The sequence below is a fragment of the Lissotriton vulgaris genome, chromosome 7 (genome assembly GCF_964263255.1).
Source record: "Lissotriton vulgaris chromosome 7, aLisVul1.2, whole genome shotgun sequence".
NCBI classification, from domain to species: Eukaryota; Metazoa; Chordata; class Amphibia; order Caudata; family Salamandridae; genus Lissotriton; species Lissotriton vulgaris.
Window position 1 is genome coordinate 1,085,516,869 of NC_141695.1, and position 288,358 is coordinate 1,085,805,226.

A 288,358-nucleotide genomic window follows, 5' to 3' on the forward strand; every position below is an offset into this window, starting at 1 on the left:
GAAGAATTCCCAACCCGTCAATGGATGACAGGCTACGGCAGGGTGCAGACCTCAGAACGCCACATCAAACAGTCAGAGAAGCTCACAAACGATCCAACTCAAGTGAGTATGCAGGAAATCAAAACGTTTATTACACAATGACGCGTTTCGCTCTGCGAGGGAGCTTGTTCACATACAAGCACTCAGGAAAAAATGAAAGTATATATACACAACACAGGGAGGGGCTTAATTGGGGGAACACGCCCAGACAAGAAAAATAGAAGAACAGTGCAAAAAAACATTGTTAAAAATACAATGACATGAGCAATGGAATACGAACATGAAAAATTAGATGATAAAGCATAAATCATTGCTGGGTATCACTAAGAAGATAGTGGCAAAATGAACAACTAATAGCAATTAGTGGTAATAGGTGTAAATACAAAGAACTGACACGTTGCAGTTAAAAACATGTAAACAATGGCATTGGTGAAAAATAGCTCAAAAAACAGAATTATTATTAGTCAAATACTGGAGTAATAGCACAGAAACAAACAAACTGCAAGTATAATGGCATGGTGCCAGAATCTGTGTTGTGTGCCGAAAAAACCCGAAGGAGCATATACGCGCCAGCAACATAAAGTGAGCAACACGTGTCAGATACATAAGGACATAGTGTCCGAATGAAAATAACCACATCACTGTTACAAATTGAAGGGCTGCCACATCAGCTAGAAGAAACAACAATAATCCGAGTCATGTCATGCAAAAGAAGTGCTAAACACAAAATACATTTGTATAAAAAATAACCGTAAGGTTGATGTGAAAGTAGAAATAAAAGTAAAAGGCCCAACCGAAAAATGTGTGCAATAGTAAAAAAGAAGTCTATAGAAAGGCAAGGGAAAATTAAATGCGAGGCAAAGGGATAGATATTGGAAAAAGCAAGGGTTAAAATAACACCGATGCTTGGAAGGAAAATTCCATAGATCAGATGCTGAAAGCATCAGAGCAGATAAGCAATAGTAGACCAAGACCACTAGGTGCCGCAGTTTCTCGAACAAGAACAAATGAAAAAATCAATACAGTCACAGTATAAGAAAGAGGCAGACAGGAACCAAGACCAAAACCAAATACAGACAAAATCAGAGAAAACTTTTCAAATCTTCCGTCAGATTTAAACCATTTGGGGCCTTGTTGTCAAGTGACATGATAAGCTGGGATTCACGTTGTCTCAGTAGTTTCTCGCGGTCACCACCGCGGCTCGGTTGAGGTACCGAACATAGAACAGTATATTGCAGGTCTTTCAGTTTTTTATCATGAATTGCCTCAAAATGTCTGGCCACAAGGTAATTACTGTCACTGTTTACAATAGCTCTAATATGTTGGAGTATTCTTTGGTGAACAGGCAGCCTAGTGCTACCTATGTACTCCAGGTTGCATGTACATCTGAGCTTGTAAACCACAAACTCAGATCTGCATGTTAGATATTCTTTAATCGGGATGGGTACATCGCTGAACGCAGTGACATAATGAGTGGTGTTGGTGGCAAAATTACAGGCACGACAAGATGTGCATTTGAAAAAGCCCATTTTGTTAATTTTGCTGATTTTGGGTGGGTTTTCAGGTGCTGCTCTATCCAGAGCATCACGCATGGAGGGCGCACGTCTGAATGTGATTGTGGGTGTTTCAGATAACATTGGGCCAAGGATAGAGTCAGTCAAAATAATAGGCCATTCAGTGCCAATGATGCGCCTAATCTTACGCTCTTGTGAGCTAAAAGTAGTGATCAATCTGACTGTACAATGAGTGGTATCCCGTGTGTTGTTAGTGCTAGCAGTGGTGGAGTCGCTAGGTGTGAGAAGTGAAACTCGATCCACTGATAAGGCTTTAACTAAAGCCTGATCAAGAATGGTTCTGGAATAGCCTCTTTTTATGAAGCGTTGTCTAGATTCCTCAAGGCATGTGGTTAAAGAATCATGGTCACTGCAGATTCTGCGAATTCTAATGAATTCACCATACAAATGCTGCGAATGGTGTGTGCTGGATGAGAGCTGCGCGCATGTAAGATAGCATTGCCCGCGGTGCTCTTGCGATGCAGTTTGGTCTCAAGTTTGTTGTCTTTAACAAATAGATGCACATCAAGGAATTCTGCCTCATTGACACTTACATTGGCGGTAAATTTCAAATTGAGAGAGTTGGTGTTGCAATCAGATACAAATGAAAAAGCTTCCTCCTGTGTACCTTTCCAAATAATGCAGATGTCATCAATGTAACGCCAGTAATGTGCGATGCGAGATGACCAATGTGCATGTGTGGTTCTGAGCTCGCGTTCCTCCCACCAACCCACATGAAGACATGAGTAGCTGGGGGAAAAACACGAGCCCATCGCCACACCACGCAATTGATGATAGGTGTTGTTTTGGAAACGGAAGAAATTGGAGGTTAGGTACAATCTGATCATTGAAATAAGCATAGAATTATGTTCTCTGAAGCAGATATCACGTGTGTTCAGATAATATTGACATGCATTGATACCATGGTGATGATTGATAGAGGTATAAAGTGATTCAATGTCCACAATTAAGAACAAAAAATCACTGCACCAGTCAACAGTTTGGATCTTGGTTAAAAAGTCTGTTGTGTCTTTCAAGTAAGAAGGGAGACTTGCAACATGGGGCTGAAGAAAAAAGTCCACATACTTGGAGATATTCTCTGTCATACTCCCAATGGCCGATATGATGGGACGACCTGGGGTAGGGGGTAATGAGTTTATGAACTTTGGGCAAGAAGTATAAGCAAGGTGTCACAGGATAGTCTTTGGTTAGATAATTACATTCCTCCTTGGTTATAAGGTTGAGTCTTTTCCAAGTGTTCAGTTGTTTGCGTATCTGGTTTTGACTTTGAACCATAGTGAATTGTGATGACAAAATGTAGCATGATGAATCAGATAAGTGTCTCTGAGCTTCCTCGATATAGTCAGATGTCTTCCATAGAACAGTATTTCCGCCCTTATCGGCACTCTTTACAATCACATTGTGGTTGGATTTGAGCTTGTTGATTAGCAGGTTATATTGCTGATCGTTGTATTTGAGTTGTCTGTGCTGGCCCAAGGTTGATCAGTTAAGGGCTTTAAGTTCAATGATGACCCGATCACTGAATATATCCACAGCATCGCGAGGCATGAGAGGGAAAAATGTCGATTTAGGTTTAAAAGGTGTCGGCACTGTTCGATTAACATTGACCACCTGGCTGACAGTAGGAGCAGGTTGAGAGGAGTCATCAAAGGCTAGGTCATATAGATTTTGCAAGCCAGTATTGTCTTATATATATATATACATATATATGTGAAACAACATGAAAAGACGGTAGTGTTGGAGTATTGCACTTCACGCCGGGAATCGGATCACTGATCCTGCCCCTGCCGCATGGGATTGTCGAAACTGCAGTTAAGGGGAGCGGAGGTGGTTCCTGCAAAGACTGTTTCAGAGGTGGTTAAGCTCCGTGAACATTGAACATCGTTGATGCGGTGCCGGACCAGCGCACTGCATCCTGGGAATGGTAGTCCTGACGCACTGGGCGTCCTACCACGTTGTGTCCTGCAGCCAATAACATCCTGCGCTGTGGGGGGGCGGAGTGCTTCTTCACCTGGCAGTTCTGGACCGGACACTTTCATCCAGACGCTGCCTGAACCACGTCGCGCTGAAGAAGGCTCGAACGGAGCCGAAATGCATTCGCATGGACTTGGTTCTCCCATGAACTGAAATAAAAAGGAAATACCCCCTCCTGACTCCCCTGTGTGGCCTCACCTTCTTGCTGCTGCAGAGGTAATCCAGTCATTAATTTGCGCGCACGCCAGTATCGCGCTGCAAGAGGCCCCTGCATCGTTAAGAGGCTCCTGGCTGCTGGTGTCCGCCTTGGTGGAATATGTGGTACACCCAAGTTTTTGGGATTCCAGGAGTCCATCACAAGGAAACGGCATGAAAAGACGGTAGTGTTGGAGTATTGCACTTCACGCCGGGAATCGGATCACTGATCCTGCCCCTGCCGCATGGGATTGTCGAAACTGCGTGGTTGATGCAGTTAAGGGGAGCGGAGGTGGTTCCTGCAAAGACTGTTTCAGAGGTGGTTAAGCTCAGTGAACATTGAACATCGTTGATGCGGTGCCAGACCAGCGCACTGCATCCTGGGAATGGTAGTCCTGACGCACTGGGCGTCCTACCACGTTGTGTCCTGCAGCCAATAACATCCTGCGCTGTGGGGGGGCGGAGTGCTTCTTCACCTGGCAGTTCTGGACCGGACACTTTCATCCAGACGCTGCCTGAACCACGTCGCTCTGAAGAAGGCTCGAACGGAGCCGAAATGCATTCGATGGACTTGGTTCTCCCATGAACTGAAATAAAAAGGAAATACCCCCTCCTGACTCCCCTGTGTGGCCTCACCTTCTTGCTGCTGCAGAGGTAATCCAGTCATTAATTTGCGCGCACGCCAGTATCGCGCTGCAAGAGGCCCCTGCATCGTTAAGAGGCTCCTGGCTGCTGGTGTCCGCCTTGGTGGAATATGTGGTACACCCAAGTTTTTGGGATTCCAGGAGTCCATCACAAGGAAACGGCATGAAAAGACGGTAGTGTTGGAGTATTGCACTTCACGCCGGGAATCGGATCACTGATCCTGCCCCTGCCGCATGGGATTGTCGAAACTGCGTGGTTGATGCAGTTAAGGGGAGCGGAGGTGGTTCCTGCAAAGACTGTTTCAGAGGTGGTTAAGCTCCGTGAACATTGAACATCGTTGATGCGGTGCCGGACCAGCGCACTGCATCCTGGGAATGGTAGTCCTGACGCACTGGGCGTCCTACCACGTTGTGTCCTGCAGCCAATAACATCCTGCGCTGTGGGGGGGCGGAGTGCTTCTTCACCTGGCAGTTCTGGACCGGACACTTTCATCCAGACGCTGCCTGAACCACGTCGCACTGAAGAAGGTTCGAACGGAGCCGAAATGCCTTCGCATGGACTTGGTTCTCCCATGAACTGAAATAAAAAGGAAATACCCCCTCCTGACTCCCCTGTGTGGCCTCACCTTCTTGCTGCTGCAGAGGTAATCCAGTCATATATATATATATATATATATATATATATATATATATATATATATATATATATATATATATATATATATCTTTCTTCGTTTTCACAATATAATCATAAAAGATTACATGACTTGATTGTGTGCTTCCTGGACCACACTTCCCAGAATGCACAGTCCCATTTGAGCTTCCCATCGGTGGGTGTGTTATAGATAAAATGGGGAAGTGGGTCGGCGGTTGCTCACACCGCTTCCGTTAAAGCCCCTGAAGAGAAGCAGATGGAGCTTCGAAACGCATAGGGCAGATCCCGTACGGAGCGGCGTCTACGAGTGGATCCCCGTCCTCACCTATACATAAACCAAGCTGCTGTTCGAAACGTGTCGGCAAGAGTCAGGTACTCATAATTGTCTCTTACTGCGCATGCCTGCACCAATAAAAATCGATGGGGACAGGTAACCTGCTTTTGAGTGCTGCTTATGTTTTGGACACTTCCCCACCGAGCCTGATAATATAAATATATATATATATTACCTACTGGCGATAGCCAGTAGGTATATATAGTTAGGATTTTTTCTCTATGGAACTTTTGAAAATTCTATGCCTAATAACTTTGGCGTTTGTGGACGGAATTGGCTGAAATTGTCAGGAAAATGGCACATTTTGTTTCTGATTTACAAAAAGGGGGGTGGTGATGAACAGAGTGTCTGAGTTAAACAGACCACTCTTACCCAGTCCAAAGATCAGGGCTTGATCCATCATCGTTATTTATCTCACTGCCCCATCCCAGCTCAGAACCTGGCTATATGCAAATCAGTCTGTCCCTGTCCCAGTGCATCATGGGAACAGGGCAGACTAAACTACCAAGCCAATTCTTCACCAGAAAGGAGACAAGCTACCGGGGACCGGTTTCTGGCATTTCAGCCTTCTTCGGCCCGGCTTGCTTGAATCCTGATGGAGCAGTGAGAAAGGGACTCATGTCTGAGTATACCCTGCCACACCTATAGTGGCCAAAAACGATTTACAAAAAGGGGGGTGGTGATGAACAGAGTGTCTGAGTTAAACAGACCACTCTTACCCAGTCCAAAGATCAGGGCTTGATCCATCACCGTTATTTATCTCACTGCCCCATCCCAGCTCAGAACCTGGCTATATGCAAATCAGTCTGTCCCTGGCCCAGTGCATCATGGGAACAGGGCAGACTAAACTACCAAGCCAATTCTTCACCAGAAAGGAGACAAGCTACCGGGGACCGGTTTCTGGCATTTCAGCCTTCTTCGGCCCGGCTTGCTTGAATCCTGATGGAGCAGTGAGAAAGGGACTCATGTCTGAGTACACCCTGCCACACCTATAGTGGCCAAAAACGATTTACAAAAAGGGGGGTGGTGATGAACAGAGTGTCTGAGTTAAACAGACCACTCTTACCCAGTCCAAAGATCAGGGCTTGATCCATCACCGTTATTTATCTCACTGCCCCATCCCAGCTCAGAACCTGGCTATATGCAAATCAGTCTGTCCCTGGCCCAGTGCATCATGGGAACAGGGCAGACTAAACTACCAAGCCAATTCTTCACCAGAAAGGAGACAAGCTACCGGGGACCGGTTTCTGGCATTTCAGCCTTCTTCGGCCCGGCTTGCTTGAATCCTGATGGAGCAGTGAGAAAGGGACTCATGTCTGAGTATACCCTGCCACACCTATAGTGGCCAAAAACGATTTACAAAAAGGGGGGTGGTGATGAACAGAGTGTCTGAGTTAAACAGACCACTCTTACCCAGTCCAAAGATCAGGGCTTGATCCATCACCGTTATTTATCTCACTGCCCCATCCCAGCTCAGAACCTGGCTATATGCAAATCAGTCTGTCCCTGGCCCAGTGCATCATGGGAACAGGGCAGACTAAACTACCAAGCCAATTCTTCACCAGAAAGGAGACAAGCTACCGGGGACCGGTTTCTGGCATTTCAGCCTTCTTCGGCCCGGCTTGCTTGAATCCTGATGGAGCAGTGAGAAAGGGACTCATGTCTGAGTATACCCTGCCACACCTATAGTGGCCAAAAACGATTTACAAAAAGGGGGGTGGTGATGAACAGAGTGTCTGAGTTAAACAGACCACTCTTACCCAGTCCAAAGATCAGGGCTTGATCCATCACCGTTATTTATCTCACTGCCCCATCCCAGCTCAGAACCTGGCTATATGCAAATCAGTCTGTCCCTGGCCCAGTGCATCATGGGAACAGGGCAGACTAAACTACCAAGCCAATTCTTCACCAGAAAGGAGACAAGCTACCGGGGACCGGTTTCTGGCATTTCAGCCTTCTTCGGCCCGGCTTGCTTGAATCCTGATGGAGCAGTGAGAAAGGGACTCATGTCTGAGTATACCCTGCCACACCTATAGTGGCCAAAAACGATTTACAAAAAGGGGGGTGGTGATGAACAGAGTGTCTGAGTTAAACAGACCACTCTTACCCAGTCCAAAGATCAGGGCTTGATCCATCACCGTTATTTATCTCACTGCCCCATCCCAGCTCAGAACCTGGCTATATGCAAATCAGTCTGTCCCTGGCCCAGTGCATCATGGGAACAGGGCAGACTAAACTACCAAGCCAATTCTTCACCAGAAAGGAGACAAGCTACCGGGGACCGGTTTCTGGCATTTCAGCCTTCTTCGGCCCGGCTTGCTTGAATCCTGATGGAGCAGTGAGAAAGGGACTCATGTCTGAGTATACCCTGCCACACCTATAGTGGCCAAAAACGATTTACAAAAAGGGGGGTGGTGATGAACAGAGTGTCTGAGTTAAACAGACCACTCTTACCCAGTCCAAAGATCAGGGCTTGATCCATCACCGTTATTTATCTCACTGCCCCATTCCAGCTCAGAACCTGGCTATATGCAAATCAGTCTGTCCCTGGCCCAGTGCATCATGGGAACAGGGCAGACTAAACTACCAAGCCAATTCTTCACCAGAAAGGAGACAAGCTACCGGGGACCGGTTTCTGGCATTTCAGCCTTCTTCGGCCCGGCTTGCTTGAATCCTGATGGAGCAGTGAGAAAGGGACTCATGTCTGAGTGTACCCTGCCACACCTATAGTGGCCAAAAACGATTTACAAAAAGGGGGGTGGTGATGAACAGAGTGTCTGAGTTAAACAGACCACTCTTACCCAGTCCAAAGATCAGGGCTTGATCCATCACCGTTATTTATCTCACTGCCCCATCCCAGCTCAGAACCTGGCTATATGCAAATCAGTCTGTCCCTGGCCCAGTGCATCATGGGAACAGGGCAGACTAAACTACCAAGCCAATTCTTCACCAGAAAGGAGACAAGCTACCGGGGACCGGTTTCTGGCATTTCAGCCTTCTTCGGCCCGGCTTGCTTGAATCCTGATGGAGCAGTGAGAAAGGGACTCATGTCTGAGTATACCCTGCCACACCTATAGTGGCCAAAAACGATTACAAAAAGGGGGGTGGTGATGAACAGAGTGTCCCCAGGAGCTTGTTTCCTTCCCAGTGTAAGAATTGGCTTTTGTAGTTTGGTTTGCCCTGTTCCCATCATGCACTGGGACAGGAACAGACTAATTTGCATACAGCCAGGTTCTGAAACTGGGATGGTGCAGTGAGCTAAAAAACGGTGTTGGATCTAGCCCTGATCTCTTGACTGGGTGAGAGCTTTCTGCTTAATTCAGAGACTCTGTCCTTCACCACCCCTTGTTGTAAACATTTTGTTTCTGAGCAGCTCCTGGAAATTGGGGGGGGGTTCGTCAAGGGGGGGCAGAGAAAAAAGGGGGGTCCCAAAACGCGTTTTTCCAATGTTAATTTCCATAGGGCGGTTGGCCTCACTTTTAGCCCGAACGGCTGAATGGATTTCCACGAAACTTGGCAAAATTGTAGGGACTGTTAGCCCGATGTGCCTTTGCTAGGTCTCAATATATGTGCTTCAGTGGGTTTTGAGAAATTAACGTTTAAAACAAGATATATATCTGTAACAGCGCTCCGGGTAGCGCTCCGGTTCGCAAACTTTTCGCGTATCGGAACTTTGCGAAGCGAAGCTGATTGGCTCTCCGGTGTCTGTCAACATTCTAAACAGTCCGGAGCGGCCGCCATCTTGTCTCTCGGTAGGATTGAGAGACAAGAGGATGCCAAAACAAAGGGGGAAATGAAGGAAAGGGGGCAAGGTAGACCCCTTCTGACCCCCTAGGATTGATGAGGGGGATATTATAGAGCCACGCGGGGCCCAAAAAAAAAAAAATCCGATTTTTTCGCCGTAGAGACGCGTCTTGGTATGCGAACCGGGCAGCTAACCGGGCAGCTAACCGGGAAGCTAACCGGCAGTGTAACGGGAGTATGAGGAGTAGCGGATTGGCTGTCAACATTGTAAACAGTCCGGAGCGGCCGCCATCTTGTCTCTCGGTAGGATCGAGAGACAAGAGGAGACCAAAACAAAGGGGGAAATGAAGGAAAGAGGGCAAGGTAGACCCCTTCTGACCCCCTAGGATTGATGAGGGGGATATTATAGAGCCACGCGGGGCCCAAAAAAAAAAAAAAATCCGATTTTTTCGCCGTAGAGACGCGTCTTGGTACGCGAACCGGGCAGCTAACCGGGCAGCTAACCGGGAAGCTAACCGGCAGTGTAACGGGAGTCTGAGGAGAAGCTGATTGGCTGTTATCATTGTAAACAGTCTGGAGCGGCCGCCAACTTGTCTCTCTGTGGGATCGAGAGACAAGAGTTGGAAAAAAAAAGGTGTAAATGAATGAAAGGGGTAAGGCAGACCCCTCCTGAACCCCTAGGATTGATGAGGGGGCTATTAAAGTTCCCTGCGGGGCAAAAGAAAAAAAAATTGCGATTTTTCGCGGTAAAGGTGCTTCCTGGTACGTTAACCGGGCAGCTAACCGGCAGCGTAACGGGAGTCCGACATATTGTGTTTTTTGAACGTTTGTGATATGTGCACGTGTGGATTTTGTCTAATTAAGGTTAAAAAAATATATATATATCTTTAAGCGTGTTCTGGCGCGCTTACGTTTTGGGTTTGGTTTGCGCTGCAGAGACGATACGTCACGGTTATGCGATGCATCATGAGGCGTCTCACGGGCTACGTGATACGTCACTTAATAAAGAATATATTTTACAGCTATAGATAATAGCTTTTAAAAAACCAATGAAATTCACAGAAAAAACCATAGGTTATAGACCATATATAGTTAGGAATTTGCATTTACAAAACCTTGAAAATTCACTGAAAAAACCATAGGTTATAGACCATATATAGTTAGGGATTAGCATTTAAAAAACCTTATTTTATTTGCACAAAACCATTGAAATTCCATATATAGTTAGATGTCATCAGTGATGTCATTTGAGATGTCATCAGTGATGTCATCAGTGATGTCACTGACCATGTCATGAATGATGTAATATGTGACATCATTAGCAGTGGATTGCGGGTCCGCGATATATAGTTAGTGCAACTAACTATATATGGAATTTCAATGGTTTTGTGCAAATAAAATAAGGTTTTTTAAATGCTAATCCCTAACTATATATGGTCTATAACCTATGGTTTTTTCAGTGAATTTTCAAGGTTTTGTAAATGCAAATTCCTAACTATATATGGTCTATAACCTATGGTTTTTTCTGTGAATATATATATATATATATATATATATATATATATATATATATATATATATATATATATATATATATATATATATATATATATATATATATATATATATATATATATATATATATTCACAGAAATGAGAGGCAAGCCAGCCAAACGAGAGTAGTTTCAAAGGTATTTATTCAGGCAGGTGAACCAGCAGCATGTCAGCAAAAATTACATTGTTTCTCAAGTCACAGTGATGGGCAGGCTGAAGATAAAACCAAGTTGCATGAATTTGTTTTTCATCTTCCAATTATTTAAACTCTTAAGAAGGCGCGGCCAGATCCACATGGGCTTGGCCAAGCACGCACTCACCTTCTGGTTCAAGCAGACGCTCAAGCCTGGATTCAAGCTTTCATCTCTCACCCTACCACTCCAAGTGACCCATGGTACTTAAAGTGGGGGCTCTGTATTAGGCACTGCACAGCAGGACGTGTTTGCCCATGGTGCCGCCGCTTACTTGCAATCACATGGCTGAGCACTCTGCTGCTGCACTATCCCCTGGACATCATTTTACCAGCCGTTTCTGTGTCTGTCTATTCTGAATAGCACAGGCTGGCCAAGATGCTCATAGTACTCCCACAGTCTAAAGGCAGGTTGTCAACTGCCTGGCACCAGATTTAATTTCCGGGCATAGTGCCAGGTGTGTGGTCAAATAAAAGTATTTGTTTCCTCAAATAGTGATTATGATTATTGTAAAAACATAGTTTGCAAGTCAGCAAATATTAAATTGGTTTACTGTTTTCAAATTGTGTTGTTAGGAATTTGCTTCCTAATTGACACCTGGGAGATGATTTGGATATTGAAGCACGACCTGGGGTCAGGTCATGGAGAAGTGACCGGTTGCTATGGAAACTGAAGTTGTTTTCTGTGTTTCTGGTTACAATAGCAAAGTGCTATCTCAGGGTCCAGTCAGCACTCAGCGTTTTACTCCTCCCAAAGTGTATCAGCCCAAAAGCACAGTGATTTTAGACACACAGGCCAGCCTTCACTATTATAAGCACCTATCCTAGTGCAGAGGAATCCGGGCAAAGCTTTTTCTAGGTAACATGTTCTCCTTTCATAATTTTATATAGCATGAACTCAATCCAAAGGTATTGAATTCTGTATTTACTAAAGAAAAAATCATGTCAGAAATGCAAAATCAGTTAGTGGCCTTCCATTACAGGGAATTTTCAGCAGTTTCTAGGTCTTTTGTAGGGATTCTCACTGCTCAGAAGTGGGTAGATCCAAAATGTATCTCTTTACATGGACCTTATTCCTCGGTTTCATTTGTGAGAAACTGTCGCTCAAGGTTTCACACATTTGTAACTACAATGTCTCTTTTAAATGCAATTAATTCTTTGAAATGTCACACATAAACAATCTGAAAACTTGGCAGCTATGAGTAACTTCTGCTATTTGTATATGTCCCTCGTCTTCATTGCTAATTTTGCTCATGAGAAAGCGCCACTTATAGCTGTCAAATGTCACTCATAATTAAACTGAAATTATGAAAATATCACACATAAGCAACCTGAAACCTTGGCAGCTATGAGAGAGAGTAAGTTAGGCCACAGTGTTGCTGGTTCTTTTGTCGCGTCTGGTGCATTTACCCTCCATTCCTCCCCAAAACATACTTACTCAGGGGTAATAAAGTAACCTTGACAAACTCACTACTTCAAGACAGCCAGCTGCATAAAGAGACCAACCATAACAAAGCACGTACTGGCCAATCAATTCTGTTTTGTCAGAAAAACTGACAGTGTTTCTACCTAGTATGAAAGCCATAACTTCCACTTGAGTCCTATTTAAACGTGCCACCTGATGCCAATATTTAATGCAAGCCTACTTAGCAGACTAACAAACTAGCGGTTATTGAATTTGCTTACCTGTCTGTACTTGTTTAAAGGTCAGTCTGAGTTTGCTGTGTTAACTCTGCAAGCATGGCGCGGGACAAGGTGGGGCAAGAGATATGCCCGCCCCGTGATGCTTGAACAGATGGCACACTTAAGAACTTTAGATGTGTACTTACGTCAGCTTGCGAACAGGCCACGTGCAGCTTTCACGCAGTTGTGCACTGCTGGGTGTTTGGAGGTGTGGCGCCCGGGTCTATCTAAACAAACTTAGAAGATGAAAAAAAGTGCCATCAGCAGGCAGCGCTCTCAGTGCAGTGTCACGTGAAAGAGCGTTGGGAGGCAAAGTTAACAAGTGGGAGGAGGGGTGGGAGGAGTGCACACGTGTGCGCTAAGTAGCAGCTATTTGCTCTATTTCAAAGCACATACTCATGCTTGTGGCGCGCCGCTGCGCACTCCCGCAAGGCGTATGCCGCCACAAGCACAAGTATGTGCTTGGAAAAACAGCTGCACGACGGCTAAAGGTCTTCTATGCAGTGCATGCGCACTGCGTAGGGGAGACCTAAAAATGAAAAAAGTATATAATGGAGAAAGTCCGTACCTTGTGGTTAGTCACCAACATTTCCCAAAATAATCCATAGTTGGAAAACAGTGTGCAGGGGGATGCCAACGTTTAAAAGCGTGCCGATCGAGCCGCAACCGAGGTAATAGTGGGGGATAGCAGACTGGCATACAGTGTTGAGAAGAGAGAATGAGCGCAATCTTGTAGTATAGGGAGTATGTGACATTGAAGCTAATGGTAACATGTCTAGCACAAGTAATAATTACACCATATGATGAGAGAACAGTATGTGAATATATGAACAACTGAAAGGATGAACTCAAAAACGATGAAAAACATTGAGAATTAATAACAACCAAAGTGATAGAGAAGGAAAGCACTCTGGTATGCGGTATAAGACAGCTATAATGAACCCAAAATGCATTGGCATTGACCAATAGGGACCCCAACTTTCATGTTTACTCATGTTAAAATTCTTGTTTTGTTGAACTAACATGAAGTTCACCTGTCTATTATTGAAAAAAAAAAGAATTTATGAAGAACAAAGAATAAATGAATAAATTCAATTGCCTGATGACTTATGGTTTAACCCATTTTCAATTGGATCACTCCACCTGATCCTTTTCTCCATGACTTTAGAAGTGCCTTCCCAGTGTGTTCTGCCAGTATTTGCTGTATTATCCTTCTACCTGTGTTTGGTACTAGTTTGTAACATGCACGTCACTTTTCTCTTGTAACACACTGTTTGCTACCTCTTACATTTTGTTTGCTTTAGATGCTTGTGCAAGTGTCACCATTGCCTACGTAACGTTTGTTCTTGTGCTTGAGTGTTTGCTATTTACTGCAGTATTATACCTCTACTTGTACTTTGTATGCTTTTGTAACCTGCACACATGTCACTTTTTCCTCCTGTAATGCACCGTTTGCTACCCCTTGTATTTTGTTTGTTCACAATTGTCATTTTTGCCTCATGTAACTTAATGTTTGCTTTTGTAATTTGTTCACTTGTAATGTTCTCCTCATGTATCAGTTTTGTTCCTATTGTGAAGCGCTCTGACACCTTCGAGTAAAGTCATCGCTATATAAAAATGCATACAATAAATAAATAAAAAATAAATGGATAACAAGCTGTGCACTGAGGGGACGTCTCCCCTAGGGGGACGCTTTCAAGATCAATCTTTCTTTGCTCAGGTGGGAAATTACTATTTGTTGTATGTTACTTGTTTGTTCAACTCTATGATTCTTGCTCTCTATGCTGTTTTCCCATGTTCCAGAACAGCTCTGACTCATGTAGAACTCTGATAGAGTCAGTTTATACTTGGCCAGCAAGCGTTGGGCAGACTGCTGTTCTTTCTCTCAATAAATTATATCTACTGAATCAAGCAACTAGCACTTTACTTACTACAATTTTGGCGACTATACCTACTGGTCAAGAGAAGTGAGTCCGCTTTTGGGAGAAGAACCGAATCCTGTTGAAGAAGGCTTCGAAGCAAGCGTGAGCAGCAGCCCCCATCGCTGGTAATCCACGACGTGCAGAGACATCCAGAAGTCAGCCAGAAGAGTAGGAAGCTGAAATCGCCTGGATAAAGAAGCTGTTTGCAGTAAATCACCGTCACGCTTCCGTGAACGGCTTGTAAGTACAGCGCGCTATTCAAAAAGGGTCCAGCATTCCTCAGCGCGTTTGGGCCTAAACGCTGCAGCCTAGCATTGCGCTGCAAGCACACGGCAGCCTATGTGAACAGCCATTGTACATTGCTCCTGGGATAGTTGTGACGTTAGACGTCATTCGAACATAAAAACGTGTGTTTCAAGCCTCGCTTTCATGCGCTCCAAGCCTCAAGTTGAAAGGCGGCCATTTTGAATGATAATGTAAGTCGTTTCTCTCACTGCAACTGACGCAAAGCAGATTTAAAGCGTCCTTGGCGACTCTGGAGCAAGTGTTGAACTTGACAAATAGAAGACATTCGTATTTGTGAGACTTATAGTGGCATTGATCATCACAAGGTATGTGTTGCACTGCTAGTTTGATTTAAATTTTGGCAAAGCAAATCTAGCAGCATTATACTGCAATTTACACTCTGGTACTGGTAAGACGCCTCCAAGACTTTTAATAGTTAATTCTAGAACTATTCATTTACAGTTAAGTTCAGTATAAGCAGTTCATAATTTGTTATTATTGGAGTTCACTGCTTAAGAGACACTCACAATTATAATGGCACAGCAAGTGAATGTAACTCTACCACCGCAATTCTTGAGTGAACCTGGCAATCCAGAGATTCCCTGGGAGGATTGGTTAATCATGTTTGACAATTATCTTGAAGCTCTGGATGGGCAGGAATTCTCGGCAAAGCAAAAGAAAGCAATTCTTCTCAGTACCCTAGGGGAAGAGGGTCAGAGAGTGTTTAGGTTTTTACCTATGGCATTACAGGCTAATGGCCAACCCATGCCTGATGAATATAAAGAAGCAATCTCGAGACTTGAGGTGAGATTTTCAAAGGAGGAGAATCTTGTGATGAATAGTTACAAGTTTTATACACAACGGCAAAAGGAATCTGAATCTATAGATGACTTTGTAGCACGCCTCAGGGAATTATCAATAAAATGCAAATTTGGGGCTATGAACGACGAGCTCATAAGGGATCAGCTCATAGTCCAATGCTATAATAAAAAAATACAGGAGAGGTTGTGGGCAGCGAAGAATCCCTCATTGAAGGTTGCTTTCGATTTAGCAAAAGTAATCGAGGAATCTGAGAATTGCATGAAAGAGATTGATTCACACAAGAAAGTATGGCCACAACAAGATGTTTCAGAAGTGTCTGAGAAAAAATATCTTTCTGAGTGTGAAGGGGAATCTATAGCTGTTGTCAAAAGCAAAGTGAAAACGAATGTAAGGAAGACCTTCACAAGTAACAAGCAATGTTCACGTTGTGGGAGTAATAGTCACACTTCTGAAGCCACGTTTTGGTTTGCTGCAAATAAAGAGTGCCTAGAATGTGGCCGCATAGGTCATTTTTCAAAGATGTGCAAAACAAGAAATAGACAGAAAGTTGCTGTTGTGGAGGATTATTTACAGGAAAGTAAGTCAGAAAGAGATAAACTCCTGGTTGTCGACGATGTTGACATAGTAGGTGAGGAAAGACGACAAAATAGACCCAAAGCTGTTTTCTACATTGATGGACAGGAAGTATCTTTGATGGTGGACACTGGTTCCAGATATACTATTATCCCACAAAGCATCTTCAATAATATCTGGAAAGAGGGGAAACTTGCATATAGTGACATCTCACCTACAGGTTTCCAAGGAGAAAATATTGACATTGTGGGCTATTTTGATTCTGACATTGTTTCTGAGAAAAGGTCTACATTTGGTAGAGTTTATGTTTCAGTTGATGGTTCACCTATATTGGGTTGGGTACATCAGTATGGCCTTTACTTTGTTATCAACCCAAGAGCAAATAAACAGGTCATGGTTATTGAAGATGACTCTGTTGAAAGTATCCTTGAGGAATTCAGTTCAGTCTTTAAAAATGAACTAGGGGAGCTCAAAGGGAATTCTCACCTTATTAAATTAAAGAAAAATAGCGTGCCTGTGCAACACAGGTTAAGAAAAATTCCTCTGTCCATCAGGGATGAGGTAAAATCTTTGCTCAATGATATGCTACAGATCGGTGTGATTGAGCCTGTAGAGGCTTCTGCATGGGTTTCTCCGGTGGTCATTTCTAAAAAATCTGATGGCAAATTGAGGTTTTGTGTTGACCTCAGGTCATTAAACAAATGAGTGGTTGCAGACACCTTCCCCTTGCCCAATATTGGCGAAATGGTATCCGCTCTTCAGGGGGCAAAGTTATTTTCGAAACTTGACTTGAAGAGTGCCTATCATCAGGTAAAACTTCATGATACCTCAAAACATCTCAGCACTTTTACCACCACGGAGGGAATATTTGGCTTCCGTTTGGTTTAATATCCGCAGCTTGTGTATTTCAGAGGATGGTGACTGAAATGTTCAAAGGTTTACGTAAGGTGGTCTTCTTTCAAGATGATATCTTGATCTTTGGTGACTCCGTAGCTGATCACAACCGTATACTTATGGATGTGTTGCACAGGATTTGGGATACTGGACTTACTTTACGTAAGGAAAAGTGCTCTTTCTTGGTGCAGAACATTGAGTATCTTGGACATGAGATTTCAGCTGCCGAAGTTAAACCAAAAAAAGATCTCCTTGAGGCCATACGACTTGCTCCTTGTCCCGTGGATAAAGATCAGTTATGCTCTTTCATAGGGTTAATCGAGTACTACTCGAAATTTGTGGAGAAATTTTCAGAGAAAACTGTACACTTAAGAGCGTTACTTAAGAGTTACTTAATTAGTTTGGGGCCCGGAGCAGGAGAGTAGTTTCATCAACATAAAAAAGATATTTGTGATGATAAAATCCTTGCACCTTTTGACACCAGGAAAACCTCTACCTTGATGGTTGATGCAAGTGCCACTAGGATAGGGGCTGTCCTCGTACAGAAACATAAAGAAGGTGATTGTCCCATTGCCTTTGCCTCATGCCCCTTATCTCCATCCAAACAGAATTATTTGGTTATTGAAAAGGAGGCGTTGGCGGCAGCTTGGGGTACACATTACTTCCGTACTAATCTTTGGGGCACCAGGTTTAATTTGAAGACTGATCACAAACCTCTTATTCGCATTTTTTTACCCGGAGGAGCTATTAAGGGTTCACCAAGACTAGCAAGACTAGCTGCCAAATTACAGGAGTATCATGTTGAAATCTCCCATTTGCAAGCTTGGAGGAATTTTCAAGCAGATTGTCTATCTAGACTTTCTATCACAGGAGATCGTGCAAATGATGTTAATTTTAGTTTGGAAGGGTTAGAAGAGAACAATGCTTGGATTGATGACATTCTTTTCTTAGGTGAAGGTTAATTTTCACGGGATGATTGGGTTAATGCGATGCTCAATGATATTGTTATAAAAGAAGGTATTCAGATGTTAAAACGGGAAACAACACTTACAACACAACTTTTACAACGCACTACCTTTACAACGAAACTTTTAGAATGCAACATCCATTACAACGCATGCCATTACAACGCAACCATTACAACACATGTCACTACAACGCATACCACTACAACGCATGTCATTACAACGCAGTCATTACAACGCATACCTACACTATCCAACACTTACCCTACTGTTGCACCTCCTGGAATTAGAATAGTAATTTTTACCCCTACACTATCCAACACTTACCCTACTGTTGCACCCCCCTGGAGTTAGAATAGTAATTTTTACCCCTACACTATCCAATACTTACCATACATGCAATGTAATGGCATGCGTTGTAATGGAGTGCGTTGTAATGGATGTTGCGGTGTAAAAAATGCGTTGTAAAGGTATGCGTTGTAAAAGTGTGCGTTGTAACGACATACATCCATTAAAACTAGGTTCAAGACAAGAGAGTTGTGTAGATGTCAGTGTTCGACCATTTTTTAAAATTATTGATGAACTTTCCTCGGGCGATGATAGTGTTTTGATGCGTGGAGAAAAATGTGTTCCTCCCTTTGACTTAAGACGGAAAAGAATGTCCATAGCATATGAAGGTCATCTTGGACAGACTTTAACACAACAGATGGTAAGGGCCAACTTTTGGTGGCCAGGTATGGACTCACAAGTTTCCTCATGGATTGAGGCATGTTCAATTTGTAAAGAAGCGGAGAAAAGGTTGAGAGTATCTGTCGGTTCTAACATGGGGAAGTTGAGTTGCCCTGACATTCCTTGGCACACCATTAGTATAGACTTTATCGGCCCAATGGAGGAATTGCCTCTCTCACAGCGGTTTGCAATTGTTTCAGTGGATTATTTCAGTAAATGTTTATCTGTAGAATTTTTAAAAGACATCACTACTGAAACAACCATTAAGCACTTAAAATGTATTTTTCAACAAGAAGGTTTTTCCAATGCCATATTTTAGGAAAAAACAAGGGGGACCCTAATGGTGGCCGTGGACCAAGGGTTATAGTTGGTTTGAGAAAAACAAAGGTCCAAAGCAGTTTCAGGGATACACAATAATAGCAAAACAAACTATGATAGGCTGCTCTATATTTGTCCAAGTCCAGCCGGACAAGGAATTTATTATCATAACAATAGTTGAATTTAGTGCATCAGCAACATTTCAGAAATAAAGGGCACATTCCTGTGTTTTGACTCGGGAGAGAGAAACACAGTAAAGAAGTAAGGGATAGTTTTTGAAAAAGAGAAAGAGGATTTCCAGGCAGAGGAAAGGTGAGCAAGCTGGACACTTTTTAGATCAGTGTTAGCAAGTGTTTACCAGAGTAGTCTATACAGCACTTAATACAAAATGATGCGCCTCGATTGTGCGGTTGAATAAAAATGATCTAGGACCGTGTGTTTTCCGCGAGGAATGGTAGCCAACTGCTGTCACGGAGACGGCTTGTTCTTAATGGAGCAGGTGTCGGCGCCTGGTTAGAGACGATGCTCAAGGGGCTCAGCTCGAGGATGTATAGACCAGCTTCCTCGATGGGTGGGGTATAGCAACGTGATTGTGGTAGTTATGCCCAGTAAGGGTTATCCTTGTTAGAAGCAAGCGGTCCCTAAAATTAGTGGAATCCGCGGCATGCTGGAACAATGTCCGGAGCGTTGCTAGCGGGCTGGTAGCTACCAGCCCGCCAGCAACGCAGTTGCCTACCATTCCTCGCGGAAAACACACTGTCCTAGATCAGTTTAATCAACCGCACAATCGAGGCACATCATTGTTTTTACCAGGCATAGCTTATGTGTACAGTCCTGATGATGATCCCATCCTGGGGGACCTCAACTTCCACCTGGAGAACAACAACGACCGCAACACCAGCACCCTGCTCGACAACCTCGCCAATCTTGAACTCAAGCAACTGGTGTCCACCCCCACCCACCTCGCCGGACAAACACTCGACGCAGTCTTCTCTTCCAGCACAGACATCGACTTCAGCCACGCCACAGAGCTTCAATGGACGGACCACAGCTGCGTCCACTTCACCTTCAAGAGAACGACGACCCACCACCACCAGCAACAGGCCGCCCGCAGAAGCTGGAACAAGATCACAGCAGACCAGCTCGCCACCTCCCTGAGCCAGCACCCTCCTGCCAGCTCAGCGAACCCCAGCCAGGCCGCCGACAACCTCACGAAGTGGATCAGCAACTGCGCGGACGAGCTCGCCCCGCTGAGGACCCCGCCCAGCAGACCCGGCAGCAAGAAAGCCCCGTGGTTCACCGACGAACTCAAGAGCTCCAAGAAGAACTGCCGAGCCCTCGAGAAAGTCTGGAGAAGGGAACCTACACCGGACAACAGGACCACCCTCAAGCTGGCCACTCGGAAGCACCACCAGCTGATCCGCGCCGCCAAGAAAACTGCATTCAAGGACCGGCTGGACAACAACGCACACAACAGCAAGGAACTCTTCAACATCGTGAAAGAGCTATCCAACCCCAGCGCAGGAAACAACGACATCACCCCATCGCAAGACCTCTGCAACTCCCTCGCTTCATACTTCCACAACAAGATCGCGGACATACACAACAGCTTCAACAACCAACCAACGCACACCATGACCGAACAACCACCCCCCACCACCACCCTCCACGCCTGGACCCCGATCAGCACCGAAGACACCATCCGCACGATGAACTCCATCCACTCCGGATCACCGACCGACCCCTGCCCTCACCACGTCTTCAACAAGGCCGACGCTGTCATCGCTCCCCACCTGCGAGACATCATCAACACATCCTTCGACACCGCCACCTTCCCTGAGAGCTGGAAGCACGCCGAACTCAGCGCTCTACTCAAGAAACCAACAGCGGACCCAACCGAACTCAAGAACTACCGCCCCATCTCGCTCCTCCCGTTTCCAGCCAAAGTCATCGAGAAGACCGTCAACAAGCAGATGGCCGCCTTCCTCGAGACGAATGGATCCCTCGACCCCTCACAGTCCGGCTTCCGAGCCAATCACAGCACCGAGACCGCCCTCATCGCCGCCACCGATGACATCCGAGCCCTGATGGACAACGGAGAAACAGCGGCCCTCATCCTCCTAGACATCTCCGCGGCATTCGACACTGTCTGCCACCGCACCCTAGTACAGCGCCTCAGCAACGTCGGAATCCAGGACAAGGCGCTGGAATGGATCATCTCCTTCCTCGACGGAAGAACTCAGAGAGTCCGCCTACCACCGTACAAGTCAGAGGCCTCCGAAGTCATCTGCGGCGTCCCTCAAGGATCCTCTCTGAGCCCCACCCTCTTCAACGTCTACATGAGCCCCCTCGCGGCCATCGCACGCCAACACAACCTCAGCATAATCTCCTACGCCGACGACACCCAGCTGATCCTCTCCCTGACCAATGACCCCGCCTCCGCCAGAGCCAACCTGCACGAAGGGATGAAAGAGGTAGCCGAGTGGATGACGACCAGCCGCCTGAAACTGAACTCTGACAAGACGGAGGTCCTCATCCTGGGCTCTTCACCCTCCGCCTGGGACGACTCCTGGTGGCCTCCCGCCCTGGGCACCGCACCCAAACCGACAGACCATGCACGCAACCTGGGCTTCATCCTGGACTCCTCCCTCTCCATGACCAGGCAAGTCAACAACGTCTCCTCGATGTGCTTCAACATCCTACGCATGCTACAGAAGATCTTCTGGTGGATCCCCACCGAGACCAGGAAGACCGTCACCCAGGCCCTCGTCACCAGCCGACTGGACTACGGCAACGCCCTCTACGCCGGCACCACCGCCAAGCTCCAGAAGAGACTCCAGCGGATCCAGAACGCCTCAGCCAGACTCATCCTCGACATCCCACGAACCAGCCACATCTCCGGACATCTGAGAGACCTTCACTGGCTCCCCGTCAACAAAAGAATTACCTTCCGCCTCCTCACCCACGCACACAAAGCCCTACACGACCAAGGCCCGAGCTACCTCAACAGCCGGATCAACTTCTACGCTCCCAAACGCCACCTCCGATCAGCCAACCACGCCCTCGCCGCCGTCCCCCGCATCCGAAGAGCGACTACAGGAGGAAGGTCCTTCTCCTACCTGGCCGCCAAGACCTGGAACTCCCTCCCGACCGACCTCCGCCTGACCCAAGACCACCTCTCCTTCAGGAAGAAGCTGAAGACCTGGCTGTTCGAGCAGTAGCGGCACCCCCCCTTCCCCCAGCGCCTTGAGACCCTACGGGTATGTAGCGCGCTCTATAAGTGTCATTGATTGATTGATTATATTTTTGAGAGCGGGATCGAAACCTCGACCTTTTAAGTAGCCATACAGTGAAACCAATTTGTATTAAGTGATGTATAGACTACTCTGGCAAACACTTGCTAACACTGATCTAAAAAGTGTCCAGCTTGCTCACCTTTCCTCTGCCTGGAAATCCTCTTTCTCTTTCTCTTTCTCAAAAACTATCCCTTACTTCTTTACTGTGTTTCTCTGTCCCGAGTCAAAACACAGGAATGTGCCCTTTATTTCTGAAATGTTGCTGATGCACTAAATTCAACTATTGTTATGATAATAAATTCCTTGTCCGGCTGGACTTGGACAAATATAGAGCAGCCTATCATGGTTTGTTTTGCTATTATTGTATATCCCTGAAACTGCTTTGGACCTTTGTTTTTCTCAAACCGATTATTATTGACAATGGTACACAGCTAGGGTCTCAGGCAATGCGATCTTTTTTTGAATAATTGTAGGATTAAACACCATAGAACTTCTCTTTACAACCCACAAGGCAATGGCTTGTGTGAGCGCATAAACAGACTTGTGAAGGGGACCATCCAAATGGCTCTTTCACAAGGCAGTTTGGTGAATGACTTAGTACAGGAAATGGTTTACGCTTACCGCACTACCTCTCATGGTTGTAAGGACAAGTCACCTTTTGAAATCATGCGAGGGAGGGTTCTGAGCACCAAGTTAACCCCTTCCTGGCTAAAAGATGTGCTATCCAAAGATGTTCAACCGAAAGGAATCTTTGTGCCAGAGCCTTGCTTTTCTAAAATTTCAAAAGGAGACCTAGTGAAAGTAAAACCAGGTAGGGTTTTGAGAGGTTTGTCTAAATTTAGAGGTCCATATACTGTTAAAGAGGTTTTTCCACATTATGTGGTGCTTACTAATGGTGAAAAATGGAACATTAGAAGAGTAGCTTTATATCAAAAGGCAGGTATTAAAAATTGTTCAAATATTGCACCTGATAAAAATGCTTCTTGTTCACATTACAATGATAGGATTAGTGGTTATATGTTTACTTCTATGGAAGATCCTAGTGTTTCTTATTCTTTTCCAATTCACAGGCATAGTGATGAGCTGGTGATGCTACTGACTCTCAAAGTTGCAGAAGTTTGACAAGTGTTACTTCTAATTCTCCCTTTTCCCGCACTGTGTCCTTCCCTGTTAATACTAGGAATTCAAGGTATCGTAGACCCCCTTTATACTTGAATGATTACTGTTGTGATTAATTCAGATGTACTTTTATTCTTTTGTTCATTGTTATTGATTGTGCTTTCTTTTCTGTATAATGAGGGAAGATGTGTTGTATGTTACTTGTTTGTTCAACTCTATGGTTCTTGCTTTCTATGCTGTTCGCGCAGTAACAACAATCCACACCATTTTAACATAGCAAAAAAGGTCACTTTATTAAGACAGGTAAGCAGATAAAATAACACTTCTAAAATGATAATTACGTTATTACGGAACAATTCCTCATTTCAATATTTCAAACATTTATCATAAATTGCTTCAAAATCTTTCCAAACAATACTTCATAAAGAATAACACACCTACTGTACAAATCCCATCATTTCCTTTTTCCTTCTTTATATTTTCATAACAAGCTTTCCGTCTACCCTTCCCAACCCCAGAGGGAAAGGATAAGCCCGCTCCAGACTATCCAGACCTCCCAAAAAGCGCCTAAAGAAAAACTAATAACAAAACGATAAAACTGCTACCTGTCCTAACGTGACTTGTAAATATTTTTTTTTTAAATACATAAAACAAATAAATAATGAAAAAAGGGGGATGGGTGGGAGGGTCAAACGCGAGACTGCCGGCTGAATGTCCCCAGGAAACGTTCCCGCCGCGAGCACCTCCCCAGGCTCCGACACTAAGCCCCGCCCCCAAGCCTGCCTACCTATGCGCTGTGTGGAGTGTTCCACCGCGCTAATCACCCCAGTGGGACACCGGCTTGCGCCAAGGTCCCCCTGGGTCCCCATCGCGCAATAACAACAATCCACACCATTTTAACATAGCAAAAAAGGTCACTTTATTAAGACAGGTAAGCAGATAAAATAACACTTCTAAAATGATAACTAAGTTATTATGGAACAATTCCTCATTTCAATATTTCAAACATTTATCATAAATTGCTTTAAAATCTTTCCAAACAATACTTCATAAGGAATACCCCACATACTGTACAAATCTCATCATTTCCTTTTTCCCTCTTTATATTTTCCTAACAAGCTTTCCGTCTACCTTCCCCCCACCCCAGAGGGAAAGGATAAGCCCGCTCCAGACTATTCAGATCCCCCAAAAAGTACCACCCAGGAAAACCAAAGAGGTTTCTTGGCCCCACCCCAAGTAACCTAGAAGACAAAAAAAAACTATTGCGAAATGTTATCACACCAAAGGTGTTCACCCCAGAAACCCGCCAGCAAATCCCTCAATTCCTTCAAGTAGTAAGCCTGACCTATTTTGGACAAGTGTACCCCATCCTCCCGAAACAGATGTGTCTCAATACCCGCAATGTTTCCATGCGTCAGAACTTTAATGCCCATTGCAGGACAGAAATTTTTCATAGCATAGTTCAGCTTTCTGCGAGCCTTCTCCATAGCACTGTGATTACGAGCCCCCCTCCAGTGAATAAATTCTGTCCATACTAACGATGTACTCACCCAATTGTTCTTTATCACCGCTAAATCCAATTGCATTTGTTTTAACAGGGTTAAACCCGATAATGGAACCAAATCGTTTTCACCTAAATGGATGATCAATAAATCAGGAAAACCTCTTTCAGACGACCTTCGTGACAGCAAGGGGAACAGACCCTCCTACCTCATTCACCGATTCCCTTTCCAGAAAACTTCATAGCCTTTACTGGGAAGTCCAAGTGATCTGCCGTAAATCTGCTGCTCTGCAAATGTGGCTGACAATTTTACGAAAGAGTGGCCTATAATCCATGTACGCATTTTCCTCGGCAGAGTATTGTGAATTCGACCTAAGGCGGGAAAAAATTAGACCATGGCATGCAACTAAACAATAGCCATATTATTTACGAACATAATGAGAACAACACGCGGATTTCCACCTACCAATCCCTTTAATATCCTCCAAACCTTGCCGCTTCTGTAGCGACCCCAATTCGAAAGAAGTGTGTCCCAAATTGTAAAGGGTCTTTTCCTACTTATGACAATGTTTTACGCAAAACTGCCAATAGCTGAAAACTGGTAATCTTATCCGCCTTACGAGGCCGAAATATCACCCCAAGTTGAAAAACCGGTTGAACCAGAAAAGGACTCCCATTCCCCCACAGGGACACAATCACTTACACCGCTACCATTTAAATGAATCATGTGCCCTTGCCCAATTGATCCGTTTTCGATTTCCTCATCAAAATCTTCAATGACTCTTGATGGAATTGAATGTCACTGGTGTTAATACCCAACTGACCCCTCAAGCCCAATTATTCTGAAACTCTGAAAGCGCCAAAGAATAACCAAATCATACAAACCCTGAAACGAGCCACCTCCCAACCATCATAACAACAAAAATGGTAACTGAACCAACAACTATTGCAAGAGCAAAAGGTTATCGGCTCTCGCAGAGGCAAGGAATCTACACATTCCCTACTGAAACCCTTCAACATTCGTCGTAACAAATCACCACCCCCTATATCCTGACCCAGAAATAATTGACCATAAAATGAAATCCCAGCCAGTTTACCCGCAATTGTTGTATGGGACAAACCTTTGTTCATTAAAGACAAAACAAACTGTAACATTAAACCATTGTTACCAACTGATGTCCTCGCAATGTTCTGAGATTTGGCATAGAGTAAAAAACTCAGCTCAAGCCTGCAGATAACTGTGTCTGGTGGAAGGGGCTATAGATTTTTCAACCAGTTTGATGATCCTCAATCCCCCAGCACCCAGATGTCCTGCGGCACTGCAGTTTTGAAGTTGTCCGCCCTTGGCACCAAAGATCAGAATTTCTGCCAATTAAAGCGAGACAAAGCGTCTGCAATTGAATTATTAACACCTAGAATGTGCCTTGCTCTAAAAACAATATTTAGCTTTAGACTCTGTAACATAAAAAATCTCAAAAGTCGCAAAACCCGCAAATCTCTCGCTTTTTGGTTTTTAATCAGGGCAACCACAGCCATGTTATTGATATGGAACAAAACACACCTATTACGAAATTCCTCCCCCCAAACCTGCAAAGCTACAATGAGGGGGAAACAATTTGAGAAAAGCAATGCTGTGCCCTTGCTGGAGCCAATGCTGAGGCCAACTCTCCGCACACAACCAACCCTCCCAAAACAGGCCAAAACCATTAGCCCCGGGCGCATCTGAAAAGATTTGAATTTGCCATATTGTGTTATCTTCCACACAAAAGAGAGAAAACACCATTGAATTCCTCCAGAAATCATAGCCAAATCAAAAGGTCATCCTTGATGGCTCTGGTAAGACCAATCCTAGGATGAGGAAGGTATGCACCTGACATCACCATCCCCAACCTTCTACAACAAGTTCTGCCAGCCGTCACCACCCGACAGGCTAAATTCAGGTAACCCAAAAGCCTCTGAACCTGTCGTAATTCGATATTGTCTTTGTTCACCACTTCCAGCAAAAAGGAATTGATTTCAGACACCTTAGCCACCAGCAAACGAGCAGTCATATCTCAAGTATCAATCCCAATACCCAAAAATGTGAGTTTAATGGCAGGGCCTTTGTTTTTTTCTGGAGCCAAAGGAACTCCAAGCTCCTCCGCCATGTCCTGAAAAAATGCCTAAAACTCTGCGACACTGATCCAAATGCGCCCGTCCAATGAAAAGAAAATCATCAAGGTAGTGACAAACGTAACTGTGCCTGCTCCTTTGTATAAGACACCACTGCAAAAAAGTGCTAAACGTTTCAAAAAGTGCATAGGATATCGAACAGCCCATAGGTAATACTCTATCAACGTATAAAACTCGTTCAAGGAACATTCCTAAGAGCTCAAATTCAGATGTATGAATGGGCAGCAAACAAAAAGCAGACTGAATGTCACATTTAGCTTGTTCTGAACCAGTACCTGATAACCTCACCAGTCGTAAAGCGTCGTCCACAGAAGCATAAGATACGTTGGATTCAGAAGGGGAGATGAAATCATTAATAGATATGCCGTCCGGCCAGGATAAGTGATTAATTTGAACTCACCTGCCAATTTCTTGGGAACTACCCCCAAAGGAGAGACAATCAAATTTGGTAAAGGACACTTTCTGAAGGGACCTGCTATCATCCCAGCTTTTAACTCCCCAACCAATTTCCTCTGAACAATCTGTGGGAATTCTTTGGCCGATTTCAAATTATCCGCCCAACGATGATAGCGAGGCCCCTGGTACCCAATTGTAAAACCCTCCTGTAAAACCCCAGAATAATTTGGGAGCTGCATCAGAATCCGGATAAATCTCCAACCAAGGTTTCAACAACTGCAACTTAATTGGGGTAGGCCTATGTAAAAGCCTGAAAAGATCAACAAACTCATGCTGCCATATCTTTTGTTTTTTCTTTTTGGAGAGATGCACACCCAAAGGCATAGATAAACCCATGTAGGGGGGCGCTAGAGGGCGCACTAGCTGAATGGCCGCACCCTCGTGAGGCTCCAGCAGCCTGGCATTATAATCCTGAATTAATCCTACTTTCCCTGCACGCACCCGCCCGAAAATCCCCACGGAGGGGCAGCTGGCACCACTCCACAATCGGTGTGACTTTGGAGGCTCTACACCCTCGGACGCCGAAGTTACGGCTGACGGAACCCCCCGGCTGACGGGAGCCTGCCTGCTGCGGTGCCGGACCTCGGCTCCCAGATCTACACGAGCCCCCCGGCTCACCACGAGGCGGGAGGGCCCTGCGACCTTGACGAGCGGCCCGCCCTGGGCTTCCAGAGTGATCGGCGGCGGAGATTGGCGGCGGAAGGCATCACGGTGAGCAGTATCTGCGGAGTAGTGGCAGAGGGGGTGTGGTGCTCCCGCCGAATTTGTTGGGCTGAGGCTCCCCTTTGCTGTCGGCAAAAAGTGTATTTTGACGCATTTGGCTTTGCCGGCTGTTACCGGCAGGGCGCCCGTAACCCATACCGGCCCGCCCAGACCCTGACGGTATGCGAACTTGCTGCCTGCCCTCTGCCACTTAGCCTACACGCTACCAGCACTTCAGTTTTGTGGCTCATCGGTGCTCCCTCGAGGGACTTAATATTTGCTGGGTGAGTCCTGCACCTTGCCATCTCTCTCTGCACTTCTCCTCGCTCCACGCCATCATTGGGAAGACTGTCCTTGGGGCGCCACTGTTGCCGGGTGCTGGGGGTAGAACGGGAGAGTCTTGGACTACGCTGCACTGCCTGTAGTGGAGCTGATATCTGGTTCGCTGGTTCTTGCCCTGCCACTGTACGTAGAACGCCTGGACGCGAGGGGACACCTTATCTTACTGAGCCGGAATGGGGATGCTCCCACCCCTTTGAAAAACACTGCGGCTTTGCCGAGATTCCTGCACTTTCTCCTGCGAGGCACCTGCACTGCACTATTTCACGCTGAAAGCCACCCCCGCCAGCACTTGCTCAGCTACCCCCAATACCTGGCACACGAGCTGCAAGATCGGCGTTGCTGCACCGCGCTGCATGGTGTGTGGCCATTATATTCTTCACTAGCCCTTTCAAGACGGCGGTGCAACCGGCGCAGGGACGCAGGAAGTCCATATATAGATTTGCCGATATGGGGAAGCCAGACAGTCGACAGCCCAAACTGCAGTTTGAAACTGCGCCGCAGAAAAAGGGGACACGTCACACAGGAGAAGCGGTGCCACCCCGAAGCCCGGTCGCGGAGGCCTCCACGTCGACCCAGCTGGCCCCGGAGATGGCCACCATCCTGCAAGAAATGCGACAGGGCTTTGCGACAGTGGTCGACAAGGTAGACCGACTCACGTCCAGGATGGACAGCATTGCCCAAAGGCTGGATGTCCATGAAGAACGCATATCTGAGGCGGAACGCAGAATATCGGTGAATGATGACACAACCGCAGCACATGACTCCCGCCTTGCCAGAATGGACAATGTCCTGAGGGTAATTGCTGCCAAGAACGAGGAGTTGGAAGCCAGGAGCCGGCGAAACAACGTGCGCGTCACGGGCATTCCGGAATCAACCAACACGGGGAGGATGGAACTATACATCGAGAAACTGCTTACGGCAACAGTTGGGGCAGAAGCTCTGTCGCCTCATTTTATTGTGGAACGCGCACATCGCTCCCTTGGGCCTCAACCACAACCAGGGACCCCACCGCGACCCATTATTGCACGCCTGCTCAATTACCGAGATCGTGATGCGGCGCTCAGAGCAGCTAGAGCAAACCAGAACCTGACATATGATGGTGTGCCCTTCTCGATATACCCTGATTTTACCCCGGTGGTACAAGAACAGCGACGGAAATTTCTTGCTGTTAAAAGGAAGCTCCGTGACTTGAACATTGACTATGCTCTCCTGTACCCGGCCAAGTTACGAGTCACTCACCAGGGTACACAGCATTTTTTTCTCAATCCACAACAGGTCGAAGACTACCTTAAAACCCTGCCCAAACGATCCAAGAGGACTGCGGAAGCTGAAGACTTCAATGCATCTGGGCCAGAATAAGTGGCGGCTGGCTCTCTTCGGTGTATCCTCCTGAACTGGACTGGTACATTCTCACTCACCTCGCGGATAGGTGGAACTCGCCCTGCCGGGAAATGGCTGCTGCTGCCCTGGGGTGCCGCGGACGGGTGTTGGACTGCAGGTGGTAATGTATGCCAGGCCCCACCCCCTTCATCCCTCTTCGCTCCGAGGGTGACCCTAGAGTGGACATGCATGGAGTGTGATGGCTGGGGGTGGTGGAACGTGCACCTCTGATGGCCCCTACTGGGTGTTCCCCAATGACATTCACATGGTTGCTTGTTTGTTGGTTGCTATTTAGTACTGTTTTGGGGTATGGGTGGGGGGTGGGAATGGGATGCTGGCAAGTTGGGGTGGCTTCAGTGGGTGGGGGGTGGAGGATTGATAACTGGGTAGAGCGGGCTAACGCGGAAAGGTGTGGACCCTACTTTGCAAGCTCTGGGATGCTTTATTATGTACAGATACACATTGGGAACTGTCTGCTCTTTTTCCAGCCTGGTCAGGTTGCTGGGGTTGTTGGGGGGGGGGGGGTGGGGGGGAGGGGATTGCTGGGAATTTTGTTGGGGTTCAAGTTTAGACATGTGCATATTGTGTGCTAAGCTCAAGTATTTGCTCTATGGAAAACTCCCTGATTTTGACCTGGGGGTGCGGGGGCGGGATAGGTGTACTGCACATTGCTCATGGCGGGGACATGGCGGGGGGGTTAGGGTCATTTCCTTTCTGTTCCATTTTTTGGTTCCGCTTGAGGGCGATGGGCTGGTCCGACTGGATGATGATTTGATTGTTGCTAAGGATGGATTGGTTGCCATCCAAGCTTTACTCCTGCAATTATTGTATTTAACGGCTACATGGATGACACGCGCTTGACTGTGATTACTTGGAATGTGAGAGGGCTGGGGGATCATAGGAAGAGGAGACAAATATTGAGCTACCTTGATCGTCATAATGTTCACATTGCTTTCCTACAGGAAACGCATTTTGCGCCTCACAAATCACAGGCCTTTGGGAGTAGGTGGGCTTCTCACTCGATCTTTGCTAACTACTCATCATATGCACGAGGTACAGCCATTCTAGTTAAGAGGTCCACACCCTTTCGGCCTGCTGGCTCCAAGGTAGATCACCAGGGGAGGTATTGTTTGCTATGGGGTAGACTAGGACACATGTCAGTAACACTTGTCTGTTGTTATGGACCCAACACGGATGACCCTCAATTCTTTACCTCATTATGGGCGGCTATAGTTGAGACAGGACCGCAACACATCATATGGGGAGGAGATTTCAACGTGACGCTTCACCCCCCTCTGGATAGATCACACCCCGCCCCACACCACTATACGAATGGGCGCGAAGTCCTTAGAGCGACTATTGCCAGTAACAATCTTGTTGACGCCTGGAGGTCACACTGCGGACCTAGAGAGGAGGGTACACACTTTACAGCACAGGCTAAGTCATGGGCGAGACTTGATTATTTCCTCTTAACCTCACAACTGTTTACAGCGCTGATACATGCGTCACATCTCCCCAGGACGTACTCCGATCACTCCCCCGTTTTGATCACCTTGACTGGTTCTGAGCTCGGCCCCCCGGTGACGGCGTGGCGCATGCAGCCCACTATGTTGTTGGACGCGGTATTCCAAGAGGAACTCCGTGATGAATGCCTAGAATTTTTTAAACGCAATAAAGAATCTGTCCAGGACGTTGCGACCATATGGGATGCCTTTAAGGCCACACTCCGAGGCTTATGTATATCAAAGGGCTCGGGAGTACTCAAGAGCATACTGACCCGATTACGCAGCATAGAGGCTGACTTGCGCAGTGCTGAAAATTGCCTTAGAGCCAATCCTGACAATACGACCCTCGCTACCATTCGCGAAAAATTGTCGGAATTCTCTGAAGAGGCTGCTCGCGAGGTGAAATTTCGGAACAAATACTGGGTGGCTAGACGATATGGGGAAGGTGAGAGGCCTGGGAAAGCTCTGGCAGCGACGGTCAAAATATTGCGAACTCCGACGATAATATTGGAACTTGAGACAGCTGAGGGGCTAATGCTTAGAGACACCACCCAAATCCTTAACGAATTCGTGCGCCATTATGGTGTACTGTACTCCACTGGCAGACATGGTGAACTCGCATTGGATGACTATCTGGCAGATGTCTCCCTGGGTTGGTTGAGTGATGCGCAGAGGTCATTCTTGAACGCCCCGTTTGAATTAGATGAGGTCAGGGAAGCTATCATGGGCATGAAATCGGGTAAGGCCACCGGTTTGGATGGCATACCTATAGAATTCTACAAGACGTATATTGACTTCATGGCGCCGGTATTGCGGGAAGTTTTTGAGGACGCATTGGAGGTGGGCCAACTCCCTGCCTCCATGAGAGTTGCCCTCATTACATCGCTACTTAAGCCAGGGAAACCCGCCTCAAACTGCGACTCTTACAGGCCTCTGTCCTTATTAAACTGCGACGTTAAAATCCTCGCGAAACTGATTGCAACACGCATCAGCCTCCTCCTGCCTGCACTTATCCTTCCAGACCAGGCCGGATTTGTCCCTGGAAGGGCTACATCACATAATCTCCGTACCTTTTTCTCAGTATACGACTCCGTCCATGAAGACCTCCCGATGGCAGCCATCTTTTTAGACGCCACCAAGGCGTTTGACTCGCTCGAATGGGACTATGTGTTTAAAGTACTTGAGCGAATGGGCTTCCCGCCTCTCTTTATTTCCTGGATTAAATTATTGTATGTTTACCCAACAGCCAGAGTACTCATAAATGGGAAACTGTCATCGGACTTCCCCATCACAAGAGGAACAAGACAGGGATGCCCCCTGTCCCCCCTTCTTTTTGCCATAGCCACTGAACCCCTGGCGGCTAAGCTGCGTCAGCATCATCAGGACAGGGCGCTGCGTTGCTTTCAGAGACAGTTGCTCGTCTCTCTGTATGCTGATGATATCACCCTCTATGTTCGCCACCCCAGTGAAAACTTGCATCCCATACTCCGTGAATTCATTCGGTTTGGTGCTCTTTCGGGGGTTCAAATCAACTGGAAGAAATCATGTATTTTCCCCCTCACTGCCTCGACAGTTCAATTCCCACTTGAATTCCCACTTGCCTGGAGCACAGGGGATTTTAAGTACCTGGGTATACATGTGGAACAGAGTAGAGAAGAACTGATTCGTGCAAACTACGGCACTGTGATGGACAGGATAAGTGATAATATATCCAGGTGGATCACGCTCCCTCTTTCCATGGCGGGACGTTCCTCCTTAGTCAAAATGGTCATACTCCCTCAACTTTTATACTTATTCATGAACATTCCATACCACCCCGGTTCCCACTTCTTTCGTCTGTTACGCTCAGAACTGCTCCGACTGGTGTGGGGTGGTAAGACGCCCAGACTCAAGTGGGAGATCCTTATCCGGCCATTCTCACAGGGAGGATTTGGAATCCCCGACTTTGAGTTATATTACCGAGCTGCTCAGGCCCATTATGCGTACTTTTGGGTGCGCCAGCAGAGATATATGCCCCAACTGGCGGCTGAGCACTGGTTGGCACACCCCATCCCTATTGAAGGCGCACTCTACTCCCAGGTTGAAGGGAGGGACAAGACCCCTACCACTGTGTCGAGCACGGTGACGGCATGGAACTCTATCGTGTCTAAGCTAGACTTGCACTTCCTATACGCGCCGTCAATGCCGCTGGCCTATCACCCACAGCTGCCGCTCCTACAAGAGGCTGGCTTTCATAAACTATTGAAAAAGATTAATGTCACTACGTGGGGAGACCTGTACCTAGACGGCGTCTTCCGTACTAGGGAACATCTATATGAGGGCATTCACCCGACGCCCCTGGACTTGTTTTATTATGTCAGACTCAGACACGGACTGCAAGCTATCACGCCTGATTTCCCCAGCGAGCCCCCGGTACTACCTCCCTTACACAACATGCTGCTTCACGACCATCCTATTAAACTGGTGTCTGCACTCTATAAATCTACACGGGCCAACACGACATACACTACTCTGCCTGCTAGGCAGAAATGGGAACAGGATCTAGCACTGACTTTCACAGACACCCAATGGGAATTTTGCCTACAGCAAACTGAACGCATATCGTCTAACAGCCGTTTTAGGATAATCCACTATAAATACCTGCACAGGCTGTACCACACTCCAGCGCGCCTACACAGATTCCAGCTTAGGCCTACCGATGCCTGTGACAGGTGTGGGGCCCCGGGAGCTGATTTCCTTCACCTTGCATGGGGATGTCCTGAAGTGAATAGATACTGGACTCAGGTATTTCAGGCCCTCTCTAAAATGCTACACATGACGGTGGATCCATCCCCAATGGTGGCCCTTCTGGGATATGTTGCACCTCTCCAAGCGGCTCACCGCAAATATGTAGCACTAGCTATGCTTTTGGCCAAACGTAGGGTAGCCTGTAGGTGGGGGAGGGGAAGAGCGCCCAAATTCAAGGATTGGATGAGTGATATGGTGTATTGCCAGGAGCAGGTGCATATCTATTCTGAACTACTGCCGCCTACTTCTAGGCCTACTGATATATGGGCCCCATTACAATGTTATTTGATAACAGATCCGCCCGAGGATGACAGCACTTGAAGTTGGGCAACAGTGATTTGTTGATGATGTTCATGGTCTTGCAATGAAACACCTGGACTGCTGTATATGGCATGATGTGTTATCTGCTTCCTCACTCCTCCTTCCCCCCCCCCCCCTTATCCTGCCTGGGACTGACAGCAATTGAAATTGGGAAGTAATGGTCCTTAGATGGTACTATTTTAGACTTGCGATACGGCCCCTGGGCTAAGATATATGGCGTGTTATGTCTGCTGCTTCCTCCCTTCCCCCCCCCCACACTCCTCCCCCCCCCCACTCTCCTCCCCCCCCCCCTCTCTGTCCTCCCCCCTCCTGGCCCCCCCCTCAGTTCAGGACCCTATGTGGAAAATCACATACTCTGCGACATCCCTGGTGCCTGCTAACCCGCTGCTTAAGATACTGTGACTGGCCCTTCCCTCTTTTGTGACCTCATGACTCTGCCACTCCGCCGCCCCCCCCCCCCCCCCCCATTGCCTATCAAGATTAGTTATACCCGCCTGGGTGCCCGTGTACCCCCCCCCTCTTCCCCCCCCCCCCATCACTCCTGAGTTTGTAGGGACACTGCACATGTTACTGGTTATATAACAATTTAAGGGGAAAAAAAAGCAAAAAACCTCGAGACTCATTTATTTAGCTATATGGAAGCTGCACTTGTCACTTGGATGGAACTGTTGGCAGACTTGTTGTAATACTCATACATATTGGAAATGCTTTGTATTACTGTATGCACTGATAGCGGCCGGCCTCCGGGTTGTTGGCGAGACGCTGTGTGTTCCTGACAATGCTCAATAAATGTCTTGAACCAAAAAAAAAAAAAAAAAAAAAAAAAAAAATAGATAAACCCATGTAAGGGAGCTTAGTACGAATGTTAATAGGACTTGAAACCTGCCCAGAACTGGAATTGTGCCCTTCTGAAATCTGTTTGTTCTCACCCTGTATTTTGTCGGCCTGAACTGTAACATTCACCAAACCTTTGCTGTTCTCCAGAACCAAAGGCTGCTCTACATGCAAATCACCACCTCCCAAAACATCTGCATTATGTTTGCCCGCTAAAGGTTGTGTCGAGGGAGTCCACCAATTAGGCTTACCTGTCGTCAACTGAGCAGAACGTCTTTGAAACTCCTGAGGATCATCGCGACGACGATGTCCACTACTCCGTTCCCGATCTGTCGTATTGTCCGCTCTTGACTTCTGTAACAGACTAGCAGAAATAATTGTCCCCGGACCCCCTTGAGAAAGACCATGTTCATATCCCCTAGAATTGGCAGTACCCACTGCGTCTTCTACAATAAACCCCTCATTTGCATTATCCAAAACACCTTGATCACAATGATCTTCAAAAACATCAAAATTCTGATTACTATTGCTTGGTGTTGGGATTTAGCACGGTCTGCGCTCAGTCCTCTCTCTCTGCACATGTTCAAAGGTACACCCCTCCCCCTTTTCGCCCATGTGATGGTTTATAAGGCAGTGTGATCGGGCTATCAGTGCTTGGTTTTAATTCCGGTCACGTTGTCTGTCTGGGAATCGTGTACCTGATCGGTTTGCTGAGTTCGTGTTTTGTTTCTCCAAAGGACGGATCTGGTGTAGAGTTAGAGCGAGGCTTCGCTCTGACCGTTAAGTACATCTTCGGGAATCTGGACGGGGATACCGCAAGTGACTCTTTAACTTGCACAAAGACATGGAAGTTGGATTCCTGTGCGCGGCTGCGCACGAACATTGCATTCTAGTTAGTGCTTTCATTTCCGGGTGTTTTAGGACCCTCGGCGTTCTTGTGAGTGACATTTGGGTTCAGGAAACGAACCAGCTTTACGCTAACGTTTTGTTTTTCGTTTTTTCACGGAAGTGGCCACGGGTTTTTCAGGCAGTGGGTAAACGTAGAGTTTGTTTTGCACCCGCATCAAGAAAAACGGGGTTTTTTCAGTCTGAGGACTTTTTTCCCAAGAAACGTGCAGGACACAGAAAGGAAAACTAACCCGGATGGGTGTTTATTTTTGAAGGCTTCAGGACTGAATCTGAGGAATAGGGTCTCCAATGCGGCGCGGCTACAGTTCTTATTGGGTAAGAAGGAGTGAAGAGGTTGTGTTTAATGCGGGTAATTGAATGTGCAAGGAGAGATTGACGTTAGAAGTGATTTTCCTAATTGCTCGCTTCTGCTTATGTTTCCTATGCAGGGTGCGAGGTTCCTTATATGCTCTTGAAGCTTAGAGAGCGGTCAGGAGATTTCCTGGGTCTACAAGCCTTCTTCACCTTCCCTTCTCCCGCGGTAGTTATTTTTACCCTTCCCTCTCTCCTGGCCCAGGCTGTAGAGTGCATTGGTATTCATACGTGGCCTGCAGTCTGTGCAGGGGTAGAGAGAGGGGACTATCATCGCTCCTGCAGCGTGGTTCCGAGTGGGAGACAGCTTGACAAAAAACCAAGCCTACGGATAGTTGCGCTGCCCGAGCGAGGATGGATGTGGAAAAGAATGAGGATAATGGGCAGGAAGTGAGGGTTCCCACTATGCAGGAGTTGATGGGGGCCATCACGGCTTTACAAGCACAATTGCAGGATGTAAAACATGAGAATCAGGGATTGCGTAGGGAGTTGGATGTGGCTAGGTCACGTGATCAGGGGAGTTGGGGAGCAGGAAAACCTGTGATACACCGGCTACTTTTCAGTTTGAGAGGGGAGCTAGTACTAGCTCCGCTCCCATGACAGTAAATGTTACCACCCCTACTCCTGTCCCTTTAGCGGTTCCTGAGCGTTTTTTTGGTGACTCGAATAAATATGCTGTTTTTATGAACCAGTGCCATCTACACTTCTTATGCAGGCCCGCAGCTTTCCCTAATGATTCCGCTAAGGTGGCATTTGTGATTTCGTATTTGGCTGGGACTGCAGCTACTTGGGCCGTGCCTTTGGTGGAGAATGATGATCCCGTTCTGAACAATTATGATACGTTCAAGGAAATGATGCATGCCTTGTTTGCTAAACATGCGTTTATGCAGGCCAGTGACGCAGAATTATTGAAATTACGGCAAGGTAAACAAGATCTCCTTACTTATATATCCACTTTCAATAGATTAGTGTCTGAAACACATTGGCCTGTTGATGAACGTACCTCCATTTTCTATCAGGGATTATGTGAGGAGCTAAAGGATGTGGTTTCCCAGGTGGTTAATCCTCCTTCGGATTGTACGGAGTTCATTGATTTGGAAGTGAAGTTGAATCACCAGTTGACGGAAAGGAAGGGAGAGAGACCTAGACCCTTTCTTTCACGCCCTCTGCCTTTTCGGAATGATTCTCGGGGGTTGGGGGGACCAAAAACCGACCCCTGAACCGATGGAGATAGGTGGTATTAGAGGACCGTTAACCTTAGTTGAAAAGGAACGGCGTAGATCTAACAACCTGTGTTTGTATTGTGGCCAGGCGGGTCATTATGCAAGGGATTGTCCCGTGAAGCCTTCTAAAGAACCACCACGTAAGGCGGTGGCCTGTGTGCATCGGGACGCCCTGCATGTGGACTCTGTGGTTCCTTGTACTCCGTATCAAATACCTGGCATAGTGAAGAGGGTCCCCAGACATTTTACTATCACCGTCTGTCTGGTGATATCAAACAATCATAGGGCTCCGGTATCAGCTCTATTGGACTCCGGAGCTACGGGAAACTTTATGGACATCAAGTTGGCTGAGAGAATTGGAGTTCCCTGGGTTTACAAGGAACAACCAGAACCTGTAAGGGCTATTGACGGGACTGAATTGTCATCCGGTACAATCATACGTCAGACTGAACCTCTATGTATGGTAGGAGACAATGGTCATTCGGAGGAAATAGGATTTGATTTGATCGATGCCCCTTCTTTTGGTGTGGTTTTGGGAGTACCGTGGTTGCAGACACATAATCCCAATATAGATTGGATTAGGAGAACAGTGACTCTTGACTCCGTTCATTGTTTGCAGAATTGTTACAAGGTCGCAACCGATTGGATAACCCCCTTAACTTGTGCGGCGAGTTCAGGTGAGATGGGTGATGAGTTGAGAGTCCCTGAATCCTATTCGGCCTTTAGCGATGTATTCGATAAAGGGAAAGCTAGAGAACTACCCCCGCACCGTTCATTTGATTGCCGGATTGATTTGATGCCAGGGGCTACGTTACCCTGTAGTCGTGTTTATGCTTTGTCAGGCCCTGAGGAACAACATTTGAAGGGGTATATCGAAGAGATGTTGGAGAAAGGGTTTATTCGTCCCTTCTCCTCGCCAGTGTCATCGGCTATCTTCTTTATTCCGAAGAAGGAAGGTGGACTACGGGCCTATGTAGACTATAGAGCGCTCAACAAGGGTACGATTAAGAACAAGTACCCTCTTCCCTTGATACCCGTGTTGCTTGATCAACTGAAGCATGCAACGGTTTTCACCAAGTTAGATCTCAGGGGTGCGTACCATCTCATCCGTGTCCGTGAAGGTGATGAATGGAAAACTGCCTTCCGGACCAAATTCGGCCTTTATGAGTATTGCGTTATGCCCTTTGGGCTATGTAACGCTCCGGCTGCTTTTCAGTTTTTTATCAATGAGGTGTTGAGGGAATATTTGGATTTGAGCGTCATAGTCTACATTGACGATATCCTCGTGTTTTCCACCACTGTTGAGGAACACGTAGTCCATGTAGGGCAGGTCTTGCAGCGCTTAAAGGAACATCAGCTGTATGTCCGATTGGAAAAGTGTAGCTTTCACACACCTAAGGTGGAGTTTCTGGGATTTGTGATTTCCGAGCAGGGGATCATGATGGATCCCAAGAAAATAGAAGCTATCACTTCTTGGCCGTCGCCGACTTGTGTGAGAGATATTCAAGTCCTACTTGGGTTCGCCAATTTCTATCGGCGGTTTATTTCACACTTTTCAGAGATCATAGCCCCCATGACAGTATTGCTGAGGAAAGGGGTGCCTTTTGTGTGGTCATATCATGCACAATCATCTTTAAATCTGTTAATCGAGAGGTTCACAACGGCACCTGTTTTGGTTCATCCAGACCCTTCATTGCCTTTTTTTGTGGAAGCTGATGCTTCCTTGTGTGCTGTAGGGGGAGTGTTGTCTCAGAGAGATGTGGAGAACGGATATATGCATCCGATCGCCTTTTTCTCTAAGACCTTGCTGCCCGCCGAGAGGAATTACACAGTGGCGGAGCGGGAATTGCTGGCCATCAAATTGTCTTTTGAGGAGTGGCGCCATTATTTATGGGGCGCTCGGCATCCGATAACCATCTTCACTGACCATAAAAACTTAGAATTTTTCCGGTCAGCGCGCGCCTTAACCCCTCGTCAGATGAGGTGGGTCTCATTTTTCAATGAGTACGACTTTATTATTACTTACAGGCCTGCTGCGCAGCAAGTAAAGTCGGATGCATTGTCCCATATCCATGTGAAACACCCTGACCTGTCCAGTGAGAAAGTGAAGTGTTCCTTCATAGCTCCTGAGAGAATAGTGGGCAGCATTTCCATTGATGACTTTAATGAATTGGTTCGGGTAGAACTGGCAAAGATTGATCTTACACCTTGGATGTCTCAACCCTTGATATCCTTAAGAACTGGGTTGCTGTATCATGAGGACAAACTGTTTATTCCCCCGGATCTCAGAGATATGGTATTGGAATGGCGTCATTCTTCTTCTCTGGCTGGGCATCCTGGTTCCACCAAGACCATAGAATTCTGTTTGAGGTGGTTCTGGTGGGAGTCAGTGGCAAGAGACGTGCAGTCGTATGTAAAGGCCTGTCCTGTGTGTGCAGTGAATAAACCAACCCATGCTAAACCCTCAGGGTTGTTGCATCCTCTCCCTGTCCCTAGGGCTCCCTGGCAAACAATAAGTATGGATTTTGTGACGGACTTACCTCTGGAGTCTGGTTTTACAGCCATATTAGTTGTAGTTGATTCCTTCACTAAGATGGCACATTTTATACCCTTGGCCAAGTTGCCTACTGCTGGAGAATTGGCCACGATCTTTTTGTCTTCAGTGGTACGCCTACATGGATTGCCTCTGGCCATTGTTTCCGATAGGGGGGCTCAGTTTATCTCTCATTTCTGGAAGGAATTGTGTGCTGCTTTAAAGATGGAGTTATGTCTGTCCTCCGCATATCATCCTCAGTCGGATGGTCAGACGGAGCGCACCAATCAGACCATGGAGCAGTATTTGAGGTGTCTGGGTACATCATTAGCTTATAGTTGGGTGGTGGCTCTCCCGCTGGCTGAATTCGCCTATAACAACAGTGTGCATTCAGCTGTGGGAATGACCCCTTTCTTTTGTTCCATGGGGTTTCACCCTCGAGCGATTCCCATTCAGCCTTCAGGCCAGGTACCGGCTGTAACTGCCTTAGGTCTTTCGTTGGTTCAGATTTGGAATACGGCGTTGGAACATTTAGAAAAGGCTAAGGTTGACATGAAGAAGCAGGCAGATAAACATAGGGCCCCTGCTCCTTCCTATCGGGTGGGAGATAAGGTGTGGCTTTCCACCAAGAACTTGCGATTAGGTGGGTCACGTAAATTACAGCCGAGGTTTGTGGGTCCTTTTCCAGTACTTAAGGTAATCAATCCAGTAGCCATGAAGTTGGGGTTACCTGATGAGTATGGGATCCATCCTGTCTTTCACACCTCCCTTTTGAAACCTTATGTAGTTACCACTCAGGTTTTGCCCCCTCCCCCCCTGTGATGATAGGAGAGGAAGAGGAGTTTGAGGTTAGTGCTATCTTGGACTCCAGGAGAAGAAATGGGAAGCTTATGTATCTGATAGACTGGAAGGGATATCCCCCTGAGGATCGCACCTGGGAGGCTGCTAGTGGGGTACATGCCCCTAGATTGGTGAGACTTTTCCATCTACGCAACCCTTCCAAGCCCCGTCCGGTAGGGAGGCCTTTGCGGGGAGGTACTGTTGGGATTTAGCACGGTCTGCGCTCAGTCCTCTCTCTCTGCACATGTTCAAAGGTACACCCCTCCCCCTTTTTGCCCATGTGATGGTTTATAAGGCAGTGTGACCGGGCTATCAGTGCTTGGTTTTAATTCCGGTCACGTTGTCTGTCTGGGAATCGTGTACCTGATCGGTTTGCTGAGTTCGTGTTTTGTTTCTCCAAAGGACGGATCTGGTGTAGAGTTAGAGCGAGGCTTCGCTCTGACCGTTAAGTACATCTTCGGGAATCTGGACGGGGATACCGCAAGTGACTCTTTAACTTGCACAAAGACACGGAAGTTGGATTCCTGTGCGCGGCTGCGCACGAACATTGCATTCTAGTTAGTGTTTTAGGACCCTCGGCGTTCTTGTGAGTGACATTTGGGTTCAGGAAACGAACCAGCTTTACGCTAACGTTTTGTTTTTCGTTTTTTCACGGAAGTGGCCACGGGTTTTTCGGGCAGTGGGTAAACGTGGAGTTTGCTTTGCACCCGCATCAAGAAAAACGGGTTTTTTTCAGTCTGAGGACTTTTTCCCCAAGAAACGTGCAGCACACAGAAAGGAAAACTAACCCGGATGGGTGTTTATTTTTGAAGGCTTCAGGACTGAATCTGAGGAATAGGGTCTCCAATGCGGCCCGGCTACAGTTCTTATTGGGTAAGAAGGAGTGAAGAGGTTGTGTTTAATGCGGGTAATTGAATGTGCAAGGAGAGATTGACGTTAGAAGTGATTTTCCTAATTGCTCGCTTCTGCTTATGTTTCCTATGCAGGGTGCGAGGTTCCTTATATGCTCTTGAAGCTTAGAGAGCGGTCAGGAGATTTCCTGGGTCTACAAGCCTTCTTCACCTTCCCTTCTCCCGGGGTAGTTATTTTTACCCTTCCCTCTCTCCTGGCCCAGGCTGTAGAGTGCATTGGTATTCATACGTGGCCTGCAGTCTGTGCAGGGGTAGAGAGAGGGGACTATCATCGCTCCTGCAGCGTGGTTCCGAGTGGGAGACAGCTTGACACTTGGTACCTCACCATCCCCAACCCCCCCATCATACAATGTCCAATAGGTCACAGGCCTCCGTTCAGAGAACCCGGCTGCAGTGTCTAAATCCGCACTCAATCCGCCTTGTGCAGAAGAAACCTTACCAAAAGCCGCAACCTGCTTCGTAGATGCCATTCTAGGAAGAAAAGACTCTGCCGCACCTGCTGAAGACTTCTTACCGCTCTTGCCAGAAGCCGTCAATAACTTACCAACTCCAGAAGCCTGAGAGAAACCTCCGACGACAGATGATGAAGGACCGAAATGCTCCACCAAGACCCACTAACCACGTTTAGGCCCAAATGAAGAATCGAATTCCACCTGAGGATGAGAGGGAGGGGGGGCGAGACACCGGAAAAAGAGATACATTGCCTGCCACATTGTTAAACTTGTCTGAATACATACCATCGTTGTCCATGAGGAGCCATTCCTCAACCTCATATACAGTTCCCACAAAGTCATCACCCAAAATAGGTTCTGAGAGGTCAATGTCATCCGAGATACTTGTGTTCTTATTAAAAGAACGCGATTTTGCTCTGGGAGGGCCGCTAGGCTGCGGGCCAAAACAACATCTCCCACCGACCCCCCAAAAGACTCCTCAAGGTCCTGTGCAGCATTTTGAACATCAGGCATTAACAACGAAGAGGGTTCTTCCTGAAAAAAACCCTTCCTCTTCCCCACTGTCACTAGAATAATCCACCAGGCCAGCAGAGCGTTCATCTACACGAACAAGAGGGGCCACACCAATGAAGGAAGACCTCCCATTACTGAAAACTCCATTCTCCATGACCATGGAAGTGCCCTCCCAGTGTGTTCCTGTGGTTGGACTGTTTGCCATTTATTGCAGCATTATCCTTGTACCTGTGCTTGGTACTCCCTTGCAACATGCACACGCAACTTTTCTCTTTCAACACACTGTATGCTACCTCTCACTTTTTGTTTGCTTTAGATACTTGCACAAGTGCCACCATTGCCTACGTAACGTTTGTTCTTGTGCTTGAGTGTCTGCCATATTATGCAGTATTATACCTCTAATTGTACTTTGTTTTCTATTGTAACCTGCACACGTCACTTTTTCCTCCTGTATTGCACCGCTTGGTACCCCATATATTCTGTACGCTCACAATTGTCACTTCAGCCTCATGTAGCTTAACGTTTCCTTTTGTAATTTGTTCACTTGTCATTCTCTTCTCATGTATCTTTACTGTTCCTATTGTGAAGCGCTTTGATGCCTTCGGGTAAAGACCGCACTATATAAAAAAACGCATAAATAAATCTCGTCAGCAGCCGGCACCAAGTGCGAGCGCTGCACAGACGGCAAGCAAGCCGCCACAGCGTCACTCACCCCCCGGGTCGCCAGTCGTTGTGGGCGCCCCAAACTCACCTCCATCTCCGCAGGAACACCCGGACAGAGCAAATCTCCAAGCCCCGCATCGCAGACAACTCCCACCACATCTGTGACGACGCCCATCACCGTCGCAATCCCGCAGCAGCAAAAGCCAACTTCACCGAGGGAAAAAACAGCCTCAAGCGCCTTCCCGCCACAAGCACCTCCCCAGGCTACTACACTAAGCCCCGCCCCCAAGCCTGCCTACCTATCGCGCTGTGTGGATTGCTCCACCGCACGAATCACCCCAGGGGAACACCGGCTCACGCCAAGTTCCCCCTGGGTCCCCATTTCCCATGTTCCAAAACGCTGATGGCTCTGATGGAGCGGACTTTCAGAATAAATTCTGAATAAAAATACGCAGCAATGAAACTCCCATAATTTATATTTACTAATGAGTGTTGCATGATTTGCACGTTTGTACTGACTCAACCTAGAATAATGTACACCTACATAAACACGCAGGTTTAATCATTTGTGCTCTTGTCATGTTCGTTATTCTGTTTTGAATAATACATTTACTTTGTCTTTCGTTTTGTTGTTCATTAACTGCGGCTGTTTTAAATAATAGCATGTGCATTCTTTTAAAAATGTGCTTTTGTTTATGTTATGTCGTCTCATGTGTTCGTGTTTTGTTTATCCTTTTGTATGCAAAACTAGATAACATAGACTAATGGGTTAATATTAGTAAAGGGGGTGGGTAACAGAATAATTATCATTTCTTTAATTAATTATTGTCTTATGTTTCCTTGCATACTAGACTCATGCTAAAAGAGGCATGTGGCCTATTTCTAAAGTGGATGCCCGGAGCTCTGTCAAAAAGTTGGGCCTTTTACAGCAATGTTTGAATGTGGAAATGTTTTTCTACAATAATTCTTTGAAAGAGGCTCGTAAGCAAGGTCGTGTGGAAGCTGAGGACATTTGATTCAGCTTCTATCGCCAAGGACAGGATATTCAGCGGCGGAAAGGCTTGGACGGAGGAAATATTTTGCTTAATGTTGCAAACTCCCGGGAAGCCTGTGACACGTATAAACTATGAACAATGCCGCTCTTGAAGGAACGTGACTTTTGCCATGCGAGAGTCGTATGACTTCATCGGATGATGTCCTGGACCAATCGTGTTATGTCTTGCTCAAATATTTGTATTCTTTCAGTTAGTTTAGATAGGAAAAACGTATAAAAATTTTCCCCTTGCTAAGAGCACTGTTCGTTCGTTCCTGTGCTCCAGAGACGCTGTTGGACATTCGATTCACGTAAGATCCATTGAGACTTTACTTTTTCCCTTTAGGTTTTCTTCAGCTAAGATAGAGAAATAGGGCAATAGGGATTTTCTAAATGTTTGAGCATTTCTCATGCTGAGTTTGGTTTGAACTGACAGTCTAATGTGCCTTTAAAATAAATAATCTTGCTTAATAAAAATTGCTAATAAAAGAGTTTTCGCTTTAAAAATGCATTTTGCTTTATAATAAAGTTAATAAAATAGATTTTGAAATGACAAGCTGGTCTTGTTTGTTTCCTTGAGTTACCATTAGTTAATCCATTGCCTATGATACTGACTTAATTAAGTGTATTATATTATGTTTTGATTAATTAGGTCATAAGATTTAGTTGGTCAATTCATGTCTGAGTCATTTATGGGCCTAGTGGTAGAAATATAAATTATGGTGAGTATCGTGGTGTAGAGTTGTATATATGAGACAGAATTTCTCTTGGCCCGCTGGATCAAATTCCTAGTAGCAGAGTTCGGTTACTATGGTAACATACATGTTACATGGTAATTACATAGGATACATGTTTAACATATGTTAAGTTTTGTCTAGTTGTTATTTGTTGTTGAAAGGTTTTTTCCAGAAGTGTGAAAAGCTTATGTGCCGGCGGAGTAGTGTGACAGGTGAAGTTACACAGTTTATTTGTTTTGTTTCAAATTAGTGGTACAGAAATATCACTAAGTGTTGTGGACGTACAACACAAGTTTAGGGATTTAGGTGTGACAGATAGCATGAATAGTGAGGTTTGCCTATGAAATTGTAGCTCTGAGTATAGGGACTAGGAGCCCGTTTTAAAACTCGTTGTGAAAAGAGTAGTAGGATTTTTCCGAGCTTGTGTGAAGGGTGAGGTAGCGTTGTCTATTCTTGCTGGAGTTTCTGGATTTCTATTGGTAGGTTAAAGTCCTGCCAAAGATTTCATGTTTGCATGAATAGGTTTCTCTTGTATAAAAGTTGTAAAATTGTTTTGGTGAAAATAGCGTCTATTTCACAAGAGTGAATTCTTGAATGTCTGGTAAAACTATCACTTTGTTTAGCGAAACGGACAAATGGTTTGTTTTCTGTAGTTATTAACTGAAATGTATTGAAAAGGATTGTCTTAAAATGGCGCTGTGAAAATATTTTATAAGGGAGGGGTGAGTTTACGGAGTGACATTGAGACGCGCAGCTTTGCTGCAGCGGTAGTGTACGTCACAGGGTTCGCACTGTGTTTGGTTGACATACGTCACAGCGAATACGCTGATTGGTTCACGTGACCGAAACGAGCTGTTAGCTGATTGGTCATTTCTGAAAACTGGTTTCTCATTGGTTGAGCAAGGTGGTGACGTGGCTTAACCTGATTGGCCTGTTGGTGAGTTTCACGCACGGATTGGTCAGAGCAGCGGAACAACGGAAAAATATTTACGATTTTTTCTAAATTATACGATTTGTTTTTAAAACATGAGTTATTGGTATAAAGAAGAGAAAAAGCCTTCATAGTTTCAGAAAGTTAAAAATTTACTCAATCCTGACAAGAAAATTGAAGCGTGTGGTGGAAAATTACTTCATAAGTATAAAACACCTGCAGCATATATGGAAGGAGAATATGGTTATCATACCGTTCTCTGGTTTGAAAATTGGATGCAAAACACTAGAGATGATGGCGTTTTAGCCTGGCCGGAGGATGGGTCATTTAATGTTAAAGTTTTGAGAAACTTAAGAGATAGAATGATGGCTCTTTCACCAAGACCCAGACCCACTCAATTTGAAGCTTTAGTTGAATGGGAAGTTGAAATGATGGAACTTGAGCGAGAAAATTGGGGAGCTTCGAGAAGCTTATATAGGGAAACCCACCAAGATAAAGTGTGTCGTTGGAGGAAAGGTGACATGCATGAAGGATTGTATCCTGTTCTGGAAATGGTTGTAGAATCAGGTCAAAATTCTCAGAAAAAAGGTCATTTAGATCAAGAATTAGATGATGCAGTTTTAGAAGACATGTTGAATAGTCCTTCACCTTATCAGCCAGGTTGTTCACATTCCACACCAAGGAGTGTTCCAGATATTTCTCCTGGTTCGCCTAGGGAAATTGAAAATTCACCCAGATTTATGAAATTACCTGATAGAGCGAGATCGAGAAGCAAAACAAATTCTCCAAGAGATTATTCTAATTCGAGAAATAATTTCCTGAGAAATGATAAAAGGACATTCCCTGAAGATATACCAAATATAACAGATTATTTTAAAGCAAAGGGAGAATTAATTCAACAATTGACAAAAGGCGTGGAAGCAGTGACAGTTCCAGTTACAATTGGTCCTGTTGTACCAGTTTTTGATCAAAGTGAGAATAGGTATTCTGTTATAGCCAATCCTTTAAATGCAGAAATTCAAAAAGTGGCTGAAAATTTTTATTCTGAATTAACAAATATTCATAGAGAAAAAACAATGCCAAATTTAACTTTAAATCAAGGTTTGTCAAATGTCACACCATCAGCTGCAGAATCAGATTCTGGTTCTATAAATAGAACAGATTTAACACAAGTTCCTGAGTCTAAACAACTGGATGTTGCGAAATTAAAAGCAGATTTAGAAGAATTAATTATTGGCACAATTGGTACTGACTGTTTGAAGCAATATCAGGATGATGAACTGCTTTTCATTTGCAAAAGTATTCAGTGGAAAACTAAAAATAAATATGAAAAGTTTGAAGAGGTGGCTGCTGAATTAGAAATAGATTTGACTCGCCAAAGACAGTTACAAAAACATTACAGAGTGGATTTTTCTGAAAAGGATATAGAGAATCTAAATACTACAGGCAGAATAACCCATATAAAAGAATTGATTGTGTTTTTAAAAAGATTGGGTGATTTACGTAAATGGAGAGTTAAATGGACAAAGAAGAGAGAAGAAGAAAAGAAAGACAGGGGAGAAGTTTTTGGAGAATTTCTGATGAGGGAAATAGCTGGTGGGGGTTATGTCCATGTTCCTTGGACAAGACAGGATATATTAGAAGAAAGAAGAAAGAAAATAGATTTCTTAAGCGCATGGCTGCCCAAGAGCGTCCCAGCGCTGATACACACCGCAAGCTTCCATGATCCTCAGACAGCGGACTCATACTCCTCGTGGAAAAAGGAATGTCTTTAAAGATTTCTGAAACTTCTGGAGACAGGATTCCAGGCGAAGTGCGGCGGGAAGATCATTCCAGGTCTTGGCAACATTCACAGAGAACCTCCGGAACGTGCTCTCCTCACTCTGGGGATGGTCAGCAAATTGCTCCCGTCAGAGCGGAGGGAATGCGAGGACTTGTAGGGGCATATAAGGTCCCTGAGGATAGGGGGGCCCATTCCCTGGAGAGACTTAAAGGCGATGGAAAGGGCCTTAAATGTAATTCTCTCCCGGATGAGGAGCCAATGGAGTGCTCTGAGAGCGGGTTTGGCCGAAGTTCTTTTCGCCGTGCCGGTTAGTACTCTGGCCGCCGCATTTTGTACTCGCTGAAGGGTGTTAATGGCTGATTCAGGGGCACCGAGCAGCAAGGCGTTGCTGTAATCCAACCTTGACAGTATTAGCCCCTGGATCAGAAGTTTCCTAGAGCTGAAGGGAAGAAGAGGCAACACCTTCCGGACAGAGCGTAACAAACCATAGCAGATCCCTGCCACTTTCTTAGTTTGTACTCTGAACGTCAGGTCAGGCTCCAGCCATACCCCCAAGCTCTTAATCTCATTCTTGGGTTGGGGCGCCTCGCCCATACAGGTGGGCCACATGGTTTTAGGAAGGGAGGTGGAAAGGTTACCCAACATCATAAGTTCCGTTTTGGACCCGTTGAGTTTCAGCCATGATTCTGTCATCCAGGCCATGATACCTGTCAGACAGCACCCGAATCTTTCTGCTGCATTTTCATGGTGGGATAGCGAGACGACAAGCTGGGTGTCGTCCGCATAGGTCACTATTTGCACCCCAAAGGGTGAAACCACATCCTCCAGTGGGGCCATATAGATATTAAAAAGCGTCGGGCTCAACGAGGAGCCCTGCGGGACTCCACACTGGAGGGGGATCGACTCGGAGAGGTTCGTGCCATCACAGACCTGGTAGGACCGACCATTCAGAAAGGAAGTCATCCAGCTTAAAGCCTGGCCGGATATTCCCACCCTAGTAAGGCGCTGAATGACGATACCATGGTTGACGGTATCAAATGCCGCGCTGAGGTCAAGGAGGACCACAGCTGCGGAGCCTCCTGCGTCAAGAATGCGTCTGATTCCTCCACTACTGCAATCAGGGCAGAGTCAGTACCCTACCCAGGGCGAAAGCCTGTTTGCGAGTTCTTGAGCAGGTTATGACCTTCTAGAAACGTGGACAGCTGACGATTGACCACCTTTTCTGCCATTTTGCTCAGGCCTGGCAGCAAAGAAATTGGGCGGAAGTTCGCCAGATCGTCAGGGTCAAGTCCCGACTTTTTAGGAAGAGCCTTAACCATCGCCTTCTTCCAGCTAGGGGGATCTTCCCCACCGCCGAAGGAGGCGTTCAGAAGGTCCGTGGCCCGCGAGGAGATGGTCTTTGCAATCCGTTTAAGAATATGGATGGGCATAGGGTCAGTGGGGGAACCACTTTTGAGATTAGCTAATTCTTTGCGGAAGTCTTCCTCAGTTATGGGAGTGATAACTTCCCACAAAGGGCTCACACCACTCACGACCTGAGTTGATGACTCAGAGGGAGGAGCACTGAGAGGAATACTTTGTAGGATTTTTCTGACCTTGTTGTCAAAGAAATGTTCAAGTTCATTGCACCTAGCTCTGCTAGTAGATTGCGGCAATGAAGGAGAGGGAGTTTTCAGGAGTTCCTTGACTATAATAAATGTTTCTCTTGAGGAGTTGGAGGCAGTCTTGATTCTCTCTTCATAAAAGGTCGCTTTCGTGTGGTTACAGGCTAGCTTGTATGCCCTCATGGCTTCCTGATAAGGGATTTTACTATTAGTGGACCAGTCTTTGCGCCAGACGCGTTCCAGACGTTTGCAGACTTTTCTAAGGTCGCGAAGTTCATCTGTGTACCAAGGGTTTTTAAACCCATTACTTTTCTTGGAACTACACCTCTTGGGAAGCACCAGATCCAGTGCTCCTAGTAACTAGTTGTGGAAACTCCGGTCTGCTTCAAGGGGGTTGGAGAGGGGGGCAGGAATAGATTGCTCAAGGGCAGTGGTTAGACCATCAAGGGACAGTTTAGACCAAGGTCTATGTGAAGATCGAATAGAGCCCTTACAATCAGACCTAGATTCCGTCATGATTGTCAAATTAAAAGGAATAAGAAAGTGGTCTGACCAGGGGAGGGGGCATGGCGGTAAAGCCTTCAGGAGTGGAACGTTAGAAACTAAAGGCTCCAATAAATGACCCTTCAGATGCGTGGGTTCATTATTGTGCAAGATCAGATTACACGCTTCAAGATCAGCCAGCAGGTCAGCAGCCACCTTATCTCCCAGGTCATCCAAGTGGAGATTCAGATCTTGGGGACTGAGGCTGCCAGTGTCAGTGCTGTCTCAAACAGGGAACTGATGAACTGCTTGACCCCACCCGGAGGTCGATAGATCAGCAGCCCTGACAGCGAGTAATTGAGAGAGAGTTGGATGGAAAACCTTATGCTCTCTGCGTCAGAGATCCTACCATTTTCTATCCTGCAGGCTAGAGTCTCCCTATAGATTATAGCTAGCCCTCCAACTATGCCATGAGGCCTGTGAAGGCACTGTATCGCGTAGCCCTTGGGCAAAGAATTGACTATGTCGAACTCTGAGCTGTCAGAGAGCCACGTCTCTGTAAGAAACAGAACATCAGTTTTATTATCCTGGATCATTAGATTTACTTCAACCGAATGCTTAACCAGAGACCGGCAATTTAATAGGGCAAAGGCCAGGGAAGAAGGCGTTGGCTCTCCCTTTTTGGCGCCATTACCAAGCTTAGGGCAGTAAGCACACCGTCTGTATGGTACTTCTGGTCAAACTGGGTACCTGCAGTGTTGGATAGTGACCGGACGGAGTGCTAACAGCTCGTCCCTGGAATAAGGAGAGGGACTCAATTTACCTTTGGCCAGTAGGGTACAATCGGGCAGAGGTTTTGGCCCTAGGTCCGTACTGGCCCGGACGGGCCCAGACGGGCTTGCCTCTGGCGCGCCTCCGGCGCGCCATCAGCGGGCCCGCTGCGCGGACGGGAAATGGCTGCCATAAGTGAAGTGCCGGGGCCGAGAATCGCCCGAGCACTAGAGCGCTGAGCCTCCGACTACCCCCAAGATGGCGCCTGAAAAGCTCGCACCAGGGAGGGCAGCGTGAGTCGACCGGGGCCCTAAATCGGCCCTTAGGATGCAAGTCGCCCCTAAAATCAAGTATGTGGCAGTCCTAAGTGTGCAACGGTGCAAGAGTAATGCAAATGAATTACAAGTAAAATCACATTAAGTCGAACAATAAAATCATCAAATTTTAAAATACAATTTTAAATGAGGCGTGTAAATGATGCCTGCCTCCGAGTGAGTGCCAGGGAGCTAGGTGTTCACGAATGATTTTCCTCGGCTGAGAGAAAAGCCAGTGGAATGGTATCGTCAGGTTGACAGATTCATTAAAGTCTCAAAAGTTCTGTGGATTGATCTTGATCGTTTCTTTGACATTGTTGTCCCGTCAGATCTTTGGACAGAATGCAAAATTTCTGTTAGTTGGCCCAAGGAGGAACCACAGCGACATAAAGTAACAGGCGCTCCTTCAGATATTGTCATGGATTTCTATGACAAAGTAATTGTTTGGCTAAAAGGCAAGATTCCTGCAAAAGAAGTAGATTGGGTTAAAATTGACAGAACTAACCAGGAACCAAAAGAATCAGTTCATTCCTATTATGAAAGGTTACTCCTGGTATTTAAACAATACAGTGGCTATGAAAAATTAAGTGAAAGTGATATGAGCCACTTCATTTACAGGTTTGTTTACGGCCTGAGACCTGAGATAGGGGATATGATTAGAACTGGAATTGTCGGTTGGCAAGTACTCTCAGTTGATGACATCCTGAGAAAGGCAAAATACTGCAGTGATGAGTTAGATGCAAAGCAAAAGAAACTCAAGGAAAAGGCAATGTGGGCACAAGTTAAGGTAGCTGAACAGCAGATAGCAGCATTAGAAAATAAAAAATTTCAGCAGACTCCAGGCAAGTTCAAAGGGAACTTTACAAATAAGCAAAAATGTAATATAAATATCGAAGAGCTAAAACAAAAGCTACCTTGTTTTAATTGCGGTGAGATTGGACACTGGAAGCGTGAGTGTAAAAATCCGCCCAGAAATTTTAAAAATTCATCATTGAATCCACAGATGCAGAGTGAGGTAAATCAGCAGCAACAACACCAGCTTCAGCGACAGTTAAATTAAAGAAGTCAGCAGCAACAGCTACAGCGACAGTTAGCGAATCAGCAGACCCAATTGATTTAGCAAAACCAAATTCCACAGCCACCTTTGCCAAATTGCATGAATACACAAAGATATAATCCAGAGACGGGTTTCTGCTGAGCAGAACAGGTAAAAAGATCACAAAAAGCAAATGTGTCAAATGTCTCTCAACAATTTTGGTTAAAAGAAAACGAGAGCAGTGACTCAGAAGATTACTCAAGAAGAGTGTGTGCTTGGAGCCACTCTTGAGGTAGATCAGTCAGGTCCATTTGTTAATGGTAAAGTGAATAACACTGGACACTGGTGCTACCCGTTCTACTGTTAGATCAGTGGAAATTGAAAATCTTCCTCTCTCTGGTGATTCTATCCAGGTAGTTGGTGTAGCTAATCAGCAGATTAAAACAAATCTGACAAAACCTGTGGATGTAGAAATTGGGAATTATAAAGACAAACACAGATTTGTTGTCTGTAACAGCAGTCCTGTTAACCTTTTAGGTCGGGATCTGCTATGCAAGATGAATTGTAAAATGTACTGTTCACCAGAGGGTATTGAGCTTCAAACTCTAGAAGAAGATGGTTTATACAAATTGACATTATTAATGGTTGGTGAAGAAAATAAAATGTTTCCTGCTTTTGATAAAAATTATTTACCTGAAGAACTGAAAGAGACAGTAAATCCAAAAATGTGGGTTCTAACTGGTGATGAAATGGGTTTATGTGGACCCAGTAAAAATTACTGTGAGACAGGGAATAGATTTTCCAAACATTCCCCAGTACAAAATGAAACCTGAAACAATTGAAGGTGTAATTCCTGTAATTGATAAATTCATTAAGCAAGGTGTTTTGAGAGAAATTGAAAGCAGCCCATGTAATTCACTGATTATGGTTATCAAAAAGCCAAATGGAACGTACAGAATAGTTCAGGACCTGAGAAAGGTTAATAAGATAGTTGTTCCTTGCTGTCCAGTTGTACCAAATCCAGCAGTAATTCTATATCAGATTCCGCATGATGCAGAATGGTACACGGTCATTGACCTATGTAATGCCTTCTTTACAGTTCCATTGCATCCAGATAGCCAGCAAATGTTTGCATTTCGGTTCCAGGATCGCATATTAGCATGGTGTCGTATCCCTCAAGGGTATACTGAGAGTCCATCTATCTTTAATCAGTTATCAAAGAAATCCCTGGAAGATTTAAAATTACCTGGAGAGTCGGCATTGGTCCAGTATATTGATGACCTCCTGATTGTAGGTAAAACAAGAGAAAATTGTGTGACTGACACCGTTACACTTTTGAATCGCTTGGCAGATGAAGGGCATAAAGTGTCACCTGCAAAACTACCGTTTTGCAAACAAGAGGTTAAATACCTTGGTCACAGAATTGCAAAAGGAATTAGGCAAGTGACAATTGAGAGAATAAAAATGATTCGAGCAATACAACCACCAACAACTCAAAGACAGATTAGGATGTTTCTAGGAATGGTTGGTTATTGTTGCCAATGGATTTGTGGGTTTTCAGTAATTGCAAACCTTTGCAAAGATTAACAAAGGCAGACATAAAGGACCCGGTTGTTTTGACAAAAACAGAATTGGAGGCTTTTGAAAAGCTAAAGAAAAGTCTCTGTGAAGCACCAGCATTGGGTATGCCTGATTATGATAAGGAATTTGAGCTGTATTGCAGTGAAAGGGAAGGTTGTGCTTTATCAGTTCTCATTCAGAAACATGGAAAAATGAGAAAACCCATAGCTTACTTTTCAGCTGTTCTTGATCCTGTTGCTAAAGCATTGCCAGGTTGCTTAAAAGCAGTGGCTGCAACAAGTGTAAGCCTTGAGCAAAGTGAAGGAATCATAATGGGGGTTCCTGTCAAGGTATATGTACCTCATTCAGTTGAAACACTTCTTACTAGAAGTAAAACACAACACCTGTCAAGCAACAGATTGACAAAATATGAGAACATTATTCTGGGATCAGATAATGTATCCATTGTGAGATGTCTTAATCTCAATCCAGCTACACTTTTACCAGATAATGTGGCTTCTGATGATGATAATGATGACGTTGATCATGAATGTTTGGATGTCTTGGAATACTGTACCAAACCCAGAAAAAGACATTAAAGATGTGCCTTTATCAGAATCAGACATTGTTTACTTTGTTGATGGCTCTTGTTTAAGAACAGATGAAGGCATTCTGAGAGCAGCATATTCAGTCTGCACAGTTTCTGAGATAGTTGAGGGTTCAACTCTTGAAGGAATTCGTTCAGCACAAATAGCAGAATTCGTTGCTTTAATTCGTGCCTGTGAAAAAGCTGCAGGGAAGAAAGTTACCATAGTGACTGACAGTCAGTATGGTTATGGCGTAGTCCATGATTATGGTCAGCTCTGGTCTCAGAGAGGTTATTTAACCTCTGCAGGGCTCCAATTAGGAATGCAAAATTAATTAAAAGACTGATTTATGGCATTCAAGTGCCAGAGAAAATAGCTGTGGTTAAATGCAGTGCACATAAAAAGGGACAAGATTACATTACTAAAGGAAATGCCTTTGCAGATGAAACTGCACGATACTGTGCAAAGAATAATCTTTCACTCAATCGGGAGAAGGACAATGAGCATGTAATGAACTCTCTCATGCTAATATCTGTGGTAGAAACATGGCAGGGAGTAAAAGATTTACTAGATGAGGCAAATGATGAGGAGAAGAACACATGGCTCAAAGAAGGTTGTAGACAGCAAGAGGAAGATGGAATTTGGGTTTACAAAGATGGTAGACCTGTTATGCCTAATTGCATGATTGCTGACATGGCACGGATGTACCATGGACCAGGTCACTTAGGAAGAGACACAATGATCAGAAAGTTCAGGGAGACTTGGTATAATCCAAAATTTAGGGTTATTGCAGAGTCGCTTTGCCAACGTTGTTTGATCTGCCAGCAAATCAATCCAAACAGAAACACAGTTGTAAGCATGGGAACCATAGGTCGGGAGGGTGGTCCTTTTACCAGGTTACAGACGGATTTCATTGATATGCCACCACACAATAAGCTCAGGTATGTGCTTGTGATTGTCTGTTTTCAAGATGGGTGGAAGCGTTCCCAACTCGTCACAATGATTCAATTACTGTGGCAAAATTGCTTTTGAGGGAGATCATACCTAGATATGGTTTTCCAGTAACTATTCAAAGTGATCGTGGCACACATTTTGAAAACAGACTGATTGAATTAATTTGTGAAGCATTTGGAATTAAACAAAAGCTACATTGTGCTTACAGGCCAGAAGCATCAGGTGTCGTAGAGCAAATTAATGGCACAATCAAAAACAGAATATCAAAAATGTGTTTAGCTACATGAATTAAATGGACTGATGCCCTTCCACTTGTTTTGATGTCTTTGAGAAGTACTCCAGATAAAGGAACAGGTCTTAGCCCTCATGACATTCTCATGGGAAGAGTAATGAGACAGGCTTATATTCCAGTTGGAAAGTTGTTAGAAATAAATGACAGTGCAATCTTAGACTATTGTAAGCAGCTTTCTGATGTAGTAACTTCTGTATTCCATCAGGTGGGAACAGATGTGATTTCAAAAGAAAAGGAGCAGGCTCATGATCTATTGCCAGGAGATTGGGTCAGAACAAAAGTTCATTGGAGGAGGAACTGTTTGGTACCCAGGTGGCAGAAAGCAAGGCAAGTGATTTTAATCACAACTAATGCTGTTAAATGCAGAGGTCTGAAAAAGTGGGTGCATGCAAGTCATACCCTTCGTGTACCTGCACCTGATAATCCTGACGAAGATAGTGACGAGACTACAGCAGATTCAGATTCAGAAGAAGAAGAACCTGAAAATCCAGATTCTGAAGTTCGACAGAGAAGTCGACATCTGGAAAACTCAGAACCGAATCAAGCATCATATGAAAAAGATCTAGACATCGTTGTTGTTGATTCAGAGAATGATGAAGATGCTCTAGAAAAAAGGTCTGAAAAGAAACTGTTGAAAAGCAGATTGGAAGCTCTGAAAGCAGGATCAGGAAATCTGGAACTGGGAAGTTAGAAGTAATTCCTGAAGAAGAGGACGAATTGCCAAGTACCAGCTACAGAGACGCTGTTCCTAACGGAGTGAAATTGCCAAGTAAAGAAGTTCCTAGATACAGTATTGAAATCTCTGAAACTGATTCGGATGACAGTGATGAAGAATCTGAAATAAGAAGATTCAGAAAAAGAGCTTGGAAAGCTGAATGTAATGAAATTGAGCGTAAAAAGAAGCTTTTGAGAAAAGGTGATATCTGGCCAAAAGAAGATGTGAAATTCAAACTAGTCAACAGATCGAAAGATCAGGTCAACGAAATATCTAGTCAAAAGAGTGATTCAGACAAAAAAGAACAAATTGGAAAGAAGATTGAATTAATTAACAGGAAAAGTAAAAGACCATTGAAGCCTAATCAAAAGTACAAGTCTCCAGAGTGGGCCTATATCATCATACCACCAGTAGTTGAGGTTAGCAGTAGCAGTCAAGAAGATTTGGAAGAAAATAGTGACAATGATTAAGGTTTAGTTATCTTTAAAGTTGAGGTTTTGCTTTTGGCATAAGGCTGAAGAAATTGTGTTAGGTGACACAAGGTCGAAGAAATTGTGTTAGCTGAATACTTTTATGGACGCAAGGTCAAAGAAAAGCTGTTAGAGGGTTACTAAAAAAAATTTTTTAAAGGGGAGGTATGTTTCATACTAATTTCAAGTTTTAATTAAATTTCAAGTTTTACATTTTTGTTTTGGTATAGGCTGAGTAAAAATGCCTAATACAGATAATTCTAGGTGTGCAATTTTTAGAAGATGTTGTAAAATGTCTTCTATTTGCGTGATATTAAGTATTCTAGTTTGGTTAGTTTTAGCAGTCATCTTCCCTTTTGGCATTAATAGGGAGGATTACAAGTTAAATATGACAAGCAAAGCTGAATCTAAACAAGCTGATCATGATGTTGCAGGCAAAACTAATAGAGTTATTGAGCATAAACCAGATATCCATCAGGACAGATCTGTTGGAGATTTTTCTACTAATTCTTTTTCCAGACTCCTATTGGAGTATGTTAGAGTCATGGATGTTAAGGATTGTTATGTGTGTGTTAAGCTTCCTACTTCGGTTTCTGAAGGGGTCAAGTACAATATGCTTCCCCTTACTTATGGAATAACATGCAGTGTTATATCAAGCTTGTTCTATCAAACAGGTCGACTGGAATACTATTATTCAGATTTTGATGAGATTTTTGCTAACTTAAAAATTGTGCATAGTCTTAACAAAGTTAGGCCTGCTAAGCTGATGAGGGAATTCTTTCTGGTGACTAATGAACTCACCTACGAGTACGCTTACAAGAATAATTTAACTTGCTAAATGAGGGATGAAGAAAGATCTTTCCTTGATCAGGTTGAGGAGAGGAGAGCAATTTATAAAAGGAATGAAATGCTGAAACAAACTAAATCCAAGTTTTGGCAAATTGAGGATGAGAAGCTTAATGGAGAAAATAGATATGCTGCTATTCATATAGATGAACCAGTTCCTGGAAAGCTTTGCATTAGAAGAGATAACATGCTTTACGACAATTATTTTGTCAGTGCTAACCAGTGTGAGGACACCTATCGAATTGTAGGGGGATGGGGATTTAAAGGTGGTAAAGACCCAATTTTCCCAGGAATGTATTTTGTTTGTGGAAACAAAGCATATTTCAGTCTTCCTGACCATTGGTATGGCACATGTTACCTTGGTCTCGTCTTCCCTAAAATTTTCCATGTTGACAGAAATGGAGAAGGATCATTAAAAATTGGCAAACACCTGAATAGATTTAAAAGAGAAAGCTTTTCAGAAATTATGGGAGATATATTTGGTGCAATAATTCCTATGGTGGGAATTACCCTGAATGCGATTAAAATCAGAAAGGTTTCCACCAATGTTGACAAGTTGTCCACTGATACTGCAGGTGGTTTCCAGTTGGTCAATACAGAGCTCATTGCTACCAGAAGCATGGTTATGCAAAACCGACTTGCGTTAGACATTCTTCTAGCAAAAGAGGGAGGAGTCTGTGGGATTTTGCATGTTCAGCATTGCTGCACATATATCCCGGATAAAAGTCAGAATATAGAATTATTAATCAAAAATATTACAGAAATTCACTCAGAAGTAGAACCCATGGAAAGTGACAGTTTTTCTGAACGTTTGGCAAAAAGGTTTGGGGCAATCAAAGAATGGTTTGCAGACATTGGCAGTTCAATCATTGGCAAAGTGCTTTACCCTGTAATAGTTATTGTTATAGTGACACTTTTGTTAAAAATCAGTTGCATGATTCACAAGAGAAAGAAGCATGTGAGGGAGAAAAAGAGGATTTATAAACTCAGAAAAGCTCAAGATAAGGAGATAGAAATGGATGAATTCCGCAGGGCTCAATATGAGAGTTCCAGACAAACTGATGAAACAGGAGTTAAAATAAAAACTTTATTGTTTAGTTAATTAAAACCATAACAAAAATGAACATGGAAGACATTTTAACATTACAGTGAAATCAATTAAATTTCTGCATCGTACAGTTTTAAATTGCAAAAGTTAAAATGATGCTGGTAGGAGCTGTGTCCAATTGTTTGTCTTTAAAATAGTTAATAAAACTGAGCATCTTATTTTAAAATATCAAGAGCTTTCAGCCGCTTTTCAAAGGCTATCAAGAATTTTATAAATTTGCAATTAATTATTGGGTCGGTTGAGTCTAAGGCACCAATAATTGCAGATCTACAGGTGCGTAGACCTTTGGCCTTAAAAATGTTCTTTAGAAAAAGTGTTCGCTCCTGGGTCAGTGATTTGCAGTGGCATATAATGTGGATTATATCTTCTTTTATAGTGCCACATAGTCGGCAGGTATTTGCTTCTGAGCGTTTCCAGACAGGTCCATCAGCCACAGTTGGTGGATTACCGAATCTCACTGCCGTCAGCCTTTTTTTTATAAACACAGAGTATGTTGATGCAAGGTAGGTAGCCGGGATGAGATTGTTATAGCTGTTAATCACGGTCCAAGCGTGAGATCGGGCTGCAAAGATGGCTTTATCCGTGATTAATGAATGGAATTTGGCCGCTTTTTTTAGGACCTGTTTAAAGGACGTGAATGGTAGATTTTTTTCCCACAAGGTTACCATGCATGTTTGCTCCAAAGCGCCTGTCAGATATTTGTTTGCGGCAGAATTTTGTTGATTTTGTAATTCCTGCCATAACAAGCTGTCCAAGGTGTTATTTGTAGAGCTCAATTTAATTCTATACCATACTCTAATACTTGTGTAGAGTCTTCCGAGTGTCTCGTTCATCAGGCCAAATTCTAAACGCGTCTGGGCAGGAGAAGATGAACGTGGAAGTTGCAAGACCTTCTTGTAGATTTTTGCAGTAAGGCTGTTTAAAGTAATATCATCCTTGAACTGCATAGCTATGCTTGGGTAGGATAGTGTTGGAAGTACTTTGGTTGCCATTACTGTTAGTAGAGGTTTCAGTGAGGGGCCTTGCAGCTTTTTTGCCAATGAGCTAAGTGCAAAAATTAGTGCTCCGGCTCTCTGCTTCATATAGTTTTTTTGGGCGTTCAGGGTGAGCTTGTCATCGAGATAGTATCCTAAGTATTTATAGTCTCTGACTCTTTCAAGTGATTTTCCCTCAAATGATATGTTAAGTTTCACAGTACGATGATTGGTTATTGACATAGTTTTTGTCTTAGATAAATTCAGAGTAAGGTTATTTGCCTTCAGAAATTGTGATGTTACTGACAGTAACCTGGACAGGCCCACTTTTGTTTGGCTCAAAAGAACGATGTCATCAGCATAAGCCAGATGGGTAAGATGACGGTTGCCAAGTTTTGGTGCATGCGCATTACAAATGTTTAAAGTTCCTGACAGGTCTGATATGAATAGATTAAAAAGCTGTGGTGCTAAGACGCAGCCCTGTTTTAAGCCAATCGATGTGTATACTTTTCTTGATAGGTGTGATCCATCCCCTAACTTGATTTGTGTCCAAGTATCTGTGTAGAATAGGAGTAGCCCCCTCAGTACTTTCTCGGGAATGGCCCAGGCTTTCAGCTTCGCCCATAATAGCTTGCGGTCAACGCTATCGAAGGCCGCCTTCAGGTCGATAAAACAGAGATTCAGGTCCTGCTTCGAGCGCTGACATTTTTCCGCTATCATTGTTATTGTTAGTATATTAGACGTAGTTCCGATACCCGCTCTAAAGCCAGTTTGATTTATTGGAATTATTGCTTTATCGTCTGCCCAATTTACCAGGTCTTTTAAAAGGAGAGAGGCAAAGTATTTGGCTTCGATGTCCTGGAGTGTTATTAGGCGGTAATTTAAAGGGTTTGCCCTGTCTCCACCTTTGTGTATTGGGGTGATGATAGAGCCTTTCCAGCTTTCTGGGATGCGATTATACCTTTGAACGTCTGTGAAGAGCTCTTCGAGATGTTGTGTCCAAAGGTCTGGTGAATCCTTAAAGGCAATTTGTGGGATGCCATTCGGGCCCGGCGCTCCATTTCTTTTTCCCTTTCCGATGATGGCTATGATCTCGTCAGCAGTGTACCAGCCTTCTGTGGCTTCAGTGCACGTATGTATCCTTTGTGCTATTGTCGTGCGGTTAATGTGATGATGTTCATCGCAACTGTTTAAATATGGCTCGGCAGTTCCCAATGTCTGTTCTGGAGCTTTCCGTCGGTTTTCTTCAAATTTTGTCGACAGGAAACAGGAGTTTAGATTTACGAATGCAGAGAGAGATCATTATATGACATTACTAAAAAGTAAAATTTAGTATACATTTTGGGTTTATTTGGTGATTTTGAAATCACCAGATGAGGGAGTTGATGGAGCGGACTTTCAGAATAAATTCTGAATAAAAGTACGTAGCAATGAAACTCCCATAATTTTAATTTACTAATGAGTGTTGCATGATTTGCACGTTTGTACTGACTCAACATAGAATAATGTGCACCTACATAAACACTCTGGTTTAATCATTTGTGCTCTTGTCATGTTCGTTATTCTGTTTTGAATAATACATATACTTATATTATATGAGTATATTTCAGGCGACGAGGTGGGATACTGGAGTTGCTGACACTTGATTGCAACTTATCAGGGTTGCGAACTCGGACCCCTTTAACCTTCCGGGGAGTCCGATCAAACTTATTTATTGCGTGATTCGTGCTGCGATCTTAATTCTGGATTTTGACAGCCTCTATTCATATACTTTACCTCGCCTTTGATACATCTTCATATTATTAATGATGATACGATTATTGAGATAATTATACTCATTCTCCTGTTGGAGTGAATCCATCCAGTTACGTGTTCACCTCACTCTCTATCTTATTTTGTGGTACTCCATTATCATAACACATAACGTTGAGTCCTCACTACATGAATGGATTACTAGACACCACCCTACTACCATCTATGCCTTGATGAAGTCTCTGTGGGAGACGAAACACGTGTTGGCGATTTGTATGATGGGAAAAACCTGTTTTTTTTAATTTTGAATAAAGAACAACAATCAAACTTTCGTTATTTTGAAGAGGACTTCTTTTTGATTCTATATTGGATCACTGCTTATCCTTATACTGTGTGATTGTTATGATATCCCTTAAACATTACTGGTGACAATAGTTCAATTTCTTATTTGTGCAATATGTACATAAAGACTGAAATAATTCAAAACATGTTTTGGAGTGCTGTAAATAGATTCTCACCTCTCTAGCAGTGTAGAGTTGTATATATGAGATAGAATTTCTCTTGGCCCGCTGGATCAGCTCTGACTCATGTAGAACTCTGATAGAGTCGGTTTGTACTTGGCCAGCAAGCGTTGGGCAGACTGCTGTTCTTTCTTTTTTTTTTTTTTTAAATTTTTTAAAACCTTTATTGAAATCAGAACACACAGCTATTCAGCCTGACATCCCGGAGGCAAGGCAGCAGGGGTAACAGGAGGGAAATAGTGTCAAACAATTTAGACATAATCGTCGAAGGTTAATTTTTATATTAAGATGAAGTTCAACAAAAGGGCGCCCGAGGGCGCGAAAGTGGCAGTGGGGGCAGTGTGACGCTGGGTGTCAGTGATGGGTAGGGGAGGAAGGCAGGGCAATGTTCATCAAGGATAAGTTACCAGAATGGGAAGGAGGAGGGGGGGGAAGGTATACAGGAGAATATAGTACAGTAGAGCTCAGTTGGCGTCACAGGCTAGGGAGACACATTATCATGCAGGCTGACTGATTCAGGCGGTAAGCACACATCTCCCCGGTACTCATTCCATGCTCCCCAAATTTTAGTCCAAGTTCGAGGTCTCCCTCTGGCCACGTAGACTGTCTTCTCCCGGAACATGCACCAGTCCATGTTAGCTTTCCACTGTACCAGCAGGGGGGCCACGGACGCGCCCCATTTCTGGGCTATGTCCCTCTTAGCCACCATGTTCCCAAGGGTAACCCATCTAGTCTGCGCAACGCTGTGATCGGAAGGCTCCCATACGTTCAGAAGGCATCTACGGGCTTCCGCGTGGGCAGCCACGCCAGTCACCTCCTCCATAACTCGGTGCACTCTCCTCCAGTAGGAGGCGATTACCGGGCATTCCCAAAGGATGTGCAAAAAAGTGGCAAGAGCTCCGCAGCCCCTACGACAAAGACCGTCAGGCGAGAATCCCATGCGCATTAATCGGGGTCCTGTCATATACACCCGGTGCAGGATCTTAAATTGCACGAGGCGAAGACGGGAAGAAATGGCAACCTCCTTAGGGGAGGAAACTGCACTCTGCCAATCCTCATCGTCCAGTTCAAGGCCATCCGCCACCCACTGGTCTCTCAAACTAAGGAGGAGGTCTGTGCGCACATTGATCAATTTTTTATATGAGAGGGAGATTGCGCTGTCCGGCATGTGCCCATCTAGTATCCTGTCTTCCAGGGGGGAACTCTCAGGAATGACGCCGTCCGGCGGAGAGGCCGAAAGCAGCGCGTGTCTCAGTTGAGCATAACGAAAAAACTCCGTCGCGCCCAGCTGGTATTCAGTTTGTAACTGGGGGAAGGTCTTAATGGAGCCCCTGGAGAGCATGTCATCAACCCTGCTGATGCCGATAAGGTCCCACTTATCAAATCCCTTGGTGTGCCATAGTCTACCCAGGATGTCCGAATCAAAGAGGGGAGTGAACCTTGTGAGTCTGCCTTGCCACCCTTGTGCCTTAGTAACCGCCCGCCAAGTGTGGACCGCCGTACGGGTGGGGCCCGTCAACCGCCGGTCGAAAGACTTCGAGTAGAGGGCCCGATAATAGTTACCATCGCCCATCAACCTTCTATCCATGGCATATCCGGGGCTTCCCACAGGGCCATAGAATCCGTGGTTGAGGGCAGCAAGTTGCGAAGACCAGTAGTAGCGGCGCACATCTGGGAGGGCAATGCCACCGTCGTACCAGGGGAGTGTGAGTTTGTGGATGGCAACGCGGGGCCGACCATCCCAAAGGAGGGTCCGGAGGAGACTTTCAAGGTCACGAAAATAGCGCGCCGGGACCGGGTCCTGTGCGTTTTGGAGTGCGTATAGGAACCTGGGCAGGGACATCATCTTGAACAGAGCGGCACGGCCAAGAAGGGAGAGCGGCAGTTTACGCCAGCTGTCCACATCACGCCGTAACCGCTGGAGAGGGGGGAGTAAGTTGTTGTCGTGTCTCAACTTGGGGTTACCAGAGATGTAGATGCCCAGGTACTTGAAGCCGGGTGTGGCAATCTGAATGTTGCAGCCTCTGGGGAGACGTGGAGTATCTCCTTTGAGGACATATAGGGAGGACTTGGCCCAGTTGATAACCAGACCAGAGTACCGCCCGAAAAGTCTGATCACATCACAGGCTACAATGAGGGACCTGCAGGGGGGAGTCAGGTAAAGCAAGATATCATCGGCGTACAAGGAGACCCTGTCTTCGAAGCCAGGGGTCCATGTAATGCCTCGCAGGTCAGGATGTACACGCAGCAAAGCTGCAAGCGGTTCAAGGGCCAAGGCAAACAAAAGGGGCGACAGGGGGCAACCCTGTCTAGTACCCCGATGTAGGGGGAATGGCGCCGACAGGCGGCCGTTGACCGTAACATTAGCCATCGGTTCCGCATACAGTAGCTTCACCCAGCTCACAAAGACCGGTCCGAATCCGAGTTTGGTCAGCACTGCCCAGAGGTATGGCCATTCGAGAGAGTCGAAGGCCATAGTGGCGTCAAGGGACGCGAGGACAGCCGGCTCTTCGAGAGTGTGGGCTCTAGCCATGACACCATGAAGGCGTCGCAGATTGAGAGCGGTGTTTCGGTGGGGGATGAATCCCGACTGGTCGGGGTGCACGAGGTCGCCAATAACGCCAATCAACCGGTTGGCAAGCAGCTTGGCGAGGACCTTGGGTTCCACATTAAGGAGAGAGATAGGACGGTACGATCGACAGACGTCCCGTGGCTTACCCTCCTTGTGGATGACCACGATGGTAGCCAGTCGTTGATCCAGAGGGAGACAGCCCCTCTCAAAGGACTCCAGGAACATTTTCCGCAAGTGCGGAGAGACCGCGTCCGAGCGGATTTTATATAGTTCCACCGGTATGCCGTTAGGCCCGGAGGCCTTTCCGGTCCGTAGGGAGCGGATCGCAAGGTCAATCTCATCGGCGGTGATGTCTCTATCCAAGTCCGCTCTCTCATCCTCGGAAAGGCAGGGTAGGTCAATATCCGAAAGGAAGGCCGATGAGTCCGCCTCCGAAAAATCCGAGGCAGACTCATAGACCCCCCGAAAGTAGCCAGCGAATGAGTCGACGATGGCACTATGGTCCGTAAGGACCACGCCGTCGTCTCCGAGGAGTTTGGGCACCACACGGCTGGCCATCTCCCTTCTATCTAACCAAGCCAGCAACTTCCCGGCCTTATCGCCCACATCGTAGATGCGGCCTTGCTGTTCCTTGGCTAAAGCGAGCGCGGCATTCGTGGCCAAGTCATGGTACTCCGCTTGTTTCAGCGAGAGGGTATGCAGGACAGAGGGGTCCGGCTCGGGCCCCAGCTGGGCCTCGAGACGCAGGACCTCCTGCTCAACAACCATCATGTCAGAATCCCTAGTCCGACGAGCCTCAGCGATGAGCGCCTGGGCCTCACCACGGAGCACCGTCTTGAAGGCCTCCCAGAGCGTAATGGCCGACCTAACCGAGCCTACGTTCTCAGAAAAATAAAGATCAATGGCTTTGGCCAGGAGGGAGCGGGTTTTGATGTTACGAAAATACCACGGATTGACCGCGGCCGGTCGTTCCGACAGGACCACCCCAAAGTCGAAAGAGACCCATAGCGGGGAGTGATCAGAAATGCCTCGCGCCAGAAAGCGGGCTTCGGAGACGGCCAATGCGTCCGAAGCCAGTGTGAGGACATAATCAATGCGAGAGAGACGCCCGTGTGCACCCGATAGAAAGGAAAATTGACGGAGCGTGGGATGTAGAAGTCGCCAGCCGTCTACCAGACCCATGGATGCGAGAAAGGAGGGCAGCTACATCTGCGGGCTACGTAGGTCGCGGGGCGGTTGGCGATCAAGTAGACCGGAGCAAACTGAGTTAAGGTCACCCCCCACTATCAACCGGCCAGCCGGCATAGACAAGATGGCACCACCAAGGTCCTGAAAGGTACTGGATTGAAGCCCCGGGGGGACGTACACAGAAAACAACGTGAGGGAACGCCCTTCCCATCTACCAGCCACGGCAGCGTACCGCCCCCTGTCATCAATCAAGGTGACATCTATCTCTAGGGGAAGGGACGCGCGCACGAGGATGCCCGCCCCCCGGGAACCAGAAGAGAACCCCGAGTGCGCCACCATTTTGTATCCCTTGCGATTCAAAGCTTTACAAGCGTTGCCCACCAAGTGCGTCTCTTGAAGAAGGACAACATCTGGCATGTGACGTTTGATCAGTTGTATCACCACCCCTCTCTTAATTCGGTCACCCAACCCGTTAACATTCCAACTGAGAATTCGTAACATTCTACCCCCCATCCCCCCACTGCCCGCCCCACCCAATTCCCAAGGACACCCGCATCAAATACAGTTCAAGAGCACCAATGTCCCGTTGCCACACAAGAGAAAGAAAGGAAAAATCAACATACAAAATAACTGTCCCCAACATACCCCCCACCCTGCACCCCTGCAGCAGACTAAAAAGCCCCCTCAACCAGCAGTGTGCCTGTCGCCCCATTAACTACTCTACGAAAGACCCAGAGGAGTAAGGAATCCCCGTGAAAACGTCCCGCCACCCACCATGTAAATGAAGGAGAGACCATTAAGTAACGAAACACAAGTCCGGCGGTCATTCGAGGCTGTTCTTTCTTTCAATAAATTATATCTACTGAATCAAGCAACTAGCACTTTAATTACTACACTATTCTACATGCTTTCTACAGGAGTAGAAAGGACTGATCGCCAAAGAGAACCCTCTTTTTAGGTTTTGACTAGCGAGCTGCGCACTGCGCAGCTGCAGGGAAAACCTTATGAGAAGAGTAGAGTGGCTTTGGTCCCCGCCTCTGTTTGCATTGGCTAGCTCCATAATTTGAGGCTAGCCATTGGAACAGACATCTGCTCGTCATCCTGAGAGCAGATTCCGGGGCGTTCCTGCAAATTTTAGGCTTTCTGCCCCTTTCGAAATCGTCATGCGGCGGTGGGCGGTGTTTATTTTTTTGTCGCGTCCATGTTTATTTTGTTCATTCTGCGGCCGACCGCCGCAGGAGGAAGTCCAGGTGAGTGCCCGTTCCCGCCCCATCATCCCGCTGACCGTGTGCCGTTCCCGTCCCCCCTCCCGCTGACCGTGTGCCGTTCCCGCCCCTCCTCCCGCTGTCCGTGCCTTTCCCGCCCCCCCCTCCGCTGTCCGTGCCTTTCCTGCCAACAATGACCTTCAGTTTCCCAGATGTAATCCAAAATCAAGGTCTGTGGTAGAGGCTTAGCAGTTGATAATTATTTCGTCTGGAGCGCCCTGCCACTTATTCCGTCTCACCGGTGCTCGGGATGTGTGAGACTCTGTTCACGGTGACTGCTACTTCGCGGGTGGGCATTGCACACGCTGGGTTCCACTGCCGCTGAATGGCTCGAATGTGGATAACCAGAAAACCAATCCAGGAACCACTGTGCGCTACATAAATGACTAAATATCTAAGCCGCCTAAAACGCACTCCTCTCTCCTGACCCCTTCACAACTCGGGGACTGCGGGCCATGCCGTGTTGCCCGCAGCTAACCGTTCTGCTTCAGGCTCCAATCCGCCTGCGGTTCCTGATCCCTTTGCACGATACCAGATTGGAAAAGCCAACGGCGGACTGACGGTGCCTTAGCTTTTTTTCTCTGTCTTTAAAGGACTTGAAGTCAGCAATGGTGTTCTCTATGAGGCTGGACACCTATTTTGAGCGTTTGTCATCTCCCTTTCAGCGTGGAGTGGATCCCTGTTTTATCCCTGCGCAGCCAGGCCAGACACGCATTTAAACATCGGGTGATGCTCAGGCGCTTGAAAGATGTGTGGAACCACTTGCTTATTGGCTGTAATCACCACTAGTTGAGAACAATAACCGTCCATAATAAAATAGAACTCCTTCTGCATTGCCATCGTCTTAAACGTAATCCCGGCCCAGGCATTTTTTAATGGCTGCTCACCGCCTTTTGGTGATTATTGCTGAATCGTCCTGTTAGTTTTCAGCGATAAAATGTGGCTTTGTGCAATCAGATCACATGGAATTAGATAGCTGTCTAGCTCATTTCCTTCCCTACTGCATCTATTTTGCTGCTAGTGCACTGTGACTTCACACACTATAATGGTATGATGTTAGCATTTGTATAGTGTTTATTACCCCTGGTGCATCTCTCTCCCCAGTCTGGTCACCTTTGAAGTCCTTTTTACACCTGTTGGTTACCTATGCGGTCGGTTCATCTCTAACAACAGTGTATAACTTGCACAGGGGGGCTCGCAGTGTGTGGAGGGCTCTGTGTGGGTGAGTGGGGGCTCTGTGTGGGTGGCTCTGTGTGGGTGTGTGGAGGGCTCTGTGTGGGTGTGTGGGGGGCTCTGTGTGGGTATGTGGGGGGCTCTGTGTGGGTGTGTGGACATAGCTGCCAAGGTTTCCGATTGCTTATGTGTGACATTTTCATAATTTCAGTGGAATTATGAGTGACATTAAACGACTGTGAGTGACACTTTCTCGCGTGCAAAATCATACAATAAGGAAGAGGGAAATATATAAATTCAAGAAATTAAACCCATTTGAGCAGCAAGACACCCTAATAAGAGCGTACAACTGTTGTAAAGCTGCAGAAATGGAAGGGTAATAAGCTAGTAAAAAACATGAACTCACAGCTAATCCTCATGAAAAACAGTTTTTCAAATATATGTGTGGTTCATGTTCTTTCTCTCCTCCCCTTTAGTCTTCTTTATTGCTTTTTCCCTCCTAGCCACTGTCTCATTTCCCTCCCTTGTACTCTTTTTATTCCTCCTTCCTCACCCACTCCCACCTTCCCCGTCTCTGCAATCTGGACCTAAAAGCACTATGAAACAGTCAGCACTCTCCACTTTCTAGTGCTTTTTCAAGTCATTCAGTTATCCGACCCTTTTTCCCCATTAGCTACCCCCCACTTGGCTGCCAAAGTCAAAAGCACACACTCCTGCCCAACAACTGCTCAGACAGCGCAGTGTAATGCTGCGTCCACATAAACTCCATTCTTACTAGACAAAATGATATGTGAGACTTCACCGTGCCCATGCACTCTGGGAGAAACACATGAAGTGCAGCTACAATGAACGAAAAAAGATGAAATTGTTTAACATTAGATTAAAAGCGGCATTCCAATCATTCAGTATAGAATGGTGTGAAACGTTAAAAGAAAAAACTTATGAAACAGGAAATTATTCTATGACCAAATTCCGTTCACATATACAAAGCGGTATTGTCAAGTGCTATATATGCTGACTTGTTCCTGGGCCCGGCGCGCTCTGATGAAATAAAGGAGCCTTGCAGGGTGTTTTAAAAAAACGCACTTTATGATGCGCTTTCCTATTTCCTGCAAGCTCCTCCTATTGGTCAATTAATTTATAAGGGGCATTTTTTCACGGCAGACTGCCCTAGCACATCTTCCCTCTACCTCCTAAACTGACCAAGATTGTGAGCCGTCTCTGGCGGTCACTTTTGCCTGCCCTTCTCTCTCTTTGCTCCCTGTGGCGTTACCTTGAGAGCACATTTTAAATGAAGAGCACTACTACACTTACTTGCACAAATAAAGAGCGTGTACTCGGTAGCAACTTCTAATCCGTTTGTCATTTTAAAAAACACAGACTCTCAGCATATTTATGCTTCCAATCCTCCGCCACTGAGCAAGTTCGGTCTTTCGGTCTGTCCATCGGTCCCGTTTTGAGCGCTGCACCGTCGTCTAGGCCTCTGACGCACCATGCTAATCATCATGCTGACGATCTTACTCTTTTTGTGGACAGTGCACACTCACTGACTGTATGCAGCGGATTGTATAAACTGCCAGCGGTGCGCACGCCTCAAGGCACTGTGGCCAGAGCTGACTGTCGCTAGCTCAGCTCAGCTGCCAGGAGGTGGTCAGTCAAGGTGCAGCCTGCAGTGTTTAGCGGGGCGCAGGCGGCCGCCCGCTGCAAATGATTCATGCGGCCCCAGCTGGTGGCCATCATGGCATGAGAGAGACTGAGTCTAGTGCGCAACCTGCACTCCTTCAGATTCCCCCGCTGCTTCTGGACTTCCTAGTTCCTCCGGACGTGACGGGCACATCCGGATTTAATCCCGGCCCCCTGGTACCAAGAGTGCAGAGAGATACATTGTAGCACGCAGCTCTCAGCCACTACACAGAGCTGAGAGCTGCAGTCTTGTTAACTGTTTAGGAACTCTGCCGAGCAGCACCTCTCTCGGAACAGCAGAGAGAGCCCGGGCACAGGCGCCGCTGGCGCACCTGGCACAGGTGGCAAAATGCGTGACAATGCATTTCAGTGCGATGATGCGGATCACCGCACTGAAATGCGTGAGCGTCACACCTGTTGCGTGATGCTTGGCAGGACTGTGTGGAGGGCTCAGTCTGGGTGTGTGGGGGGGCTCGCAGTGTGTGTGAGGGCTCTGTGTGGGTGTGTGTGTGTGGGGGGCTCTGTGGGTGTGTGTGTGGGGGGGCCCTGTGTGTGTGGGGGGGCTCTGTGTGGAGGGGCTCTGTGTTGGGGTGTTCTCTGTGGGTGTGGGAGTGTGTGGCATTTGCGAGAGATTAAGCTATTGGCATTGTAAATGACATGTGCCATTTATTTATCGGTTTTCAAAACGAATACATAAATAAAAAAATTGTCATTTACAATGCCATTAGCTCTAACTTTTCCAAAGGCAAAACCGTTGCATTGTAAATGCTTGTTAATCACGATAATGGTGTATAAAAAGGGGTTTCGAGCGGCGAAGAGCAAGCGTATCCTGTCATGGATTACATAAATACCGAATATCGCAAACTGGTGCCATTCGCGCGAATGCCATGTTAGGTGTACTAAACCCGCGACTGTGCCGCTTTTCCTACAACATGGCCGCCTCTTGTATAGATTACTAGCTGTAAGGCGAGTCCCGCCCCATTCTACTCCCGTCACTTGGAAACCCAGAGGACCCGCCCATCTCTCCACGCACTGTCATTCGGCCCTCCGGAAGTCCCGCCTCTCTCGACCTGCTGTCGCTCTTCTCCCGGTCGCAGCTCCACGGCTTTGCAGTAAAGGTAAGAATGGCTATTGCTGAAGCCGGGCGAATACGGCTACATGCTGGGCTTCAAAACCGAGGTTGGTCCGTCTCCACTTGCGTGGGTCTGGGCAAAGTGCATCTTTTCATCGTTTCACAATCTTCTTCTGGGACATAAAAGTCCGCCGCGTGCTACTGCGGGCCGGGCTTTGACGGAGACCTCTGATGGTTGCACGGGGGAGGGAGGAGAGATCTAGTGACAGGTGCGCCGCGTCCCCTGGTGTCGGTGTGACAGTATCATCTCTCTGTAGGTCACCGTGGTTTGCCCTTCAGGTCCCCACACAATCGCCATCAGTTTGTATTCCTGGGACATAATATCCCAATCCCTCTCTGTAACAACATGTCTTCCCCATTTATCTGTGCGCCCTTGTAAAATGTCCTCCATATCCCTGTGTCTCATCTTCAAGCGATTTGTATGTGCTTCCCGTTTATTTGTGTGCTCATGGGATATGTCTTTACCATCTGTGTGTGTCAGAACAACTTTCCCTTACAGTCCAGGTGCGCCATATATATGTCCTCTCCAATCTTGTGTGTGTCCTAGTGACATGACCTTTCCATCTCTCCTTCTGTTACGTTTACATGCCCTTCCCAGCCGTGTGTAGTATGCTCGCATTTTCCATTCTTGTGTGCCGAATGCATCTCCATAGGTGTATTTCTAACTTGCCCTTTGGTGTCACCTTGTTAAGCCACTCCCATCTCTTACCCGCTCATCCCTATTTTGTTACATATATGCCATTCTGAGCCCTCTTTTTAACGGGAGAGTTCCTTTCGCACTGTTGCTGTGACCTGTTCTTCCCACCCCCTTCGTGTAACTGAAATACACTTCCCATTCCTCTTTGTGGCACTGAAATGCCCCCACCCCCTGCATCACTGACAATTCGGTACCCATTAAAAATAGTGGCAATCACGCCATTTCCGGGCATGTAGACAATTGATGCCAAAGTGTTAATTCTACAGTCCGTATTTAACTCGTTGCTTGTAATTTCATAGGCATCGATTGTTAAAACCCTCATGTCATGTGTACATTAATTTTACTTCCGCTGTACTACGCACGCGTAACATATATTTGTAATTTGCTGAATAGGTGATTGCGCGTTAATAATGTATGTAAATTGTGCATACCTCTATATACTCCTTATTAAATTTCAGAACACCCCGCCCCCTACCGAAGAAACTGCATGGAAAATGAATGGTATCGGTACATCTCCTGCTCTGCCTACTGACTGCTTGGGTTCACAGTAGTATTTATGGAAGAATTGGCTTTTGTAATGAGGTTGCTGCCACAACATGTAATGTGAACGAACGACCCCAAACGCTGTGTATCCGTTTTCTGTATCTGTGCGCTTTCAGTAGAATAGATCCTGCTGGTTGCTTGTGGGTCAGAGCAGGCTGCAGATGTCTGCGCAGCGAGACCGCCTTCTGTTCGCGGCCCTCCCATCCCAGTCCTGGAGGTGACCTTATTTATAGTAGAGAACGAGAGGCCTAGTCAGATTTGACTTTATGCTTCGCTGAACGGGCCGATGCGGCTGTCTCGGCGATCACAGCAGACAGACCGGCTTGCAAACGTAGACACCGCAGCCTTTTGCAGTATTACACCAGATATGGTAACAAGCAGCCAGCTCGGATTGTAAAGGCTACGTTTTCAGCTATTTCAATGCAAATGTGTTTAATTAACAATGCTGCCCATGGACTTTATGGATACGAAATCATATCCCGCATTAGGGATTCAATTAGTGAATTAATTAGCTCGCAAATGCTATATTCTTTGTAAATGTGGCGTTTTCATAAATGTTCTAGCGCGTGAGCAAAATTACTACATTGTAATAGGAAATGGGGAAATAAAAAGCATGTATTGCACGAGCGAAGGAGACATTCAACAACAGGGCTGCCTTTTTTTCCTGTGACTAATGACTGACTGACTAATGCAGCAGTTACAACTGCCTTGCGTAATGCCACTCCAGTTACAGCCTGTTTCATTCGACCTATTTTAACTGGATTTGTAGATTATTAATACACATTTGAGTCTGCGGATTAATAGGTGAGCGGCACAAATTATCTGCCGGCACTCGTAACAGCACAGAAAATCTTAAACACCAGGGTCAAGCGGACTTCCTGCTAATGACATCAGGGCCAAAAACTCGAGTACTGGTTATTACGATTGGTTTATTTATTTGTTTCACGTTGTGCCTATTATAGAATGCCCTTACCCGTGGGCAATAGGAACATAAATCTACCAAAGAAAATGCTGCGTTCATAAGTATCAGGAACCGACTGAGTGCCGCGCTGCTAGTGAAATTATAAAATATTTCCGTGAAAGTGCCCGATTACAACTACGTGCACGTGCTGTCAGTGCTTTGTCTGAACTGGGCACAGTGACCTCAGGTTGGCTCCATGCTCCAAAGCCAAGGTTGTGCACATCTTATCAACTTCTCCTCGCATGCAGGTAGAATCACGTCGACTTTTTCAGACACTTTTAAACGCCCTTCTTGTGTGAAGGTGGACCTCTGATAGACTTGGTACTGTTTAATGGGATGACGGTACGGATTTGTCCAGTTTCGTGGAAGTTACGGAGAAAAACACTCAAGTGGAAACTGGACTTTTGTGTGACAGATACAATTTGTACTTGGAGAAGCGTGGTGGCAGGAGAGACCAGTGCCACTTCTGGCGAGGATCAGGTTTGCCGGGAGCCATTTAATTTTCTTCCTCAGCTGGATTGAAGAACGGGTGAATGCAGGACAAACTGGTATTTCCTTTGAGCAACGGAAGAGATTGAAATACGTAATACGAATATTTTTTTCTACTTTTCCAATTGCGCCTGATGTATTTTGATAATTGGATGGATGCCCCCCTCCTCCTGACATATGTGTAACAGGTTGACTACCGAATGTGTTAAATAAACCTTTTATCCTTCTGAGGTAGATGACGTGCTAAATTGAGTAAAAACATATATTACGTTGGTAGTTAGATTATCGTTTCTTAGATTACACCCGGAAGTACTAGGTTTCATTCCTGAAAAGAAAAAAAAAACTTAGTTCAGTGCCTTTGTGAGAAGCTGAAGGCGACTACTACACCCAATACCACCTTGTTTCAATTGAGATTGGAACATCCTAAAATACAACTTTTAAAAGCTCCTTGGGCGTCGTCCTTATCAATGATTTATTGTAGGCGCTCAATGGTTAAGTCAAGCAAGAATTTTAACACTGTTAAATACAAGTATCATATGTACTATTGCAGATTTTCGCCCTAGAGAGCACTTGCAGCCCGATTCATCAAGCGAAATTGCGCTCGCAAAGGGCCAGATTCTGAGAATCTGGCCCTTTGCGAGTGCAATTTTTGCATTTGGGATTCATCATCCCAAATGCAAAAATCGCTATTAGCGAAATCGCATATTTGCGAGGAATTGGATTTAAGGAATCTCTAATAGATTCCTTAAATGCAACTCATCAACCAATTAGAAATTGCGAAATTGCAATATTCGGTCGCAATTTACCACGAAGTCTGACTTCGTGGTAAATTGCGAAAAAAGAGTAAAAAGCACTTTAGTGCATTTTTTTCTTTTGCTTGTTACACACACACACACACACACACACACATGTCCTTTGGACATGTGTGTGCGCAACACCTGTTTAAATGTGCATTTAAGGGGTGCTACAGGGTGTCCTTTGGACACCCCTGGCACCCTTCAAATCGCTATCTTATTTGCGATTAGCAAATTGCTAATCGCAAATAAGGAATACTCCCCATTCATTCTTATGGGCCTTTTGGCCCATAAGAATGAATGGGGAGTTATTCCTTATTTGCGATTAGCAATTTGCTAATCGCAAATAAGGAATGTGTCGGAATCGCATTTAATTTTGCGATTCCTACATGAATCCCGTTTTGCGAGTCTGTAATAGCGATTCCTTATGAATCGCTATTAAAGACTCGCAAAACGGGTCTTTGATGAATCTGGCTGTTGATCTTTGACAGGACCAACTCGTCATGTGCTTCAACTCAAGGACTAAATCTGTAAAAGGCGTGTGATTACCCAGAACCTTGCAAGTTTGGTGTTCCTGGTGTGACAGGTTAACATGCCCAGAAGTGCCCACACTCTCGCCATTACCTTAATTTGTGAGTGTGACTGACAGTGTCTCTCTGCTGGCACATTTGTTGCGTTCGTAAGTATACATTTTAATTAAGAAATCCATCAGTTTTGATTATCTGAAAAAGTATTACTTATTTACACTCAAATGGCTATGTTTGCATAACAAAGTTATACTTGCATATAGAAAATGCTTTGTGAATTAGGACTTTTGTTGTTAAAGCGACATGTTTCAACATAGTTTTTATGCATGTGACTTTTGCACCAGGATGGCTCAGTGAGTACAATCGTACCTGCTTTAAAATGCGGGGACCTGCAGGTCATGAGTGTAAATCCCAGGAATGCTGAATTAACTTTCCATTCTTCCAGGATGGGTAAATGGAGTACCATTAAACTGGGTTATACTTACTTCTTATATTTTCAATGCTTGGAAGTGGCAGAAGTACATTTGAAGTAATATATAAGTAAGTTCTTTGTTTTTGGTTACTGATTATATTTGTGTATTGTGCACTTACTGACATCCGTCCGTGATATATGCAGCACGAAATACGAGACTTACTTCAGTTATTCAGAACTTCTAGCTTCGTCTTTACACACTAGTCTTATTTAGTGAGGGCAGGCTGCAACAAATTGAATGATCATTTTAGAGACACAAAATCCAGTTTTTTTTTCTTTTCTGAAACTTGTCTATCCAAGCCAAGGGAGTAGTCAAAAAATTAAAATACCCCCCACTTTCAACCAAAGCTGTATGTCACCAAGCAAGCGAAACAAGTCATGACGGTCCCCAGAAGAGCTCTTGTCTCTTGCATCTATCCGTTCATCCTTCCATCCACCCACTGATATCCACCATTTCATTTTTTAATTCAGTCATCCATTCATTCTTTCATCCATTATTCAGGATTTCAACATTCTATCTGTCCATTTATCCATCTGCCCATCCATATCCAAACCTATTCAACCATCCCCAAACCTATCCATCAAACATTCCAGTCATCCAGCCCCTCATACACAGCTTGTCATCTTGCACATATTACACAGCAAAGATTCTTGTCAGGATGGGCCTCATTTAATTATTCCCATTCACCCACCCTTTCACTCAGCGATCCATCCTTTCACTTAGCTATCCATCCTTTCATTCGTCCATCCACTCACCTTTGCTTTCATCCATCCACCCACCCTTTCACTCAACCATCGACCAACCCATCCTTCCACCGTACATTCACCCTTTCCCTCATTCATCTTTTCCCTCATTCATCTTTTCCCTCATTCATCTTTTCCCTCATTCATCTTTTCCCTCATTCATCTTTTCCCTCATTCATCTTTTCCCTCATTCATCTTTTCCCTCATTCATCTTTTCCCTCATTCATCTTTTCCCTCATTCATCTTTTCCCTCATTCATCTTTTCCCTCATTCATCTTTTCCCTCATTCATCTTTTCCCTCATTCATCTTTTCCCTCATTCATCTTTCCATCCACATTCATTCATCAGTCATTTGCTCATCCATCCATCCATCCTTTCACTCGGCCATCCACCCATTGATCCATCCATCTACATACATGCTTTTACTCATCCACCCCTTCATTCTACCCTTTCACTCATCTATGTATGCTTTCAATCATCCACCCCTTTGCTCATACATCAATCTTCCCTTTTACCCCATCCATCTTCCCTTTTACCCCATCCATCCTCCCTTTCACTCATCCATCCACCTGTTCACTTACCCATCCTTTCACTCAATCATCCCCCTATCCATCAACCAATCCAACCCCTCCATCCTTTCACTCAATCATCCACCTATCCATCAACCAATCCACCCCACCCATCCACCCATCCATCTGCCATTCACCCATCCTTTCACTCAGCAATCCATCCACCCATTAACCCCCCTTCCACTCATCGCTCAGCAATCCATCCTTTTTACCTTTCACTCATTGATCTTACCATCTCTCCCTTCAGGTTTTCACTTGTTCATCTTGTCCTCCAGCTTTTCACTCTCCCATCTATCCCCCCCTTCACCCACACATTCTTTCACTCACATTCCCACCAATCCATTCACGTAAATTGAGTCTTTTTCTGCCAAGCTGCCAGCAAGAGATCCATCAAACACTCAACCCCCTCTTGTAGCTGCTAAAGCAGGGTATTGACGACGCCCCCGTTCCAAACACAGTAGTGCAGTTCTAGGCAAAGGGCTGATCTCCAACTCTGGAGGGATAATGCTAAAATTCTAACCAAAATGCACGATAGTTGTTTAGGAATTTCTCTACATAATCAGAATTTCAGGACAGCTAATTCAGAAAGAACAAATAAGAAACTAAGCTTCGATGGCCACCTTTGTTGCCATCCTAGGTAGGGCTTTTACAGGCCCATTATGTGTTCACTTACTCAGAAAGAAAACCAAAAAATGAGTGACCTTGCCTGACCCCCTGGACACTTCTGCAGCTAGTTAGTTGGAGTTGAATGTCTTCAGACTGTAAAGGGAAGGACAACTGGAGGATATGTCTAACAGACGTACCAGATCTGATGGCAGTTTGATCGACTACTGACAAGTCCTCATTTGTTTTCAGTCAATTGCGTCAGGTGTATGAGGCAGCCGGAACAGCCCGGACCGGGCGGCAACAGACTAGTTGCAGCCTAACCCTGTGTTTTTAGGTCTCGCCTAGCGTTGCAGGGCAAGTGCTGCTCGCTCGGCGAGACATATAATGAGAGAGGAGATTGCAGAAGGGGACTTGAAGCCCCGCCCATCCTTTTCATTGTGTCGCATCAGCGTTTATGCTAAACGCTGGCTTCCCATTGAAAAAGATGCTTTTTGCCACTGCCCTTTCTCTCTTTTGGACGGCCCATCCGGACTGGGTCGTCAGCTTCATGGCTGTAGTGAAGCAATTACTTATCTTTATGGGGCCATCTGTTTCGATGAAAAGAAATCTTGGTTTTTATCTTCGACTTCTTATGTTTAGGGGGTCATCTGTTTCTAATTAGCGTGGAGGAGGACACTGCCCCGATCTCTCACAGGATAAAAATCTTGGTTTCGTTTAGTCTTCGATCTGTACATTTAATGCAAAAGACTAAAATCCAAAATATTTTATGCACCGATAGCTGATGAACCTGCTTAGTTTGTTCCACTTTATGCTTCTTCGCCCCCACAGATTTCACACATCCTGCTCTCAGGCGCAGTGCAACTGTAGAAAATTACATTTGCCATGCTGAAAAAGGCCACCGCTTGAGCGGGTAAACCTACTTCAAAACTTGCAAGGTTAGAACTGCTCGGATTAACCCATCGGTCGAAACATCCCTCTATTCATCCTTAATCTTCAAAAGATGCAATGCTTGTTTTTTGCATAACTGGTTCCCTAGTAACTGTCTCTCATAAACACGTTTCTGCCATACAACGCACAATCTCGACCGCTTGTTTTTCTCTGCATTCAGTTGTCCTGCACCGTTTCTCGCTTGCCAGCTGACGCGCTCATTCCCTTCATGCTTATCTATAATCTGCTCCAAGCATGAGTGCTACAGTGATGCCTATGCTCCCACCCCTCCCTCCCTTTCCTCGGCATGTGATGAGAAAAAGGTGGGCTATTAATCCCGGACTGGGGCCGGTGTCAGGGGCGTCAATCACCCCCTCCCCTTTGGGGGCTCTGCACAGGCCAAGCCTGGAACAAATGCCCCCGCGGGCCTGGGCAGGCCTTACACTCCCCCTTTGTGTGCACTACCAGGGGGCATGTACTCCGCTCCATGGCCGACCACCCAGGCTGGCAGGGGCTGGGGTCTCGGAGCAGGGAGGGTAGTGAGCAGGACTGCCTGCCCTCGGAAAGCGTGGGATGAGAACTGCCACGCTGCCCCTTCCCCAGACACCGCCAAGCCACCTGCAAACACAACACAATGCTGGGCTGTGTGTCTGAGAGGGGAACGTGAAAGCGACAGCACTGGGTAAACACACGAAGTGACGCCCAGGGTGGTGGAAATACCAGGGCTCTGCCCGCAGGCACTGCCCCTGGCCGTGCCACACTTCAGTGACGTGCTGCCTGTGAGAGCCGCAGACAGACACACGCACACACAGACACACAGTACATGCACACACAGACACACAGTACACACACAGAGACACACACACACCCACACACACACACATTGAGCAAGGAGATACAAAAAAGCACAAAGTACACACAAACCGATACCAAGACACACATTCAACTACTCCAAGGCAGACGCACAAATAGACACACAACTGTGCACAAAGATAGACACACAAACATAAATGCACAAATAGGTATACACACAAACTTACACATAGGATACACACGTTCAACTACTGAAATACTGACACACATAAACAAAAAACTACAAAGAGGCGCACACACACAAACAGGGACACAGACAACCACATTGATAGCCATGTTCAACTACTCAAACGACAGTCAGACACGCAAGTAGACAGCCACAAGTGGGCAAACAAGTCCAGCCACTCAAAGACATACAGGTGCACACAAAGTCACAGAGGACAGAAACACACACACACACACACACACACACACACACACATTGGTGAAGATTGCAAGACATCTACACATCTGCACCAATAGGAGACCACGCACAGAAACACGGGTCATGCGGCGCCACTGGACTTATGCCATGGTACGGTTGCAACGTTTTCCGCACAATTATGATGCGCAGCATTTGCTGCATAATTCATCCACGGCGGCATAATCTTCAAATTTGAACAAAGAACAAATGAGTTCTTATTTCACACAGTTCAAAAGTTACTAAAACTGCAGCGACACGTGTTGGCGGGTAGTGGAATGCCCCTTGCAAAGGTTGACTTCTCACGTTTCGGTTGGTTTCTGCTGTGTTTGGGTGTTAAAACAAGGTGCTGTCTATTATTCCCAGACAGTCTTAACAAGAGTAACACGCATTTGCAATGCAATAGGTCTCTCTTTTACACAAGTTTAAGCTATTGGCATTGAAAATAACAAAGCCTTTTATTTATGTTTTAAAAACCAGAAAAAAAATAACTCATTATCATTTACAATGCCAATAGCTCATACTCGCGTAGTTGCGAGACCTATTGCATTGCAACCTGGCGTTACTGTTAACTTTGTTGTGAAGCTATGAGTCGGAGTTTTTCATTCACAACTGTTGATTCAGGAAATAGGCAAGGTCACATTTGCTAAAGTAGTTTGTAAAGTTCTTTCAGGGATACCCTTTTGCATCACGACGTTGCAGACAGCAGGACATGCAGGCAATGGTAGGGGGGGTCACGTGACACTATAGGCAACAAATTAACAGAGGCCGAATCAGGCTGAATTTGGGGATTTATTTTTAAAAAAACGCAGGCCGAAAAATCACACCAGAAACACTTTTCTTCTCAGAAGTGTTAGCAAATATAAAAACATACCAAGAAAAATAAAAAAGTGCATTGACATTTTAAAAGTTAATGCAACAAAATCTAAACCAATTTCAATATTTACTTTACACACTGGAAACTGTCCCCTAGTCTGCTTTCTGCTCTTACTGATGCACAGTTTCACAATTAAAGTGTCACTCCAATAAGTTGACCCCCACCAGTCCTTCAACAGGTCTTTTAAACCAGAGACCATTTTTTATTTTGCAAACACAAGCGATTGCAAATACCATATAGAAATGATAAGATTAGCCCCAGATAAAGTGCGGGGAGCCCCTGTCAGGGCGGCATTGACACTGCCGTGCTGGGCGCAGCACTCAAGGCGCTCTCCAGTAAGTCACCACAGGGCTCTGCCCCCCAGACACACGTTTTTTTTTCTTCCAACTTTACTAAGCGCAGCACCGTCTTCACGGACACTGCGCTATGCAATGCAATAGGTGTTGCTTTTGGTATTGTAAATAACAATGCCTTTTTAAATTTTTTTAAAGGCATTGCCATTTACAGCTCAAAATAATGTCATTGGAAGACCTATTGCATTGTAACTGCTTGTTTCCCTGTAGTTGTTCTTTAAGTGAGGCATTTGGCTCTGATGGTTCAAACAACTTCAGACCGGGTGTAATAGAGCACTGGTTTTCAGGTTTTACAAAAACATGTAACCAGGTTTTTGTTAGACCTTTGAAAAAGTTTGTTGTGAAAACAATTACTATTTTGAAAAGTGGCTGTTATAATTTGATGGAACCATCGTTTATGAAGTGTCCAACCTTTTGTTCATTTATTAGTTTACATACACCAACTCAGATTGTTTACTATCTGGAGCTCTTTGACAGGGAGTACATGGTCAATTGATGCTTTTGCATATGCATTATAGAGGTCTATGTAGCCTTGCAATATAACTATAGGACACATGTTTGTGTGCTATTAATGTAGAAACACTTTCACCCTTTGCACATTACAACATTGCATCAAATCTCATTTCCTAAGAGTCCCAACCCGCTAGACATTACAAGCATAGAATTCTGAGGCACAGCGCTTTGAGTCCGCTGCACATATCGGTAATACTCCCTGAAGTGCCCGAGACACAATGGAGACATAAGCAAAGTAACGGAAATAGTCCTGGCTACCCAGCGACGTCCTTGATCTATGCCTGCATACTACTCTAGCCCCTAATCTCCCCCCCCCATCCTCCCACCTCCAGGCATGTCACTTCCAATGCTGCGTAATAAACTCAGTATACCTCTGTTATGCATAGTTGTCGAAGGTCTACCATGGCAAATTATGAGGATGGTTGTGCACCTCTACTGTGCGTCCACATGCAATGGTGGTGCTGGGGGGAGTAGTGCTGCTACTCTAATGCGCTAGCCTTACAATTTCATAAAAATAACCTCATATCGCTCACCTCTACCCTAATAAATACTCAAAACTGGTTAACTAAGAACCACCTCTTGCTCCACACTTCCAAAAGAGAATTCCTTCTCATTTCTTCCCCGAATCACATCCCCAAGATAGACCTTTGGATGAATCACCTGACTGCCTTCAACTGCTCCCCCATCATTGTTGACTCATCCAAATCTCCCACACTCACCCTAGACAAGCAAATAAAAATAAAAAAGCAAAATATCCACTGGATCACTGCCTAAGTTCAGACACAAGCACTCATCGTTGAGATGGAAAAGTTCTTTGCATGGCTATGAATAGTTACCCCTGCGCTTTGAGTAACCAAACTGTACTGTTGTTCCATTTTTGTGAAACCAGGCCTGCAGGGTGATGACATGAGGAGTAGAAGATCCCACCCCTGACAAATTTGGGTATTGCCGCATTCCTGTGAGCTAGGTAGGACACGCTGGAAAACAGAGAGAAACACCCCAATGCACTTCAATGGCCGCTTTTTGATTCAGTGAGATATCCCTTGGAAGGGGCCTGGACACATCTCAGTCCTGGATTAACATTTTGATGGGATATCTCTGTGGCCACACAAATTCTAGTTATTTTCATAGCCAGTGTTGTAGGACAATCAGCTTAGGAGACTCTCCTGCTGTGACAGACAGCCTATCAAGAGGGAGAGGAAAAGGGTTCCACTTCAAATAAAAGCAGAACCCCAACATAAGAATTAAGACGCAAACCCTAAATCACATTTGGTGTCTGGAAATGGACTATAAGAAAAGGAGGTTGGTACCCCAAACATTTGTCATCTACCAAGCAGTCAGTCTGTCTATGTGGGGAGGGAAAGCTCTGCAAGATGTTCATCTGTGCCCAGGACTGAAGCCCAAGACCTGCTAGTCTCCCTCCTGCTGGGTGAGGGGACTTCACCAAGGTAAACCAAGAGCACCTCCTCTGGAGCTCTGGAACCTGCCTGCTTGCCAAGACCAGTGTGTTCTATGAGGAGAGTGTTGGAGGGTGTGAGGTCAAGTGGGGAGCCCTTCTGAGAGGACCTTGTGTGAGGAGATGGCTGCTGCACCAAGGTCACTGCCCGTGTTCACCCCTCTCCTGCCTTATGCCAGGAAAGGGCCGCCATGAAGATAGCCTTGCCCTCTATTCTGTGTGAGTTAATTAAAACCTGTACCGCATCATTATGGCGACCATGTACGATGGGAGAGATGCTGTTATAGACTGCCATTCAGAGGAGACTGGTGCCTTGTTAGTAGGTACTACAACAACCCTGTATGCCAGGAGGGATTGCCGGTACAGATTACGCTGCAAAGTTCAGATTATCACTTGGAGAACGGAACAGTTAGGACTTGTAGATCTAAACATGCACCGAGGACTGCTCCTTACCTGTCCTGTGGATTGAGGAGGGTGCCAAGTGTGCATCTCCACATCTCTTGGACCAGATTGGGAGTAGAAGGAACAACCCTCCCCCTCCCCCTTCCCCCCTCCTCCCCTTCTCTCTTCCTTGTTGGAGAGTGCTGAGCTTACTTTGCTGACAGCATAGGAGCACCTCTGATTGCTGCTAGATCTGGCCACACACACGCTGGGAAAGCCTGTGCCTGCTGGGTGCTGCTGCGCATCCGTCATGCAGCCTGACTCAACTGAGCTGACTGGAGCATTGCGAGTGCCCCCGGTTTGGGCACACGCTTCCTTGCTACTGGAGAGGGTAAGACTTGTTACGGGCCTACCAGGCCCCGGAGGGACTCATTGCTATAGAAGCTTAAGCCCCAAAGACACTTTGCCCTATTTTTGAAAGAGTCCGGTGAATTCTTGAGTAATGCCTACTAGTAAACATTTCCTGGATGTGGCCACCAGTGAAAGGGGCGAGTGGGACAGGGATTTGACAGTGAAATTCTAGAGCCCGGACCTCAAGGGAATTGTGTTATTGTTTATGAATATCGTAATACTTATTTGAATGCAAGGAGATCAAAAATAAAATACTTATTTTTAATATGAAAATAAGTATTTGATTGGACATTAATTTATTGAATTGAACAACCACTTTTTGTGCTATTATTTCTACCATGAAAGGTGTCCCTGTCTCAAAAAATTGACACACCGATGCAGTTCATGCTAAAATATTGCTTTAAATGATGGGTTTGTATTTCACATTTCATGTAATTACACAAAAAATGTCAAGTTTTGCACACCGCTAGAAGATTTAACATCAATCTTTACAGGCATTAAAGACTACTATAAACTAGCACGGGCAATGTCGGTTGGTCTTGCCTTCATTTACAGTAAAAAGAACAATTGATGGACAGAATGCAGAACAATGTCATATATTCACCCCAGTACAGAGATCTGGGCCTAAATCCATAGTTTTTTTGCTCGCCATTCCAGATTGGACCCAGCCATATGCAAATCAGTCTTGACCCTGCGCCCAATAGGAACAGTCCAGCCCGAACTGCCAAACCAAGTCCTCCCTGGACTGGAAACAAGTATCCTAGGACCGGTTTCGGGCTTTCAGCCCTCATCAGCCAGGATAGCTTGACTTGGGTCCCTTGCTCACTGTGCCACTGGATTCAAGGTAGCCTGGCTGATGAAGGGTGACATACCCTGAAACCGGTACCAGGATGCTTGTTTCTGGTCCAGGGAGGACCTGGCCTGGCAGTTGGGTCTGAACTGTTCCCATGGAGCACAGGGTCAAGACTGATTTGCATTTGGCTGGGTCCAAACTGGTATGGTGTAGTGGGAAAAAGAACAATGGATTTAACGCAGATCTTTTGACTGGGGGAGAAAGTTTACATTTTCAGCATTCCGTCCATCATTTGTTTGCTGTAACACTTCATGTAAAGTAAGCACAACCAATTGACATTGCTGTTCCTTGTGTTTTTAAGAATTCGTATCAGTAGGTTTTGCAGTCACTTGCAATGTCAATACAAACCTAAAACTAGTCTTCTATTTTTTTTCCCCATATCTTGTAGTTCATTCACCCAGCCGGCCTCTTAGCATACACTCCAATAGTTTATATCATTCTCACTCGAGTCTCGGGTGATAACTCCCAGCTTTCTTATTCCCTCTTCTGTACATATTAAAACTTTTAATTTTCAGTGATACTTGCCTGCACAAATTAAGCGTTTTCAACATTACACCTGGTGTAAGGAGGCACAGTTTCCAATAAGAATGATTAGTGGTAGCCAGTTCAGTCGGGTAAGATCAGTACCCGTCCTTAACTATGGGAGGTTGATGCCATTTTAGGTTGAAGTACTGAGTTAAATTGGAAGGGTAAATGCTAATTGACTTTATTAGGCATAAACGATGCTCAAGTCAGGAACATGAATTAAGCACCATAAATTGCTTAACTGGGAAAAGTTTCAGGGTGTTTCAGTTTTAATTTTTGTGGGTGATGGACCAACTTTATATCCTATAAAAGAACTAAAGTATCTCCCAACTGTACATTATTCGGATATAACAAGTCACCAAGTAATTCAGTGAAAGAATAGAGCAACGAGGCCAAAGGGCAAATTCCTTTTAGAAGGCCATAGGACTCCGAGGTGACCTGCACTATCCTTTTAACATATGGCAGAGATCATTGTATTCCTTATTATAATTCACGATCACGCAATCCCACCACAAATTGCTTAAATCCTAGGGGTCTTGCTCTTTCAAATGAAGGAGTTAGTATGGTTGCAGAATGAAAAAAAGACTATTAGAAAAGTAAGCACACCAAGCAGTTAGTAATTTGCTGCAAAAACAATTTAGAAGCTGTTTAGTATATATCAGATTAGCACAAAAAGGTTGTAAGTCAGGATGACTAGAAACACAAAGAGATTGTCTTTCCTGCAGTGAACTTTAGCGTGCAAATCAGTTGCCCAACATCTGATGATCAGTGCTCATTTTAGAAAAAAAGTCAAAACAATATAAAGCCAGTTCTCGTTTTTGTTGTTTAAACTGCGTCTGTAATTATGCTATATGACCTGCCTTTCACCTTGGTTGCTGGTTCTGGTTGCAGGCATTATGTCCTCACAACTCGGGTAATATAGCCTTATAGCCCACCCTAGCGGGCTATAGCGGCTATTAAAGGCCCGCTCCTGCATTAAAGGCCCGAGCCGAAGGCGAGGGACATTAACAAGAAACAGGGATTTTAATAGCAGTATAGCCCTGCTACGAAGGGCCATAAGGCTATTAGAACATTCTGCCACTAGAGGACAGAATGTTCTAACAAATAAAAGAAAGGCGTCTCGGAGCCCGAGGGGGTAAAAATCCCCTAAATATTTCTCTGCTGGCCTTTACAGGCCAGTAGAAGCATGGAGCACTCCATTGTCTACAATGGAGCTCCCAATTCCAATGTTCTAATAACTTGTTACTGTTGAGCAACTATGTCTTTTTCTTCTGACCGGTCACTAGATACGATACAACTTGATTGTAAGAAGGGACTTGGAGACAGTCTTATATACAGGCAATGCAGGCTTCCATGTGTTAGAAACATGGGCCGAGGGAGGCGAAGCCGGACCCGATAGGGGCCCGTTTTGAACGCTGCATAGAGTTGGTAGCCCTCATCCTTCCTCAGCAAGCCTGTGAAAAGGGGGCGCATCGGATTGGTCGCCCTCTAGGCAGCCGCTGGCCTCACAATCTGGGTGAGGGGCTGTGAGCAGCGGGGGGGTGGGGGAAGGAGGGTTAAAAAGAGGTGCAGGTTCCCAGTTGAGCACACAAACCCCCTGGTCGAAAATGTTCTCAATGGAGCGTGTGTGTGAACATATACTGAGGAGAAATGTCGGCATGAAGGTTGCCGTAGTCACATGCACTCGGAAGATGAGATTTATAGGTAGGGCTGTAAGTGGGTTGGGTCCTGATGTGTTTGATACCTGGCAATATCCGCCTTTCACAAATTTGTACCTGATCCGTATTGAGCTCGTTATTCATACCCTTAACATTACTCACAAAACACTGGTCGATTTCTTAATGTCTGTAAAAACCTTTAAGGTATTCCAGGTCAGCGATGCAATCCCTTTTTACAGTTCCTGTTACTCCCTCTTGCATTCCCTAAGAATATTTGCTTTTTTTTCAAGATGTATTTCTGTTTTTTTTATATGACTGTTCTACAGTACATACTTTAAACTGAGTCACTTCTAGGTGTCTGAGTGAATCAGGTTGTGGGTGGGTGCTTGACAGTGCATGATTGAAAGTTCTGAAATTGAAACCGAAGGTGCTACATGTTTCGCACTGTATCTGTCAGTGAATCCTAAAGGTGTGCATGCACATACACGCTTTTGCCTCTCTCCAGAGCACATAGAACAATGGTCGCATGTGTGCCTATTGTAATTGTTGGAAAGTGCGAGTTATGTATATGGATTTCAGAATATTGTGGTGCAACAAAAATGTGTAGGTGTCCAACGGAGCGAGAGAATGCAGAGGAAAGTGGTGTGAAAGGGATAACTTGAGTAACGAGATACTCCAAAAACCACAACCTCTTCACATACCTTTATTTAATTCACACTCATATTTTCAGAAATGAAACCTTTTCAATTTTAATTTATAAAATTCAACAGGTCTGGCTTGTTTTAGATATGTGTTGATTGCTGTGAGACATATCTGTAGTAGTTGGGCGAGCCACTGAAAGCTCGAGCTTGAAGCCTGGCTCCGCTCGAGGTCCTGTTGGAACTTCGAGCCCTCAATGAAACAAATCAGCCCATAGCCCCTAGGATTTATGCCCAGTAAGAAATAGACAAAAAAGAAGAAACAACAGATAATCAAATATTTGCAGTAGACCAGTGTTTTAATAATAGCTGTACCCAATTTATTTGTGCATTTCTTTGAGCAAGTCTATATTTATTTGGTGTATTTACCTATAGACTGCAATTTTGTTGTCGCCTGCTAATAATTGTTTTGTCTGCCATCGCGGACCTAATGTTCACCTGTGTTCAAATGCTTTCTTTGACATTTCCTGCCATTGACATATAGCAGTAATACATTTTGAAAGTTTTTGTAAAGTATGGGAGTTCTATTAAACAAGTAAATTACGTGAACACGAGTTTGGTGTTTGTCTCTTATTTGTAGCACAGCAATGCCTCTCAATTGAACGGATTGGATTCATTCCTAGAAGATGATTTTGGTCACAGTTAGGCTACAAATAATGGGTGTACCTCTTCTTGAAAGGTAATAGATCTATCCTGCTAGAGCCATTTATTTATTTTTCCACAGCTTACCATTGGTTAGCTCTAGTGTTGCTCTTGCTTACTTCTTTCCAGTATGTCATGGCGTGCTGGCGTCATGCCCTCTTCATGTTTCTTCATGTATCTGGACCTCCAAGGAGATCGGACCAACTACTTGTGTCCTTCCACTGCTGCCGTTTCTGGAGCCTTTTTTTGTTTTTTTGTGTAAGCACTCCATGTGGGTGCTTCTGTTTTCAGGCCCGCTTTCACATTGGCTTGTCCAACACCACTGGGCCCAAGCGCCCCATCCCAGCATCGCTCACACTCTGATAAATGTCATTGCACATACTGCCAGCAAAATCCCCCCCCCCCCCCTCCACTGCACCGAGCTGATGTAACTCTCACTGCAACTACTGCATGTCGCAGCACACATGGACTGACATCCCTATGCACACTGGCTTGACTCATTGTACCAATGTGCTTTACTGCACGCATTTACAGCTCTTACAGGTGATGTATATCACAGCCATACTTAAAGAATGTTAGTGAGGCCATTTCAGTTGCGCAACTGTATTTATCTTCACACAGGGAGTGTGCACACTTCACACCTTGCCAGTGAACTGACGCTTGAAGAGCCCTGCACACACATGTGATGCCGTCGCTGCCATGTTATTGAGAGATGTGTACTTCAGATGTTTTTTCTGGTCAACAAGTTGGGGAAAAAACGCATGTCTAGCTGGCTCTAGAGCAATTTATCTTAGTGAGCTGGACATAGATTGGTAAACATGCAAGGGTTAGACTTCGCCTATGCAGCGGATTCGCTATATATGCAAGGCATTTTGCTTACATACAGTGGACTTACTGCCACCCATATTTTACCATGTCAGAACGTGTATTCGGCCCAAACGTATAAAATACCAAAGTAGTTTTGGTTGCACTCTCCCCTTTAAAATCTCCTTGCCTGCAAGCGTGGGTTAGGATATAACCTGTGTGTGAAATATGTAGCACTTCTCCTAGCCAAATACCCCTCTCCATGTCACACATTTGCAATCCCATCATCTTGCGTCCCGTCCCCCCCCCCCCCACCATGATCCAGGAGGGCGATACCCAAGCAGGAACAACCCACTAGACACCAGGGACTATTTTCTGATTTGGCAGCTGCCCTTTCGTAATTGTCCAGTGCTACCCCATCCCAGGCCCAAAAGTCTCTCCGGGGGACAGAAAGGCCCCTAGACACCAGCGGACACCAGCGGACAAATATTCCCCACCCCTCCCCCAAAGGGGGCGGGGCAGCTCGACCGGGCATCCCATAGTGCTTCTGTAACATAAACTTCTGAAAACGTGCGAGATCCTCAAAATGCCTACCACCACCCTACTTTTCCTCACTTAAATAAAAATGTTACACCACTTGTATGGCTGGGGCTAGCGTCTCTGATACAAAATGCAATGTGGAGAAAGCTCCAGTGTTTGCACCCGGGCTCAGTAGGCGCACAAGGAAGCCTACCAAACCCAGATATTTATGAAAACTAGACATCCAGGGGATTTGATGGAGGTGTGCCTCGTGTGCATCCCACAACCTTGTTTTACCCACATTGCTATGCAAATCTTACATTGCTATGCAAATCTTAAACTTTGACTAAAAACGCACTTTTCCCTTGCATTTCTGTTAGTTAAACATCCGGAACCTCACTCAGGGATCCAAAAATTCCCAACCTTCGGAGTTTGCCTACATGTCTGATAAAAGTCCTACCCCACTTGTGTGCTTAGCTTAGTGCCCCTGACAGACACAACTTAAACCAGGGTCAGTGAGCGACTCCAGTTGACCTTGGTTTGATGCATGGCTGTTGCCGAGCACTACGCCTAGCCACACATTCAGGGTAGCATTTTTATTGGGACAAGTGGGGGAATGCTGGGTGATATACATCTGGAATCAGCAGGCATTCCCAAATTTCCATCATGAAATGCAAGGAGAATATGTAATTTTACGCAAAGTTTGAGTTTTTCTGGGCATTTTAGGGAAGAAATATTTGTTGTACCCAGGTGCCACCCTTGACTCCCCTGGGCGTCTAATTTTCAGAAATGTGTGGGTTTGGTAGATTTCCCTGTGTGGTGGTGGATCCCTGGTCAAATACAACACTGCTATTCCCATTGCCAAGTGAGATCATTTTTGTGACAGGAAATGTTCATGTCTCCACAGATGTTTTTAGTCAAAGTTTGAGGTTTGCAAATGCTTCTGGGTAGGAAAAACTGCTGGGAGCTACATAAGTCACCTCACCCTGGATTCCCCTAGGTGTCTAGTCTTCAAAAATGTACAGGTTTGCTAGGTTCTGTAGGGGCCCACTGAGGTAGGGCTCAAAATCCACAACTACCAACATTTTTAACTAGCATTAGTGATGCAATAGGTCTTTCATTTGTGAGTTTAAGCTATTGGCATTGTAAATGACAATGCCTTTTATTTATGTGTTCTCTAAACCAACACATATATAAAAGGCATGGCATTTCTAATGCAAATAGCTCAACTCTTGCAAATACAAGACCACGTTCATAGTTGATGCTCCCCTTTCTTAAGCCGCTGCTCGCCTTATTTAGGTTACAGCAAGCAGTGTCTAAAGAAAGGGGTGTGGCCACCATTAAAGTGAAAGCACGTCATTGGGCGTTTTTACCCCAAAAAAAACATTTGTTCACAAACAAATTATTATTATTTTTTTTGGTAAAAGCGCCCCATGCGGTGCTATCACTTTAATGGTGGGCACACCCCTTTCTTTAGACACTGCTCGCTGTAACCTAAATAAGGCGAGCAGCGGCTAAAGAAAGGGGAGCATCTACTATGAACGTGGTCTTGCATTTGCAAGAGTTGAGCTATTTGCATTAGAAATGCCATGCCTTTTATATATGTGTTGTTTCTTTAGACACAGCTCGCTGTAACCTGAATACGGCAGCAGCGTCTAAAGAGAGGCGCCGCCACTATGTAAATGAAAGCATGGTATGGGGGCTTTCACTGCAATTTTTTTTTTAAATGTATTGTAGCGCGGATGCTAATGTTAGTGATCCGCCCTGCCAAATTGAATAAATAAAGAAGCGCAGCCGCTATAGATAAAGCGGACCGCCATTAGTAATTAAAATAAAAGCGGGCGGTGTGCTGCTTGTAGGAAACCATGTAGTGGGTGGAATAGGGGCAAAACATTAAAGAAAATGGTGCTCACAGCCTAGATAAAGCAGATCGTGTATCAACACAAGTTGAAAGTCCAGTCCTCATGGGAGGTTACAGATGCAGACAAGGCAGTACCATGGGGGGACTACTAGACCTTTTCATGAATGAAAAGCAATGATTTAGAAAGGACAGTAAAAAGGGACCAATTGAAAAGATGGGTGGGAAATTGGCGGAGCTTCAAGTCCCCTACCGGACTACAGCATGCTTCGCAGAACAGCGCATGCTCTATACCCTGTGCACAATTAAATAACATTGTAAGGTGCAGTTCAGTTGTTTGCTCTGGGTAACTTGAAAAAAGCTACACACCCTACATATGTCCGCAATCAGAAAGGTCTAGCAGATATAATAGTATATTGCTTTTGTTAATCCGCTATTGCGACAAGAAGTTACAAATGCAAATCTTGTTACGAATGGCCTTGTTTTTAGGGAAACCTTTAGGGAATCTACACAAGGACCCCTTGCTAGATTCTGAATTGTTTCGTTTTTAGAAATCTATATAGTTTTGGGGAAATCTATATAGTTTTTGGGATCACCCTTGGGTTTCACCCCACTTTCCACCACAAACTGGAAGTAGGTCGAAAGCACTAAAATTAGGAAAAATGGGTTACCTCTTTGAAAAATTCCAAAACTGTGGTGCAAAAAAAGTTTTTGGATGCAGCTCTGCATTTCCCTGAAAGCTGGAACAGAAATTATTTTGTGGAGCACTTGTTTCCTATTTTTCCCTTCAAACCCATAATGTAGCTGTATTTTCTCTGTATCCTCGAGGGGAATCCACAAACCCTGGGTACCGTTGAAATCCCCAGAATGTTGAAAAAAGATGCAGATTTAGCGTTGATACCTTTATGTGGAAAAATAGTTATTGAGACCTAAGCGCAAACTACCCCAAATAGCCAAAAAGGGCTTAGCATTCTAGGGGGTAAAAGCCTAGTAGCATGAGCTTTATCAATCTTTTCAGCCAATGGACTAATTAATGACTCTCACATGGGTGGCCTTTTTGCAATCCGTAAAATCTGGTGAATTTCTCCAGCTTACCAGGATGCATGTCCTGCTCCCACAGGCATGCTGGAAGCCTGGATACTGCGCTTTTATTCCAAATTTTAGTCCTATTGCTACGCTGCTCTGAAACATGGCTAAAAGACATTGGCAAAACCAATAGCTTTTGCATTAGCAAACCCATTTTGCTTTGCCAATGCTTGTTTATCGTGATTAAAGCACTGCTTATATGTGGAGAAACAGCTGGTGACTTTGGAGCTGGGTACCCAGGTTCCAGTCTCTGCGTTCGCTCAATACCCTGTGATCTAGGCACATCACTTAATCTCCCCACCCGTGCCTACCAAAACATTTCGATGTGGCATTGTGTATTGTAACTGGTGCTCATGAACAGCGCTCCAATGCCTCTGGGTAGAGTTTGTGCTAGGGAATTCTTTTATATTAGCTACTCCTGGCTTTTACTTGAGACACTCTGGCCCTGGTTGACCTGTCATTCATTCTGGCCATTGTTGACTGTGTCCCAGTGCTACAGGCATGGTCACCTCTCCATTTACCATAGATCAGTCTAGTTGCTATGGCAGGGATCAATCTATACAGTCCTAAAGTTTGGTTTTAAAAGCCCTCTGTGGACAGATTGTTGTTGTCCCTTAGTTTTGAACTAAAGCCAGCTTACCATCATGATGCTGACTGTAGGATCGATTTTATCGTTCGATCTATTGCTTGGGGGTTGTTTATCAAGTGTGCCGTGGTGTTTTCTCAAGTTAAAAGTATCATGTGCTGGTCAGCAACCCAAACCAAGTTTTGTTTGGCAGACCGCATTGTAAATGATAATCGCGTGGTTTGAATTTGTTGCCAAACAGGCATAAAGGCAGACATGGTCAAGCATTCGAAAGAGAAAATGTCCTAGTATTGGGAGTCTTTTTGGAGCGTAGTTTAGTCTTTGTTTGTTAACAACAATCCTTCATGCCTGTGATCATTGTTTTAATCTCAGTCACACCCATGTTTTCGTCATCTCAGATATGTTTCCAGTATGTGCATAGTTTGGCCTGCTTCTTTGTGAAGTGTCTGGGCCTGCACTAATCTGATCTGACAGCACTGTTTGCTGAGTGAGGGGAAGTAATCACGTTTGAGGTGGACTTAAATCCCTCGCTTTAGCATCACATTTAAAACAAAGAACCTGTGATTATTGCATGTGAATGCTTCGGGCGTTTATTTCACCCGTGTGCATGATGGGCAACGTGAACGTGAACAAGCACATTCCAGGTGTGAACATGCTGTAATCATCACACCTGCACTCAGTTCATGGTTTCATCTGTGGCCTAAAGATGAGTCCGTTTTCTCCCTATAAACTAGCTTTTTCAAGGGAAAGGATTTTACATATTTGTCATTTGTTGTGCAGTTTACATGGGTCGCACGTTTTATGGCCCGGCAATCACAATTTTGAAGGCCAGTGAGCAATGTTAATAATTTTTGAAAAATTAATTCTGAACACGTTCCGGCAAATCTCAAGCACTTTTTTGTCTCCACAACACATCAGAGTTGAGAGGTTTGGAAAATTCCCTCTTGCCCTTTTTAGGTTTCGCCTGGCGTCCACTGCGCAGCAGTGTACGCGCAGGCTAAATCTTATGTTGGACAGTACGGGGCTTTGTCCTGCCTCTCTCTTCCATTGGCTAGCTCCATAAATAGAGGCTAGCCATTGGAAGAGAGATCCGTCAGTCATTGTCCGAGCAGATTCGTGGGCGTTCCGGCGATTTTATTTATTTATTTTTCCGCTCTCTGCCTCTTTAACAATGTCATGCGGCGGTGGGCGGTTGTTGTTTTTTTTTTTTTTGTCTCGGCATGTTTGTTTCATTTCCAACGTGTGCTTTGCAGGGGTGGGCTGCGCGATTTCACTTTCCTTGATTTGCAGGTAAGCGGCATTTTTTACTACTTTTTTTTTATCCCGTTCCTGCCTCCCCTACCGCTGTCCGTGTGCCCCCTCCCGCTGTCCGTGTCTCCGGCCCCACTTGTTTACCAAGTTCTTGGATAGAAATTGTTTCTAACGTCTGGTAACTGGAGGGCATCTTCAAACAGTAAAGGCAGCCGTGCGTGCGGTACATACCACTAAGATATCTGGATAGAACTTTGGGAAGTATTAGAGGACTCTTGTAAATATTATCTGCTTCTTTACAAGATTACGTAAGATCTGGTATCACATTTTTTTTGACACAGTGCGGGAACACAGACAAAACGTGAAACATCTGCCAATGTTCCGGAAAATGCTTGAATGGTTTCCGAAAGAAGAGAGCAAAACAGTGTGTTTCCACCAGCCGTGCCAGATTTCTTTGTGCATCGGTTGTTCCCATATTTATCAAGGCCAGGCATCGCTGCGTGTAGGACACTTCGCCAGCTGAGTTTCATTGGCTCATAAAAGTTTAAATTCGACTATTTTTGTCCTTCTCTCCCACTGCCCGCAATCTTAGAGTTATCCCATTCTGATCTAAAATCCGTGGCACTGCAGGCCGTGTTCAGAGTTGCTATTTTTCAACTTAATGCAGGTAAGTGTCCGTTCCCGCCCCCCCTCCCGCTGCCTGTGTGCCCGTTCCCGCCCCCCCTGCTGTCCGTGTGCCCGTTCCCGCCCCCCCTCCCGCTGTCCGTGTCTCCGGCCCCACTTGTTTACCAAGTTCTTGGATAGAAATTGTTTCTAACGTCTGGTACCTGGAGGGCATCTTCAAACAGTAAAGGCAGCCATACGTGCGGTGAATACCACTAAGAAATCTGGATAGAACTTTGGGAAGTATTAGAGGACTCTTGTAAATATTATCTGCTTCTTTACAAGATTACGTAAAATCTGGTATCAAATTTTTTTTTGACACAGTGCGGGAACACAGACAAAACGTGAAACATGTGCCAATGCTGAATGAGAGTGGGCCTGGCGCCTCTAGAAGACGTGTGTGCCTAAAGGTAGCTCTGTTACCTCCAACCGTGGATCTTACCAGTTGATAACCGCGCCCCCACCGGCACTTACACGTGGGTAGCTGTCAGTGGCACTAGGTTTCGTTTCTTGAGCTGCCGTTCCTGGCACTGTCAGCCTCCCTCCCCCGGGCTCTTCCCACTGCTGTCACTGCGGCCTGTTTCCGCTGGCACCGTATTTGACCCGGCTTTCCACGCTATCATACGGCATTTCTGGAAAGCTTTTTAATTCATGCAGTTTTCTATCAGTTTATATGCTAATTGCTGAGGACGTCATTTTGGGCGCATTTCTGAAGCGAAGAGGTGCCTCCCTTTTTTGGGCAACCTGAACTTGTTCTGTCAGTCGAAGTACCATGTACTAAGATGTCAAACATGTTTCAAAGCTGTAATGGCTGAAATTTTGAAAACTGAGTAGTCGTTTTGGAAGAGCATCCTCTATTTTGACATGAGCCCTTCTATCTTTGTTTTGATGGGACACGTTTTTGTTGAATATAGTAGACATACGTGTGGCTCTGTGTGTGTGGGGGGGCTCTGTGTAGGTGTGGGCCTGTGTGTGGGTCTGTGTGTGGCATTTGCGAGGGATTAAGCTATTGGCATTGTAAATGACAATGCCATTTATTTATTCGTTTTCAAAACCAACACATAAATTACAATTTTGTCATTTACAATGCCAATAGCTCTAACTTTTGCAAAGGCGAAACCGTTGCATTGTAAATGCTTGTTTAATCCTTGACTCAATGTTTTAACTCACTATAAAACAAAACCACCAAGTGTGTATTTCTGCAGAAGAAGCAGCCATTGTGAACTTTGCTACACATGAGATTTTCACTCCCCTCTGCTTCAGATGGTGTGAGGAAAGGGAAGCTTCTGTAAACTCTTTTCCATATCATTAGTTGTTCCACCTACATTTGCTTCTCTAAAATTAGTACTCTGATTTAAAAAAAAAAGTCACATTCCAATCTAATTTCGGTATATTTTATTCCCGCCGACTCTCGGAAGGATTTTGTATTGCATTAAAATGCAACTGAAAACGTTTGAAAAGACGCGTGGGTTCGTATCCCATCTTCTTCTCCAGTATTATAAATTAAAGATATCCACTTAGTAGCCAGGGTTCAGGTAGCCATTTTAGGTAGATTAATAAATTAGATCTATTAGATCACTACCAGAGTGTAAAGGGAAAAAGCACCGTAGGGTCACCCCCACATCCCCCTGGTATACCGACCAATTAAAGATTTTAAAATGAGGATGTAAGGAGCGAGAGCGAGTATGGAGAAGGAATTATTGCCCCATTGCAAAAACGGAACTCCGAATAGCACAACAAAATTACTCTGCAGCAATTAAGATGGCCAAAGGGGAATTTTACGCGGCCAGAATTCTTAAAGCCAAGAATAATAGCCGAGAAATTTTCTCCATTGTTAAGAGCTTCACAGCCCCAGTGGCAGAGAAGATGTCAGCCCCGATCTCAACAGATTGGTGTGAGCAACTATCCACCTATTTTATTGACAAAATACAAAAAATCCAAGATAGTCTCAAACCCTCTGACCAGCCCCCTTCTCTGCAAGTCGACCAACTCTTACACGATCGACTACCCTCACCTTCACTATTCCAAGGAACAGAGGTTAAAACCGAGATGTCCAAGTTCATAAATGTAGAGGAGGTGGATGTGATGGCTATACTAAAAGCACTGAAGTCGGGGTCCCCAGCAGATCCGTGCCCAGCAAGGGTCTTGAGTGGAGTGGCCGAGGTAGTTGCCTCTATGGTTACTGCTTTGGTCAACGAGTCATTACTTTCAGGAACGGTTCCCTCCCAGTGGAAACAAGCCAAACTCCTCCCTCTGATCAAAAAACCTACAGCAGATCCGCTGATTACATCCAACTACCGGCCCATATCCCTTCTCCCGGCCCTTGCCAAAGTATACGAGAAGGCCGCATTTCGGCAGCTGGAGAGGTTCGTGGAATCCTCTGGGGCATTTCATCCGGCCCAGTCGGGCTTCCGTGCCTCTTTTAGCACCGAGACTGCGCTTGTGGAGGTGGCAGAGGCCATTAGGGAGTGCCTGGATGGGGGCGGCAGAGCGGCTCTAATTTTATTGGACCTCTCTGCCGCGTTCGATACGGTGCCCCACCTCCAGCTTCTGTCTAGGCTGGCGGATATTGGCATTACAGGCTCGACCCTTAGGTGGATTAGTTCTTTCCTTTCAGACAGGTCTCAACAAATCTGGCTACCCCCCTTCCACTCTTCTAACCGCAGGGTAGGGACTGGAGTACCACAAGGGTCGACCTTGAGTCCCCTTTTATTCAATGTTTATTTGACCCCTTTGATTTTGTTGGCAGAGAACTTGGGTGCGAAGATAATGGCATACGCCGACGACACCCAACTTCTCTTTAGCTGGAACAAGGATAATATCTGCACATCAGGAGTCCGTCAATGCCTGTCCTCTGTATTTGCTTGACTAGCAAGAGCCTGCCTCAAGTGCGGATCACCTTGCCCCAAGGGAGATGGTGGGATTGCAAAGAACCTAGGAGTCTGGTTTGGTGCCGATCTATGTTTCCGTGACCAGATTTCCAGACTGGCAGGGACTTGTTTTGGCTCCCTGACCATCCTTCGAAGATTCTTTCCCCTTCTCCCCCAATCGGCCAAAGAAACGGTAGCCAGAGCACTCGTGCTCTCCCGCCTGGACTATGCGAACGCCCTTTACATCGGCGCGCCTGACTTTCTGATTAGAAAGCTACAGGTAGTCCAGAATGCGACGGTGAGACTCCTTTATAACATTCCTCGGAGGCTCAGCGTTCGTAAGCAACTGAGGGAGCTACACTGGCTTCCAGTGGCCCAAAGAGTGCGTTTTAAGGCTCTGGTACTCGTTTATAAAGCCCTGCATGGACCTTGTCTGCCCTACCTAGCAAAAAGATTTGCCTTTCACCAACCGACCTGTCAGCTGCGATCTGCCTCCCGAAGGCAGGTGGTTGTCCCCAGATTTAAGAGAGTTCGCCCGGGGGGACAATCTCTGACGGTACGGGGAGCTCAGATGTGGAACACCCTTCCTGATGCTCTAAGCTACTCCCCCCAACCTGACCAATTTTAAAAAATTGTCCCACTTCTTCACACATTCTGAATAGCCGTCTCCTCGCTCACTCTGACACCGCTTCCTCACCGCGCCAGGACAGTCCCGACTAAAAGAGCGCGATACAAATCAACATAACACATAACATAACATGACATGACCTCACACACTGGTTGGGCAGAGCAGGGAACAGTGGAGAGGTGCACAGAATAAGTCCAAAGCATAGCAGATTAAACATCTCCTCCCTTTAAAAAATAATAAGATGCATGCTGCGCTGAAGCTTGTCTCTATTTCATTTATTTACTTTTTGTGTCAGCTGATAATTTTTCTGTACGGTATCGGATCTTGGTTATATTAAACATTCTAATAGTCAGTTAACAAAAAAATACATGAAGGAAACCAATTCGAAAATGATAGTCGATTTAATCCTATAAATTATTCAGCCCTATAATTTACTTGGAGAAGTCCATTAACAAAACCTTCACACACACTACTATATGGCTGTGAGGTAAATAATAGCCACACATAATACTACATGCAAAAGTGGTTCCTCAACCACTGAAAGAAGAATCCAAGATGGACTATGATACAACATGGATGGTTCCTCAACCACTAAAGGAGGAATCAAAGATGGACTAAGAGGAAGGACATTTGTAATTTCAGGGTGTAACACATGATCCTCTCAACAATAACAATCCTTAACCCTGAGAAATTACTTATGCAAATTTAGGATGTAACCCAACATGACCCTCACAAACAAACGATCCTTAACCACTGGGAAAGAACTTTTGCAAAATTTAGGGTGCACCACAGCATGACCCTTACAGCATCTCCTTAACACCTGAGTGAGGGTCCTCTTTAATTATAGACTACCACAACACTCTCCCTATACCACATACATATGCAGGCTTCGATTTCACCCCACTTGTGCATACACCAACAGGACATGGGGTATGTACTTAAAACACACTCCATCATAACCACTACTCTTCACCTAAAACTCCTGCACCCTCCTACAGGAGCAGAACGCAAACTTTAAACTCATCGCATATCACAGTAAGTACAAAAATACTTCCTCCCAATCACTCTACATGCACACACAGAAATATACTAGCAGCCGACCTTTAGCTTAGCAGTTTGCTAAATTAGAACAGTATGACATGACACCATACTTAAACATTCAGTATAACGTTAAAACCAAATGCACACTTGACATCATGTGTACACTTCCCACACAGCTTTGAAATAAAAGTTCACCATAGCATTGACAAATATTCCCTAGCAACAAATTCAAGATCCCTGTGAGTGACATCTCACCCGAACATCCAAATAGCACACTGCCTGTAGAAGTAAAATCAGAGTATCAGCATGAAACCAGTGTGGTAGTCTCTCCAAGACCTCACTGGTTGCTTAACTGGTCTCTGGCACTGCCAAGGCCCAATCGTCATCAATCAAGAACCGCATCCACTCTAAAAGCAACTCCAAAAGTCCCAGGATGCACCGTTAAAGTCTATCTCACGGCTCCGTACATTGTCCTCCCATCAAACAGCTCTGTTTACTCTTCCTCACATCAGTCTGCACCTTAACTGCACTTTACCCCAAATATCTTTTGGCCCATCCAGAACTTTGACGAAGTTCAAAAACGCTTTTCTGTCCAGTTAGATACATAATGACTGCATGTTCCACAGCAGCAACCTAGCAACTCCAATATTCTATAATTTACTGCACTAATACCCTGTCGAGACCACACTTGAAAAAACATAATGCAGGTACACGATTCCTGGTGCTTCTGCCGGCCACCGTATCAAACCAACAGTACATGTTCCAGTCCTTCAGCTGTGACATCCCAAAGCCTACTGCACGTGCATACCTCACACACGCCTTGAACAGTGCCTGGCAGCCTCACGTGTACTCTCAAACGCCGCAGTTAACATGCACCTGGAATTTTTGGGTGTTTTCAAATGCTGCAACAAACCCTGGCGCTCCTAACGGCATACAAAAAGGAGTAAGAGCCAAAAGATTCTCACTGCCTGCGATGTCTTTACAATTTTGCCAAAAGTCACGCTCAAATACAGCTCCAATACTGCCAGTTCACTAACCAAGAATGCTGACTGCAACCACTCCGCTAGATATTTTTGCAGATTAAATCTCACACCCAGCTCCCGAGACAGAGTGCTGTGCCGATTAGATTTAAAAGGGGAGTTCCTGTACAAAAACTCGACTAACCTGCTCCCCCACCTCTCAACTCCTCACTGCAGCCTTTTACTCAATGTCTGAAGGTCCCAAGAAAAAGGTGTTTAGTAGTTGGTTGCAACTTCTGCTGCCCACCACCTCTAAGCCCCTCCCCAGCCCGCATAGACTCTCTGCATAGTGGATGATAAAACTGCACACATGTCAGTGTAACGCCTGCCTTTCACGCTCACCCTGTCCCTGTAATGCCCTGTATGCTATTTCTACTAATCGGGAAGAGATCCGCTCTGATGCTCCCTCTTTACCAACCGCAGTCTGTAGTAGTTATTGTAGAATTTAGAGTTCGGAACCTCGTTGTGCGAGAGTTCCATGTTAACATTGGAATTTCAGATGCTGCCTGAATTTTGCCCTAGGTGGTTCATTAACAGATGTATTAAAGTACTCGTGGAACCTTACCTTGCATCCCTCATCCTTTACTCCACTTTTCGTGGTGGGCTGGTACAATAATGTCATTTCTTAAACTCGCGGGGTAACCAACTTGCCAGCCCTCATTAACAAATCCATCCTCTATCTATAAGTCTCCTGCCACTTTAGCATACGTCTTAAATTGAAAACTTAGATTTCTCTCTCTCGGCCAAACCGTCTCCATTTATTGCATGACTGACAACATGGAGAAATCCTTGTTCACAGCTTGACGCCACTTACTTTCAGAAATCACACACATTTGCGGTAGGTCTACAGCTGCCACAATAAATTCTTCCTTATCGTCGTCATTCTCCTCCGTGTTTAATTCGACAACCTTTGACAAATGTGACAGATAATCTGTACTTCCATTCTTACTGCCAGGGATATACTCTGATTCAAAATCAAGTTGCAACAACTTAGATGATAAACGTGCAATAACTGGTGTAAATCCCCTAGCGTTCTTCCACTTAAAATGAAGATCAATGGTTTGTGGTCAGTCTGAAGGCAAAATTTCTTGTCCTACACATCATTTCGAAATTTCATTACAGCCCTTTACTACACAGTCTCAAGAGGTCCTCTCATCCTACTGCAGGTGCATGATTTAATGTTCTTTTTCAGACTCTGAATTACTCCCCAACCCATTCCTCCTCCATTCTTCATATTTTCATTCACAGTCATAGGTACTCATTCATTCGCCCTGCTCATGCGTTCTCATCAATCTGTCCACGCATCCCATAGTTATTCATCCTTTCATCTAAAGTCTCCCTCAAAAATGAATACTACATCTACCCTCCTAATAATCCATCTGTCTTCTCTGGTCAGAACCACTTCATGCCAGGCCTATTGGCTATTATCACAGCTTGTGATTACAGCTGTATAAATAACTGTATTTGATGCATGTCTGCCAGGAGAGAGAATTTAGGGTTATTATAGTAGTTTATGTAAGTGTCCAGTCTTACATTCATTCCAATTTGAAGCGTGTATAAATCTTTATTCGGTAAATTGATCACCATAAAAGACAACAATATAAATTTTAAAATACATTTCATCAAATTATACTAGCAACAACAAGGGTTGACCATACTTAAAATACGACTGAGCACTGACATAATTAATAAAACCACAGACAAAAAAATACTCCAGGCACTCAGAATTAGCAGCTTCAAACAACTCCACTCTAGGTAGGTAGAGGCCTTGCAATCATTCCCAGAGATCTTGATCTAATAATCCAGGCACTACCTAAAAACTTTGCCACCCCGCATATCAATGGGGTAGATGATAGATCCGATGTAATCACTCGTAAGGCCGAGCGATGGCACCTCATCCCCAAACCTTTACATACTGGTTTCAACCAGTTTTTCCGCGCCACTTTATACGCGGGGCAGGCAAAAAGAAGATGGGCCACGGACTCTTTAGGGGCCGCACAGCCAGGACAAGATCGCAAGGGGCCGCCCTGGTTGGACCATTTTGAAGTAAATTCGCGTACCGGGAGGGTACCGTACCTTAATTTTAAAAAGAGGGCCCTGTCTAGAGGCTTAGTTATCAAGTCAAGGAAGGGTTCAAGTTTCCTTACACTCTTACACTCCAGAAAAGACTCTGTAAGTGAACCCCCTGTTATACCACGTGATGCTTCAGCCTGAACCCAATCCCAATATAATTTCTTGATCACCATTTTGGGCGGGGGCGCTTGAGACTCCCAAATATCTCTCAAACCCAATTGGGAGACCAATAGCCTCAAATTTTTCAACCAGACAATTTTACACCCAGAGTCGAGTAAAATTAGCTCGTCCAGTACTTCAGCATATTTGGCCAACTCCTTAGTCCTTCTCAGGCGGACCCAAAAAAGCAATGGTCGCAGCCTCACTATATCCTTTAGGGCACGTCTACCAAGGTCTAACCGCAAGGGGATAAGCGGGGTGGAAACAGGGAGTGCCACCACATCTCTCAAAAACTTATTTTCTGCTAAGGTTAGCTCATTTACATTGTCGAACCCCCATAATTCGGAGCCGTACAATGCAGCCGGGAGTATCTGGCCATCGTAGATGGCCATTACCGGGGACACTGGTTTGCTAATTGATGCCCGGTACTCTCGTAAGATCACCCCCGACACTCTTTTGTGGCCCAATAGCATTTTCGCTAAGTGATCCTTCCAGGTCATTCGGCTATTTAGCCGGACCCCTAAATAGTCGAATGCCTCGACCAACTCCAAGGGAGTCCCATTAAGCAGAAAATTGTTTTTAAAATTTTTGGTGGGTGAAAAGGCCATCAATTTGGTTTTAGTGGTGTTGATGGTTAGGCCTCTCTCTGTACAAAAGGAGGAGAAACGCGGCAGGAGTTTGTGTACGCCTATCGGGGATTTAGCTATCAGTAAGGTATCATCAGCAAAGAGCAGGGTCTGAATCTTTTCCCCCGCCAGGGTTGGGGCATCCGTCTCTTCTCCTCTCAGATGGTCCACCACTCCATTCACAAACAAGGAGAAGAGAGTCGGAGCCATGACACACCCTTGACGGACTCCACTCCTCACAGGTACCCTATCTGTCAGTTGGCCCTGTGTACCCCATCTGATCCTAGCGTATGTCCCCTCGTGGAGTCTTACAATTAATCTTAAGAGTGAGCCAGGAAAGCCCAAACTTTCCAGAATCTCCCACAGTTTAGCACAGGGGACCAGGTCGAAGGCCGTCTTGAGATCTATGAAGGCCATATATAGGCTCCCCTTCTTGATGGTAACTGCCTTCCAATAGATCCCAAACAGCCGAAAGACCTGGTCCATCGTGCCCACCTTTTGGCGAAATCCGGCCTGCAGATGAGAGAGAATGCCTTCCTCCTCCATCCAGTCGCCCACCCTGGCGATAATGACCCTGCCAACCACTTTCTGGATTATGTCTATCAGACTAATCGGTCTGTAGTTGGCAGGGTCATCTCTTGCCCCCTTCTTGTACACTGTGACCACCTCGGCACCCTTCCATGAATCTGGCACGGGGTGTCCCTTTACTAACAAATTCATTATGGTGGCTATTAAATTTGCCCAGGCTAGGGGTTCAGCAATCAAGAGGTCCCCAGGGATCCCATCCGGCCCAGCTGCCTTTTTGGGCGTCAAATGTTTAATTGCTGCCACTACTTCGGAGGCCATAAATAAGCACTCCGTCTCCCCGTCAGGATCCCTTCCCTCCCCACAAGCAACCAAAGGGCCAGATGTATCTTCACTGCCGCCATACAGAGATGAAAAGTGATTGAACCATTGCAGGCTGGTTATATGGGTTGCTAAAGGCTGGGATTTACCCTGTCTAGCTCTATTGATTAAATCCCAGAATAACGTCGAGTCCCTCCTGCTGACGGCGTCTGTTATTTCCCTCCAGTGCTCCTCCTCCCACTCGCGCTTTGCCAGAGCAATTGCTCTCAAGTACTCCCTCCTGGCCGCTCTAACCAGAGTAGGATTCCTTGAGAGCAAGGCAACTGACAGACTTTTCCTCTTCCCCCTGCAGTCCGTTGAATACCATGGGCTGCTGGATATGGGGGGAGTCCTATTTGATCTGGGGGATTTCCCTTTAGAGGTGAAATAAAGACTCACTTGATCTATCGTGCCTTTATATGCAGAATCTAGTTGTAAAGAAAGGCACGGAGGGCTAGCAACCACCCGATCCATTACTTCCAAGTCCCTGTACAGGGCTTCGATGGTAAATTTAATGGTCTCTAGTTGGTCTGCGTTTAACTGAGCCTTGTCCCACTTCAATCTACGATTGTTTTCGTAGGGGATGATCTCTTTGGTTAATTTCAACGGTGCACTCATCCCTTTCTCTTTAATTTTGCCCCATTTAAACTTGCAGCAAAGCGGATTATGGTCGCTATCCTGGGTGGGTACCACCTCCATATCAATAAGGTCCATCCACATACTAACACTCATTAAAATATAATCAATTCTGGACGGGGCCGATAGCCTGTTAAAAGTCGTTGCACCTAATATATCAGACCGGGTCCTGCCATTAAGGGCTCTTAATTTGTGCTCCCTAGTGAGGGCGTTCAGTTGGATTGCCCTAGCAGACCATTTCCGGATGGGGGGTACCGTCAAGGGGGGGATAGACCACCTGGAGTCGTCCTCCTCAGTACCTAGTGGATCATCACCAAGAAGAGGTTCGAACGTGCAATTAAAATCGCCACCCACCATAATTCTGGCTGAGGGAGGGCAATTAGCTAGAGCAGAATCGAGGCTCAATATGGTTGCCGAAGTATTATCCCCCGCAGCCCCTCTAGCGTACACATTAAAAAGTTCAAGCCTAATCCCCTCGATATGACCCCTGGAAGAAAGGTGCATTAAATCATTACACTGGGTGTCATTAGAGGCCATGTCCCAATCTAGGTCAGTTCTTATCCAGACTAAAAGACCTCCTGCTGGTCTACCTTTCCCTCTACTTATCGCTGGGGAAAAGAAGGTAGTGTAGCCAGATTTATCAATTGGTATCAAGCACCAAGTTTCTTGAAACAGGCAGACATCGAACTTCTCGATGAATTCATGCCATTCAGGAATGTCTAACTTCCTTTTTAGCCCGGCTACGTTCCAGGAAATCAGGTTTATTACCCTAGAACCCTTGTGCACTAGAGAGTACCCTTCCGTGATCACCCCCCCCCGGCTCCATTCCCACACCTCTAGATTGGTGGCTGTTACTCACACAACAAAATTGCCTGTCGGGTTCAGAACAATCAACAACAATAGACATATCCGGGGCATCAAAATGAGGCATATTCGAGTGGATGACATTAGAGTCATCTATGGTTACCTCCTGGGAATTGTCACAAATAATTCCTCCTTGCTGGGGATCCACTCCATGTCTACCGCCTCCCTCCTCCATAGGCTGTAAGCATCAATCGCAGTCCTCCATGCCACTGAGCTGCGAAAACCTATTGAAAGTATCTAAGGGGGTGAAGGGTCTAAGATGCTCCATTGCACCATTGTGGCTTGGGTGATGTCTCTGTGGAACCGTAAACCAACCAGACTGACCATTAGGGTAAAGCTGATGCTGGCCAAATACCTGATGAGTACTATTGTAACCAAACTGCTTGGGCCATAGGGCATAAGACTCTTCCCTATGTTTGGGGGGGGTAAGGAACCGGCCTCGGGTAAAAGTAGGTTAAGGGCCTAGGTGTAATAGAGTTTCCTCCTCCTGCATATGGCCAGTTTAAAATGTAGTCCACTGCACGGGGGTCTCTAAAATTGACCACCACTAGATCCCCGTCAATATCTTTCCTAGTGTTACCCAACCACGGGATCCTTCTAACATGTACAATATCTCCATCCACATTTGGGGCTATAGGCCTGAATGTCCTCAACCAGTGAATTATTTTATTTTTCAATTGGCCATAACCTTCCTTCTTATTGTCTGCTAATGGAGGAACCCCGGTCATGACTACTACATAGGGCACCGCCTGAGGTGGAATTTCCACTTGAGGTACCCTAGTAAAAGGACCTCTGGTGCGTCCCCCTTCCCCCTGTCTCTCGCTACTGTTTACTGGGGGAGCCTTTGTCATTGGCCTTTGGGGGCCACCTTCTGTCCCAGCTACAGAAATGATCGGGTTCATTGTAGGATTTTCTTTATGTATAGCAGGCGCCGTCTTTCCCTGATGCTGAGACGACTGTTTAGACGGCTGGAGTAGAGCAGAGGGGGTAGCTACTGGGGGTTTTACAGTCTCGCTAGACGAGACCCCAGTACAAGGTGTTGGTTGTGTTCCCCCACTCCCCTGAGCCCTGGTCACCGTGGCCATACTATTTAAGGCAGCCTCTACTAAGGTCAATCTATTTTCGACTTTCCTAAGACTCTCAATCACGGGTAGCAACAGAGACCTCAGTAAAAGTTCGAAATCCCCTACAGGTGGAGGAGGAGTCGATGAGTTTGTAAATAAGGGCCCCTGACTGTTAACTAAAACTGCTATATTGGGGACCTCAACAAGCGGAGTAGCCACCATTGGTGATGCCTCGGGTGTTACAGTAGTTGCAACTTCCATGGTAGCCCTTACATGCGGTGAAGATAATTTAGGGCCTTTGCCAAAGTCTAAATGGGAAATTTTAACTTTGCCTTGTCCCGCCCTTAATTTCCTCCTTTTTTTATTTGGTGGTGGTCCGTGTATCTGTGCAACCACTAGTTGCTTGGATTTCAATGATTTAAGCTTCAGGGGAGCAGCAGGGTGGCATGGGATCTGGGTAGGGGGGTCCATCACAATAGGATCAAGGGACATACCAGGCGAAGATGTGCAGTCACGCAGTAAAAGTGGGAAGCCTTCTTGACTAACGGTTTCCCTCCCAAGGTCAATTAAGTCCCCCTCGGTGAACAAGGATACAGACGCAGAGTCAATAAAGGATCTGTTTTTCAAGCTTTCGATTGAACGCCTCCGCTCAGCCCTGCGTTCAGCCATGATCAATTCCTTCTCCCCCTCGGACAGTACCTTGGGAAAGTAATTGTCTAGTGACCCATTGCGAAGTTTGCCCTTCTTCCCAGGTGACCCCCCATCAGGTAGGGTAGCCATTTACTAACCTGTAACACAAGCCTACGGAGTGGGTTTTAGAGAGTGGGCCCAGCCCGGCCTGCTCTGGCCTACGAGGGCCTCAGAGGGCCCGCCCTTTGCCCGGGCTTCGCCCCGGGCGCTCCCGCGCAGCGGGTTACAAAGGTTTATATGGGCCTAAGGCTGGAATAAGCTGGGCAGGGCGGTCAGGGAGAGCGGGCCAGATGATAGGCCGGAGGATTGCCGGGACTCCTGGGAAAGCGAGTCCCGGTTCCTTCGCTCGCAGCCCTGTCGCACGCTCTCTCACCCAGCTGGCTCCTGTGACTCCTGGGCTCCGGTGGCGGCAACAGCGCAGCGGGACCCGCGAAGCGGGTTCCGCAAGTAGTAAAATTGGTCTCCCAACGGCAGCAGGAACACACACAGCAACTGACCCCAATGTCAATAGGAGGCGGGGATTTTTCAAAGGGTGAGCTGGGCGGGGCGGTCAGGGAGAGCGGGCCAGATGATAGGCCGGAGGATTGCCGGGACTCCTGGGAAAGCGAGTCCCGGTTCCTTTGCTCGCAGCCCTGTCGCACGCTCTCTCACCCAGCTGGCTCCTGTGACTCCTGGGCTCCGGTGGCGGCAACAGCGCAGCGGGACCCGCGAAGCGGGTTCCGCAAGTAGTAAAATTGGTCTCCCAACGGCAGCAGGAACACACACAGCAACCGACCCCAATGTCAATAGGAGGCGGGGATTTTTAAAAGGGTGAGCTGGGCGGGGCGGTCAGGGAGAGCGGGCCAGATGATAGGCCGGAGGATTGCCGGGACTCCTGGGAAAGCGAGTCCCGGTTCCTTCGCTCGCAGCCCTGTCGCACGCTCTCTCACCCAGCTGGCTCCTGTGACTCCTGGGCTCCGGTGGCGGCAACAGCGCAGCGGGACCCGCAAAGCGGGTTCCGCAAGTAGTAAAATTGGTCTCCCAACGGCAGCAGGAACACACACAGCAACTGACCCCAATGTCAATAGGAGGCGGGGATTTTTCAAAGGGTGAGCTGGGCGGGGCGGTCAGGGAGAGCGGGCCAGATGATAGGCCGGAGGATTGCCGGGACTCCTGGGAAAGCGAGTCCCGGTTCCTTCGCTCGCAGCCCTGTCGCACGCTCTCTCACCCAGCTGGCTCCTGTGACTCCTGGGCTCCGGTGGCGGCAACAGCGCAGCGGGACCCGCGAAGCGGGTTCCGCAAGTAGTAAAATTGGTCTCCCAACGGCAGCAGGAACACACACAGCAACCGACCCCAATGTCAATAGGAGGCGGGGATTTTTAAAAGGGTGAGCTGGGCGGGGCGGTCAGGGAGAGCGGGCCAGATGATAGGCCGGAGGATTGCCGGGACTCCTGGGAAAGCGAGTCCCGGTTCCTTCGCTCGCAGCCCTGTCGCACGCTCTCTCACCCAGCTGGCTCCTGTGACTCCTGGGCTCCGGTGGCGGCAACAGCGCAGCGGGACCCGCGAAGCGGGTTCCGCAAGTAGTAAAATTGGTCTCCCAACGGCAGCAGGAACACACACAGCAACCGACCCCAATGTCAATAGGAGGCGGGGATTTTTAAAAGGGTGAGCTGGGCGGGGCGGTCAGGGAGAGCGGGCCAGATGATAGGCCGGAGGATTGCCGGGACTCCTGGGAAAGCGAGTCCCGGTTCCTTCGCTCGCAGCCCTGTCGCACGCTCTCTCACCCAGCTGGCTCCTGTGACTCCTGGGCTCCGGTGGCGGCAACAGCGCAGCGGGACCCGCGAAGCGGGTTCCGCAAGTAGTAAAATTGGTCTCCCAACGGCAGCAGGAACACACACAGCAACCGACCCCAATGTCAATAGGAGGCGGGGATTTTTAAAAGGGTGAGCTGGGCGGGGCGGTCAGGGAGAGCGGGCCAGATGATAGGCCGGAGGATTGCCGGGACTCCTGGGAAAGCGAGTCCCGGTTCCTTCGCTCGCAGCCCTGTCGCACGCTCTCTCACCCAGCTGGCTCCTGTGACTCCTGGGCTCCGGTGGCGGCAACAGCGCAGCGGGACCCGCGAAGCGGGTTCCGCAAGTAGTAAAATTGGTCTCCCAACGGCAGCAGGAACACACACAGCAACCGACCCCCAATTTGAAGCTCAAAGTGATGCCCAACATTGCATCACCTCCTCTTTTAGTAACCCTCTTTAGAAAAGCTACAGTGCTAGAGCATGTAAGGTTAATTCTTGTAAATTATCTGCAGTTAAGTGTATTGTTTTATTGTGTTAGAAATTGGTGAATGCACACTGATGTTAGATCCTATATGTGGATTGTTTGGCAGCAGAATTCCTAAAGAAATTAAATTAAATGCATACAGCCTATTCGGTTAATTCCTTTGGGATTACTCGTATTTGTTTGCAAAGCTGATGGCTAAAAGCTTTGTAAATCATTTTCTAGGTTATAACGAATTCTTCAGTTATAGTTCAAAATGTTTGCAGCATTTCGATGGGCAAATGACAACAGTGGCATACGTGTTTAATAGACCTCTCATGAAGGCTTGTGTCCCAGTCCTTGAAAGTAATGCCATAATTGTGGAGGTCTGGTAGCTACACTTATGGAATGGTGATGCAACGAGCTTTAAGAGTTTGAAAGCAGCAGGTATGGCTGATCCGTGCAGGGACTGAGATGTATTTTTTAAAACCATTATCACATTGACTTTTGGTCTATACAATATCTGCACTCAGTGACCCTTGGCTAATTAACTGTAAATGAAAAAAAAAAGCAAGTCATAATATCAAATCCCTTGACCCTACACTTTAATTTTTAGATTTCACCTACCAACTGTTTTAGTTTCATCGAAGACTTATTGGCTACAACAGAGTATCCATAGTGGGCGTTTTAGTCTGATCCATTGCTCATAATTAGATTGCTTACTTGTCTGTTAGTTCCCTGTTCAATATTCAGAAACATTCCTTCTTATTCTTGAGTTTGTCCCATCCCAAGAGCATTTGTAGCTTGACATCACTTATAGTTAGATGACTAGTACCTTTCCACTGCTGACGTGAGGACAATGTGTTTAGTTCTTCTTCAGCGTTCCTTGGTGGTGTACCATGTTCCTTCCTCAATCCACTCAGCTCACTACCACCCCACAATACCAAAATGTTATAACACCGCTCTTCTATTGCTCCCATAGCCTACACATGGATGCTTCATTATACTTTTTTTTTTCCTCAAATGCATGTACAACTCCTGGCAGACTCACACCAGTGCTGCATCGTCCATTGCTTGGCACCCACACTTACCAGACCACCCTCCCAATGGTCTGGCAGCTGCACACTACTACTGAATTTGCATCTCTGTACCGGGAACCACCTCTAAAGTTACCATGCAACACAATTATTGAATTTCAATATCTGCCTTAAACATCTTCCATTATTCTTATTTAGGGATTGATGTGAGCTGTCCCCTTGTTATTGAATGTGGGAAAGTAGATTATTAATTGGGGTGGATGGAAGTCCTTCATAAGTAATAAAGTAACTCGCCTATTGGGCCCAGTCAAATTTTTCAGTAATTTACTCCTGAGCTTAACCCTTGGAAGCTAAGGCACAGATCAGACAGGCTTTTAACCTAAAATGCCAAAGCATGTTGAATTATCAAAACAATGAAAAAGTCCAAAATACAACATAATAAAACCCCCATTCCAATTCAGAAAAATAGTCAAATTTAATAATCAAAATGACACCAAAAGGACAAAAAGAGCAGTAAGGGGAACCAGAAATATGAATTGAAGAAGATTTAAGGAGAAAAAGAACTAAGCGCCAATGATAGTGCATGGTCGTCGTAGACTGGGACTTAGGAGCGATTTCAGGCCAAATGCAATGGAGCGGAGGTCGGGTACACCAACCAGGTTTGTCCCAGTTGGTAATTTTACCTTCTTACTCAGTTTCTGGAGTGGAAGTCAGAATCATCGGGTGGGAAAAGGTTGTAGCCTGTGTCTGACAAAGAGTTCCTTCCACAAGGCTGGATACTTTCTTGCGGAAGGCCCACTGAAACAGATTTGCTGCTGTGGAGAAGCTGCAAGTGAGAGAAACTAGTTTCTTCAGCACAGTGAATTCCTGCCTTAGGCGGATTTGCTTGAGTGGTTGCTCCCAGAACACCGGAGCTCTTGAAGTCCAAACATTTTCTAAGCCTCAACTTTTTAGAGATGTTAGGAGAAGTACAGTTACACACCCAAGGGTCCCAGAACCACTCAAACGCACTCTGGGGTCAAGAGTCACTCCGGCAAAGGTGACCAGGTGAGTCCAGATATAGCTGCTACTGATCGATTGGGCACCTAAGGGGAAAGGCCCCTTGCAGCTTGTCGTCTCTGTAGCCACACAGGTGGTCAGCCATATGACCATTTGAAGTTCATTTATTTGTCCTCGGTATAAGTGGAAGCAGGTCCAGGCCTTCAGGTTTCCTCACAGATCTTAAACAGCAGATTCAGTTCTTTGCAGTTCTTCCAGAGAGAGTCCAGAGTGTGTTCTGAGGAGGATGCTTTGTGGACACCTGGTTGGTACCTGCTAGTGACTCCTCGCTGCTCCCTAACTAGTGGGATTAACGTTCTCAGGGGTATCCCTGCCCACTTTTGAAGCAGTTCCTGCTTGCCCTTCTGTAAATCTTCCCAAAGTAAACCTTATTCCTAAAACGCAAAATGGGGTAACCCTTCCTCCCTTGTATTCACCATGTGATCCCAGAGTCCAGACAGACCCCACTAGACACCAGAAGAGCGAGAAAGGATTTTTACAGAAACGTCTTCAACATGTCTGTCATCCGTGCAGTAAACCCCATCTCCCCTGTGTACAGGAAGCTGCCGTGTCTCCGGGTATCATCCCTTGTATTCCTTTTGTGTTTTTGTTTGTTCTTTTGAACAGAGTTGAGGTAAGTGTTTGATCTCAAACTCGGACAGATAGGTGGCTCATCCCAAGTGCACCATATGAAATTGGCTCAATAAGTGTCAGCACAGCTTTCTTATTGGTGTTAATATTGCATCATTCTCCTATGGAAGCCCACCCACTTTTGAACATGTCGTCACCATCCCTGTTATCAGTTCATTGCGGCAGAACATGTAGTGCGCCATAATGTGCCCTCTGCATGCCCTCGTAGTGCAGTGGCTAGTACCTTTGTTGCCTGAAACCCACCTGGTCCATCCATGGGCTGTGACTTGAATTTTGGAAACTCATTGGGCAGGGTTATCCCCTAGCACACGTGCCTGGGCCTAGATGTTCACTGCCTGGTGGTTAAATTCAGTTTGGTTTACTTTCTTCTTTCCTTGGCAAACCATGACAACAAAAACCAACTGTGAAAACCAAGGCTGCAGTCCAACCCGAATGGTTTTCATTGTGAAGTAGATGCATGCCAACCGAAGCTGTCTCGCCTCGTTTTTTTCCCCTCCAAACAGGTGAGTCCATTTCTACAGGTAATTTCTGAAGGAGCCACCGACAACAAAGGTTGCTATCACGCTGCTTTCCAAATAAGCTTGAAGTCATTGTTTTGTTAATGCTCTGATCGCACTGTTGGCTTGAACGAGATAAATTTAACACTTGCTTCACACGCAGACACGTTCTGCCCATCCCTCCTCTGGCTAACCCCAACTGCCAGTGCAGCATTCTTCTTTATTTCCGCACATACCAGTTTGTTCTTGCATGAAACGTGAATAGACAACCTGGATAGCTGCCAACTGCATTCCTTTAGTCTCCATACCTAAAATGTTTCGTGCGGTTTGCCAACAGTTTGGAGAGGTCAGGGCGTTTTCCAGTTTCTAAGCACACTGAACCTCTTTGTTAAAAATTACACTCCGATGTTTAGAGCGCGCAAACGTCAATTTTAAAGGGACTTACTTTTCTCTGTTTTGCTGCGGAGCTTGAAGATGGATCTAAACGTTTCGAAAACAAAATGTTCCATTGTGTGGTAGTAGAAAGATCGATGTCTCTCCAGTATAAACCACTGGCTGCATCTGCTTTACGGCTGCACCCAGCTGTAAAGGGGCCATTCTGCGCGTGCTCCTGGAATGTCAGCCCTATCACCATTTAAGACAACGTCTCAGCAGCGCCCTCTACCCCTGGACTCGCCCTCGTTCACGCTGTTCCTGAGCTCAGCTGGGATGCCTTGTCAAATCACTGGTCTGCTGGTGCCAGTGATACAGAAAGCCTTTTGTGGTTGGTGTACAGGCGTGACGGAAGCATGCTAGTCTTAATTGGGCACACTTAAAGGGCCTAATGTGCGATAAACACTCTGTGGACCAGGCCTTCAGGTAGTTTTGTACATAGTTGAAATTGTCTCTTGTTTACAACTTTTTGTCTGAATCTCGTTTTAAGTGACACACCTATCGACTTGATTACATTGAACACACCATAGCTTAGTGAATTATAACTGAAATACGTTAATTAAGCATCAGTTGATATGTACATTTTCGTACAAATAGTTGAAGCGAGTAGTTTTGCTGCCAAATTACTCCTATGCTTCAGACAAAGCTGCCATAAAAATACTGTTTCATCTATATTTGGAGATAGTTGCCTTTTTGGTATGAAAATTATGATTAGACAGGTAGCCAGCAGGAAAGCAGTGGAGTATCTGGCAGGGTACAAAGCGTAGTGGTACCTGTAGTATCCCTTTTAGATGTGTAGTATCCCTTTTAGATGACATCACCTTGTTACTTTAAAATTGTTATGCTTTCTATGTGTATTCCACATTCTCTATGTGGGAGTTACTCAGATCTCCAGGGCTTTCCCAGCTTAGTGGTTGTATAAGCTGTTTCCTCGCTATTGAATAAACTACTTCTTCTGCAACCTGTGTGCCTACTCACTTCATAAACTGGCCACAATCGGGATTCCATGAAGGACTCACTTTTTCCCTGATGGAAGAAGTATTATTATTTTTTTTTTTAAATAACCGAGGAACAGCGTCCACGCATCTATAAAGGTATTTCTTTTCAAAATTTTTTTTTTTTCTACGTGTAAAACGATCGCACCAGCGGCAGTAATTTAACTCAGTGCTTTGATCGCACCTGCGGCAGCGTACAGCGATGTGCTTCCTTGAATATTGTTTATCGTTCCTATCTTTGGCATGTTTGCGTGTTCCTGCGTATTTTGCCTTGTCATATCCCGTGTTTTTTTTTGGACCACTTTTGCCGTTTTGCACTGTCATTTCTAGCGTAATTGGGGTCATTTTACTAATACCACTGAGGAAAATTGGAAGCACACGATTTGTATATTTTTAAATCTGACCTGACATTCTACCTCGTGTGGGTCTGCGAGCCTCAGCGCTCGCGTGGAGCTTCAAAGTTCGCGCTGACGACTTCTCAGCTGCGTGTCTGCTCTACCTCAAAGTTCTACACGACGCTTCTTCAAACGTATCAGCGCCACGCAAAGGTCAAAGTGTCACGTAGCTGCCATTTTGCTGATTTTTTTTTTTTTTCTTCTTCACTTCGTGCTCAATTTGCGCTGCATACGCTGTGTTGACTATTAATTACTTCCTCATTTTTAAAGCTTACAACGAACATCTACATTTAATGTACTGCTGTTTCATCATTTTTTTTTTCAGCTGACTGCTTGCATGAAACTTCATTCAAGTAACAAACTTGACCACGGTGACTACATTTATTTTGTTAATTTATTATTTTTAATAATGCTTTATTGTATTATGAATGTTTAACTAGCGACCATTATTGATTCATTTGTTTTTCTCCAGTTTATTCTACCTTTGTGTTCAAGCTTCCTATTACTTAGTGGAAATGTCGAATAATATTGTTTCTCCTTCCCATTTTTTGCCTACTGCTGGAGATCCTAAGGTAGAATGGGACCTGTGGTATCCCACATTTCTAGCTTATGTGGATGTAGTGGAGGAGGATGGATGTTCTCCCAAAAGAAAATTAGCCCTTTTAAAAAATTGTTTAGGTGGCGCAGGTCTTAAAGAGCTGGAAAATTTACCTCCCATTGATGGAGCAGGTGATTGTAATATTTTTGAGATTGTTGTAAAACAGTTAGCTACTAGATTTGGTAGGAAAATAAATATCGTTATGGAAAGGTTTAAATTTTATTCCAGAGCGCAGAAAGACGATGAGTCAATTGAAAACTACATAGCTGCATTACGAACCTTAGCTGGTTCTTGCGCTTTTAAAACTATTAATTTTGAGCAGGTACTTGGAGACCAAATAATGATGAAGACCAAAAGCAAGAAAATACAGGAACGTTTATGGATGGGAACCGAGTCTTATCTAAATGCTGTATTGAATATAGCTAAAGGGATTGAACAATTTGAACTTTTTGTCAGTGAGATCAGAGGCCATGACGTTAAGAGTAAAGTAATAATCCCAGAAGTTGCTTTAGTAAAAGAGGTCCATAATCAAAGGCAATTTCCTTTCACTCAAACTAGAAAAGAATATTTTTCAAGAGACAATAAATTCACTAACAAGAAAAATCCTATTTGTTATAGGTGCGGTGCGAATGATCACGTTGGCAATTATAAAGGTTGTCCAGCGTGGAATAAAATTTGTGTTAAATGTAAAAAGCCTGGGCATTTCAGTAAAATGTGCAGATCTCCACAGAAAGTGAACTTATTAACTGAGTCCGATTACGGGGATTCCGAACAAATTCAGGAAATCAACACTTTGTTGTGTGTTGGTGACTCTAAATGTAAAGGTTTTCCCAAGGACAAAATATTGGTTAACGGTATAGAAATCACTATGCTCATAGACTCCTGTGCTTGGTATAGTATAATTGGGAGTGATATCTTTAACAGATACTGGAATTCTTCATGTCTACTTCCATCGGATGTTCGTCCAGGTGGATATACTGGTCGGAAAATTGATTTGCTAGGATACATGTGGGCAGATATAAAATTTAAACATAATAACATCAAAGGGAAAGTTTATGTAGCATCTAAAGGTGCTTCTATTCTGAGTTGGCCACATCAACACGAGTTGGGAATTAAATTAGATCCTAATGCCTCTCCACCTGTGTACATAGTACACCCTGCTGAGGATGATTTTACTGTTCAAGTCAAAAACAAGTTCCCAGAGATTTTTTCGAACATTTTGGGTGAATTTGTAAATTTTAAACATAAAATCATACTAAAGGAAAATGCGACACCAGTCCGACATAGGGTTAGGAATGTACCCCTGGCCTATCGTGACAAGTTAAAAACCATTTTATTGGATCTAGTGACTCGAGGTATCATCGAACCAACCGAGTCCTCTCCCTGGGTTTCCCCAGTAGTTTTGTCAATTAAAAGTAACGGCGAGCTTCGTTTATGTGTCGACCTCCGCAGTTTGAACAGTGAAATTTGGGTGGATAGACATCCGTTACCTAACATTCATTAACTAATTTCTACTCTTTCTGGTGCTTGCATTTTCGCAACCTTAGATTTAGCCAGTGCTTATCACCAAGTTCTACTCCATGAAGATTCTAAGTTCCTCACCACTTTCATAACACCTGAGGGCATGTTCCAGTTTCGTCGCATGCCTTTTGGTTTGGCTAGTGCAGCTTCGGTATTCCAACGTCTTATGAAAGAGGTATTGGAGGGCTGTGACAATGCCATAGCCTTCCAAGATGACATTTTAATATATGGAAAAGATCTTGAGGATCATGACAGGAACCTGGATAAAGTACTAATGTCTGTTAAAGCAAAAGGTTTGACTTTGAAGTTTTCAAAATGCAAATTTAGACGGAGCACTGTGGAATATTTGGGACATGAAATTTCTGCTCAAGGCATCAAACCCAAACTCAATCACGTCCTGAGCATAACTAAGGCTCCAGCCCCCAGTAATAAAGAACAATTGGTGTCTTTTTTGGGTCTTACCGAGTTTTATAGCAAATTTGTCTCAGACTATTCTTCTAAAGTCCATGTTTTAAGGTTGTTATTAAAAAAAGATGCAAAATTCATTTGGAAAGATGAACAATAGAATGCTTTCGAGTTGCTTAAAAAAGAGATCATCAACGCCCCCTTCCTTCTTTTTTTTTTTTTTAATTTTTTAAAAAAAATTTTTTATTGTGTTTATCATGCAAAAATAAGGGCACATTACATAGTACGAAGAGCCATTCGCCTACAACCCATCTCGGGCCGGCAGTGGGCTGCCTCGCCATAACCATGGCACATACGTATAGCAAGCAGTAGGACATACAGATCAAGCCCAGGTCTCAGCAACAGTGCGGGCCAAGCAGGACCACCCCCGCCCGCCAATCTTATCTGTGTTGCGGTGTGCACTGTATATATATGAACAAAACTGTACATTTTTTTTTTTATCATTTTCTCCCAACCAATACCCCACCCCATGAACCCCCCCCCCCCCCCATCCCACAACTGGTCCCTTGTTTGTGCTCCTCGTGTTTGTCAGTGTGCGTCCCGGTGACGTGTATTGGCTCGTGCCGCATGCTACCTTCCAACAATCTAGAGGGTGTCTCCTATTGTCTCACACAGCTAGGGGTGGGGTGGCTTCTCCCGCCCAGTGACATACTATAGTGTAGGGAAGAGCCCTGACAGTTATCTAGGCTCCATGTGCGGGTCACTCTCTTGATCTTCCCCCTCCACAGATACATCCTCGTCCATTCTGGAGGTTAGGTAAGTCTGGTATAGCCCCCAGGAGTTCTTGGGGCGATTTCGGGGCGGGAGGAGCTCGCTGTATGCGTCCGCCTGAGTGTTGCAGTACTTCATATCGCCAGTCCACCTCTTCAGTGTAGGTAAGGGGCCTCTCATCCAGCATAGTGCCACTACCCGTTTTGCAAGGAGCATGCCCATGCTCACCAGTTTTCTCACTGAGACAGGTATCTCCCTTGTGTATCCCATCAGAGCGAGGGCCGGGTCAAGTACTAAGTCCAGCTCCACTATATTGCTAATTTCTGCAAATACCCAGGCCCAGAACTTCTGAACTCCCGGGCACCGCCAGGCTAAATGCAGGAAGTCCGCCACTGGGGCATGACATCTCTCACAGCATGGCGTGTCCCGTAGGCCGTACCTGTGCAATCGTTCCGGCGTGTGGTACACCCGTTGCAAGAATTTAAAGTGGATCAAGCGGTGCCGCCCGTTCAGGGAAATGCGCCTGGTGGCCGCACAGCAGTACTCCCACATGCCGTCGTCAATTTGGGTCCCTAGGTCAGTCTGCCAGGCTAAACGCGCCCTAGTGTATTGCAGTGCCGTGTGCTCATGGCCTATCTTATAAAGCCTAGAAATCCGCTTCTTCGGGTTCTCAGTGTCTATGACGTATACTAGTTCCGGGACTGCAGGAGGTTCTTCCAAGTCGGGGCCCAACTGATCCAGCAGCGCACTTCTCACCCTATGATACTGGAAGCGTTAAAGCAGGGAGGTACGCTCCCCCCCCGTGCGCGAGCTGTTCCCACGTCTTCACCTTCCCTTGCACAAAGAGGTCCCCCATGGTGCGCGCGCCTAGTTCGTTGAGGACCTTGTATACACCAGGTTCCGACAATGTTGGGAGCCAAAGCGCCCACTGTATCGGCATGTTGGGTGCATACATCAGCACCTTGTCCTGCCGCTGCAATATAGAATGCCAGGCATGGTTAGTGGACAGGAGGGAGTCCAGCACGCCCACTCTGCGGTCCTTGGGACCGCAGATGGTCGCTGGAAGTGGGGTGGGGTCCGCGAACAGCCGCTCCAGGATCACATGCGGGATATCCTGGTCGCCATGAATCCAGGTGTGGAGATGGGAGGCCTGCGCAATCCTGTAATAGCGCTCCAGGTCTGGAGCGGCCAGACCCCCTTGCTCGTATGGTAATTGTAGTACCTTCCATTGCACTCTAGGTTGCTTTCCAGCCCACGCCAGTCTCACCAGTAATTTGTTCATGGTCGCAAAGAAAGCTTTCGAGAGGGCCATCGGGAGATTATTGAAGAGAAACAGAAACCTCGGGAGAATAACCATTTTCATCATAGCTATTCTACCCATCAGCGACAGCGGAAGCTTAATCCAAAGCTCCACGTCGTCTACGAGTTTACTGTAGGCAACCCCGTAGTTCTCCCTCATCATAATGTCAGGATCTGTGTGGAGCATGATGCCCAAATACCTTACCGGTTCTGTGGACCATTGGAGCGGGTAGTCCATCTCGAAAGGTTCGGTGATCGGGGTCAGCGGGAAGGCTACTGATTTTGACCAGTTGACCTTTAGTCCCGAGAGTGCGCCAAACCTAACCACCTCCCTCAAGACCGAAGACAGATTATTGGCCGGGTCTCTGACGTATAGCAGGGTATCATCCGCATACGTGGATATGCCAATCTTGTAGGTAGGGTAGCTGATGGCTTCATAGGAGTGGTATTCCCGAATCGCGCACGCCAGTGGCTCCGCCACCAATGCGTATAGTAGCGGGGAGATGGGGCACCCCTGCCTCGTGCCTCTGCTAATGGTGATCGGCTTCGAGACCGCGTCCCCCAGTCTGATCCTCGCCGTGGGCATATGGTAAAGCGCGCCCAGGAGCTGGAGGAAGAGCTCCCCCAGCCCCAGCCTCTTCAGCACTTTAGGCATGAAGGGCCACTCCACGGAGTCAAAGGCCTTCTCCATGTCAAGGAAGACCGCCATGGCTTTAGTATCATGCCTAGTGTGCTGCATGGCCCCCATGACAGTGCGGATGTTGTAAGTGAGGTTCCTAGCTGGGATAAACCCTGCCTGCTCCGGGGCTACTAGCTCCGGGGCCACTAGTGCCAGTCTGGTCGCCAGGACCTTCGCATAAAGCTTAGCGTCTACATTTAGAAGGGACAGAGGGCGGTATGAACCTGGAAGATCAGGAGGCTTGCCTGGCTTCAATATCGTGACGATGAGCGCTTCTCTCATCGAGGGCGGCATAGCGCCGTACTCGCATATCTCGTCAAAGAGGGTGGAGAGGTAAGGCAACAGCCTGTCCTTGTATGCTTTATAGAATGCCACTGTCAGTCCATCAATCCCGGGCGCACTTTCCGACCTCATGGTATCTAGCGCGTCTGATATTTCCTCACGGAGTATAGGGGACATCAGGAATTCCCTCTGCCAGTTCTCGAGGAACGGCATTTTGATGTAGTCTAAATAGTTGTCTATTTGGTCTTCCACCCCTGTGATCTTGGTAGTGTATAGGTCCTCATAAAATCTCCGAAACTCCGCTAGAATGTCATCCTCCGTTGTTACCCTCGCCCCCCCTGGAGTTCGTAGTTTCGGGACTGTCTGTCTGCGCCTGCTGCCCTTCATTATCCTAGCTAGCAGTGCTCCAGGTCGTTCTCCCTCTCCATACGTGCGCGCTGTCGCATATTTCCCTAGATGTCTGACCTCTCTATCTGCCTCCTCATGGAACTCTTGCAGTAGGCCTTGCAAGGACCCATCCCCGAGCGGCGTCGAGTCCAGTAACTGGCGGCGTTCGCAGTCTGCAATCTGCCCCTCAAGATTCTTAAGCCTGTTTCTAATCGCTTTGAGGACACTGGAGTGTTTCGCCATGACTACCCCCCTGACGTAAACTTTGAATGCCTCCCAAACTGTCCCAAAACTGTCCACTGAGCCTACGTTAGTGGCGAAGAAGGTATCTATGTCCTCCCCCAGGTCAGCCCTAAAAGCCTCATCTAGTAGTGAATAAGGCGGGAAGCGCCACGTGAACGGAGGGATCCTCTGCTTGGGAGTAGTCAGTACCAGCAATACTGGGGAGTGGTCCGACAGGGTGCGGGGAAGCACCCTGCAGCCCCTGATCCTGGTATGGATGTTATGATACGCGGAGTAGTGTGTGTATCCCCCCTTGTCGCTGTGCCTATCTCTCCAAACGTCCACCAGACCCAGTCGCATCATTTCAGACTGCATTTGTAGTGCGGCCGCTGCTGGGCGCCGGGGGGGGCCCGCCGACCTATCTAGCTCTGCGCTAAACGTGAAGTTGAAGTCTCCCCCCCCAAAGCATTCTATCTGCGGGGCACTCAGCACAGTGGTCCGCCACTGCCGCATAGAAGTCAGGGGAGTCATAGTTCGGGCCATAGACGTTCATGACTAGTATGTCGTGTCCCTTGCCTACGCACCTGTTCAACACAAACCTTCCTTCCGGGTCCGCTTTCAGTAGTGTGAGGGATAACTTGGATTTCGGGTTGACCCACGTGAGAACCCCCCTCGCGTGTGTGGTGAAGCCCGCATAAGTGGCGTGTCCCTGAAGTCCCCTATGTGTGAGCATCTTACTGGTGTCGGGCAAGTGAGTTTCCTGCAGTAGCGCCAGGTCTATGTGATGTCGGATTAGGTACTGCAACACCTTGCGGAGTTTTCGGTAGTCATTTAACCCCCTCACGTTCCAAGTGACAGCCTTGAGGGTCTCTGTATCACTCAGTAAGTCATCATGTGATGCATCAGCCATTGTCCATAAAAGAGCACATCAGTGTCAAAGCCCTTACAATCTGCACCCCCCCCTGTATGTAGCAGCTGCCTACGCCCTCCACGACATACAACATTTCAGAGCACAGTTTGGACCCCCCCCCGAACATTTCTGAACCCATAACTCCCATCTCCCCCCACCTCCCACAGTCAACCAACCCCAACCTGGTGTGACCGAGTTCCCTGCATCCCTCCCCCCCACCCACCTTCAATCCCATTCAAAACTTCCCCAACCAGGCTCAATAAGAGCCGCAAGCACTGTAAGCACTAGGGCAGAGGTAGCCTACTAAGATTCTTTATTGTCCACCGTCCGTCCGGACCTCACGTGCAATGTCAATAAGCTGCTCCTTCGCCAGCGCCCCCATATACCAGTGCAGCAATGAGTAGTGAGTGTAGTATCCTACCAGCATTCACGGGCCTCCCCCCCCCCCCCCCCACCCCGATCTCCGTATTCCTTCCATGTGTCAGGCCCCCTCGAGACCGCCCCAGCCCAGTTTTACAGTAGCATGGTGAGTGCAGCCCCCCATTAGAACCAATGCAGCCTGTGCAGATCTCACCCATAATCTCGGATACAGTAGTCCGCCTGCCTCAGTGGCGCGCTCCGAGTGGGCACTTCCCGGTCCGTCAGGTGGGGATTGTCACATTGGCCAGAGTATCTGAGTCCCCTCATCTCCTCAGTCCTGCTCATCCAGGTCTCCTTCGCCAGTGTGTTCCTCTCCGGGCGCCGTCGGGTCTCCTCGGTTCTCCTTCATCCATTGCTTCAGAGATTTTTGCAGTTCTCTGGGATTGGTGAAAAAGTGCGAGTGGCCCTGCCTGTTGATGCGCAGCCGCGCCGGGTACAGCTTGGCGTAGTCCAACCCCAGGTCTCTGAGTTGCTGCTTGTAGGGGACGAATCGCCGCCTCTCCTCCTGTACCTTGGAGGTGAAATCAGGGTATAACGAAATGTTCATTCCCTCGTACTGCAGCTTCCCCTTCTCTCGAGCGGCGCGGAGGGCAGCGTCTCTGTCCCTGTAGTTGAGGATTTTCGCTATTATTGGCCTAGGATTCGCGCCTGGAGGAGGCCTTGGTCCCAGGGTGCGGTGGGCACGCTCCACTATAAACATGGGGGAAAAGGTGTCGTCCCCCAATAACGCCTTAAGAAGTTTCTCGATAAAAAGTTCCATTTTACCCGTTTGGGTCGACTCCGCCACACCCGTGACGCGGATGTTAGATCGCCTGGAGCGCGCCTCCAAGTCTTCCGATTTCTCCTGTATCACCTGAAGCAGCCTCCCAAATTGCTTGCGGTCAGCGTCCCATACTGTCTGCGCCTCCTCCGCCTCCGTCAACCTGCGCTCTGCCATGTCCAGCCGCTCCGCATGCTTGTCCACTCTCTCCGTCATCCGGTCCATCCGATACGCCAGGGCGTCGATCTTAGTGCCAATGGCTGACCTGCTCTCCTGCAGACCTTTCTCCATTGTATTGAGCATACCTTTTATTTCTGCGCACAGTGCGGCACTCGGGTCAGCAGCAGCCCCCGGGGACTGGGCAGCTGGAGGTTCCGGCGCCTTCTGCCTCCTCTGGTCAAACGCGAGTTTCGACTGCATCTTGTCCCCCTTGCCCATCCTTCCAGTGGCTGGGGAGGCCAGTGTCCACAAGCCTAAGAGTTCAATAGCCCCCCAAATAAGCGATGAGGGATCCCTCCCCGTGCACAGGCCGGTACCGGGGGTCCGTTGTCCTGGCCTCCTTTCACGTATAGCCTGGCGTGCTCAGTGGGGCCTATAGTCTAAGATGGCCGGTCGGCGATAATCCCTACACAGGGTTCGTCAACCCCGGACCTCCTCAGCGTGTAGTCCTCGTGTCGTGGGCCTTCCGTCCCAAAGCAGCCACTGTCTCCCCAAGCAGTACGCCGCGACTTCAGGTGACCAAGGGGTCTTTACCGGCAGTGCGCAAAGGCGCTTGTGCTGGCGCGGGTCTCCGCCGGCGCCACGTGGGCTCGACCGGTGACTGCCCTGCAAGGTCGCCTCATGCTGGATTCCACTGTGTGCCTCGGCGTGCCCAGCGAGCTCTTCAGAGGCCCTTCGCTGTGTTTGCAGCATGCAGGAGGGGCCGCGGGAGCTGCCGATCTCAGGGCTCAATCAGCGTCGGGGCGCTCATACCAGGCGGCCGCACGTCGGGTGACGCAGCACGGCTACGTGCCCCAGGAAAGGCCAGGGATCTTGGCCTGGTCCGTCGTTCTCCGATCCGCGATGCTGCAGGTGGTTCCCGTGCCTGAGCCTCACCCAAATTCACGTCGGAGGTCCGCAGGGGGTAGGGGAGTCAGCCCCCACTGGAATCACACGATGTTCGCCGCTATAAAAGGATTATTTACGGATCTTTGGCAGCGCTAGCACGGAGCTCCGCTCTTATGCGCCCGCCATAGACGCCGGCTAGCTCCGCCCCCATCAATGCCCCCTTCCTGAGGCCTTTTGATTTGGGTAGAGAATGCATTGTGTGCGTGGATGCGAGTAACATTGGTCTTGGTTCTGTACTGATGCAAAAGAGTTTTGGTGAGGAGTATGTTGTTTCTTATGCCTCTCGTACCCTTCGTGGCGCAGAATTTAATTATTCCACCATAGAGAAGGAACTGTTGGCTTGTACTTGGGCGGTTGAACACTTCAGGCAATTTATTTGGGGAACAAGATTCCGTTTGCGAACTGACCATAAACCTTTGATAAGCATGTTGGCTGCTGGTGGTGGTCGTACTTTGACAGCACGTTTAGCACGTTTGGCTGCCAAGCTACAAGAATTTCAATGTGTCGTGGAATATGTGCCTGGTCGTCTAAATGTCCATGCTGATTGCATGTCCAGATTGCCTTGTGTTTCTTTGGATGTAACAAACTCTCCTCGAGATGTTGATGTGGTTTTAACCATTGATGATGTAAATGAGGCAAAGTGTAACGCCACGTCTAGTGTTCTCCGAGTCTGCTTGGAGGGATGCTATGTCTCAAGATGTCTCCCTGTCCAATGTGGTGGATTTCCTGAAGCAAGGGTGGCCTGAAGAAAGGAAACTTTCTGGCGATGTTCTGTCGTTTAGTAAAATAAGAGAGGAACTCATGTTTGATCAGGGTTTTGTAACCAGGAGCGATAAGATAGTACCCCCCTCTGGTTTACGTGAAAAAATAATCTCTATGGCGCATGAGGGTCACATGGGGATGTCTAACACTAAAAGACGCATCCGTGAATTTTACTGGTGGCCTGGCATTGATAGAATGGTAGACAAATGGGTTAGCTCATGTTCCCCTTGTGCCAGTAGTGATAAGACTGTCAAACCTTTGGCTGCCAAATCTGATATTTCACCTATTGAGTACTCCATGTGCCCTTGGAAAAAACTTGGAATTGATATCGTTGGCCCTCTGGATTTGTCTGACAATAGATCTGTTTTTATTCTAGTTCTAATTGATTACTTCTTCAAGTGGCCGGAGATAAAGGTTGTGAACAAGATTGGTTCATCTCAGGTTGTCGAATTCCTGGATGAAATTTTCTGCAGGGAGGGGATTCCAGCCGAGCTGGTATCAGACAACGGTCCGCAATTTGTGAGTAGCGAGTTTTTATCGTTCCTTGACAGGTGTGGGGTGGTACATAAAAGGGTGTCCAATTACAACCCTCAAGCCAATGGTCAAACGGAGCGCTTTAACAGGGTCATCAAGGAGTCCATACAACTAGCTATCAAAAGTAAATTAGATTGGAGGAAAACTCTTCGTGCTTCTCTCCTCTCGTATCGTACTTCTCCTAACTCCGTTACGGGTTTTTCTCCTTTTGAGCTGTTAAAGGGTCGCAAACCTGGTTCAAAATTGTTATCCTGGTGGATGAAATTAAAAATCCCTCCTGAGTCTGGTGTTGATCCCTCATTGGTCAAAGATAAAGTCTTGAAATATCAAGAAAAGATGAGCCGTACTTCTAATTGTCCTGTTGTTTTTAGACCCGGCATCAAGGTTGGCGATTTGGTGCGGGTCAAGTTTGGCAAATCTTGTGGTTCCAGGTGGAACAAATGGTCGGACCCTTGTAGGGTTACTGAAGTTTTTAGTAAAGCTGTCAGGGTGGATGGTGGTAAAGTGTGGAACTTTCGGAGAGTTTCCGTGTGTAGAGCACCCAATGTACAAATTAATTCTCTGCCTTCTTCAATTCCCTCTTTAATTACTTCTGGTGATAACTGCTACCCCGCTCTATTGGACACATTTTGTGGTGATGTTCAAATTTCCCCTAGAAACAATGATGTTTGTGTCTCCAACACTGTTTCTCCACCTCATGTTTCAGTCCCTCCTGGACAAGTTTCTTCTTCGCATTGTACTGACACTGTTGTTCCCAATCATAATGTACAATTTACTGATGTGCCCCTAAGGAGAAGTTCCCGCGTTAATCAACTCCTGTTAAGTTACGTGATTTTGTTCATTAGTTCCTTTTGTTTTTTTTGTGTTTTTTTTTTCATTTTTAAGGGGGGGAGGTGTGTAGTATCCCTTTTAGATGTGTAGTATCCCTTTTAGATGACATCACCTTGTTACTTTAGAATTGTTATGCTTTCTATGTGTATTCCACATTCTCTATGTGGGAGTTACTCAGATCTCCAGGGCTTTCCCAGCTTAGTGGTTGTATAAGCTGTTTCCTCGCTATTAAATAAACTACTTCTTCTGCAACCTGTGTGCCTACTCACTTCAGTACCTTCTATTCACAGATCGCATTCTAGGGCACCCCCTAGTATTGAATACCTTAAGGTACAGGGAGGAAGGTCCAGAGTACATTTTGAGTGAGCAAGGGATGCAGAGAGCCTCCTTGAAAGGTAGTAGTAACTGAACCCCGAAAGGGCACTCAGAATGAGTAAGCTACTGTGACCAGTAAAGCTCCTGTGCACAGCTGTCCGTGGAAATTTAGAAAACGTCAAAGATTGGTGCATACTCCAATGAGACATTATGGTGGAGACCACATTTAAGTGGTTGGAAGTTGACCGATGTAGATAGTATGACACCGTTGTCCTAATCTACACTCGCTACATTGAAGATGGCAAAGGAGAACCCGATGAGAGATAAGAGGGTGTGGCCTGTTATTAGAACACCAAACATAAGTCAATGGTCCCCCTCTTTTCATCCATTATATTTTATTTGTAGTTTGTCTGTAATAAGTAGTTTCAGCAAGATGAAAAGTTTTTTGTGTCTGAGTAAACATGCAATATTTGGAAACAACAATCTGGAGATTCTAAAAAGTCCAGTTGGGCACCACTGAAAAAACTAATCTAGTTATTTGCTCATGTTAATCAGCCGTTTGTCAGTTATAAAACCATTTATTTATTGACCCAATGATTCTTCTAAGTAACTCATCATAATTCAAATTTGTCCTCCAAGCATATAATCATGTTCCAACATTGTAATTGTGCAACCAAAGGTAATGGTGATATTACCCACCATGCTTATTGTAGTAAAGGAAGATGCAGAGTCCGCTTAGTAAGTTAAGATCCTTTATTGCAGGTTCCTTCCAGGTTAGATAGACAGGTTAAGATTGTAAGGAAAACCCCACCAGGAGCCAGCTGTTAGCAGCTCAGCCTGAGGTGACCAACTGCCACAGTAAGTAAGAGAGAGACACTGTGAGCTATAGGGACACCCAGGCATTCTATGATGTCACAGATAACATAGTACAGTCTAGCCAGAGAAGAACAGTGGAGAGGACATTTACTAGACATCCTCTTCCCTTATGGAATAAGAGCAGAATAAAGGAATAATCTGCAACAATACCTTAAATGCAACAATCAGCAGGGAAGTACAAAATTGAGATGAACCAAAATTAAAACTGTACAACATGAGATGATGTTAGCATGAGGTATCATTAGCAGAGAAAAGAACAAAGAAAACATCATTATGTCACAATATGCCTCATCCCCCTCCCTTAACGAACAGCAAGGTTTCGAAAAAAACAAGACCAACAGCTAAGTAACCTCCTCACACAATAGGGGTAAGAGTCACTTAAGACAACCCAAGAGAGCAAACCCCATTGACAAGAATTCACCAAAGGAAAAAAAAAACTACCCCTGATAAAGATGTGCTGACACTAGACGTATGATAGATTCACAGCTCAAAATCTTACCAAAATGAAGCCCTTGCCAGTAGCTGCAAGAAGGTAGACTTCGATAGGAAAATAGTGCACAAACAATCTCCACCAAAAGCAGGGGACAGCGCATAGTATGTAGAATGGACTACCCACAGACACTGAACCTCCCCTGAAAAGGGTACACCGCAGGACAGTAATCCTGGGAATAAAAATGGGCGTTGACTACCCACAGACGCACAACCTCCCCTGAAAAGGGTACACCGCAGGGTAAGCAAAATAACCCTGGGACGGAAAATGGTGCATGGACTACCCACAAACACCCAACTTCCCCTGAAAAGGGTACACCGCAGGATAAACACAATAACCCTGGGACAAACGATGGGGCATGGACTACCCACAAACACCAACTTCCCCAGAAAAGGGTACACCGCAGGATAAAGACAAAAACCCTGGGACAAACTATGGGGCATGGATTACCCACAAACACCAACTTCTCCAGAAAAGGGTACACCGCAGGATAAAGACAATCCCCCTGGAACAAACAATGGGGCATGGACTACCCGTTAGCACTCAACCTCAAAGGGTACATGGCAGGGTAGTAATCCTGGGAATAAACAAGGGGCATGGACTACCCGCAAACAAACACACAACCTCCACTAAGTAGGGTACAGACATAACATCCCCCTAGAAGCAAAATGGAGGAATGACAACAGAGATGCATATACTCAATGTGCCCTACATAGGGTACACAATAAGGTCCTAGAACACCCTAGAAATTGGCACAGACTACGCACACAGCACACAACCTCCCTTAGATAGTGTAAACCTGTGAAACACTACATACACCCCTGCAGAGAGGAGTTAACATTACAAAAATTAATTAACACTGGTGAGCGACCTCTCACCCGGGATCCAAACGCCCAGACCATGTACCAAACAGGACATACATAAAGTCAACTTGCTGTGTCCCAGAAGAAGGCTTGCGGGTTGATGTGTTGACAGAACTGGTGTCCACAGTCAATGCTTCGTCAGATACCTTCGCACAGGCAGGAGAAGGTGACAGCAGGCACCCAGAAAGAAGTGGACAATCACTCAAAAAGATGAAGTGACAACAGCTAGCAAGAAGTCTTCTGCGCAGACAGTTGAAAACATCCAGTAGGCAAAACTCATTGGTGCACAGGAACACTTCACACGCAAACTAACAGCAGACATAAAAGTGAAATACACGCCCTGGGTGCAGGCTGTCCAGGTGGAACAGGACACTGGTGGGGGCAGCAGGGCGTTACCTTTAGTCTGAATTTGAAGTCTCTCTTTAAAATTCTTGATTTCTTAATTCCTTCCTTTAACTTGTTAAGTTCCTTAAGTAGTCTTTAACCTTAGATCACGCGTAGGTTCATCCTTTTAAGAATCGTCGCCAAACTGAAGTAAAGGAAGATGCAGAGTCCGCTTAGTAAGTTAAGATCCTTTATTGCAGGTTGCTTCCAGGTTAGATAGACAGGTTAAGATTGTAAGGAAAACCCCACCAGGAGCCAGCTGTTAGCAGCTCAGCCTGAGATGACCAACTGCCACAGTAAGTAAGAGAGAGACACTGTGAGCTAGAGGGACACCCAGGCATTCTATGATGTCACAGATAACATAGTACAGTCTAGCCAGAGAAGAACAGTGGAGAGGACATTTACTACACTTATCAGGCATAAGCCCTTCCTCAGGGAAAATGTTGCAATTGCTTGGAGTACTGTTCATGCGTTCAAAGAGCGGTTAATATTAACACATCTCCAAGCAATGGTAACATAAAAAGAGGTGCCATGATGAAGAAAGGGCATTCTTTGGATAAAATGGAAAGTGGAGGAAAAATATGTAAACTACATTAGAGCTGGCTTGATGAAACGCCCACCATTTTTTAGGTCATTTTGAATGTGTGTGTAATTTATCTCTGCAAATCATGTAAGGATTAGGCAGGAGGAGCCACCACACCCAGTCATGACTAAAATGTAAAGTCCTTTTCACATGTATCTTAGCACTGTAGGGCGGAATGTGGTAAAGCAACAAAGTTTCAGATTATTCTCAGGAGGAAATGTAAGCGGCACATATCTCTATACTCTGGTTCTAAATTTTATTTTTCAGCTGCAGTCTAATACTTTTAGGAAAATGAATGTAATAGCATAGTAAAGAGAGAGACGAGTCTATTGGTAACGTTTTATAATAATTCTGCTTGCCCTAAAATCTGCTGGCTGTATAGAATTGATCCATAAAACTGTAGCCTTGTTTTTAAAGTGATGTTCTGAAATTAACAAAATCTTTGATTCTGAGCGATTTTTGAATGAGATGCCTATCAATTTTAAGGAGCATAGCGCTCAGTAGGGCAAAAGCCGGAACTGCCCATCAGAAATATAAATTGTGTTTGCGAAATACAGTGTTTTTCTTACACTCTGTAAACTTGTGGACAAAAACATTGCAAACTTCCATCCTACGATAGTTCATAAACCTAGGGTAAACATAACATGCAACTTCAATATCTCACATGGATGCTGCAAAGCACCCCAGGTAATGGGGGTCTGACCGACAATTTGTAGACAGACGAGACAAGTAGGCAACACTCACTGTACAGGCAACAAGGAAAACGGCCCTTCTTGCAGGTATAATCAATTGCTGACTGCACAACCCTGTTCAGAAAGTGAGAAGCACATGTTGTGATTCTCCTTACCACAGAGCCCATTCAGTTTCTGCTATGAATAGACAGGCCCTCTTCATACACAGAATATTGTCTTGTGCGCGGAAACGAAAAATCACAAATATTCAGTCTCACTACATGAGGGTCAGAACAGGGGTGCACACTCTTCAGAACCTTGCAGGAGAAGTTTCTGCTCCAACACAACGTATCTAACTGAAAAGCATTTCCAATGGGGAAATAAAGCATAAGAGATTGTTAGTATTCACCTATTTATGGTCTATCATGCACTATCGAATTAGGTTTTATACACTACGTGGTCTTATTCATACAATTAAAAACAAATATTTAAAATACTTTTGAGAATTATGCAGTTTTTTTCATAATATAACAGACTATTTGACAATTATTATTCTATTTCCCTTCATAATATGTAAATGTCTTTTATTGAATTGCAAAGGCATTACCTATTTTGCAGTTGGTGGATTTTACTTCTCTCGTGGACAGTAATGCGTTTCAATCAAGCATTTTAAACAAAAAAAAACATTTGTAACACAGAGTCATGACAGCATTACATTTATGAGCATTTCCTCTAAAAGAATTATTCACGGAATTGCAATATTTTTATTGCAGAAGTCTTTTTGCACGCTTATTTAAAAAAATAAAAGCTTTATACTGATTAGCACATCAAAGGTGTTCCAGGTTTCCTGTTCAGGAAGGAAACTATACTAACACTAATTTTCTTTTCTTTTGGCAGAAGATGGCCATCCCTCCGACCTATGTTGACCTAGGAAAAGCTGCAAGAGATGTTTTCACAAAGGGATATGGTAAATGTTACATTTTCAAAACCCTCTGTTTCTTGTGTGGTAAGAGAAACCGGGTGGAGGAGGGGTGGGAAACTATTTTTGGGTGCAGTTCTGTACTAGGGAAGAGCGTTAGTACTAAATGACAAGATTCCAGTTGACATAATCAAGAATGACTTCTCTGCAAGGAAAAATCTGAAGTTGTAGGAAACCACGAATGGTGCCCTCCCTCTGTCCCAAGTTAAAATCTGCAGCTGTCTCCCAGCACTCGGGCACTGGGTGGCTTGCCGCTCATTTAATGCTCACACCTTCAAAGATGGACATCCTCTATTTCCTTGCCTCATCTGCCTCATGGCCTGCACCTTACCTATGATTTTGCAGCTACCTTGACACTCTCCCTCTCTTCTAGTAATGTATGGGTGCAGTGTGCTTCCAGCATGCGACTGGAGTAGTTCATTATATTCCCAACAGCAGATGTGTCTACCTATGCTATATTAGACAAATGTGCCATCCAGATAGTTAAATCTCTGGTTATGACTCTAACAACTTGCAGTACTTGCAGTAAAACCATTACCTTTGTGATCTGCAGACACTGAACAAATCGTGCCTCAGCCGGGTAGGGTGGCTCTAACTTCCAGACATACGATATAGTTCAAGACGCTCCTCCTAGTACTGAAAGGATCTCATCGCTCTTGAATAGTCACATGCCATGCCCAACTTTTTCCCCAGCTCAGGCACCCTAGATCAGCTTGGTCGTTGATTTGCATAAGCTTCTTTGGAGCACCCTCTGGAACCAACTAAAAGCTACCTCCTTTACCTTGAAGTTTTAGAGTTCTAAAAACAAATCTTGGTCTTAAACATACACAGGGGCATCGTATTTGGTTTTAAGAAGCAACACATTCTTCTCTTTACAACAGAGAGGCAAGGAACTTTCATGTAAGGATTCCGAATCATTTTCAGAGGTTATAAAACGTAAAGATGGGTAAGCATAGCTATGAAAGATGACTGAATAGACACACTTCCAGCTAGGTCCCATCACTGCAATTGAATCCTGACAGAGCCTTTCACTGGTGTCGACGTTCTAAGCCCTAAAGCTCGCAGGGGGGGATCTGAAACATTGCTGACCCTAATTGGACTGCTGCGTTGAATCCTGGAATCAAGAGCCACTAGGAGAGATGAATAGGTATCACCTATTGGAGCTGGTACTGGCGGAGCCAGGGACACGAGTTGCTGATCCGGAAACTGGAGGCAGAGACTCTCTGCAAAAGTGACTGAGAAGGCAGACGCACGTAGCAAAGGCAGTTACCCGGAAAATCAGTGTGAGTACTGAGGAAGATGGGACCTGAATTCTGATTTACTTTTTTTACTATTGTCAAGATTTAAGTTTTACCCCCTTCCCTCCTGGCCCTCTGATATGGGTTCTGGGGGGCACCCACCTATGGTGTTCCTTTACGTATCCCTGCACCATTTGGCAGGCACATGGTGCATTGATATGTCAGATGTTTTTTCTGTATTGCAGTGTGTGCTGCAGCCCGCAGCACACACGGCAATACAAGAAATACAGATTGCAACCGCCGTGAAGGTGGTCGCATCGTAATGCGGCCAGCAGGACCTCCGAATCTTAGCCACCCTGTCCTGCTTCCGCGTCTGTTTGGGCGGACTTGCAAATATTATTTTTAACCTTCAATATGAGAGGACGAGGGATTCAACTGAAAAGGTATTCGTTAGACACTTTTCACAGATGAGACTGAGAAATGGCGTGTATTTAAGAGACATACTTGACTAAAGTGGGAAGGTATGAAGGTATAAATGAAAACATTTTTTACACCACAGAATTCATCTTATGCCAAAAGGGTACTGATAAGGATAAGGCAAGTAATTGCTTCTGTGGCATATCTAGTAGACCCAGAAGGTGGATTTATTTGGCGGACAGCCATTCATAATTGTTCAAATATGCTTCATAAGCTGAGTTCTTGTACACATGCTTCACTACATCGCCGACTTGGTCATTTTTTCAAGACTCTTTTGTAAGATTATTGTGAACAATTAGTAAGATGGAAGATTTCAGTAAGTTGCATGTAAATATCACAAAAACCTAGATTCTTGTGTTTGGAAGAGGCAAACAACTTCATTGGAATTAGTTTCTAAGCAATAGCGAGTAAGACCATGCAACAACCTACAACATTTGAGGCACTTTGTTTCATGACCTCCGCTCTCCCAGTCTTCATTTAACGTCACAAAAAATAGTGCTTCGAAAGCAAGTAATGCTTTCTGCAAGTAAATGTGAAACTTCATAGTCCCACTGCGCTGACATCAATTCTTTAGGTAATGAAGTTAATTAATTTCCATTTTTAGGTCTCGGCTAGCGTAGGCTGCGCACATGCGCAGTCTCGCTGGCGAGGTTTTATGTTCTTAGTAGTGAAGCTTAAACCCGCCCCTCTTCTCCGTTGGCTTGCTTCCTAAATGGCAGCCAGCCATTGGAGAAGAGGTTTGTCTTTCAATTTAAGCCCCGTCTTTTTCGGATCTAGGGGTGTTTTTTCGTTTCTTTCTCTCAGTGACGTCCTCAGTCAATCAACAAAAACACGCCCCCCCGTCTGAAAAGGGCGGGGCTTAGTTCCTTCGTGTTTACGCTTGTTCCCTGCAGGTAATCATTTTTTGTCACTTTTTACATGTTTGTTTATTTATAGAAACATAGTAGTTGCGCCAACACCGGCGCTGATATCCTATCTTCACGGCACGAGGACGACCGCTGCCGGAGGTCTCACGTGCTCCTCCTTTCAGCATGCTGCCCCAGCCTCATTTTCTCTGGCAGTAGACTCCGTTTACTGCTACAAGGGCCGGTCGTTCTTGCTTCTGGTATGTTTTATGCCGATAGCTCCAGTTCTGTGGTCGTGCAATGTCTGACCTCTGATCGTGCAGCAACCTCAGTGGGACCCGATATATTGTTTTCGGAGGGGAGACCGCCCGTAATGCTGGCAGCAGAGGGCTCTAGCAGGAAAATGCCCTTGTTCTTAAATGTTTATATCCGGTCACCAGAGCTCTAAAGGGAAAGATGGACGGCGCCGATGCCGCGCGCAGGAACTGGAATTGTGATTGCACAAACTCTTGGCTGGTCTCTTTTGGGCAGCAATTAACCTTGAACTGCGAAATGGAGCGTCTTGACTGGACTTTAAGCACGGGTGACCCCACAGTTGGTCCGCTGCATCGGGGGCTCGTGATGGAGAGAGACTGTCAGCAGCGCAAACATGGAGATGCTGTTCAGAGCGAGGGTCCCTTGATGTAGGGAGATTAGAGAAGCCAGATATATAACTTACATATGAATTAAAAGGGGCACGAGACGAGTAGTATCTCGACCCCGGAGACACCTCACAGTTACTGTGGAACATAAAATGAAGCGGCCGCACGAGCGTCCAGGCTGTGATTAGTGCAGCCAGCCCCACTGATGAATGTAATTAAGGGAGCTGCTGTGCGCTTGGCCTTGAAGCTGTTGCTTCTCCTGCACGTGCTCCCCGCCCCTCTCCAAAACCAGAAGGTGCTGCGCGTCGTCTGCAGGTCTGAGGTGGAGGCGTAGCCGCTGCACATTCACATCCGGGTGGCACGAGATGTGACCGCACAACCGCCCTCTAATGGTGTCATAAAAAATATCCACAGCCAAATGTGGTTAGGCAGCCTCAGTTTACCTCAGTCACAATGTGTGAATTTGTCACTGATACAGTATGCAGCAGAAAAATAGTGTGTGGAGCGATTGGTCCGTGAGTTCCACAAAAAGACACCTCACAGGCAAGAGGCCACACACCGGGGAAATATTTGTGGAAATCACACAAAAGCAAGTAAATCGCGTACTTTAAGGAGTTTTCCTGTCTGTGGCTGTATGTTGGATTTTCAAACTGAAGGTTGCAAGTTAATTTCAGATATATGCAATTTTGTTTGATGTCTGCGGTTTATAGGTGCACGACAAAGTGACCACATGCCCACCTCTGCTTATGCAATGACATCATAATGTCCTAATGCATCACTGGTCTATACAGTACTTCTGCAGCAGTGATGCAGTGCTCCGAAACAGGTCCATACCTTCATTAACATGAGGCTAATAGTTTACATGACATCAAAGAACGATTGGGAGCAGTTATTGACATTTCTGAACCTTTCCCTAAATTTGTGGTAGTTTGCGGTGGTCTTAAATATTCACACACCGGAAGTTCTTGTCATCTTGTAAGATGTTCCGAGGCCTCTGCTTCCATCCATCTAAGCCCATCTCTTACCACTATGGCACTAACAGGAAGTAAGCTGTCAGAAAGGTCACGTGCTCTCCTCCTCATGCATCCTGGTATGAGGGCTTGTATAACGTATTAGTTTACTTGAGTTTCCACAGTTACTACATAAGCTACCGATTGTTTAGACCAGGGGTCTCCAAACCGGTCCTGGAGGGCCGGATCCATGCCAGATTTTTTAGATATCCCCATTGAGATACATGTAGTTATTTTAAAAATCTGGTATGGATCCGGCCCTCCAGAACCGGTTTGGAGACCCCTGGTTTAGACCATTTGGTTGCTGTTGCGATGTTTCTGTGAATTTTGTGATCAACAGTGTTGTATGGATTTTTACACATTGCCTCCAATATTAAGCCGACAGCTTTGGGGGCCAGGCTACCGGAGGTAACTGGGGGAACAAGGTGGCAGAATTATTATGCAATAGTTAGCTGCACAATCCAGAGTCTCTGTGTGTGGTTCTCTGTGTGTGGTTCTCTGTGTGTGGTTCTCTGTGTGTGGTTCTCTGTGTGTGGTTCTCTGTGTGTGTGTGTGTGTGTGTGTGTGTGTGTGTGTGTGTGTGTGGCTCTGTGTGTGTGTGTGTGTGGCTGTGTGTGTGTGTGTGGCTCTGTGTGTGTGTGTGTGGCTCTGTGTGTGTGTGTGTGGCTCTGTGTGTGTGTGTGTGTGTGTGGCTCTGTGTGTGTGTGTGGCTCTGTGTGTGTGTGTGGCTCTGTGTGTGTGTGTGGGGGGCTCTGTGTGTGTGTGTGGGGCTCTGTGTGTGTGTGTGGGGCTCTGTGTGTGTGGGGCTCTGTGTGTGTGTGTGTGTGTGGGGCTCTGTGTGTGTGGCTCTGTGTGTGTGTGTGTGCTAATGCAATAGGTCTCGCATTTGCGAGAGATTAAGCTATTGGCATTGTGAATGACAATGCCATTTACTTATGTTTTCAAGACCAATACATAAATAAAAATGTCATTTAAAATGCCAATAGCTCTAACTTTTGCAAAGACGAGACTGTTGCATTGTAAATGCTTGTTAAGGTATGGAGCCCTGGGATATTTGCGCAATGGATTTTATTCAATTAAGTGCACTGCTTATAGAATATTGTTTGCTTTTCCTGGCTCTACCTCTCGGGCTTAGATAAGACTTGATTTTCGTTTATAAAACTAGGCCTTGGTCTCTGATGGTCAGCTAGTATACATTCCCCTAAGAGTTAGGGCCCCGAAAGAGGGGACCCTGAAATTTCTTTCGAAAAATGTAGGGCTCCATTATAATACCGTCCATTCCTTGAACAGAGCTATGAGTAGGAATCTTAGGATACTTGACATGGAAAGCTCTTGGAACAGTGGCATGGCATATAATGCTTCAAGGTGCTGGTAAAGTCACAATTAAAGCTCAGATCGTTTGAGTTAGAGATCACTGAATGGGTCACCAAGAAACTGTGTGCTCCCTGCGTAAGCTCTTACCATTTAAATTCTTCTCTGCCTCGTCTAGTAAGCTAGAGTTGCTAGAGCTGTTCAGCAAACAATTTTATTCCTGTGCTTACTATTAAATGCGGTAAGAAGGAGGTGCGATTCTCGGTGTGCCGCCATATACTTGAATTATGATACTCAAGAGGTGAAGAGACTTTATTGCACCTCATCTGTGTGCATTCGGTTTTCTTTGAGGGGAAAAAGGTTATTGCTACTTTAACTGTTCCTTAAGGAAGGGATTAAGTCCTGACGTCTTAAATTGAAGGAGAGTATCTTTGCTTTAATTCAGTTTTGTCTCTGGTTTCATAGAGGCTTACTCCGTTTTTGGACTCCATGTCCCATAGTCTTCGACCTTCAAGGGAATTAATGTGCCAGAAATCGGGTCCTTGGATTTATATATTATTAGAGCTTGCATCAAATTGTTTTTTGACCAATTGTGATTGTTCGTACATTGTAAGTTATTTTTTTAAATCGGGCAATACATTATTTGCTTACCTACCAGTTTCCTCAACCTAACATTAACTGTCGTTGTTGATTTAGCAGGTGTCATTTTCCCCGTTCAAAAATGCCTCAAATCTAGTTGGCGTGTTTACTTTAAAACTCGTTACTTACCAAGCAGCAGATAAGTTTGTCTCTTATGGTAATTAAAACTCTGGGAGGCAGTTGAATACCCGCCACTTCCTTTATCGGATTAAGAAATTACTGGAAACGAAAGTTAGCTTTGTTGAATTTTAACCAATTGCTCCTCTTTCTGGAATAGACCTTTTCTGACCATTTTAGAATTATCCTGGTTGTTCTGTGTTCAAAACATGAAACTAGGCTAAAGTGCAGGACAGCTCTTCTCGATATATTAACACACACAAATATTATTTTGGTTTGCAAACGAATGCAGTATCTATCCAGGAGCGGAGCTAGCCCATTGCAATTTTCGGACGCTATATATATTGGTCTAATTTGCAGAACATTTTACATATTCCGCCAAACTGTTCTCATCTGTGTTTAATTTGTTTCGCAAGTTGGAGAGACGGGAAAATGTCGAGATAAGACCATAGGCACTGGAAGTAGGGGCTCAGAGGGTGCCCCAAAATAACCATGCTGGAGTTCTGAAGATGAATGAGCAATTAAGATGCCTTTACATTTTTTATTTCGTCTTATTTGCTGTGCGTTCAAGGACCAAGGTCAAATGCCAGGCTAAATCTTCTGGAAAAATAGTTGCTTATTCTTTTATCAACGAAACAGGTGTTTTACTTTTCTTTCTCTTACTCCAAAGTGAGGGAATTTGGAAGTGACTTGCTAGGGCACATAGGGTTTGAAAGGAAAGGCTGTAGGATGTCTCACAGCAAAATTGTAATACCTGAAAATGTGCTGAACCCATAGTTCAAAATAACGAGGAAAGCACAAATTAATTAAGCATATTTCATATAATGTTGAAGTGTGTTGGAAAAACGTATTAAGACACTTTATTTGGTGAGGGGCAAATTATAAATATATGCTGAAACCCAATTTCCACACATTATCGTGTGTCCGCCATGTAGTTTAACCAGTGAAACTGCATGTCTATACATATTGTAGTGGCCATTTCAACACAAAAGGTGCTTTCTGCAAATGACAATGCAATGCCACATCACAGCTCCCAAATGCATCACCGGGTACAATTACCACACCCTTGCCACTCTCCTGCTGCATGTGCCTGGTATATTTGCTACCCTTGTTGTTTTTTTTTTTTTTGTGCGACGGTTGGGTGCAACATAACATTACAATAATGGCAGCACCCGCCCCTCTCTTAAAATTGTCCCAGCATCAATGGGTGAGACAGTGGAATGAAAATATATCATATTAGTTTCTCCTACTCCATGCCAGCAGTCATGTGAGTAGGTTTGGGACAGGACCTGAGATAATGTCGTTGCATACCCAATTTTGTAGGTATTTTTTCTTTTCCTGATTCAAAAAGTTTTTAGATTCACATACAGGCATCACATATTGCTGCCTTCGCTTCTGAAAGCTAATCGAATGTCCAGAAAGATGGTTGTAAACATCCATTGATGGTAATTTGAAATGACCTACTGATCATGGCAGATAAATAGTTACAGAATATAGAGACAAATATGCGAAAATAAGCTTTTCATGCGATTAGATTTTTATTTTACTGTACACAGAACTTTGAAAAACAAGGTCAGAAGTTTGAATTCAGCAGTTATTAGGCAGCGCTAAAGGTGAAAGTGAGTTTTTACTTTTAACCATTCAAACGTTCTTTTTTGTGTGTCTTTTTTAGGTTTTGGTTTAATAAAGCTTGACGTGAAAACGAAGTCTGAAAATGGACTGGTGAGTTGAGTTGTTACATTAATTAATGACGTAATCTCGTCAAATGTAAGACATATTTTTTCATGTCATGTAATGTTTAAGACATATTGTTTCAATACTATGTACAGCTAAAAAGCCATGGAATGACCAAGTAAGCTAGAAGGCTTGGACTCACTCGCTAAATCAACAAGTCGTCTTTGTAAGACCCCCTAACCCCCCCCCAGTTATTTATTGCTGCATATGGGGGTGTTTACCTCGGACCCTTTCAGTTCTGTATACAAATAACCCCTTTTCGTTTACACACACATTTTTGATGGGGAAAGCATTCATTGTCTGTGCCAGTGTATCCGGACATGCTTTTTTCTTTTGCGGTTCTCAAAATTAGTTTTTTGATAATCTTACATTACTTGAGCTTCAGAAAAAAAGAGGAAAATCTTGGTGCTGATAAAAGCTCAATTGAGGAGTACACTAGTTTAATCTGTGGCCTACAAAATGCACAAAGCTTCAAATTCCTGCAAGGTAGACTTGGCATTTCACCCTTTTGTACTTGATGAAGTATCATTACGTTCGGAAATGTAACACATGCTATTTACCTTGCATCACAGCTACTGACTGGTAGCAAAAGCATTGAAAGCCATCGTCGAGTTAACCCAGTCTTTAGACATGTAGGGTGAAACAACCATTGAAAAGATCAACTGTCCATATACTCCACGTTTTCAGGAAATCGCTATTAAAACCACCTGATGTGAAATTTCCTTCTGGGTAGGAGATTCCTGATCCTAATGCCCGATATACCATGACGACAAAGGCCATAGTTGGCTTGGCTTCTTTTCTGTTAGGGAGAGCCTACGATGTCAAACTAGGACTCTTTTGTCTCATTACTAGGGACCCTAATTCAAATGTACTGCACATACATTCTTGCAACTTGTCCGACACAGTCTAAAGCAAATCGCTGTGCTCCAATATGCTTGCTAAGGCCACCCACATGTATTTACATGCAAACCAACAACGTTTTGACAGTTCCATCCTTTCTGCCAGAGAATGATGTCTGATGGATCACCTTTCTATAACTTGCCAATTTCTGACTTGATATTAATCTGACCAGGGTAGTTGTGGTTCCCTGATAATGTCTTTGACATGCTGCCCCAGGTCCACAAATTTGTTGTGATAATTGATGCAAAACTTAGACTCAGTCTTTTATCCAGTAGTTATTGCTCAACCCAGGTTCAATGCAATTTATGTCTGGCATGAAAACTTTGGCAACTACAAACGTTTTGTTCATGCTTCAGTTGCCACAAACAGTCATTTTGTAGACTGAGTCGAAGCAGAATATAGTGTGTGGATAATGTGGCTGCTAATCTACTGATTAAAAGTCTCCTGCAGAGAAGCTATCACTCCTATCTTTCAGCCCCTGCATCAGTATTCTACTAATCACCATGGTAGAGCTAAAAAGATAATTGACTACAGTACCAGATCGTATGCTTCCTCCTCGTAGTATTTATAGTTTGAAGTTGAGTGGGTGTAGGAGAGTAACTAGTTGATATCATTTGGACGAGGAAAGAAATTATCAGGTAGAGCAGAGCAAAGGGTCTGGCCTGGCTCTTAAAGCCCATGCACTAGCCTAGCCCTAAAAACAGTTTGCTATGTAAACCATGCAACAAACCTCACGTAAAATGTGATTATCTCTTCAAAATAAAAAAAAAGTGTTGCTTTAACATGCTGAAAGTTTGACATTAACATGTCCCATTATAGCATGGCTCTGAGAAGCATTTATCAAAAGTGACCTTTTCTAAAAGTAAACTTAGACCATACCTGCCCCCATATTCACATCGGGGACAGTAACATTCCAGAACCATGACGAAAGACGGTTGTCATAAGAACCCTGTATGTAGCCCATATTATTATAGAGCAACATTACAGTCTAATAAATGAAACTCAAAGTTTTTGTACAGCATGTATTCTGAACTTGGGCATTTGAAAGCGTTTTCACACACGAAAATGAAGAAATTGAGTTTTGGTGAAATCAAATATGGGCCTGAGATTACACAATTTAAGCAAATGGCAGCGATTGTTCCATCTGCCCTTTGCCCCATCACCCTTTCACCAAAGGTCTTCTAACGATCTGCAAAGCGCTAACACCCATCTTCAACGCTTCATCACATTCCCGGACACCTAGAAACATGCCACCATCACTCCCCTGCATGAGAAACCTGATGCTGGTTCAGCCACACTTTTCACCTACAGCCCCATCTTTCTGCTACCATACACGGCAAAGGTCTTCGAGAAACTAATCAACAGACACTTCTCCTCAGCAGCCACCAGCTCCTCAACCCCACACAGTCCACATTCAGGCCCAACCACAGTACAGAACAGCACTCATCACCACAGACAACATCCATATGATCCTTGACAGAAGAGGCGTGTTGGCCCTCATTCTCCTGAACCTCTCTTCAGCAGTTGACATGGTCTGACACCCCATGCTCATTAGGTGCCTGCATAATGATGAACATCAAAGTACTCGCTCTCCTCTCCATCTGCTCCTTAATGAATAGAACACGAGCTGTCAGCCTGGTACCGTATTCTTTGGAAGCCCACAGTCTCATCTGCAGAATGCCTCAGGGTTCAATGCTCCACCTCACCCTCTTAAACTCCTACACGATCCCTCTGGCCATCATCATCCGTGCACATGATCCGCATCCTCCACTATGCAGATGACTCACAACTGATACTTTCCCTCTCAAGCAAGACGTCCAAACAAAGAACATTTTCACCTCCTGCATGTCCGAATTCACTAAGTTGATGAAAGGTAACTGTCTCAAGCTCAAAACCAAAAAGACATAAGTACTGATCTTCAGCAAGAACACTTTACCATGGAGTGTTGCTGGCCAACCTTGGATCCACACCAACCACTCACACCAGGAACCTCGTAATAATCCTCAACAGTAAATAAGTCTATACTGTCACTGCTTCCAGGCCCTGAAGATGCTGAGGGAGATCTTCAAATGGCTTGCAAGCAGCACTAGAAAAACTGCCACTCACACCTTAGTCACCAGCAAGTTGTTCCATGGGAGTACTCTCTATGCCAGTATCACCAAGCAATTCACTAGAAAACTAAACCATCCAGAACTCTGCAGCCACTCTCATCCTCAACTGCCTTCACAGTACTCCTCAGAGAGCTCCACTGCCTCCCAATTCACAAACATGCTCAGTTCAAAGTCCTCACACACGTTCAAGGCACTACACAAGTTGCATGATGAGCTGTAACTCTATACTCCATTATGAGACTAGGCAGAACCGGATCAGGAGGACAGGCATTCTTACTTTGCTCCTAAAGTATGAAACAGCCTCCCACTCCACATCTGAGCCTTCTCATCTCTTCTTGAATTCGGCCAGAAGCTGATGACCTAACTTTTCAATTAACCAACCTACCATAGGCAGGGTATGGGGCACACCTGCTCAGAACCAAAACGCCCTCGAGGGTGGTACTGCATTTTACAAATGCACATATTATGACATCACAATGCGTGCATGTGCTCTCACGCATGTGTGCAAACGTATCATGACGCTACAGCTGCCCAGTTTGATGACGTAAACATGTACATGGTTCACCACACATGTGCACACGTATTGCATTACGCAGCAAACATTTTTTTAAAACTTTTTTTATTTACTATTGTAGGATGGTGGACACTTATATTGGAGCCATAAATTAAACCATTGAATAACATTTTCACGGCTGGGCCATCAAATTGATACTGCCAGTGCCTTAAAAAAAAAAAAGATGAGAGAGTGGGAAGAAGTCAACACCGTTGAGCGGTGGGGGGTAGAGAAGGAGTAGCCCCTCAATCAAGAGCAAGGGGCTAACCCAAAGCCCCTCACATCTATATATTTTAATGTATTAAAGAAAATAGTTCTTTGGCAATGAACAGCTGTTGTCAGATTTAAAAAGGAGAGACTGAAAAAAGGAAGCTGGGTTCAGTGAGTCCAAATAGAAAAAAGAAAATGAATGGGCAATGAATGACCAGCGCAAAGGTGAAATATTGACACTAACCATCAGAGAGGCAGGAACTTCAGGAGAAAGAGCCAGAATGCAGAGAGGACCTGAAATTTATTTTTGGGGTATTGAACCCAAAGTGTATGTAGGATGTGAATGCCCAAGAAATGTGTGGTTGAAATCAGAAACCTTTTTTTTCCAGCTGATCAGCAATTTCATTAAGCTAATTCTCACAATGCAATTCTGTCTGTCCAGTAGGTTTGAGGCATTTTAATGTGTACATTTTGCTATTATTGATAGGACCTGGAATGCAATGTAACAATAAGATCATTTTAACTGTCTTCATCGTGCTCATAGAAAATTCTAGTTCAGTTGGGCATGAACTATGCAAAATCAACAAATGCCATTATTGATTAAAAAAAATATAACCGCAAAATAGGGTAAGTAATTTTTGACTCTGTCTGCCACGGCCGTGCTTTGAAGGTTTCATTGAAACCATGCACATTCAACCGGTTCGTCTAAAAATAATAGCACATATGTGATCTACCAATACTAGCCAAGAAACATTGTAAACACTTAATACAATTCATACTAGAGCACTAGTTACTGTAAAGCACTGAAATTTGCAAGCCGGCTGGAATGTGGTCAGGATGGACATTGACTGTCTTCTGAGGGTATCTACACGACAGAAACGTGAACGCTTGGTCCTCTCCCGCTCAATTTCCATTTTACTGGTATAGACTCATTCAGAAAGCAGGGCACCATCCACACGATCCCTGCAGATAAAGTTCACAAAATGGTGGCTAGACTCCTCACCTATTAGTTTTGTGCATATCCCTTTGTGCCTTGTAATTGATTTTTAAAGGGTATGCACTAGATGTTTTCATTGATAATGCTATAAAAAGGAAACTGGTGGGTTTGTTGTTTGCTCCAGAAGTATTGTTGGAGGTTGTACTGCCCTTTCTTTCATCGTCTGCATTAGTTTTAAATGGTGTGCAAAAAAAACAAAACCCCAGGAAATGCGTTTAGTTAGATCCTGCCCCCTTCGGTAATACACATGCTCTAAATGGTGATGCAGTGGACTAATCAATCCACGTCAGGAGCCTCGGAGACATCATGATCACAGGTTAAACTCCTGCCAGATCCACCAAGTCTTTCATCCTTCCAAGGTCGATAAAATGAGTTCCTTTTAGTGAGTTAGGTTGCAAAAACATGTAATTCAGCTCACGATACCCTAAGATGGGAGGGAGTAGGAATGTGTAGTTTAGAAATCCCTATGCTGTGTTGTACTGGTACCAGAGAATACAATACAAAGGGTGTTGAAGGAAAATTATTCCACAAGTCTTCAAGAATTGCCTTCCTCTTTCTCTCTGTTATATATTCTGTATTTGCACCCTTTATAAACTTATATCCATTGAGAGTAGAACCCAGTAGATTTGTAGGGAACCTATTATTCATGTTATGTTCTCTTCTAGGGGCCACTCTCTCCTCCTGAACTGACGTAACTGTGTTTACAGAGATTCTTTGGAGTGAAATAAGTTTGTCCTATTTCAGCATAACATAGGAGTTGACCTAGAGTTTTGTTTATTTTGTGATGTTAAGTGGGAAAGCCTTCAACTACGACATTTAATAAAAATATGTATTTGGAAGCGGACTTGAATACCTACCTTAAGTGATCACTCCGAAGAAGACAATATTCTTAGATATATGTTTTAGGCTCCACTAGTGCATCAGCTCCAAAGGTGGTCCACTTAATTCAGAGAAATACATGTTTATTTCCTTTTGAGCCTAAGGCCTCCTATTTGAGGGAAACCTCTTCTGAGGCCCCCTAGGTTATCTGTAGGCATTGGAATCGTGGGGAAAGTTCTGGCATTTCTAAAAAGCAGCAATGGTAGCCAAAAGAAGTAGGATCGTTCAAAAATGTATTTAATCAGCTATAGAAGGTACCATAGTCCAATTTCTTCCTAACATGTTGTCTGGTTCGTCTGTCTCTCCCGCAGCCAAATTATTTTTTTTCTTTTTTAATTTGATGCATCAATAGATCTTGTGGAAAGTTGCTTAGCTTGCTCCAGGGTTGTCATATAAACATCAAAAAGTAAAAAGGTCAATAGTGCATGCACTCTGGAGCCAGCTTATCAAGTTCAGAAACCGAAGGCTGTGGTGGAAGATCTTGCCAAACAGCCTGGTCAGGTCGTAGAGGATTCTGCATACATGGCTGATAGATAGATAGATGGAGGGAGTGGGCCTGACCAACAACTAGTGATAAGTCCAGTCTTGGGCTTTGAGGATAATTTTACTTCGCTCTGCTTCCACTTGCTCATCACTTTGAGCAGTAGTAGAATTGGAGAAAAGGCATTATAAAATGACTTGCAAAGGCATTCACGATTAATCAAGGCGTTTGGAAACCTGAAAGCATAACCTTGGCACTTATAGTTTTTTCTGCTATAAACAGATATATTTCTAAAAAAACAACTTGTGTAAAAGATGCTCCCACATTTATGTAGTAGGTATTTGCTACTTTGTAGAAAATAACAAACTGTGAAATCAGTATACTTTTTAAATTAAAACACTGCTAAGATGAGCGAGATTTGTACTGCAGACAAAATGGAGACTGACAATTAAAATTTAAAAACATAGAACACTTAGTTGGGAAAACATATCAGAAATATGTACAAAAATACCATGAAATTTATCTCGGGAAATCAGAGCTAGTAACAAAGAGAAAGAGGTGCAGAGTGCACTACCCATAGTCTTCACTATGGTGGGAGGCAATGGCAAAGAATGCAACAGTCCTGTATAAGCTATGCATGATTTGGTTTAAAGCCTTGCCAAACGATGGGCTGTTTAGGTGCAATTCAGCAAAGCAACTCCTAAATCCAGGGACTGCATATACAACCACACTTTTGCAGCCCAGCTACAGCCTGCTTTAGCAGTCTGTCGCAGCCAGTTCTGCATGCACTACTGTCTAGAGCGGCCGTTGTCAGCCCCTTGCACATCACTGGATGGCATTCATCTCTATTGGAGTTCCCTATTCTTGGAATGGAAATGGAATGGAAAGACCTTTATAGAGCACATGGCTACTTGGAAGCATCCCAGTGCTAATAACTGACACGGGGGAACCAAAAGGGCTAAGGGAAGAGCATGGTCTTTGACTGTCTATTGTTGGTTCCCATCAAAAGTCTTGCGGCACTGTTTTGTACTGCTTGGAGTTTTGTGATAGCGGAGATTGGAGCGCCCAAATACAGGGCGTTCCCATAGTCCATTCTTGAGAGTATTAATGATTGGACCAGTACTTTCCTGGCCTCAAAGGGAATGAGAGGCAGGACCTTTCGGGCCATTTGAAGTAGACCGTAGCAGAGAGCAGCTGTTTTTCTGGCTTGGGTCCTAAGACTCAGGTCCTGGTCCAGCCATACACCAAGGCTCTTAACCCTTTCGATGCTCATGACGAGCTCAGCTCGTCATGATGCACAGTTGAGCTGTGCTGATGACGAGCTGAGCTCGTCATGACACCAGCAAAATGGTAATTTTCAGCACAGGAGGGGGAAAACGCCTAGCAGCCAAGGTGTTAATTTCTGCTTTCGGCACTGGGGATGGGCCCATGCTAGAGGGCCACATCGAGCTAAGATTGAAGCTCAGGGTGTTGCTTAACCCTTTCGATGCTGATGACGAGCTCAGCTCGTCATCACCCACGGGGGTCGTGTGCTGATGACGAGCTGAGCTCGTCATGACACCAGCAAAATGGCAATTTGCCGCACAGCGCAAAAATCACAGCAGCAGCGATGCGGTTAAAATCATAATCTCGTTTTTTTCTCCGTTAAGCCTAAGCTGGGAGTCGTCCATCCAGTTTGAGATATCGTTTAGACAGGAGTAGAAGGTATGGATTTCTTGGTCTGCTTGGCTGAGCCCGACCACCAGTTGTGTGACATCGGCATAGGTGATTATGCGGATTCCATGGGGGGCTACTCAGGCTGCTAGAGGGGACATATAAACATTAAAAAGAGTCTGGCTGAGTGAGGAGCCCACTCAGCAGCTGAGTGGGCTTAGATACAATGTTATCTTCAAAAACCTGAAAGGTTCTCCCCTCCAGGAAGGAGGATAGCCATTGGAGCGCCGGACCATCCAATCCTATGCTCCTGAGTCGCCAGACCAGAATTGAGTGATTCACCGTATCAAATGCGGCGCACTGGTCCAGGAGTAGAATGGCCGCCGAACCTCCAGAGTCTAGGATTTTCCTACTTTCCTCTACCAAAGCCAATAGATCGTTTTCGGTGCTTTGGCGCGGTCAGAACCCAGTTTGAGAAGAATGGAGCAGACTGTGGCTTTTGAGAAATCCAATTCTTTATTGGCTGACTTTCCTCCCTCCTCTTGTTTTCTTTCAGGCCCTCGATCATTTAATCGTTAGTTTGTTTTTATTTGCTGAATTGTATCCTTCCACCGCTGAATTAATGGAACGTTTATCATTTTATATTAAGCACACCATGTGAGAGCATGTCCTCCTCCTTTCTCTGGCTCTTTTACCTCTGCTGTGCTCTTTTCTCTCCTCTACCCCCCGCCACTCCCTCCCCAGGTGTGTGGAAGATCTTGAGCTCTCCATTTGTCTTCTACTAGATGATGGCGGTTATGGGCTGAACTCCTCTGCTACCCACCTGGCACCAATGGAAGGCTCGCCTATGTCCTGGTTGTTGTCCCCAACACTTTTCCATGCCTCGTGGTGCCCCCTTTCTTCCCCCCCACTACCCTTAGTCTGCTCAATGCTAGCCGCTGCTCTTTATTTAGCCAATATTGTATGCTTTTAAAAATGCTCCAGAATTGGCAAACACTGTAACAACATCCAGCCATCTTGAAAATCTGTTTTCATGCATCCCTTTGCATGACGCAACTAGGTATGAAGGAATCCGGCTGCCAGATTGAATGTATAGGAAATGCTATATTCTATGCTTTCAGGACGGCCTCTGTGTTGCATCATGTAACATGGCTGCCTTCTTGAAACTAGGAAAATATTGTCCATGCATCACACCAAATTGCACCCTGTAAAGTGGCAATCGTCTTGAAAGTATTTCGAAAAATTGACTTTCAAGTTGCCCAGTCGCGTGTCCCTTTTCGGTTTTGCTAGTGTTGGCACATTTTAAAGGCATCTGGTATTGGCAAAGACAGTAGCAGTAACCACAAACCATTGGCAAAGCGAGGCAGATTTACTTTTCCAGAACTTAAGTAAGGTTATAGACCAAAGCATGCTGTCTACTAGTTTTTCTAGTAGATACTATATTGCAAGTGTATTTTTAAGAACTTAACTGAAGGACCTGCAAGACCTGCAAAAGCGCCGGGACACTCCTCTGGAGTAGCTGAACGCTATATTAAGACAAACTTTAACATAACATAACAAGACGTGTAGTACCTTTACCTTCCAATAGTAGACACATAATAATTAGGAGCTTATTCCATCAATTATTCGCATTAGCCTGCTATTGCAGTGTGCCGAGTCATACTTAAGAAACATTTGATCCATTTGCAGGAACTATTATTAGTGTTATGGCTGAGAGAATCGTTATTATAAAATATATTTATAATATATACAGGTGTAACGAAAAGCAGCATGCTTGTAACCTTCATGTGCTCTGCGTTTGGCTTGATTGGGAAAAACTGCAATACAAGGTAGAGATGGAAGTGGACTAATGTTCATTGTGTTTGTAAGATATATATATATATATATATATATATATAACCAGTCCTGGTCTTTCAAGGGTAAAGCAGATATTCTACGTGGCAGTGGTTTGTCAGCATACATGTTTAATTTGCTGCGTGATACACATGGCACTAACTCTTCAGTGGCTAATGTGTATCACAAAGGAATTCAATTAGTGTATTAAATAGCTTTGTAATTTCGTCTGGAAAAATGTAATTTTCCCAACATTTTGTGCTTTGAAGCATAGGTGTCCATAGGCTAGTGTGAGGGAAACAGATAATGCCTTGTAGTGGCATTTGTCACTTCGGGATAGACAGTAATAAATATTTAAATTACATCATCTCACATATTGTTAGAGTACAGCACCATGAGATGTGTATGTGCACTCTTTTTGCTCTTTCTCCTTCAGTAAAAGTAATACAGTGACATTTTGGGTCCATCGAAGGTGACCAAAGTTATTACTTTGGTATTCCCAATCACTGGGCTAGCTACATAGTCTGTGTGAGCATTGACTCTGAGGTAACATTAAGGAAAAAAATAAAGAGACTGTTTTGGAAAACGTTTCAGTGATTGAAACATGAACCTGTAAAATAAAAGACAAATATTCATATTCAATAACAAAGTAAACTTCGGGCAGGATCTCATTACCAATCGACAGAAAATAGTCAAAGGTGGACATTTTTGTCAAATAGAGCAACATCAATTATAAAACCATATAACTGGAGTTGTTTTTGATACATCCACAATAATGTAGCCTGTAAACAGAGTGCTTATTGGTATGCAGTAGGGTGTAATTTTTTCATGTAATTTCACAGTATTTGAATATGATAGTCATACGTATGAATGAGAAAGTTAGAGGAGTGGGTGAAACTCTTTAAGGAAATGATATAAAGATTTAAGAGCAACGATGAAGGAAAGGAGCCCATGAAACCTTACAAGTGAATGCTGTAGAGTGAGGTGAAGGCTATTGGAGTATCTACAGTTTGTCTCTTGTTGGAAAGGAAAGAGGCGATCCAGAGTAAGAAGTGAAGATATGTATGTGCTCCGATTGTGCATAATGCACCACTAAAGTACCTTCGATATTTCTCTCGCGGACGGTTTGGGATCCTAGTTTCTATATTGTTGCTCATTTTCTTGCAGACCAGTGACTGAGTTTTCATCTGGTAATGTGTTTAGGGTTTGTGATATCCCCTCACATAATTGTGTTCAATGTATTACATGAAGGTTAAGCATTTCATCCAGTTGCAGGAGGATCATAAGTGGTGCCGTTAAATTTTTGGTTGGCCGTGTCTTGTTCCTTGTTCTGCTAAAGTATGATTTAATCATGGGAGAGGGGTATTGTAGCATTTCCAGGTCCATTAAATTATACTTTTACTGTCAGTGTCTCATGCCTCTCACTCTTGGTCCTTAGATTGATCTTGTTTAGTGCTGAGAGGAGTTGGATATAAAGGGTCCCAACAGTCATCCAATCAGGACCAGCAATTGGATAACTGAACTACAAACTAGAAATCAGACTTGTGTAGATTACTCTCAAAACAATACTATACAGATAAGATTATCATGGCAATCCCAAAACGCCAAAAGAAACGTAGGTGAGTCCAAATCATACACATGAAGAGCTCAGTTAAAGCTAAGCAGAATACTAACTTTAGTATTTAATGTTCTGAGATCTCTCTAATATGATCTCCTCTGGTCATTAGTAACCCCAAATTAGGAATGCACATTCACTTGAATGGAAATAATCATAACTGAGCCAACAAGGTAATTTAGTTTAATTTATCAAATGTAAGTAATCAAATTCATCAGTAAATCAGGTTATTCAACTATTTAGTCAAATTCTAATAAGACCTTGATATAAGATACCAAAGCTCTAGTACAGGAAGAGTCATGAAACCTGCCAGTTTAAGCAGTCTCCCGAGACGAAAAAGATTACTAAACGCACACAGCATATGCGTCAGTTCAGGAAAGAAGCCAAGTATGTCCACATCGGGCAAGTTAAGATTGCCAAGGAAAGTTCCGCAAAGAATAGCGAGCAGCCCATCCGTCACCATCCTACTCCAACAGTCATTCTTCTCTCTCGAGTTCTTTAAATCGAGCAATATTATAGCAAAGTTTCAGGGGTGACACCTCCTGAAATCATCTCATCTGGGCAGACCACTCAGCCAATTGGTCAGTTTGTATAGGTAGGGTGTCAGGCAACATAAATAAGATAATTGTAGAGAAATAGGTGGGACAATTACACAGTCAATAATCAATCCAATATGTGAAACATTAAAACAATGCTCCTTCAGCAGGAGCACATGAGCAAGTTCAAGTGGACATTTTCCCAAGTAGCTGTTCAGGATTGTATCAGATATTGTAGCAAAGTATATTGTGCAATACATGAGAACTCAGGAAAGAAAACAGTTTCACGTTAATGGCTATACTGAGGAATTCTCCCACGAACTGTAGATTCCACAAGTCGAGAAACTTCACGTATGTAATCTGGCCTACATCAAATTGAGCTAAATTAAAGCAAAATATATATCATTCTTAAGTATACATTTGAATAAAATATAAAGACGTCTTGATTCTAGTATAACTCTGATGCACTTGAAATCATTTCGTATGGTTACAAAATATGTTTCAGTATTGTAGACTTCTGCTTTTCGAATGTACTAAGGTGTAAATACATTTAAAATCCTAAAAGATTATTTTCGTTTTAGGTGTATGGATGAAATACAACCTATGAACGTTTCACAATTGCAACATTAATTAGGAATGTATTTCACCCATTTTCTTTTGTTATTTAGGTGCACATGTTTACACAAAAGATAGATTTTAATAAAATGTAATTATAATCAGGGTAAATCTAAATATTGGATTGATTCCGCATTAGTGATACATACTCATAAATGATATTAGAGGGCAACTCCATAACTTGAGAATTCACCATTTACAAATGTCTAGCACTTAATTAAAATATAGTTCTTTGTCCATCAATACACCACATGTTTTTTCAGAAACGTATCCAGGAAAATGTGCCTGTGCAAGCCTGGAAACCATCATTTTATTCTGATTCTATTGCATAATATTTGCACTGGTCTTTTGTGGAGTGTAAGGATTAAATCCCCTACTCCAGTGCCATTGTTGTTTACAGTGCCATATGATAGTTTTTTTTTTATCATAGCATGTCGTGTAAATCCCTCTTGTTTGACATTTGCTTCACTGTTGAGGAATTCATTGATTTCCATACTTTTAAATGAGTTCACCATCTCACCAGTTCCCTTGAGCCCTTCTCCCCTTCTTTTTCATGTCACTTCCCCTGTTACCCTCTTGTCTGTTAGGATCTTAGCGCTGGGATACTTACGGGTGACTACGCGCTCTACAAAACCCAATAATAATAATCATACAGCCTTTTAGACTATCTGCCCTGAACTTCATTTGAGGGTGTAGGATCCTGACGATAAAACACAGGGTTGATTCAATTTGATTTAGGCATTACAGTTTGTGGCATTTATGAAAACCAGTTCAAACTATGTATGTTCTAATCTGAATCGTTTTGAGTGTTTAGACCGAAATTCGCTTGCATTTTACATTTTCCCTATTAAAAATGTATTTTTCAATGTTTTTAGGAATTTACAAGCTCCGGTTCAGCAAACTCTGAGACCAGTAAAGTTACTGGGAGCCTTGAAACGAAGTACAAATGGGCAGAATATGGCCTTACATTTACAGAGAAGTGGAACACCGACAATACTCTGGGCACAGAAATCACAATTGAGAACCAGGTACAAATGAGAGCAAGAAAGACACAATTTTAAAGTTCAGGCTTCATTCCACTTGTGTTACTAAATGAACTGGTGAATGTGTTTTCTCTTCAGCTTGCAAAAGGACTGAAGTTGACGTTTGACTCGTCATTTTCTCCCAACACTGGGTAAGACGGACTTCTGGAAAGTTCACTACTTTGCATGATAGTGTGTACTGTTCAGTTTGAAGTTTGGTTACTTTGGCCTTGTAATTAAACAGAAACTACAAAAATATACAGTTACGAACCATACCAATTTATATTGTAGGAAGGAGAATACATCAGCTCAACCTTGTACATAAATAGTTTTTCAAACCATATCCCTTGAATTAGATCTAATTTCACTAGTCTGTGATTACCATGTGCCTGTGATCTGCATAATGAGGCACTCTGGTTGATTATCTGCTGGATTCAAGTATTAACATGGATAGATTGGTAAACGTGGACATTGCTGCAGTAAAGTAGATAATTTTTGATTCAAACAATTTGTGAGGAGGACATGTTTGAAAAAAATTATAATAAGGGGACGGATATTATGGTCAGTCTTAGTGGCATGGTATTAGATTTGTGGGTGGGTTGTATAGGTTATTTATTGGTTAGTTACTGGGAGTGAGTGGAAAGGGGTTGTAGAAAAATGGTAAGGGGTAAGTGTTTAGAATTTGTCAGTGGTAAGAAGTAAGGGGGAGGAAGTGGTTTGCATTTACAAGGGGTCTCTGGTACAAATGGTCAGGTATAGTAAGTATGTTTGCTGGTAAATGAGAACATACTGCACACGTTAATATTGTGTTTGAATTGTATCTGCAAACCTCCAATTTGCGTATTTAAGACCTACTGGCGTTTCGATATTTTCTTGTAAACCTACCCTTTCTGGTATTGATTAACCAAACAGATTGTTGCTTTGCAAGTGGGAATAAGGATCTTCCTGGGGTTTTATATTTCCTGTTTTGCTTCCAGAGCTCTTATTAACATGTGCTTCCTAGATCTCCTGCTGTCAAACTATAGATGTTTGTGTGGATATTGCCTTGATAGACTCCTCCTGTTTCATAACAAAGTGTTCGAGGCATGTGGGCTGCTGAATTCATATCTGTGCATAGATCGCCGCCTAGTGTTGGGTCCGGATGATTGCACATTGTTGTCCTGAAAGAGTCTTCGAAGTATCACGAGATAGGTGGCTCCTCCCCTGGACTACATTGCGCATGGGCATCCTCTCCATCCTCAGATTTTTTTTTTCCACCATTGGGTTCGGATGTTACTATCTTAGCTCAAGTTAGGAAAACTTTCTGTAAAGCCAAAAGGCTTTCGATAGCGTTGGTATCGTTTCGTTCGGTATCGGTGCCTTTGCTTAGAGGACATTGAGGACGCTCCAGGTTTTTTCTTTCCACACCCTACCCGATCTTGGATCTGAAATGGAAAGGAGTCCGTTCAAGCGGTGCCCCCTTTGCAATGCAAAATACCCGCACATCGATGTCCACCTGGTGTGCAACAAGTGCCTGTCCCCAGACCATAACGAAGACAACTGTATGGCCAGTGCCCACTTCAGGTCGATGAAAACCCTCAAGATTCGACGCGCGACTCGACTGGAGTCGAAGAAGTCCGCGCCTGTTCCCGTGAACATCTTCGGGACCGAAGACGAGGAGGACGTTGATCTGGAGGATCAGGTACACTGCTCCGATCCGGCTTCGGGCCATGACTCCGGGTATGACGCCGAAGACGAGGAGGTACAAGACGAAGATGAGGACGTCGTTGAGTAGGTAGGAGACGACGTAGAGGCCCTTGGGGCCGTAGAAGATAGCTCAGGCGAAGAGCTAGGCCAACCCGGCCGCACAGAGGCCGAAGATGACTCACTCAGTAAGGCTCAGGTCGAGGGATCGCCACTAGGCCTTACCCAAGATCCACAATCTTGTTCTACAGCCCCACATAAAGGCCCGGCTTCGAACATTTCTAAAGAGCCTGCGGTTTCGAAACCTCCATCGGTCGATATAAAGAAATCGAAACCGACAGCGTCTTTGCAGAAACCGAAACCGAAAGTGCTTGTGCCTCTCGTCGGCTCCAAGGCCTCAAACCCCTAGGAGCCGAAGAAAACTAAAATGGCCGTCGATGCCGAAAAACTCAAGAAGGTCGTGGAGCCACTGGTTGGGGCGCCGAAGACCAAGGTCAAGGCCGTCGAGCCATCGACGCCGAAGGGTGTCGATTCTCATAAAAGACCCGCACCTAAAGTCGGGACCGATCCTAGGTCGAGGCCTACGGACAAGTCGAAGACTGGCTCCAAGGACCCTGTCGAGTCGACAAAGCCCACTCCGTTCATAGCCAAGAAAGTGTCGGAGTCGCTCCATCGCATCAAGGAGAAGGGTACATCGGTCGGACCGAAGAAGGCCCCGACGCCGAAGCTTGTCGGACAAGTTCAGACTGCGTCGACACCTATCAAGTTTGGGTTGCCACCCTCTGTGCGCCCGACGATGTTCGAGACGAAAAAATCTATTGGCGCCGCTACACATGTGTCGACGGAAATGGAGGCTACGGAAGAGCCTGAAGACCAGGAGCCGAGACAATTCATCGACTCGGACACTGGGAGACTGTCCATATACAAACGAAAGTTGATGCCAGAGACTCCCATGGAATCCTATTAGATTCCTTTGAAGAAAAAGACTTTCCACAACTTCTCCAGCTCTTGTGGAGCCCCTCCATCACTATGAGCAGGAACCTCAAACTTTTTCCCCAACATACTCAGATGTTGAGACATGGGACAATTACAATGAGGATGACCTCTATCATGTGGACACTGATCCTGATGATCAAGACCAACAATAGACGGACCCTGCTGACTCAAGGGATCCGCAGACTGGCCCGGACACTCATGTGTACAGTGTAAAAACGTCTCCTGCTGAGGACATAACTGCTTTTAACGCCCTTATTGAGAGGGCAGCCAGTAATCATGACGTCGAGCTACATGCTGACCCTGTGGACGAAGACTTTCTGGTCGACACTTTCAACTTCAGAAAGGGCAGTCAAAACCCTACCCATGCTCAAAGGGGTCCTCAAGCATGCTGCTGACATTTTTAAAGATACCACTAGGGCCAGGGTGTTAATCCCAAGAATTGAGAAGAAATATCGGCCGGCCCCTGTGGACCCTCCTTATATAAAGGGACTTTTTTTTGGGGGGTGGGAAATCCTTTATTAATATTTCAACCAGTTACAAATATGGGCCTACAACCACCAGGGCCGGCCGCTAATCAATGTCATCGCAACAAATCAATTAGAACCAGACTCGGCCTCCCGGGAGGCGAAGATAGCATAACTTCAATTAAAACTGGTAGCAGATCATACTATTCGAATAACAGGATACTGAAGGCTCCATTTTATAATATAAAGATAGAAGGATCAGGTGCCATACAAATTCACAAAGGTGCATAAAGGGCGGGCAAAACAGTAGGAGGTCCACAATTAGTTCGATCTCATTTAAGACAGTGGCGCTAAGGCATACAATTCAGGATAAACAAGCATACAATTACTGTTCGCACCAGTTAAGCACCCGCCCAATGGTACTAAAGTACCGTGAAGAGGATAGGCACAGATAAAAAGTCGACAGTTGACAGAAGAATAGACCCACTACGCTGACCCGAAAAAGGAAGAAACAAAAGAAAAAGCAAGGAAAGATAAGAAGAGAAAAAGGCCATAGAAACAAATGGTAGAAACAAAAGTCCCCTCCCCCAGCCCCCCACCCTGCACCCCTGACTACGGCCTTCCCTCCTAGCAGCGTGCCTGTCACCCCAAAAATGAACCCGAAATATAGAAAGAACAAAGGGAAAAGAAGAAGGGACTAAATCCCTGTCCTGAAAGGAGAAATGGAGGAGGGCTATGTCATACGCATTCCCGGTCTCCCCCCCCGAACCCCCCCCCCCCCCCCCCCCCACCCCCCCGCCTGAACGAAGAATCCCCCACAAAGCTGGCACGATCGAGCAGACCACAATAAAACAGTACACCAGAGGAAACTATAAATCCCGCCCCGGACTCCGTTAACCAAATAAAGCAATCCTGTTACCGATAAAACAATAGTGTGAAACCTCAAACAGTCTCAACCTTGGCCCCGTCGATCAAATTTGCTGATCCCCTCCGATAAGTAGAGCCCCACCGCAAAATTGCCAAAATTCACACAAAGGTTGCCGAAACATGGTCTATTAGACAAATAAAGGACAGCAAATCCCAATGCAGACGCTCAGGTCCAACGATGCCCCTCCCAGACTCCAAGACCAGGCGCTATCCCGTCCGCCATCTTAATGGACCAACTGGGAAGGGGGTGCAACACAGTCCAACACAGTTCACAGTTTCGAGCAAAAGTCTCCAAATCGGGAACATCAGTGAAATGTTCCTCCAATTGCAGATCCAAAGATTCCGACCTTTTAGTTGAATCGCCAATCTCCACATGTTCGAACCGTTCCACTTCTGTAGGGGCAGGTAGAGCTCCAAGCACCGGGTCTGATTGCACCGCTGGGGTAGCTATTGGGAAGTGAACTGGCCACCGGGTCTTGAGCAGCAAGTCGGAGTCCGGTCCCGATCCTCTAATTCCGTCCGCTGCCGACATCAGATTCCAGGCCTGGGTCTCCATAGTCGCCTGAAGTGCCTCAAGGGCTGCCATCACTGACCGCAATGACGGGCCGCAATTAACCCGCTCCGCCGGGCTCCGCATAGCATCGGGCATAGTGATCCCCACGGAGAGGCGCCTTCCCCGGGGTAAGATTAGTCGGAGCAGGAATGAACCGTGAGGGAGAAATCGTCAATAAGCGTTAGTGCGCACCAAGTCTCCGACCCACCGGCACCGGCGATGCAAACGCCAGGCCTACGGGTCCAGGACCCCCACCACACCACCTCGGGTGTCACTTGTCTCCTCAACCTCCGGTACAGTGCCAGGCAGCAGATCGGCAGCAAAGCAATCAAAAAGATGTCGGAAGTTCCATGGACCGGACCCTGCCGCTCTCTCCGGTCCTCTGTTGTTCAACTAGGACCCGGCTGGACCAACACTTGAGACCCCCCGGCTTCCAGACTGGGTTAGGCCTCAGATCATGCCTCGACATTACTCCACTCCACAATGTCGGAAAAATCTCGGGATTGCTCCATCAGACTGCAGAGTAGTTCATGCACCCGGATATGGGGCGGGAAATCAGGATAGACGACAGGATCTTCGAGCGAAAGACGGAGGTCGGCGGAGCCGGGAGGCTATGCGGCCATCTTGCTTGCTGTCGTAGCTCCTCCTCCTATAAAGGGACCGTTGCCATTGGATTCATTGGTTGTTTCTAATGCACGTAAGAGAGCGAACTCCCAAACTACAGGTGATGCTCCTCCTCCGGACAAAGAGTCGAAGGTTATGCCAAAGCACAGCCAAATTCAGTGAGAATAAACAGCATGCAATTGCTGATACAAAAATTCAGACCTCCACGCTCGCTTCCAGCGAAAGTGTTCATGCAGTTGATAGACATGATGGCCTCCTGCATTTTCATAGTCCCGCACGCGAGGCTACATATGCGTCCGCTTCAGGAGTGCTTAGCACGTCAATGGAATCAGGCTCAAGGACAGTTAAAGGACCTAGTGTTGGCAAGCGGTCGGGCATTCAACTCTCTGCATTGGTGGAACCCACGAAACCTTTGCAAGGGCCGACCGTTCCAAGAGCCTATTCCACAAATTGTAATGACGGCGGACGCGTCTCTCCAGGGATGGGGAGCTCATGTACTCCACTACACGGTGCAGGGACTATGGACAGCACAGCAAAAGAAGATGCACATCAACCTTCTGGAACTGATGGCAATCTTCATGGCGATGAAAGCTTTCAAGGTACACTTGTGCAACAAGGTCGTGTTAATCCGGACGGACAACATGACTGCCATGTACTACATACAGAAGCAGGGAGGAACGCACTCTCCACAGTTGTCTCATCTGGCTCTGAGCATGTGGAAGTGGGCCATTCAGAGGAACATCTTCCTCATGGCGGAACACCTCCCGGGCAAAGACAACCAGATGGCGGATCTGCTCAGCAGACACAGCCACCAGATGCACGAGTGGGAGATACATCCATCAGTACTCCAACCGTACTTCCAGCAATGGGGTCATCCACAGATAGACCTGTTCGCCACAAGGGAAAACGCAAAATGCCAAAGCTTCGCAAGCAGGTTCCCACACCCACAGTTGCAGGGCAATGCGATATGGATGAACTGGTCAGGCAAATTTGCGTACGCTTTTCCCCCAGCACCTTTAATACCGCTGGTGGCACGCAAACTACGGCAACACTCGATGACCCTCATCCTGGTTGCTCCAATGTGGGCACGCCAACCATGGTACACCACGTTTCTGGAACTATCCGTGGGACCGCATCAACGGCTACGCCTCACACCCAGGCTTTTGACGCAGAGCCATGGAGACATTCAGCATCCAGATCCGCAACAGCTCAACCTGGTGATCTGGTTCCTGAAGTCCTACAATTTGGCTACCTCAACTTGCTGCCAGAATGTATGAATATCATCAAGGAGGCAAGATGGCCCACAACCGGAGCATGCTATGCGGCTAAATGGAAAAGGTTTGTCATATATTGTACCAACAATGACATTAACACACTGGATGCATCTATTCAAAACATCATCTGTTATTTGTTGCATTTATACAGATGTAATCTAGCGTCAGGGATGTGGAATTTTAAAAAAAATGTACTTGTCCAAGGGACAACATGCTGCAGAAATCTACTTGCCCTGCAAAGAAACCAACTTGCCCAACCTATTGCTTAATTCAATCAGATGAGCTTCCAAAGAAAGTGCCTATTATTTGTAGTGGAGACTATGGCACTATTAACTTTACACTATGACGCTTTTGACTTTTGATTGGGTAAAACAGTATCTGTTATACATTTACTTGATGTGTATGTACTGGAAAAAATGATATTACATATACATTTTGCACTAGGTATTGGCAAATAAAATACAGTAACAAACATTGTAGACCCAAGATGATCTCCACAAAACATCTGGGATCCAGCCCTAAGTCAGAGATGGACATAAATGTCATTCTTCAGAATGCCTCAACCAGAGCTATGTTTTCTTCAGTAGAGGAAAGAATAGTTTTTCTAATTCATCAGTGACGGACAGGAGTCAGAATTCCTTTCTTCTTAGGAGACAGTTCTGCATATTTCAGACAAATTAACATCCAAGGATCATCTCACATGATGTGAAAGATTTTTATTTGGGTGAGTGTGACATTGCAACACATACTAGTAATAAAGCAAACTCTTGCCTGGGCCCACGGTTGAGCAAGCCGCCAGGGAGGAAGGCTCAGGTTTATGCCTAAGGTATGGCAGTCTTACTAGCAGTCACAAAGACAGGCAGTGTACCATTAAACTTGGTGAGGAATCAATAGGCTCTTGAACAAAGCCCAATTTGTATTACAGATTCACAAAAAGGATTTCCAAGTCTTCCCATAGGAAACAGCTAATGGAAAGTCTTGGAAGGCTGCAGTAGATTCCAGAACCATTTACCTTACACCTGTGTTAGCTAAGTAAAATGTACACACTAACAGGTTGTGCAGCAATGAAAGTCCGAAATGACTAAACCCATGCAAGTAGCTAGTATCAGGGCCATGGATGTAAAAATCCTTCTCTTGTGAATCTTGTCAGTCCTGGCAGGATTGTAATATCCCATTATACAAACTGCAAGAAATCTAGTCTATGAAAATGCATTGGTATGCTCGTGATGAACAGCAGACTAAATCTCGTTATAACTATGGACAACATATTAAAAGAGATGGCAGCGCTTTCAAAACATCTGTGGTTTCATTTGTGAGGTTTCACCAGCAATACTTGCCAAAATGCAGTGGCATAAATTCTGCAGCAAATTTAACACAAAAATTCCACATGAGGGAGAGCTGCAAAATTAGTGTGCATGGACTACTCAATGTCATTTTTAGTAAGCTCCTAGCAGGAGTGGCCTGCATTTACCACAACCTATATTCTCCAGTGACGGTAGTGTGCCCAGTAAGAAAATACAGATCACTTTCTCCAGATCTAGTGTAACCTCGTCAGACATAAGACAGAGAGCAATAGACATGTTTTCCTGATCTACTTTCAAAGGAATCAAACCGGGATCATGTCTGCAGAGTGATCTGACCCAAAGACCACTTGCTTACCTGCAGTGCAGGCTAACAAGAAATTGACCCAGAGTCTGGCATTTCTAGAATCGGATACACTATGGTTTAGGCAGGAGCCCAGGTAGAAGAATGAAGAAGGTGGCTGGTCGGAGAAATCTCTAAGCAAAAAAGCTTAAAAGATCCTGTGTCCTCAAAACACTCCTCAGCTGTTGAGTGGAAGGTGATTGAGAGGATGCTGGGGCATGTGGTGGGCCTGGAGTTGGGGTTGGGAAAGGAGAGACCAGCCATACATGGGCTTGTGAATCGGTTTTACATTGAGCTTTGAATGTCTGGAGACTGGGTAACTCAGAAAGAATTTTGATACCTTTTTGCATATGTAAGACACCACCAGCAGCTTTAAGAAATAATGGTGTGTTGGAGGGTAGGAAGTTAATATGGGAAGAAGTAGAGTTGGGGAGATTGGGAGTTTTAGGGCATTCACAGGAAAGGAAATACAGAAAGGTATCTGGGTTGGAGGTAACTGTATTTGCCACATATAGTAGTCCTCATATTTGTATGAGGAGGTTACACCAGCTTCCAACATCCAAAAAGTGACTGCATCCTCAGCTTTTCAAACTGTGGCAGTGTCTTCCCGAGGACAGCAGCTAAAGAACAAGTACAAGAGACCACAGATTTTGTTGTAGAGCCTGTGCACTAAAGTAGGGAGGGTAAATGCTAGCAATTGGGTTCTGCCAGTAAATCATATGATCCAGGCACGCCTTGACACACAATCATGTGACACTCATGTCATTAAATGTATGACAAAACCAAAGACACTTCAAGACATTCACATCACAATTAGTGAAGAGAGGCAGTTTTGAGGGGTTCTATAGATGGGTAAAGGAATATATGGAGAGCCACGGGAAGCCGATCAGGACTGAGGGGTTACACAGGAAGCCAGGGATGTCTTGATGAGTTACACCGGCAGCCTGTGCTAGAGTAAGATTTATAAAGCGAGCAAGTAGTGGCCCAGGGATTCTCAGCAAAAAAATGCCTTAAGTGTCCCTGTGAAGCCGTTGATGGCTTTGTGGTTACATGGGGTGTTAGGCTGGTGGCTGGAGAAGAGTGAGGGATAATTGAGAGGTTAGCCATAGAGTTAGAGAAAGGAGGGGGGTTTAACAGGGAACTACAAAATAGCAGTAGGCTTTAGATAAGAAGAAAGAGAAGAGTTGGAAGTTGAAGTCCTGAAGGGTTACACTAGGAACTAGAGATGGGAGAAGGGTTGGGGTTGATGGTGTGCAAGAGACTGGAAAGATGTGGATAGAGATGGTTCAAGAATTTGCTATGATGCATGAGTAGATAGGTGTGTTAGTCGTGGATAGATATAGTGCGGGTGTTAGGTAGGGCACGGGCTATTTTTGGTGCATTCATTGTTTTTTTTTTTACCAAAGCTGGTAGCCTCTGTAAAGAACACTACGTAAATGCATCCATTTTGTTTTCTGGCTACTATCTTACTGAATTCCTGTACTGAGCATTTAAATGTTGGTTCTTCCTTTATCAATGGTCTTCAAACTTTAAAATTTAAAAAAACGGGCCCCCAAGAGTTTTTAACGATTATTCTAATACATTTGCAATGTTTAAATATTTCTATAGGTCTAACATTTCAATATTGCAGTTAAGATATACTATCCTTATGACAAAAGGTGTTAGTGATGGGCCATTACCGAGTAGCTTAAGGATATTCATTTTTTCAACTGGAAACAAAGCACTTTTATCAGCATGAGCCTTACACCCCCAGTTTGAAGACCTCTGTACTAGATTTCAATTATTTTAACTGGACCTTCTACTTGCATTTACCTAATTTGTGTGCTAAATGTTTTAAGCCAGTGTTTCCCAAACTGTGGTCCGCGGACCCCCAGGGGTCCCTGACACATTCCCAGGGGGTCCGCAGGCAGCAGTTTTAAAAGCACTGCAAAGTATCTTGTTTAATTAGCAGTTTTCAAAGAACAATGAAAGTGTCAAGATAACACCAGTGATTAATGTCCCTGCTGGAGAGAGATGAGAGTTTTGTCGGGTGGCAGCTTCGACTTATCCAATGTAGCACAGAGGGTTAATATGCCTACTGCAAAGAATTGTACCATGAATTTTAAGAAACAGTATTTTATGTGCGTAGGTCAGTGGGTTACTGCTTTTGTCACAGGGATTCTTTTGTTACTCCACAGTTCATAAGTGACAGTCATAATCTAGCAAATAGACCTATAAACTGTCCACAAAGAGCTGCTTGCAAACTGTAAGGTACAAGTTAGTAACATGTTTTTCCCAGTCTTTCATTATCCTGATGCTGCTAAAAAGGTTTATTTGGGTAGAAATACATTTTTATTGTTAAATTCAATGCTAACCACTGTGTTATTTTCTGAATCTTGGGTTTGTGCTTCTCCAGAACAAACACTCTTTAAAAATGCCTACCAGTATGAATGACATGTGAATTCTACACGTTGCAGTCCCCTTTGCCTTATGTAACATTTTCTATACACTGGTTTACATGTACGATTCACTGTCTCTATATGTGTGTGATATAAAGTGCTCTGACATCCAACAATGGTATGAGCGGTGCTATAAAAAATGAAATACACGTGACAGAGCGGGGCTATGGAGAAATGAGAAGCACTGTTGGAGGGTGATAGTGGGGGAATCATTGAAGAACCCCCAGAAAGATTGTCGTATTCTGGTGCATTGTCAGGTCTTCATTTAATATTCTTTAAAAGCTACTACATTTCAATATATAATGATATGTGTTGTAGACTGCACCATTGTTTCCTAAATTTTTGGGGTGTGAGCCACCCAAAGTCCCCTTTGTAGTGGTCAGGCTCACTCACTGCACTCGTGTGCACTGTATGGGGACTGGCCTGAAATCATTTGCCAAGGGCTGCTTTGGGTTTCCAGTCTGGCCCTGGCAGGAGCAGGAGCCTCACACTGCGAAATAAAGCCAACCATTGAAAAGTTAGTCAGGAGATGGAGCACCAACCTTCCCATAAACTTTTTTTGTTTTCTTGCAAATTCTTTCAATATAAAATACAACAGAAGTGGTGAAGAGTGTTGTTAGCCTCCTTGGCTTAACAACAAACTCAGCCACTTCAGAGACGCAGGGCTGCATCATATTTACAAGAATATGGTGCAGCCCTGCGTTTCACCTGCTCTGGTGCTACACTTAACAAGGGAAGATTGTTTATGTACAGGAAGATCCCCCTTCCTGCACATAAACAATCTTGAATTGTTATTTTGTCACTTCTATGTGTGCTGCTTAATGCATGAAAGTTATAAGACATTTTTTATTTTAAAGATTGTTGAGGTGCAGGAATGGTCACCTTCAGAAGATAAACAATCCAAGGCGTTATGCAAAAACGAGTAGAAATTAAGCATTTCTCCTTGCTTCGCCAAGTTAAGACCCGGTTGTCCCTGGTCTCAATTTTGGCGCTGCCTCCCATTTACGCTGCCCTTGTAAATAGGGGGCAGTGTCAAAATTAATGGGTGTTGCACCGCCACACCTACTGCCCACTCCTTTAACACTAAGCATTGGGTGAAAGGGCGTCTTCTTTACAAGGCAGCGTTAAGCCCCATTAAGTGGTTTACGCAACCTTGTAAATAAGGTGAAGCCCTTATCGCCATGGGAAAGTTGCAAAAAGTGGTTTTCCATGGTGATAGGGGCTTGTAAATATTCCCCTAAAATCATTAGTAATTTGAGTATTTGTTTTGTGTGCACACGTGTGTTCATTTTTTTCGAATTACTGTTCTAATGTTTTAAATTTAAATCCTAGAAATTGCTTGGGAGTCCCCGGCTTCCAGTGGTGACTCAATGGGGGTCCTCAGGAGTCAAATGTTTGGGAACCACTGTTTTAAGCACAATAGCTTCAGTGCGGTCAGTCTGGGGTCCCTGTGAGGATTGGGAGGCGCCTATATTGACAGCAGCTGTTTGTTGCAGTCCTGCCTCTGCAAATGTATGCTCTGCCCTGCACTGAAACTCTTACAAAAGCCCCTCAATGTGTTCAATATATGGCATTAATGGAAAATTTACTATCGGAAAACTGTCTACAGGCAAACCTTCAAAAGTATGCACAGTCTTTTCATGTTTTCTTTAGCATACCTTTTGTTTATAGATGCTGCTAGAGTGAAGTACTGCCGAACAAATCGTTTTCACAAAGCACCTGATTTTCTACTTATTACACTAACTAAATAAAATGCAGGCAAGCAGGAAGCACAAGAGGGTAATTGGAAGCAATAGCGTTTGCCTCCAACATCAGCTCAGATGTGACGGTCACGGAAAGTAAAACATAAGGGAAATGCCCACTATGAGCAGACTTGTGTGAACTCCAAGAGGCCCAGAACGGAAAATGCCAGAGATATGCCCGCCTGGCAGACTTTGATGATTCGACAAGGCCCAGAGGGCGCAAGGGCAAGAGACAAGGCCCAAGGAAATGCACGAGAAGGAGCAAAGCAAAGGTAATCGGGCAAGAAACCGAGGAGCAGAACTGAGAGGGCCTCCATTCCTCTCCTCCCCTGCTTTCCTTTCTTTTATTTGGCAGTCCGATGCGAGCTGTGCTATCCTGCTCCATCACGTGTGATTTAAAGTCTGCAAAAAAAGCCGCTCGATTTTGCATTTCAACAATCTTAATTTCACAACGGCAGTCTCGGGCCCATACAAATAGTGGCTACAGTCAGTGGCTTTCAGCGAATAATAGGCCTTTAATCATTTTAGTTATTGAAGGCATCTGCTTCGGATTTCTGATTAGCTGTCAGCCGGTGAAAGTAGCAGTTATGTCCCTATTTGAACTAATATGTAGTCTGCTTGTCCTTTGGACAAAAAAGACATTTGAAGCTCTTGCCCTGGTAATAAATCTAGATGTCTCGGGCGTCGGGCGATACAAATTCCTCATCCCTGACAGGTCCAGTTGCATACATTTATCCGCCATCGCAGCCTATCTTCAAAACAGGCAGCACCTCTCCTTATTCAGAGTGCCTGCCATTAAAGCTTTTCTGGAGGGACTTAAAAGAGTGATCCCTCCCATACACCCACCGTCACCAGTCTGGAACCTGAATGTGGTCCTCACCAGACTGATGGGACCACCTTTTGAACCTCTACACTCTTGTGAGCTTCAATTTCTGACTTGAAAAGTTGCTTTCCCAGTGGCCATTACCTCACTGAGGAGAGTTGGTGAACTCCAGGCACTAATCATCCAAGAGCCATTCATCCAGGTCCACGTAAATAGGGTGGTATTACGCACCAACCCTACATTTATGCCTAAAGTGATTTCGCAGTTCCACATGAACCAGAACATAGAACTGCCAGTTTTCTTTCCCAATCCGGAAAATGTCGCAGAGCGATCCCTACACACGTTAGATGTCAAAAGGGCTCTAATGTACCAGATAGATAGAGCGAAGGATTTCAGAAAAACAAAACAGCTTTTCGTTTGCCTTTTCTCCACAACACAACACAAAGGCAACCCCATTTCCAAAGCAGGGATAGCCAGGTGGATCGTTAAATGTATACAGATTTGCTATGCCAAGGCTAAACGCACACTAACCATTCCACCACGAGCACACTCCACACGTAAGTTAGGAGAGTCCATGGCTTTCCTGGGGAATATTCCTTTAGAAGAGATATGTAAGACAGCCACTTGGTCCACCACACATACATTTACGAAACACTACTGCGTAGATGTGCATTCTAAACAGCAGGCAGCTGTAGGACAGGCTGTTCTCAAAACTCTTTTTCAGACTGCTGCAGCTGGCACGGGCAGCCGCCGCTAACAGGGGGGGACTGCTGTGTAATCTATGCACAGATATGAATTCAGCAGCCCACATGCCTCAAACCGAATATGCTACTTACCAGTATGCATCTGTTCTTGGCATGTAGGGCTGCTGACATTTATATCGCCCCCCCTCCTCCCCGGCGCCTGTAGCAGCTGTAGCATTCAGAATTACTATCTAGCATGGATATCACTCACTGTATTGCACTCCATCTCTGCCACAATGGCGAAAAACAATCTGAGGATGGAGAGGATGCCCATGCGCACTGTAGTCCAGGGGAGGAGCCACCTATCTCGTGATACTTCGAAGACTCTTCCAGGACAACAATGTGCAATCATCCGGACCCAACAGTAGGCGGCGATCTATGCACAGATATGAATATCAGCAGCCCTACATGACAAGAACAGATGCATACTGGTAAGTAGCATATTCGATTACCAAATAAGTTAATTTTATTGTAAAAGTATTTATATGCCTGTTTTAACGTCCGATAGAAAGGAGAAGCTGGTACAGCCAGTTTCAGTTTGTAGAAGCGTTTTACCTTGTATAATGAAGTTGTCTGTAATGACTGCAGATTCGTTTTGTCGTCTCCCATGTTGTCACTTTTTGATCACTTAGCTCTAGGGCGGTCAGCCTGGCCTATTTAACAAGTTTAGTCCCTTGGTTTTCCTTATTTAGGAAGATATCTCCCTTGTTGAGTTCTAAAATCTGTTTCAAAAACCGCATTTGGTCTAATTTTCCAGCTATAGTCTTCCAATTACCTAGCATTAGACTGAAGTGTTCTACATCTCCCAACTTATTCTTGGTCAGTAGAAAGTATCCCTGCCATGAAGATGTGCCAGAACTGGGCAGAAGCTTAAGTGAACTAGGCCAAAAGATGTATGTTTTTAAACTTCTGTATTAGAAAAAACTTGTAAGGAACGGTAGCACACATGTTTAGTCTCCCTTGGAAGAAGAAAAGTAACCACCAGTCTCCCTTGGAAGACAAAGCCTGATATTTGACTTCGGTCTTTGAATGCACAGCAATAATGGCAAGATCGAGCCAGATTAACAGACCTGTTTACAGAGAGGAGTACTCGTGGAAGAATACAAAGGGAATGGGTGTGAAAAGGTGTTGCTCTTTGGGAGGGACAAACTCACCCTGGACAGCTTAAAACAAATAAAACCAGCAAATAGAAAGACGGGAAATGTGAGTTACAATTCCAATGGTAAGCAACCGGCAAATGCATTCCCAGGGAAGGTTTCTGAATGACCCCAAGATGTCTTTAGCAGACCAGACAGCTAGCTGTATGGTCGGCTTCGACCTAACAAACAATTGTGTGCACAAGAGGCTTCCAATTCTGTAATGATTATTGGAACCTCAGTATGACCCTGTGGGCCGTGAAAGGTACAGGTCCCATTTAGGCCACCAGGATAATACTTTATTGCTTTGCTGTGTACTTGCATTTATAAAGCCCGGAGGATTGGTGGGGTCTGCTGAATGAAACACATGCTTTCTAATAGCAGCAGTGTGACACTGTGCGCTCCACATGTTCAACTCTTCTCTCCCTCGACCTGCAGCCTGCTTTGTGGAAAGGCAAGTTTAATTGTATGAGAACGAACCGTAGATGAGACTGTCCGAAAGAAAAATAAAACCGGTTTTTGTTGCACCCGATATAAAGTGCTTGGCATGGCTTGCCCTTGGGCTCTAGAAGGACAAAGTGATCGTCATGCCTTGAACTTATTACGCTGGCATCGTTTAAAATGTACCGGGCTTTAGACCTCTAGAGAACTTCAGATGTGCATGAGCTCTCAAAACGAAACTCGCACATCAAGGGAGCATTGCTTTGTATTGGTTCATGGAGATTATACTGTAGAACCATTAAAGATTGCCTTTTTTTCATTTTTTAAATACACTTGTCCTGGACATGGGTTCGGGACTCAGAAGATCCAGATTCAAGAGCCATTTTGCTGCATTGTCAGGTTTGAGGATAGGTCAGTGCTTGGCTTACACTCCCCGCAGCGTTTTGCACAGCTGCGCTACTGTAAATCCAGTTCTCACTGATATTTTTTTTGACCCATTTCCCCTCGCCCTCGATCCCTGGCTTGACGAATTTCCTCCACTCCATCTTTCAAGCCAGACCCTGTGTTAGAATAGTTCTTCCCCCCTGGACTGAGGGATGTGGGAGTCCCTATTCTGAGAGGAGTATGACCCCAAATCTTACAGCAGATATTTTTTCCACTCCTGGCGTGTGCTAGAAGAAATGTTGTAGGTGGTCCCATGTAACCCAGTATGATAGTCTGCGAAGGAGAAGCTTATGTAATGCTGCAACCACATCAGCTTCATCTTAAATCGGGCATTATCTGCATATATAACTTTGACAAAACCCACAGAAACAAGATCTACTAAAATTGGTGACTAGAGACTTCACCAGCGAACACGGTTTTCCATGCTTTTCTAAGGGGTAACTCAGTGGGATGAAGAATCGGCTGCAGAAAACCGCATGAAACCAAGAGGTCCCAGTTCGAATTGAATCGGGACTAACAAACGTAAGTGCCACTGTGTTGGATAAATATAACAACTGTTGTAGACCAACCGCAGGTGTAATCCAACGATACATATAACAAAAATCTATGTGGTGTTGGAATCAGTCTGAAGGATCCTTTGTGAGCTGGTGCGGTGAGATTTTGATCAGTCTTAATGCTCTCTGCTTCTAAGAAAGCCACTTCTCGTATATTACACGGGAGAGGGACATCCAATACCTTATTGTGCAGGGAAACATCTCTTCCAAGCATAACCCAAAGTAGAAAGTCATGCCTCCCTCTATGTTCCCCACTAGACCCCGAATTCTGATCTCCACTTATTTTCTGTCTACTCTTCTTCAAGACCCCTGACTCTCCCCTTTAAGATTTCATAATTCCCCCTCCCTCACTGCTTTCTGGCCACTTACCCCTCGAGCCTTCCTCACATTTCCTTCTCCGTATTCCTGTCCACTCGCCCTTTCAGTCTGTGGTGGCCCAGTCTGATTAGAGACACGTTTATAGCTCGAGTGCTGTTAACAGAAAGTGGAGAAGTGTTGTTGCCTCTGGCAGTGGCGGCTCCTCCACTACTGCAGAGGAGCGTCGCCCCACTGGTTTTAAGCAGTGTCACTAAAGGAAAAATGAATTGATGATATCATTTAATTTTTTCCTTGTTGCAGCAGGGACAGGCTGCTTTGCTGACAGGGGAGGGTAGGGGAGGAGTGGTTTGCACTTCCTAAAGAGCACATGAAGGTTTGGCTGGCCCTCTGGGAACAGCAGCATTGTGATTGGCTATCGGGAGGCTGGGAGCTGGGTGCATCCTGCTTCCTGCTCTGGAAGCAGGGAAAAAGACTGAAAGAAGGCAGCAGATAGGTAAGTGTGATTTAAAAAAAAAGATATATTATTTCATTCCCCCCGCCCCTTCAAATACTAGCCGCCACTGACATCTGGGGAGCTCATCTGGCACAAGAGTGTGATCACTCTGTCATCGCACAAGGATGATGCAGCAAGGGGTTTCTTTACTCGCTGGGAACACCCTCCAAGTACTAGGATGGTTTTACGAAACAATGATAGACGCCTGCACTCCATTTAAATCACTACTGCTCTGTCCAAGAAAGTAGTGATACCGTATCATCCTAGAAACTGAGCTTAAGCCAAATCATGGATATGATGAAAACTTATAAGTGTTATCTTTGTCTCTGTGAAAACTCTCAAGTAAACACATTATTTGGCTAAAATGACGTTTTGTTATATTTAAAAGGGAATGCTTATTAGCTCTGTTAAGGAAAGATGGTTATTTGGCTCAATCATGCTCCAATTCTTAGAGCAACAATGGCATTTTGCTGTCCTGCTGCTACATTTTACCTAGCGGACATTTGCTGCCATTTTGCTGCATACTGACTTCCTCTTGTGCGGATGCCTTAGTGCTGCACTGGCACTACCTAAATGTATATTATGCTCCGATGGCGTTATCATGAACAAAGGAAAGGCAAGTGCTCTCGAAGCTACCATTGCTTCTCTCTTCTCCCGTATTTAGCTTGGCCAAACACCAGGCTTAAGTTTCATAAGGTCCTGGAGGATTCAAGACACTACAACCATAATGCAACACACTTAATGAAGTGAGAGCCCTTCCAATAAGACTCATAAATTGCAGTGACTTCTCGGTCTTAGATTGTTCTGTAGCAGGGAAGAAGAGAAGGAAGTGTACCTTAACCCTACAGAGACCAAGAATTATAGACCAATTGCAGGCCTCCCCCTCCCTGCAAAGATCATCGAAAAAGTGATGTATACCCAACTAGCCAGCTATATTGAGAACAAAAACTTTTTAGACGACACCCAATTTGGTTTTAGGAAAGGCCACGGCACAGAAGCTGCACTCATTAAGGCATCTGACGAAATCAGGATGACTCTTGATAAGGGAGGTGCAGCGGTCCTGGTGGATCTTTTAGCAGCATTTGACACGGTTGGCCACTAAACTTTAATTTACTGTGTCTCAACCATAGGTATTAAAGACAAAGCAAAAGCCCTTCTGACATCCTTCTTGTCTAACTGTACCCAACGTATAAAGTTCGGCAACTTCAACTCCCCTTCCTTCTCACTACCATGTGGGATCCCTCAGGGATCCTCGCTAGGCCCAACCCTGTTTAATATATACGTATCGGACCTGGCCAGGAACATCAAGTCTCACAATCTGCGTCTTACGTCCTACGCCAACGCTACTCTGATTGTGTTGGAGATCCATGACCATGGCAAGTCAGTTTCGGCTATCTTCAGAGAGGAAATGTTTGCCATCAGTACAGAGGTGATGATCTTCGGAAATCTCTCCCCCAGCTGGTCTCCTTCCTGGTGGCCCGACGAGTTGGGCTCACCTCCGCACACCCTGTCACTAAAGTCAGAAATCTGGGAGTCCTGTTTGATGACAAACTTTCTTATATTTATCACGTTAACTCTGTCGTCTCATCATCCTTTTTCACCATCAGGTTGATAAATAAACTTCTGCCCTACCTTCCTCCTAATGCAGAGAAGACTCATCAGTACACTCGTCATGTCTAAGATAGACTATTGTAACTGCCTACTTATTAATGCCCAGGAAAGAGTCCTACATAAATTGCAGATGGTGCAAAACGCAGCAGCAAGAATTCTCACATGCACCCCTTAGTGCAAACCTATCTCCAAGGTACTCCGACAGCTACACTGGCTGCCCATCAAAAGCAGAACAAAGTTCAAAGCCCTCTGTAGTGCCTACAAGGCAATCCACAACATAGGACCTGAATTTCTCAAAAACAGTCTATGCTCCTATAGACTGCTAGATCCCTACGCTCCTCGGCAGCTCATCTGCTGACTGTGCCCAGAACCAAAAAGGCCACCTGGGGTGACAGAAGATTCACTGTCGCCACCGCCAAACTTTGGAACACACTCACTCTACATATCAAAACCATACCCACTTTATCCTTCCGTAAACAATTAAACACTTGGTTGTTCAATAAATAAACCTTCCTTTCCCCATCTCTTCCTCAACCCAGCTGTCCTCCGCGCTGAGACACCTAAAGGTATTGGTGCGCTCAATAAATTGCCTAATAATAATACCAATGCCTGGCTTGACTGCAGCTGTTAGAGCACCCACACAACAACTGGGCCTTTCTTTATTTGTGACCATTATCCTCCAAGTTCCTCGCCTTTCATCCTGACATACATGCACATTGAGCTATGTTAATTCTACCATATACAGTAGGATCATTTGTTTCTGTAATGCATCAAATCATTGTACAAACGTTTCACAGGATAATTGTGACCCTGAGCACCATTGGCCAGCCCATGGGACTTCAGGCTTGCTAGGCAGTCCTGGAAATCTAAAATATTTTAAGGTGGTGCTATAAAAATGCATGCACATACTGGTGTATTTTTTCTCAATGTATGATCGAAATTGTGCTGAAAAATGCACGGTTAGACCCCTTCCCCTTTGAAAAGAATTCTCAGGGGGAGGTAACACCCCAAACATTCCTCACAAGAATCCTGCTCGCTCGCTGCACGCATGCAGGTGAATTCTTCATATGTGTTCTCGCCTCACACCCACTGCCATAGTGACTGGGATGGAAAACGGCACAAGATTTTTCACCTTTGATTGTCCAAGCTTTCATTCAGGAGGATCTTGGCAAGATGTCTTATACGTTTATTTTATTGAACTCTGGTAAGTTAACGCAGTGCCTCTCGTGACAGCAATTGTTTGCCGGGATTTAACCCACAACGGGTAAGGGGGCACACCATGCCCATTTTTGCTAACACAATTAGCCTCTATATACAAACTTTGCTTCTGAAGGCTTTTATGCAGCGTGGCTTCTCACTTCAGGCGCTACTGTGCATATGCATATAATTTACTATGACGATTGTTCCCTGGGCTACACGCATTCCTCAGTTAAGGGAGGTCTAGCAGCCAGTAGGGATATTGCTTTCGCCTGTGTTTTGATAAAGTTACTATTTTGAAGTGAAACACGTGCTCCTATAAACTGAAAGGCTTTCGCCCTTGATATACATACAGAATGGATACGGCTTCCTGTGCTACACGCGCTACTGGCTTTAAGGAGGTTTCACAAACAAGTAAGGATATTGTTTTTGCCTGTACTTTGGCAACATGTTATGTTATGTTATGTTATGTTATTGGTTCATTTTTATAGCGCACGGCTACTCAAAAAGAGTGTCCCGGCGCTTTTATTGGAGAAAGCAAGAAAACTGCAACATAATAACATAACACCAGATAAAAGACTAAAAGAGTAGTGAGCCAGAAATACCAAAAAGAACGGCTACTGAGTAAAAAGCCACGTCTTAAGGCCTTTCCTAAAAGCCAATAAGCTCGTGGCACCCCGCAGGGCCAGCGGCAGAGAGTTCCAAAGCTGAGATGCCAGCAATCCAAAAGAGCGCCCACCAAGGCGCGCTTTCTTTACCCGAGGGACGACAGCAAGGTGCAGGGATTCCGACCTCAGAGACCTGGTCGGATGATAAAAGACCATTCTCTTTTGGAGGTACTTAGCCCCCCCCTTGTGAAGAGCTTTATAGACCAAGGTCAAAGCCTTAAAGGCGATCCTCTTGCGAATGGGCAACCAATGTAACGTTACCAGCAAGCCCGAGGTACTGGAGCGCCTACTAAGGCCGAAGATAGCCCTGGCCGCGGCGTTCTGCACCACTTGAAGGCGCTGCAGCAGGTGCTCTGGAAGGCCCAGGTAGAGAATGTTGGAATAATCCAACCTGGACCCAATCAGAGCCTGAACTGTCAGCGTCCTATGTTCCACGGATAACAAAGGAAGAAACCTCCGCAGCATCCTAAGGATGCCAAAGCACATGCCAGACACCCCCAGGATCTGCGATTTCAAGGTTAACCTGTTATCCAGCTTCACCCCCAGATTCTTTGCAACCTGAGAGGAGCAGGATGGAGGGAACATATCCTGTGGCCACCAAGTCTGCCAATCAGGCTCGGTGTCGCACCCAAAGAAAAGTACTTCGGACTTGTCGGAATTGCACTTGAGGCTGTTTAGATGGAACCAATGAAAAACAGCCCCAAGGCAATCCCGAATACTCTCCCCATCAAAGTCGCCTCCTCTCGTACAAGAGAAGAGGAGCTGGGTGTCATCCGCATAGGACACGATCTGGGCACCATGCGACTCCACCAGTGCCGCCAACGGGGTCATAATGATGTTAAAGAGGGTCGGGCTCAGAATAGAGCCCTGAGGGACCCCGACTCCCAGAGGCGGCATCACGGCGGAATCAGGCGGCGCCCAGATCGTTTGCCGGCGGCCGGCAAGAAAGGAAGAAAACCAGTCGAACACCGTCCCCCGTATGCCTATCTCGCGAAGTCTTGCGAGGAGACCATCATGGGGAACGGTGTCGAAAGCCGCCGACAGGTCTAGCATCACCAGCATGACTTTGCCCCCAGAGTCCAGAACCCCTTTAATGGTTTCCGAAACCTCCAGGAGCGCAGTCTCAGTGCTAAGATGGGGACGAAAGCCCGATTGGGTGGGGTGCAAGATCTCATTAGATTCAAGGAAATTGGAGAGCACGCCTTGTACGTGCTTTTCCAGAATCTTCGTGAGGGCCGGCAGCAAAGAGATGGGCCTATAATTAACTGGGGCCTTCGGGTCTAGGCCAGATTTTTTAAGCAAGGGGATCACCATCGCCTGCTTCCAGGTTTGCGGGACCACACCTAGCCTCAGCGAAAGATTCAAAAGCGGATTAGCCAGCGGGTTGATCACCTCCGCGACTTTCGCTAAAAATTTTAGTTTAATGACTGTTTCTTAGTGTAACACATGCTTCTGCACATAGAAAGGCTTGAACAGGTTTGGGGACACTCTACTGCCAGTTCTTGTCTCTTACTTCGCCCATGCAGACCATGCTTTGCAGGTCTCTCCCTTACGATCCCCTCTATTACCGTGCGGGACAGATAAGTCTGCTTGGCCAACGTTTTACACCTTTCACATCTCCTGCATGGCCGTGACAGAGTGACTCCACAACTGCACCCTCTAATAGCAGCCGAAAGGACTTGCACTGTTTGAAACTAAACCCCTTATAGTGCTTGGTTCACGCCATTATTGTTTCAACTAGGTCATTGCCCATGTTCGGCACCATTTTATATTCTGCCTCTTGCAAGTGTTGCTTGTAGCCACAGACGCATGTCCCCATGCCATCTTATATGAGCGTGCTGTCCAATCCATTTGTCTTTTGCATTATAGGACTTGTAGTTCTGCATATATATAGGCATGTCAACGCTATGGACATGTCAATTGCAAATCCTATTCCAGACATCTGCACATCACGTCTCCGCCCATCCCTGACATGCAGACCCTTCTCCTGGTGAACAAAGCGAACCCAATCTCCTGTTTTTTTTTGTTTTGTGTAGCCCAAATGTTAAACCTGCAGACTGGTAAGTGGGGTCGGATTTACATAAGTGCAAGTGGGGTATGATGACTATATTAATACCTCCTTGCATTCACAGTATGTAGGATACAGAGGTCTTACTATCACTAGGACTACAATGTATGGCTCATTTAGGACAAAATATAACAACTGGCGACAGACCAGGTGGATTATGATTGTGTAATGGAGCAATAGGTTCTGGGTTTAGATTGCTCAACTTTAAAGACCTGGCATAGAGTAAAGTGCAGGGTTGTACGCATGAAGTCAAGGATGGCTTTAACACCAAGATTAGGCTCATGTGAATCACAGCATTTATGTGATACACTGTATGAGCTCTGTGTTTATTTACACATCTCAGTGGTACTAATTGTATCAACCTCAGAAGGATACGAGATTGAGCTGCCTGTTAATAATTCCACCAAGCAATCTTTATCTTAGACGCTGATTCCTGCAATTTATACCCCCTGATCAGCAAGGTGTTTTGATGGCTAGAAGGTAACATTAGGGCTGGAGCTTGCATTCTTACAGCACCAGAAGCAATTATGTGTTGCCACCCCTCTGCCACCATACATAGAATTACCCTATTTAACGAATCTCCCACTTTATAATACCACCAGTAACAGCACAGCATATTGCCTTCTTTAAAAAAAAAAAAAAAAAAGTCCTAACACTTGAACGGAGTTTCAGTAACTTATATTGCACAACTATTCCCCAAGCTACAACTTTCAACAAAAAACTGCTAATTATTAACATAGGTGAAATGCATTTACCAATGCTTGTTTGCTTTGCACTTCCTTGTACAATGTTTATAGAGGAGCCAGAGGTATGGCCTAATGTTTAACTTGAATGGGCTTTACAGTTCTTTTTCAGTCCCGGCCAAAGATATTTTAAACAAAATCTTTTTTGTACTTCTGCCAAGGTATGTTGCTATGCTTCTGCAAAGGAACCATTGCAGGCGAGTCACAGAAAATGTCCTCTAGTAGTAGTCTTCCTGTTGCAGCCCCTCTTGAATTCTTAACATTAGCTTCATTGGTAATTAATGGCTTTGGTCTGGGCCCAGTTTGGGGTGAACTAAAAGGTTAAGGTACCTAGCATCTTCCTCTGCTGTGGTTGAAATGTATTTAGTGAACCTGTTCCCTAAGTGTTACACTTCTGATTGATGCACTCTCTGCTTTGCCACACAGAATAACCTATAATCGAATTCTGCCACTCTGTTATTCAGTGGTGAAAGATTTAGATCCGACTGTAGAATTGCAACTATCTTGGAAGTCCTAGATCCTCACCATTCCTCTTCTAAGAGAGATTCTGCTCTTTTCTTTGTCATTGAAATGCCCTACACAGATCTGCTGTGCCCTCAAAGTCATATGTTCAAACCTCGCAGGGCCAACTTAGATTTCCTTTTTATTTCATGGCCCGTAAATGGAGAACCATTGTTTTGAGTTCTAGGAACCCCACACAGTTCTTAGAAATTAAGTGTGTTAACTAGCAGTGTAATAACATTCCCATCTCCATCCAGCCACCCATCACCGCTCCCAGTGCAAAGATCCTCTAGGTCCTGGCATTCCTTTCTGTTCTTCTTGTGGTGGTTAAGTTGTGTTGAAGGTTATTCCCTGGATGGATCCTTCTTTCTTGCCTTCCTTTGAAAAACTGCGACTGTTGCAAAAGCTTCTCATTTCCTGTGGCAGAAGCTTCTGTTCTTCCTCTCATTTGTGATCCAGTGACTGAGATTTCTTTTGATCTTACTATTCGCCTTGTGGTTGTAAGTGCAAGTTAATTATAGTGGCATTTCTTCTAAAAGTCCTCAGTTCCCATTCCATTGAATAACGTGCTGCTTAATTCTGTCGGTGTACAAATATCTCTAGTACTAAAATTGACATCTGATTAAAATGTAAGCAGAGCACTGCTAAAGTAAGATCATGGTAAAAGTATTCTTCTCAGTTTCTCATTGACAGGTGGCGATTTCAGAAACGTTTAATTCAATTTCCTACCGGTAACCTAATATAGAGTTTTAGCCTACTTCGAACTGTGTTTTTTTTTTCCTGAACGAGTTTTCCACAAATTAAGGATAACATAGAGCTTTTATCAGACTTGGAAACCCGTAAAGGACCGTAGAGTTCCTGTTGATGTGAATTGAGAGCATAGGTGACTTTGCTGGGATTAACTTCACAGTTCTATGTTCCTCGCTAGTAGTGTTACTGCGCTGAAGGAGGGACTTACCCTGTAGAGCTGTCCCCTGCTCCCCTATTTGAAGTATTATTTCATGTTGTGCCAAAGGGTCCCTTCCGCATTTCTTACTGCATATTTTCTGTTGCTCAGAGTGCCAAAGAGACTCTCCAATTTTATTTTCTGGCCTGGCAGGCTTCAATGTCATTAACCTAGTCCATTTTCCTTTTGTAATTTTCTCTGACCACCATGTTGACTCAGCAGTTGCAGTTGTTAATTAAATGTAAGATGACTGATAATGCCCTACATTTCTGACTTTTTATAGGTCGAGCCTAGCCAGGGCATGCACTGTCTCTTCGAGACAGTTGTATTCGAGACATGTTGTATTCACTCTGTATTCTTGCAGCCCACCCATTGCCTTTTTATTCGTCCCTTCGATTGTTCAAAAATGCTTGCTTGCTAGTGGTTAATCCTTCCTCTTTGTCCCTCAGGTTTTTGTTTGGTATCCTTCCACAGAGCACCACCCAATTACTGTTAACATGACACTTCTGTGTTTTAGGTGGTCATTTAAGGGACTATTTTTTCTTACATTCCTGCTTTTGTTACCGGTTGGCCATCTTCGGGGTTCAGCTTCGGCGCCCGTCACTTAATCTCCCCATCCCAGTACCGAGATGAAATGTCAGACGCTTTTTTTCGAAATAACCTCTTTAATTTTCTCTGACTTCAAAGTGAGAGTATTTCCCTCAAACCTCTCCCGCTACTCTACTTGTTGCTTTAGCGAGCCTTGGTCAACAGACCTTGAGCAGCCCAGCCTTGCAGCACAATTAAGTGCAAGGCTTGGTAGACTCCTGTCACATTTTCTCTGACTCTTGTTTTTATGTGAACTCAAGAGACCAGAAGGTATTGGAGCTCTTTACAAAAGCGCCAGCTACCATACATACACAAGTTCAGGTTAATTTTTTTGTTTTTAGGTGCACAGAGATTGTGATGCTGATGCTGTCCCTCTTTAATCATTATTTCCCCTCTGCCTGACAAATGGGAGCATTTTGTTGTTGTTGCTATGTCTAATCCTCCTATATCCAGGGGACTGTAACATAGGGCAATAGGCTTGCTGGTAAACAGATAATGCTAGCTGTTTTTTTCAATAGAAAACTCTGGAGAGGGGCCCCTGGTGAATAGAGGCCTGGGGGAAGATTGATGTGACGTCCCCACCATTGGAAGGTACTTCACTGCTTTTGGTTCATAGGCTGTTCAGTCACACACAGAATATTATAGTGCTGTTGACTTGGATCATTGTACACGGCACTTCTCTTTCTGCCCGTGCGTTAAAAAGCTTTGGAATGTGACCATAAATGTATCCTGAGGCATGCGTGTATTCCTGAATCACACTGCCCAGTTTATAGTAATTGTATAGCTCTTTAATCCCTGGTGGCACAGGCTAAACACATTTGGTCCCAAAGGCGAGACGTATTGGCCATGCCAATGCTTTTTTCCTTTAGCCACCACCTTCATTACTTTTCAGTGACAGAGTATTTTTCCTCTTCCGTAGGACTGCTGTCTCTTTGGAACTGCCCAGGGGAAATGATGTAGTTGTGCTTTTTCTAGTGGAATGGAAATCCTTCTTCTGGGACTGTTAGTTGAACAAGGTGCCTACTGAAATGACAATTGTCCAAAGTCCTCTCTGCTGGAACGAAGACTCCTAACTGGAAAAGTGTATTATTGAGTCTTAAAGAGTTCACATTGGCTCAGACTTCAGGCTCCTTCCCAATCCCAATTTTGCTACTCACCCAGTCCCTGTGACTGAAGCAAATATGAGGAGGTGGAAGCGATGATTACACATTACAGAAATACTCATTAGTGGAGTCGTGAAAATTTCTGTCTAGATGCAATGACATTAAACAAATTAATTCCTCTTAAAATCAAAAAGTAAGGGAACCTAAATTGTCTTTTGCAAAAAGCAGCTTCCCTTTCTGCTGAGAACAGAGGCATCTGTTATTTTATAAGATTAAAAAACATGTCGGGAGTTTGCCGAAGGGCCAAGCTGAGACTTCCGGGGAGAATGACTAGATGCCTTTTTGTTTTTCACTATGATCTCTGACTGAGTAGCATTCTCAAAATGGCCTCATACAATATTTTACCTGCCACCCTTGTTGCGACTTATCAACTTGGAGGAAAGTTTTTGATTTTTGCTTAATCTTTGAGGTCTTCATTGACTTAATGGTATTTAGCAGGGGTCAGGGCCTACTCACCAGAGAGCCATTATTCTGTGTCCCAAATGGCACATGAACTAACTCACCTTGCATTGTATTCTGCAACTTCCAGAATCCTACAAGGAGAGTAGCAGTGTCGCCAGTTCCCTCATGTGAAGTGCAATGCCAATTGCATTAGTTTCCCCCTTTGTCAAGTGAGTGTGCAGTTCCCGAAAGGGAAAAGGGGAGTGCACAGGTCTCTTATGAATGTCCTCACACACCCCGAAGGATGTCATGCTTCATCATTGGGCTGTGCTCCTCGTCAGGTCAGCGCTGTAATGCCGACAGGCACCCACAAAGGGGCTCTTTGCCGGAGATCTTTTTAAGAGACAGCTGATGGGTGGCGGAGGGTATGAGATCAAGGTTGTGAATTGAGAGTGAAAAGTGGTTTAGAAATAGGTTTAGTACTGCCCTGTTTGGAGCAAATTTTATTCTGCGGGAATACTAACCTAACTAAAATAAGTGAGCCCTGTTTGGGGACTATGATCCTACAGGGTCAAGATAGTGTATGTGCGTGACATGTTTCTCGCCTTCTGCCCCTAACGGGTTAATTGGCAATTCTTCAGGACCAGTGTATTGTTAAAAAGGGAAGGAATGAGGTCTTCCTAACTGACACTACCGCAAGCCAGTGCTGACTGTCGTCTTGTAACTTGTTCTGCCTCTGTGTTCCAGGACTGAAGGCCTGGATTGGTGAGACCCCTGGTAATGAGGTCCGGTGCTGACTGGTTTTAGCCAAATGAGCACTTTGTTGCCCGGTTAGGAGGGTTCAGAAAAGGGGGTGGCATGTAGCCAGGTTCTGAGCTGGGATGGTGCAGTGAGCTAAAAAACGGTGATGGATCAAGCCCTGATCTGTTGACTGGGTACGAGTGTTCTGTTTAATTCAGATACTCTGTCCATCACCACCCCCTTTTCTGAATCTGTTAGGAGGGTGGCGCGCAACTCGCGTACATCATACCCCTGCTCTGACTCCCGTGAAGTTTTTTAGCTTCAGTTTACAAATAGATTTTTAATATGTGTTGTGGGATCTCGCACATGGACCGCGATATTCTTCAATTTATGAATTCAAAGAAAATACCCATGATGTTCTAGGATTATAGTGAATTGGTTTTCTTCGGGTGCCGGAAAGAGTGGGTAATACCTCCCAAAATGTGTCAAGCGTAGGTAAGCTGGTTTTACCCACCAGGAATAATATTTTCCTGGTGGAAAATAGACAAAAATAGTAAATCACAATAAACCATCTGATTCTTAATATCATTGTAGCCATGGACAATGCCAAAAGAATACCCTGGCTTGAGTTCGTCAGACTGACGTTCTCACGTCTAGGGCGTCCCGAGCTTTATACTTCGCCAACTCACATTACTAAGAAGGATGTAACTTGGATTAAGTTTCATTTCCTAGACATGGTAAAATTGGATCGTGAGGAGAGGGAACTTACAAAACCTTTGGTTAGAGCAAATTTTATGCTACTATCCTCCCCCTCGCTGGAACCATACTTAAGAATTGTCTCCAACCCATATCATAGATTTTTATTGATAAGATTTAGATTTAATCTGATCCAGTATTCTTTGGGTTTTTACCCAACCTGGGGCAAACCAGAATGCAGTAGCCCGTGCAAGTGTGATAATTTTTCTTATCAAGACACGATGCATTTCATTATGTTCTGTGGGTTCTATCTTGACATTCGGAAAAAAATCTGCTCCCAATTCTAAAAGATGCTGGTTTTACACAAGCTAGACCCGCGCTGATATATTTACAGATGTTAAGCAGCACTCGCATTATTTATTTATTTATTTATGAGGTTTTATATAGCGCGAACGTGATCCCGAAGGATATCAGAGCGCTTTACAATTTGAGTGAGAGAGAGGAAGGTAATAGTTGCAGTACAATCATCAAAAGGAATACTAACCCAAAATAATCAAATATGCATATCAAACAAAAAGGTTACGAACAAAAGGGACAACAAAGGATAAGATAATAATTGGACCATAGAGAACTGGTAGAGGAGCAAGTGACTAGTAAAGCAGAATAACACCAAAGGCAGGACTTGGGGTATAAATCCAGAGCATTAGAGCTGACGATCCGAGATCCTTTTAAAGGTAGGAACTTATTAAATGCGCATCTTTTTACTTCCAATTTGAAGGATACCATGGAGGAGATTCTGCATATTTCCGGTGGGAGAGAGCTCCAGATCTTCGGCGCAGAGCCGGGGACAGCTCCTTGACACGTTCTCTTTTTGCAAAAGATCTGTGGTTTCAGGAGGAGAGAGTTAGCACTCCGAGAAGGTCTATCCCCTTCGGATAATTCTTATGTTTAGTGTGACAAGTTTTTTGGTGGCAGCTATGCGGCGCAGATCAAAGATATTTCTTACCGCATGTAACCCTGACTGATTTCTTATTGAGTGCTTTTATCAACTGTGTTTTTAAATATTGTTTTCAAATATTGTTGATGTACTGTATGATCGTACGACTGTATAATGTAGCCTATGAATTTTGTGCCTTTTATGATTTTTACTAATCGAATAAAGTGTTTTGACTGAGTTAATTTTGCAAAGACAGAAATGTTATATTTACTCCTGAACATTTCCCTCCCTGTGGGCAAATCCACACTAGTAACTGTAGAGGAGTACCTGTAGACCACTTGTGGGACACCCCCGCGCCGCACGGCCACCAGCTGCTGCGTGTGTTCCCCTCTGCCTGCCTTCTGCCTCGCCGCCGGCCTCGCTGACGCCGTGGTCGCTCCCCTCTGGTTTCCCAGTTGTTTTGCCCTAAATTTGTGCTTGTCTGTTTCTGCCGTCTGCTCGCGTATTTTGCTGTTTTTATTTGTTTTGCCCGTAATTTGTGCTTGTCTGTTTCTGCCGTCTGCTCGCGTATTTTGCTGTTTTTCCTTGTTTTGCCCTAAATTTGTGCTTGTCTGTTTCTGCCGTCTGCTCGCGTATTTTGCTGTTTTTCCTTGTTTTGCCCGTAATTTGTGCTTGTCTGTTTCTGCCGTCTGCTCGCGTATTTTGCCGTTTTTATTTGTTTTGCCCTAAATTTGTGCCTGTTAATTTCTTTGTATCCCCTGTGCCGTGTCCTGTTTCCTTCCTGATTGGCCGCCTACCTCGCCGCCCTCCGCTCTCGCTTCCCGCCACCGACATTGGCCCCGCCCCTTTTTCTCTTCTGTTCCCTCCCCGCTCCCGCCTCCCAGCTGCTCCGCCCACCCGCGCACTTCGCCTTAAATGGCGACCGTGCGGACGCGCAGCGGTCACGCGCAGCGGGCGCGCCGATTGTGCGCCGAAGGTAAGCCCGTCTACGCCCGTCCGCGACCGGATCGCGACCAGCGCCAGGACCCCTGGCCCACGAAGACCCCGACCGACCCGCCTGACGTACTCCGCCGCCACCCTCACCGCTCTCAACACCGGCCGACTCCCAGAATGCCATCAAGCCTCTCCACAATGTACCCACGGACCCTTCAGCTGCCACGCCTGCAAGTTCACCTGCATCCGGACCTGCCTCGCACCAGCACCCACCAAGCCGAACACCAGCAGTACCCACCTCAAGTGCATCCTGCTCAACACCCGCTCCATCCACAGACATGCCATCGAACTCTGGAACCTCCTCGACACCACAGCTCCAGACGTTGCCTTCCTCACGGAGACCTGGATGAACGCCTCTTCAGCTCCCGACATCGCCATCGCCATCCCAGAGGGCTACAAGATCGTCCGGAGGGACCGAAACGCCAACCAGATGGGAGGAGGCATCGCCATCATCCACAGGAGCACCATCCGTCTCACGACCAGCACCGACAACTCCCTGACCACCGCCGAACACCTGCATTTCCAGATCCACACCAACCCGAACACCACCCTCAGAGGCACCCTGATCTACCGACCCCCTGGACCACGCACACAATTCAGCGAGGACATCGCCGACTTCGTCAGCCCACATGCCCTCCCCTCCGCTGACTACATCCTCCTGGGAGACCTCAACTTCCATCTGGAGAACAACAACGACCGCAACACCAGCACCCTGCTCGACAACCTCACCAACCTGGGACTCAAGCAACTGGTGTCCACCCCCACCCACCTCGCCGGACACACACTCGACGCTGTCTTCTCATCCAGCAAGGACATCAACTTCAGCCACACCACAGAGCTTCAATGGACGGACCACAGCTGCGTCCACTTCACCTTCAAGAAAACAACGACCCACCACCACCAGCAACAGACCGCCCGCAGAAGCTGGAACAAGATCACAGCAGACCAGCTCGCCACCTCCCTGAGCCAGCACCCTCCTGCCAGCTCAGCGAACCCCAGCCAGGCCGCCGACAACCTCACGAAGTGGATCAGCAACTGCGCGGACGAACTCGCCCCACTGAGGACCCCGCCCAGCAGACCCGGCAGCAAGAAAGCCCCATGGTTCACCGACGAACTCAAGAGCTCCAAGAAGAACTGCCGAGCCCTCGAGAAAGTCTGGAGAAGGGAACCGACACCGGACAACAGGACCTCCTTCAAACTTGCCACCCGGAAACACCACCAGCTGATCCGCGCCGCCAAGAAAACAGCATTCAAGGACCGGTTGGACAACAACGCACACAACTGCAAGGAACTCTTCAACATCGTCAAAGAGCTTTCCAACCCCAGCGCAGGAAACAACGACATCACCCCATCGCAAGACCTCTGCAACTCCCTGGCTTCATACTTCCACAACAAGATCGCGGACATACACAACAGCTTCAACAACCAACCAACGCACACCATGACCGAACAACCACCCCCCACCACCACCCTCCACGCCTGGACCCCGATCAGCACCGAAGACACCATCCGCACGATGAACTCCATCCACTCCGGATCACCGACCGACCCCTGCCCTCACCACGTCTTCAACAAAGCCGACGCTGTCATCGCACCCCACCTGCGAGACATCATCAACACATCCCTCGACACCACCATCTTCCCCGAGAGCTGGAAACACGCCGAACTCAGCGCCCTACTCAAGAAACCAACAGCGGACCCCACCGACCTCAAGAATTACCGCCCCATCTCGCTCCTCCCGTTTCCAGCCAAAGTCATCGAGAAGACCGTCAACAAGCAGATGACCGCTTTCCTCGAGACGAACGGATCCCTCGACCCCTCACAGTCCGGCTTCCGAGCCAACCACAGCACCGAGACCGCCCTCATCGCCGCCACCGACGACATCCGAGCCCTGATGGACAATGGAGAAACAGCGGCCCTCATCCTCCTAGACCTCTCCGCGGCATTCGACACGGTCTGCCACCGCACCCTAGTACGGCGCCTCAGCAACGTCGGAATCCAGGACAAGGCGCTGGAGTGGATCACCTCCTTCCTCGACGGGAGAACACAGAGAGTCCGCCTACCACCGTACAAGTCAGAGGCCACCGAAGTCATCTGCGGCGTCCCCCAAGGATCATCTCTGAGCCCCACCCTCTTCAACGTCTACATGAGCCCCCTCGCGGCCATCGTACGCAAACACAACCTCAGCATAATCTCCTACGCCGACGACACCCAGCTGATCCTCTCCCTGACCAACGACCCCGCCGCCGCCAGAGCCAACCTGCACGAAGGGATGAAAGAGGTAGCCGAGTGGATGACGACCAGCCGCCTGAAACTGAACTCGGACAAGACGGAGGTCCTCATCCTGGGCTCCTCTCCCTCCGCCTGGGACGACTCCTGGTGGCCTCCCGCCCTGGGCACCGCACCCAAACCGACAGACCATGCACGCAACCTGGGCTTCATCCTGGACTCCTCCCTCTCCATGACCAGGCAAGTCAACAACGTCTCCTCGGCATGCTTCAACATCCTACGCATGCTACGGAAGATCTTCTGGTGGATCCCCACCGAGACCAGGAAGACCGTCACCCAGGCCCTCGTCACCAGCCGACTGGACTACGGCAACGCCCTCTACGCCGGGACCACCGCCAAGCTCCAGAAGAGACTCCAGCGGATCCAGAACGCCTCAGCCAGACTCATCCTCGACATCCCACGAACCAGCCACATCTCCGGACATCTGCGAGACCTTCACTGGCTCCCCGTCAACAAAAGAATCACCTTCCGCCTCCTCACCCACGCACACAAAGCCCTACACGACCAAGGCCCGAGCTACCTCAACAGCCGAGTCAACTTCTACGCTCCCAACCGCCACCTCCGATCAGCCAACCACGCCCTCGCCGCCGTCCCCCGCATCCGAAGAGCGACTACAGGAGGAAGGTCCTTCTCCCACCTGGCCGCCAAGACCTGGAACTCCCTCCCGACCGACCTGCGCCTGACCCAAGACCACCTCTCCTTCAGGAAGAAGCTGAAGACCTGGCTGTTCGAGCAGTAGCGGCTCCCCCCCCCCCAGCGCCTTGAGACCCCACGGGTATGTAGCACGCTTTATAAGTGTCACTGATTGATAGATATCTACCACATGAGCAGATTTCCGTCACTACTCCAGTTGATCTTTGGGAATCCCCTGAATTGGGGATACCTACAGAGATTTGTAACTTTCAAAACCTTTCTTTGTAAATCGGGCCTAGATTGTTCTATGTACTTCACATAGCTCAAATAATTTGTTTAGTTTCTAAAGCATAAATCAAGCAGTTTCAAAACAGAGTAGCAAGGCTAGCGATTAAAGATTTGCATACACATTTGGAGCGTTTATTTTGAACCCCTAACATGCCATTTTTTTTTTTAATTGCAGTCTTCAAAAATGTTGTAAATGTTTCACTTTTTCTTAAAAACAGGTTTGCATAATAGTACAATAGTGCATGAAATCATGCAATTATTAAAAATCTTGCATAATTCAAAGTGATTGTCCCTGGAAAGCACGGTACATTTCATTTTAGTGTTCCAAATAGTACACATTTAATAATGTTCTATCTTTCCTTGAGTCATAAGTATGCAATACATGTTCTTTTAAATTCAGTGTGTCCTGGTATGTAATTGATATGAGCTATGTCAAGTACATAGAAAAAATGAAGTTTATGTATTTCTGTGCTTTTTTTTTTTTTCATTCGCTATCACGAGGCCAAAATCTGTAACCCACTATCAACATATCTTACTCCCTTTAGACCAATAGAAGCATATAGACAAGTCATCTATCACCTAAGGCAAAAAGTGGCTACTAAGAAGACATACACAATTGAAACTCTGACGAAAAACATTTAAGAAACATACTGATCAGGTCCATATTCTGTTTATGTAAGGGAAACAACTGAAGCATCCTACATAGTAAAGGCCATAAAGACCACTGTACGATGTTTTTTGTTGTGTAGACAGAGATGTTAGTTTTCTGTTTTTCTTTATTTAGAAAGAAGAATGCCAAAATTAAGTCTGCCTACAAACGAGAGCACATTAATCTTGGCTGTGATATGGATTTTGATATTGCTGGATCATCAGTACGTGGAGCTGCAGTGTTCGGGTTTGAGGGGTGGCTGGCTGGATACCAGATGACGTTTGAAATGGCCAAGTCCAGAGTTTCCCAAAGCAACTTTGCTGTCGGCTACAAAACGGATGAATTCCAGCTTCATACCAATGTGTGAGTAGCGTTTAATAAAACTGTGTTTGTAATATCTCATATACTTTTGGACTATGTGTAACCCCCACTGTGAGTGGCTGTCGCTTTTAGTATTTATGTACCTATTCTGGGCATCACTTGACTGTCTCACATTTTCCCCAGACTGTTAAATATGAAAATCTCCCAAAGTATGGCCCATATGAAACCATGCTTTTCAGTATTGTTTGACACTGTGTTTAGTGCTTTATACCTACAGTGTGTATATTTGGCCCATATGAAACCATGCTTTTCAGTATTGTTTGACACTGTGTTTAGTGCTTTATACCTACAGTGTGTATATTTGGCCCATATGAAACCATGCTTTTCAGTATTGTTTGACACTGTGTTTAGTGCTTTATACCTACAGTGTGTATATTTGGCCCATATGAAACCATGCTTTTCAGTATTGTTTGACACTGTGTTTAGTGCTTTATACCTACAGTGTGTATATTTTTGATCTTTAAATGTTTTGTTGCCTACAGTTTACTTTACTTTGTTGTGCTGTGTTTCCACAACAATTAAGTGGCGTTTGCAATATGTTTGGGTCGCTGTCTACAAATTTAATGTACAGGATAAAGTCTTATAGCATTTTCTCTGTCACAAAATTTGAATGGTTTATTTGCTGGTTTACAGCTTCCTGGATTAGTGATTCTTATAAAAACCTACTTTAATCTCCACAGTCAGTTCACTTCCGTTTAAGATACATTTCTACTTTTTGAATGCAGCTAGTGTGTGACATCTGCTAGCTGTTGCTTGCTACTGAAGTTCACAGAATGATATAGGATTGACGCCAAGTTGCTTGAGTGGTGAAAGGGAGTCCTTGGGGACTGCTCACTGAGAGGAGGAAAACAAGGGAATGTGAGCTGTAGACGGGTCATGTCGAACCTGGCGTGCTAGGTGGAATGGCACATTAAATCACTTCTTTCACATGTAAAAGTTCTGCACCGTGAGTATAAAGGACTTCGTTCTGTAGCCCTATCTCCTACTTGGATTTTTGACCCTCATTTTGGTCTGTTGGTCTTTTATCCATTTTGAAAAATCCGCTAATCTTTTTAAGGTAATATGATTTAATCTTTGAATAGTTATCTTCAAGCTTCACAATGCTTTCTAACTCCTCCTTAGTCCGCTCCGCAGCCCCTGAGCTGAATGCTCAGAATCACTAGGCTGTTAGCGGTGGCGTGTCTTTTTTATTTTACCTTTTAGTTTTACTGACGCCAATAATTGTTTCATGTTTATAAAATTCCAAACTAACCATAAATCTGTAGAGTTGCATCACTAGGGTTAATCTTACAAGTGTGCACAATTCCTGAAAAATATCTCGTCATAAAATGTGGAATCCATCAATATCAATTTTAGCATTCGGTACCTCTGCAGGAGAGGAATATGTTGCTTAAGTGTAGTGCAAAAGTGTTACTGTTATTTTATTTTTGTGCAGTCTTTTAATAAGCAAATATTTGGCTGTCTGAGATCTCAGTGGCATACATAAATGGTTCAGCAGGGAAGGGATTACTTTACGAGAATTCAGGTAAGTGCAGCCAGCAAAGAAGAATAAGCTTATGTGGAGGAAATATTTTCTGCCCCAGCAGAAATAAAATGAGAAGCTTCGATGGCAGGGGCAGGAGTTGTTAGTTTTCAAAATCAAGGTAACATTGCAAATTCCAAAAAATATATAATAATTACGCGTTGCTCATTATTGAACAATTGACATTTAAAGAATTAAACAAGTCACTATAAAAATATTTAAGTGATGCAGGTACTACTAAAGTCCTACAGTTTGGCACAGTTTTACTCCTGCCCAAATGTGAATTGTATCCTGTTACCATGTGCTGCTCATACAAGAACAAGACCACACACCACTGTCTTAGTTTTTCAAAGATCTTAGAAAACAGTTGAACATATAGGACAACACATGTTTTCGAAGATCTTAGAAAACAGTTGAACATGTATGACGAAACCAGCCTTTTTTACTTTCAACCTTTTGGATTATTTTAGGTATTTTACCAGAGTAAACACAATTTTGCAATTACTACCAGTTTTCCAATAAATAACTTTGCAGATTGATACTTGCGTCCCTCTCAAGGGGAAAAGGGGTTGCTTATATGTTCAGTAATATGAAGTCCAATTCATGATTAGCATTTCACTTTTATTTAACAGGAATGATGGTACAGATTTTGGTGGATCAATTTACCAAAAGGTAAATGATAAATTGGAAACTGCTGTCAATCTTGCCTGGACAGCTGGGAATAGCAATACACGCTTTGGAATAGCTGCCAAGTACCAGATTGACTCTGATGCATCTTTTTCTGTAAGTATGAGAGCAACAGTAATATTGTATACCTTATTTTCTTATCTAGATCTTTATTGGTTAGATTAATAGTGTCTCAAACTTGGTCACAATGCTCCCCATCAACTGAACTTTTCGGGCAATAATTATAACATTTAGAAAATAATTTTTGGTCTCCAGTAGCACTTACATAAAATACAAATATATGCGTGTGTAAGACGGTCTTGCCTCTTGGACTTTAAGGGTAACTCTGTGTTGGTCTTTGGGTAACTGACCTGCTGACTGAATTGCCAAAAGTTGACCTTGGCTTGACCCTACCAAATTATTAAACTGTGGGCTTTCTGCAGCTCTCTTTAGTAATTTAGTGGTAATTTTGGTGGAGGCAATTTTATCCCCTGACTGACTGGACTCCAAGCCACAACCTCATCACATCTTCACTTCAGGGATCTCCAGCTTTGTCTTGCTGAGCGATCCCTTCCTCAAAAAATTTTGTGTAGCCATCAAGTGGTTAAACTGTCTCGTTTGTACTTGTGCCTTTGCCCAGTTCTTTTTTACAAAGTTACCACTAGACGTGCCTCTTGTGCCTTTGCCCAGATCTCTTTATCAAGGTTACCACTTGACGACTTACCAAAGCTGCAGGAAGCACCCAGTTCAATCATTTAGGTAGGGTTAAAGATGGGTCACTGTTGGTGATTCAATCAACAGCAACACAATTTGCAGGTGAGTGGCTCACCAATTTATTTTATTCTTTTATATAGCATATCTGGATCTGTCATTGTGAGGGCACTTTTCCAAGGTTGGAGCAAATAGTTCATTGCTTTAGTGACTGCCTAAGAGAAGACCTGCTTTGTGCTGTAGGAGTACTGAATTTATGTGGTCGAAGAAGAAGATAAGCAGATAACTATAAAGTTATATGGTGCCCTGATAGAGGCAAATGGAGCATTTTCTCCCATCATCCATATGGATTTTGTGGACCTAACCTTGGGCCTGCAAACTCAAGCTATCTGTCTGGCAAATTATGTTGTGGCTGCGTAACAAGAGGCAAAGCTTGGTCTTTGTAGAAAAGAAAATGTAAACCGATTAGAAAGAGGCAGGGGGAGCGTTCGCCCATACTCATGGGGGAAAGTCCATTAAGGCATCCACCAGCCTACTAAAATAAGAAAATGCTGGGGGGGGGTTCTGTAGAAGACTGCAGATCCTGCCCCCAATGCCTTTTCTTCTGTGCTCAAACAATGTATTATTTTTAGACGTTAAGGTGCCGGATCAGCATTGACATGCCAAAACAAGTCACAACTCTTCCATTCAGTATATTTCCCTCTATGGAATAGAAGAAAAATACATACAGTGGATTTTGACATTTTCTCAGTTGCCTGCTTTTTTCTTCGACAATGTCCTCTCCCACCACTTCCACATCTGAGTCATTCTCATCTGTGTTATGAGAATCCATGATGGCCATAGTGTCTTTGGAGGATATGATTTATTTTTCCATAAAACCTACTGGAAGAGTGAATAAACAACTGGTTCAAGTGACTGAGGATCCCAGCAGGTGCTAGAGCTTGTGGAGACAAAGTTCTTATGTAGGGGTAGTTTGTGTCCCCAAAGAGAGGATGGTGTGCTTGGCAGCAAGGAGAAGATGGAGAATTATTTTTGGATTGGATTTGATCATAGAATGAATTTTGAGCATATACAACCAACTCGAGTCACTCTCGTGCTGATGGCACGAGAGTGCTCCGAACATAAATGCACAATATTACAACTTTTGTCTTTCCACAACAATACAAGAGAAATAATGAAAATGCAACATTGAACGAAAACCTGAAAGGAAAAAGAAATTAAGAGTAAAAAATAAATAAATAATAATCTTTTCTTTTTTTTTTTTTTAGATATTATATAGTCATTAAATTTGGCAGGCAATCTCCTTTGACGAGTACTCAAATCAACATGTGAAGAAGATGCCAACCTAGTCAAATCAAGAGAAATAAAATCATGCACAATGGTTTGTGTATGAAAACACTGACCAATAGATTTCGCAGAATCCTCTTGAGAGACAAACGAAGAAATGACAGACTAAGGATGATGCAACCAGTTAGACCAGTCACATTATTCCACTTCCTGTTTGGATAAGTAAAGAAGTGACTTGAGTCAGAAAGCAGCACAAGGGATCTCTTGTTCCTTCACCCCCTAGAAACAAGTAGTGCCGAGCCTTTGCTCACATCTGTGACTTGTACCAGAGAGGAAAACTTAGACATCCCCTTAGTCACTTTTTTTAAAATTTTTAATAAGAACCCAATCATTAGGCTTCAATTCGGTATAGTTGAACAGTTTTCCTTGATCATGAACAGATTTCATATAACTTGTTTTTCTGAAATTTGAGCTACAAGATGTTTATCAATAGGTGTACTCTTGACGTGTTTACTTTGCAACCAACTGGGACAGAAAGTAGTGTGAACATTTCTACCTTTTAACAAAGAAAACGGAGGAAGACCAGTGGTGCAATGTGGCGAAATGTTATACGACCATAACTTGTGATCAAGAAAATCTTGAACATCCCTCCCTGAGGAAAGGGCTGCTTGAATAGCTTCCTTAACCCTTTCGATGCTGATGACGAGCTGAGCTCGTCATCAGCCACGGGTGGTGTGTGCTGATGACGAGCTCAGCTCGTCATGTAAAGCGGGAGAATGAAAAAAGCCGCATAGCGGAAAAATCGCCGCAGCAGCGATGCGGTTAACTAATCTATTTGCTCTTTCCACCAGACCATTTGAAGTTGGTGAATATAATGCAATTGTAAAGTGATTAACATCCTTCTCTGCTAAAAATGCAGAAAAGTTCTGAGAAATTAAATGTGAACCATTGTCAGTAACCACAACGGAAGGTAAACCTTTAATGGAAAACACTTTCCTCAAAAATTCTATGGCATTGGTGGAACTGGGAGAATTACAAAACATATGATAAATCCATTTAGAATGATAATAAATCAATAACATTAAAAACTTTAAATCATGAGATAAAAGGTCATATGGACCTAAAAAGTCAACTCCAACCTTGTCCCAAGTTTCCTGCTTTCAGGCCAACCCTTTACAATATATTGCATGACAAACGTATCGTCCTTGCTATAAGCTTCTAACCAAACTTGTTCAGAAATATTTGGGCATTCTCTAACAGCATCAAGAGAAGTGTGGCTCAATGATTAGAGCGGCAGACCCTGATGCAGAGGTCTAGCCCAGGACCAGGGTTCAATTCCCCGCCTCGGCGGGTCTTGGGCTCATAATTCCACGGACCTGATAATTCTCGCCTTGGTGCCTATTCCAATCATGGAGTCCCACTCTGCAACTCTGGGCAATAGCTTGCTTAATCTCCACAACGGCCACCACAATGCGAAGGATGCCGGGCCTCCACCTTGGGGGGGCCCAGGAGTGGACGCCTCACAGGAAAAGCCAGGATGGGTTCCACAGCGGTATTCGTACAAGCGCCTTGAGACCCTTGCGGGTTAGTAGTGCGCTATACAACTATCAATTTACAATTTACATTTACTCTGTGTCTTCAATAGTTTCAGCATCTGAATTACCTTGAAATGCCGTGTGTGAAAGGCAATTGGCCCTGAAATTCTATCCACCAGAAATATGCTTGATTAACACCATGCGCGCTAGTGGAATTCCGCTCGCACGCTGGCATTTGCGAAAACGCACTTTACGTGACGAGCTGGGCTCGTCATCAGCGTGCGAGGAGGCTACGCCATGACGAGCCCAGCTCGTCATCAGCATGGAAGGGGTTAATGAAATTCTTCTAATTTTGAAAGTATTCTGTCCAATCTGGCTGAGGTCCTCCCAAGCCCAATCAGTAAATGTGTAAGGGGTTTGTGGTCGGTGAATAATTCAAATTCACGCCCCCAAATGTAATTTCTAAATTTCTCAATTGCCCAAACGCAGGCGAGTGCCTCACATTCAATTGTACTGTAATGAGTCTCCGAAGACTTGAGCATTCTGGATGAAAATGCTACAGTGTGTTCCTTTCCAGCAACCCAATGACCAAGAACTGCACTCAAACCTGTGAGACTGGCATTCACCAAAATGAAACATTTGGAATCATCTTTTAAAGCATGAAGTGCAGGTGCTTCAACAATGAGTTTTTTGGTTTGATCAAATGAAGAAGACACTTCATCAGACCAAAGAAACTTCGAACCGTTGCGCAATAAGGCACGCAAAGGCTCAACAGTTTGTGCGTATCCCTTAACAAAACGAGCATAATATTCTGCTAATCCCAAAAATTAACAAAGGGCATCTTTGTCTTGAGGGGAACACCATGACTGCCTTAATAAGTGACGACTTTCGTTTGATTCCTTGATGACAAAGTATACCTAAGTTATCTATGTTGTATACCAAATTGACATTTATCAGACCTAATGGTCATGCCTGCATCATTCAATTTGCCTAAAACACAAGTAAGATTTTTCAAATGTATTTCCCAATCTTTAGCAAAAACAAAAATGTAATCTTGATAGGCCTGGACCCCCGGCATGTCCTGAAAAAGATTGTCCATCATCTTCAGAAAAACACTAGCCACGGAGGCCAGGTCAAAAGGAAGTCTGCGGTATTTTTAGACCCCAAAGGGTGTGACGAAAGTGGTAAAATCTTGTGAATCTTTTGTCAATTGAATCTGGTGATAAGCTGAACGAAGTTCTATTACGGAAAACAAATTGGGAAACGAGTCCAACATTTTTGTCACAGCGTGTGAATGATCACTACTATTGATACAATTTAATGTGTTTTCTTCCTTTTCTGACCAAACAGCTGGGGAATAACCTTGAGGAGGATCACAAAGTGCAGTGGGGTTGTCTGACCCAGGAACAAGGTGCATACCCATTCTAGCAAGATCCTGCCAACCCACTATATTATGTGCTCTAACTGCGACAGACTTTTGTATAGATAAGGGTGCCAAATTTTTAGGGGGGGGCCACATTTTTCTCCATAATAGATCTTCGCTCAGCTTATCACCAGATTCAATTGACAAAAGATTCACAAGATTTTACCACTTTCCAGGCCTATCGAGATGACATTTTAGTTTTGCTAGAGATACTTCATTTATGAAGTGATATACTTTAACATGAGGCAATTCGGTAAGTAGAAGAAGTTTATTCAAGGTTCTTGACACCCTCAGCCAGGCTCTCCCGCTGTGAACAAGGGTCTCCCCCAACTGATTAACGGTCGCATCAGTGGGACTTTGCCGTTCTTTTTACCTGCATCTACCGGGACTGCGAGGACCAGCAGCCCGAAAATCATCTACAGCTGGGTCCTCTTCCCGCCTACCTCCCTGAGGCTTGAAAACTGCTCACGGGAGCCGCTCGCAGCAGTGGGACTTTGCCGTTCTTTTTACCTGCATCTACTGGGACTGCGAGGACCAGCAGCCCGAAAATCATCCACAGCTGGGTCCTCTTCCCGCCTACCTCCCTGAGGCTTGGAACTGCTCGCGGCCCCTGCTTCGCGGGAGCCGCTCGCAGCAGTGGGATTTTGCCTTTCTTTTTGCCTGCATCTACCGGGACTGCGAGGACCAGCAGCCCGAAAATCATTCACAGCTGGGTCCTCTTCCCGCTCCACCCCCTAGCAGCCTATTTAAATCACCTCGACCTCCTGCCCCGCGGGACGCGCGCTGGGCGAAGCCCGGGCCCGTTTAAGCCCGGAGGAGACCGGACCGGGCAATCCCTCTTTCTTTTGGCGCATCTTACATTTCCACTGCTGTGAACAATCGTAAGTACCTATCTGGGTGAAGATTTATTTCAGTAACCTGTCTGCGTGTGAAAGCAGAAGTAAGGCACCGACCTCAAGTGGATACTTAACAGGGACGTTGGACAATTTTATTATCCGAGACAACTCAATTATTGACCAGGGGATAATCTTAATGGAGCGTCGGGTTTCTCAAGATCTAGCCCTTGCGAAAAGATCATCCCTGGGCCATTTCGCAAATGCTCGTACACCTGAACCCATTATGCGAGCAAATATTAATGACGTTCCTGTGATTGTACACAGTCCACCTGTCTCCCAGGATCAGGGCCACTCCTCCCTAGGTGAGCAGTTCCAACTAACAGAAGCACCAGAGACTACCGTAGTGTCAACCAAGGCTAGCTCTCCTGAAAGACTTAACACCCGGCAGCTGCGGGAGGGACGTGAGGGGGCGATATCCAAGAGGAAGCGGGGGCTGCTGCTGTCGCTGGAGGCAGGAAGCCCAAACTTGCCAAAGGCTCTGGTAATAGTGATATAACACTTAAGCACCAGGGCTCAGAGGTCTTGAACTCCACGGACAAACATGTCTCACCACCACTGGCTGTAATCGGTTCAAGTTTAGGAGCAATTACTTTAGGAGCGGCTAATTCCATCGGCGTAACAGTGGTAGCGGAGGATCCTCTCCTTGCAAAATTGGGCGCCTTACTAAGATCTCTCCAACCACTTGAAGATAGACTCACGCAGATTGAGCAGCAGCTCTCCCAAGATCGAACAAGCTACACTGGTATTTGCGGACGGCATAAAGTCAAATGTGTTGTCTCTGGACAGTGTACAATTGAACACCGTTCAGGGGGATTGTAACACACAAATCTATTCCCCCTGTAGTACCACTTACTCCTAATGTACCTACCGCAAAACCATCTGCACCTCTGGTCACACTTACTAATACTTCAATAAGGCGTAATGTTGCAAAGTCAAAAGAAGGCGATCGGGTCTTACTCGATGCGGGGACTTCTGGGGAATTAAGAATCAACCTGCCCCCAGAATCGAGCCCGTATCTGGTAGTCTTGACAGGGGTTCCAGAAAGAAGTAATCCCAGTTTGTAATCGTTTACGTCCCTGAAAAACAAACATAGTTTCTGACTGGCTCAACAAAAATAGACCACTCCCTTGTCACATTACCAGCGAAATTCTGATGGTGCGCAGGTTGTCTTGGGTGGGGCACAGGCCGAAAACTATAACTGGAGACTGTGTGCTGGTAAATTTTAAGGACCCACTGACTGTGGAGCATATTTGTAATTGGAGGTAGCACAGTCCTGGGACAACCATCCAACCCCTCCCATTGTCATATTTCTACCCCCCACCCCACTTTTTAGACACGGATTGTGATTGGACCTTAGTAGAGCACCGAGGTGTGGGTAGGGCAGAGAGGGGCTAGCATGCGCAACCACAAGCACCCAGCCAAATACGTACCCAAAAAAGTGACAGTGGCTTGGAAATGGTCGTTTGACTGCAGCACAGCTGGGCGGAAACCTATGGCATCTCAGTAAGTGGGAGCAATGTGAACCCTGTGGGAGTGGCTGAGCCAATTAGTAGCCAACTGTCTAGTGATCCTCCAGATCTTCATCTGTCTACTCAGTACTTTTACAGGTAATAGTGATGACTCACCCGGGAGAACCGTGCCAGGTCAGTTATTGGAGCCCCTCCGAGAATTTGCAAGTGAAGGTGTTTTAATGGGGAGTGGTGTTATCTGCCCTAATGCTAGCAAACCGAGATCTGTGACAATATTATCATGGAACGTGGCAGGCTTATCCAACAAATTGGCTTGCCCAGAGTGGGGTTCCTTTGTGGATAAGAACAACATCTGCCTCTTTGCCTCTTTCAAGAGACATGGGCTAGGGATGAACAACTCCGAGTGGGATATGCTGCATTCCATGTACCCGCCCGTTGGGGGGGAAGGGGCGACCTTCGGGAGGCCTCACCACCTGGGTCGGTCTGCACCTGGGTTGCATGGCCGAGACTCTGACCACTCACTCGGCCGATGTTCAGTGTGTAGTCCTGAAGTGGCCAAATTCTTTTAAGCTTGCTATCGTTAACGTTTATTCACGACCGGTAAGCATAGCTAGTGAGTCAACCACCATCTATGAGTTGTCGCATTTCTTGCACACCATTACTAGTGACACCCATCTCCTGGTAGGTGGCGATTTGAATTGTCACTACGAGCCCCTACTGGGGATGAATGAAGGTGCCCTAATGGCAGAGGATGACCATTGGGCCATACCTCCAAGTCAGTCTCCATTGCCTAAGACATGGTCCCCTCTAGCGATCCAGATTATGGCCCTAATTCTAAACCATTCTATTAGGTCCTGCAATGGTCGTACTCTTTCGGACATTCCATCAAGGTGTACCTTCAATAAAATGGGACAGGAGTCGTGTCTTGACTATATTATGGTCGAGACGCGACTGTTCCAAGGTTATTGTTTTTAACCCCTTCGAAGCTAATGACGAGCTGGGCTCGTCATGGCGCTTACCTGCCGTGCGCGGATGACAAGGCCAGCTCGTCATGAATTATGGTGATTTTGGTTTTTCAGCGCAGGACGGGAAAACGCCTAGCAGCCATGTGGTTAAGGTAAATACCAGAGTCGATAGCGATCACAACGCTCTAAGTCTGGAGATGGTTTTTCCTGGCTCAGGAGAGAATGTAACGGAAGACCTGGAAGCCCCACGAGCTAGGACAATACTAACAAACGATAGACGTACGGGTTAGCTGGGAAAAAATAGAGGCATCCCCGGATGCGCTATATAATTTATATAATCTAATTCTTCCCCTGTTTGTGGAGGTCGATGCTTTAAATACCCAACCTCCGCCTTCTGATTTTAATGAAAAAATGCAAGCTCTGTATACAAACCTAGTCTCTAGCCTAGCTGAGCTCCATAACCCCGAGGTGCCCAAAAGGAGAAAAAGGGCTCCAGCATCCTCCTGTTACAATGCTGCATGTAAAATGGCTAAGTCCGAGCTGGTCCAGGCTGTAAAGCTTGGCAGCAATACATTCCAAATTCGTGCTAGGAGACTGCAGTATAAAGAAGTGATGAAATATGCAAAGCAAGAGTGGGATCTTGAAAAATGGACTAACCTATCCAGCGCCCTAAATTCATGGGACGCAGGCAGATTTTGGTCAATAGTTAGTACAGGTTGTGGAGAACCAAAATCCGCTATTGAACCAAATATAGATGCAAAAGTTTGGAAGACCACTTTAAGGCCCTATATTCAGTGGAATCAGTGTGCGGAAAGTATTTCGGTACCCCTAGTTCTAACTGATCAGTACGATGACTTAGAATTCACCATAGAGGAAGTATGTAATGCAATAGTCAAACTTCCAGCGGGAAAAGCCCCGGGTCTCGATAAACTTCCGGGAGACCTCTTCAGACATCAACCTAGGATTTGGGGCCCATACCTTCATATAATTTTTAATGCAGTCCTGAGGGGCATTGGGGTTCCCTGTACTTGGCTGGGAGCATAGATTGTCCCAATATTTATGAAGGGCTCTCCGCTGCTCCCGGTCAACTACAGGCCCATTAGCCTCATCGATGTTGCGCAAAAAAAAATTGCGCGGCTCATCTTAGATCATTTACAGGACTGGATGGAGGAGCGCGCAATCCTCACCCCGTACCAAGCGGGGTTTAGGAGGAACACCTCCACCATGGATCAAATCTTTCGCCTAATATTACTGTTCTGGAAAACAGTGAAGTTAGAGGGTGGCAGCCTCTACATGGTGTTTGTGGACCTCCGCTCCACTTTTGACTTAGTGCCCCGGGGGAAACTGTGGACTGTACTCCAAGATTTGGGTGTTCCGCCCCAACTCCTGAACGTTCTGATGAGGTTGCACGACGGGAACTTCGCGCAGGTCAGATGTGGGAGGAATGGGACGCTGTCATCAAGGTTCTCCGTAGGTAGGGGGGTAAGGCAGGGGTGTGTATTGGCACCCACCCTGTTTTGCCTCTACGTAAATGGCGTAATTGCACATCTAGTTGGTGTTCTTAACAATGATGCGCCAAAGTTGGCAGGTAGCAGGGTTCCGGCGATCATGTTCGCAGATGACACCCAGCTACTTTCCAAGTCTCCTATGGGGATACAGCGCATATTGGACGGCTTTGAGGATTTCTGCAGAAGGCGTGGTATGGAGATAAATGCTGAAAAAACTAAATTCATGATCTTCAACCCTCCAAAATCTACCCGCCCGAATCCTAGCCTGGGCCCAGTGAGATTAGAAAGGGTGACGACCTTTGAATATCTGGGGGTAACCATAAATGAAAACCTGTCATGGGGCCCCCAACAAATAAAATCACAAATTAAACTGGCCCAGCTTGCGAGCCTTAAGCTCTCCAATACATCCACTTTTAAACCCGTGAGTCCCCCTTTGGAGATCTATAAAACCCAGATGAGGGCTGCAATCTTGTATGGGGGGGGGAGTTGTGGGGACATTCTTGTAGGCCTGAAATTGCCAAAACAGAAAACAGCTTTATTAGACAGCTGTTGGCACTCCCACAAAGCACCCCGCTCCTACATTTAAGGTTTGAGTTGGGGTTGAGACCTATTGAAGATGAACTAGCACCGAAACCCCTCCGGTTCTGGCGTAGGCTCTGGACAACGCCAGAGTTGCTGAACTATAGGATAGAACTTAAGGAAATATTATACTGTCATAGTGCAGCAAAAATACCCTGGCTCATGTTCTTAAAGCAGGAATTTGTAAGACTGGGATTGCCTGACTTGTGGTATGATCCGGAAAGGACCTGCCATGAGGTCTCGCGAAAGTTGCTCACCAGGAGTTTTGTGGATAAAAAACTCATTGCTGTTTTGTCTGATCCTCATGCTGGCACCTTGATTAATTGCTTTTTAACATTTAAAGTTTCTTATTCTTTTGAAGATTTCATGGACGATATCTATCCTATTGTATCTAGGAAACTTTATTTACAATGGAGATACAGTACTCTACCCTTAAGAGCTTTTACAAGCAAATGGTCAGCCCCCACCAAAAGAATTGTCCTGGGTGTAGCTGTGACTTAGAAGATGAACTTCACGTTCTCTTCTTTTGTCCAGCTTACAGCAAATCAAAGAAGTACTGGCTAGTACTTCTATGTAAAAACCTGGGTTTTGTACAGTGTATATATGCTTTTAGAATTTTAAAAACTGATACGTCTAGGCACATTGTATTTGCAGTTTCCCAGTATTTGCTAGCTATGTGGACAAGCGTAGGCACATGACTGATAATGAATGATAACGTTCATCTACTGATAAGATCTGTTATATTGAAATCATGTGCCTCTCTAGCACGAACAAATGTTATTATCCACGGTGTCTGTTTTAATGAATTGCACTATCATTTTTGTATATTGTTTTACTCTGTACTCTTTTATGGCAAATAGCCTAAATAAAGATGTCACGATGATTAACGGTGGAATCCTGGTACACATCGTTCTGCGCCCGATCATATGATGAATTTTGAGCATATACAACCAGCTTGAGTCATTCTCGTGCTGATGGCTCGAGAGTGCTCTGAACATAAATGCACAATATTACAGTGGCTCAGTGGACTAATGTGTCCACTGCAGGGGCCTGTCTTCTACCTCATGGTTACAGTTTCAAATCCCAGCAGGTCCACTCAGCCTTTAATCCATCTGAGTCGATAAAATGAGTACCATTGAATTGGGTAACAATAAACATCCATTATTCATTGCTAAGATGCCTCTGGGTGAATGTGAGCTTTACAAATACACGTTATGTTATGTCTCTGCATCCTCGCCACCAGGTCTTGGGATAGGTGGGATTGATAATGTGGCGGCGGTGTGGGAAAACGTGCCAACAAAACAGTATTTTATAGAGAATTTCCCTGCCACAAGCATATGGGCAAAGTTGTTGGTGCAGAGGAACTCTCTTGCGACTGTTTTGCATCCAGTGTAATGATAAAATCTTTCTCCCAGTGTAGTTGAAAGGATGATTTTCCTGCTGATGTTGGAGTGTTGAGTAGGCTATAGACGCTAGAGACCAAGCGCTTGAAGGATCATAGGTGCTAGAGTTGTTTCTCAAAGGGTGCAGGTGCTCACGTAGTGTGTGATTTAATGATACTATGCAAGACCTTGTAGCGGATCTAGAGGTAATAAAAGTGTACGGCCTCAGGAATCCTGTATTCATGTTTATGCTCTTGGAAGGTTTTTAAGTGGCCCTCTGCATAGAATTCCCACAAGCGAAAGCAATCCCTCCAGATCTGGAAGACCTGTATTTGTCGCCCGGAGCAAACTCTGTGTTAACTATTAGTGTGAAGAGGAGGGAATGGAGGTGAGAATTCTTGGCGGCAACAGAGTCCCAAACAAACTACCAGAGTCGCTCTGGTGATGGGGGAGACATACATGAGCCTGCCTCCGATGTTCTTGAGAATCCATGAGACCTCACTCAATTGTCTCCTGCAAGGTTCTGGTCTACAAAGCACCATTGTTTATCAGTTACCCCTCTAGATCATTCAGCAGTGTAGCGTAATTGAGACACCTAGTAGTATTGTTGTAAATGTGGAACTCCTAGGCCTCCACCCAATCAACTACATTCTCCGTGTCGAGTGACAGAAGGACTGCTGCAGTGCCTGTTTTCCTGGCTACATTGATGAGGTGTTGGGCGAGTTTAGTCTCCTCACTTGTGGCCCAGCTAAGTATGAAGTCTCCTCGCTCGGTATGTACCAGATCCGGCATCACTTTGTTTATTTGGTTAGCTGGGCTTTATGAAAAATCTATGTCTGAGTTAGGAAATAATTCAGAAAAGGGGGTGTCTGAATTAAGCAGACCACTCTTACCCAGTCCAAAGATCAGGGCTTGATCCATCACCGTTTTTTAGCTCACTGCACCATCCCAGCTCAGAACTTGGCTATATCCAAATTAGTCTGACCCTGGCCCAGTGCATCATGGGAACAGGCAGACCAAACTACCAAGCCAATTCTTATACTGGGAAGGAAACAAGCTTCCGGGGACCGGTTTCTGGCATTTCAGCCGTCTTCGGCCCGGCTTGCTTGAATCCTGATGGTGCAATGAGCAAGGGACTCACATCTGAGTATACCCTTCCACGCTTATGGTGGACAAAAATGATTCAGAAAAGGGGGTGGTGATGAACAGAGTGTCTGAATTAAGCAGACCACTCTTACCCAGTCCAAAGATCAGGGCTTGATCCATCACTGTTTTTTAGCTCACTGCACCATCCCAGCTCAGAACTTGGCTATATGCAAATTAGTCTGACCCTGGCCCAGTGCATCATGGGAACAGGGCAGACCAAACTACCAAGCCAATTCTTATACTGGGAAGGAAACAAGCTTCCGGGGACCGGCTTCTGGCATTTCAGCCGTCTTCGGCCCGGCTTGCTTGAATCCTGATGGTGCAATGAGCAAGGGACTCACATCTGAGTATACCCTTCCATGCTTATGGTGGACAAAAATGATTCAGAAAAGGGGGTGGTGATGAACGGAGTGTCTGAATTAAGCAGACCACTCTTACCCAGTCCAAAGATCAGGGCTTGATCCATCACCGTTTTTTAGCTCACTGCACCATCCCAGCTCAGAACTTGGCTATATGCAAATTAGTCTGACCCTGGCACAGTGCATCATGGGAACAGGGCAGACAAAACTACCAAGCCAATTCTTATACTGGGAAGGAAACAAGCTTCCAGGGACCGGTTTCTGGCATTTCAGCCGTCTTCGGCCCGGCTTGCTTGAATCCTGATTCAAGGTTGGTTTAGGTATCAACGCAATGGAAGCCTCTGTCATGCATTAACTGGCTCTCTTCTTTGTCGCATAGGCGATGAAGATCATTTTGATAATAGGGAGGAGCTGTGGAAGAAAACGTTTTCACATTAGATAAACATGTCTGGGCCCTGGGCTTTAGAATGTTATAGTTGGTTGATGGCTGCCAACATGTCGGCCTCTGAGATGGGTTTTTCGAATTCTGTGGCCGAGTCCACAACTAGTTGAGGTAGGGTGACTCATACCAGCAACGCCTCTCAGCGCTCTGTGAATGTCTGGTATGCTGCATATAGAGACAGGTGGAAAGAATGTAAGGCTTGGAGCTTGCTCGCCATGGTGGTGTGTGTGTGGAGCCCTAGTCTCCCTGTGGAAGCGGGAGCGAAACCAGTGAGGATATCATTAGCTTTATCTAGCTGTAGTGTTGGTAACTAACCCTGTACTGCGAAAGACCTTCCACCAAAGCTTCTTGGAGGGTAAATGTTTGTTTTTGTTCAAGGGCCAACAATTCTGAGGACAACTGGCATCTGGTCAGATCACGCATGCGTTTAAGTCTGACCTTCTCCTGAATAAAGTACACACTAATAACTGCTTGCAAGTCATCACATATGAATGCGGGTCAGAACACGAGGGCGAAGCAGTAATGCAGAAAAAAGAGGAACAGGGATATAAAATATTTGCCTAAGATCAGACAGTTTGGTTAAGCAGGAAGGCTGAGCTTAGTCCCATGTTTTCTGAGTTCACAACGTACAAATCAGCCATCAAAAAGATATTTATTGGTCTTTTTTTCTTTTTCTTTTTTTTACATCAGATGTTAAAGATTTGCTTTTAACTCTTTCGGCATGAGGGTAGAACGAAGGTGTAAGGCAGCCGCCAGATGAAAGTTCTGCTTGTTTTGAGCTCAAGGTTCCAGGAGGACCATGACCTGAGTCGGAACAAGGCATTTAGCTTAAGCTTAGCTTGAGCTTCCACTGGCTCACGAACCCCTAGTGCTATACCAGTGCAAGTTAACAAGAACAAGCCCTTTGTCAGTGTGTACGATGAACTTCTTGTATAATCAGCTCAGTAGTCCAGCAACATCTTTCTCAGGGACTCACAGGAGACACAGCAACTAAAAATTAAAAGCAATGCTCTGCACCCGCTTGATCACACTGAATATGAAGCAACAAATCAGATGAACCAAGAAATGTACTGCTGCTTATTCCTGGCAGAAAGAAAGACAAGGTTGAAAGACTGATTTCGACTAACCCTTGATCTGAGAAATGCGAGAGAAAAGAAAAGTCCAAGATGTTGCTTGTTTAAGATTTTTCTGAAACAGGCTATATTTGCTCTGTAGGTCTTAAGGATGTCAATTTCTTCCAACGGGCTTCCCTAGGAACCCCCGGGACATTCAGATGGTCTCCACCACCTGCTGGGCTTGGATTAGATTGCGTAGACTGCTGGGTTTGGATCTGTTATATTCCCCAGCTTTACCTCTGCCCAACTCCTCCCTGTTTCCTGTTACTGGCGAAACTTTGGTAATGCGCACACTGGAGAAATTCAATATTAGCACCACTGGCGACTTTTTCCCAGATGGACACGTCTTCTCTTTGTCGGAGGAGGCCAGATTTAGTGATCGGTCCTTCATGGACACTTTCATACTTACCCGGTTGCGTTCGGCATTGCGGGCTACGTATTCCTCCTTCCCATTGGCGCCTTCGGAGCTCCCTCCCCTCTCCTTATTGATTCAAAGCCCGAATAACGCACATTTGATTTCTAAACTGTATAAACAGTGTGGCGCGCTCAAACCGATGCTTGACTACAGGCTCCGTGCTGCTTGGGAGGGTGACCTGGGTGGGCCCATCTCTGATGATCAATGGTCTTTCTGCTGCAGGTAGCAGTCCTATTGACTATAGGGCTGTCTCCTAGGGCAATGGATATGTGCTGTGGTATCCAGCTCGTAGTTTCAATAAATCAAATTGTACTCCATGTTCACCACGTGATTTCATTTGTTTATGCCATTTCTTTTCTTCTTTTTAAATGTTCAAATCACATTTAGTTTTAAACTAAATGTGATTTGAACATTTAAAAAGAAGAAAAGCAATTGAATAAACAAATGAAATCACGGGGGAACATTGAGTACAATTTGATTTATTGAAACTACGAGCTGGATACCACAGCACATATCCAGTGCCCTAGGAGACAGCCCTATAGTCGATAGGACTGCTACCTACAAGTTTTATATGTCCACACTCCAGGCGGGGAGTGATTCCTAGGAGCACAGGCACAAGATTAAACTACGGGGCATAGAGAGGCAGTGCACGACCAAAACCCTAAGCCTTTCTGCTGCAGGGCCACATCTGACATTTCTCTAAACAGCCGTCACAAGCTGCTTCATTTCAAATTCCTTCAACGGGGGTATTTCACCCCGGCCCATGCATACCGGATTGACAATTCTAGGCCTCACCATTGCCGCAAATGTCTTACCCCATTCGCGGACTTTGCACACTTAACCTGGTGGACATGACCTAAAATACACGACTATTGGCTTGATATTCACTCCACCTTAGGAGACGTATTATCCATACCGCTTTCTCCTTTACCTGAATCACACTTTTGGGGTTTGTACTAAATTTTCCTAAGAAGGTACGCCGACTGGCGGGCTTGGGCTTCCTTTTGGCTAAACGTGAGATTGCACTGCTATGGGGTAGTAAACGAGCCCCTTCTCTCCGCGCCTGGTTAAATAGTATGTTGTTTTGTAGCGTTGATAGCGAGGAATATAGCCCTTTACTTCCTACTTCCTCCCGACCTATCGACATTTGGGGCCCATACAGAGATTACATATCCCGGTGCCAGCTAACAAGTGAATCTCCGACACAATCCGGCATAACCCCCTCAGGAATAGGATAGTCTTATTCTGTCTCATATAATGATTAGGATAATTGTGTATGGAGTACATTTAATTGTCTTTTCGATTTTTTTAGTTTGTCTTTGTTTCTGGATGTTTAGGTCAGCTTTTCCATATGATCATTTCACGTTGTACATTTATTATTATTGTTGGTGCAAAGGTATCACGTCTCCTCCTCAATGAGGTTTATTGGCTAATTTATAATTTTGTATAATTGCGTTGTTCTCCTTTATCCGAAAACCTTAATTTTGTCATGGTATGTACACACATTGCAGTCTCATGATTATTTGATTATTTGTTTTTATTTCCTTCTTTTTCACCTTTATGGAAAAGGGAAAAATAAAGATTTAAGGATTTCAATTTCCATATTTCTATCGGTAAGAAACATCATGCATTCCTGGGTTTCTTGGTGAAACATCCTTATTTCCAGTCAATGGCCTTCATGTTCGCCTGAAACCAATTCTGCCCCCTGGCCTTCATGTTCGCCTGAAACCAATTCTGCCCCCTTTTTACTATATGCATGTCTAGTTCGTAACCCATCAACGGACAATGGATATCCATGACTACTACTTCTTGGATGGTTGGCTCTACAAAGCAAATGCATACCAGAAGGTTCTTGAAGGCCTTGAGGTAACTACCAAAGACCTCCAGTATTAACTACAGCAAACTAACCACTGTGCAGGTGATATGCTGGCCCTGTATAAACTACCTAGTCCCCTATTGCTACCAGGTGAAGAATGGTGAAACATTTAGTTTTCCATGAGCAAATTACTTTTCATTTGATAGTGACTGTAGGTAGCTGACTTTTTATGTTGTAGTGCCATTGTATGCACACCCCATGCAAAAGTCCAGACAAGCCTTATTTGTTTACAGGGCTTACTTTAATAATCCCAAGTGCTCTATTTGTGGTACTGTGTTTGAGCAGCTTCGGCTGATCATAGAGGAGTGTTAAGCATTTGTTGCACAAACAGAGTCAATAAATGAGACAGTCAAGAAGAAATCCAAAACCAATTTAGAAAAATAACACCACTTTTTATATAATTTTAGACACCAAGATCATAAGTACTTTCAGACTTATGGATTTAAAGAGAAAACGGTGAAATAGTCAAATGTTTATTGAGGTATGATCCTCTAACACAGTAATGGTAACCTATGGGAGCAAAGACATATACGGCAAACATACACTTTTATTCGAAATTCGGGGTGCCCTTTGGGACGTAAGGTGCTAGGGGACCAAGGTCAAAAGAACCACCAGCAGTTTTAGTTTAGCTGCCCTGGCATTTCAGGATGCAGAAGTGCTGATCAGGTTGGTAACCTCTAGTTCTACACCATTGAAAGCAATGGCCGCCTGAAGACACAGGCTGCAAGTTGGGGGACTTGCGGACAAGTCCGGAAGAACCCAAAGGAGAGCCCGGCTTGTGAGGGTCTTTAGAGCCCAGGTTGTAGGGCCCGGGTGCAGAAGTATTTGGCCAGCTGGCCACTTGCGTTGGAGGCCCTCATGGGTCTCTGTTAGACCTGTAGAGGAGAGGACAACAAGACAGCAAGGCCACTTTCGCTGTTAGCCTCATCGATCATGAAGTCCCTCGTCATGCAGGTCATTTTGGCAGCAGTGGTGTCCGGGCTGGACACTAACAAGCCTTGGTTGCTGCAAGTGCTCCGGTACCCAAAGTATTGGTGCAGGGGGACCCCCTGGAGGGTGTATCATCTCGAAACTTGACGGAGAGACGGAGCTAATCTCCTGGATTCACGAAAACCTCCTCCTGGTGTGATGCTCCCTCGGTGGGCCTGATGGCCAGCTTAACAATGCACTGGACAAGTGTCTGTGCCTGCAGATGCAGGGGGATGGCTCCTCCACCTTAAAGGAGATGCTATGGTTGGCAACGTGCTGGACAGTCCTCTAAGTGCTGGGGAGGATGCACAGCTTTTGAATGAGTCAGAGGTAGGTTTTTTGCAATTGTAGAGCTCCCAGCAGTCAGGTGGGGTTTGGTGCCAAGTTCAGGGTTAGTCCTCAGTTCTTGCGGGAATTGTTCTTCTTTGTCCGTTTTCTTTCCGAGGTAGACAAATCCGTCACTCTGGTGTCATGCGGACCCCTACATACTGAATTTGGGGGCTTTTATGGGAGTATATGGTAGTAGCTAATGGGCTACCTACCACTAGGGTGACTACACCCCCTATATAACCACTTTCTGTGTGGAGTGGGCATAACCCTGTCCCAGAATTCTCCATTTTCAGAAAATCGAAGATGGTGAAACCCTTCTAGGTGAAACCACCTTAGGGGTGTGACTAGCCTGTAAGTGAAACAAGCCTCCTGAATATCTAATTTCCCACATGCCCTTGCGCCTGCCAGATGGGCCTCAGGGCAGTGGGTGGTGTTCACAAGGTCTGGGGGAGAAGCCGTGGTCATGTATCAAAGGTGGCAAAAGCTTTGAAGCCTCTGGCCTTGATATGCTAAATTCACTAGCCATCTTGCTAGAGCAGGTGTAATAACATTCCTCCAGACAGGCATTGTTCCTGGCCACTGAGAGCGCAGGCACTCACCTGCAGGGGGTCAGACGGTAGTCTGTGGTGGCAGGATGAACAATAAGTCAGCCAGCACACTAAGAGACTAGTAGGGATACAGGGGGCACCTTTAAGGTGCCCTCTGGGTGCATGTCTTCTTAAATCTGGTACTGGCATAAAAATTATTCAGTATAATTAAGATTAGAAGTTTGCTACCTAACTTCAGTATTTTCAGTAAAGCTATTATGTTGCTGGATAACGTGCAATTACCAGTGCATATATTTCAAATGGCTTCCTGGTCATTTGCAATGTCTAGCAATGGAACTGGACATCACATGGCCATATCTGCTCATGCAGGTGTGCCCTCACATGTAATATAATTCACCCTGCCTTAGGGCTCTACGGCCTGCTGTAGCTGTGACTTGCATATAGTACATACAGGGTACTTGAGCATTTCACACAGGGAGTGTGTAATGCTGTGTTTTCGGAAGGGCTTGCGCCATTTCACACATCCTGCAATGGCAGTCTGCGTGTCGATCCCTTAAGGTGGTATAATACATGCTGCAGCCCTAAGTTACCCTATTTAGCACCTATGTGCTGGGTACCAGGGTACCATTCACCTGGGACTTACTGGGGTTCTTAAGTCCAATTGGGTTGCAATTTAGCATTGTCTTGTTTTAGGGAAAGAGCACTGGCAGCGGGGCTTGGCAACCAGGGTCTCCGTGCACTACCAATCAACAACATCAGTACCAGTGGGGGTGACAATGTCAATAGGTGGCACATTCCTACAGTGACTTACACATAGGACGTATGATGGCGCTGAATGCAGTCAGACTGGTCCTCAAATCCTTCCTCTACTGCATGACAACAGACTATGTGCTTCTTCAGAGAGATGACACAACTATCATATACCACCTCACATTTTGAGGAGGAACGAGACCCTCTTGAGTAAGTGTCAGACAGTCTTGTAATCTTTGCAGAATGTAAAAACTTTCCATCTATGCAACCTGAACCCGACTTTGGTGGCAATGCCCTTTTAATCGGCTACATCAGTATTTTCTTTATCCTGCCTCCCCCCCCCCCCCCCCCCCCCCCCCCCGCCGCCTTCTTGGTTTCTGAAGGTCTTCTTCAAGTGGAGTGTACAAAAGGAGGTTGTTTTTGAATGTACTACCATTGCAATTGCCTGAACTGTCGTCAGCCATTTGATTAGCCTCACAGAAGGTTTCCATGTCAATTGTATCTTCTGTCTTCGAGTAGCAATAACAATCACCTCACAGCATCCTGCCATTCCAATTTTGGGGGAATAACCCCTGAGTAGCTGCAGTACAGTGATTGAAATACTCCACAAGCCTAACTTTTTCTTGAGATCAGCAGCCATATCTTACTGTATGTCACTGTTTAGGTGGAAGACCTTTTGCTTATGGTGTTACAGTAACATGAAAGATCCAAGAACATGCCAGCAATAAACTGTATAGCCTTATCTTTTCTTACTATGTCTGATTTACAATTGGCCTCCAAGTCTCTTTTAATAACTACTACATCATACAGCAAACCTTCTCGGATACACTTTTTCACCTTTCCAGCCAAGATTTTTTTACTTAGTCAAAGTTTATTCTGCAGTGAGAATACCTTCTCACCATTGGAATTTATGTACTCCCTTCCAAAATAAATAAACTCTCCTTGTGCATAAGGCAAACTTTCAACAGCTTTGTTGAAAAGTTGCCTTCATTCTGGCCTTAAGGCAATATCGGACTCTGTATGCCATTAAAACCATTGATTAGATTGTAAAACATTAAGTGCCTTTCTCAGTAGACCACTTCAGTTAGCTCCACCCATTTCCCCGGTCAGTGCTGCCAATGCCAGTACAAGCACAACTACTAACCATCACACTCTTACAGGTGTGGCCATTCCAGGCCACCCAAAGCTACACGAATAGTCTGGGCAGCCATTATTTTTTAATGTATACAGAATAACTCTTATTGTGCTCACCTCAAAATTAGTCAACCAGTGCCACCATGTGGTGGACTGTCATAAGTGTTGATGTTGAGAATTAAGTGCTGGTATCAAGTAGCATCAAACACAGACTAAACATAAGCAGTGATACAGAAATATCTAATAATGGTTCACCCTGTGGAGTATCTGGTAATATAATGTCAGTGTAGTGAGCTGGTCCTAGAATTAACTTAATAAAAGTAATCTATTCTGAAGATAATCGCTGCAAGTTTGAGTAAGTGCAGAATTAGATGGGGAGATTAAGCATTCAGCTTTATCATCATTCTGTACTCGAAAACAATCTTGACTGTAAAGTTTAGAATTATAATATGTCATGATGAATTCTAACAAGAAGGATTACAGAAGGTAACCCATTAACCTAGTCGACACATGGGTAGATCAAATGTAGCAATCAACAGTGTCTCAACAGGTAATACTTTAGTAGGCAATTTGGTAAAGTAAAAACCCTCAAATACAATTGAAAGGTAAGAAAGGGAGACAACAAAGATTAGTATGAAATGTATAGAACGGTCTATATTTAGGAAAATAAAGACAGCAATAGTTATATCGGCACTATTTCCATTGTATGTGGGTTTAACCCAAACATTTGTGTGCATATTTGTGTTTTTGCAAGGAGTGAACAGCGCAAGTGAAGCACAAAAAATGACTTGAGATTGGTTACAAAACAGTATATTGATAGTACAGAAAATATTCCACTAATTTTAAGGAACCATAAAAACGCCCAAGGATGCGCTGAATGGTCAACGGCGTTTCAACCTGTAAATAATAGGTCATCATCAGGAACGGGTTACAAGGAGTTCGGTCAGTGCAGTAATGGGAACAAGTCCACAAGAGGTAGGAAATAACTTCTCTGACGAGAGTAAATCGGTCAAGGTATCGAAGGCGTGCCTTCACGTCTGAGTGCAATGATGGGGAACCACGTATGATCCAAGAAGAGTCGGAGTATGATGATACTTGACTCATCGACTTGTCCGGTTCCAGACTAACGCTGGATTCCTTTACCCAGGCTTTACTGTTGTGGACATTGTTTCCGTAGCCCTGACTGCTTACATACCCATGCTGGACATTCTCCCCCATCTGCAGCCTTGTTTATTCAAGGTTCCACTCTCCAGAGGCTGCCCTTTCTGACTTACAGGTTGAATCGCTGTCGACCATTCAGCGTATTCTTGGGTGTTTTTATGGTTCCTTATATCAGTGGAATATTTTTTGTACTGCCACTATTCTTCCAATCACATTTTTTGCGCTGTTTTCCGATGATGAATTCTAAAGCACATTCCAATCTGAATTCCTTAAACACAACCGGTACAGGATCAGAATGCTACAAAACCATATTTTGTATGTTATTTCCTAAAACTGCACTATGGAACTGACGTTATGCAAACAATAGAGCTGGGCAGACTTACAGTTGGAAATGGCTATTTCTGCAGGGTCACCCCCACTTTTTTTGCCTTTCTCCTCCCATTTTTGCTGAATTCGTTTTTGTTGGCTTCAGGAATCTGTGCACTTTCAGTGCTAACCAGTTCTTGTGCTCTTTACCTAAATGTGGTAGCATTGGCTTATCCACAATTGGCATATTTAATGTACTTATAAGTCTCTAGTAAAGTGCACTACATGTGCCAGGGTCTGTAAATTAAACGCTACTAGTGGGCCTGCAGCACTGATTGTGCCACCCACTTTAGTAGCACTTTAAACATTTCTCGGAGCTTGTGTGTGTAGCTTTTAAACTGTGATGTCTATCTGGCAAGTTAAACTATTTGCAGGGCCCAAACCTTCCTTATTATTACATAAAGGTCACCCGTAAGGTAGGCCATGGGCAGGGTGCAGTGTATTTAAAAAGTAGGACATGTACTTTTAAGTTTTACATGTGCCGATAGTGAAATACTCTTACATTTGTTTTTCACTACTGCAAGTCCTATTTCTCCCATAGGATAGCATTGGGACTGCCTTATTTCATTTTAATAAGTGTAGTTCCAATTGGGAAAACATAAGGTAAATCAATTTTGTTGTTTCTGGACTCACAATTTAAAAACACTACTTAAAGTGAAGTTGGTTTTAAATTGCAGTTCTGAAAATGCCACTTTTAGAGAGTTGGAATTTTCTTACTTAAAACCTTTGGTGCCTTCTGCCTGTCTCTAGAATACATTACTTGGGTGTGTAAAAGCTGGCTTCCTGCATTCCCTCTAAACAGCCACACACAAAGGACAGGTAGGTGTGACTGAGTAGCCATCTGCATGTTGATGGGTCATCTTGAGCAGAATGGGAGGAGCTGGCACTTTGCACCTGAAAGGGCTGTGTACGTCTTCCCAGGTTCAGTCCAAGGTGATGTTCCTCATTGGAGACTCTCTCACCAGACTCGGAAACTGAGACCAGGAGTCAAGCCGTGGCAGAGCAAATCAATAAACATCATAGCAAGTCGAGGAAAGAAATGGCTTCTGTGAAGGACCAAACCCAGTGGTTCGATAACGACTCATCACCTCGATGTCCATTGCATTGTGACTCTTGATGCATCCTTAACTCTGCGCAGCTAGGATCCGACGCATCACCTACAGCTCTACAATCAGTAGCGGCTCATCACTTCCTTTGCTTCACACATCGTCCTCGACGCATCTAAGGTACTGTTCAGTGGACTTGCTTGGCTCCTGTATCCAGCTCGTGCTCCATTGCAGTCGGCCTGACCATTTGGTTTTTCCCTAGCCAAGTGCAACCAGATTGGCCCAGTTGACGCTATCTGCTCCTAAGCACTAACAAGTCATACCTTGACTTCAATTTACTGTGTTTTTATTTTGTCTGGTGTGGCGTCCTTTTGTGCTATGTGTTTTGTGCACAAACACTTTGCACATTGCCCCTTATTTAAGCCTGACTGCTCTATGCCAGCTACCAGACTTACCCTAACTTGGATTGTTGTTCCTGTTGGTATAGGGTGTATACCTCTGCCAACCAGAAACACAATTTCTAACACTTGCATTATAGAGTATATTTTCTAGTAGAAGAAATACCTCACATTTACAAATATAGCTAAACTGTCAAGAAGGCCATGGTTTGGAAGTGTTACAAAATGTTGAGAAAGTGACAAACACCTGGGCCATAGAAACTACCATGTTCCTGACCTTCCTTAGAGTAAAGATCACAACAGGATCTGAAATGATGAGTACCGGGAAACACTACAAGGCCAATATCGGAGACACTTTTTTTTTTTTTTTTTTACACTTTTTCATGTCCTTTTTGTGAACTCTGAAAGAGCAGTGTATATTGTATCCACTGTTACTGGGATCTCCATACAGCACTACAGTTTAACACTTTCTTGCAGAGTTACAGGTGTATGCATAAGCCGGTGAAGCACACGCCATGACTCAGTAGCCAGTGTTCCGAGAATTGGGGTAGTAAGTATAATGGCCTGGTTAAAACAAACACACAAACTTGTACAATCTTAATTTGTGAAAATGTAACCCATAAATGAGAAAGGTGTACAAATAATGGATAAACGATCTACCATCTAAGCCCGTAATGTGTAGTCAACTGCACTCCCCATTAAAATAGGTTGTGAACATCTATCATACTTATTTATTATTTCTTATCTGGTGTTCACAGCCAATTTAAAAAGCGGCATGTTTAGACCATTTTAACCTGAACGGCCGACATGTTTCAGTGCCCTAGAATTTTGCGGCAATTTAATCAGTGCACGGTGACACATCTCAACCTCAATAGTATGGAGAACTGGGTAGCTGCCAGGTGGACGCCTACCAGCAACTCACCAGAGAGAGGACTGGCCCTCACACAGCCTAATGCGGCAAGAAACAACTGGTCCGCCGGGACCAGGCGTCGAATTTCACTGCTCGAATCCTACATCGAATCCTTAATAATATGCACAACTGTGAATCTGCCTTGCCGGCACTGCCAGTCCGCTGCCCTGGGTGGTTCTGGGCACTCGCTTGGGGATGAGAAAGGGAGGGGCGTGTCCATGTCCGAGTCCAGCAGGGAGTCCAGTTGGTCCGTGGGAGTAGGTGGGTCGTTTGTGTGAGCTGCTGGGGTGCTGTTGGTGTGGCAGTGGTGGGTTTAAGGGTGTCAGAGTGCATAAGAACTTGCAGGAGTCACATGTCGACGCTGCCTCCATGTTGTGTGATGGATGCGCTGTGGCAGCAGTGTGGCAAGCAGTGGTCGGGGTTGAGTGCACGGTGGAGCTGGGCAGGGCAGAGATGTGTAGGGGAGGACCAGGGTTCCTAGCCGTGGATGCTGACCATGCAATGACTGGCTTGCCTTTGGCATGCCCGAGATGGCATCTATTAAGTAGGTCTTTGGGGAGGGTTGGAGAGTGCAGTGGCAGTGTTCAGGAGTGAAGGGGGGCGTGGGAGCAGGTGAGGAGTGCTGATGTCATGGAAAAGTGTTAAAACGAATGGTAAGGCTAAGGAGATCTGGCAAAAAAACGAAGGTCACAATCCAGCAGAGAAGCACACATGGACTGAAAACTGAGTAAGACACTAAGCAAAGGTTGTAGAATAAAGAGATGACACCCAGAGTGAAAAAAGTGGGCCAGGGCGGCACGAAGCAAAATCTCACAATAAATGTATGGCACACAAGCAGAGTGTAAAAACGTGCAATTAAAAGGCATAAATCAAGAGGTCACAGATGAATGAAACAAAACCAAGAGAGAGATGGAGATTGTGAGAAAAAATCAATCGAGAGAACAGTGAGGTGGGAGTCTTAAGATGCTCAAGTGGGGTTCAAAAGCACATTATCTGGTGGCAGGACCAGACACAGGTAAACCCTAGGGTGGACTAGGAGGTACCCTGTGAGGGAGACATTTAATTATATTGAGGTCTCCCTCACAAATTTTCCCTTTTATTGTTTTTCCTAACCCTTCCCTTCCGGTTTAGAAATCTCTTCACCTTTTAGATCTGAAGAAAGCTCTAATGCACTTCACTGACAAAACAAGAGGTCAGATAAACCAAATAGCTCCTTGTGAAACTTCCATCCAAAACAGCCTAGAGCCTGGCGTATGAATTTAAAGAGAATAGCTATGATGGACAACTAGTATTAAAAGTAAGTAACTTTTCTCTTTTTTTAATAGACCCGGGAGAAACCTATATTCCCACAATCCCAATTAAATACAGAAATCAGACGTCTGGTTTACTTCTTGTTAATAAACTGTATATTTAGTTAAACACATTTACATAAATACATTTTGATAATGCAACTTGTTTTTTTGCAGGCTAAAGTGAATAACTCCAGCCTGATTGGATTAGGGTACACTCAGACTCTTAAGCCAGGTGAGTATGGTGGTGTGGAATCAGCTGAGTGAGACTGGGGTTCCAAGTCAAAAAACCTTACTATCCTTTTTATGACACATTGAGAGCCCACCGTGAACGTAAATCTCTTTCTGTTCTACCTGCCACCCCACCTTCATGTTTACATTTGCTGTCATGATTTGGTTTTATTATGTTATAATTTTGTTTACCATGTGAGAAACATCTACATGTTTTCTATGTATTAGGTCTGTACATTATATTTGGCAGAAGGTATTTGAAGTAAAATGCATTATTTAATCATCGGAACTGTATTTTGTCCTTGAAATGTCTGTGCCCTGGAACAGACATTGCACTGTTGGATTCTCTATGCACCAGCAATAGAATACCATAGCAATTTACTATATGTGGGCAGTGTAATGAGAAGTGATTCAAATGTGTTATGACCATACAACCTCCTTTCCCTAGTTTCCCCCCATACTCGTTAAGCAATCCTCACATCCCGTTGATTGAGAGAGCAGTTACACATACAGTTTACGTCTCGTGAAGGAAAGCTGGTAAATACAGCTCAGGTTTTACATGTAGCCTTATTCGAATATAACACAAACAAACTACTTTTGTGAAGACTTTTCACATCTGTTTACAGATAAACCTGTGATTTGTCCCTTTATGGTATTTAAAAAAAATAAGAGATGTAGTATTTAACAGACCCAAGGGGAAGGGCTGACCCGAATAAGCAAATCATCTCGGTCTGAGATTAATTTAGAACTTCTCATTAGAACAAAATCCAGATGAACACGTTTTACTTAATCTGCAGGTGAGAAGGCGGTTAGAACCTTCTAACAAAGTATATAACCATATCTCATATTCTATAACCATTACTTTTAGATTTTAAAATAACTTCTTTGCCTTACACCAGTTCTGTAACTTTTAAATGGGTTTTATGAAACGTGTCTAAAAGACCTTTTGAGCTGTTTTACATGAATCCTTATCTCAAACCACTTGTCAATCTAGGCAACATATTGGTTGGTAGTTTTATAAAGATAAGAATAATCAATCCTAATATTTGAGGAGCGCACTACTTACCTGTGAGGGTCTCAAGGTGTGGGGTGGGTGCATCGCTCAAAAACCCAGGTCTTGAGGAGTCTTCTGAAGGTCAGCAGGTCTTGGGTCTGACGTAGGTGGGTGGGGAGGGTGTTCCAGGTCTTGGCAGCGAGGTGGGAGAACGATCTGCCGCCGGAGGTCGCTCTTCGAATGCGGGGGGGACTGTGGAGAGGTCAGTGGAGCGGAGCTGGCGGATGGGGGTGTAGAAGCGAAGTAGTCTGCTGAGGTAAGCTGGTCCGGTGTTGTGGAGTGCCTTGTGTGCGTGGGTGAGGAGCTTGAAGGTTATCCTCTTGTTGACGGGGAGCCAGTAAAGGTCTCTCAGGTGGGGTGTCATGTGGCTGCGGCGAGGGATGTCGAGGATCAGGGGTGCAGTTCTTGATGCGTTGCAGCCGTCTCAGGAATTTGGCCGAGGCTACTGCGTAGAGGGCGTTTCCGTAGTCAAGTCTGCTGCTGACGAGGGCCTGGGTGACCGTTCTTCTCATTTTGGTGGGGATCCCCTTGTAGAACCTGCGAAGCATGCGGAGGGTGTTGAAGCATGAGGAAGAGACAGCGTTGACATGCTTAGTCATGGAGAGGGTGGAGTCGAGGATGACCCCTAGGTTGCGTGCGTGGTCTGTGGGTGTTGGGGCTGTTCCCAGTGCGGTCTGCCACCGGGGTCATCCCAGACCGAGGGGGTAGGATCCAAGGATGAGGACCTCCGTCTTGTCAGATTTCAGCTCCAGTCGGCTGTTCCTCATCCATACGGCGACAGCCTTCATTCCTTCGTGGAGGTTGGTTTTGGTGGTGTGGGGGTCTTTGTTGAGGGAGCAGATCAGCTGGTTGTCGTCTGCATAGGAGATGATGTTGAGGTTGTGCAGTCGGGCTATGTGGGTGAGTGGTGCCATGTAGATGTTGAACAGCGTTGAGTTTAGGGATGAGCCCTGGGGTATGCCGCAGATCTTGTTGGCTTCGGAGCGGAAGGGGGGGAGGCAGACTCTGTATTCTGCCGGCGAGGAAGGAGGTGGTCCAGTCCAAGGCCTTCTCTTGGATCCCGGCGTCTTGGAGACGTGTTCGTAGTGTGCGGTGGCAGACCATGTCGAAGGCGGCTGACCGGTCCGGAAGGATGAGGGCCGCTGTTTCTCGGTTGTCTAGCAGGGTCCTGATGTCATCGGTGGCGGCGATGAGGGCAGTTTCGGTGCTGTGGTTGCTGCAGAACCCGGACTGGAAAGGGTCCAAGATGCCTTTCTCATCGAGGTAGCGGGTCAGTTGTTTGTTAACGGTCTTCTCGATGAACTTTGGCGGGAGCAGAGAGATGGGCCAGAAATTCTTGAGGTCCTTGGGGTCTGCCTTAGGTTTCTTGAGTAACGCGTTCATCTTTGCATGCTTCCAGCTCTCCGGGAAGGTTGCTCTCTCAAATGAGATGTTGATGACTTTTCGGAGATGGGGTGCGATGGTTGAGCTTGCTTTGTTGAAGATGTGGTGTGGGCATGGGTCTGACGGAGATCCGGAGTGGATGGTGTTCATGGTCTTGATGGTGTTGTCGTTGGTGATGTTGGTCCAGGCGAGCAGGCGGTTGGTGCGGATAGTGGTGGTGGGGGCGGAGGTCTCGGTGGTTGTCGGGGCAGGCGTGGCGTTGAAGTTGTCGTGGATGTCTGCGATCTTGCGATGGATGAAGGTGGCCAGCGAGTCGCACAGGTTTTGTGAAGGTGGCACGTCGTTGGAGCTGGGGTTGGAGAGTTCCTTCACGATGTTGAAGAGCTCTTTGCTGTTGTGTGCATTGTTGTCTAGGTGGTCTTTGAAGGAGGTCCTTTTGGCAGATCAGATGAGGTGATGGTGTCTGCGGGTGGCGCTCTTGGGGGCTGCGTAGCAGTATAGTGTTTGTTCACAGAGCCAGTTCTTCTCTAGTTTTCGGCAAGTTCGCTTGGAGGTATGGAGGTCTTCAGTGAACCAGCTGGCTTTCTTTCTGGTGTGACTGTTGGAGCGTCTCTTGAATAACATATCATAACCTAGGAGAATATACCACTTACCTTGTATTGGGAGACAAAAGAGCTAGTTTTAATTTTTTCGCCACAATATGATTATCTATCATAACATAAAGATGCACAAATAACACTATTAACATTCTTTATCTTCAAAAGACAAAATTATCCAGGCCATTTGCATCTGTAACACACATCTGTTAAACATTTTATTAGAGATAAACATTGCTAAACTCAGATCTGCCATGAAGACTTGCTTGTTTACGCGAGTCATCATACAAGGTCCTGGACAACTGGATGTTCAGTGCTACATAAATACTAACACTATCATTAACTATGTATTAAGATTTGCACCCCGACTTCCAAAATGCACTAATAAATGAAATCGTTTCTACCTGTCATCCAGTGTTTCTTCAGGAGAATCTTCATTATATGCTCTTTTATTTTGAAAAAGAGAAACTATTATTAAAAAATATATATATTTTATAACTGGCTGAATACCTTGGACGAACACATTCTCAAGACCAGGAGAGGGTGAAAGATCCCTTTGGGAGAATATAAAAAGTCCTTCAGCCTATTCCTCGTTAGTTGATATAGCTACCAAAACCAAGTTTACTGTTCGTTCCATTTGCAGTCCGTGGACACAGGAATTACATTACCGGAACTTTAAACAGTATTCCCACCTCTACTGCATTCCTCTAAATTCTACCACCAAACAAGCTTCAGTTCCTCTAATCATTCCATGCTGTGTGCCTGTGACTCAGGGTATTTTGGGTCACAGAGACCTTTGGAAGCAGTATTTTCTCCTGAGCTTCTTGGAGCACCTCACCATGTCCATTAAGCTTCTGCAATCACACCCAGTAATGAAGTCATTGCGGAATTTCCTGAGCTCCAGAACTCCGCATTAGTTTTAGATCCTCAAGTCACACTCCTGAGCTCGGTTTCTTGTTTCCTGCCAGACATTTGCTCTTTGATGCTTAATAGTGTCCGCCTAACGAAGAAGCCATGTTCTAGATCATAAAGTTTTCTCTTATCCTTTGTTTGATCCTGGGTGTTTTCGTACTGCTGTGTTCATTTGTATGCTTTCAGGAAATTAGACTTGGGCATGTTTTGACTTGTTTCTTGGGTTCTTAAATTTCACCATCAATTGGTTTCATTTTCTCAATCTACCTTGATGGTCAGTGATTGGAGACAGTCCTGCAGATCCATGCTGCTCCTTAAATTGTTTTAGCTAGTTACATTTTAGATCATTCAAGGGGTCAAATAATACGTGGGTTTGCCACAGTATTCTACCTTTATTACTCTGGAGTAGTTAAATGTTGTTCATGATGTTTCAGTTTTGCACAGATTTGTAGGAGTGGATGTGGTACTATTTCTTTGCAGTTTATTTTAGAGTATTTGGATCTCTTTTCTGAGACAAGGGCAACGTATACTGTGTGCGCTTTGCAATGTCATGTATTTTATCCTCAGCCTGTTTTTTCCTCCTTACCCTTTACTTTTCCAGGAATAGTCAGGTAGAATAGGACAGTCTTGGCTTGATTTGCTCTTTTCTGACTATCAGTCAACCTCCCTCCCACCCATCTGTCCCTCCATCTTGCCTTTGTCCTTGCTCTATTTCAAAGCCTTGTTCTTCTCAAACGTCTGACTAACCTCACCCAATTCCGCTTCCTGCTCCAAGTAAAATAGTAACTTTTGTATGACCTCCTGACACAAAAATGATCCATTTTGCTCTCCTTAAACTCTGTATCATTGGATAGTTTCGTTGAACTTTGGGAACTGCTTACTCCTTTTGTTTACATTTTTGGCCCGTTTGGTCTCTTAGGGCGCAAGCTTCATTTGATGTGGCTATGAAACTTGTACTTCTGCAAGACATGACGTTATCCTGGGTTTGGTGTGTCTTGTTAGACAAAACATAATTTTACTTTGAGGTTGTGCTTTTGAACTTAGCTACGTGAGAAACGAGAAATATATTTTTTAAGTCTTGTTTAGCACAAACCTAAATAGGAAACCATTAAATACTGCACTTGGAATATGGCGTATGTGAACAATTCAGTTTTGTGGTGTCCCTATAGTAGGTGGGTAGTAATGAGGCAGTTGATTTCTCTCTATAGTGTGTACCCCAAGGGTAAAAGCTCTTTAAATTTATTTTTCTATGGCAGATGGCGAGTCTCTTAAGAGATGAGTTCGTTTTCAAGTCCTTTGTGATTTGGACTTGAGAATGAGTGTGTACGATCTATTGCGGGATGTGAAAAATGTTGTCTCCCGCTCTTTCAATGTATTCACTTTGTGATTTCAAGTTTGCTCATGGCATTGCTTTGTGTACTGTGTTTGACTCCTGAGGTGTTGTTTTTTTCTGTCAGGAAAGGAGGTGTGTGTTCAAAGAAGGGTGTGGAACTCAAGAATCTAAGATTTATGCTACAGAGTACTGCGAGCAATGCCTAAACGCTTATATGCCATAGACGGAAGAGATCATGTGATCAAATACTTTTAAGACCTTGATTATTTGGCTAAATGAGCTGCCACATGGAAGGCCAATCCAGGCCTTTAGAAACTCCAGATAGCTCATAAATGATCAATCTGACTCTCCATGCTGATGAGATGAGCAGCAAGATGCACATGGTTAGGGGGCACATCTACCCATTATCTGCTTGGTCCCACTAAAGTTCGTTCTTCCCTATTTATAAATGGCACACATTCATGATTAACGTCTTAAGTAATGCTGAGCAGCAGTACAGGAGAAAGCCAAAGGTCTGATTACAAAAAAAAATACATTGCCTTTCAATTCATTAATTTAACAATGCAAAAAAGGTTTTCCGGTATGGAGTCCACTTTTGTGTATTTTAACCTTGGCATAGCATTCCAACCAACATTTTTCATTTTGCTGATTTATGCATTAGTTAATAATGATGAAAAAGGGAAAAGGTATAGCAGCGTCCCCTCTGTATGCTGATGACATCTGATGTTCTTGTGATGCAGTGTTACATTCTTATTTCTTTCCTCTTGTCCCACAGGTATCAAATTGACACTATCGGCTTTGCTGGATGGGAAGAACGTGAACGCTGGTGGCCACAAGCTTGGTTTAGGACTTGAATTTGAGCCATAGAATTGGGAACTGCACAATCATTTACAAATATTTGACAGCATAGCTACCTTCAAAACCTAGTGTACCTTTCAGTGTTTGTCTGGGATGCTAATGTTGCTTTTTCATCCTCGAGAAAAGGATGATATTTCGGAGGTGAAAAAACAAACCGGAAATCACTTGCGTTTGCAGATCACTGAGGTCCTTATCGGGTATATGCTCCAATCATGCTTTCAAGGTCAAGGTGTACGTCGCACTTTTTGTTTTTTTTTACATAGTTCTATTTATAACAGAAAGAAAAACACGGGACGAATCATGACTTTTCGAAAAAGTTTACCAGTCTTAAAGTAAAAGATAATGAATTTTAAGGTAAAAGGTAATAATCTCATATGAAATTCTCAAAGTTTACCCATGACAGAGCATACAGTCCATTGCAGAGCATGCAGACTTTGTATGTGAAAGGGAGTTTTTAGTAATGTGTTTCATAACTGTGTCTTGTTTATTACCTTTTGACATTACACACCCTCTTTATATTTGCTCACCCTGTATGTGGAGAACGCTTGGTACGAGTCAATGTCCTATTTTGTGTTGTGGTTGCCTTTCATTGGAAAAGCTTATTAGACAAAGCGATATGTGGGGAACAGTTATTGTTACTGTTTCTGCACAGTGGTGTTGCTTAAAAACCCTAAATGAGACCTTTCTTCTAGTCTTGCGTTTTGTTTTTTAGCAGTGTGATGGGTACATTAGAGTCTTCCATTCTGTTGGCATAGAAAACCCAATATGCTGTATTTGAAACCACTAAAAATAAACCTTGAATAAAACACTAATATAAAATCTGTTTGCTCTTTATGGTTAATTCGTATGCTTCAATACAGTTACCCACCGAAGCCTCCTTTGAGTTTGAAATCAGCATTGTAATCATTGACCGACCTATGAGCACTGCCGAGGCAGATTTTGATAGCACGGTAGAGGGGATATTCAGCGACGGCAAACATGCAATAGCTACGCGTTTTGCCAAGAATTATAATTATGCTCAGCAACTTCAGGGCTGAAGTGGATTCATTATGTCATAGCAGAAGGAGGCTAATTCGATTTCTTGGGTAACCCTAATAGATAAAGGGGAAATAAGCACTGAAATATTTTGTTACGTCAATTTGTCTAGTCTAAAAGTGGAGCTAAATTAAGACGCAGCAGTATGCAACACTGGGATGAAGTTTATATTTTAAAGAGTGCACTGCAAGGTGCACTTGAAAATTGAGGAAACCTGTAGGTCACAAAATAGCTGACTATATGAACCAGTGTTTTTGTTCACCAGAAGGTACACGAACTGTAGATTCTACTCCATTTGACAATAAGGAGCTTGGCCAAATTTTGCAACATTTTGATATTGATAAATTAATAGAACAATTGAGTATTAAATTATTCCAGGGAGATTATTGCAGCATATTCCCTAAACCTTCCCTGGGACTAGGGAATGGCAGAGGTTATTTTGTTAGCTGGTAACAGGCACTCAACGTATTAATGGTGCAATCATGTAACCATTACCATAGCTGAATAGATTTTACGTTATTTTGGTCTGGAATTCCTCAGAAAAGTACTCATTACGTTCAGCACACTCCTTTCCCTAAGGAAATGAAACGCGGTATTATCCACCTTGGGCTGTTAACTAATAATTGTTAATTATTGAATAGCTCTGAATCTATGCATGATCCTGGATCAGTTGTTTAAGGAGAAGTTCTTTTTAAAATTATATTAAACAACGGCCTAACCAAAGGCAGTCATTTCTGTACATCTCAAATTCCAGTTATAGTTGCCAAAATAACAGTATGCTTACAAAATGCAGCGGATCTGAAACACTGTTGCTAAGACTTTATTTTGGCGGGGTAAAATACAATAAATGAGGACAGATCAGCAACAGCCTTATTGAATTTCCACGGCCCCTTTTAGACAAGCAGCTGGCAAATTAGGCAAAACAAATAACGAAATCCGTCACTTCCTGGTAGGAATGAGGTTTAAAAAAAAAAAAAATTAAATTTATGGCGAACTAGGATTACAAATTATGACATTTTAACGTTGGATCTTCATTAATATTCATGCCACCGAATAGAATGACTTGTACATACATTGTACCAGGAGACCGGTATCCTATGAATTAGGCGGGAATTAAGTGGATAAGTAAAATGATTAATCTAACAAGTTGCAAAGTGAAGGCTGATCCATTTGTATGGTAGTTCTGAAGAGTTACAACAATAGTGCTTCGCATAGTTATGCAGCAGTCTCCAAGTGACTGGTCTCAATTTTGAAAGACTGACATTTCTTATGTGATCAGTAATGCCTGCCTCACCGCTTGTGGAATGACCTGCACACTTTAAAAGAATGCATCAGGTGGCCTTCTCATAACATATAGTGATAAAGTATAATATCCATCTGTGTGTGTGTAGGTTAGAGGTAATCAGGCATCCAGGTAGGTCCATTGTTAACATACAGTTATTGGGATTTCATAATCTTAGATATTTTCAGAGTAGTATCTACACATGTATAGTATTTATCCTTTTATTAGGTATATCATGCTTTCAGATAATCTCCCCTACATCCCAAGGCCAACGAGGTTCATATTAATCATTACCTTTTAGGTATTGAAAAAGAGGAAAAGAAAGAGAAACTCAACATAACACAACATTCCCCTCTAACTCCCCAACACGTCCTCCTCCCCATAGGTATCAAGCAGCCCCTATTGGGCAGTTTTAAGATTCATCAGGAGTTTTGATGGAACTATTCCGACCCGTCAGTCACTTCTTGAGATGCTCTTCTGCCATCAAGTGAAGCACCCTGGGGTTACCCAGACATAGCAGTTCCCTTGGTAAGTAACCCAGCACAGGGCTCCACTCAATCACATACGCCTTATCTTCAGAGGTGCTATCTTTTCCCATGCCAGAGGTTCCCTCCTCCTGTGAATCCAGTACTGCCAAAGTATCGGATTTTCACCTCCCCAGGACCACCAAGAGCGCTGCACTTATCGCCATACCTATTTGTTTGTCTTCGGGTGTCCCCAGTGATCTTTCCCCTTTACCTTTTGCCCCCAGAAGTATTACTCCCGGTTCCCTGGAAATTCGCACTTGATAGATTTGTTCATTTGCCCCAACACAATCTTCCAATAGTTTGACAGTTCACTGCAACCTTACACGATATGGGGTAGGGTCCCTGCTTTGGTGAACCTACCCAGCAGGTCTCTTAGTCCCCTCCCTTTCATACCTCTTGGGCAGGGTTAGTTACCAATATAACACAATCTAACAGAATGGTTTTTATTTTTGTACATCGCATAGTTTTATGTGTGCCTATGTGCTATCTGTTCCCATTCCTTGTCTATATATATCTGACCAGCTCCTTTTCCCGTCGTTTCTGGGCTACCGTTTTTTCTACCTGGTGGCTATCCTCCTCTCCGAATGCAGTACCCAGTGATATTCCTGATAGTAATGGAACCTCTTGATCCCTAATGCCATCTACCCTTTTTAGGTTTTTGAATGTTAATTATCCCTTCATGGAAGAGAAAACCCACCATTATGCATAACTTCTCTAATTAGGATGCGATTTCTCCCCTTGCTGTTCCTGTGGTGAAATCAGTATATTGGCATGAACAGAAACTGGAATGGCTTTTCCCCCCCCTGTCACTAACTTATCCCACACAGCTAACGTGGCCCTAGTTATTGATGAGGAGTATAAATCCTAACTTCTGTGCTTTTTCATATAGCTATCAAACATCAGTGTTTTTTTCCTGATTCTTTACTTCCCCAGTCCATGAGAAATCTAAACTGAGCTGCTTGATATTAATATATTCAGTGCTGACCTGCTAGTCCTCCTTTCTCTATTGTAATATATTGTGGTGTGTTCTATTGTATCTTTCCTCCCTTCCAATATGAAATAATTTAACCAGGATTGGAATTGCTTTATTTAGCTTTGTGTGATAGAAGGGGTATTGTTTGAAAGGGGTAGAGCAATTTAGGGAGCATGGTCATTTTTACAATGGCTATACATCCTATACATGAAAAAATGCCCTGGTTCCAATTCTTTCGTCTGGTTTGGAGTTCTGCCAACATTGGGAAGTAGTTAAGCTTTACTACTTGGGAGGTTGATGAGGCTATTGAAATAGCCTAGTATTTCACCACTCCTTTCAGCTTAAAGTCTCTGTTTGCTTCAACCATGTCTTTCTTGATTCGTAATGTTCTCATAGAAGTTCTGGCAGTGATGACTGCAACACTCCGAGTGAAATCCTGACATTTGTCTGCAAACATTTAGATTTGCCAATTAGTATACTAACCACCCTCACTTTCTCGGTGTACTAGACATGGGATCCAAACACCTCTGTTATCATTGCAAAAAGTAGCTGCGATGGGAAGATCCAGGTTTCATGCCCCTTGTGATTTTGAAGTCAGTTTTTTTGTATTATTTGTCACAGCCAAACAGTCAAAATCTCATGGTAATAGTGGACTTACAGTACCATGTAGAATAATAACCACACCAGTACATTGTCTCCAATACAGTGCAAACTGGTCGCCCCATCATCGGTCCTTCTTATTTCCATTCAATCATGGGACAAATTCAGCAGAAGTCTTAGCAGTGTTGTCTTATCACCTTCATATCCATGAGGGGATCTGCAACATCTAGAACATACTTAATTGTTGATTTCTTCATCTTCGATTCCAATAACATATGCCTGCAAGGGCACCAAGAAGTATTTCAGCTAGAGGCCGTAAAGTTGTATCAAAAAAGTTCTACCATTTCTCCACACAACATCAACTCCTTATAGCGATGCAACCTTTTGCCATGCCCAACCCACCAAATGTTATTTCAACTTTGCTCCTTCCCAGCAGACTTGCAATTGCTGATAATTTCCTGTTGTGCTTGTGTGCCTCTTTCACGTACCCCAGAAAGGCCACCATCGCAGAAATATTTAGCTATTCTTTAATAAATGTCCCAGTTGTCTCTATCACTTCTGTCTGAAACCGGGCCTCTCTTGGGAATCCACAGATCTGGTGCATCTACTGTAGTGTGCGTTACATGTCATGCCATATTTAACCATAGAAATAGGAGTGTAGAAGTCACAAGGGGGGAGGGAGCACTGTCACACTGTCTCTCATCCCAGCACAGTTCACCCCATTGCATCCTGGTAAATGCAGTATGCCAACTTTCAAAGTTGCTGTAGTCTTTCACTAAAGTTGGTGCAGGTAGTTCTGTTATCTCTAGACATGTGTTTCTGGGTTTAGCCCTTCATCAGTAGAGAGCAAAAGTAGTAAGGAGCAGAGAAAAGTTATCAGGGGTTGCTAAAATTGTGTCCGAGCCTTCACAGGTCAGAGTACCTCTCCACAGGCACACAGGTGCATCCCAGGAGAGCTAGTCAGCTCGTTGGCTCATGGGAATCTTTAAACACAAGGGGGGAGGTAGCACACTGCCTCTCACCCCAGCACAGTTCACCCCATTGCAGCCTGGTAAATGCAGTATGCTTACTTTCAAAGTTGCTGTAGTCTTTCACCAAAGATGGTGCAGTTAGTGCTGTTATCTCTAACCCCGCTCCCTTGAGCAACCCCTGATGACTTTTTTCTGCTCTCTACTGCTTTTGCTCCCTACTGATGAAGGGCTAAATGCAGAAACCCGTGTGTCACGATGGGCCACCCCTGGACACGGCAAGAGGGAGATCGTGACCCCTTACCTCCTTATATTTCCCCTGTGTTCTGTTGGCAGTCATCCACATCAGGAGATGGTGTTGAGCCCTTTAATTCCCCGTACTTCCTGGAACCTGCCTAGTGTCATGTGACCCCGTCACATGCTCCAATGAGTGTCGCCGTGACAGAGGAGACCCTGTGTGTAACGAAGAAGTTTGTTGTGGGTCAGAAGCAGGAGAGAGTTCCTATCCAGACTTTCCGGAGTGGAGGAGAGGTGAAGATACGACGCAACCAGCTGCACTTCTGGTGGAGAGCCAGGAACAAACTCCTTCCGAAGCAACCAAACCCCGGGATCCAGAAGAGCAGAGCAGGGAGTCGGACCCTATCCGGCATCAACAGCTGACCAGCCGTGCTCATGGAGGAGCGTGGCTACCAGAGGTACCTGGGCGTATCCGGGAGTGGTTTGGGAAGGGAAGGCTTGCTGGAAGAGATTCCGTAAGCGGGGAGTGGGAAGGGTGACCGATCTCCGTGTAAAGGGTTCAGATCCTGAGGAACAGTTAACTTGGTTTTAGACCAGGAAAACACTCAGTGGTGGTTTACGGGTGATCTCCCCTCAGTCTCTTTTTTTCCACTACGCCAAACGTATTGCTTCCCTAAAACTCGTGTTTTCCTTTATTTATTCCTATGTCACACTAATTCCTGAGGTCCCTCATCCATACGAAATGACGAAGACCTCCATGCCACTTCCTCTGGAGAGAAGACGGAAGCTGTTTAGACCCTTGTTATGTTTGAAGTGCCGAGACAATAAAAAAAAATCTAGCTTTGACCTGAAAACCCTCTCTTTCCCTCTGTGCCCATTACACCATGTCTAGAGATAACAGCGCTACCTGCACCAACTTTGGTGAAGAACTACAACAACTTTGAAAGTAAGCATACTACATTTACCAGAATACATTGGGTAGAACTGTGCTGGGATGGGAGGCAGTGTGCTCCTCCCACCCCTCCTTGTGTTTAAAAGGCTCCCTTGAGCCAACAAGCTGACAAACTCTCCTGAGATGCGCCTATGTACCTGTGGAGTGGTACTGTGACATGTGAAGACTTGGGCACCATTTCAGCAACCCCTGATGACTTCTCTGCTCTCTACTACTTTTGCTTTCTACTGATGAAGGGCTAAACCCAGAAACATGTTTCTAGAGATAACAGCACTACCTGCACCAACTTTGGTGAAGAACTACAGCAACTCTGAAAGTAAGCGTGCTGCATTTACCAGAATACAATGGGGAGAACTGTGCTAGGATGGGAGGCAGGCGTTTTTGAAGATTATTGTTCCTGATTGCAGGACTGGTTACCACCTGGCCATACCGTTTTGGGATTCCCCTGATGCAGGGCTATTGTGAATGCCCAAAATGCATTGGGAATTGTTAAACTATAATTTCTCGGCACTGGATTCAGTCTCACGAAGCATATCTCTCCTTCACAACATATTTTTTTGTTTGAACAACGACTGAGCAACATTCAGCATTCCAGTGATCATTGCATGATGGACATTTTGCATCATTATTGATTTTTCAACGTTTAACCTGTTACACATTGTTATCATTTCTTGACCTATGTTGTTTAAATAGATCATGTTTATGTTTATGTTGGGATATTTATATAGCGCGCTGTCGCTCCAAGGAGCATCCTGGGGCTCCGACTTCATTGCTGATGAATTGATATGTTTTAACTGATTGTAGATGTTTTGTGCACAGGGAGATCAGACAAGTGATTTGCAAACTGATTCGGCTAGGCCATAGATCCATGTTTTAAGGGATTTTTTAAAAGTCTGTTCTGACGTAATTGTGCGAAGATGGGAGGGCAGTTTGTTCCATGCTTTAGCTCCTAAGACTGCCAAAGATTTTCCTCCCTTTGTGGCAAGTCTAAACTTGGGGACAGTCATCAAGTTGGCAGTAGCTGACCTAAGTTCTCTTGTGGGGTGTATCTGTTGAATTTGTTATACAGATATTGTGGGCCACGCTTGTGAAAAGCCCTAAAGGTGATCACAAGGACTTTGAACAAAATACGCTTCTGAATAGGAAGCCAGTGCAGCATGTCCAAAGCGGCCGATGCTGATGATTTTCTGGGCCACCTTAAAACCAGCCGCACCACTGAATTCTGTACCATCTGTAATTTGTGCAGGGTAGATTTTGCCACCCCTGCATACAGACTGTTACAGTAATCTATTCTTGATGTAACTAATGCAATTGCTACAGTGCGGCGGGCTGATAGAGGCAGGAAATCAAAACAAATTCTGAGGCCTTTTATGATATTAAAACAAAGGGCAGCCACTTCTCTAGATTGTTGTTTGAAAGAGAGCATCTCATCAAATTTTATTCCCAAATTTCGTGTTGCACTGATGGTGTTTGGTGGAGCTTTCGCATCAGATGGCCAGCAGGTGTGTGGGGAGAAGAGGTTGTTTTTCCCAAATGGTAAGAGCTCTATTTTGGCAGAGTTGCATTTAAGATGGTTATCATGCATCCAGTTGAAGGTCGCGGTCAGACACTCTTTCAGAACATGTTCGGCTTTTTCTGAGTTTTCATCCAGAACCAGGACCAATTGAGTGTCGTCTGCGTACGCTATAGTACTGACGTCATAGGAAGCAATAAGGTTGATCAGGGGAGCCATATAAAGATTAAACAAGGTAGGGCTCAAACTTGAGCCCTGTGGCACCCCTGAACCAATCTTCTTCTCTTCCGAATGGAATTGTCCGAGCATGGTTATCTGTCTTCTGTGCAACAGGAAGTTTCTAAACCATTTTAACACTGTGCCCCCTATGCCAGCCTTGGCAAGGCGATGTAATAAAATGGCTTGGGACACCGTGTCAAATGCTGCAGATAGATCTAGGAGTATTAAAACTGCCCTCTTGCCTAGCTCTAGTGCAGCTCTTATGGTTTCCGTCGTTGACAGAAGTGCCGATTCTGTGGAATGGTTTGTTCTAAACCCTGCCTGATTTGGATGAAGGATGTTATTTTCTTCAAAAAATGTTGAAAGCTGCTTATTGACAAGGGTTTCAGCACATTTACATATGGCAGGGAGTTGCGAGATGGGCCGCAAGTTTGATAAAACTGATGGATCATGTAGTCTTTTTTTGCAATGGTTTGACTACTGCAGTCTTCCATGAGGTAGGGACATCTCCAGATTGGAGTGATGTGTTGAGATTGGCATTAATCACGGGGTTTACTTCTTCTTTAATTGCGTGAAGCAATGAGTGGGGACAGGGATCAAGTGGCGAGCCAGATTACATTTTTGAGATGATCACACTGCTATAGTGGATGATAGTGCATCCTGTGTCTAGAACACTTGTCTTAGTCATCTTCCTCACTTTCTAAAAGTGGCATTTCTGAAACAGTAATGTTAAATCCAACTTCACCAGTAAGGAGGATTCACCATGACCATTCCAAAAATATAAAAGCTGATCCCCTTTGTCGGCTATGTGGCTTGAGGCAAGAGGACATGCTGCACTTGATATGCTCTTGCGAGAAATTACGCGATGAACGGAAACACTTGTTGAAACACCACTTCAATCGGCAAGGAATCCGTACACGAAGGGAGGCAGTTCTGGCTTGCTTTTCTCCCCATGATTCTCGCTTGAGCTGTAGCTTCGTAAAATTTATGAAGGCAGTGGAAAAAAAGATGCCAGAAATTAATCTATAACAGTCCCTGTACTATTGACCTAATATTACTCTGTCGAATGACATTACTGACTCCATGAGCTCATGAGGATAACGGGAAAGTAGAAATACCTTACAAATATAAAGTTGAACTTTAAAAAAAACAAAAAACAAAAAAAACAACTTTATTGCTGATGAAGCTGTTGCGTGCACATTCGAACTAAGGAAAAAGTGAATGTTTTATTCTCTTTTATTAGAATTGTACTTTTATTATTCTCTGTTCTTAACCTATTTTTGTATTGCAATGGTTTTAAGTAACTATGCGAAATAAAATTATTCCTATTATTATTACCATTCCAAAAATATGAAACATGAAATTGCTACTCCTCTCTGATCAGGAATTTCAGCTTTAAAATGTATTAAGGAATTCTCAATGCTAGCCTATGAAAGGAGTAGGCCTCACAGTAGTCAAAAGTGAAATAGGGGCGTGACCAGCCAAGATGGCCATGTTGCCATAATCCACAAGGGCTCTGCGGTCGAACCTTGATTTATAGAAGAAAACAATTGTTTTGCGGCATGTAAATAAGTGATTTCTACCCGGCAGTGGAGTAGGGTGACTGGGACACGTCGGATACAGCAAAACTGGTGAGGCGGCGTTCGGATGGAAGGCAACAGATGAGATGCGGGTGAGAGACGGGCCACACTGAGGAGAAGCCCTGCGTCTGATGCAGAAGAAAGCCCGCACGGCAAAAGCGGAGCACCCACACCTTCGGTGGAGGAAGGGAGTGGAGCCGCTCTTCCCCCGCCACAGTGTCAAAAGGCACTCTGGCAACCAATTCTGAAGAAGCGGAGAGTGCGAGCAGCACTTGGTGAGTCCACAAGACCCTTCGGTAAGACTGCGGCGAAGGGGTTGTGGACTGCCCTTGAACGACTAGGCTACAGAGCAGCAGCGAAGCTTGAAGCCTGCACGGCATCGGAGATTCCCGGTGAAACCATGACCGGTGGCCTACTCGTGCTTGACCTTGCAATGGCTGCCCGAGGGCCTAATGAAATGAGAACAGCAGGAGGGAGCACTAACAGCAGTGGAGCCACAATGAGCTGCCCTGCAAACACCGTTTGAGATCCTGGCAGAATACAGTATTGTAGAACACCAGTAAATCAACAACCGGCCCTTCACCATTAGCCCCATTACGCCTGACTTCAAAATAGCTCCCCTGCGAGGTAGGCGAGAAAGGAGCCAGAATACAGCCAGCTAGACAGACCATAAGGGAGGACAACACAACAGAGGTGAAAAGGAGAGCAGGAGGGATCTTGCTCAACAAACTTAAGCCATGCTACTACGCCGAGAGAGCGTACCGCCTGACAAGCTCGCTGGTCGGACATGGACAGACTACCACCACAAGGCTGTTTGAAAGCGGGACAGGGCCCACCACCATGACAAGTGAGGGCAGGGGTACAAGGCGAGATGCTGAGTGATCTACGCCCAGGCTACAATCAGAGGTCCTCCCACAAGACCCTATGGCGACCACTGGTTCGACAAGTACACTAGATCAAACCACTCTGGGACATTAACATGACCAGGAGGCTGCACAGCCATATAGGTCAACTCTCAAGTGGCACCAGACCTTATGCTGCCCAAAAAACAGCAAAACAACAGTCTCCACGTACTTCACCCCCCTCATCCACTAAAGATTCACAGCCGGCCACAGGAAGTTAGACAGCAATGGCACTAACGAAGGAAGATTTTCTGGCGTCGCTATAGGAGTTCAAGCAGGAACTATGGGTGAAACTTAAGGCAGACATGGCAAACTCACTAGAAACCTTAAGGGCAGACCTTAGTGGCCGACTTGTCACGCATCAACAGGACGTCGACTTGTGGGAGCTAGACTGATGGATATGGAGACCAAGCCGACATTCCTTGAGCAGCAACTGGATCACACAACATCCACCACGAAGGACCTGCATTCTCAACTACAGGTGGTCGTCCTGAAAAATGAAGATCTGGAGAACAAGTCATGGTGAAAGTATATAAGAATCCGGAATCTGGCAAGAAGGGGCCGAGGGCACGGATCTCGAGGCCTTCATAATCGGTTTCTTTGCAGGGAGACTAGCGACATCCACCATTAAAATCAAACTAGAAAAAGTATACAGTTGGAAGACCCAACCAGGGCGAGAAAATACGACCACGCATTATCTTGGTGAAATTACACTCTTTCAAAACAAAAGAAGCCATCTCGCAAGCTGCCAGGAAAAAAGATACAGTGGCGTTCCAGGGATTCAAATGTGACCTGTACCAGGACATCGCACCAGCGACCCTCATGAGACGGCACCAATTTAGACCGATCACCGCAAAAACCGAGACATGATATTTGATATAGATTGACCTATCCCTTAGGCTTGGATTTTGAATTCTGCAATAAAGTACGCAAGGAAGCACACACTCTTCTGGGCTTCAGATGCCAATGGACAGCGCTAGTCGAGACCAACGTGAAAACACCCCCACAGGTACACAGATCGGAAACGTCTGGCGTACTCCTGATCTCACACTGCACGGAAGAAACTAGGGCAATTGGAACACTCCTGAATAACCAAGACCGACAAGGCGCACATCAACATGGGGGCTTTTTCACTATTAATCCTGTGAAGCGGACCTAAAAGTGGACACTGGTGAAACACCCTAAACTCTAGCGGTAGAACAGCCTGCATGAACTTTGCTACTGGACCACTACTGAATCGATCTGCGCTTATGCCGAGGGCCCGGCCATATACCTTAGAACTACATCAACAGATATAAATGAGACCTCACATCTTAAGACACTTTGGAGGCCATTGTTCCAATTCACCTCTGATGCATGACTGTTATCCTAACAATGGATTACTATGGGGACCTGTTGTCCCATCATTAAGCTTTACACTGTTAGATCTCTATTATCCTTTATTTTGTTTGGGTTCTTTTTTGAGAGGCCTGGGTGACTGGGGAATACAGGGAAGCACATAATCAGGTGACAAAAGGTGGCAAACTGCTCTGGATTCAGGAGAAGGGCAAGGCTGGAGAGGGAGCCGAGGAGGGAAAGGGGGGTTATAAAAGGAGATTCACAAACAGGCACGTAGGTGCACTTTACAGTAATGATCTGAAAGAAACACGTAGTGATAAATTCCTTATCTTAGAATTACCCCCAGGCATCAGACTGGATCTGGAAAGTTTTTCGGCAGCTGTACCCCTACGCGTTGGTAGGCATCGTCGGGCGGCTCCGTGTGCGTCGTCGCTGAAGTCCCCCCAGTCACTTTTTGACTTTTTTCGAGGCCTTTTGTCTCAATTCTTTTGAGTCTATCGACTCCTGGTGTCGTAGGGATGCCGGGCTTCAAGAATTGTGGGGACTGTCACAGCACGATACCGGCGATGGACCCACACTGCCTGGGGCGCAACCACAGCTCCAAGTCTTACCCCTACTGCCGGGCCATGGCGACAAAGACTTTGCCGGAGCAGTCCCCAAAGTTGCTGAAAGTCCGGTAGTAGGCTCTGCACCGCTCAAGGTCCTCGTCCAGTGGGAGGTCGAAGGACCGGTTGCGGAGCAGTCGCCATCGTTCTTCTGGATCGAAGTCTTCGCACTCGGGGTCCGGTAAGTCGAAGCATTCCAAATAGAAGTCGAAGAAGCGTTGTTGCTCTTCGACTTCCCCCGCCCGTCGCGGCTGAGGTTGCGGGTGGGCCACCCCTGCGGCTCCGGCAGAGCCTCCGATGTCGCCGCTGGCCTACCTGCCCTTTCTGGTCCGTCGGCGACGCCTGCCCAGGTGCAAGTGTTTCTTGCTGCGATGGCCCTACGGGCCCCGCGAGTGCGACTGGGGTTCCTGCCCTTCCATCCCCGGTGGGCTCTGGCCCCGGCCCCGGCGCTGACGTCTGCTTCAGCCCCAGTGCCGCAGGACCCCCTCTGATCCGGGCGACACCGGTTGACCTCATAACACCTCCACCGGTGTCGACCCCTTTCCCGGCACACATCCGATGTCGTCCGGTGCCACCGCTGACGTCAGCCCCAGGTCCAGCCCTGAACCGGACACTGGGCCAGATCGGTATCGCTAGACGCTGATTCCGACGCTGATTCCGACGCTGATGGGGGGCTTTTTTTCCCGTATGTCTGTCCTCCTTATTTTCAGCCTGTTACACAGACTTCGGTGTAAGGGGAGGACTGGGAGGGGTCAGAGGACCCTCTCACAGAACAGTGTGACTATGATCCGGACTGGGCAGAGGATTTGGGGGAGCCAGTTACACAGCGGTGTTGCGTATGGGGGCCGCGGCCGTCCACCTCAAAAATCCCTACAGTGGCAGTCAGGACTAACCTCCTTGACAGAAGTGCTTCAGCCGGCGGCAACCTCTTCGGAGCCCTTACTGCCTTTTAATGATGCACTCTCTGAAGTTCTTTTGCGCACTTGGTCCAGGTCGAACACAGGGGCTCCTGTGGACAGGAACGTGGCCCGACTCCATCGCCCGGCTCCGGCCGACCCCCTCTTTCTCTCCCAACACCCCACTACCGAGAGCTTGGTTGTCCAAATATTTGCTTCCCAGAGTGCGTTCCCTTCCACACCCCTGGATAGGGAATCCAAGAAGCTGGAGCAGCTTGACAAGAAGCTGTTCATCTGCCAGCTTAGGGCTGCGGTCTGTGAATACTGCATGCCTATTGGGCCGTTATTCCCACTCGGTGTGGGATACGGTTGCACAGGTGCTGCCTAACTGTCCAGAGGAGGTACAGACTCTACCAAGCTATAGCAGCTGGGAGAGATGCACCTAAGTTCACCATTCGTTGTGAGCTTGATACCGCAGACTCGCTGGGCAGGGTGATTGCCACGACAGTGGCACTTTTTGACATGCATAGCTGAGGACAACTGGCTTCTCCGGGGATGTCAAGAGCACTCTGATGGACATGCCCTTTGATGGCATTCACCTCTGGCAATAAAGCAGATAGTGCGCTGCAGCAATTTAAGGACCCATGGGATACGGCCAAATCCTTGGGCCTGTCGGCCACTCGCCCTCCTCCGCCTTCCACTTTTTGCTCCTTTCGTGGCCACGGAAGGGGTGCCCCAACACGTTTGTTCCAGAGCCACCGGCCTGCGCAGCAACATCCTCCGCGCGGACATGGGAACCGTCGAGGCGGTTCAGGGGGCCAGCGGACGGTTCAGTCCACCTCTACCCCCGCAGCATCCACTGCAAAGCCTTCCTAGTCCAAACTTTCAGGCCATCAAACGCCATTGGGCGGCAGAATTTGCCATCATCTAACCCACTGGCACAACATCACATCGGACAAGTGGGTGCTGCAAATTGTCTGAAGGGGATACTCCCTCCCCTTTGAGACTACCCCTCCAGCCATGCCACCTCAGTACCACTGCATATCAGGGGACCATCTTACCCTTCTTCAGCAGGAAGTCACGGCCCTCTTTACCAAGGGGGTTATCGAGCGCATTCCTGGGCCAGAAGGAGGTTGTGCTTGCTATTCCCACTACTTTCTGGTCCCCAAGAAGTACAAGGGCCTACGGCTTCTCTTGGACCTCAGGAACGTCAACCGCTTTCTCCGGAAACAGAAGTTCAAGATGTTGACGCTAGCTCAGGTCTTGTCTGCCCTCGACCCTGGGGACTAGATGGTAGTGTTGGACTTGCAGGACGCTTTTTTCCACATACCGGACCTGCCGTGCCCACCGGCATTACCTGCGGTTCACGGTAGGCCACGAGCACTTTCAGTTTACTGTGCTACTCTTTGGCCTTACGAGCGCCCCTCGGGTGTTCACGAAAGTGATGGTGGTGGTCGCAGCTCATTTGTGCAGATCAGGGGGTTCCAGTCTTCTGCTATCTTGACGACTGGTTGTCGAAGGCGGGCTCGTCCTAGTCCTAGGCAGTCGTCTTCCACCTCCAGAATACGGCCAATCTCTTGCATTTGCCGAGTCCGCACCTGGTTCCCTCTCAGAAGCTCCTCTTCAATGGAGTGGTTCGAGACTCGGCGCAGTTTCTGGTTTATCCTCCCGAGCAGGTAGTCTGGGATATTGAGGCTATGATTCTGCTCTTTCAGCCTCTATCCCGGGTTTGTCAGAAGAACTCTCCGGCTACTGGGCCGGATGGCCTCCTGCATCCTGCTCGTGAAGCATGCCAGGTGGCATATGCGGGCTCTGCAGTGGGACCTGAAGTTCCAGTGGGCACAGCATCAGGGCAACCTGTCAGATCATGTCCAGATCTCGGAGGGCGCTGCAGACAGTTGCAGTGGTGGCTCACGAATCGAGATTGGGTCAATGGCAGATTCCTCTCCCTTCTCCAACCAGAGCACACAGTGGTGACTGATGCGTCCCTCCTGGGATGGGGAGGCCACATGGGAGAGGCGGAGATCAGAGGCCTCTGGTCTCCGGCGGAGTCCCGGCTCCATATCAACCTTCTGGAGCTGCGGGTGATCCAGCTTGCACTGAAGGCATTCCTTCCCTCTGTCCGGGAAGTATAGTGCAGGTGTTCACGGACAACACCACCGCCATGTGGTATTGCAACAAACAGGGCGGGGTGGGGTCGTGGACCCTATGTCCGGAGGCTCTGCACCTCTGGACATGGCTGGAACATCAAGCCATTACCTTGGTGGTTCAATACCTGGCAGGTTCTGTGAACACCAGGGCGGATGAACTAAGCCGCTGGTGCATGATGGATGCCTTCCCTCTGTCCGGGAAGTATAGTGCAGGTGTTCACGGACAACACCACCGCCATGTGGTATTGCAACAAACAGGGCGGGGTGGGGTCGTGGACCCTATGTCCGGAGGCTCTGCACCTCTGGACATGGCTGGAACATCAAGCCATTACCTTGGTGGTTCAATACCTGGCAGGTTCTGTGAACACCAGGGCGGATGAACTAAGCCGCCGGTGCATGATGGATCACGACCGGTGTCTGAACTTGGACATGGAGCAAGGTCTCTTACTGCAGTGGGGAGAGCCCTGTTTAGATCTATTCACCACCGAAACGAATGCGCAATGTCATCAGTTCTGCGCATTGGAATTTCCAAGGCGGCACTCGCTCGGAGACGCTTTTCGTCTCGAGTGGAGCTGCAGTCTGTTGTACGCCTTTCCGCCTATACCACTTCTGCCCAGAGTGCTGAAGATCAGGTGCGACTGGGCCCAAGTCATTCTTGTGGCTCCGGACTGGGCTCGAAGAGTATGGTATTCCAAGCTACTCCGTATGAGCATCGATCCCCAGATCCGACTGCCTCTCCGGGAGGATCTTCTGTCGCAGCAGAAGGGGACTGTCCTCTACCTGAACCTGTCCAGCCTCCACCTCCATTCTTGAAGATTGAGCGGCGACAGTTGACACCTTTCGATCTTCCTCCCGAAGTCTGTGTTGTCATTCTGGCGGCCAGGCGGCCCACCACCAAAAAGGTATACGCCTGCAGGTGGAACAGATTTGTGGCATGGTGCACAGAAAAGGCTGTGGATCCCCTTTATGCCCCTCTTTCTGACGTAATTCTGTTCCTTCTCTCTTTAGCCCAGTAGGGCTCTGCTCTGGGCACTATCAAAGGTTATCTTTCGGCCATCACTGCCTTTCTGCGGCTTCCAGATCAGCCTTCTCTTTTTAAGTCACAGTTATCTTAAAGGAATTATGCATACGTATCCACCAGTGCCCTTCATAATGCCTCAGTGGGACTTAAATCTTGTCTTGACTTTTCTGATGTGCGCTCTCCCTTTGAGCCCCTTCATATCTGTCCCTTAAGTCTTCTTACTCTCAAGACAGCTTTCCTGGTAGCTATCACCTCTGCCAGAAGAGTGATTGAGCTCCAGGCTCTTTCTTCTAAACCTCCTTTCTGTTCATCCAGACAAGGTGGTTCTAAGGACTCGTCCTTCTTTCCTGCGAAAGGTTGTCACGCCCTTCCACATAGGGCAGACCATCGCTTTGCCTACCTTCTTTCCGCCTCCTTCAAGGGAAGAGGAGAGTCTCCACCGTCTGGACCCAAAACGTGCGCTCGCTTTCTATCTGCTGCATACACAGCAGTTCCGGGTGGATGATCAGCTCTTTGTTGGCTACGTGGGCGCCAAAAAAGGTGGGGCAGTGCACAAACTGACCCATCTCCCGGTGGGTCGTTCTATGCATCAAAGCATGTTACTCCTTGGCCAAGATGGAACCTCCTGTGGGCTGCATGGCCATTCAAACAGGGCAACTGCAGCCACTACTGACTTGGGACGCGGTGTCCCCTTGCAGAATATTTGTCAGGCAGCAACATGGGCCTCGCTGCACACGTTTACCAAGCACTACTGCCTTGACAGTCGGGTCCGGAGAGACTGCTTCTTTGGCCGGTCTGTGCTCCGTGACTTTCTGGTGTAATCCTGTTCGCATACCCTTCACCGGGGTTGGTATTGCTGGGGTATCTATTCTATGGTAAGGAATCTATCACTAACATGTCTCTTTCAGATGCACAAGTTACTTACTTGTGTAATGATATATCTGTAAGAGACATTAGTTAGTGAGATTCCTTATCGCCCGCCCATCCTCCCCGTTCTGTGAGCTGATTACTAGGGTTAAGGTCATCCCCTTTTAGGGCCCTGGTTTTATGCACCAATTGTCAGTTTCTTGCATGGCTCTGCATTTCGGCGCGGAATAGTTGTTTACAGAACTGACGTTGGCGCTCATGGGTGGTGCCGAAGTACTCTTCGTGACATCATCTCGGCGCCTACGACCCCAGTGACGGACGCGGATCCGCAGGACGCCACCTACTGGTGTGCAGATGTACTGCTGAGCAGAAAAACTTTCCGGATCCAGCCTGACTCCTGGAGATATTGTAAGGTAAGAAATCTATCACTAACTAATGTCTCCTACAGATATATCGTTACACAAGTAAGCAACTTGTGCGTCACTGCAGTCCTGTTAGGAGACGGCATTTGACAGAGTGGACTGGCCTTTCCTCGATCAGACCCTCCTGGGGTTTGGCTTATGTGAGACCATCATAAACATGGTAAGGGCCAACTTTGCAGCTCCAAGTGCCAGGATCCTTGTCAATGGACAAGCTCAGACACCTACACGCTAGGGAGGGAGACGCAGCAGGGGTGCCCATTCTCTCCGCAACTTTTCACCCTCCGCATCGAACCAGGCAATCAAAGGAATTTAGTTTGGTCCAGATAAGCACAAGATCGCACTGTTCGCTGACTATATCCTTCTCACACTTGCAGACCCGCACTGCTCCCTTACAATACTCAAAGAGCCGAAAAGCTTCGAGCAGGTGGCTGGGCACTGCATTAACCTTCCTGCTTAACCTGACCATGCCAGAAGCAGAGATGGATTTAATATAGAGAACAGTGGTCCCTAGTATTTTAGAGGATCACACAAATGATAGGCATACACTAGATAGTGAGTTTATTTTTGAATATAGGTAATAGCACATGAATTTCTGTAAAATAACAAGTGGACACAACCTGTGACCCACAGAAAACAAGACAAAACAAAGAAACATTTAACAAAAGGCGAGGGAAGCGGTCTGTGTACTTGTACTCAGTGAACAGACTTGATTCTAATTCTTATTCACCATTACATACCACATTATTGCACATTTTTACTGCATATGGTGTTTTTGTTCGACATTTCAATGCCAAAACTAAATATAGGGCATCATCTTCAGGACATTAGAATGTGACATGTTTGTCTTGAAATCCTAATACATTATGCCTTTTCAACAACACTTTACAAAAATAACATTGGAAGAAAAAATACAGGGAGTAAAAGAAGGAAAACATATATTTAGAATCAAAAATAGAAAAGTCTAGGCATGTATTTCAAATAGAACGTGACTTCGATGGAGGAGGTGACTATCAAGGAGCCATGATTTTAAATGAAGGTGGTGTCATTAATATGGACTGGAGGGACCTGTATTTCTGAGTTCCAGGTGACTTTAAAAGGTTTACCAAGTGCGGCGATTGACAGGGCTATAGTTAAAAACTATAGGATAGGTGGTGAGAAAGAAATACGACGCATGTGTAGTCCAGTGACACTTAGAATAAAAACGGCACAATTGTGGTTAAGTGATCACATAGACCAGCATATTTACGGCGCAGTGGTTTAGGAAAATAAGTTATAGAAACGGCGCAGTTGTGTTTGGAGTGATTAACTAGATCTAGGCCGCCTGAGGATCCGGGGGGGGGGGGGTGGGGTGGAAAAATTACAAATGAAGCGTGGTCGAGCAGTTACTTGTCCGGCATAGAATGCTTAAACTTGTAAGTAGTTTTAGTGTAACGGGTACAAGGGCTTATACCAAAGAAGCAGAGATGGATGCACTAATGGCCTCAACCCCATTTAAACTAGCCAAGAATGAATTAACCTATCTTGGCATAAAACTCACTCCGAAAATCTTGGGACTCTTTACAGCTAATTACCCCCCACTCGTACGACCGCTCCAAGTAGACCTCAAACGATGGGCACCTTTAAATGTACCTTGGATTGACATAATACATGCCATTAAAAGGGTGGTTCTCCCAAATTTCCTACACTTATTTCAGTCTACCCATCCACCTAGAAAGAGACTACATAAAGGGAGTACATACTCTCCTAAAGAAATGTATATGGCTAATAAAAAGTTGAGGCTCCAATTTCACTTACTACAGAGGCCATCAGATGAGGGAGGTTTGGTGCTGCCAGACCTGACACTATTACATAGTGATACAAAATGTAATAGGCAACCCAAACAACCCTTGAGGGCTTGGGCAAGGTAAATGGTAGAGTAGAAGTGCCGTCAAGGGATTTACTTTTATTTTGCATTGTAATAGGGGTCAACAATTATTACTGTCCTGAAGATGGTCTCATGTATGGCAACGTAGAGACCGAAACGTCGACCAACATCTTCTCTTCTATAATTTGTTTCAATTTGCATTAAGAGGAAAGGCGTCTATAAATCTTACAGTGAAGGTCTTCAATTACTAATGTCACCTCTCTGTCACATTGTTCATTGAATGTTTACAAAAGTAACCCCTTTTTTCTGAATAAGATAAAGTCAAATCTTTTTCTATATACACCCTCTCATTGTTTTTTATTAATATTTGTCTTGTTTTACATTAATGATTTGAATCATATGTGAAAAGCTAAGATTTCCTGATTTACTATCAAATCAAGGTACAAAATATCTGGAATTTATCACCACCCAAGGTTATCATTGCTTTTGACCTTACCAATTTATTATACTAATAACCTAAATCATAACACGTGAATAAATCCCTTGACGGCACTTCTACTGTATTACAGAGTGGCAGAACTCCGAGTCATGGTAGACTTGACCCAACATGAGTCAGACAAACACTGGCTACACATGGACTGGGCAATAGCGGGAAGGACGTTCTCCGGAAGACGAAGGGGGATCGCCCTGCTAATGTCTACCTAAGTACACACACGAGGAAGACCCTGAAAACTTGAGACGCAATACTGAAACAAACAGAATGGACAACATTCCATCGCCATTCACCCCCATATATCACAACCTAGCATTTCCTCCTGTACTACAACCAGGACCCTTCGATGTCTGAAAAGAAGGGGGATGCCTTACCCTAGCGGACATTTTCTATAACTGGGACATACTGACCTTTTGGAAATTGTCAAAAACATTAACCTCCCACACACAGAATACTTTAACTTTATACAGTTGCAACACTGGGCCCTGCAACCAGACATCCTAGAAAGAGCCACAAGGGAACTCAAGGCAATAGAACAGTATATAAAGGGGGTGGGGACAGTAAAAGGGGCCATCTCATTTCACTGCTTGTTGTTGTTAAAGACACTACCGTATAGACCCCCACAACATCCTGAATTCTGGGAACCTACGTTAGGCCATGACTTTACAGAGCTGCAATGGAAAGGCTTATGGAGGGACATCAGATGACACAACCACTCCCTAGGGCAACGAGAGGCACACTAAAAGATACTCTATGATTCGTATTTATAACCCACTAAACTAAAAAACATCAGACCTATGTTGGCGGGGCTGTGATTTACTCGGAGACTTTCAATCACATTTGGTGGGATTGCCAGACAATTCGGACTCTCTGGATGGAAATTCTGGCCCAAATTAAAGAGATACTGGGATTACTGATCCCAGAAACTCCAGACTTTACACTCCTGGGTCTCAGAGACTCAAGCCTGAAATATCAGACGACCGATCAAGCCATAACATGGCTTTCCCTGGGGTCAGCCAAGAAGGCAATAGCTGCAGCCTGGGAAAAGAAAGAGGCACCCGCCAGGACTCAATGGCACGCACGCTTATGGCAGGCACTCTCAATGGAACGCATGAGTGACATTTTCAGGGATGAATTCAAAAACTTTGAATATACCTGGGGCCCACTTGTCAGTAACCCATCCAAAGGGCTCCCGCTAACTACCTGCCCCTCAAGAGCCAGGGCGCTACATTTTTTTTTTAATTTTGGAGGCCACCTGCTAGAGCTCTTTCACGGCAGAACACACATACCGATGTCACCCAGGTCCTCAACTAAGCCATATTATTTTTCCATTTTTATTTTTCCTTTTTCCTGCTTTCTCCATCTTTCCTTCGTATTTTAACCTTGGATCTCTTACTGTCTCACCTCTCTATTGGTAAACTCATGGGACCTTTATTATGACAATTCCCTAGAGAGGAATGACGTCACGATAAACAAGAGAATCCAGGAAGGGGGGCACTGATATATGGGGAATAGTTTGAAATAAGTTGTATAACTTGCGGTAATACACAGCTTCGCATTCACAGATAGGATTCTTCTGCTTTTACGTTTGACTCTGTACTAAGAAATGACTACACAATGGATACATGCGAAGGCGACGATTGCATGTATTGCTATGTATATCATGTAAGGTATAAAATGATGATAAAAATAAGTATGACAAAAATGAAATAGGCTTTTTTGTCACTACCAGGGCATGCAAAATATGAAAGTACATATCCAGCCTTTTACTTGCATATCACCCTGCCCTTATGCATACGTTAGGAGTGGCCTATGAAAGGGGGTTTAAGGCTTGGCAAGTGGTTTCACATGCATAGTCAAGGTGGCAGTAAACTACACACACAGGCACTGCAGCGGCAGGCCCAAGACAGTTTTGAAAGGCTACCTCTGTTGGTGGCACAATTTATGCTGCAGCCCACTAGTAGCATTTGAAGGACAGGCTCTGGGTATATGGTATACCACTTTACAAGAGACTTCCCATTACAAAAATATGCCAATCAGGTATACACCTATGTCATCAAGTTTAGAGGCGAGAAGTACATGCACTTTAGCACTGATAAGCAGTGGTAACATGCTCAGTCTAAGGCCAACAACTAGAATCAACAAAAATAAAAGGCAATAGCTAAAAAGTCTGGAGAAAGACCACCCTAATGCTGACCGGTCTAACATTCAGTCTATGGTTACTATTGCTGAAACCTCTTGATCTGCTCACAATAGTAGGCCCATTGTGACCCGATATATCAACTCCCAGGTCGCATGACCATTTCAGCTTGGTAAGGGGTTCTTACTCGCCCATCCCCCTTAATACTGTTAAACATCCTGATGACGAAATTGTTTGGGTAGGGGTTTGGCAGCAGCAAAGTTGATATGTCCCATTCTGCCAGTGCATCCGGGAAAGAGGTTAGCATTTCTCTTTGCAGGTTGTTTAGATTGGAATAAGTATTGATTTCTAGCGAGGAATTTATGGATGAACACAGGTAGTCTTGAAACTTGATACATTTTTGATTCGGGGAGAGCACTCCAATCACTCTCAAATTCATTTTATTCAGTTGTGTCTTTAGTGTTGGGTTATATTCTGTTTGGGTACGTAAGAAGTGCGCAATTGTAGCATCCTGGGAATATACCACCATGCTCACATCTAATACAGCCAGACACACCCATCTCATGCACCCAGCTGTATTATTCTCATGACCAGGTTGAGGCTGCTTTTAATAAAGGGCGGCTTAACTTGGTATTGGATTGACTAATCCTCTCTCCATGTCATAATTTGAGGCCAGTGTATAATTGTGCATCCAGTGATAGGAAAACGGTGCATGCGCTACCAATAATACACACCAAAATGTGGTGCATCAAAACCTCCCTGGTCATATGGCTTCTGCAGTTTGGCCCCGCTAATCTTCAGCGGTCTACCAACCCAAGCCAGCGTGATATCAATGCTTGAAGCTGGTTAAAAATGCCTTAAAGGAATGAGGATATTCTGGTAAAGATACAGGTGTTTAGGGCAAACCACCATTTTCATCAATGCAATCCTACCTGCTGCTGTAAGTGGGAGTTTAATCCATCCATAAAGTAGGTCTCTAATAGATGAAATGTACTTTCCATAGTGCTATGAGATGATGGTGGCAATGTCCCTGTGATACATAATCACCTATACTAGGTCAGTTCACCATGCAGAGGGAACTCTGTTAGGCCTGATGGTGCTATTGTCAATGGAGCCGTAATACATTTTCTCCAATTTATACATAGCCCTGACCATCAACCATATGCTATTGTTGGAAATTGGATTTCTGGTTAGGGAGGGTGAAATCCTACTCTAGCAGCAATCACAGTCTCTGTTAGGTTGAAATACAAACAAACCCCCAATTCACCTTTACTTAACCTTACGTAAAGTCCTAAGGTTTGACTCTGATTTAAGTAGGCATGACTCCATCTTAGATAATAAAAGTCTCAATTTTCTCAATTTTTAGGTAATGGTGTTTAGAACTCCCGGCCTTGCTGCCATGGCCCCACAGCTTATCTTGGGTCACAATTGACTAGTGTCAAACCCTTTGAGAGTGTGGTCAGGCAGGGTTTGTGATGTACAAGTGCTGTAGGTTTCAGCTTTTCCCACTCCTTATGTCAGAGATGGCTCATCCTGGCAACACCTATGCTCCTTTGTCCCATTGGTTGGGAGCAATACCCGATGACCAACTGCCAGTTACACCTAATCATGTGACCGAGGATGGAGGCACTAAATGGTTGGGACAAGAAAATGGTATCTTTTTAAAAGGGCCATTTTTCGAATTGTGACAAATCGAACTTTACCTTTAAAAAGGTCTTTCAACTACAATTCTTTAGACACCAAACTCTCCATTCCAGCCTACTCCTAACTGAATGTTATCACTTATTAATGCAATAAGTTAACCCAAAGTTATCTCATGGGAGAGCAAGGTCTTGCAGAAGTGGAAAACGAATTTAAGAGTTTTTCACTACCAGGACATGTAAAAGTATGTCAACTTCTTTAACCCCTTAACTCCTTGGCCTCCCCCCTGTGCTCCCCCCTACAAAGCTAGCACTTGTTTTGCTATTTAGGGTAGTTTGTGCTTAGGCCACCATAACGTTTTGTCCACATACGGTAGCCATGACAAATTTGTGTTCTGTTTTTTTTTTCCCACCATCCTGGAGATTCTAACGGTACCCAGGGTTTATGAATTGTCCAGGAGGGAAATTAAAAAAAGCAACATTTTGAATTTGTGTGTGGAAAAATAGGGAAAAAGTGCTCTGTATAAAAGTAGCTGGTTTTTTTCTTAAAAATTGCATCAACAATTTGTTTGTTATGCTAAAGTTACAAGCTTCTCAGCTTTAAGGAACTTGCAGAGTTGTATTGCTTCGCCTTTCAGATAATACAGAGTTCCACAAATTCCATTCCCACACGGTAGCTTAACCACGGCGAAACAGGAGACCTAAAACCCAACAACACCTAGAAAAGGGTTTCTCTTTACAAAATGCAAAGACTTTTTTTTTTTTTTTTTTTTTTTTTTTTAGAATAAGGCCTGGGGTTTTATTTAGCAAAAGACACACAATTGATGGACAGAATGCAGAACAAATCAAAACATTCACCCCCAGTCAAATTATCTAGGTTAAATCCATCATTCCTTTGCTCAACATGCCACCCCAGTTTAGACCTGGCCATATGCAAATTTGTCCTAGGATACTTTTTTGAAGTCCAGGGAGGACCTGGCCTGGCAGTTCAGGCTGGACTGTTCCCATTGGGCGCAAGGTCAAGACTGATTTTCATATGGCTGGGTCCGAACTGGAATGGCATGATGAGCAAAAAAACAATGGATTTAGGCCCTGATCTCTGTACTGTGGTGAATGTATGACATTGTTCTACATTCTGTCCATCAATTTGTCTTTTTGCATTTGTCACACAGAGTGGCATGGGGATGCCCAGACGTGGGTCCCGTGCTCTCCATGCCACAGGAGTCAAGCTATCCTGGCTAATGAGGGCTGAAAGCCCGAAACCAGTCCTAGGATGCTTGTTTCCAGTCCATGGAAGACCTGGCCTGGCAGTTCGGGCTGGACTGTTCCCATTGGGCGCAGTGTCAAGACTGATTTCCATATGGCTGGGTCCAAACAGGAATGGCATGGTGAGCAAAAAAACTATGGATTTAGGCCCAGATCTCTCTACTGTCCATTAATTGTTCTTTTTGCTTTGGGGTTTTATTCATGCAATGCTTTCTAACAGAAAGGCTTTTACAGATGTTAAATGAACCACATTCAAATGTATATAGAGATATATATTTATATGCAAGCATTAGTAACACACTTAGTAAATGCAACTGTTACATGCATGGAAAATAATTTGAAATAAAAGCACCAAATGATATGGGATAAAACTCAAGCAATTATTACTGGACATCCTGCAAGAGATCAGAAGGATATATCATATCATACTTTAATCGATTAATTAAAATCATAAAAGCAATTACAGTACATTATTCCAAGATTAAAAACAATTTAGACCAAATCATCATCACAAATGTGCAATTAAGAATGAATTAATTACACCATACACAGCAGAATAAAATTATATCTAAAATGGAATATAATAGAAACACACCTCTAAGACATTCACCATCGATCTTTTGGACTTAATACGCATAGCTGCAACCAAGAAGAAGGCAACCCCGAAATTTACCCAGGTGCTGCCCAACAGTTGTAAATACATGAGTGCAGGCCGCACTTGTGTGAAACCCGCATCTCTCAGCAGAGGTACTAGAAACTGTTTTCTGATATCAGGAAAATGGTCACAGAACATGATAAAGTGCATTAAGGATTGATCAGAAAAATTATCACAACTGCAGGGAATAGACTGATCTGATTTTCCCCATACTGGAAAATGACCCAGGGAGAACTGAATAATATTAAATCTAAATCTGAGAAGAAGATGTCGATTGAACGGGAGAGTAACGATCTTTAGGAAAGGTTCAATGAGTGGTGTGGTCAAAAGCCTATAATTCGCCCTGACACTAGGTTTTAACACCTCCACCGCCTCCCGTTCTTGCACAGCTAATCCCAGAAAGTTGAAGGATATATACACACTAAATACATCAAAGGATTACTTTGGATGTGCACTCTGAGTCACTCACATCACAAAGAAAACACCTCAAATGACCACAGCCACTGGAACCATGCATCACAATGGCACCAGTCAGAAACAAATCACCTCACCCAATCGTTCACTCGACATCCTTGCCATCTCAAGCTGGAGGAGTCCGTTACAGCCAGGCAATGGACGCTCGACCGAGACTCGGGTTACGATCTTTTTGTGGTGGCGCATCTGTCCCACCAATGAGCTCCTAAGCTCTGTGCCATGATTCCCTGACTTTATAGTCTCAAAACACACTAGAAGGTTCAAGAGTCTTCCCCTCTGCGCCAAGGAACCTTACTGGAACTGGTCAGTGTTCAGGCAAGCATTCCACAGCAAAAAGGAGTTCCCACATTCCCTCTCCATTCTCACATGTTCCAGCCTCTATCTTGACAAAGCTTATGAAAACCTTCCAGGGTACATTAAACAATCCCTCACAAAACAAACCTTGAACGTGATTAACCCAAGCAACTTGCAAACACTCTGGGGTCCTGTATGTGCGCGCAGAAAAGCTCAAGCAAGGCTTCAAGATGACATGAGGCCATGTCAAAGCCAGTAGCAAGAACTTCATAACACTTCCCAATGTACAACATATTGCACATTTTTGCACCACTGCTCATAACACTGCACTTCAAGACCAAAAAGTACATTCCACACCTCTCATGCTTTCAAATGCACATCCCACACATTCTGTTCTTGGCAAGGCTGTTCTACTGTGACAGCTCCCACTTCAAAACTAAGGGAAGAAATCAAAAAGAGAAACAAGGCATATGCAGGATGTCGTACATTCATGCTAAGTTAAAATAAAACACCAAAGTCTATTAAAATGATGGTAGTGAAAGAACATCACATCACAGGGTGTCAGACCACCAGAAGAGTGCCTCTAGCACTACAAAAGTCAAATCAAAAATCTTAATTTTTCTCCACAGTTTTTGCATTTTTTTTTTTTGTGTGCTTTCAACCTACTTTCAGTTTCCGGTGGAAACCAGTGTGCAACCCATGGGTGAACCAGAAATGCTATATAAATCTGAAAACAAGACACAATTCTGAACTCAGCAAGGGCTCATGTGTAGATCCCTCAAGGTTTTACCAAATAATCCAACTGTTGAAATAAAGAAATATTTAAAGTGATTAGGAAAAAACAGCCATTTGTGACAATGGTTTAATCTGTGACTTTTCATCACAATGGCTGATTTACCAAAGCAATGTACCATTACATTTGCTAGACCCTTTTTGGTTATGGGGATATTTAGGGCTTGTAGGTTACCCAAGTACCTAGAGCCAACAACTGAGCTTCCCCATGTAATCTTTCATTGTGTACTGAGTATAGACCAACTCATATGGTGAAATGTGTTGAGTAAAATATAGGTATCCAGGTAACATATGTGTTTCTAAAATGTGCATACGATATGGAATTTAGGAACTGTGGTTATTTGTACATTTCTGAATTTGTGGGTACCTGTATGAGCCTATAATTTAGAGGGTGTTTTTCAAAATGTTTTCTTTCTTACATACTGGTTTACATTTGAAAGGCACAACGACTATGAAATCCAATTGGTAATAACAAATATTCTACTATTTATGCTCACACATGTCTTCTGATTAAAATAGTATCTCACTTGTGTGGGTAGGCCTAGTGCCTATGGCCGGAACCTGCCCAAAGGGCAACATAGATACATAACATTTTTTCCACTCAAAACTAACCCTTTTTTTTGCAAAGTGGTTAGCTGTGGACAGAATCCCTTGCAAACCTCAAACTTAAAAACAAATTTTCCTCATTTTTCTGATGAAAGTTCAGGAATCTAAAGGGAGCCACAAAGTTCCTTCCACACAGCATCCCTCCAAGTCTTCTGTTTAAAAAAATAGTAGTGTGTGTGTGTGTGTGTGTGTGTGTCTGTCTGTCTGTCTGGTGCCCTCAACAGGAAATGTCCCAAAACACAACATGGATACAGCACATTTTTTCGCTCAAAACTGACCCGTTTTTTGCAACTTCGGTAATAGTTGATTATCAGCCCTAACTCAGGTGGCAACTAGGAAAGCCTAGCAAGCCTGCAAATTTTTTAAAAACTGGAAAATCCAGGTGTGGTGACTTGTATGGCTCTTGCCTGGTTGTTTCACGCAGAATACCTTGCAAACATCAACTGTGACTAAAAAAACTAATTTTTCTCACATTTCTGTGATGGAAAGTTAGGTAATCTGCAGGGTGCCAAAAAATACCTTACATCCAGCATTCCGCGAAGCCTTCCAATAAAAATGGTACTTCACTTGTATGGGTAGACCAAGTGCCTGCGACAGGAAAGGGCCAAAAGCTCAACATGGATAAATCACAATTTTCCACTTAAAACTGACTTGTGTTTTTTCAGAGTGGGTAGCTGAGGATTTTGAGCCCTAACTCAGGCGGCACCTGGGAAAACCTAGAAAACCTGCACATTTATGAAATCTAGATAACTAGGGGAGTCCAGGGTGGCGTGGCTTGCGTGGATCCCATGAGGGTTTTTTTTACCCACAATGCCATGCAAACCTCAAACTTTGCCTAAAATCACATATTTTTATGACATTGCTGGGATAGAAACTTCCTGAATCTGCAGAAATCAAGAACATTCCTACCACCCAGCATTGTCCCACTTGTGCCAATAAAAACGCTGTACCACTTGTGTGGCTGGTCCAAGCGCCAGTAACAGATCAAACCAAGGGCTATCATAGCAGTTGCATGGAGACTATCTATGACTACTGGTTGATCTATTCCTGTGGGGACCCCCATTTCTTTTGCGTCCCTCTCTTTCTTTTTTAAATTACAGCTCATGTTGGCAGTGCATAGGATCGCCAGTCTTGCTTTTTTACTGCCCTTTGGATCACATTCTATGCCAGTCCTGTCTGCTTAAGTGGGTTTCCTGATGAAGATATATGTTTGTCTTCAATGCTTTCAGTTTGTTGAGAACGGTGAGCTGCTTTGCAGTCCCTGCTTGCTTAAAATATATCAATTGAATTGATAGTTGGGCAACCCTCGCCGTTACTGCAGGCCCCTTAACGTCTTGCCAAAGTGCCTTTTAGTATTGTCGCTGCCACTGTTTCTGAGGTATTGAATGACTTTGTCTCTCCCAGCTAGGATTTATGCTTTGTTGTATCTTGAATAGGATCTTTCATGTTTCACAGTTTGCCATTCATGGAATAGTGAAGGTGTTAAGTTTCCGCAAGCAAGAGATGAACTATCTTTGTCGCTCCTTTCAACATTAATAGGTTCTGTGTTTGAATGTTAGAGCCTGCTGTTTACCCTTCATTGTAAAGGATCAGTTTCAAAGGGTGGCCTCACTTACATTCTGTTTTCCTTTCTCAACGACCAGAAGGAAAGTCTTTTGTCTGAGTTTTACTGATGACAGATCTAGGTAGAGCAGATTATTCCATTCATTTGTAGGATAGTGGACTCCCTCCAGCCCAACCCCCCGAAACCCCCTACTGCGGTTTTGGTTTTTCTCAGGATTTATTCATTGTCCCTGTAAAAGGGCACCCTCACCACAACATATGGGAACAATTTGCTTCCCTGCCTCAGTAGGGCCATCCTGTGCGCTCTGTCAGTACCTGCTGGCTGAGCATCTGGTTCTCCAAGGATAGCTGTAAAAAGGCCTTTGATGTAGTCATTGGCCTGCCGGAATGCTGTGAGGGGGTCAAGCCAGCGGAATTTATGGAACAAAGGCTGAAAGATTATGTGGCTCCTGATGGACTTTCCTCGTATTTCTGTGTGGAACGGGCACACCGAATCCCCACTGGTACACCTAAACAGGGAGCGCCTTCTCGCCCCTTGATAGTCAGGATCCTCAATTACAGGGACCGGGACGTTCTCTTGCAGAAAGCTCAGGAGAAGGCACTCATCCAATTCGAAAATCACTGGATCTCTTTATACCCTGATTACACACTGTTAGTACAGAAGCAGAGATCCTCCTATCTTGCAGTGAAGAAACAGCTCCAAATTACACAACTTAAGTATGCATTGTTGTATCCTGCCCGTTTGAAGGTGATTTATGAGAAGAAGACACATTTATTTGACAGCCCAGCAGATGTTGAAGAGTGGATGGAAGTGCTAGGCATCGTCTCCAACCAGGCCAGTGTCTCTGAGAAATCTACCCAGGGTTCAAAAGAGACCATTGAACTATCTCCCCACCGTCCCCCTAAGCCCGGACGGAGTGGCAGGAGCGCAGGCCCTTCGAAGGCACAGCAGCGGAAAGATCGAGAGGAGGTGCTGGCGGCATTTGAGACGTTCCGAGAGGATCAACACAAGATCGTCACTGATTCTGATGATAGTACCATACATTCGGACTCTGATCACAGTGCCATATTGTTCCCTACCATTACACCTAGGCTGGCCGATGACCTGATAGATGATTGATAATGTAATTGCAATCTTAGCTCTCTTATATTATGCATATCTTTAATGCTGGAATACTCGTTATATTGATATGGATCTGAATGGTGTGGATGGTTTACACTCATATGTATGGCCTATTGGGATTGTTGAGGGGGCCGCGCCTGGGGGGGGGACGAGTTGAACCGTTAGAAGGGCCCCTCAGTATGTGTACGATCCCTGCCCTAGGAGAAGTTGAGAAATGGCGAGAAGGGTTTGAGGCCCCTGAATACACTGTGGGACCCGACATGGGTCTGAATCCTCTTCACACTTATTACGTTTACTTTGCCCCCATGATGGGGAATCGTAGAGCCCTCATTTCCCTCATAGCGTACGCACCCTTATTTGGTTAAGTTGTTACATGTTGTACCACTGTTGGGCTCAGCGCAGTTCGAGCGCTGTGCCGAAGTTTGTTCAAGTTCTGGGGAAGAGAGACTCCTGGTCATGCTGACCCGTACATGCATTACGAAACGCGCTTTTACCTCACTATGGCTCGATTAGTCCAAACACAGGGGTCATATAATTTTCTTATCTGGAATGTGAGAGGGCTAGGTTCAATCCAAAAACATCACCGTATATATGCTTTCTTACTTCGTCACCACATACATATTGCATTCCTTCAAGAATCACACTTAACAGATGCGGAGACCCAGAAAATGCGTAAGAAATGGAGGGGATTTCTTTATTCTACCAATTACTCTGCTTTTGCTCGTGGGGCTTCCATCTGGGTGCGACATGGGGTTCCATTTGTTGAAACTGAACGGAGGGTGGATGAACAAGGGAGGTATGTCCTGGTAAAGGGACTGCTGGACGGTTCCCGGTTGGTCCTAGGGAGTTTTTATGCCCCGAATTATGACCAAGACAAATTCCTGCAGAACTTTGGAGCGGCTTTGACGGAATGGGACGGGATTCCCTGGGTCCTGGGGGGAGACTGGAACGCGATACTGGATATAGGACTAGATAGATTGCACCCCCCACTTCAAGCAGCCCCCACCGTTAGATTGACTGAGCGGTTTGCTTCCTGGACTGACGGCTGGTCAATGTCTGACGCATGGCGGACACTTCATCGATCACATAAGGAATATTCCTTCTACTCCCCCATACCCAACTTACATACTAGGATCGATAGGTTTTTATGCACCGAGACCATTATCACGAATATCCTTTTCTGATCATAGACCCCTGACACTGACAATGCTCTGGGGCAGGGTGCCGACCCCGGTACCCACCTGGAAACTGAATCCACGGCTGTTGGAGAATGCTCTGTTCTGCTCTTCCCTGTCTACTGTGGTCTCGGACTACCTCAGAGAAAGCTGGAACACGGCCTCTTCTAATCTGATAGACTGGGACGCCCTTAAAGTAGTGATTAGGGGGGCCGCAATAGGGCAACTAGTGGGGGCCCGACAGGAGATACATCAGAAATTGAAAGACGTGGAACACAGGCTACGGCTGCTTGAGCGGGAGGGGACCCTCAACCCAGGGAAGAGCGCGGATTTGCAAACGGCCTATATTGATCATGCTGAAACGTTAGAAACTCTCAGGGTGATAGATTACACAGCATATACACACCGGAAACATGCTGAGGCGGACAAGCCCGGTACACTACTTGCACGATTGGTGAGGGACCAACCTGACCCGCCTAACATCACTTGCATTCGCAATCAATTGGGTAACATAGTTACTACTCAAATTGAAATAAAGACCGCATTCCGAACTCCTCTCCAATCGTTATATGCACCCCCAGAACCGATAGACGATACCCGGATGCATGAATTCCTACAGGACCTTCCATTCCCGACATTATCTGACGCCACTAGGAAGAGCATAGATGGCCCTATTACACAGGCTGAGCTTCGTGCAGCGATAAAGTGTCTCAATCGCAATAAGACGCCTGGCATGGAAGGCCTCTCTGTGGAATTTTATCTAACATATTTGGACCTCCTGGTCCCGGTGTTGGAGACTGTCTTTAAGACGGCGTTCGATACGAGCCGCTTGCCTGAATCCACCATGCAGGCGCTGGTAGCGTCAATACCAAAGCCAGGGAGAGACGCATTGGACAAATCTAATTATAGACCCCTCTCCTTGCTTTCTACGGAATACAAAATATTGAGTAAGGCCCTTGCAAATTGTATACAAGCACATCTTCCCGCACTTATCCATTGGGACCAGTGCGGATTCCTACCAAACTGTAGTACCACTCAAAACACCCGCCGCTTGCACTCGGTAATGTTGGCCACCTCTGAGGATTTTCCTTACGTGGGATGTATAGCACTGGACCTCAAACAAGCGTTTGACTCCTTGTCTTGGGAGTTCATGAACGCTTCCCTGAAGCGTTTTGGATTCCCCAATAACTTCCTACGGTGGGTCCGTTTACTTTACACATGCCTGACGGTTAGGGCTCGCACGGGTAGATACATCTCAGACAGTTATGACATCCACAGGGGCACAGGGCAGGGGTGCCCTTGTCCCCATTGGTATTTGTTTTAGCCCTGGAACCCCTGGCGCTATCCCTACGTGGTACGGCAGACCGAATGGGCATACCTGTACATGGCGCTCATCATCTCATATCCATATATGCGGATGACATATTGTTATACTTTAGAGACCTTACAGCTGATCATGCTCCACTACCGGATATTTTTGCCACATTCGAAACAATTATCAGGACTGGCAATAAACCCTGTGAAATCCATAGGTTTCTTCTTCCGAGGGGCACCACAATTCACTCACATACAATTTGGCACTCACCGTATGCCGGTGGCTTCCGATACCTTTAAGTATTTGGATATACAGGTGTATAGAACTCCAGTAGATCAAATTGATGGGAATATGGAATATTCAAAAGGCTGCTACTGGACTTAAGAGCAGTATTGGATTCTGGACCTCTTTGCCCCTATCAGTGATGGGACGCATTGCTGTATCGAAGATGGTCATGCTCCCTCGACTCTTCTATTATTTTGTGAACTTACCAGTGACCCTTCCTCAATCTCTTTTTGCTTCACTGGATACCCTTTTGATTACCCTTATCTGGGGAACGGGCAGGAGACGGTTAAGCCTCAAGAAATTACAATTAGGTACAAAGGTAGGCGGATTGGGGGCCCCTGACTTCCGAGAATACTTTTATGCTAGCCAACTCCAATGGTTATCCTACTGGATGGCAGGTAGGAATCTGCAAGAGATAGGCTTCACACCTGTGAAACTGAACCGAGGCGAACTCCACTCCCTCCTGCTACCGGGGGCCAGGATCCCCCCAAACTGTCCCCCCCCTGTTAAAATGCGCCCTAACCTGTTGGAGAAAGGCCCTTTCTTACACCTCAGGGATCCCACCATATGTGGCGAATATACCTTTGATAGGTATTCCCACACCACAGGGTAGACTTACTCAGAATAGACTCCAAGGATGGACAGACAGGGGGGTAGAGGATGTGGGGTCCTTTTTTGGGGACGGCGTGCTCTTGGATCACAAATCATTCACGCAGATCACGGGTGCCCCACCACGCCTATACCTGTTGCACACCACGGTCACACACTACATTAGGATCACCTGGGCGCCACAATGGACGGAACCCACTTAACACGAGCTGGTACACCTCCTATATTATATGGGGCCGGGAGGACACTTGATCCGTTGGCTATACACGGGAATAAGAGCGCAAGCAACAATCCTGCTAACCATCCTACGGGCACGCTTGGCCGCTGACACCACTACAGAAATAACAGATGGAGCATGGCAATCTATCCTAGAACATCCCAAGAGAGTATCACGCAATGTTCGGTTTAAATTTATCCAAATGATGGTACTCCACAGAGCATATCTGACCCCCCAAAGAATACACCTTATGTTCCCGAATTCCTCCCATTGCTGCCCTTGTTGTGGGGGGGGGGAAGCTCACTTTAGTCATATGATGTGGTCTTGCCCCGGATTGCGGGAGTATTGGAGTGAGGACAGCTGAATTCTCACTACATTGACACAGATTCCTGCCCCTAAGAAGGCCTTATCCTGTTTATTGGGGCTCTGTCGCTGCTCCGGGAAACAGAGGTTGGATTAAAATGCATGGATTTAGGGTATTTTTTGGCCATCAGGATTCTAACATTGAAGTGGAAGTCCCCTAGATCCCCCACAGTACTGACATGGCAGGCAAATCTGTTGTTGTGGGGGCGAGCGGAAGGAGCAGCCTTTCGTAGAAAGGAGGACAGGGGATTGCCGAAACATCCTATAGCACAGGAGTGGGAAGCTTTGTTGATTGTCCTGGAAGCTGTAGAGCTTCCCCCAATTGGGATGGCCGGGTCCCAATGAGTTGTGTTAGCCCTCAGAATCCAGATGCTAGCCAGCCCTGGTTGGCTGAATTGTTGGAGCTTTTTCGGCCGTTTTGTACCCTGTATGTTTGGTGCAGCTTACGGAACCCACGGGCAGCATACGTTGGGAGGTATCGACCAGGACGGGTTGGGGGTGGGGGTGGGGGTGGGGGGTAGTAGAATGAGTAAGTTTGTTAAGTGGGTTTTTTGCGAAAATAATGCCTGTTTGTATCCTCGTACTTCGACTATACTTAACTTGACCCTGTGATGACTAAATGAAGGATGATTGTAATATGTGGTTTTCAAGGTCAAGACTGCACTGTATTCTTTATATGTACGAATATTGGACGTTCTTAGTTTTTGATTGACACAGGTGTAGGGGAGACATTGAAAAATGACTATATATATATACAATTATATTTGAATATGTCACACTACAGTAGATAATAAAGTGTGTTAAAAAAAAAATTGCTACTGACTGCTTTACCTCTGTTGCCGGCCCTCCGGCCCCGGGCTCATGTCCTTAAAAAACAAGCATCTGCATAGACAATAGGTCTCGCCGTTAGGACCTTATAAGTATTTAGTTATGCAGCACACTATCCTCGGTGCAACAACATTAACTGTTGCATTGCAGTTAAAAGGTCCCAAAGGCGAGACCTATTGGCTATGCCAATGCTTGTTACTGTATGTGGGACTCATTGGATATGGACATTGTTTGGCCAACAGCGCTTTTCAATTTCTTCACATTTCCCTTGGAGGATGCTATGCTGATCCTCTAATGCTAAGTGACGTGCCACTTGGGCCTTGGTTTCTGCAGTTTGCCCATCCACCACTCTCTCCGGAGTGCCCACTCTGCCTCAATTTTTTTGATATCCCTGCATGTTTCTTTTTAGTCTTGCTTCCGTTCTACTTTGAAGCAAAGTATGTCAACCTTGAAACCCGCAGGACCTTGCACTAGAAACCAGAACTTGTTGTCATGCCTTACTCCTGTATTGTGGCTCACTTCCATCCCGAGCACCATCTGGAAGAGGTGTGGCGCAGTGACCAGGGCGACTGACGGTGGAATCTGGGGCTCATGGTTCGATCCCCAGCACCGGCGGCAGGTCAGTTCTGCACCATGTGACACTGAGCAATAGCTTGTTTCATCTTGCCGAGGGCCCTCAGAGCTGGGACACCACTTCGGAGGTAGCTGTGCGCTTTACAAATACTGATATTATTTGGTATTACTATCTCCAAGTTTGGGCCCACTTTACGGTTGGCACTTATCCTTTATGGATGTTTCATTTTTTTTGGGGGGGGGGATTTCAAAAACCTTTATTGAATATTATACGGTACATCAGTGCAATATACTTAAAAAAAAAAGACCCTGGGTGATATGGTATATTAATAAATAGGTACAGCAGCTTGGGCACCAATACCATTTTGATCAGAGAAATTCTCCCTGCCATAGAGAGGGGCAGGTGCAACCATTTAGTGATGGAGTCGGTGATTTTATCCATAGTTGAACCCTAATTTGCCCTCATCAAGGCTTCCCTGTCCCTGGTTATGTATACACCAAGGTATTTCAGTTCATCCGATTCCCAGGCCAACGGGTAGTCTAGCTGATGTTTTTGGGTGCCCTCTGTTAGGGGGAACATTGCAGATTTGGACCAATTAATCTAAATGCCGGATATGGCTCCGAACTTAGTGATTTACCTAAGGATAGGATTCAGATTTTCCTGGGGTTTGCGGACTTATAGGGTCATATCCTCCACATATAGAGAGATAAGCAACTGCCTGGCCGGGTAGATCAATGCCTCCTCATTATGATATTGACACAGCTTTGCCGCAAGAGGTTCAATGGCCAAAGCAGATAAGATGGGAGAAAGGGGGCATCCCTGGCGCGTTCCCCTGGAAATGGGAAAGGTAGTGGATCTGGCACCGTTCAAAAGTACCAACGCCACCGGGTGGCAATATAATAATTGTATCCACTGGAGGAAAGAGTGGGCATACCCATGCGGCTCAATATGCCCATTAGATAGTCCCATTCCAGGGAATCGAACGCTTTAGTAGCATCGAAGAAGACTGCTACTGCAGCGCAGTTAGGGTCTATATCTTGTGGCACGGAGGCCAAGGTTCGAAGGTTATCTGCTGTGGCTTGATTCGGAATGAAACCCTGCCTGGTCTGGCAGCACAAGCCTTTGCATTAGCAAGTTAAGTCTAGTCGCTATAACTTTTGCGAGTATTTTTGTGTCACAATTTAATAGTGACAGGGGTTGGTATGAGTCGCAGCTTATAGGGGGTTTCCCTGGTTTGAGTAAGGAAATGAGTATGGCTTCCCGCATAGACTCTGGCAGGCACTCCTCCTCCCGTGCTGCATAAAAGACATTCCGGAGAATAGGGGCCAGTATGGGGGCGTATGCTTTATAGAATTTAATCGGTAATCCGTCTGATCCTGGGGCACGTCCTGACTTCATTTGCATTATGGCCTCCGTTATTTCGTCTAGTTCCAGATCAAGGTCTAGGAACTTACGTTGAGTATCCCCTAGCCACGCCAATGCCATGTCATCTAGGTAGGCTGCTAAGTCCAATGGGGCCCCTCTCTGGGAAGAATATAGTCAACTATAAAAGTCAGTGAAGGTACTGAGCAAATCAGGAATATTTCTATGGAGATTTCCCCGCGTGTCTTGTATGGCCGCAACATAATTGGAGAACCTAGGGGTCTTAATTGCGGCCGCCAGAGCCCTCTCCGGGTGGTCAACCTCACCATAATCTCTCGCTGTGTATGGCTTCCCCCGGAACCTGCTCTCTCTGTCAGCAAGTTCTTCGTATTTTGTCAGCATGTCCCGCAGTTTTGCCCTAAGAGTGTGTTTATTGGGGTTCGTGGTAATGTCAGTTTCAAGCTGCTTAAGCGTCTTTTCCAGGTTGTTGAGGTTATTGCGCAGCGTCTTTAGGACCCCCTTTGGAAATGCACCACCCCGAGTTGTGACCATAAAGGCCTCCCACACTGTGGTGATACTAAAGACTGAGTTGATGTTACGATCAAAAAAATCTTGGATGTCCTGTTCCAGGTCTGCCCTAAATATACTGCATCTTGCAAGTGTGAGGGATATAGGCGCCAGTTTCTGTATGGGAAGTGCTGCACTGGAGTCTGTAGGTCCACTATGACCGGTGAATGGTCAGAGTATGTGCGGGTTAAATGTGTTACGCGCCCCACCCAGTGTGCCATTCCTGCCGATATGAATATGTAATCGAGCCTAGCCCAAGAGGAATGGACGGCGGAGTAATGGGTGCCCTCTCTCCCTGCGGGATGGACGTGCCTCCATGCATCTATTAGATAGTTATCTACTATGAGGTCCTGCAGCATTCTGCTTGTGTTAGTGTAATGTGCACGGGAGGCATTAGACCTGTCTAGTTGAAGTTGCATAGTCATGTTAAAGTCCCCCCCCACCCACCATATGTAGTGTCTATCTCTTGGATCTTGTTCCATAGCCGGAGGAGTATGTGGGGTTCATCCGAATTGGGGCCATAAAAGTTGGCAAAGGTCACATCATACGAGTTCAGTCTTCCCCAGAGGAGGCAGTAGCGAACACCCTTATCAGTTTCAGTCCCACCCAGTACAAATGACACTCCCTTTTTAACTAAAACCGAGACCCCTTGGGCATAGGTTGAGTAGGAGGCAAAGGAGCGGTAGGCTGCCCATCACAACACAAACAGGGGTGTAGTTTCAGGACACAGGTGCGTTTCCTGTAACATAGCAATTGAGATATGGTGGCGGTCAAGGTATCCTAGCACTTGTCTCTTCTTCCTCGGGTTGTTAAGCCCTCGCACGTTCCATGACAGTATAGTAACAGTATGTTTGTCTTGAGTACTATCTCACATCACCCCGGTGGAAACAGCATATACTCTTCTGTGCTGGCGTGGCTATTAGTGCATGCATAGGTAGACATCTGACATCTGAGAAACAGTCTCCCCCTGCCCACTCTGGCATCCCCAACTTGCCAGGTATACCCAATCCCTCCCACCCTAAGAATTGCCCCAACTAAAGTCTTATATTCCCACTTTAACATGACAATATGGGGAATACCCTCATAGGGAACACCAGGGGCACACAACCCGCCCTCTGCCTTCCATACTCTCACCCACTTTCTAGACTATCTTCCAATAGTCATTCCTGGCGGACGGAGGCAGATTGCTGGGCAGAGGTTATGAGAAACATATGTAGTAACCAGTTTCATACATCACCCCTGCCGCTCGAGGCAGCAGCAACAGAGCGATCCGAAGTCCCATAGGTGTCATACAGGGAGTGGAGTCTTCAATCTTGGTCCGATAAAGGAGAGGGGGACCTGGACCGCTCCCGTGTATCAGATCTCGCCGATCTAGCCTCCCGGTGGTGTTTAAGGTAATCTTCGACCTGTTGTGGGTTCTGAAAAAAGTGTTCTTTCCCAAGATGTGTGATCTTCAGTTTGGCCGGGTACAGCATTGCGTAAGGGATCTCCTGCATTTGAAGTTTCTTCTTGACTGCAGTAAACTTGCGGCGAGCCTCTTGCACCGACTGAGTAAAGTCAGAAAAAAACGCCAGGGTCGTGTTTTCAAAGTGTACCTGCTTGCGCTCACGAGCCAGGCGTAGAACCGTGTCCCTGTCGCGGTAGTTCAGGAAGCGAGCAATTATCGGCGTTGGTGCTGCCCCCGGGGGAGGCCATGCCGCCGTAGACCTGCGCGCCCGGTCCACCACCAGGTGAGCCGAGAAGGATTCCCTGCCAAACAGGCCAGTTACCAGTTTCTCCACAAAGTCTTCCCTCCGGCCCACATTGGTGGATTCTGCAAGGCCTAGGATTCGTACGTTATTCTGTCTGGAGCGCACCTCCAAATCCTCATACTTCTCGGCTATGACGCGCAGTAGTTTGTCCATGTGTGTGAGATGATTTGTACTGGTGGTTGCGCCATCTTCCAGGTCGGACACCCTGGTTTCAACCTCCTTAATGCAGTGATCATGTTGATCCAGTTTGTTTACCATGTCCTCCATCCTCGAGTTCATTGTGTCCTTTTTGGTGTCTGTAAAGGTGAGGCTTTATTTCATGCTCAACAGGAGTGACTTCCAGTCCTCTTCTACTTCGGTTCCTGAATTCGCATTGTATGCTGAATATGATCTGGGCGTCTTACGCGCTTCAAAAGGGATTTTCGATTGTTTTGTGTCCGCGCGCCCGATCGCAAAGGAGTTTTGACCGCGTCACAGGGTGATATCAGTCCAGCAAGACGGAGTGAGGTGCTCCACAGACCTGGAGAGGTCCAGACTTGTCCGTAAGGATTGGTGAGAAAGCAGCTTGAGGTTGTCAAGGCGATCACTATAATAGTGTCAATCCATCTCAGGGTGACTCACATAGCTCCCAGGGCTAGCTCAGGGGTGCCGTTGGCAGGGCCAGAAGCAGGCGCCAGCCGCCAGTAGCCAGTAGCCACCCATCCCAAGTAAGTCGGTGTCAGTTTTCCCCCAGATTATAAAGCTGTAATAATATGGCCGGTTCAGCAACGCCTATGCTGTGACTAACCAGCCACATGGTACAGGGCCTGGGTCTCTCACTGACCCTATTCGTCTTCCTCACTTGTCTCCTGTGGCATAGTGTGAGATATCTTCCGGTGGATCAGATGCACCGAATAAGTCAGGGGCCACAGATATATAGTAGGCTGGTGAGAGGGGGCGGTGCGGGGGGTGCACAGGATTGTAGGCCACGCGAGCGCAGGGCTATTGATATAGCAGGGACTAGGTATGGGATTGCCCCGTGCCTCACTGCAAAATGGCGGCCGCTACTCTCCCGGGCCTGTCACAATCATCTGGCAGGGGGGAAGGAGAGGGACAACACCTCCGGCCCGCATTAGCGGGGGCCCACTGTCCTGTCCTGCACTCCTGAGCACCCCCGATGCTTCTCCCCCTGCGCCTACCTTCCGTCACCGCTATGTGGGCGGCTGTGACGCTCCGGCCCCTGCTCGCACCCAGCCCATCTCCGAGGCGCCCTTCGAGCCTCGGGTCACCAATGACGCTCACCAGCGATTTTCTGGGCACAACAGCCACCAGCACTGAGGTCTGCCGCACACACCGCCGTCCAAGGGTCGCAGGGGAAGCAAGTCACGCTCCACCCAGACCGCTACTCCGAGTTCCGTGCACAACCTCCAGTCTGGCCTCGGACTATCCTAGTCACTCACGACGCGGATACGTCTCCGCAGGAGTTTGCATCTCGCCGCTCACCATAAATTCAGTGTTCGCTCAGGTATCCGGCTGTCCCCACACATGAGGAAGGTCTCTATAGAGTCAGCAAAGATTAGGGCAGCCAGCGGTGATGGCGAATGGAGCCCTACACATGTTAGGATGGCATTGATAAACGAAGTTCTGCCCGGCTGGGCTGGAGCCTCACAGGTGCGCAGCCATGTTGGTTGTGCGCCCCCTGGCGCCCCACCATGGATGTTTCATTTTTATTACTGTTTACCCCTGCCAATTCCTGAAGGTTGCTGTCAAGTCTTTTGATGCTTAGGACCATGCCTGGACCCTCTCAGCAATTGACCCTGAGGGTTTCTGCCTGGGGGGGTATGTGCCTAGATCAGTTTTAGCTTCACATCACCCTCCAGGCCCTTTCTCAAAATCAGTTGTTAATCGGTTAGCCTGCACACCTCAACTTTATGCATCAAATGAAGCCTCTTTTACTTCCACTTTTTCTGGTCTGATAGGAAAGTATGGAAGGTGTGTCAAGGAATTTGGTGCCTCCCTTTCTGCTCTGATTCAGTGAGATGCTGGGGAAAGCTCCGCCGGCTGTGCTGGCTCTTTATTGAGCTCCAGCTTGGATATTTGTCTTCAAAGTTTTATGTGGTCATGCCCGCCCCTTGATTCTCCTTGGGTCATGCTTCCCTACTGGCACTGCCCACCTTTGTCCGTGAACCTGGTGTTGCAGGGCCCCTCAGCTGGCCACCAGGCATACTCCACCACACCCATCATATGTCAGTATCCACTATGCTCAGGCCATAGTCCGCAAACCCTTGGTACAAATTCACTCTCCAGCATCCAGTGGGTGCCAGCGAACGTTCTGGCTGCTTGGGCAAAGCCACCTTTGCATGCTCTGTGCTGCCCCAGCACCTGTCTCAGAGTGCAGCCAACGCCCACTGCCAAATGCTCAGCCCTGTAACCCGCGACTCGTTAGTCCTCAGTCATCATGGCGTTGTGACCCGACAGCCGGCTCTGACCCAGGGCCCCAGGCTTTCAGGGGGCTCCCTGATAAAGCCAGCTCTGTTCTTAAGAGAGTTATGCTCTGATGACCTTGACTAATTCTTAAACATGTTCTTGCAATAGTTTTCATTTAATTTATTTTAATGTGGATGATGTGTGAGAGTCTTTTAGACATTTTACAGACAAATGTGTCCATAAAAAGTTCCTGTTAAATCCAAACAGGTTTTTCCATATGAGAAATGGGAGGGTGTCTCAGAGATTATTTGCAGTAATATTAGTGAGCTGCTGCTGTGTTACAATATTGAAAACACACAAACTTATCCCTTTAAACACATTTAGAATTTGGCCGAGTCTGCCTGTGCACTGTCCGTGATTTGGTGAAAGAGGCATAAAAAGAGCTGAAACTGGATCATAAATTCAGAGCTGATCAGAACACCAGCCCCGAAAATACATTTGGCCAAGGGCCCCCAAAATCCTTAAGATGTCCCTGCCTCGACCCCCATGTGCTAGCCACTGCCATCCACTGGGATCACTGGAGGGGGGTTGTGAAGTGTCCAGTGTCCACGCTCTGTGGAGGGGCTTCTGCCCCGCAGCAAAATATCAACAAACATCCTGGGTACTTCCCAACCCTCCCCCCCCCCACCTTTGAGCAATCCTCCTCCCTTCACAGAACATTCATCATCGTCGTCAGTCAGGCCACTCCACCCAAAGTATGCTATTTAATCAAAGATCAGAATTAGAACATGTCACTGAAAGGCACGGCCTACAATTTACAGAATGTCTAGGCCTTTTTTCCTTCACAGAAAGCCTGGTTCCCGGAGGAATGTGTGCTGATAACTCACAAAAGCCGTTCTTTGAGGCTACAGAATCTGTCAAAAATCCGACAAAACAAGGGAGCAGGAGTAAGTGTTATGATACACAAAGAAGGTATAGAAATGAGTACTCACCAACTCTGATGTCTCTTACTTCAAAACAGTCTGCCTTAGATACAAAAAGTCTTCCTACCATTGGAACGATACCAATGATCCCACAATCATCCTCTTCACCAATCTTCTTGAGACCAATGACCTCATACAACTAGGTCAGTCCCCAACCCACACCAAAGGAGCCACCCTGGACGCTATCATTACCCACAAAGATATGGCCTTTTTGTCCAATATCGTCCCCGTCGACTGGTCTGACCACCACCTCATACTGTTCACCATAGCTACCATTACTCCCCCCCCCCCCACTTAAATCATCAAACCTAAGAAATGGACCAGAAATCTAAATCTCACCCCCCCTGATGTTCTCGAGTACAAACTGCGTGCTCAACTTCTCTATATCCCTCCTTCTCAAAATGCAAATGAGCTGACTGAACACTTTAATAAAGCAGTCACCGATACCTTAGACCAGTTGGCCTCTCTGAAACTAAAAAAACAAAGAAATATCCCTTCCAAATCAAGTTTTAACTCTGACCTCAACAAAGAAAGACGTACACTCAGACTGACGGAAAGAACCTGGAGACAACATCCATCCCCCTCTCATCTGGCTCACCTCAGGTTAGCTAGATCCAAATACAAGAAACACATTTTTAATGAAAAGGCATCCTTTTTCTGAACTCAACTTGATCGGGCCAAAAACAGACCTAGAGAACTGTTCAACACTGTTCGTAACCAAACTTCCTCTGCACCTCCAATTCCGCTGGCTTCGACAACTAGATGCGAAGGAATTGCCCACTTCTTCTCTGCAAAAAATCGAGAAGATTGAATAATCCTTCCTTTCAACTCTGATCCCAACCCACCCTTGACATCTCCTCAAAAACTCACTCCAAGATCACCACACCCCCTGATCCCACTCCGAACATACACACCACTCTTCCTCACCCTTTCCTCTCTGCACACACACTCAATCCAATACATCCCCTAAACCTATCCCCATACTTACCCATAACCACACCTCCTAAAATCACTCTACCCAACACTCAACTAAAAAATAATGCCTCCTGGCACAATTTCCACCCTGTAACTGAAAATGAGGTTTCTAACATCATTGCCAAACGAAAGCCGTCCTCCCACACCAAAGAAACTTCCCCTTCCAACCTTGTTCAAGACCTTAAACACATCATTACCCCATTCTGGACCTCTATCTTCAACATCTCCCTTGCCACGGGCTGTGTCCCTACCTCCCTTCAACAAATCACTCCCATACTTAAAAACCCTATGGCTGACCCCAATGACCTTAACAATCTCCGCCCCATCTCTAACCTCCCCCTTCTTTCCAAAGCCCTCGACAAAATGTGTTTTACTCCAATTAGATGAACACATCGAAAACTTCAACTTACTGGACCCCTTGCAATCTGGTTTCAGGAATGGTTGAAGCACCAAAACCGCCATGCTTAACATTGTCGATGACATCCATCGCTCCCTTGACAATGGCGAGACCTGCCTACTGATCCTCCTTGATCTCTTCGCTGCATTCAACACTTTCAACCATTCTGCCCTACTTAACATCCTCAGAGATCGATTTGGCCTCAATGGTACGACACACAAGTGGTTAGTCTCCTACCTCCAACACCGATCACAGCGAATCAAAATTCACAACTGCTTATCTAACCCCACTCCGGTCTCCCTAGGAGTCCCTCAAGGAGCTATTCTTATCTCCCTCTCTCTTTAACCTCTTCTTGGAACCCCTCACTCTCATTCTTAAACACGCTGGTATCAACTACCACCTTTATGCTGATGATGCCCAACTCTTCTATAAGATCAAAACCCATGCGGACATCCTGCACCTTAACAACGCCCTCACCATGTTTCAATCCTGGTTCCAATTAAACCATCTCAAACTCAACCCTCCAAAAACTGAAATCATTCTCTTCTCCCCTAAAAACAACCATCTTCCCATTCAAACCTGGATTTCCGACCTCTATGCCCTCAACTGCTCCCTATCCTTGTCCAACTCTGTAAAATCCCTGGGTATCTCCATCGATAATACCCTAACTCTCAATGTGCACATCAAAAACTCGGCTAAAGGAGCCCTCTCCACTCTCTGTCATTTAAAGAAAATGAAGCCCTTCATCTCTACTGATGACTTTAAATCAGTTGTCCAATCTCTTGTTCTTTCACGCATTGACTACGGCAACGCCATCCTCACCAGAATCCCCAAGGTCCACCTTGCTCCGCTCAAATCTGTGCTCAACCTTACAGCAAGGCTCATCACCGACTGCAAGCGCTTCGACCACAGCTTCCCTGCCCTCAAATCCATAAATGGCTCCCCATTGAAGGCAGATCCACCTACAAAACTGCTTGCATCACACACAAAGTCCTCCATCAAAATACACCACCATACCAGGCCAACAAAATCTGCAAAGCAGGCTGCACATGACCCTTGAGAAGCCCCAACGCTCTCCTAGTCCTCCCCTGCAAAAAAAGAAATCCACTCAGTCTCGCTCCTTTTCCGGAAATGCCCCAAACACTTGGAATGCCCTCCCAAAAGACCTATGATGTACCCCTTTCTACTCCAGCTTCAAAAAAGACCTCAAAATGCACCTCCTCGATAAATATTGGGGATCCTAACTAGTGCCATGAACTCGCCCTTTCCCTTCCTGGTCTCTGGCCCCCACTTTCTTCACACCATTTCCCCTTGCCTACTTCTCTCGCCCTATCCCCCTCCCACTTCACCCCTCTGTCCTAATTTCTCCCATCCGCTTCCTTCCTCCCGTCTCATGTCTAACCTCCTATCCCTTCCTGCCTTTCCATACCTATCCCCTTCCCATACCTCCACAAGAAATTTGATCTCTCACTTCCATGTATATAACACCCACTCTTTCTACCTGTGCATTTGATATATGTATACTCCTGCTGTTTCTAATTTGTTGTGAATAATGGATTGTACTGTGCACACCTGGCTTTACAGCTTACTTATGTTAAACTGTTGTTATACCTGAATTTCAACGAGCGTGCTAGGAGGAAAGGAGGTAGCTACCCTTCACTAACTGAAACAAAGAATAATACAAGTGACTCCTGTCACTTGTTCCTACCTGCACTGCAATGCAAACCCTGTTGTTTGCGAACTTAGAACCTTAATTTCCTATTCTGTATACACTTTTACTTGCTTCATCAATATGCATATATTTACAAAACCTGTTTTTCAATCAATTAACATTTGTTGCATTTTATTTTCCAAAACCATAATTATATCATCCATAGCTCTGGTGATTTAAAAAAAATGTTACAACTTTGAATTACATAATGAAATTGTCAATTGATATCAACGCTATTGTAGGTCCCAATGAATTTCGGGATTTGATCCCTTCTTCAGGGGAACAATGCGTTCAAGCTGATGTCACCTATCCAGGTAACAATATTTTCTCAATTTAGAATGCGCACTGTGCTGAAACCTCTCCACAGTTGAAATTCTCTCTGTAGATCAGTATTCTGCTAACAACAGTCACAGGCACCTTGTGTGGTCATCACCTGAAAAGCGGGCTAATAATCGGTAGCTTGAAACCGTATATTCGCTGTGTGACACCAATTTATTCAATCAGACCTCAATTTGTTGACATATTGGTTCCACATGCTGTTAACTGATTGTTTTTTTTATACAGTGACCACCTTCTTAACCTTGTAAAGCACTTGGATACCTCTGGGTCCAGCCAGCGCTATATAAAACCTCTAAATAAATACAATTTTCCACTAATTTATTCCTCCAGATAGTGACCCACATGTTCCCAGAAAACCTCACTTAATCAGTAGCTACCACAATCCTTAATCCACAAAACCTGACGATACTAGGATCCTTGAAAGTTTGGTTTGATCTACCTTATAAGTGATCCTTCCAATCAGTTTTCAATAATCATGTAGCCTTACAGCTGACCCAGGAAGTTGAAGGCAGTACTCTTGTTGCAGGACACACTCTAGATTCCGTTGTTTTCTTCCTTTAAACCTGTTCCCTGTACACACTGTCATGATTGCCCACATGCTTGATAGAAAAAGCCATATAATCTAAGATGGTTCAGGATTAATGTTCCAGCACCTCTGAAAAACGAAGGGTGTTCAGGAGGGATGAGCTTATCTATCCAGTTTCAGGCTTTAGCTCATTACCGTGTGCAAGGCTCCAAGTTACAGTCATTACTATATTCGAATATTTTTTGGGCATTTATGACTTAAAATAAGTACAGTGTCTTAGCAACAACTGCTATTACCTAAAATGTTTCTAAGCAATAGAATGTACTGTCTTCCAGCCGAAGTACCCGCCAAAACCACGACACACACAGAGTTTGGTATTACATGTCTTTATTCTGCTGCTTGTAACTGTGTACTCAACAAGCTTTCATGGCATAGCTCTCTGACAACTACATCACAGATCTATGGAGTCCGTTAAGGGCCAAAAGGATTCCATTCTAAAATATCGCAAGACACTACATCTCCTCTGTTACATATTTTCTTATTTTGTTTTTACAAATCACCAAGTATATATATATATATATATATATATATATATATATATATATATCCATCCAAATGAACGTGGACCAGAAAGGCGCCCTTCCATGTCGGGGCTTCTTGGCGTCGTCACCGCCTCAACATTCCATACGCATACCATACCGCAGTTGCAGCAAGTAGAAGCCCACCATTCTGAGAAATGAGTATAAAAATTGCTTTTATCTTTCACGGACTGCAGTCACAAAATACAGCATAACGCATTTTGAGCGTAAGGCGCCCTTTATCATATGTAGTCCAGAGGCTCAGCTGTTCCCACCTTAAATGTACTGTGGTAGTAAACAGCGAAGGGGGACACCATAAGCACCTGCAGTTTCATAGTAACCTTTATCAGTGTTATTGTTTGTTCAAGTACACGCACTTACAATAGTCAGAGCTGTATATATAGCATTCTAAGCGTATGTGTTCTTTTATTTTTCTGATCATTAGATTGTCCCCATATCCCTTGGTCCTGAAGAGACCCTACACTGTAAAGGGTCGAAACACCGTCAACCGTATTTTAAAGCAAACCAGTTGAACAGCTCTGAGTATTGTAAACAGCACAATTAAAAAAATTGTGGCAACCAAGTTGTACACGTTACATGTTTTTTCACTGTTTGTTTTAAGGTTCCATTTCACTTGGGGACACAAAAGCACTATTGTTTTTTTCTTGGTCTGTGTACATATCAATTTGAATTTTACAAATCTGATAAAAAAGAATTAATGTGAATATAAAGTCTGCAAGGCCTTCTTTCTTTCTGACATCACCTTAACCTGTCTTTATGATTGCGATTGTGCATTTGATTATTATTATAGATTAGCCTGACTTTTTGTTGACACTATCCTGGCTCGTGGCAGTGATGATCAGCGTTGTTTCGGGGTCACAATTAAACGCAGGCAGCCACAATGTAGATCACAACTGTTAGACCTGGCATCATTGGCGTGAGTTTCCCTTTCATTTTTGACGGATTGCCTCCTCTGTTTTGATATGTTTGTGCTGGTTAGATGATTTGGGCACTGCCACTGCTATTCAGTGCCAAAGTGTAAGTGCTCCCTATGTTAAATTGATGTACTAATTGGTGATTCCATGATTGGGTTATTTGATCACAGTGAAAGGAAGGAGAGAGTCATGTAAAGAAAGTGCTCAGGAACTGGTTTAGACTAGGCAGAGGCCTCTCTGCCTTCAGAGAACAGTGGATTCTGGGCCATAAATATTGGGACCCTGATCCCAAGAAATTAGATCACTTCTGGAAAAAGAAAACCTTTTGCTAAGGAGAAGAACCAAGGAAGCTGCAGGAGTTTGGACTGCCCCTCTGCCAGTGTGCTGTTTGCTGGGTTGGCCTGCAGTGGTTGCTTCATTGCCAAGGAAAGGAGAATTAACTTTTTAAGGACTTTCATCATCTACAGCAGTGGTTCTCAAACTTTTGACTCCTGAGGACCTCGATTGAGTCAACACTGGAAGCCGGGGACCCCCAAGCAAATTTGTATGAGTTAAATTTCAAACATTAAAACAGTAATTCGAAAAAAATACACACGTGTGTACACAAAACAAATACTTTAAGTACTAGGGGGCAGATTTATGAGGCCGTTGCGCCTCTTTGCGCCGCAATTGCGTCACTTTATTTGACGCAACTGCGGCGCAAACAATGCGCCCTATTTACAACGTGACGCATCTAGGAGATGCGTCCCGTTGTAAAGCACTGCACCATAAGGAGGCGTTCCTGCGCAGGGGGGGGCGTTCCTGCGCAGGAACGCCTCCTAAAAGTGGCTGAGTGAAATCTAAGAGATTTCACTTAGTCACTTTCAGGGCAATGCTGCGTCAAAACCCTGCGCCTGCTTGAAGCAGGCGTAGGTCTTGACGCAGCATTGTGCAGATGGTGTACCCTCGAGCCTTGCTGGAGCTGCGTTGCGCTTGCGACGCAACTCCAGCAATGCGCTATATTTCCGGCACAGATGCGTCACGCATCTGTGCCGTTTTTGTACCATGGTGCGCTGCATTATAAATGCGGCGCACCATGGGTGGCGTAGCTGTGGTGCACTGTGGCGCACGTTAACTGGCGCATCCCTCGGGTTGCGCCAGTTAATATAAATCTGCCCCTAAGGATTTTGGGGCCAGATGTACCACCATTTCACTTAGCACCTCGCAATTGGTGACACATTGCGAGTAGCAAATTGCGAGTCGCTAAATGAAATGTACCACAGTGTTTAACACTGTTTGGGATTCCCAATGGGGTCGCAAATTGTGAGGTTCATTAATATTAATGAGCCTCTCGCAATTTGCGAGCCCAATGGGACTGCCAGCCCCCGCAGCGATGGTGGCCTGCTGGGCCCTGCAGGCCACCATGTCTCGGACTGCTTTTAAATAATGCAGTTTTTGTTTATAAAATGCAGCCTGTTTAACATGCATTTAAAAAAAAAAATATGAAACGTTTTCGTTTCATTTTCTAAGGGCAGGCAGAGGTCCCTGGGACCACTGCCTGCCCTTAAAAAATAATTTTGCATGCATTTGCAAAAGGGAAGGGGTCCCCTAGGGACCCCTTCCCATTTGCGAATGCATTACCATCTACTTGAAGTAGGTGGTAATTGTGACTGTTTTGCAACCGCAAAACATTTGTACATGGTTTTGAGACTCGCTATTTGGAAGGGAATGCCCCTTCCAAATAGCAAGTTGCAAAACCTATTTAGAGAGTCGCAAACAAATTGCGACTCGCGAAATAGGCTGTGTACATGGCCCAATGGGTTTTTGCATGCGCAAACGGGTTCGCGAACCCGTTCGCGCATATAAAAACAGATCGTACATCTGGCCCTTAGTATTTTATATTGAAGTAATAGCCCCTCTGTCACATGTATTTCCTTTGTTTTATAGCATCTCTCATACCATTGTAGGATGTCAGAGCACTTTACATCACACACATATAAAGACATTGAATCATACGTGTTAATCAGTGTGTATATAAAATGTTTAATGAGTGCTTGGTCTGGAAAAGCACAAACTCCGGATTCAGAACATAACACAGTGGCTAGCATTGACTTTAACATTAAAAATGTATTTCCACCCAAATATATCTTTTTAGCAGCATCAGGATAATGAATAACTTCGACCAAAATATAAGTTACTAGCTGGTACCATCCAGTTTGCAAGCAGCTCTTTGATGACAGTTTATAGGTCCCTCTGCTAGATTACGATTGTCACTTATGAAGTGCACTGTAGCAAATGAAACTCTGTGACAAAAGCAGTAACCACGAACCTAGGCACATAAAATACTGCTTTTTAAGATGCATGTTACACGTTCTATGCAGTAGGCACATTAACCCTCTGTGCTACATTAGTTAAATCAAAGCTGCCACTGAACAAAACTCTCCTTGCTCTCCAGCAGGTACATTAATCACTGGCATTCTCTCGACACTTTTATTGTTGCTGGAAAGCTGCTAATTATACAAGAAACGTTTCTGTGCTTTTAAAACTGTTGCCTACGGACCCCCTGGGAATGTGTCAGACCCTTGGGGGTCCGCGGACCACAGTTTGGGAAACACTGATCTACAGAAAAATCTCCAAGGGCTTGAACTGTGCTTGCCTCCTGCTGAAGTCTCAGGGACAAAATACTTCATCTCCAGCTCCCCCTGTGAATTTCCTTACTGGGAATTCTATCTACAGACATTTGCATGTCGCTGGGAGCTGGAAGCGCGACGCATCGAGAGGAAGTGTGTCGCCGACGCAGCTGAAATCGTCGCATTGCCGGAGAAGCGAGCCTTCGCCGCATCTCCCTGGAAGCGTGTGTTCATCGTAGCTGCCTGCTGTCGCATCACCGGAGAAGTCAAGGGCGCCATCTTCTCGCATCGCAACCCGATCATCGCATCAAGATACCATCTTGCGCACCGCAACGGGCCCGCAGGCCGAGAATCTACGCATTACCTCAACACTGGTAAGGATTACGACGCATTCTCTACCCTGCGCAAGCATTGCGGCATTTCGCTTCATTTCCCTCGGATCACGGAACCGATGCATCTTCCCTTTTGTGAACCTTTTGTTTACTTTGCGTTATGCATCTAGGTACTTTGTTGAGAACTTTGTCGCATATATCATCAACTTGAACTAAGTAACTTTGATCATCTTTGAAGCAATCTTAAGTGTAGTATTGTGGATTTTTGTCATTTGTGGTCTTGTGTTTAAGTCTATATAAAGAATACTTATTTTTATAAAACTTGTATTGTGTCCATCTGTAGTGTTTTTACTGTGTATATTCACAAATGCTTAACACACTGCCTCTGAGATAAGCCTGTCTGCTCATGCCAAGCTACCAGGGGGTGAGCAGGGATTATTAAGGAGTGTAATCCCCTTATCCTGACTTAGAAGTAAGGGTCCCTTTTGGACAAAAGTGAATACCATTGCCAACTAGAGACCTCCAGATCTAACAATGGTGGTCAGCGGTGAGGATTTGGACTTTGCATTTGTGTTTCATATAAAGTAATTGGTGTATACTACTAGTGAGTGCAGACCAAACAAGCCCATATACTTTTTTTTTTTAGAATATTTTTCCTTGGACTGTTAGTTTTTCCTGAAAACTCCCAATTCTTACTACCATGAGTAAACCAGCATCTGTTGCATCTATGGAACTTGAATTTGAGGAAGAGAGGTTGGATACCTAAACTGTGAAACAGCTCAAACATCTGTGCAGGAAATTGAAAGTTGCTACACCAGGCATTTCTAAAAAGGATGACTACCAAAAGGCACTGAGGGCCTGGGTAGAAGAAAGAAATGCCCCTGATCTTGTGGTGGAGCCAGTTGGGGATTCAGATGGGCCCATTGAGAGGCCAGTGTTTTCAGCTAGGGGAGGGGGACTCTCTCCACCTGGCAGCAGTATTTCTTCCAAGGCCTTTCCCCCAGAAAGTTGGAAGACAGGGAGATAAATAGGGCACTCAAGCTGGAGTTGGCTAAGCTTAAGATGGAGAGTCAGGGGGAAACGGAGAACAAAAGGTTGTGTTTGGAAAGAGGGAGAATGAGAATGGAACAAGAGAGGATGTTGAGGGAGTTAGAAATCAAGGCCAAGGGCTTAGAAATCAATCCCTCTGGTGGTAGCGCACCATCTGTGCCTTCAGAAGGCAGGGTACATATTCCCAAGGATGTCATCAAAGATATCCACAAAAGTGAAGATATTGGGCAGTGGTTTGCAGCCTATGAGATAGCAGTGTTGGCCCACTGGGTCCCTGAGAAGGATTGTGGAGCGGGGTTCTGGGGCCACTTTTTAACTGAAGGTAGGTATACTTTGTTAGACTCGCCCAGTGATCATAGGATGTCTTATGCCCACATGAAAGAAGCACTGATGACAAGGTATGGGTTAACTCCCGAACTCTATAGACAGAGGTTCAGGAATTGTAAGAAGTTTGAGGGAACCACTTGGGTAGAATATGTGTCGTTCTTTTGCAGAGCTATGGATCTTTAGGTGAGGGGTAGCAATGTTGATAATTTTCAAGTGCTCTATGATTTGATTGCTAGGGAGCACTTGTCTGCTAATTGTTTTCCAGAGCTACGCCAGCACCTTATTGATAGCAAGTTGACTAACCCTAGAAAGCTTGCTGAAGAGGCGGACCGCTGGGTCAGTACCAGGGTCCACAAGGGTCTTGTGGGAGACTCTGCCAAAGGTGGGCAGGGTCCCCAGCAGAAGAGTGGGGGTGACAAGGGTAAACAGAGGGAGTTCCAGAAAGGGCCCCAAAGTAATTCCCAAGGGAACCAAGGTTAGGGTTCCCAGCCTCCCCCTGAGAAGAAGTCAGGACCCCCGACAGGTAAACCTGTTGATAGGGGGCTAGTTACCTGCTTTCAGTGTAAGCAGGTGGGACACCGTTGGTATGATCCCCAGTGTCCCCAAAAGGGTCAATATGTGCCACCCCATGCACCACCCCTTCAGATGGGCAGAGTAGCCCTGGATGAGGAGGAGATGGGGCCCAAGGTGGGTGGGGTCCCACAGAAATGTCCCTTGTCTTATTAGGAGACTTTGAGATGATCCCTAGAACTCAGATGCCTGACAACTCTAAAAAATACAGGCAGTGGGTGACTATCAATGGCCACAGAGTGGAGGCTCTGAGAGACACCGGAGCCAGTGTGACAGCTGTCAAGTGTCACTTGGTGTCTGAAGAGCAGGTGGTCCCCAATGCATTCTTCCCAGTTGTTGCCGCTGACAACACAGGGAGCCATTGCAAAGTGGCTTTAATTTCCTTTGAGTGGGGGGATCTCAGGTACTCTTCAAGTAGCTGTGAGGCCAGCCATGCCTGTTGATTGTCTATTAGGCAATGATTTGGAAAGCTCCACTTGGGTTAAGGTGGAGAAGAAGGCTCATTTGGAGATGTTGGATCTGCCTGAGTGGCCGTGTGTGACCACTCGGTCTATGGCTGCTAAGGGTGTTCAAGAGACCCTGAAGCCTGAAAGTATGGCACAGGGACCTGACTGAAAGAGAAGAGGTAGGGTGTGCGGGAAACCAGCCCCCATTGTTCCCACAGTGCAGGAGTTGGCAGACCTTGAGGGGGATGCCCTAGAACCTACAGGGGAACAAGTTTCTGAACTGGAGAACCTACCTGAGCTGACCCATTGACAGCAAGAAGGGGGTTCCTCCAGGGAGGAATTTTGTGAAGAGCAGCAGAAGTGCCCTTCTCTTGTGGGTGTGAGTCAACAGGCCACAAACCAGGCAGCAGGTGATCAGTCTGGATCACATTGGATCTACTGGGAGAACGGTCTCCTGTATGGTGAGCCTAGGGTTGCTGAGCCTGGGTGAGCCTGTGTGCTGGTGTTACCCCTACTGGGTTTGGCTCATGATGTTCCTTTAGCTGGTAATCTGGGGGCAGAACAAGACCTTTGAAAGGCTTGTCTCCCACTTTTATTGGCCCTAGATGTGGAAGAGTTCAGATACTCATTGTAGGACCGGTCAAACTTGTCAGGCAAGTGGGAAAAGTGGAAGGAGGCACAAGCCCCCTCTCCAACCTTTCCCTGTAGTCAGTACCTACTTTGAACGGGTGGGATTGACATTGTGGGGGCACTGGACCCCAAGACAGCCATGGTCAACAGGTTATCGTGGTCTTGGTGGACCATGCTACCCGGTACCCGGAACCCATTCCGCTCAGGACAGTGATGGTCCCTGTGGTGGGACGTGCACTTATGGGGATCTTCTCCTGTGTGGGGTTCCCCAGAGAGGTGGTGTCTGACCGAGATACAAACTTAATTTCAAATTATATGAAGTCTCTGTGGAAGGAGTGTGGTGTTACCTACAAGTTCACCACTCCTTACCACCCACAAGGTAATGGGCTGGTTGAAAGATTCAACCGGACCCTCAAAGGCATGAGCATGGGTCTTGAGGAACCAATGAGGCATAAGTGTCCTCCTGCTATGCCTTCTGTTTGCCTACCGTGAGGTGCCACAAAAGTCCGTAGGGTTCAGCCCCTTTGAACTTTTGTATGGACACCCGGTGAGAGGACCTTTGAGTCTGGTCAAGGAAGGATGGGAGCAATCTCCCAGGAAGTATATAGTTACATGCTGGCCTTCAGGAACCAGACTCTGTAATTCAGAGATCTCGCTCAGGCGAATCTGGAAGCCAGCTAGGAGGAAATGAAGTGGTGGTACGATCAGAATGCCACTCTGATTGAGCTTCAGCCTAGACAGAAAGTTTGGGTCATGGCCCCTGTGGAGCCTTGTGCGCTCCAGGACAGGTGGACCGGTCCATATGAGGTGGTGGAGCGCAAGAGTGATGTCACCTATCTGGTGAACTTGCAGTCTCCCAGGAACTCCTTGCGGGTCCTGCATGTTAACTGCCTGAAGCCCCACTTAGAAAGGTCCGAAGTGGGCATGCTTCTAGCAACAGATGATGGAATAGAGGAGGAGCCCGAGCCTCTTCCTGACCTCCTGTCTGCAACAGAGCAAGATGGGTCAGTGGATGGTGTCAGCCTTTTTGCCACACTGATCCCTGATCAGCAGCAAGATTGTCACCAATTGCTGGGGAAATTCTCTGATCTATTTTCCTTGGTTCCTGGTGTCACAGAGTGGTGCGTCCATGAGGTGGACATTGGAGACAGTCGTCCTGGGAAGCCCAAGGCTTACAGAGTGAATGACAAGGTTAGGGCTTACATTAAGGAGGAACTCTCCAAAATGTTTGCTTTAGGGGTAATTGAGTCCTCAAACCCAGTGGTCTTGGTCCCAAAGGCTGCCACGCTGGGTGCCACACCTGAGCTCCGGATTTAACAACAACCTTTCGCAATAAACTGCTTGGCTACAATCATGGAGCAAACATTTGTAGCAAAGACAGTATTCTAAGGTTTTTAGGGCTTCCAATGGAAAAATATACACAGGAAGCTCCGAATTATGAAAAATACTAGGAACTCATGTTTAAGGGTTTTTTAATCTATAACTTTACTGTGGATGCTTTGATTATTGTCCGCTGGGAAACAGGACATGGCACTGCTTTTTACCCTCACCCTGAGCTTTTAGATATTATTTTTTACAGCACGAAAGAAAGACCTTTCAATACCCAGAGTCTGGTGAAAGGCATATCTGTATTTTTTGTTTTTACTGCTAACAGTGTAAGTTCGAATAAAGGGAATTATGCTACTGTGTAAATGCAAGGAAAAAAGGGTCACTTTCCTTCAAATACATGCAATTTTATATAGCATGAAATTGGCCCAGAGGCATTGGAGTGCTTTACATGAACAGCAGATAACATTACAGACAGATTTATTTTTACGGCTTGTGATGTGCCCAGAATCACAGATGCTGGGCTGACGCTGGGACTCCAAATCTGATTCCCAGTTTCAAAGTTGACTAATGCCACAATCCTTCCCTGTGGACTGTAGTAATTGATTTGTGGCCGGAAAAGGAGAAGAGCTGAGGCCAATTTATCTCTGCCTTTTCCATGCAGGAGAGGGAGACTGATGAGCCCCCTTGCTGCTCCTCACCAACCCCCACCACCTGCTCTGGTCCTCTTCCCGGCTCCAATCCCCTGCAAAGCAAGTGCTAATGGCTTCCCATCAGCAGCTCCTTGAAGCTACTGTCACACCTGGAGGGTGACAGAGGGCAGACGCACCTCATGCTGTGACAGCCGGAGCAGCCCATTGTCATTCTGTCGCTGACAATGTAGTCCCATCAGGTCAGGCTCATTATATGTATGAACAGGCTTTAACTACAGCCTTTGAAGTTGTACCCTTGCGGTGGGGACTGAGATGACCACCAAAAAAAAAAAAAGCCCACCAACGGTGTTCAACCGCTGGCCCATCGGCCGATTGCTCACCTTGCCAATCCTAGGCCGGTGATGATCTAGGCTAACAATATGGCAGATGGCGTATTTGAGTTTACAATTAAATAAATGTAGGCTTAACCCGTCTTGGATGGAGTACCTTGACCTTGTCTAGGTCACTCTGGAAAAGTAGTCAGCAGGGTTTTGATCCTTCCCTGGACAATGTACAATGGTGTAATCATAAACTTGTACTCAGAATCACCACTGCTCAATGCAAGGAGGTATTTTGGCTTTTGTATTGCCAAAGATAGTCAATAAAGCTTTATGATCAGTTACTAGGGTAAAAGGCTTTCCATACAGGAATATATGGAAATATTCAGAAGCCCATACCATAGCCACATTTTCTTTCTCTTGTTGAGAGCATGTTCTGTTTGGGACAAACTTCTACTGGCATATGCCACAAAATGCCTTTGAGCATGGGGGTATCTGCTGTGTTGTGCCAGAATAGTGCCTAGCCCAATGGGGCAAGCAACAGCAATAACCTCTGTGTGAAGCTTTGGATTGAAATAGGAGAGTTCAGTATCAGTTGAAATGGCTTATTTGATTTTAGGGAAACTTCTCTCACATGCCTGTGACCACTTCAATGAAACATAAGAGCCCTGACCGAGCTACGGGAGTACAACCCTCTCAAGGTAAATTCTGATGGGCGGTCATGGTAAAGGGGCAGTGTTGTCTGTGTATTTCACATTGCTGAACAAAGCCCCAGAGGTTCTCTTATATCTTTGCCAGAAATGGGAGGGAAGAATGGGCCCACTAGAGGATGAGGACTAGCGAGACACACTAACTGCCCCCATGAGTAAGCCGTTTTGTCTAGATTGCAATTAATTCAATTATATTACCTTCATACTGTGTACCTTATGGCCAAGTACTTGTAGAGGACTGGGTAACTTTCACAGCCCTGTCCCCAGGTGGATGCTGACTTCTTTTACATGGTGTGGGCCTGTCCACGAATACTGGACTTTTGGTAGGGTTTTAAGAGGATGTTGCCCAGAGTTCTGGTCAGAATGGTAGTGCTCACCCCGAAAATGGGTCTTGGTTTTTTGGAGGGCCTAGGCAGATTCCGTTTTGAGCTAGTGTGAGCGACCACATTGATAGTCAAGCAGAACATTGCTCGTAAATCGAAATCGCCCTAACCTCCTACCCTAGCGGAATCACAAGTGGGACTAGACTGGTGTGCCAAAATGGAACAACCAATGTACCAGACTAGGGATGCACCCAAAAGTACGCCAAGATTTGGGGCAAATGATGGTCATGTTATAGTGTGGGGGTGATGGACTATTGTGTAGGGAGATGCAGACAGTGTGTAAAGGTTACTGCTATGTTGCGCTTGCGATGGACAGTGCTGGTTGTTACCGAGAAAACAATACAATTGGTTTATCAAAAAAGATGAAGAATTTTGCTCTCAATGCTTCCGATTTCTGACTACCTTTTTCATTACTGAGACTGTTTGACCACTCTTTGAAGACCATATTACATTCTCATTTGGCCAGACCACTTAAGAACATTGAGACAACACATATAATTGAGTAACACCCCTGGGTACAGAATAATTGGTTTCTTGCATTTTGGGACTGCAGTGGTCGGTTCTCTCTCCTTTTTAGGTGGCGCATTTGAAACCTCTTGTATATACTTTAGTATATACTTATATGTTAGTATATACTTATATGTGTATGTACTTTGTGGGCTCTGGAGATCAGTCCTAGGACTTGTCTGCTTCCGCTTTGGGTCTTTTTTTTCTGTTCCAACTGCCTCTATTTAACTGTCTTGATAAAAAAGGACCAATAGAGGTCAGTAAAATACCAGCATTGCTTTCTGCTGAGGGATCTTCTTTTTTTAAATTTTCTGGCAACTGCCTCTATTTAACTTTCTTGATAGAAAAAGAGCAGAAGAGATCAGTAAAATACCAGAATCTCTTTAGCATTCTCTAAATTCCAGTCCATAGAAATTGTCTTCCACAAGCACCTATAGACAATATTTTTTCCAAATCTTGTAATTTCAGTGATATGACCACCGAAGGCCCTGATTTTATATTAAAAACAGAGCTTTGGACTATACCATTTCCCACTGAAATGCAATATTTCTCTCCATGTGTTCCCGTACCTGGCATGTCACACAGTTTTGTGCTTACTTTCCACCATGTTAAAGAACAGTAAATGTTTCAGCACCCAGGTTACTGTGCTGCATAGCTAAATATATATAAGGTCCCAAAGGCGAGACTGATTGCATTGCAAATGCTTGTTTATTCATCTCATCTTTAATAACTGTTTACTGTCCTGGACAAGCTACTGCATCATTTCTTTTCCAGGCAAGCAATCTATGTCAGAATCAGAGGAGGGTAAGGAACAGGAATTAGGATGAATACATAGATAAATAGAAAAAACTTGAAACCTGGTATGCAATATAAACTATTCAAACCTGACAAATAGATGCACCTTCCAGCATGCCACAGACCCATATTGAGGATCAGACAACGGTTTGGAGTCAGGATCTCATGGCAGGTACTTTGTGTCAATCAGGAAAATTTTGATTAGCTGCATAGGCCTAGTTGTGATAAAGATATGTGCACATGCTTGTCAATGCAACATCAAGCATCGCAACAAATTTCTAAAATAGTGTTCACGCCATATTACTTGCATGATCAAGCCCTACCTACACCAAACGGACAAAGGACATTACTGAAATACTTTGGAAAGAAATCATTCTGATCTCTCCTAAGAATGAAAAGGCTTCCTATCCCAACTTTGACATGCATCTTTAGCCATAACTACTGCAGAGCAGTGTGACAAGGACACATATACCTATCTTTGGTAACAGTCAATATCCATTCTGTCCAGCTGCCTTAATCAGAACTTCTAAAGAGCTCAATTCTAGCAAATTCTGAGATCCCTACCATTTTTAAATGCCTTGGATATTATGTGTGCATTTGGAAGAAAAAGCCTCTTTTTTGCATGATCAAACCCCCCCCTCCCCATCCCGCCATGTGCAGCGGGATGATGTCAAAGTTATGTATGGAAATAAAATAGTACTTTACGTTTAAAAAAAACTAGAAATTCACTCAAAACACAACGGCTAAAGTGACATTATAGTTGGATATGGTAATATTTTAATTTGCATTTTTAAAAAAACTCAAAATTCACTGAAAAAACAAAGGTTACAGTGATGTTCTAGTTAGGTGAAGATGACAGTTTGAACATTACATTTGCAGTGGTGTAGAGTGGAGTGGCGTAGAGTGGAATAGGGTGGAGGGGCGACAGAGGAGTGGTGTAGAGTAGTGGCAAAGACTTGAGTGGCAAAGAGTAAAGTGGTGTAAAGTAGGATGGTGTAGAGCTGGGCAGACTGTAGTGGCGTGCAGTGTAATAGTGTAGAGTGGCATAGATTGAAATAACATAGAGTTTAGTGGTGTGGAGTGGCATGGAGTAAAGTGAAGTGGTGTAGGTTGGAATAGCATTGAGTATCATGTTGTACAGATGAGTGGCGCAGAGTGGAGTGGCATACAGTGGAATGGTGTTGAGTGGAGTAGCATTTAGTGGAGTTGAGTTGTGTACACTGTAATAGCATACAGTGGAGTGTCATACAGTGGAAAGGCTTATAGTGGAGAGATGGGGAGTGGTGTGGAGCGCAATCCCGTAGAGTGGAGTGTCACAGAGTGAAATAGCTTACAGTGGAGTGGCATAGACTGGAATAATGTAAAGTGTAGTGGCATACAAGGGAGTTACATACAGTGAAATAGTTTAGAGTGGAGTGGCATAGAGAGGAATACTATAAAGTGGGGTTGCATACAGTGTAATAGTGTTGAGTGGAGTAGCATGCAGTCAAGTTGTATAGAGTGGAGCTGTGTAGGGTGGAATACAGCCGAGTAGAGTGGAGTGGTATAGAGTGGAAAAGCATAGAGCGGATTGTCACTCAGTAGAGCGGTGCACAGTGGAGGGGCGAAGACTTGAGCGGTGTAGAGTTGAGTGGCAAAAAGTGGAATAGTGTAGAGTGAAGTGTTGTGGAGTTGGCAGAGTGTAGTGGCATACAGTGTAATAGTGTGGAGTAGAGTGCCATACAGTGGAATAGCTTAGAGTTTAGTGGCATACAGTGGAGTGGCATATAGTGGAGTAGCGTGGAGTGGAATGGTGTAATGTGGAATAGCATTGAGTATAGTGGCGAAGAGTGAAGTGGCATATATTGGAATAGGGTACACTGGAGTGGTGTAGAGTGGAGTGCCATACAGTGAAATAGTCCTGAGTGGAGTAGTGTAAGTGGAGTGGCATAGAGTGGAGTGATGTACATTGTAATAGCATACAGTAGAGTGTTGTACAGTGGAGTATCGTAGAGTGAAGAGGAGTGGAGTGGCATTCAATGGAATAACGTACAGTGGAGTGGCAAAGATTGAAGTGGTGTAGGGTGGAGTGGCATAGACTGATATAGCATAGAGTGTAGTGGCATAGTGTAGTTGCAAACAGTGGAATAGCATGGAGTGGCATAGAATGGAGTGGTGTGCAATGGAGTGGCGTGCAATGGAGTGGCATATAGTGGAATTGAATACATTGGAGTGGCGTACATTGGTATAGCATACAGTGGAGTGGTATAGACTAAAATATTGCACAGTGTAGTGGCCAACAATGGAATGGCATAGAGCGTAGTGGCCAACAGTGGAGTGACATAGAGTGGAAGAGCATACCGTAGAGTGGCATAACGTGGAATAGCATAGCCTGGAATAATGTAGAGTGGAGTTACATTACAGTGGAGTAGCATAGAGCGTAGTGGCAAAGAGTGGAGTGGGGTAGAGTGGAATAGCATAGAGTATAGTAGTGTAGATTGGAGTGTCATTTATAGGAAGTGATGTAGACTGGGGTGCCCTAGAGTGGGATGGTAGAGTGGCAGTACAGGTGCGTACAGTGGAATAGTGTAGAATGGAGTGGCGTAGAGCGAAGTGGCACACAGTGGGTTAGTGTATACTTGCAGGGCATAGAGTGTTGTGGCGCACAGTGTAATAGTGTAGAGTAGTGTGTCATAGAGTGAACTGGTGTAGAGTGGAATGGAATGGAATGGAATGGAATGGAGGAGAGGAGAGTGGAATAGAGTTGAGTGGAATGGCATACAGTGAAATAGCAAAAACATTTTCTTCATAGATCTTTTGGCTATAGGTTGAGTTTATTACAGCATTTCATGCATAATAATCTTGAAGGGCATCCTTCGCTCTCCCCAGCACCTTTCAGTTAATATCAGTACTATTCTGCAGAAACCTACTGTGTTCACAATTGATCAGGTTCTCCAAATCTTTCTCTTCATCCCTCAAGGCTTTAAACTGAGCTATATCCCTAGAGATAGCAAATTGCGCGAAGGGAAGCTTTCATGGCATCCCCGACTATGCCTGCTGTTGTAGAATCCTTATTTTGTTCAAAAAAACTCACAATCTCAATTTTATACGACCCAGCCCTCCTCCTTAACCCCTTCCATGCTGATGACGAACCCCAGCCATCATGCACTACGGTGCTCGTGTGCTGATGACGGCTGGGGTTCGTCACGGCCCGCCCCTGTTCGTGCTGTTTACAGCACACCAGGGGAATCGCGGCCACATGAAAAGGGTTAAAATATCATTAAACACCCATCTCAGGTTTCTAGGGCCAGCCTTCGTAGTGCTTCTCACCATGGATCAATTAGCCCTCAAGTTTTCTGGAGTTCCCCCAAGATTTTTACAGTTTTGGGTTTCAACTGCGCCTTTTTACTAGAGGAAGAATCAAGGTCCGGCTGTTAAAAATCTCTCCCAATAATCTGCTCTCCCTCAAAACCTATTAATGACAGCAGTAGAGCAGTAGTTTATTAAATGGGGCAGGATCATCTTCAACTAGACGTAGAAATTATTCAATGTTACCCATGTTTGATCAATCCTGCAGTCCACCCAACACCACCTCCCATCTATATCCAATTGCCACCTCTGAACCTGCATCTGAACATGTTTGGCGATATATTTAACTCCTCCACTGTGAGCTTCTTCCACAGAAGAAAAGCATCTAAGACCGGCCCATGTTTTAAACATATCAAACTTAGATATTCCGTGGCGAGGGATTTACCTCTACTGCAAAACGATCACTTTAGGTTTAGGATTTTTCATCCAATGTTCCACTGATTGCTTCTTCCTAACATTGTTCAACCCATTCACATTAAGAAATAACATCTTCGGTTTTTGAATCGCCCGGCTAAAATACCCAAAGATTTTCTTCCAAAACACGCCCAGTTTGGGACAGGAAAAAAATATATGCCTCCAACCCCCTTCCGATGGGGTGCAACAGCGAAAACACCTATTTTCCACCTCGGGATAGATTTTATTTAAAGCCTTTGGAATATAGTAGGCCATCCAGTGAGAAAGAAAGGCCATTCTTTTATAGTTGGCAGCTCTAAGGGTCTTATTTCCTGTGCTAGATATTATTTGCCATTCTTAATAGGAAAAAACACATTGGGTTTCAGAGGCGACTTTCTCCAAAAACTTTAAAACCAAAGGAGATTCGTCTTGGGTTCGCATGAAGCGATACCAATTACCGACCCCACTCCTATTGGAGGTATACAAGGTGATGGCTGCCTTAGAGGTGGAACTATTCAGTATTAAATAGTTCATTTCTTTAGTAAATGCAATTTGGATTAATTCAAAGAATAAGGGCTTGTTACAGCCGTGGCATCTGGCCTGAACTTCTTCCCAGGTAATCATCCTCACCTGAATGATAAACTGATTAACAACCCCCAAGCCAGAATCATGCCAGGTTTTTAACTGGGTAGAATGAATATGGAGGCCCAGATCTCTACACTTATTTAATTTTATTGAGTAAAAACCAGAAAATCCACTCTGTTTAAAAACAAAAGGAAGTCTATTAGAAAAATCCAAAAGTGTCTGATTCAATAGCAGAAGCAGTCCTGTTTGGTGTTATTAGTAGGGAGGCCAGTTTGTCGAAAGCTGAGGGTCTTTTTCTTGCTATCTCAAAGTTGGTCGCTCGCTCTTTAATTCTACAAAATTGGAGATGATTGGAAGCACCTGTGTTTGAGAAATGGCTAAACAAAATGTTTCGAACAAAAAAAATTGGAAGAAGCGTACGCTAAGAGTGGGGGGCAACAAAATGTTTTTCTCGGATTTGGAAATATCTTGTTGAATTTTAAATCGACGATAAAAGTAATTCTGTTTAATTAACGATTTACTGTCAAAGTTTTAAAAAACTTCTTGAATGTTGCTTAACACCTTGAATGCTAAAGGTAATCCTCCAGGATGCTGACTTTTCTTGATTCCCATTGTCCATGACGAGCTCAGCTCGTCATGAGTGTATGGAGGTGTACATCATGACGAGCTGAGCTCGTCATGAGCGTCCAAGGAGTTAATAAGCTGTGGAATGGGCCATGCGGATTCTTGATTTTTGTCGTTCTGTATTGCGGGCCACCATTCTCTTTTCTTTTTCACTGCTGATGTAATGTGCCAAAACAGAATGTTTTTTCTAAAGCTCTGCTCATTAAAAAAAAATAACACCTTCACCATTCCTTCTTGCTAAGACTACAACAAGGATGTTTAAAAACTTTTTCCAGTTTTATGTATCCCAAGCAGCAGAACATCTTGTTAACTACCTAAAAGTGCAATAAAACCCCCGAAAAAAGTGCAAAAGTGCGGACAAGTGCAAAAAAAGGGAAAAACGCAAGAATCCATAAAACTCCCCAGCACCTCTTCTCGTACATGAAATCATGTCCTACCCTAAATAACATACTTGCCCTATTAAAATGCATCCTCAAATCCCATCTTAGAGTGCATGGCCTAACCACTTTATAAAACTTCGGCAGGGTTTCCTTTGTCCTGGCATTGCTACTTGGCTTGCCTGTCCAGCCCTGCACACCTTCAGGCCACTGAAATTACATTATTCTGATAAATTATGAAAACACTAACAAAGCCTTGACACTAGGTTTTCACAAAAGTGACAGTAGTGATCCTTGGAGTGCACAGGCCAAAGTTCCACTCTATTTCTAGGTAATGTGCCAACTCCTAGAGTTCTCACTGCTCCCAGAACTCAGTCCTGAAGAAATGTTTTTCATACGTAGGAGGGCAACAATGGAGTCTTATTCTTTTCTACTGATCATTCGATTTAGTAGCTTAAAACACTCTTTTTTCCAATTGTGTATACCAAGGGCCAGATGTAGGTAATTTAATTTTACCGATTCTAAAATACCGACTCATACCGAATCGTTATTTCAGAATCGGAAAATGAAATGTAGGTAAAAAATCGGTAAAAATTACCGACTCAGAATCACTCGGAATCTGAAATTGGTATTTACCGAATCGGTAAAACACATTCATTCCAATGGGCCACATGGCCCATAGGAATGAACGAGTTTTACCAAATCGGAATTTACCGAATCAGAAAATACCGAATCAGTAAATACCGATTCGGAAATTTGAAACTGACAAACATGTGAGCCTGTGAACCAATCAGAAACACCAACCACACCCGAAACCAAAGGTACAGGGGAATCAACCAATCAGAATCAAGCACCCCTCCCCAGTACCTGGGAGTGGCCACACCCATGCAGGTGCAGAAACCAACAGTCAGGAGAGCAGGAGGACAGACTGAGGAGCAGGCTTCCCTGAGCTTACCTGAACAGCACCATGGATAGTGAGGATGGACCGAGGGATTCAGCAGAGCACAGAAGAAAAATGAAATTAAGCTCTGAAGAACTGTAGGTGCTTGTTGCAGAGGTTGTGAAACATTACAGCAAATTTTTTGGGAAACAATCACTGCATGTTGCAGAGTCAATCAAGCGCACCAC

The 288,358-nt window shown here is 45.3% G+C and overlaps 1 protein-coding gene across 1 annotated transcript; it reads left to right on the forward strand.

The window, feature by feature from the left end:
* Positions 1 to 71,130: 71,130 nt before the first annotated feature.
* On the forward strand, positions 71,131 to 223,178 carry LOC147702960 (non-selective voltage-gated ion channel VDAC1). The gene is made up of 9 exons (XM_086931532.1): positions 71,131 to 71,374; positions 131,523 to 131,592; positions 139,555 to 139,604; positions 152,875 to 153,027; positions 153,121 to 153,173; positions 187,546 to 187,773; positions 189,946 to 190,096; positions 216,166 to 216,223; positions 222,273 to 223,178. The coding sequence occupies exons 2-9, from the start codon at positions 131,526 to 131,528 to the stop codon at positions 222,362 to 222,364; spliced, it is 852 nt and encodes a 283-aa protein (XP_086787658.1). The 5' UTR covers positions 71,131 to 71,374; positions 131,523 to 131,525; the 3' UTR covers positions 222,365 to 223,178.
* Positions 223,179 to 288,358: the final 65,180 nt, after the last annotated feature.

Bases quoted from the DNA above. Each gene is read 5' to 3' on its own strand.
- LOC147702960 (XM_086931532.1), top strand. From the start codon at position 131,526: ATGGCCATCCCTCCGACCTATGTTGACCTAGGAAAAGCTGCAAGAGAT. The intron at 187,774-189,945 runs GTGAGTAGCGTT...TTTATTTAACAG, and splicing joins TTCCAGCTTCATACCAATGT to GAATGATGGTACAGATTTTG. The intron at 216,224-222,272 runs GTGAGTATGGTG...CTTGTCCCACAG, and splicing joins CACTCAGACTCTTAAGCCAG to GTATCAAATTGACACTATCG.